The sequence below is a fragment of the Phocoena sinus genome, chromosome X (genome assembly GCF_008692025.1).
Source record: "Phocoena sinus isolate mPhoSin1 chromosome X, mPhoSin1.pri, whole genome shotgun sequence".
Lineage (NCBI taxonomy): Eukaryota > Metazoa > Chordata > Mammalia > Artiodactyla > Phocoenidae > Phocoena > Phocoena sinus.
This window is the reverse complement of record NC_045784.1, coordinates 9,643,677-9,932,034: the sequence shown is the minus strand read 5'-3', so window position 1 is coordinate 9,932,034 and position 288,358 is coordinate 9,643,677. Positions and strand designations below refer to the sequence as shown.

General features: G+C 42.3%; 1 protein-coding gene across 1 annotated transcript; it reads right to left on the bottom strand.

The window, feature by feature from the left end:
• Positions 1 to 47,440: 47,440 nt before the first annotated feature.
• Positions 47,441 to 229,449, bottom strand: FRMPD4 (FERM and PDZ domain containing 4). The gene is made up of 16 exons (XM_032619955.1): positions 229,397 to 229,449; positions 145,428 to 145,588; positions 140,852 to 140,954; positions 95,498 to 95,543; positions 86,732 to 86,836; positions 84,080 to 84,187; positions 78,574 to 78,705; positions 73,195 to 73,314; positions 67,144 to 67,280; positions 63,694 to 63,820; positions 61,114 to 61,203; positions 60,224 to 60,406; positions 58,021 to 58,159; positions 52,498 to 53,565; positions 50,835 to 52,124; positions 47,441 to 49,214 (listed from the first exon to the last, which is right to left on the bottom strand). The coding sequence occupies exons 1-16, from the start codon at positions 229,432 to 229,434 to the stop codon at positions 47,890 to 47,892; spliced, it is 5,172 nt and encodes a 1,723-aa protein (XP_032475846.1). The 5' UTR covers positions 229,435 to 229,449; the 3' UTR covers positions 47,441 to 47,889.
• Between the last annotated feature and the right edge of the window lie 58,909 nt (positions 229,450 to 288,358).

Below are 288,358 nucleotides of genomic sequence, written 5' to 3'. Positions count from 1 at the left end.
AATAGCATGTGAATTACATCTCAATAAGAGATATTTTAGAAGATAAGGACATTTCTTTATGACTCCAATACCATGATCACATCTCATATATTATGTCAGGTTGTCCTGCTATTAGGGATATTGAGGATGATATTGATTTAAGGTGGTGATGGTCTGATTCCTTCATTGTAAGGCTCTTTTCTACCCTCGCAAATGCTGATTTTCTAATTCTATCATCCTTGCCGGTCTACAAATATTCACTGGAATTCTCCAGTAAAGAAGAGCATCCCTTCATCTCCTACAGCTATACGTGGTTACCCTAAAATATAGTTTGTACTAGAAAATCAAGACACAAGTTTCGTTTTCTTCCTTTTAATGACCAGTTTTCAGAGTACGGAGTTTGGTATAAATGCTATCTCCCACTGAAAGGAACCAGGGTCCTTGGAGATCTAACAGGTCCAAGGTCTGGGGCAGGGGATGGACAACATGAGCCAAGACACCCTGCGTCAGCTCGTTCCAAGACAGGGACGAGTGTGTCTGCAGGATCAGGGAGCAGGCTTAACGTGGTTACGTCTTATCAAAAGTGGGACAGCGTGAACAGCAAAATTCATGGACTGATAATGGCCTGAAATGTACAAAATATCTAAAAAACAACAAGTTCATAACAATAGGCAATAAAATGAAAACCAGAAGTCAACTTCACGTGGACCCAATGAAGATGAATATTAAACTAATTCCTTTCCATGAAAATTGGTCATTAAAGAGTTCGTTTTCTTGAGAGGCAAGGTGAAGGTGGAATTAGCCGATTTCTCGGGTAATTACATATAATCTGAGGCTGCCCAGGGGAATTTCCTTTTCACGTGGGTTGGATCAGTCACTTGGGTTGGAAATTAGATCAAAGACAAAGACTCTGGTGCCCTCAGTGAATCTAAGGGAGCTGGATACGGCATACATAATTCAAGCAGAGGAGTCCAGCAAGTTAAGCGGCACAGGAATACCCAACCAGGGCAAAGATGGAAACGTGAGGAAGTTAATTGAGCTTCATTTTAGTGTGAGCCAAACAGAGAAGTGAAGGGTCTAAAGTAAGGACCAGAAAAGCAACTTGCTGCAAACCCTTTCTAGAATAAGGTAGCCACTGAGAGAAGGAATAATAACGTCACATGTGCATGTAACACTTGCTACACTGCAGGCCTTCACATCAACCCTGTGAGGTTGGTCTTATGACTCTCATCGCCATTTCACAGGTAAAGAAACTGGGAAACAGAGCAGTTAGGTAACTTGCTCAAAGTCACACATCTATGTAGTGGAGCCAGGCAGCTTTTACTACTGCACCCACTGCCTCTTACATCATTCCACCATGTAAGTGGGAGCAACTGAAGAAAGCTTTCCATTTTAGATCAATGTGATGTATAAAAAGGGTACTTCTTCCTTATGATAATTCTCGCTTCTAAAATATCACAGTAACACAATCTTGATAAAGATTATCCCTCCCACCCAACGTTTCTTGGGATGTTGTTGGAATGCCTCGGCCTCTCTTGTCTTCTTTGATCTTTCTACAAGCTCTCTTTGCCAACATCCAGGCCCATGACCTGGTAAATCCTGATGATTTACATGCTCATATCTCCAGCTCAGACCTCTCTCCTGAGGGCTAGGCTTGAACATCCAACTCTAATGGGTGGGCAAACCAAGGCCAAATTCTGTTCACAGCCTGTTTCATTAAGAAAGTTTTACACACTCACATACAGATGAAAATTTTCATTGACATGTTGTCTATGGCTGCTCTGTGCCACAAGGACAGAGTTGAGGAGTTGTGGCAGAGATCATGTGGCTTTAAGGCCTAAATATTTACTATTTGGTCCTTTACAGAAAAAAATGGGCCTCTTCAATGAGAAGCCTTCTTCTCCCCCCACTCCAGCCTGCCCAGCTTTATTGAGGTATAATTGGCATATACCTTGTGTAAGCTTAGAGTGTACGATGTGTTGATTTGATACACTTATATATTACAAAATGATCACCACCATAGTGTCGGCTAACACCTTCAGCACATAATTATGATTTCCTTCCTGTGGTGAGAACAACTAAGATCCACTTTCTTAGCAATTTTCAAAAATATAATACAGTATTATTAGCTATAATCACCATGCTGCACATTAGATGCCCAGAGCTCATTAATCTTACAGCTGAAAGCATGTTCCTGTGGCCAGTATCTTCCCCTTTCCCCCACCCCCCAGCCCTTGATTCTGATCTTCCCATTACTTTTCCTGTGCCGAGGCTGTTAGTTCTGTGTGCAAAGTCTCAACCTCAAGTCCGTTCACTTCTGTCCATCTCCATGGCCACCAGTCAGCCCCGGCCTTGGCCTCCTGCGTGATATTTGGTCCCAAGATCTTTGCCTCTCCAGTTCCTTTCCACGCCAACAATCAGAATGATTTTTTTTTTAATCAAAGCTAATTATATCACGTCACTCCCCTGCTTACAACCTGTCAATGGCTTCTCATTGTGCTTGGAATTTGGCCCTGCTTAACCCTACAACTTCATGTGCCCTCACTGAACTTCAGCTTCTCTTGTCTCCTTCCTACAACACAAACAGCCCTCCTGGCCACAGGACCTTTGCATATGTGCCTTCCTCTCTCAGGAAGCTCTTTCCACTGACTCCTCCATCACAGGCTTGGCTCCTTTGATCTCCTGGCCTCAGTTTATAAATGTCACTTCTTTAATCTCCCCACAAACCACAATTCTCTTTCCTCTCCACTTTTTCTTTACCTCCTTGCTCCTTGTGTTGGCTGCCTTCATAGCATTTACCTTAATCTGTAATTATCATCTTGCTGCTTTTAGTTGCACATTACCTATTGACTAGACTGTAAGTAACACAGTCAGGGATTGGGTCAGTCTTGGTCACAGATTTATCTTCAGAGTCTAGCACAGGGGTTGGCCAGATGGTAAATATTCTCAGCTTTATGACCATAGGGTCTCTGTTACAACTACTCAAGTCTGCAGTTGTAGCACAAAAGCAGCCACACATGTAAATAAATGCACGTGGCTGTGTTTCAATAAAACTTCATTTATAGACACTGCAATTTAACTGTGTGTCATGAAATATTATTTTTTTCCCCTCCATACTTAAAAATGTAAAAACCATTCTTAGCTCAAAGGCTGTACAGAAACGGGGGGCAGGTTAGATCTGGCCCCCAGGCTATGAGTTTGACAATCCTTCATCTAGCACATGGCTTGGCAGATTCTCATCATTTTTGTTTTTCTTTTTTGGGGGAATAAAGAAGACAGGCAGGGAAGAACTTAAAAATCAGAAATATTCTCCAACCAATACTCCTTAAATATGTGTGTGGAGAGAGCAAACACATGGTTAAATGAAAATGTGATTATTTTGCAATTGACATGATCAACATAGACAGCAACCAAAAGTCCCTTCATCATTTGGCATCTTCCTAAAGATCCATTTCTCTTTATGCTGTGCAGACAGAGCCACTCTCATAAACACTCCAGCGATAAAATAGGAATTAGTATCAAGTGCCCCCTAGAAACTTCTTAGAGCCATGAGGAATAACTCAACAAAACATGTTTTTCTGGACACACACACACACAAACACACCCTTAATCTTTCCAGTTCGATCACTGACTTTTTGTCCCTCTGGATTCTGAATTGCCCCATCCTTTTCTTCTCTTTCCCCAGAATGTTGAGACACTTTTCCTTGGAGGAATTGGTAGTGAATGCAAAACTAGCACCCAATTTAATGGTGCATCTGCTCTTAATTGTGGTTGTTTCATTCTTGGCCTCGCTCTGTAGACCACCATCCTCTTTTCCTGCCATCATCCACGCCATTAGGGCTGTGATGTAACGCGATTTCTCTTTACGCTCCCATATTACAGATCTCTTGTTCCTCAGGCTCAGAGGAGTCATTTAAAAATATACAAACTGTTTACGTCACCTAATTAATTTAGCAAAGGTACTGGGGAAATGTTGAAAACAGTGTTTTCTTTGTATTCATTTTAAAAGTGTTTATTTTTGAAAATAGTGTTTATTTTTTAAAACAGATAAAATGAATACCTTTGGAAACCTTTTTCTTTTTCTCCAAAATAAAATTCTAAAGTATGTCAACGAGTTCAGCATGTACTTTCTGAAGGTTTATCATATATAAGAATCTGATCTACAAGCACAGCTTTTGTAGTGGAATAACTGAGGACATGGAAAGGAGATGTGACCCATGAGCCCCCCTCCTCCCCAGCAAACTGGGGGCTGGCGAATAAGCCAGAACTGCAAACAGTCCTGATTGCTTTGAGCGCACCCCACCCCCCCACCCCCTGCCCCGGCAAACCGGGGGCCTGCGAAGAATTGAGTGCTTTGGGCACTGATCCATGAGATGTTCTCAGTATAATCAGAGTGGTGGGAACACAAGGAAATGTCCTTGTGCTGCTTCAGTATAATCAGAATAATGGTGGGAACTTTGTGCTGCTTTTGCGCTCAAGGACGAAGCACGGCAGGTGCTCACGAAAGCCAATTATTGCTTGTATAATTAATAAAAACATAGGCTGCTGCTTTGGCATTTCTGGAATGTTAAGAAAACAAGTCTTAAAGTGTAAACCTAGATAATGCTTTAATAAAAGCTACCACAGCAGGACAGACGGCGCTGTTTTGCCTGAGCGAGCGGCAGCCCTCTACTGCTGTGCTTCGGCACAACTCATCTCGTGTGATGAGCTTACTTTCGGCCCTGTCATAAGATAAACTACAACAGCTTTTTAACAAAAAAATATGTTCATTTCCCTAAATATCAACGTATGATAACAACTACCTATCTATCAGTTCTCAGAAGCGTGATATGATTTTCCTGATCTTTTAAAAGAGGAATAATGTGACCTTATTCAGGCTTGAGAAAGCTTCAGCTCAAGTGTCTTTGGGGAAAAAGCCACTCTTAGTTAATTATTAAACTCCATTGGCACTCCTTCAAGGTTACACTATCATAGCAAGAGAAAGGCTGCAGCAAGTCATGATCAGGAATTTTAGTTCCAACACACTCCTCTGGAATATTTAGACCCTTAAATTGCAGGTGCTTTAAATTAAGTCAATAAAATACATTTAATAAACACCCACCTTGTGTGAAACACAAAGCATCAAGTATAAATCCTATCAGTTTAATATAGAAAAAGTAAGGCAGCCAAGGTTAGTGGTGGGCAAGGATTTGAACTCCCTGTTTTCTGTGTATAAGTTTGATTTTTTTTTTTTAAACACTGAAACACAGAAGATAATTGCTCACTCTTCGATATTGGATCGGGTGAGATGTCCTTTGGGAACCAGTGGGATGCTAAATATCTGATGACAGGCCACTGGTGAAATGAATGTATTTTATGACTGCAACGGGAATAAAATTAATATAAAAATCATATGTAAATAAAATTATAACTATGTTCCCTTTTAGGCTCTAAATAAACTAAACTGTATCATCCAACACTGCTTACCAAGTAATCTAAGGGGTACCACATTGCTCCTTAATTTTCTACTACTTTCCAAATCATTCCTGATTTTTAGGAATTGTCCACATGATCTTTTGTTTGATGCAGCCATGACCAGCTAAACCATGTCCCTGTCTGAGCTGTGATTTGACACAAGGAACCACATCTAATTCATCCAATGATGTCCCCCTTATACGGATGTCACTAGGGCCCCAATGGCAGCTCTTGGATTTGTTGCAGCCTAGGGGCCACCAGGCTAGGTACTCCAGATCTGAGCTGGCTCAGCCTGTGGGTACCAGAGCTTTCTACATGGCGTGGACCACGAGAACTATGGTTCTTCAGACATGGGGCCACCAACGTCCCCTGTTCCAGCCTGCTGGGCACCGTACACTGGCACCGACCCCTCGCCTGCCAGAGAGCCGTACTGTCTGGTGATTTCGTACCTAATCAGCAGAGAATGTATGTTAATAGCAACCATATTATTCTCAGTGCTTAATTCACTTTCAACTTTTGACGAACCAATAGCAAATTAATAAGAACATTTTCCAGCCACTTTTTCTAGCTGGGATAGTAACATATTTAATATCTCTATTAATTTACCAAGTCACGCAGCCTCCCCAGTGATCGGTTGTCATGACATTCAACGACTTGGCAAAACCTGGTACTAAGTTTATATTAGAATGCACGTTATTAATTATTCTTACTAGTCATAGCAGCTGCTATCTTGCTGTTTACCAATTAATAGAGAAATACAATTTCAGGTTGAAACATGAAATGACTGATACTGAACCATTTATGACCTACAAGAACAGCTATTTCATATGATTCCACCTGGGAGTTCTAACAACTTGAAGGCCAGTACTGTAGAATACACTCCCTGATAAATATGCTTTTCTCGTGGCCAGTGGTTCTCAATCAGGGACGCATTTGCCCCCTAGGGGACATGTGACAATGTCTGGAAACATTTCTGTTTGTCTCATCTTGGGGGCTAATGCTGGCAACTAGTGAGCAGAGACCAGGGACACAGCTAAACATCTTACAATGCAGAAGATAGCCCACCACAAAGAAGTATCCAGACCAAAATGCCGAGATCGCTGAGGCTAACGAATCCTGATCCAGGAGGATTTGTAGACTAGATGGCCATGTATGTGTGCGTAGCTGTGTCTTACAGCTATAGCTCTTTCCTCTTCTTCTGGCCCTTTATCTGCGTTTAATCTTTACTAGTACACACCTTCTGTTTGATTAACTTGGTGAAGAAAAATCCATTGAAATTCAGAAGGTAGGAAACTGGTAAACCAGAGATCAATACAGAAGCCTTCCTGTGATGATAAAACAATCTTAGGGCTTCCCTGGTGGCGCAGTGGTTGAGAGTCCGCCTGCCGATGCAGGGGACACGGGTTCGTGTCCCGGTCCGGGAGGATCCCACATGCCGCGGAGCGGCTAGGCCCGTGAGCCATGGCCACTGAGTCTGCGCGTCCGGAGCCTGTGCTCCGGCAAGGGGAGAGGCCACAACAGTGAGAGGCCCGTGTACTGCAAAAAAAAAATATATATATATCTTAAGAGAAATTAAATGAGTGATGCCACTGTCTGCTGTGCCAACACGGAATTCAGGTCTATACCAGTATGCTCTCATTTTCTTCCAAACTTGTCACCTACAAGATGCCCTAACAGACCCTCTGATCTACCGACATTGGTTTACCTAATTGTCTTAAGATATCATGTTCTTTCTGGAATTTTTGCTTTCATCCTCCCCACACCTGAACTCAGTTGTATATTAGACCTTATTTCTCACTTGTGCCACTTACTACAGTAATGTTCATGGACAACTTACTTGTTCAATGTGCGTTTTATGAAGTAGTTGATTGGACATATTTCACACATGTTCTTTTACATACAGTTGACTCTTCAACCAGTATGGGTTTGAACTGTGCGGGTCCACTTATAAGCAGATTTTTTTCAATAGTAAGTACCAGAGTAAGGGGTTGATTGAATCATGGACAGAAATGAATCTCAGATCTGGAGGGCTAAATGGCCAGCTATAAGTTATACAGATTTACCACTGCGAGAAAGGTCTGGCCACTAACCCCCGTGCGTTGTTCAACGGTCAACTGTAGTTTATTTTTAAATAAACTGTGTTGTGGAATCATTTTAGATATACAGAAAAGTTGATGAGCTAGCATATAGAGTTCCTACAAACCCTTCACTGAGTCTCCGCTCACGTTCAAATCTCACAAACCAGGGTCCACTTTTTAAAACTAAGAAATTAACAGCACTTCAATGCTACTAACTAAACTCCATATCTGATTTGATTTCACTACTTTACCATTATGTTTTTGGTTATTTTCTTCTGTTCCAGGATCTGATCCAGGACATCACATTGCATTTAGAGTAGTTTTTTTTCCTTTTCTTTTCTTTTCAATTGAAGTATAGTTGATTTACAATGTTGTGTTAGTTTCAGGTGTACAGCAAAGTGATTCGGTTATACACACACATATATATATGTTCTTTTTCAGATTCTTTTCCATTATAGGTTATTACAAAATATTGAGTAGAGTTCCCTGTGCTATACAGCAGGTAGTTTTTTTTCTTTAATATTTCTTATAGAGTTTCTGAAAGAATAGCAATTGCCTCAATTTCTATTGCAATGCAAAATGCAACCTGGAAGAAAACGTCATACTCTAGGCCACAGTTAGGAAACCAGTGTCCTGCGGTTCTGTTTTCTTTGGTCATCATAGCGATGTCTCTGCATTGTTGCCTTTCACCTGAACAAGTTGCTGACTTTTAAAATAGAGGAGACTTAATCTAAAAGCCAGATCTTTGACTTCACTTGAAAAATCAGAAGATCTGGCAGCAATGGCCCTGCTTTTTTTTTGCGGTACGCGGGCCTCTCACTGTTGTGGCCTCTCCCGTTGTGGAGCACAGGCTCCGGACGCGCAGGCTCAGCGGCCATGGCTCACGGGCCCAGCCGCTCCGCGGCATGTGGGATCCTCCCGGACCGGGGCACGAACCCGCGTCCCCTGCATCGGCAGGCGGACTCTCAACCACTGCGCCACCAGGGAAGCCCCGGCCCTGCTTTTGTGTTGAGCCACAGTTGTTTGTCCCCAAGTCGAGGCTGTCCCCTTTTGGGGGGCAGCAATCTCCTCTCTGCCACGTCCCAGCAGGCTTTATTTTATCCCCATGGAGGCCAAATGTCGGCTGTCACTTTTCGTCTCTTTGTGCCTGTTTGTCATTCCGCCCAGCCCTAGTCACACATTTCCTTTGCTGTCTTGGCCCTTGCAGGCGGCTGATTGAGCTTGTCTACCTCGAAGCCTTAGGACCCATGTAAATTAGAGGGCAAACAGCTGCCTGGCTCCAATTATCCTGGGCCTGCAGCTCAGGACGAGCCTGCATTTGGAGAAATTTAATTATCCTCGTAGACAGTGAAAGTGCTTTCACTGTTGAAGGAAAAAAACCCCAAAGAGCATATCGAGTAGGTCTGCATCAACGTTGCCTTAAGATGGAGGCTGTTCTTAAGCAGGGGATTCTGCACCAGCCTCAGCAGAGCCTGGCAGTCAGGCCTGAGATGGGGGAACGGAGACCCAGACTGCACTCCTTATGGCAAAAGACCTGCGCCCTGCCGGGTACTTTTAGAGAATTAAATAACATTCCAATTTTAAAATGAATAATGCAGCCCTAAGAAAACAGGTAGCAGTGGCATTGCCTAATTTTAGATTTTTGTTTCAGATACTGTTGGTTGGCAATTCTCCTTTCCCTTTGAATTGTATGCATATGTAGCTCGAGGTTTGCAATTTTAGCTTAATTCCCCAAATAATCCTTATTTTAAAAATATGTTTATATTTTCAATTTCTTCCAGAGAAAGGCCTTCTTATTGTATCATCATTGTTTTGGTAATAATTTTCCATTTTTATTGTGCATTTTCTGTATAATTTGGAAAACCTAAAATATGGAAAGTATATTGGTCTCATGGAAAACCATGTTGAAGGGAAGGAACTAGAACTTACTATTTTAGCATGACTTCCAGTGAACTTGTTTTTCTAACAGTAAAGGAAATTCACAAATATTGCACTTCTTGGTTATTTTAGTGATATGTCTACTAAGATCATATATTGTTAATTTTTAAATGTGGGGGAAAAAACTCCAAAGGAATAGCTGCTTACTGTCTTGAATGAAAGATTACTGTATGCAAATCAGACCTTTAACTGTCTTAATAAACTAGTGTTTGACTACAGTTACAAAGACAGAAAAATTCTGAAAAATACTGGGGAGACTTCTGAAGAGAGAAACAAGGTTTTCCCTAGAAGTTTTCCTTACCATGGCTCCCATACTTTTTCATAAAGGAGAACAATTTGAATTGTGCCTGTTATTTTGAATGATGAAGAATAAAATCGCCAGTCACAAACTGTTCTCCAACCATCTTCTGGAAACAATATTATAAAACTATACTTATCATATTTGGCTTTAACGTATATTAAGCCCATATTACGCATTCTCCAAGCACTGTGCTAAGTGTTTGCATTCATTATCTCAACTAATCCTCACAAGGGCAGAAGAACTGTGAGTTACTATCCCTATTTTACACATGCATAAACTGCAGGGCAGAGAGCGTAGGTCAGGTGATGGACAGCTGGCAAGCGACAGAGCTGGGATTTGAACTCACGTGTCTCCGCTCTCCCGAGCCTGTCCACTGAACTACAACACACACCATCCCTGCCCACTGCTATGGCTTTATGTTCCGTGATTCCTACCTGTTAAGAAAAAGGAGCACAAAAGCATTTTTGTGTCCCCAGCCCTAGTCACCCCTGCCATTTCCATGAGCAGGAAGCTGGGTTCAGGGGTCCCCTGGCCTCTGGGCTCCCTGGCGCCTGCCTCCTGACCAGATCTCAAAGGCTCAGAGCTGGAAATACAGTAAATGCATATTTCCAATTCATATGCTTGTTTAGTCTATCCCCCTTCCTAAAGGGATCTGGGGCAGCACAGAAAGATGAAAACTGAACATACTAATACAAGATTAAAAACAGCAAGTGGATTTGGAAGAATTATGTTAGGAAGCCAATAGCAAAGAGAACATTTGAAACCCAAAACAGCTCAGAACTTCCGGGTGGACAAAGGAAGCCAAGAAGGCAAAGTAGTGTATGTGACTCCCCCGAGGAACGCTGGCGGGATGAGGGCCGATCCCCAGACTCAGGATTCTGAAAGAAGCGTTTTCACATTTACTAAAGATCTGGTTGTAGGAAGAAGTGAAAGGACCACCTGGCTAGAAGCTGGAAAAGCTCAGCTGCTCTGTTCTTAATCCATCAATTTTACGAGCTGTTAGACACGAGGACAGACAATCCAAGGCAGCAAGAAAGGTTCCTTCCCTTCCCTCCCAGGAATTGCCGGGTGATCCCCAGCTGAAGGAGGCTTATGCTCACACATAAACACACTTCAAAGGTCATTTGAAACACAAAACTGATCATATATTTGCGAAGAGATCAAACATGTATTTGAAAATAAGGAGAATCAGTCTTTGCACAGAAAAATAAAGGCGAGAATGACGCTGAAGGTTGAGAAAGGGTCAGTGTGGATGCTCAGGGGAATAAACAAGATCTTTCCATTAGCTGAGTTGTTCATCTTAAGAGTACAGGCATGAAGTTCTTTTGAATATGGATGAACTGAAACAAGCCTTTTTTTAAAAAAAGAAATGTCCTCAGAGAAAGTATTTTTAAAAAGAAAGAAAGAGGGCTTCCCTGGTGGCACAGTGGTTGAGAGTCCACCCGCCAATGCAGGGGACACGGGTTCGAGCCCTGGTCTGGGAAGATCCCACATGCCGCGGAGCAGCTGGGCCCGTGAGCCGCAACTACTGAGCCTGCGTTCTAGAGCCCGTGAGCCACAACTACTGAGCCCACGTGCCACAACTACTGAAGCCCCTGCACCTGGAGTCCATGCTCCGCAGCGGGAGAGGCCACCACAGTGAGGGGCCCGGGCACAGCAGCGATGGGTGGCCCCCAGCTCACCACAGCTAGAGAGAGCCCGCACGCAGCAACGAAGACCCAACGCAGCCAAAAATAAATAAATTTATTTTTTAAAAAAGAAAAATATTTTTCTACATTCAATTTTCTACATTCAATTTTCTTAAAATGAAGACCATTGAAATGCGTGGCTCTGGCTCTGCGTGGAGCCCTCTGCCCTTTCCACTCACACATCCAAGATCCCACTCAGACCCTCACACTCTCAGTCGTCACAGTGCTACCTCTGCTAGCAACTTGTGCTGCGTCAAGGAAACAAGAGGCTCCTATACGGAAACTTAGAGCAGCCAGGGAGATGGCCGTGCTTACTGCACACGGATTAGAGGAGATAATCTATGCCGAACGCTCTTGCAAACAGTGAAGTGTCATACTCACATAAGACACCATTGCATGGAATTACAGGCTAAGTACCCACAGCTAGTGGTCCCTATGGGTGCCTGCACATGGGAACCCCTGGGGGAACTTCAAACATTCTGATGCCTGGGTCCCTCCCAGAGCTGGAGATTTCCTCGGTCTGGGATGTAGCCTGGGCTTTGGAATTTTTTAAAGACCCCCAGGTGATGTTAATGTGCGGGCAAGCAGGGAAGAAGAACAGGTCTGCTCTGCAAACTTCGCTTCCAGCCACACCCGAGCTCCCACCACGTGGCTTGACAAGTGTCAGAACCCACTGCCACAGTCCACTTCTCCCCCTTTCTCCAGGCAAACCTGTCACTGGTCCCTTTTGCATGGATGACTATGACAACAATGATGAAGGAACCAGAATAACTCAGGATGCTTCCCTGCCTGAGGATTTCTGAGGGGATACACCCCTACTGGATCACAACACACTGGACAAGGAGTTCAGCCATCAAATGTTCTGATGTCTGTTTTCCTTCCTTTCCTTGCATGTGCCATGTACCACCCTGAAACTTTTGGTTGAACTACATTTCATGTTTGCATCAAATATTTTTGACCATCTGCTCTGCATAAGTCACTTAAAACTCGCATTTCAAGAATCAGATCACAAATAACGGCACGTTCAAGGGAGAAGATGTGCTATTACTTTGGCCACTAGATGGCAAGAACCTTAAGCCCAAAGCCCACAGTAAATCAGAGCATTGTTACTACAGAAACAAATCAATGGCCCCTAGGTGAGGATGGGACAGGCTTAGGTGGTGTTTTAAGGGAAATGCAGTTTATCTTTGATGCCTCTAGACTCCCCTTTCCCCCGTATGTCTGGGGGGCTCTGCTCCCATCAGCTACAGCCGGACCCCACCTGGGTGCGTGCCTCCCCGTCCGCTCCTTCTGCTGGGAGCTCCACCTCTCCTGGTGATCAGAACGGCACAGTGCGCAAACTAAACGGTGGACCACGGGGGTTACGTCAATCCCAGGCCAATGTATGCAAGACCAAGGAAAGGGAGTTTTTACCTTTTCCCAATCCATAGTTTCTTTCAGGCAACGATGTGACTGGTAGAACGAGGATGGAAACGTGGGTATGCTGCTGACCCATCAGTGGAGGGAACCACAGGCCTGTACGACCCGAGGCAATCAGGTGCGCTGGCTGGGGCCAAGGTGCCGCTTTAGCTGGGATTAGGACTGTCTCCGGGTTTGAACTCTGATAGGTATGTAAGATAAAGGGATTTCCATCCATCATCCTAGACTTTTCCTTGTCAGTTCTCGCAGGTGAATATGGCTTTTTCTGCTTCCGTTTCTGTAGCCTCAGGTCAGGTAGGCCCTCTCCCTAAGCCTGACCCCTTGTGGAGACTAGAGACTACGTCCTTTTTATGCCTCAACTAAAATCCTCGCCCCCTAATTTTCAGCCCCCAAGTTATAAATTGGAGCCGCTCTTCTCTAGCAATGACTCAAAGTGGTTTTGATACAGTTCGGTGGGACAAAAGATGCCTGTAGGACACCCATCTGACTCGTTCCCACTTTCAATGGAGAAAAGACGTAAGTGATAACAAGTGAATGTTGCTTTATAAGCACTTTTGGCTGTAAACCTCCTCTTTAGTCATAGGAACGGTGAAAACCACCAAAATCTACCTAATCCTTCCCGGGGCCCTGGCCAGACCACATATGAAAAGGTGTTTGGAAGTTGGAAAAAAACCAGTTTGAGCATGTTATTTCAAAATGCATATAAAATATTGTTTTAAAATAAGTTCATCAGAGGTTTCCTGATTCTTTTCAGATACCTGTAAATCTCCCAGTGGCCTCTGCTGTGAGGTGCGGGCACGTGGCTGAGTTCTAGCCAGTGGTACTTGAGCCGAAGCGACAGTGAACCTCAAATACTCCTCCACGGCCTTCGTCACGTCCTGCTGGCTGGAATGATGATGATAGAGCATGCTGGGAAGCCAAGTGTTGAAGATGGGGGAGCTGCCGTCAGCCTGGGTCCCTGAAAGGCCCCCTGTTCCTTCTCCCCACTAACCCCGTACACTGCACCCACCTCAACTCCTATCCCTTCAAGTGTTCTGTGAATCAGAAACTTCTCTGAGCGGGAGTCATTACATTTTGGATCTACTTGTTACAGCAATTTAGCTTATAACAAAGCACGTGGATGACTATATCTCAACTAAAAACAAATTGACAACAGTTGGGGGGAAAAAGCAAGTGGATGATTCCTATTTGGAATCTCAAGCTTAGGCACCTTAAACCTCGCTCAGGGAAAATGATAGGTCTCTCATCAGCATATATATACTTGGGTGGACAAAGTAACTGACAAGCTAGAGTAATACTTTACAACGGAAAGCAAAGAAAAGCACGTTCAGGGCAACACTGATTGTGTGCTCAGATCAATATTCTTCCTGAAAAGTTTGGGAATTTCAGCACTATGCAAGCTGTACGGTTCACAGTTTTCACTGCAGAATGCTAAACTAGAACTCTTGGTGAACCCTAGTCACATGCTAATTTTAATTCATGAATACCTTACTTTAGTAACTTTTTATGACTTACTTAGATGGAGAGCCACTTGAATACAGCCATAGATTAGAGGGAGATAGCAGCTTGGCGGTGGGTATGGATTGAGAGGAGAATCAGTGACCTGGAGAATTCTCCTAGATTTCCCACCACCCCGGACCCCGGACGACCTGTTTCGCCTCCCAGAAGCTAAGTCTTCTCACTTGGAAACCAACGTAGTTCCAAGTACTGTAATCTCTTCCAGCACGAACGTGTTACGATTCTCCAGTCATTCATCTTTTGGTTTTGCTTTTTTTTTCAATTGAGTTTTACTTTTTATCAGTTAAACACTGATGGTTTAAAACAGGGGCTGGCAAATTTTTCTGCAAAGGGCAAGATAGGGCATATTTAAGGCTCTGCGGGCCATAGGAACTAACCCAGCTACTTAACTCTGCCCCTGTGGTACGGAAGCGGCCAGAGAAAATAGGTGCCAATAAAACTTTGTTTGTAAGAATAGGCAGCTGGCTCGCCGGCCATAATTGCTGACCCCTGGTTTAAAGGGCCAAATACTCTCCTGCCAGGGCCCACAGTGCTTATCTGTGCAGTTGCCTACACTGCACGCCCCTGTGCTCCCCAATCCCCCCCTCCTGCAGCTTCAGTGTTTCTTCCCCAGATACGGCCACTTTCAACCCTTCCTTTCTTCTCCCTAATTAACCTCTGTATCTCCCAATAATACGGATACAGAGCAAGCTCTGCCCAGGAAGCTTGTGCTGGTTCAATAAGCCATCCAAGTGATATGCTTAAAGCTTGAGACTCCCCACTCCAGAGGATTTGCTTGGTTATTTCCAGTATATGTAAAATATTGTTTAAAAATACATTTGCTTTTCTCTTAAGCCCAGTCTTCCTGTCACTAGCCCCACCTTTATCACTAGTTCTAGAATTTTCCTGGAACCACATCCTCTTTCTCTTTCTTTTGAACTCGCTCCCTCGTTTGGGAGGAGACTTTCCTCCACTAGCTTCCCGAGAAATGGGGCCTGGGAAATATATTTTTTGTGGTTCTACAAGTCTGAAAATGTCTTGAGCGTACATTCACACTTAAACTCAAACTTGGCTGGATGTAGAATTCTTGACTGGAAATCGTTTTGTGTCATTTTAAAGGCTCTGTTTGATATACTCCTAGCTTCCATTGTTTCAGTCAAGAAGTTTTTGTATGAGGCTCTTTCTTTCTTCACTTTCCCTCTCTGGAAGCTTCTGTGAGTTTTTCTTTGATCCTAGCATGGGTCATAGCATGGTTCTTTTTCCACCATTGTACCGGTCCCTCAGTGGATCCTTTCATTTATGGCCTTCAATTCTGGAGCAGTTGCTTTTTTAAAAATCATTCACTCATTCATTCATTCATTAATTTATTGCTGCCTTGGGTCTTCGTTGCTGCACACGGGCTTTCTCTAGTTGCAGCGAGCGGGGACTACTCTTCACTGCGGTGCACGGGCTTCTCATTGCGGTGGCTTCTCTTGCTGCGGAGCACGGGCTCTAGGCGCGTGGGCTCAGTAGTTGTGGCTCGCGGGCTCTAGAGCGCAGGCTCAGTAGCTGTGGCGCATGGCCTTAGTTGCTCCGCGGCATGTGGGATCTTCCCGGACCAGGGCTCGAACCCGTGTCCCCTGCATTGGCAGGCGGATTCTTAACCACTGTGCCACCAGGGAAGCCCTGGAGCATTTTCTTAAATTAATTCTATAATGATTTCCTTCCCTCCATTTTTTCTGCTTTCTCTTTCTGGAACTTCTCTCATTCTCTTTCTGGAACTTCTCTCTCATACAGTAATGTCTCCTGGAGACATACTTTTTATATCTTTTTATTTTCCATTTCTTTATCTTTTTGCTCTACTATCTGAGAGCTTTCTTCAATGTTTTCCTCTACTGAGTTTTTCATTTCTGTGTTTATATTTCATTTCTGTGTTTCCTCTACCGAGTTTTTCATTTCTGTGTTTATATTTCATTTCTGTGTTTCCTCTACCGAGTTTTTCATTTCTGTGTTTATATTTCATTTCTGTGTTTCCCCTACCGAGTTTTTCATTTCTGTGTTTATATTTCGTTTCTGTGTTTCCTCTACAGAGTTTTTCATTTCTGTGTTTACATTAGGTTGAACTGTATGAAATTGCCAAAGTTTGGATGACTTTCCATCTTTAACAATGGCAATTTCATGTGCTGCAGACCGATACTTGAAATTTCCAAAGCATGCTCTTGTTTCATGATTGCTTCCCTTCATTTTGACAGTGTCCACTTCTCATTTCATGGATGTAATATCTCCTCTTATCTCTCTAAGGCTCTACGAATGGTAGATTTGTTGGTATGTTTTTATCTTCCTGTGTAATCTTTCTTCCCAGTTACTTTTTTCTTTCTAATTGTTTTGTTCTCTAATTTTCACATTAGAAGTTTTCCTTCACTGACAATAATATCAAATAATAAAATCAAGCATCTTTAGAGCACTTACTATAGTAAGTGCAAAAACTCTTTTAAGTGCTTTAAGAATATTAACTCAATCTTAACAACCGTCCCAAGCTGTTGGAGATGAGGAAAGAGGTTCAGCTATCTAAACTGTCTGCTAATATTTAAGACAAGGCACCAAAGAGAAGAAAAGTAGCTCTGTGCAGTGAGTGGGGCTTGTCAACCATGGGTGTCATTGAGAGCGATGGGGCCACCTGTGGTGAGGAGAATAATGGCCTCCACAGGTATCCTTGTCCTAATCTCCAGAACCCCCAAGAATATATTACTTTACATAGCAAAGGGGGACTTTGCACATGCAATTAAGTTAAGGATTTTGAGATGGAGATATTCTCCTGGATTACCCAGGTGGGCCTGATGTATTCATAAGGGTCCTTACAGGTGAAGGAGGCAACCAGGAAAGCCAGAGTCAGGGGAGATGTGACAACGGAAGCAGAGGTTGGGGTGTTGCAGGTCCATGAACCAAGGAGTGCAGGCAACATGAATCATTATGTCGTACATCTTAAACCAGTATCAATATAATGTTATACGTGTCAATTATATCTCAGTAAGAATGAAAAAAACAGACCTGTTCTTTGCTTAAGGGGGGTTTGGAATGGAACAGTGCTTCATTTTAATAGACCATGTTTAACTGGACATCCCAGTCATTGAATTGATTTTTGTGTGTTTCAGCAGAGACCAAAGGAAATTAATAATGTGAAAATCTGATTTTTCAAAACATACACAGCGTCCTTTGAAAATAAGTCAAATTAGCTATAGTATTCCATTTTAAGCACTCAAAAAATATATTAAAATTTTAAAGTTAGTAAAAAGTCTCTATTTGAATATATATATATTTTTTCGGCCCAGTTAGCATTTATTGTTTTTGGCTGCACCGCGCAACCTGTGGGATCTTAGTTCCCCGACCAGGGACTGAACCCGGGCCCCGGCAGTGAGAGCACTGAGTCCTAACCACAGGACTGCCAGAGTTAACATTTCAGACCAAGTCTTTCTGATGCGGGAGCCCAGAGCCATCCAGCTGCACAATACCCAGAGGCTCTATTTGCACAAAATAATAGAATTCCATATGACCGCTGCTCGTTGCAGTGTGCGGCATCCCAGAACTGCGAGGCTCCCCCTTCCCCAAACTCCTTGTGCCTCTTTTTTTCCTTCTAGTTTTATTGAGACATAAGTCATATAATTATACCGAGATATGACTGACATACAGCACTGTATAAATGTAAGGTGTACAGCATAATGACTTGACATACGTACATCATGAAGTGATTATCACAGTAAGTTTAGTGAACATCCGTCATCTCATATATGTACACAATTATAGAAATAGAAAAATTATTTTTCCTTGTGATGAGAACTCTCAACAACTTTCAAATGTATCAATCAGCAGGGTTAATTATATTTATCATGTTGTACAGTATCTTCCTTATTCTTTATTATGTATCTTGTAACTGAAAGTTTGTATCTTTTCGCCACCTTCATCCAGTTTCCCCTCCCCCTAACCCGTCTGTGGTAACCCAAAATCTGACTTCTTTCTCTGTAGCATGTTTGTCTGTTTGTCGTCAGAGTATAATTCACCTACAGAGTTATTTCTTGGTGTACAACATAGTGATTTGATATCTCTATGCATTTCAAAATGATAAGCATACTTAAGATCTGTCACCATACAAAGATATTATGTAGTTATTGACTATATTCCCCACACTGTATCTTTCATACCCCTGACTCATTTATTTTGCAACCGAAAGTTTATATTTCTTAATCGACCTCACCTATTTCTTTCCTTCACCCTCCCCCCCAACCCCTCAGGTGATGACATGTTCATTCTCTGTATCTATAACTCTTTCTGTTTTGTTATATTTGTTCATTTGTTTTGTTTTTTAGATTTCACATATAAGTGAAATCATACAGTATTTGTCTTTTTCCGTCTGATTTATTTCACTTAGCATAACCTCTAGGTTCATCCATGTTGTCACAAAGGGCAAGATTATATTCTTTTTTATGGCTGAGTAATATTTCATTATATATGCATATAGATATTGATGGATAGATAGATCAGAATTCTTTTATCCATTCATCTATTGATGGGCACTGAGGTTGCTTCCATATCTTGGCTATTATAAATAATGCTGCAATATATCTTTTCGGGCTGCATATATCTTTTCGAATTAGTGTTTTCATTTTCTTTGGATAAATCCCCAGGAGTGGATTTTCTGGATCATATTGGTTGCATTTTTAATTTTTGGAGGAATCTCCATACTGTTTTCCATAGTGGCTGCACCAATTTACATTTCCACCAACAGTGCACAAGAGTTCCCTTTTCTCCACCTCCTGGTCAACACTTGGTTATTTATTGTCTTTTTGATAATGGCCATTCTAACAGGTGTGAGATGATATCTCATTGTGGTTGAAGGTGTTTCTTTGAAGTCTATATAGCAAATGACAGATTCATGGTCATGATCTGGAGAACATATGGCAAAAAAGCATTGTGACTCTCCATTTAAATGACCAATTCATTTAGCCCACGCGAGTGCATTTTGCACTTAATTTATTCTCACAAGTTCATCAAGATCATGTGCTTCATAAAGCTACAATATCCACAGAGGCGACACGGAGGTTCTTATGTGGACTAAGCCATAGAAGGCAACAGATGTTTCAAATGATCTCCAGCCCAAACAGCATCCCTTCCATGCTGTTTGGCAGCAACTTTAAGGCCTTATATACCTTTCAAAAAGATCCCAAGTTCTTGGCTGAGAAAAATGACTACTCCTCCACAAATGGGCCCCCTATTTCCCACACTTTTCATAAAGGGAATTGCTATTCCATGTAGCTGGAAATAAAGCCTGACTCTTAATCTTTCTCAGATGGACGTAGATGCTATAAACCCCTCTTTCCCTCTCAAATCTCACATCTAAAGCCTGTAACAAACAGAAAACCGTATTTTAGAATCCTTCAAGCATGGGCCCTGGACCAGCAGTATCAGTATCACCTGGGATCGTGTTAGAGATGCAAATTCTTCGCCACCCCCCACCCCCAGGCCTAGCGAATCAAAACCCTTGCGGCTGGGGCCCATCATTCTAACTCCTCAGGGATCGTGTTGCACACTCCAGTTGGAAAAGTCCTGTCTTAGAGGACTGCAGGATAAACTGACAGCTACTTTAGCACCTGGCACAGTGTTGGACATACTGAAGATAGATACTCAATAAATTTTTCAGAGAAGGAACCTAAGACTCACTTAAGACATACAATATTGGAGGAGACAGCCTAACAGGGCATAGTACAGCCTTAATACTTCTAAAGGATCAACAAAAGAATCTGAACATATATATATATATATATATTCAGTTTTATATATATATATATATATATATATATATATAAAACTGAATCACTTTGCTGTACACCTGATACTAACACAACATTGTAAATCAACTATACTTCAATTAAATAAACCCAAAAACCTAACATAAGCCGAGATTTGCCTTTCTGGCTCCACCACCCAGAAGCTTAGAGCTGTGCGTGAATTCGGACTCCTCTTGTCCCCCTCCCATGGGGCCCTTTATTTTCCAGTGACCCCACTGTGCCTTTGGCTTGATCATGTGAGCAGCCTGAGAATCTTGGGAAACAGGCCAGGTATAGATTTGAGATAAGAAGGTGTGTGAAGGGTCACAGGCAGCCCCGAGGCCAGGGTCAACATGCAGAAGCGAGGCTGGAAAAGTGACCTTTGATCACTCTGGCTCGCCATGAACACGAGGAAAAAGCAATATGCGGGGGCCATTATCGGCTTGCACCTGACAGCAGGTCAGCTTGGGCAGGGCTCCAGAGCATTTGGTGTCATGGGGGTGCCAAGTGGAGCTGTGGGAATGGCAAACATGAACTTCTGGAAGGCCTAGATGAGCTCCTCTCTTTGATCAGCTGGACAGCTTGGGGGACTGGGGAGCTCAGTGAGGCCTGTCCCTCCCAGTGGGGGTGCACCTGGGCTCCTTCTGTGGCCGGAACACTCATGGATCCTTTATATCCTGCAGCTACACTGAAGGAATTACTGGGATCCTTCCAGCAATTGTATCCTTGTCCTGTTGGGACAACCAAGCAGTAATTTACAACTAAAATGACTGACAGGTGGTGGTTTTAAAACGTGCCTGGAGGAGAGGGTGTGGAGAAAAGGGAGCCCTCCTACACTGTTGGTGAGAATATAAGTTGCACAGCCACTATGGAGAATAGTCTGGAGATTCCTTAAAAAACTAAACCTAGAGCTACCATGTGATCCTGCCATCCTACTCCTGGGTATATATCTGCAGACAACTCTAATTCAAAAAGATACATGCACCCCAATGTTCACTGCAGCACTATTCACAATAGCCAGGACATGGAATCAACCTAAGTGTCCATGGACAGATGAATGGATAAACAAGATGTGGTACATGTATACAATGGAATATTACTCAGCCATAAAAAAGAATGCAATAATGACATTTGCAGCAACAGGGATGGACCTAGAGATTATCGTACTAACGGCAGTGAGTCAGATAGAGAAAGACAAATATCATATGATATCACTTATATGTGGAACCTAAAATATGACACAAATGAACATACCTATGAAACAGAAACAGGCTCACAGACATAGAGAACAGACTTGCGGTTGCCAAGGCAGAGGAGGAGGGAGGGAAGGATTGGGAGTTTGGCATTAGCAGATGCAAACTATTATATATGGAATGGATAAAGAACAAGGTTTCTGTACAAGGAACTATATTCAATATCCTGTGATAAACCGTAATGGAAAAGAATATAACGAAGAATGTATATATATGTATAACTGAATCACCTTCCTGTGCAGTAGAAATTAACACAACGTTGTAAATCAACCATACTTCAATTAATAAAAAAAGCCCACATATTCTTGCCAATGTATTCATTTTACTTCACCTTAAAACAATAACGAACTCCCTCTTTCGAGAACACCAGAATCACAACTACCTGCTGAACAATCATCGACAGGAAGACACTGGAACTCACCGAAAAAGATACCCCACATCCAAGGGCTTCCCTGGTGGCGCAGTGGTTGGGAGTCCGCCTGCTGATGCGGGGGACGCGGGTTCGTGCCCCGGTCCGGGAGGATCCCACGTGCCGCGGAGCGGCTGGGCCCGTGAGCCATGGCCGCTGGGCCTGCGCGTCCGGAGCCTGTGCTCTGCAACGGGAGAGGCCACAGCAGTGAGAGGCCCGCGTACCGCAAAAAAATAAAAATAAAATAAAAAGATACCCCACATCCAAAGACAAAGGAGAAGCTGCAATGAGACGGTAGGAGGGGCGCTATCACAATAAAATCACATCCCATAACTGCTGGGTGGGTGACTCACAGACTGCAGAACACTTATACCACAGCAGTCCACCCACTGTAGTGAAGGCTCTGAGCCACACGGCAGGCTTCCCAACCTGGGGGTCTGGCAACGGGAGGAGGAATTCCTAGAGAATCAGACTTTGAAGTCTAGCAGGATTTGATTGCAGGACTTCGGCAGGACTGGGGGAAACAGAGACTCCACTTTTGGAGGGCACACACAACGTAGTGTGTGCATCAGGACCCAGGGGAAGGAGCAGTGACCCCATAGGAGACTGAACCAGACCTACCCGCTAGTGTTGGAGGGTCTCCTGCAGAGGCAGGAGGCGGCGGGGGAAGCTGTGGCTCACCACGGGGACAAGGACACTGGCAGCAGAAGTTCTGGAAAGTACTCCTTGGCGTGAGCCCTCCCAGTTTCCGCCATTAGCCCCACCAAAGAGCCTGGGTAGGCTCCAGTGTTGGGTCACCTCAGGCCAAACAACCAACAGGGAGGGAACCCAGCCCCACGCATCAGCAGACAAGCAGATTAAAGTTTTACTGAGCTCTGCCCACCAGAGCAACAGCCAGCTCTACCCACCACCAGTCCCTCCCATCAGGAAACTTCCACAAGCCTCTTAGATAGCCTCATCCACCAGAGGGCAGACAGCAGAAGCAATAAGAACTACAATCTGGCACCTTTGGAACAAAAACCACATTCACAGAAAGATAGACAAGATGAAAAGGCAGAGGGCTATGTACCAGATGAAGGAACAAGATAAAACCCCAGAAAAACAACTAAATGAAGCGGAGATAGGCAATCCGCCAGAAAAAGAATTCAGAATAATGATAGAGAAGATGATCCAGGACCTCTGAAAAAGAATGGAGGCAAAGATCGAGAAGATGCAAGAAATGTTTAACAAACATCTAGAAGAATTAAAGAACAAACAGAGATGAAAAATACAATAACTGAAATGAAAAATACGCTAGAAGGAATCAATAGCAGAATAACTGAGGCAGAAGAACGGATAAGTGACCTGGAAGACAGAATGGTGGAATTCGCTGCTGTGGAATAGAATAAAGAAAAAAGAATGAAAAGAAATGAAGACAGCCTAAGAGACCTCTGGGACAACATTAAACGCAACAACATTCGCATTATAGGGGTCCCAGAAGGAGAAGAGAGAGAGAAAGGACCTGAGAAAATATTTGAAGAGACCACAGTCGAAAACTTCCCTAACATGGGAAAGGAAATAGCCACCCAAGTCCAGGAAATGCAGAGAGTCCCATACAGGATAAACCCAAGGAGAAACACGCCGAGACATACAGTAATCAAACTGGTAAAAATTAAAGACAAAGAAAAAGTATTGAAAGCAGCAAGGGAAAAACGACAAATAACATACAAGGGAACTCCCATAAGGTTAACAGCTGGTTTCTCAGCAGAAATTCTACAAGCCAGAAGGGAGTGGCATGATATACTTAAAGTGATGAAAGGGAAGAACCTACAACCAAGATTACTCTACCCGGCAAGGATCTCATTCAGATTCGACGGAGAAATCAAAAGCTTTACAGACAAGCAAAAGCTAAGAGAATTCAGCACCACCAAACCAGCTCTACAATAAATGCTAAAGGACCTTCTCTAAGTGGGAGACACAAGAGAAGAAAAGGACCTACAAAAACAAACCCAAAACAATTAAGAAAATGGGAATAGGAACACACATCACGATAATTACCTTAAACATGAATGGATGAAATGCTCCAACCAAAAGATACAGGCTTGCTGAATGGATACAAAAACAGGAACCATATATATGCTGTCTACAGGAGACCCACTTCAGACCTAGGGACACATACAGACTGAAAGTGAGGGGATGGAAAAAGATATTCCATACAAATGGAAATCAGAAGAAAGCTGGAGTAGCAATACTCATATCAAATAAAATAGACTTTCAAATAAAGAATGTTACAAGAGACAAGGAGGGACACTACGTAATGATCAAGGGATCAATCCAAGAAGATATAACAATTACAAATATATAAGCACCCAACATAGGAGCACCTCAATACATAAGGCAGCTGCTAACAGCTCTGAAAGAGGAAATCGACAGTAACACAGTAATAGTAGGGGACTTTAACACCTCACTTACACCAATAAACAGATCATCCAAACAGAAAATTAATAAGGAAACACAAGCTTTAAATGGCACAATAGACCAGACATATTTAATTGATATTTATAGGACATTCCATCCAAAACCAGCAGATTACACTTTCTTCTCAAGTGCGCAAGGAACACTGTCCAGGATAGATCACATCTTGGGTCACAAATCAAGCCTCAGTAAATTTAAGAAAATTGAAATCATGTCAAGCATTTTTCTGACCACAATGCTATGAGATTAGAAATCAATTACAGGGGGACTTCCCTGGTGGTGCACTCGTTGAGAATCCGCCTGCCAATGCAGGGGACACATGTTCGAGCCCTGGTCCGGGAAGACTCCACATGCCACGGAGCAGCTTGACCTGTGCACCACAACTGCTGAGCCTGTGCTCCGGAGCCCACGAGACACAACTCCTGAGGCCCGGGTGCTACCAAAAAAAAAAAAAAAAAAAAGAGAAAGAAATTACAGGGAAAAGAACGTAAAAAACACAAACACATGGAGGCTAAACAATATGTTACTAAATAACCAAGAGATCACTGAAGAAATCAAAGAGAAAATCAAAAAATACCTAGAGAAAAATGACAATGAAAACACGACGATCCAAAACCTATGGGCTGCAGCAAACGCGGTTCTAAGAGGGAAGTTTATAGCTATACAATCCTACCTCAAGAAACAAGAAAAATCTCAAATAAACAATCTAACCTTACACCTAAAGGAACTAGAGAAAGAAGAACAAACAAAACCCAAAGTTAGCAGAAGGAAAGAAATCATAAAGATCAGAGCAAAAATAAATGAAATAGAAACAAAGAAAACAATAACAAAGATCAATAAAACTAAAAGCTGGTTCTTTGAGAAGATAAACAAAATTGATAAACCATTAGCAAGACTCATCAAGAAAAAGAGGGAGAGGACTCAAATCAATAAAATTAGAAATGAAAAAGGAGAAGTTACAACAGACAGCACAGAAATACAAAGCATCCTAAGAGACTACTACAAGCAACTCTATATCAATAAAATGGACAACCTGGAAGAAATGGACAAATTCTTAGAAAGGTATAACCTTCCAAGATTGAACCAGGAAGAAATGGAAAATATGAACAGACCAATCACAAGTAATGAAATTGAAACTGTGATTAAAAATCTTCCAACAAACAAAAGTCCAGGACCAGATGGCTTCACAGGTGAATTCTATGAAACATTTAGAGAAGAGCTAACACCCATCCTTCTCAAACTCTTCAAAAAATTGCAGAGGAAGGAACACTCCCAAACTCATTCTATGAGGCCACCATCACCCTGATACCAAAACCAGACAAAGATACTACAAAAAAAGAAAATTACAGACCAATATCACTGAAGAATATAGATGTAAAATTCCTCAACAAAATGCTAGCAAACAGAATCCAACAACACATTAAAGGGATCATACACCATGATCAAGTGGGATTTATCCCAGGGATGCAAGGATTCTTCAATATACGCAAATCAATCAATGTGATACACCATATTAACAAATTGAAGAAGAAAAACCATATGATCATCTCAACAGATGCAGAAAAAGCTTTTGACAAAATTCAACACCATTTCTGATAAAAACTCTCCAGAAAGTGGGTATAGAGGGAACCTACTTCAATATAATAAAGGCCATATACGACAAACCCACCGCAAACATCATTCTCAATGGTGAAAAACTGAAAGCATTTCCTTTAAGATCAGGAAGAAGACAAGGATGTCCACTCTCACCGCTATTATTCAACATAGTTTTGGAAGTCCTAGCCACGGCAATCAGAGAAGAAAAAGAAATACAAATTGGAAAAGAAGAAGTAAAACTGTCACTGTTTGCAGATGACATGATACTATACATAGAGAATCCTAAAGATGCCACCAGAAAACTACTAGAGCTCATCAATGCATTTGGTAAAGTTGCAGGATACAAAATCAATGCACAGAAATCTCTTGCATTCCTATATCCTAATGATCAAAAATCTAAAAGAGAAATTAAGGAAACACTCCCATTTACCATTGCAACAGAAAGAATAAAAAACCTAGGAATAAACCTACCTAGGGAGACAAAAGACCTGTATGCAGAAAACTATGAGAAACTCATGAAAGAAATTAAAGATGATACCAACAGATGGAGAGACATACCATGTTCTCTGATTGGAAGAATCAATACTGGGAAAATGACTATACTACCCAAAGCAATCTACAGATTCAATGCAACCCCTATCAAATTACCAATGGCATTTTTTACAGAACCAGAACAAAAAATCTTAAAATTTGTATGGAGACACAAAAGACCCCGTGTAGCCAAATCAGTGTTGGAGGAAAAAAATGGAGCTGGAGGAATCAGACTCCCTGACTTCAGACTATACTACAAAGCTACAGTAATCAAGACAATATTGTACTGGCACAAAAACAGAAACGTAGATCAATGGAACAGGATAGAAAGCCCAGAGATAAACCCACGCACCTATGGTCAACTAATCTATGACAAAGGAGGCAAGGATATACAATGGAGAAAGCACAGGCTCTTCAATAAGTGGTGCTGGGAAAACTGGACAGCTACATGTAAAAGAATGAAATTAGAACACTCCCTAACACCATACACAAAAATAAACTCAAAATGGATTAGAGACCTAAATGTAAGACCAAGCACTATAAAACTCTTAGAGGAAAACATAGGAAGAACACTCTTTGACATAAATCACAGCAAGATCTTTTTTGACCCACCTCCTAGAGTAATGGAAATAAAAACAAAAATAAACAAATGGGATCTAATGAAACTTAAAAGCTTTTGCATAGCAAAGAAAACCATAAACAAGATGAAAAGACAACTCTCAGAATGGGAGAAAATATTTGCAAATGAATCATTGGACAAAGGATTAATCTCCAAAATATGTAAACAGCTCATGCAGCTCAATATTAAAAAAGCAAACAACCCAATCCATAAATGGGCAGAAGACCTAAATAGACATTTCTCCAAAGAAGACATACAGATTGCCAAGAAGCACATGAAAAGGTGCTCAACATCACTAATTATTAGAGGAATGCAAATCAAAACTACAATGAGGTATCACCTCACACCTGTTAGAATGGGCATCATCAGAAAATCTACAAACAACAAATGCTGGAGAGGGTGTGGAGAAAAGGGAACCCTCTTGCACTGTTGGTAGGAATGTAAATTGATACAGCCACTATGGAGAACAGTATGGAGGTTCCCTAAAAAACTAAAAATAGAATTATCATATGACCCAGCAATCCCACTACTGGGCATATACCCAGAGAAAACCGTATTTCAAAAATACACATGCACCCCAATGTTCATTGCAACACTATTTACAATAGCCAGGTCATGGGAGCAACCCAAATGCCCACAGAGAGACGAATGGATTAAGAAGATGTGGTATGTATATACAACGGAATATTACTCAGCCATAAAAAGGAACGAAATTGGGTCATTTGTAGAGGCATGGATGAATCCAGAGGCTGTCCTACAGAGTGAAGTAAGTCAGAAAGAGAAAAACAAATATCGTATATTAATGCATATATGTGGAACCTAGAAAATGGTACAGATGAACTGGTTTGCAGGGCGGAAATAGAGACACAGATGTAGAGAACAAACGTATGGACACCAAGTGGGGAAAGCAGCGGGGGCGGTGGTGGTGGTGGTGGTGGGATGAATTGCGAGATTGGGATTGACACGGATACACTGATGTGTATAAAATGGATGACTAATAAGGATAAATAAATAAATAAATAAACATTTTTTTAAAAAAAACCCAAAAACAAAATAAATTAGTCAGAGGCATAAAATGTACAGCATGGAAAATATAGTCAATTATACTCTCATATTTTTGCATGGTGACAGATGGTAACTAGAGTATAGTGGTGATCATCTTGTAATATATAGAGATACTAAATCAGTATATTGTGCACCAGGAATTAATATAGTGTTATAGGTCAATTATACTTCAAAGACAAACAAACTCATAGAAAAAGTGATTAGATTTGTGGTTACCAGAGGCATGGACCAGGGGGAAGGAGAATTAGTGGAAGGTGGTCAAAGCGTGCAAACTTTCAGGTATAAAATAAATAAGTACTAAGTATGTAATATATAACATGATTAATATAATTAACATTGCTTTATGTTGTATATGACATTTGTTAAGAGAGTAAATCCTAAAGGTTTCACCACACAGAAAAAAACTTTTCCTTTTTTTAATTTTTGTATCTACAGGAGATGATAGATATTCACTTAACTTACTGTGGTCATCATTTCACGATGTACTTAAGTCAATCATTACGCTTTATGCCTTAAACTTATACAGCGCTGTATGTCAATTATATCTCAATAAAACTGCAAAAAAACCCGGTAACGGCTAATGCTTATTAGGGCTTATTATAGGTCAGACAGTCTCCTAAAGACATCTATGAACTCATGTATTTCTTATGAAAACTATATGATAGCAGCTGTTTTATCCCCATCTTACAGATAAGAAAAGTGAGGCACAGAAACATTAGGCGACTCACCTGAAGTCAAGGCTGGGATGCGACAGAGCTAGGAAAAAGGGAAATACGGAGTTTTTATTCTATTAATCGGAAAAGTGTTTCTAACTGAAAAATAACTTCTAAAATCTACAAAATAAACACCTAAGTACAAAAAGATTTCTTTTATTAATGAAAACTTTTACAGTAATAAAATACCCGGTTTATCTATAAAAGCAAGGCCCTACAGGAAAACTTTCCTTAAAAAAGCTTGTGATAACGAGCAGCAGTAAAAACACTTACCTGCAAAAATAATTCTACGTAACATTAAATCTGAAAATTAAAAAAAAAATCATTTATAGCTCAGCAGCCTAGCCAGGGATTTGTCCCTGGAGAGTCATATTAAGCATTGAGTTATGTGTCTCTGTTCCCAGCGCTACCTGGTAGGGTATTCTATTCTAATGATAATTCAAAGCAGCTAAAATTAGAGAATTAGCAGAAAGCCAGGGCCTAAAGGGCTATTTGGAGCCCAGGGTTTATTACTTTTATTCATTCAATAATAAACATTTAATGAGTATCTGCTCTTTGCCAGGGGTATCTCTGGTTGCTTGAGAATAACTATAACTCATCTCTGCCCTCAAGGAACTCAGAGTCTTAATTGCAGCGCATGAGTAAAAGACAAAGGTCCAGTGAGATGGGAGGTCAGACTTGCCTGGGTGGGGATCCGGAAGGTCAGAAAGCTGGGCCTACTTCATCTGAGTTGCGAAGTTCAGGCAGAGAAATTGAGGCCTGAAGAGGTTCAGAAATGACCCAAGGAGGGCTTCCCTGGTGGCGCAGCGGTTGGGAGTCCGCCTGCCGATGCAGGGGACACGGGTTCGTGCCTCGGTCCAGGAAGATCCCACATGCCACGGAGTGGCTGGGCCCATGAGCCATGGCCGCTGAGCCTGGCGTCCGGAGCCTGTGCTCCGCAACGGGAGAGACCACAACAGTGAGAGGCCCGCGTACCGGAAAAAAAAAAAAAAAAAACGACCCAAGGGGATGTAAATCACAGCTTCAAGACGCAGAATTGGAAGCTAGGTCTTCGTACGCCTGATCCAATGCTCCTTCCTCCTTACCAACGTGAGGACAAATCTCAAATATAATGGGCTACCAACTCACTCTTATGTGGCGGATGGTTCCAAGGTGCTCCAGTTTGATCCTCTCGTATCACCTGGGGAACGTTTGGACTCTGGCAATCATGAGGCAATTGGTCATTGATTCTGATGGTTTCAAGGTGACTCTTAGAGCAATGGCTGCCAAAGTGTGGACCCCAGACTAGCGATGTCAGCCCCACTTGGGAACTTGGTAGAAATGCAAATTCTCTAACCCCACCCCAGACCTGCTGAATCAAGAACACGGGGGGTGGGTCCTACAGGTGATACTGATGGAGCTAAAGTCAGAGAACCACCATCTTAGAGAAGTTTAGGAACACTTACTTTCACATTTGTTTGCTTGTTGATCAGTTGTCCAAATGTTGTAGCTATATTTCATGCATTTGGTTAGTAGGGGGGACTAGGGTCTTGCTGCTTGCATGGCTGGTGGGTGAAAAACATCACACTAGCTGGGAGCTTGTTAGAACTGCAACATCTCAGCCTGCCCCAGACCTCCTAAATCAGGATCTGTATTTCAAAAATGCCCAGGTGATTCATATGCATGTTGAAGTTGGAGAGGTGCTGGGCTAGATAACATCCATTTCCAAAGTTCAGGTTGTATAATTCTGTGAGTTTTAATGTGGTCACAAATCAGATTGTATTAAAAGCTTTTTTTAAAAAAAATACAACTTTCCCCCTGCCCCCTGGAACTGTTTCATTGCTGTGGTAATACAAAAAAAAAAAGCCCTTGGCATTTCAGTTCATTTTTTAAAAAGACATTTATTTGGTGCTTGCTGTGTGCCACGTATTCTTCTAAGCACCAGGAATAAAAATGTGAATAAGATGCAGGTACTTCACTAAGCAGAACAGATTGAAAAACAAAACCAAAAAACTAATACTGTGTGCGTAAGGCAGTAAGAAAAGCATTAACAAGACACAGGGAGCTCAGAAAAGGAAGTGTTGCTCTTGAGTAGGGTTGGAGGTGCAATCACGGAGGGCTGCCTGGGGAGGTGACCTCTGAGGTGTGGCTGGAAAAACAAGTAGGACTTCATTAGTCGGACAAAGCAGAGGAAAGACTTCAAGATGGAGAGCTATTTTCCTTGGAAAAGGTCACTTAAAACTGTAATTACAAATTCAAGAAGTATTTATCAAAAATCAATCATTGTTATACTTTTAATTTGTACCTATTCCTGGGTTGCCTCAGGCACTCATGACCACTGCTCTGTCTTCTGCTCTATATTCTCAAAGACATAAAAATGTCTTCCTGGATTTAGTTATTCTTTCCATTATGCTTTTTCATTTAAGATACGTTCAAGTGTGATTAAGTGATATTTTTACATGATTAAGTGTTATAATTATAATGTCTTATTTCACATCCATTTGCCTTTAACAGTATGAGTATTGTATAATAGAAAAATAATTCTAAAATATAGAGTAATCCTTTACTTATAACATGAATGGGTGACATATACAGGCTAGGTTTCAAAAATAAATTATTTTTTCCATTCAAACTGCAATTTACTCCCAGGAATGTAATTCTTATTTAATGAACCTGAAAATAAAATGGTACTTTCACCCCATCACACACTAGAGAATGCAATTTACATATATTGCTCAATTTCCCCTGACCCCATCAGCTGGGTGGTTATAAAAGGGATCAACTTAATGGAAATTAACCATGGCTTGGCTGCTCTTATGCCCACCTAGTAATGTAAGATTTTTCTTTCCTGTTAATGTCTCATCCGCTTTTTCCTGGGAGTTCCTGATGGTACCTCATAGAAGTTCACCAACAGGTCTGCCCAGAATGTGTGACATCTGTCACGTCCTTCCGCCTCAGTTTGGCCTTGTTGTGATCTGCTCCCTATGAGCTGGTGGAGGGCACTTCTGCCTTTGCCCATGCCACATCACCACAATAGAACCTGTGTCATGGCCAAGGGTGTTCCCTCTGAGGAGTCCCAAGTGGACCAGGGGCACAGTGTGTATAACTTTGACGTGATACAAATCACCGTCCCCAGTCTGTCCACCCTTTGTCATTCTATGCCTCAAAATATGCTGCTTGTTCCACAGGGTCTGATCAGAGATTTGATGCTGAGGAAATTGTCTACACCCATGGAGAAAAATAAAAGTGGATTCCTACTTCCCTTCATATTAAAAAAAAAGTAGATTTCAGCTGGATTAAAAACTAAATATGGAGGGGAGAGATAAATTAGGAGTTTGGGATTAACAGATACATGCTACTGTATATAAAATAGATAAACAACAAGGACCTACTGTATGGCACAGGGAACTATATTCAATATCTTGCAATAACCTACAATGGAAAAGAATCTGAAAAAGAATATATATATATAATATAGATATATATCACTGAATCACTTTGCTGTACCCTGAAACTAACACAACATTGTAAATCAACTATACTTCAATTTAAAAAATAAATAAATAAAATAAAAGTATATGTTAGCAAATGTAAAAAAAACACTAAATATGAATGGTGAAACTACAAAGCAAATAGAAGAGAATGTGGGAGGATACATTTCTCATAAGAATTGAGGAAGGACTTTTAAAGAAAACCCTCAAGGTATACATCATAAGATTAAAGATTGGTGGGCTTGGTTATTTCCATACTAAGCTTTTCTGTTTTTCAAGGAAACTATGGACGAAGATTACAAATGATGGATTGGGAGAAGATATTGGCAATGTCCCAAACCAATGAGGGCTTTACATCTAAATGCATAAGAAACATCTGCAAATCAACATTAAAAAAACCCCCAAAATACTCGATTGAAAATTGGGCAAAAAACATGAAAAGGAAATTAAAGGAAAAAGAACCCAAATGGTCAACAACGCTATGAAGAGAGGCTCAAACTCTAGAAATCAGAGAATGCAAATTAAAACAATAAAGATAAATCCACAAAAAAGGCCAAGTCAGAAAGTTGGACAATGCACATTGTTGATGGGGTACATGAATCAATGTCTTATGGGTGTGTAGACAGGTGCCACCATTTTGGTTACATTAAGTATACACATACCTTATGATCCAGTATTTTTGTGTCTCTCTGTATGGGTGTGTGTTGCTGTTGTTGTTACATAGGAGGATGTATGATGATATTCATCTCAGCTTTGTTTGTAGGAGAAAGCCGAAGGTCATTAGGTGTCCACCCCTGGCGAAATGGACAAGTAAAGGTGGTGCATGTACGCTGTGGAATACTTTACAGCAATAAGCAACCAGGGGGGCCTCCCTGGTGGCGCCGTGGTTAAGAATCCACCTGCCAATGCAGGGGACACGGGTTCGAGCCCTGGTCTGGGAAGATCCTACATGCCACAGAGCAACTAAGCCCGCGAGCCACAACTAATGAGCCTGCGTGCTGCAACTACTGAAGCCCGTGTGCCTAGAGCCCGTGCTCCGCGACAAGAGAAGACGCCGTAATGAGAAGCCTGCGCACCACAACGAAGAGTAGCCCCTGCTCTCCTCAACTAGAGAAAGCCCGCTCGCAGCAACGAAGACCCAGTGCAACCAAAAATAAATAAAGAAAAGAAAGAAACCAGGATCTGACCAAAGAGTACACATAGCAACATGGGAGAGATCTTTCAATAATAATAATAATAAAGATCAAGATAATAATTAGAGTAAGATCTATAGTACAGTACCATTTTATTAAGTCATGATACATGCAAACAAAACACCACTACATTTTTCTTTGAACTTACCAGAAGACGTGTTATTCAGACGATGGGCCTCCTGAATTGATCATTTAATTTCTTCCATTCCCTTCCTTCCCCCTCCCCTTCCCTCTCTCACCCCTCGGTCTGATTTATCCAGGTTGTGTGTGTAACTGTCAGTAAGCACCCACGACCAACATTTTTCTACACTGTAGTCATGCTGTCATGAAGAGGAACAGAACAACTTATAGAAGGTTTAACATGAGCCTAGTTACTCAAGAGTACTTCTGGGTCCTTTGGTTTGGTTAGTGTTGGGGAATATATAATTTATTGCAGAGAGAGGAATCAATCTCCCTTTGATCTCTATCTCTCGCATTTCTATCTCTATCTCCGTACCTCTCTGCTTATCTCTCTCTCCCTAAGAAACCAGCCAGCCTGCTTTGGTAGCCTGCTTAGAAGGAAAGCTCAGATACTCAGGAACCGAGCAGAACTGGAGAAAGCAGATGCGGAGCATCTTAGACAGCCTGCTGCTCGATTGCTTATCTTGCTCTTGCAATCGCCATGGATCGTTGGGCCTGCCTAGGAGGGAATCAATATCTAGCAAAGTGGAAGAATACCTATGCATTTCTCAAATTCCACGCTTGAGCATACCTCCTGGGAAAAATCACAACACGTATGCACAAAGAGACAGGTACAAGAATGTTCATTGCAGCAGTGTTTTTAATAGCAAAAAATCATCAAATACCTAAATGTCCATTAACAGCCGTATCTAAATTCTAATATGCAATAGATGACTGTAAAGCAATGAGGGTACATGAATGAAAGCTCTCTCTCTAAAAGGCATAGATCTCGCGAAACTGATGTTGAATAATGAAATCAAAGTGTGGAAGGGTATGTACGGTATGATACCATTTACATAAAGTTTAAAAGCATGTCAAACAATATTACACATTTTTAAGGACATGTAATCATGTGGTAAATATATGAAGAACTGCACGGGACAGACGGATACAAAAGCAAAATCAGGCTTCATGATATCTGAGAAGGGAGAGAGACACATGGGACTGGGGAAGGTTACTTAGAGTATTCCAACTGTCTCTGATGTTTATTCCTTTACAACAAAGATCCAAAGCCATATGGTAAGTTGCTAGGATCTGACAAATCTGGGTGGCAGGTACATAGGAACTGACTGCAGAACATTCTAGATAATAATGTATGCTTCAGGCGTGTCATACAAAAATCACAATACAAATCGATGTTTGCTAAAGTAGAGAAACGAAATTGCCCACACGTGTAGTCGTGTACATGTAGATCACGGCCGGGTCATGTACTATTCACCCATGACCTCCACATTGTAACCAAATCAGAAAAATGTCAAACCAGCGCTCTGCAGTGCATTATAAAGAAGTTCATGAAGACAACGTACCTGATATCTCTGAACAAATATCTGTGAATGGTTTGCTCTGTTCACTGAACACTAGATAATGGCTAGAGAGAAAACTGAGAGGAAAAACAGAAATAATAGAAGGGAAACAATCTAGAATTGAAGAAAGGCGTGAACTCTCAGCAGGAAAAGATGCACTAAATTCCAAGCAGAATGAATGAAAGAAAATTCCAGACCTAGACACAACCTTGTGAAATTCACACTGCAAGTAAACAGAAGAAATGGATCTGCAAGGCGATGGGGGATATGCTAAAGGAATGAGAAGAACATTTAGCAAACTGACTTAAAAAGACAGTGGGGCAATGACATCAATCCAAGGGATGTCATTTTGAACCTGGAATCCCATATGCAGCCAAATGATCAGTTAAGCAAAAGGGCAAAGTAAAGGTATTTTCAGACATGCAAGATTCGGAAAGGTTACATTCCATGTAATCTTTACGGGAAAATTCCTCTAGGCAATACTGGATACAGGAAACTGTGGAGTCCATTCTAAGAAAGCTGGGAAGGGAAGTCCTAGGATGGTATTTAATCAGATAAAAACAGGTTTATACTAGAAAAGGAAGTCAAATGGCTCTGGCAGGGGGGATGCCTCCAGGAAGAGCTTATTCCATGGAACAGATAACACGACTGAGATGCCAGACCGTGTTAAGGCTTTGGTGGAAGCACATGGGACAGATTAAACATGGCTGCAGACTCTTTGTCACTCCTCCAACTGAGAGGTGTAGTCTAATTCTCTTCTTCATTCTGGTCTGGTCTGGTGACTCAGTTGACCAACAGAAAGTTACTGAGTGACATTCCAGACAAGGTCATAAGAATTGAAGCTTCTGCCCGGTTCTCTTGGGACCCTTGCTCTTGAGATGCTCCAGCCTGGAAGCCAACCGCCATGTAAGAGGTGCTGCTGCTATCTTGAGATCGCTATGCTGTGAGAAGCCCCAGCCTCACGGAGTGGTCCCATGAAGACTCTGTTTGACAGCCTCCAACGAGCTCCCAGCCAGTTGCTAGCCGCATAAGAAGTCATCTTGAAGCCCTGTCAAGCCTCAGGGGACTCTGGCCTCAGTCACCACCTGAATGCAACTGCGTGAGAGACTGCAAGTGAGAGTCACCCAGCTGAGCCTATCCCCAGACCCAGGAGAGATGCTAATAGTTCTTTAAGCTCCTACATTTTGGGGTGTTTTTTAACACAGTGCTAGATATTCAGAACAGCACGTTTTCATTTTATCAGTAAGAAACAAGGAAAACCTATAGAAACTTCAGGGTACTTTAACAACCTAGAAAGTAAATACAGAGGAACCTAAATATGACATGATTTTGAAAAATCAATGCTATTTAAGGAAAGACAGTCTATTTTATTTTGATGCTTTGAACATTCTTTCAAATGACTTGGGAGCCACGATATTGAGTGTGGCTAAAAGGAATCCTCTTAGCACAATAATCGTCACAACACAAACGCCGATTACAGGCTTGCAAATTGCAGATCCAACCTAAAATGACTTCATTTTAATGACAGAAATGAAAGTGTTACCAACCTTGACTGGGAGGAAACAGTAAGACACACTTGCCCTTTTAAGAAGGAGGGACCAGCTTTAGTTGAAGGGACTCTATGAAGGAATCACACTGAACTTCTGTTAGGCATATCTATGAATATTCTGGTTGCTATAGAACTTCTCCAGGTTGAGTGCAATTCAAATTGTGTTCTGTCTACTTTCTCTTGTCTTGTGAAACTTCTTCCCTTGATGTCTCCTGATGCTGAAAATCCAATCTCGTGAGAGCTCTCTTAAATATGTATGCAGCTGTAGTCATCTCTTTTGGAAATATTAATCACAGCCTCTCTGTATTTCAATATTTAAACACATTTGAAGTCATTTCAGATTCAGTCCCAGGACAAGGTTTAGTGCAGAAAAGAGTCGTGCTTCTTAAATTCTATCTGTTGGTAATCATTTAATACAGCGATTTTCAACCTTGAACACACGTTAGAATTATCTGGCGGCTTGTTCAATCAGATTGGTGGGCTGCCCCCAGAGCGGCCGTCAGCAGGTCTGTGTGCGGCGCAGGAATCTACAGCTCTAAGTTTCCAGTGGGTGATGCCGCTCGCTGCTGCTCCTCCAGGGGCCGCACTTTGAGAACCACCGATTTAAGGTTAATGAATTCACAGTTCTTCCTTCCTTCCACGTATAGGGTTCTCTGTTTCACCTTCTAGAAGAGCTCTGGACAACATCATGGTTTTTGCAAAAGCGGTTGCCTATGCTGTTTTTCCAGGCTGCAGTGGTTGACAAAATACTGATCCCTAAACACTGCGGCAAACATTGCTTTTCATAACAGTGTGAATGATGTCAATGTGATGGTACTGATGGCCTAAGATAGGAGGAAGGAGTGCAGGAGTGGGGAGGTGGAAAGAAAGATCAGCTGTGGGAATAATTAGCTCCATTCCACGTCGATAAGGAATCAACAGAGACTGTCTAAAGATGATTGAACAAGAAGCAGAGATGTAACTATAATATTTAAAGTTAAATAGATAATGAAGAATAGACACAATAATAATATCCCTATTAGACATTGGTTAGGGGAGAAGAAGGAAAGGTGAGGGGCAACATAAATAAGTGAATTCCTTATCTTTCAAGAGGTGACTGGTAGAAATTGTCCGAAGTCGGTAAGTCACCCACGTGGCGTGGCAAAAAAAAAAACAACAGTTGGTAAGTCAACAAATTATATTATTTAGAATTAAGGAGAAAACCACTAGAAGAACTAAAAATAGAAACTGGTGAAATGGGTTGTCTCTTGGAACTGGGACCAAAGGGGCAGAGTTTGTGATAGGAGATGCTTGCTTTTTCTCCCTTAGTTCTTTGGTGGAATTTAAGCTTTTAAAAAATAATGCTGTACTTATTTGATTAAAAACAATCAAGCTATCTACTTGGCCAAAAACTGATGAACGAAATTGCAATTCCTGAGTTCAAACCTTGATTCTGACTAACATCCATGATTTGGGGCAAGCTATATTTGGAGTCGCTAGCCTCAGTTTTCTTTCTTAAAAAACGTATGACACCTCAAGAGGTACAAACCATTAGGTATAAAATAAGCTACAAGACATATTGTACCACATGGGGAATGTAGCAAAAAAAAGAAAAATAAAAAAGGGATTATAATAGTAATTTCTCACAGGTTGTTCTTGGAAATAGACGCAATAATTATGCATGCAAGTCATTTGGCATAGTACCTGGCACATTTATTTGCCTGATTAAATATTAGGTGTTGTTATTATTAATGTCATTGTAATCGTACCGGTAACAGATTGGAATCAAATTTTCAGTGGTGAGGGACAGAGGCAGACTGGAAGCAGAAAAGACAAATCTGGTCCATGCACGTACTTCTGGGTTATACGACACTACATTTATCTACATCACAGGCACGTGCACAGGTGTGTGTGTGTGTGTGCCTTGTCGCAGCTTTCTCAGAAAACCAGGGAGTATGACGGAGTACTTCAGTATAGTCTGATTCAACAATATAGCTTTACATAGCTTTGGAAAATAAAGGGAGAGAATAAACGGTCACAGAATCTAGAAAGAAATGAGCCCCGCTCCATATTCATCTCTGCTGAAGGCCACATGGAGAAAACAGCATCCTTTCAGGGTACTCTGGCCAGGAGTTCCAAGTGGTCATGGAGGGCAGTTGAACTTCAGTGTGCAGGCTCCACTTCTAGATGAGTAACTTAGGAGCAAGTGACCTGGAGCCATTCATCCCCCTTCCCATAAATACTTGAGAAAGCCATGGTTATGTTGGTTAAAGTTCAGCATCTTTTACAGTTCGTCTGCCAGTTTAATTGTTCGATGTAACCTGACCTCAAAGTCATATTTGACTGTAAAATGAGTGCAATGAAAAAAGGCATATTGCCAAAGAAAGTTTACCTATGGACTTACCACTGATGCACAGGTCAGTACATCATAATTATTGGAGTTTCCAGCCCCAGAGAAATCTGGCATATTAACACGGAAACATACCTAGAGAATGGGCCAGGGTCAGGACAGAGAAGGCCAAAGGCTGTCCACGTGGCCTTTGATGACTTATGTCAGAGCTCCGGGTCCTGAAAGCCTTTCAAGTTTGTATTTCAAGTGTCTACAATATTTCTTCTGCTCAGAGGAATACGTGATCTGTTGAGTTTGTAGCTGAAGGAAAAGCCTTGGACGGCATGGCTGACAGACCCCAAGGTGGTCCCCGTGATTCCTGCCCCCTGCTGTTCATGCCCCATAAGGCCCTCTCCTCTTGAGTGTGGGCAAGACCTGGGACATGCTTCTAACCAACAGAATATGGTAACGGTGAAGTAATTTTGGAGATGTACTTAAGGCCCCCAATCAATTAATTCTGAGTGGATCAAATGGGAGTTTCTCCTGGGGGGACCTGACTTAACCCTGAGGTCAGAGATTCACTTTGCAGGCTTGATAAAATAAGCAGCCATACTGGAGCTGGCCCTGTGCCATGGAACTGTGGGCAGGCCCTCTGACGTCAGGGCAGCCTCTGGTCTCCAGCCAGCAAAACAAGAAAATGAATTATTCTAACAATCTGAATGAGCTTGGAAACAGAGTCACCACTAGCCAAGCCTTCAGGTGAGGACGCAGCCCAGCCACAACCTTGTTTGCAACCTTTTGAGAGCATGGGCAGAGGACCGGTTGAGCTGTGGCCCTGAGCTCCAGAAACTGTGAGATAATAAATATGTGTTATTGTAAGCTGCTAAGTTTGTGTTAATTTGTTACACAGCAATAGGAAACTAATACAGAAGGGTGGAGTGGGAGTGTCAGGGGAGACAAAGGCAGGAAATAATGGATAGTGGAGATTAAATTTACATTGGCTTTCATCAAACTCCGAGCTCACATCTTCCTTTATTCCTTTCTACTCTGTATATAGTTTAGACCTCAGGATGGATTGGGCCATATCTGAGTGGCCTTGGGATGAGGCTTCGAACCCAAGCAACCAAGAAGGAAGTTGGGCCCAAGAACTGGTGGAAAGATGGGGAAAAGCAGAGGAAAGTTCCAGCTCTGGACTGAGGGCTGCTGTGGCATCAGGGTGTGTTTTCAGGAGGGACATATTTTAGAGAACAGAATGCACACGCTGATTGTTAGGTCAGTATCTGACGCAACGCTTCCCGTATGCCAGTGCCTATGTTAATCATCACCGACTAATGTGTAGTCAAAATTTGCAGCAGACTTTCAGATCTTGGGGAAGAGATGGTCATCCATGCAAACCACACATCATCATCTAAGGCATCCAGAGGCTAAGAACAAGTGTTGTTTGAGTCTCTGTGCGCGTTGGCATTGTTCAGGGGCACTCAGGTGTCTTTTTACTTAGGGCTTACCTGGGGCTGAGGAAGGGATTTGGGTCAGAACTCGTGGTCTAACGAGGGATAGTCTTCATCTGCTACTGTTTCCATGACATACACCATTTACATGTCTCTAGCAGGGCCTGTGTGAAATGGGTGTCATGTGTACTAACTGATCAGAGTTAGCTCCTTCCCCCCAAATCTCGACAAATCTTCCTCAGCAGCCTACCAGTTTCCCTCTTAGAATTTGCTGCAATCTGTCTTTATTCTGTTTATTTTTCACCCTTTTGTCTGCTTGCCTACTAGAGCTTCATTGCCCATCAGGGCAGCCACTAGCCACAGATGGGGGTTTAAATTTAAATTCATTAAACTGTATAAAGTTAAAAGTTCAGTTCACATTAAAAGTACTCAATAGGGCTTCCCTGGTGGCGCAGTGGTTGAGAGCCCGCCTGCCTATTCAGGGGACACGGGTTCGTGTCCCGGTCCGGGAGGATCCCACATGCCGCGGAGCGGCTGCGCCCGTGAGCCATGGCCGCTGAGCCTGTGCGTCTGGAGCCTGTGCTCTGCAACGGGAGAGGCCACAGCAGTGAGAGGCCCGTGTACCGCAAAAAAAAAAAAAAAAAAAAAAGTACTCAATAGCCACATATGGTTATTTGCTACCATATTGCACACCAACGATTTAGAAAATTTCCATTATTGCAGAAAGTTCTACTGGACAGCGCTGAATGCTACCCGTTTAGCCATTTTCACCACGGGCTTCAGACCCTTTAAACACCTGAGTACAGGCAGTCCTCACTCTGCATGGGTCTGATATACGTGAATCTCCATTAACACTGTTTAGCTAATCACCAGTCCCCCAATGACATGGTTTAAATTTCGGTTGCCATGGTATGTTAACTGTGAATAACTGCATAAAGTACAAATTTTGCTACTAGCTTTTTTTTCTTTTTTTTTGTAACCTCTTTATTGGAGTATAATTGCTTTACAATGGTGTGTTAGTTTCTGCTTTATAGCAAGGTGGCTACTAGCTCTTTAATCCAAAAATCACTTTAAAGTAAAAGGTATGCATGATGATCAGTGACCAATCATATCACTTCTTTCAAAGTCTGCCAACGATTGGTCACTGAGCACCTGCTCTTCAGTTCATGCACAGACAGCAAAGCACATCGTCGTGCCTCCTCCCTTTATCCCGAGCGACAAAGCCATATAACGTTTTATAAAAAATGGATGATTGAAAGAGGGAACTGGCCAATAAGGACGAGAGCGTAACAAAGAAATAAAAAGTGGTTACTCTGGAAGTGAAATTAAAATCAAATGTAAACGGAGTAATAGAAGAAGTAGGTGACTGTGCGAATGTTATCACTGCCCTCATTTGAGATTGTAGATATACAGGCCAGAGGGATGCAGTGAAGGCGAACTTAGCGGCATAAATAAGGGGAGTGTCTGTGATGAAAAGGATGAAGCTGTCCCCGAGGGAGTGACACTAGGAAAAAAACACTCACATTAAGGAACTCTTAGAGATACTGCACAACACTGAAAGCCCCAATGATAAAACACTGGAAGCCGATCCACATTTAGAAAGGAGTATGAAAATTTGCCAAAGCATAGAACAGATGCTCATTGCATACTGTAAGTTACATGATGCAGAAAAGGCAAGCACTGTTCAAACTACTCTTTATGAGGTTTTACAAAATGACCCACTTTAATTCTCAAAGTTTCCAATGTTTTAAATTACTGTGTACAGGTACTAAATAAATAGGCATTTTACTATATTTTTCATATCCCTATACATTTATAAATGATAGTAAGAGAATGATATTTTGACAAAAATCTTTGTAAGTCACAGAACAATTGTAATTTTTTCTCATTATTAAGATCACTTTACACATTTTGGGCTTGCATGGTCATCTTTACAGTCCTGCACCACCATGCAAAGTGAAGACCGCCTATACTTACTTCGAACCCCTCCTTTCTTAAGGAATAACAAAGGATTATCCATTCTAGAATGGGCACTCCCTTTTTGGCAGGGACCATGTCAATCATATTCGTCACTGTACCCTGCCTCTAGCGCCTAGCACAGTGTTTGCCCAGATTAGGACGTTGTTAAGAGCTATTTGAACGAATGAATGGACTCATCCTGGGAGGGGGTGACAGAAAGAAGTCATAAGTCGTTTAGTCAAAGGGCAAGATGTGCAAAGGGTACTAATTCAAAAGGAAAACAGAAGAACTATTACTTGGTTGGAGGTTACCAAGAAGGCTCAGCTTCCTGAATCCCACCTACGTCTACCGCGAAGCTAATTCTGCCTAACGTTGCACACGACGGTAGGGCAAACGGCATTCTGGACCAGAATTTTGGTTTAGACTATAGAGGGGAACATGAGGGGAATTCCCTGGCGGTCCAGTGGTTAGGACTCCGCGCTTTCACTGCCGAGGGCCCGGGTTCAGTCCCTGGTTGGGGAACTAAGATCCCTCAAGCCTTGTGGCATGGCACCCTCCCCCCCAAAAATATATTTATTTAATATATATTTTTTTATTTTAATGCTTTAAAATTAATGTGTAACATAAAATTGAGATTCAATTATAAATATGGTGGAAAGATTACGGAAAGTTCACCCAAAGGCAGCAGGTTAATTTCAAGTTGAATGGTGAAATCAGCTACTTGTGATAATTGCTTATCTATTTCCCTCAGCTAAGCAGGATTTAATTAATTCCATTATTTTCTGCAGCAGAAACAGTTGATAAAGACATGGATTGTTCTTCCATGGATTTCCTATGTACAGGCTTCGAAATTTATTTATTTTTTCAATTAAGATGAATGGATAAAGAAGATGTGGCACATATATACAATGGAATATTACTCAGCCATAAAAAGAAGCGAAATTGAGTTACTTGTAGTGAGGTGGATGGACCTAGAGTCTGTCATACAGAGTGAAGCAGTGAAGTAAGTCAGAAAGAGAAAAACAAATACCGTGTGCTAACACACATATATGGAATCTAAGAAAATAAAAAAGGTTCTGAAGAACCTAGGGGCAGGACAGGAATAAAGACGCAGACGTAGAGAATGGACTTGAGGACACGGGGAGGGGGAAGGGTAAGCTGGGATGAAGTGAGAGAGTGGCATGGACTTATATATACTACCATATGTAAAATAGACAGCTAGTGGGAAGCAGCCACATAGCACAGGGAGATCAGCTCGGTGCTTTGTGACCACCTAGAGGGGTGGGATAGGGAGGGTGGGAGGGAGACACAAGAGGGAGGGGATATGCACATATACATATACATACAGCTGATTCACTTTGTTATACAGCAGAAACTAACACACCATTGTAAAGCAATTATACTCCAATAAAGATGCGAAAAAAATAAAATAAAAATGAAAAAATTTTAACACAGTTCTAAAGGTTACTTTCCAATTTTTGAAATGAAAAAGTGAGAGGGGTAGGCTAAGGAATAGGTAGAATAAAAAGTGTCCAACTGAGTGATGTTCAAGTTGTTATGAATAAAAATTCAGTTCAAAAGGTAAGACTCCAACTCTTTGATCTTTCAAAGCTGAGAAGCTATTTCTGTAATCTGACTTGAAAGTTTTATCATAGTTTTTGGACTGCCAGAGGGGAAACTTGCACTGAAATCCATAAAACCAAACTGAAAACTATTCTCACAGACAGACACACACATCTATCTACTCAAACACCTGTCCGGCACCTCTATACACCCAAACACACACACGCACACGCACACACACCCCAAATCAACCACTTTCACGGCAGAGATAAAATCAGGTTAGAGGAGAAATAACGTAATAATATCCATGTATTTTGATCCCTGTGAAGATTCCTAAATATTTGCAAGAGGTAAGGAATCACGTGAACACAGCTAATTTGCTTTTTTCTCAATTTCAAAAACAGTTAACACAATTATGAATGGTGATAATCAGTCCAAGAGAACAAACTTTTCCATTGCCAAATGGAGAGTAATCCAGGAGGAATAAATTAGTGTGACATCTTGAGTAGCTCAGAAATAACATTCAGAGAACAACTGACATTTAGAAATATATAAAAGAGGAACAGAAATGAAAATTGTCTTTCCTAAGACGAATTATAATGAAAGATGAAATTCACAGCAAAAGGAATCAATCTACTGTAATGTTGCTGTAGCTGGTCATTTCAATATTGTCAGTTTTTTTTTTTTTTCTGAAAATTTCTTTTGTGATTAGACTAATACCAGCTGGGCTGAGGGGTCTGTGTTAATTTTAATGTCTAAGGCAACTGCATTAGTTGCTGGATTTTACTAGAAGCCTAATACTGTGGCGGTGGTTCATCTGACCCTCTGTCTTTCCGTGTCAATCAGATCCCTCCAGCCAATCCACTTACACAAAGTATGGTGGAACTGAGACTCAGGAGAAGGGCAAATGTGTCCAGACTAACTCTCTGAGTCAAAAGTGAAACTCCTAAACACGCACAATAATGGTAACAATAGCACAGATATAGAAAAAGTTGAAAGCAGATGGCCCAAATTGTTGACAACCACTGTCTTTGGGGGTTGGGTTTATAGGAATTTTCACTTTCTTCATCATTTATTTCTGTATCATATTTATTTGGTAATATTAGGGAATTATTAATTTTAAAAAGTGTGAAAATGGCATTATGATTATGTTTAAAAATTCTTATCTATAGGAAGTGCTTACCGAAATATTCATGGATTAAGTGCTATGATGTCTGGGATTTGCTTCTACATACAGTTTGGAAGGAGGTGCCTAGAAACAGAGAAAAGATTGGGCATGAATGGGTGTGTGATGAGTACACATTGATTCATTATATGATCGTGCCTATCTTTATACATGTTTGAAAGTTTTATAATAAAGGATGAATAAAAATGATAGGTGGTACACCTGGAAAAATAGGCTGCGGACTAAATGTAAAAGACCTCAGGGACAAGGAAGTTTCGTTCTCTGCTTCAGTGGTCTCCGAACTTTAGTGAGTGCAACCCTACCTGCGACAATATTATTGCACACATGCATCAGGCATATGCTTATTAATTAACTGATTTATTTAAAATGATGTACATATACCACTGTACTCTTATGCCATTATAAAACATACACAAACATAAAAAAGGCTAGATAAAAATAAACACAAGTATCATTCTAATACATTCTTCCTACACTCTAGTGGGCCTGGACCCCACTTAGGAGCAGCACATTTAGCGATTGGGGGGCTCTTGAGGTTCTCTAAGTAGTAAAGAGTTTGTTTATAAGAAACAGAAATTTATTGGAGCACCCAAAGGTAATGGGAGATTGGTCAGAAAGACCCAGAGCTATTTCACTGAGGCCTCCAGAAGAACTGAAATGGACTGGGATGGTGTTCTAACTGGACATGTGATCGAACGAGGATCATCACTTCCTTGTATATTTCTTTTATACATATGCAATACACTCATGTATTCTGCACAGAGTCAGGATACGATACGCGTATAAAACAAACAGCCCCTACATATTACCTTGGGCAATATATTTAACGCAGTGCTTATGATGATAATAATATCTAACACTGAGTACTTACTCTTTGCCAGGTATTGCAGTAAGAACTTTATACACATAATTTTACTTAAGACTCGTGACAATCCTATGGAAATAGATCTTATTATTATTGACTTCCATATTACTAGAAGGAACTTGAGACTGAGGAAAACTGACTAGCTTTCCCAAGATGAAAGGGCTAGAAAATGGCACAGTCCAAATTTAAATGAAGAAGTTTCTGACCCCAAACCACATGTCCTTAACTACGAAACTATATTGCCTCCGTAGGGAATTAACGATAGTGTCCAAACCATAAGATCGTCGCGATGATTAAATGAGATAAGATATGATATGTTTAGCACAACGTCTGACATAGAACACAATCCTATATTAATATGTATTTGCGTATACAGAACATTTACCAAAAATTTCCACAGTAAACATCATTAATATTTCTCACTATCAAACACCAATATTTATAACTGTAATCAAATAATGTTTTATTATTTAAACATCATAATAACACGTCTAAACTCCTTTTGTTTGCTACCACCTATAAATATGTGTGGCTTTTGTTATTGAGTCTCTACGGAACAACTGACGAGAGAGACAGCAACTGGGGACTGTGTTATGCCTACAGAAATGGAAATATTTGCACTGGGCACACTCCTGTCATATTCTAAGAAGCCACCTACATAAATAGGAGTGTGTGTAGCTTGAGCACTAAAAGAGCCACGAAGTACATATGTACATATCAACTTTATTTTACAATTGCAGACTTTGCATCCTTTTGCTTTGACCCAAAGATACATTTTTAGAGAGACGATGGTTCTAAAAACTTCTTTGCATTCCGTCAGGTTCACTTGAAGCAGTCAAGTTTACCACTCTTTTTTTTTTCCCCCTCAGCTTTCACATTTCTATCAGCCAATCCAGATTAGAACATTTCAAAAATACTTTTATTATTTATTTAAGTATGGCTTCCATATTAGAGTAACTATCTTTCCCTGATTTTCTGGAACATTCCAGATTTGAAATTTTGTCCCAGTGTTAGGTTGTCACTGCAAATTTGGTTGGAAGCATTGGCTCCCGCAGAGGTGATGCACGAAGCTCTTTGCTTTACGTTACTGGACCTGCATTTACTTGTGAGGATCATTAAACGTTCCTTTTTATAATTTTGCAAATACTTTACTAAATGTTCTGTCACCCTGAAGGGAATTCTAGAGAGATGGTGTCTTTGGTTTGTATATTTTGACACTGAGTCAAAGCAGATCTCTCTTTTCATCAAACAATTTAATTTTGGTATTATTAACTCCTTTCCTTGTGTGCAATTAGATAGTCCCTAAGTAGGTATTACCCGGGAACCTGCCCATCATTCCCCCTGTTCTTCTATTTGGGAAGTATTTTAATTCTAGAAACATCATGAAGAGCATTTGTGTTGACACAATAGAATCCACTCCCACCCCATTTCTAGCCCAAATGGCGTAAGCCAAAATGAAGTATGTAGGATTCCTGGAAAAAAGCATCAGATAACCAAACGCTATGAGCAAAAAATTAATTTATTATATATATTCTCTAATAATTCATAATAGCTTTTTGAATTTTAAATGTCTTTTTGCTATTTCCAATGCTTAAAAATCATAGTTTTAAAACATAAGTACTGTTTTATATACATTGTGATTTTTCTTTTCTTTTTTACTTCTAAATATGAATGATATGGTCTCCAAGTATCCACTTGGAAGGAAAGGGGATAGGATTCATTGTTTTGCTCCAACACAGCAGAATTTAACGTTTCACATAACATACCTGGAGTTTCGACTATATGAAAAATAGCCAAATATCACCACTTCCTTGTATATTTCTTCTACATGTGTATATATGTATAATAGAAACAGAATACATCTGGATTAGTACATTTCAACTTTTCATCAATGTGACTTTTATCTCCTATTTCATATAAAATAACAAAATATACAGAGAGAAGAAAGGAGACATCTGTTCATCGTACACATAAAGTAAATAAAAGTTCATGTATGGCTTTGCAAAGGTAGATTATGACGTGACTTTCATACTTTATTTATTTAAAAGCATCTTGAGAGAACGTGTTAGTGTGCTTACGAGAGCGGCCATGGTGGTTGAATGTCGCATTGAGAGTCCAACATTGGGATCCCCAGTGGTCTTTCCAGTGGCTGCCTCGGCAGCTTTCAGGAGACAGATGTAGTTTATGACCACTTCATCGATCTTCGCTACAATTTCCTGCCGCTGTGTTTCTGAGTTCACAACTTTAACTAATCGCATGCAGGCTTCTGTTAGGCAACAGAGCACTTGAAAGCTGGAAGTCATAGCTAGGAGCATCTCCTCTGGACTTTTCTCGGCCATTGCCATTTTCCTGCAGGCACTCCCCAACTGTCTGGACTCAATGGATAACAGCTGCTTGTACTGAGAAAGTGTTAGGTCATACGCTTCAAGGTGTGACTCCCCTTTCTTCCCCTTGGTTTCCCTGACAAGGCAGAGCAGCTCATTGGCATCATTTTGGGCTGCGAGGAACCCATCGGGCATTGCATATGTGCTCTCCTTAAGGGCATTTATCCTTGCAATCCGGGCATCAAAAGCCAGGTTGCTGAAGTCCACATCATCTGGGCCACTCAAGTCTTCGGCCCAGACCTTCAGAACTGAACCTCTGGACAGCTCCCCTCCTTGCTTCTGAATTCCGACAGCCAGGGGTGGGCTGCTTGGGTCTGGCGTGGCTTGAGTCATCTGTGGTCGAAAGAGGCAAGAGACGTGGTGATCGACCTCTCTCTGCTCTTCGTCCTCATCACCATCTTCATCCTGCCCTCGGTTCAGGAAGCAGTAGCTGAAAGGTCCCCGGCATCTCCAATTGCTGCCTTCCAGCTTCCGCAAGGGCAATGTCCTATACAGCTTTGAGCTTTTGTGAGCTGCTGGGGACCTTTTGTGAACTTTCCCCTCAGAGCTAAAGTGCATCGAGCTTTGGGAAAAACTTTTGGTGAGCTTCTTCCCTAGGGGGAGTTCTGCGTGCCTTTCTGAACTGGCCTCCTGTGCTTCTGTGATACCTGGACACTTTAAGCTGACTGCACCTTTGCTTCTCTCCCGGAAGGTCTCCAAACTTACAGATCCCGAGAGGATACGGCTGCTACGTCTCAGAGCCCTCTGGCTGGGGGGTGTCCTGAGGCTCCCCCCTCGCAGATCCAGTGGCCACCAGCTCACAGCCTCTCCGTAGGCCTGGTTTGCTTGGGAGAAATCAGTAGGGTCTTGATTTGGAATTGGCACCTTTGATTCCGAGTGAATGTTTGATGGTAGCAGGGTGGGATCAGCTTTAGGATGTTGAGGCCAAGCTGAAGGCATGCCTCCTCGTCTCTCCTTCCCAGGCTCTGTCAAAGCTACACTAGGGGTAGTAGGAAAACAGAGAGAATCATTAAGCACCTCACGGGTGGTCACTTTTACTAAATCTCTATGCGATGTCTGTCATCTCCCAAGGATGCACTCGAGAAGAACTGCCATCTGCCAGGGTCGACCTGCTTTCCAAAGACGGCCTCCTGAAATCTTTTAATAGATTTCAATTTTAATATATTTTAAGAAATACTAGAATCTCTTATTCCTGAAACGATTGATTCATTTGGCATTGTCTAGAAATCCCAAATATTTTGAGGGAGACAGTGGAATTTTGTGAATTGCCTTGTTCCCGATATTTATCTATTAAAGCTTAGACACATAATGAGCAAACACACGTCTTCCATACAGATTATTCAACCGTGTTTACGACATTTAAGCTCCATTTCGAGGAGTCAGGTTAATCCTGGCATCGGTTACCTTCCTAAAAAGAAGTGGCCTAATTTAATTAATGCAAATTAGGTATCTTCGCCTTTTGAAGAGGACCCCATGAGGTTCGCCTGGTACAGGGTTTGAAGTTGAGACACTGGGAAAGTCCCAGAAAAGTTGTCATGTGGGGACAATGGCCTCCACCTCACAGAACTTTTGTGAGAAACAAGAGGAATAGGTTAGGTGAAAGCTCTTTGTGAACTGCAAAGTGTCCTTTAATGAGTTTAGAGGTACAGATGCTAGTTGGGAGATGAGTTTAGTAACATTCATAGATGGGTTTCCCAAGGCAGGTGAAGCCAGTGGTGAGTTTTGAGAAAGGGGATAATCTTAAAACGGCGGGAATGGAAATTGACCAATATAAGGTCTCACTAACATCTATTGATCTATATGGAAAAGACACTTCTGAGGATATAATTTGAAATTGCAAAGTATGAAATACTGTCTGCTTTTGCCACAGGATGGCCGGCCAAGCGGATCTCGGAGACGGATAGGTGCCCACTGGGTGGCAGAATGGTGAAGGCGGGCACAGAAGGTGGCTGTGTTCGTGTTTCTACCTGGCGTCTATATTTTATTGTTTGGGGGAAAATAAAGCAGCTCATCGTGCATCCCCCCCAAACCTTTCAGACACTGCGGTAGGCCAGATACTTCAGAGTCCTTGTCTAGGAGAGTCTTACAGAGTAGGGAGGGCTCTGGAAGTACTGCTGAGAGGCAAAGGATCTTCCCCAACCTCTCCCGCCTCCCAGATCCCCTTCTCTATTTTCCTTCCTTGCCTCTCAAAAAGGAAATGGCAAAATGAGAAATTCGACGTCTTGAGAAGGAAATCAAACTTTTGCGATTCTAGGCAATACGATCTTATAACTAAAAGTTGCACTGGGCGCTGCTAAAAGTCTACATTTAGAATTTAGGGAAAGAATGTTGCTCCATCAGATTCTAAAAGCAAGACAGAGCAGGAAGCTAAAGGCCAAAAATGCCATTTCCACTATTGTCCAGACCTAGAAGCGTCAGTATTTACTCAACACTGGGGGAACCATGATTTGACACTTAACCTGGCCACAGTTCTGCAGCCTTTTTAAAAAACCCTTTTCTTTTTCCTCCAGACTTTCTATTTTTAGGTTTGCTGTAAATTTGGTTTACGTGCTCCTGGCAGGTAACGCAGAGCGCTAAATCCGTCATTGCTGTACCTGTGGTTTCCTTAATCTTGGGGAGTCGGTGACATCCGTCTCTCAAAGTGCCAAACAGGGGTTCGGCGTTAATGGCCGTGTGCAGGGCAGGCACTGTCACCCGCGGACACATCCCTTCTGTCTGTGGGTGTAATTCCTTAAAGGCGGCTCCATGGCTGGGAAGCCCGGTGGCTCTCTCCTCGGAAGGAAGGTAACTCACGCCTTTCCCGGCAGCCTCAGGAATCAGGTGCTTCCCCATGGAGGGGCAGAGCGGGGACTCCACCGGAGTGGCACAAGTGCTGCTACTGCTACCCGTGCCACAGCCTGCGTCCACCGAGGAGCCTTGAGAGCTCTGCAGAGAAAAATGGCCCTCGCTCTGCAACGACGACATCCGCTTGGCCAAGTGGTAGTCACAAAGGCGGCCCACGCTCTCCTCTGCCTCGGGGAGCTTGGAAGGATGGTCACAGGTGGACGGGTCAGCATCGTCCGGGTTACCTAAGTCTTTGGCTGAAGACACACAGGTCACCTCTGTTAAGAAGTGGTCCCGCTGGCCAAGTCCTGAAACCTCAACGGCTTCTCCATCAGGAGCCCCATCATCCTTCCCTTCGGTCTCTGTGGTTCCCACAGCCAAAGCTCTGGGAAAGGTTATCCCTGCTGCTGCTTCCAACCCACTTTTTTCAGCCATAGGCCCCTCAGTGGCCACATACCATCTCTGGCTGTCCTTGCGAAAGGCAGTTCTCTCCAGGTTAAAAGTGCTCAGGTGTTGACTGTCCCTTGAAGACACACTAGCAAACTGACCTTTGGCGTCCTCCTCCACGTCTGCCGTTTTGGTCCCCTGCTGTTTTTTCCCTGGCATGCTCCCATTAAGGGATGCTTTCCCCTCCCCGTCGGCCGGCTGGCTTTTTCTTTTGCTGGTGCAGGAATATGCCATCGGCCCAATGTGCAGTTTGCCAAAATAGTCAGTGACTGACTTAGTCTCCATGGTTTCGGGCTCCATCTCCACATGGCCCGAGTGAAGGATCTGCTTGGAAGGCACAACTTTGGGCGGGAGGTCGCTCACTGGACGGGCAGTGAGGGCGTGGGAGGCCTTCGGAGGCAAGGCCCCAGGTGGGCTTTTGGAGGTGGGGAACTCTGTCTGCTCTTCCGCAAGGGGGTGGTAGCCTTCGTGAGTGGCCAAGAACATGCGGGAGAGGTTTTCTGACTGCTTCTGGGCCGTGGCCAGTTCAGAACTCTCCGTCATTTCCGAAGAGTTAGTTTCATTGCCCGAGTCTGACGAGGACTCGGGACTATAAGCCCGCAAGATGGCTACACCTGCAGGCCGTAAAAAACAAGAGCCAGTTAATGGATGCATCACAGGCACTAGGAGACATGTAAGAAAATGGGGCTCATTATTATTAAAAAAAAAAACAAAAAAAAACCCAACTTTTTCCCTTTTCAGTAAAAGGACTCTGAGTTTATTGCACAGTTGTTCCGGAAATGGGGGGAAAAAACGTGCCACGTGTTTTAAAAAAAGAACAACCAAGGACACCACACACACAAAAACCCCACGATGGTAGTTTCAGCACGTTTAGGAAACGGGACATGCGTGACATGAAGGACACATGACAGGACTCCAAGGGCGGATGGCTTGCAAGGATGAAATGATATGGCTATCAGTGAATAAATGTAACAATCGTGAAAGAACCTGAATTGTCACTGGTCTGCTGATCTTCTGACACGGACAGAGCTTCTAGAGTGTCCAGCGTGGAAACGACGGCGCTATCCAGGCCCTTCTCACACTTGCCCTCGGCGCTGGTGGGCACAGTGTCGATAAGGGACACGGGGATCTCGTCGTTCTGCAGGGTGCCGCCTGCCTCCTTGTCCCCCAGGAAGGGAGCGGCCTGGCCGTGACAGTCCTCCTCGTCGGAACTATCTCTGAAGCCAGGTGGAGGCGCGGCGATAGCCATGTTCAAGGAACGCAGCAGGAAGTCGTCCTCGTTGTCGTCCCCTTCGGGCGGGGGCAGGGACGTGAGGTCAATGATGTCATCGCTTGACCCAGACAGGTTGAGGATGGCCGGCTGGTTCATGTCTCCCACCACGAGGTCCTCCTCGCAGCTCACGTCATCCTCGTCCTCCGCGTCGTCGGCGTTCTCCGCGTAACAGATGTCGTGCAAGAGGGGCTCCTCTATGCCCTGGGCAGCCTCGAAGTTCTTCACGTCGCCTATGTTTGCATACACAGAATTGGCCACGAACTGGATGCCCTCTGCGTCTGGAGTGAGATCCAGGCTCTTCGTGTCATTGGCACCGCTGATGTAGAGATTCCTCTGCTTCTCCAGCAGATCTGGACTCTGGTCCAGCAGTCTTTCATAGCCGAGAGTCGGGGGAGTGATACCATCATCCAAGGCGAGATCTCCAAAAATAAAGGACACTTTAGCTCCTCTTGGAGGCTCCTGTGCTTTCTTTAGAGCTTCTGGTCCTGAGAGAGTCAACAGGGACCGCTGAGCTAGACTTCTGTAGTCTGCCTTGCACGGAGCATCTCCCGGCTGGGTCAGCTGCTGGCTGAGTTCGTCTGAGTTATAGGTGTTGTCCATGTACAAGTGCCGGTGGTGGTCTTTTGGACACAAGGTGCCTTCTGGAATCTCAACTGCCTTCTGCTTCGCATCTATATATGTTATCTGTGCTTCTTGCTCCCCTTCGTCAATGAATGTGGTCACTTGGGGTACACAGTTCCAATCTGGGCCAAGGAGGTTATGCTTTCCTTTATTTTCAGTTCCTAAAGAGAAAGAGTCATGCAAAGACACATTACTGTGCTGTCTGGTTTCTGGGGGGCCTTGTCTCTGTTTCTTAACTTAATGGCTTTTAGCACCACTTTTGTGAATACGGTTGTCATTCAGCTTTCCAAATACGGTAGCGGTCGATTTAGGCTTCAGGTGCAAGGATTTCTTGGTTAGGAGAATTGATACTGCAGAAAATACAATTGCTATTTGATAAAACAGAATACCATCCGAGAGTAGGGAACTACAGCTTACTTCCATCTGATCTCTGATTCTAGCATTAAAAGGCCTCATTTATGTCTATAAATGTGAATATACAACATGCCTTTAAAAATCCTTAAAGGCGATAGTCCAATAGGCTGTTATTCCAGAAAACAGATTGCCCTTTTCTTTGTAAAGTGAGAGCTAACATTTCCCGCTTTGTATAGGGAGATGTTGGACTTTTCCCTCATTGAGTTAAGAGAAGGTCAAGGATCCTCATACTTCTACCACGTATTTTAGGAAATACTGTAACGATAAGGTAATAATAAATATATACATATAATGTATATTAATAAAAACTATAATACTACATATTGCAATGGTGGCACCAAAACTTCTCTCTTTAGCCTTCTCCTGTCCTTGTGGGTGTGCGTATTTTTTACACATAAATGCCAGTACGCGTGCCTGTAAGCACACACGCACACAGGTAGGATGTACAAGGTGGAGCATTCGCAGGTAATGCACCCTCTCTGCTATTTCTACGCATAGTTAATACTTCGATGAATTTCCATTTTTACTTGTATCGTGAAAACTCCTGAAGATTTGTTTGTTGTTCTTCAAAACTGCAAAACTCTAATTTAAATCTCATTGTTTTGTTTGATCTTCAAGAGTCTTCCAATAGAGAATTCGACTGTGGAGATTTTGCTCTGATATTTACCAAGACGGGGCAGCAAGTCATTGTGTCAATATTGCTTTGTCAATTCCAGAGGTGACATTTTGAGGAAATGTTAGGGTCACAAATTGTCCCATTTGTTTCCTCAAATTGCCCTCTGGCCCAAGTTTGAATAATACTGAAATCAGATATACAAGAGATACGGGAAAAAAATCAGTTTTACTGAAGAGGTTTTGGCTCTCTCCCAAATATACAATGGACTCAATGCCGCGCAATGTTCCGAGGCATTTTATTCAATACATATATTTTTATGAAGAGCAGGTAAAGATGAAATTTTGAAGACACTGAGTTACACACCAGCCATACTTACGAGCTACCTTATAACAGATACACCTGTCAGGGTTCAGCACTGTTTTATTAACAATGACATGGATTATGACTGGCTCTGTGTGAGTGAGTGAGTGAGTGAGTGAGTGAGTGAGTGAGTGAGTGTGTGTGTGTGTGTGTGTGTGTGTGTGTGTGACGAGTGTCGATTGTTGGGAGGAGGGAGAGTAGTTCAGCAAAGTTGTGAGACAGCTCTGGGTTTAAACCAGGGCTTGGCAAATTTTCTCTGTAAAGGGAGGGCCAGATAGTAAATATTTTAGGTTTTGTGGGCCAACAGCTCAGTTGAGCAACTACTCAACTCTGCTGTTGTAACACGAAAGGAGCCACAGATGACACATAAGCAAGTGGATGTGGTGACTTGAATGGTGACCCCCCCCGAAAAGCTAAGAATGTGACTTTATTTGGAAAGAGTCTTTGCAGATATAATTAAGGATCTTGAGATGAGATCACCCCGAATTATCTGTGTAGGGCCCTAAATTCCAATGGAAAGTGCCCTTATAAGAGAAAAGCAGAGGGAGATTTGGGCCACACAGAGAAGGAGGGAAGACCGTGGGAAGACAGAGGCAGAGACTAGAGTCATGCAGCTACAAGGAATGCTGATGGCCACTACAGCAACAGGAAGAGGCAAAGAAAGACTCTCCCTGGAACCTCTGGAGGGGGCATGGCCCTGCCAATGCCTCGATTTTGGACCTCTAGCCCCCCAAACTGTGAGAGAACAAGTTTCTGTTATGTTGTCCCCAAGCTTGTGATACTTTGTTACGGCTGCCCCAGGAACCTAATACAATGTACAAGTTTCAATGAAACTTTACTCACAAGAACAAGATTTGATCCATGGGCCATACTTTGCCCACCCCTGGTTTAGACCAACAAGAAAACTGAACAGGTGAGCAGGCTAAAGGGCACAGTTAATAGACTTTCCTAAGGCTCAGAGATGCTTAGCTGTGTGGGTGCAGGGGTTTTGAAAGTACTTGAAGGGTTAATTTTCAAGATAGTGAAGAAGAAATAGGGGCTTACTGTTCCTGGTTAGAGAGCTTGACGAAGGCCTTTGATCAATTTGAGACAAGAAGAAAATACGTACTCACTCTTGGCTTCCTTCCAGGAGGGTGTACTGATTTGGCTCCTGGAATGATTTTGGAAACACAGAAGGATGTCTCCTTCTAGGGATGAGCTGGCCTCAACAGACTTTGCTCTGTATAGTTTTTGAGTCTCAGGAGATCTCTGCGGAATTTCTGAGGAGAAGGGAGCCCTTTCAGCCATGAGAGGATGCTAAGTCCCGAGCTGCAGCTCTGCTTGGGTCAACCAGTTGCTTTTTTGGAGTGTGCCATCTCTCGCACTTGTCCTCCCTTATTAAACACGCACAAGCACACACGTACTCCTGCTTGCGTGTGCTATTTGGAACATGTGCCCTCACCCTCATTCTCACTGTCGAACCGAGAGAAATTACCGAAAGGTTGAAGTTCCAGTCTTTCTCCACAGTAATATAATACTTTTTGGAACTAAGTTTTTGCCTCTTGAAACTTTATTCAACATCACATTGTGAGTCACTATATATAAAGTGGACAGAACTGAGGGCCCTCGGTTCTGTAACCATTTGTAGAATGGTAGGTTTGGCTTTCTACTTGCACCCATACAATCTTAACGGTCCATGGAGAAAAGGTTTGATTTTCACAAGAAACTTTACGGTTTTAAGATTTAAGATTTTCCAATGTGAAAGGATTGTGTTAAATTGTGGAACTGCTCTTCAGAATTTCAAGCGTCAGCGTTCAGTTGCTCTAAATCTCCTCGCTCAATGAAAACATGTGGTCGTAAAAATATTTACCACCTCCTTTTTGAACCTACTCATTTTTAACCATTTGTGTCTCTTAGAAGCAAGAGACACTTCGAGGTGGGGTGGGATGAAATCTAGCCGCAAGTCCCAGCTGCCGTCCAGCACACCTTGCTCACCTCTCTTTCTCTCTGGTTTTCCTTTACCCTTTGACAGCAACTGTTTCCACTTAACCAACCGTCACAATAAACCGCATGCCGGTCTGTCTGTGTGTGTGCCTAGCTACATATTACTATATATCCATGGAATAATTTCTGTCTTCTGCTAAGTTTAAAACTAGGGGATCTTCCTCCCCTTCTTTTTCCTTTCCCCCTTTTCTCTCAGTAACAGCGACAACAAAATTTGTTCTTAAGAATTTCCCTTTCTTTTAAAAGAAACCCTAATTATGGAGCCCCTGATTATACTTTTTCATGGGTCAGTAGCTCTGGCTTGAATGGTAGGGTCTGTCCATCAGCCGTATTTCCTGAGGGTCCACTACAGATGGAGGAAAAAGTTCAAACACTGAAGAAAAAGGTTCTAGAACATGCAAACTATTATACATAGAATGGATACACAACAAGGTCTTACTGTAGAGCACAGGGAGCTATATTCTATATCCTGTGATAAACCATCATGGAAAAGAGTATGAAGAAGAATGTGTATATATGGATAACAGCTGTACAGCAGCAATGAACACACGGTAAATCAACTCTATTTCCATAAAATAAACTTCCAAAACGAAAAGTTCTAAAATAAATAAAAACCGTCCACCCTCAAAGGGACTATCAGTTCAACAGCTGCAGCCCTGCTTCTCCTCACTTTGGAGCTATTTCTCCCTGTCAGGTCGCTGAGATGAATTACTTGATCTTTGCCATTTTGACGCTTCTGCTAAAAAGCTAAAAAGCTAAAGGGCTTCCAGGGTCCCTTCTAGAGCCCGAAGTCCAAGGGCCGGGCAATTCTCAAGTCTTCCTGTTGTAAGGCTCCCAGAATCCTGGAACCTTAACGAGGGACCAGCCCTAGAGCTGGGGGCTCACAACCCCTACTGGGCATTCCATCCTTAGTTCTCTGTGCCCTGACTCACCTCTAGAAGAATGAGGCAGTAAAAACTTAGCCGTATAGGCTGAGGCCTACACCCTTCACAATAATTCAATCACTGCTTTGGAAGCATGCACCCAACATTGCCAAGTGATGTGTAAAATAGGATGGAAAAATCAACATCTTCATTAAAAAAATCTAGACCAAATCAGAAGTAATTGGAGGGTTTTGTGTTAAATTTGGACACTAGATGGTTTTATGTGTACAGCTTTAACTTTTCAAGAAATATCCTTTTCACTGTTGTCTGGTGGTGTGGGGACGGGAGGTCGGTGCCTCGTGAGTTTAGGAAGAGAATACCTGTCTCCTGGGTCCCTGCGTTTTTCTTGTTGGCCATGTTAAATATCGACCTCCTGGAATCCACAAGCAGCCGGTAGTATCCAGCCGTTAAGCAGGCCAGGTTCATGGCGTCGGAAGATTCCATCAAGAGCGTGATGGGCTACACAAAAGAGAATGTTTTGGTTAAAACCATCCCTCCTTAATAACCTCCCACAAGGGACAACGACTACATTTGTGCTCATGGAATGTGAACAAACGAAGTTTCGGAGCGACTGTTTCACTGAAGAAACGCAAATGGGGGAAAGGACAGGTATAACAGAGAGCCTGACTGAAAAACGTTCAGGTGACAACATTTTGAAAGGCTAGACATTTGGAACCTTTCCCAAGTCATAATGGATTAAAAAAAAAAAAGACTGGCTTTGTTCCAAATAGTTAATATTTTTAAAAGTCATAGTTAAGGAGTCAGTTACTAGTTGTGAACCCGCCATCTGAAAAAAAATCACAGGAAGATTAAGTTTGGGTTCGTGGTGAAAATTCGTGTTGAAGCAAAGCAAAAATCAAGTGGAAATTACTGCTAAGACTGAATGAAAAGTGTCAAAGAGATCCAGGAAAATGACGCTTCTAAAAGAAACTGTAAATTCAGAGGAGGGCAAAACAGACATGGGAGTTGAGAAAAGGCCCTGCCAGAACTTTCTGGAAACTATGAGGTTACCATATAACTGGACGTGGATCTTGGGCATATAGGGAAGCAATTATCCTCGTTGAGTAAGGAAGGGTGGACTTGCTGGTGTGTTCTTGTTGAAAGAGAAAGAAAGTGAGAGGGAAATAAGGGAGCAAAGAACAAGCAGACACCCGGAGAGGCACAGAAACAGCGAGATGACAGGCCTCTTGCCTTCACTGCCACGGGTAGCACCCTGGCCTTGGCTGGTGAAACCTAATTTCCACCCAAAGCCCCTATAGTACTTGATGTGCTGCCTTTTCCTTCCATTTCAACTGTGGTCTCCCTCCAAGCCACCTCACAATTCTTTTCAGTAGGCAGGAAACCACCCATAGGGTCTTGTCACCCATTTCTGTTGGAGACAGATTATCCCTGTCATCAGGTCTGTGATGACTGCACCCGATATACCCTTTCTTCCGCCTGTTTTCCATGACAGGCTATTGTTCTCAGCATCCTCGGTTATGGACTGGGACAGGCACGCCAAGTCTCCTCTTGGACTTTCTTTGCCATGAAGTCAAGGGCGACGCCCTGGATTCAGCCCACGGAACGCCATGGGCCACGGCCAGCGCTCCTGAGCGGCACGCTCGCCCTTTCACGCTCATCTTTTCCTGCTGCACAGCACACTGAGGCTTCCCTTTGGCTATGCAGAAGCCCTTTCCCACGTTCTCCTTTACTCTCAAATCCGCCCCTCCCACGCCCTGGTGGGCATGAGGCTGGGAGCGGGTTAGGGGTAGAGGGAGTTCTCAGAGCACTCGTCCTGGGTCACCCTGTTTCCTTTGTGGACTCACTGTGTCTCTTTGGATCCAGTGCCTTTTCTCTCTAGAAACATCAGATACATTAACGCTGCCAAAATCTAATGACTCATCTATTACATACCGGGACAAGAAGGTAGGGACAGGGGACCTGGATTACTTCCTGTCAACTTCTGTTTGGGGAGGAAATGTCTGCCCTCTGAGGACAATCTCAGATAGTTGTTTCAAATGAAATGGCCATGATATTAAAGGGGCCAGATGTTCAGCCAGCACTAATTGCTATAGCATGAAAAGACAGATTGACTAAAATACTCAGTTTTTCCAAAAGAGTAAGCACATATGGATGCAACCTAACAAAAGGGAAAGGGGGTTCTGAACAAAGTTGGGAAAAATCTCCCGGACTCTATACAAGAGCCACAGATTCTAGAAAGTAAGTAGGGAGACGTGTCCCCTACTCTCCATGTATGGTTCATGCACTCTGGAGCCGGAAGGGACTTTAGAAATGAACTCACTTGCTTTCTCACGTAGAGATGAAGAAATGGAGCCCAGAGAAAGAGAGTGACTCGTCCCCCAACCACAGAGCTGTCTAGTGAGGACTCGAGCCCTCACACCTGAGTTGGGTGGACTTTTTCTGCACCCGTGGCGCCTTCCATGCGCTGCACATGTTGACATTTTGCCTCTTTATAAATATCTGCAGCACTATCAGGAAGCAAGGCCACGTTCAAGGCCACGTGTCAGTGTCTGAAAGACTTACCTTCACGTCCAGCACATGGAGCTCCACCTTCACCAAGTTCTCCTCTTCAGTAAACATCTCAATCCTATTGACGTGGCTGAAGTCAGCTAAAAGAGCCACCAGATTGGTTTTGGTGTTTATCACGTGGCTTATGCCGTAGCGGGGCCCCACCAGGAGGGTCACTTCTGAGCGCTTTTCTGCCTGCTGAGAAAGAGACGTCGACAAAATATGAAAACTACTAGACCTCTGGGAATTCCCTGGAGGTCCAGTGGTTAGGACTCCGCACTTTCACTGCCCGAGGCCCCGGGTTCAATCCCTGGTCGGGGAACTAAGATCCCGCAAGTCGCGTAGTAGTGCGTCCAATAAATAAGTAAACTAATTAAATTAAATAAAAATAAAAATACTAGACCTCTGAAGCACCAGGCAAAGCTGAACCTGAGAGTCTGTTTTTATAAGATTACATTTTCTTTAGAAAGTATTCCTGGGTTACATTGTACTAAATCATCCAATTAGAAGAACCAGATATATGGTTGCAGCGAGGCTCTGATAAAATTATGAATAATGTAGAAAGTAAATGTTATCATAGCACATATATTCATTATCATGAGAAGCTTTTAGAAATGAGGATTTTTTAAATCATTCTGGCCCAGTGACTTAAAAGGAGGCCATTGTGCGAGCGCATTCTCTCGGCTCTCCACATTTCTTTTTCCAGGGCATTCTGCAGTGGCATTATCTAGCTTAACGTTTCTTCTGATATTTTCACACTGGGGTGCAGTCAATTAGAAATAAGGGCTGGAAAAGATTCACAGCTGATTTGCTTTTGTCATCAGACAGCTCATTCAAGACAGCCTAGACAGTGACATTTTGCAGGCCTCTGTGGCTTCCATGAAAAAGCAAGGAAAAGAAATTACCACTAATGTTGCCTTGAACACACGGCCCCCATACAGTCGAAGGTCACTGAGGAACTTGAGATAATGGACCTTGGCTTGAAGTGCGGAGAGCTGAGGAGAGAAAAGAAACCTCAGGTGTTCACTCCATCGGGCGTGATTGTGTTCCGGCTGGACACCAGCCGAAAACAAGGGCAAACGAGAAGGATGCTTCTACTGCCAACAGATGGGGTGTGACAAGGGCTCTTCATGAGGAATGAAAGTAAACTGCTCTGTATTTGGTTTCCTGATCAAGGGCTGCAACAGGACATCTAGATTTAAATCTTTTCGTTTTGGGAGAAAAATATGGATTTGCTGGGCCAGAGCATTCAACAAGTCAGAATGAGATGATAGAATTCTCCACTGCAATGGGTGCGTGCAGAGTTTGTGGGAGCTGTTTTGAATACACACCTGCAATCCATAGAAAGCCTTTTAAATGGGCTCTTCACTCCCATCTTGTTTCTTCCAGTCTTTGCAAGTTTCCAGGGAAAGTGAACTTTCTGAGCACCAGTCATTGTGGAAATGTTTGAACTCACTATCTAGGTCAGTTCCAAGAAATGACTCTAAGAATTCAATTCCAAGAATCCATTGATTCAATTCTAAGAATCTATTGAGTTTCATGAGTGACTGACAAATGAAATTTTATCCAGGTAAAACTGATCTTTATGAAGACTTAAAAATGCAGATTCCCATATCCTAAAAAAGTACTTGATTGAAAAAAGTCCACGTTTCAATCTAAAATATGATACAAAACTACTAGACATGAAATAGATAAACAACAAGGTCCTACTGTATAGCACAGGGAACTGTACTCAATATCTTATAGTAAACCATAATGGAAAAGAATCTGAAAAAGAATATATACATATATATATATATATATATATATATATACACACACACACACGCACATATGTATGTATAACTGAATCACTTTGCTGTACACCTGAAACACTTTAAATCGACTATACTTCAAAAAAAATTTTTTTAATTAAAAAAATGAAAGAAAGAAAAAAAGTCCACATTTCATACCAAATGTGCCAGGAAAGTTTGTTAGAGGTGAAATTTTCCAACGAGGTGTAGAACATCAAGTAGCAAGGACTGTAAAACTCTGTTTTCAATTGCAGATAACTTGCCAACTCATTTGTCAACCGTACCTCAATGTGCTATCCTTTATATAATTGTAGTTTAGAACCAATCATCCAGCCGACTTCTTTCAAAAATCCAAAGCACTTTGCAAATTGATTTGAAATCAAACCACTCACTCTTAACTAGAAAAAAAATGACCGTTATAGAAGGACAGTGACAGATAGACTGACCTTAGAGCAGTTATCCAAATTATTACAAAACCAGTGGGCCAGGCTTGGAAGAAAATCACACCAAGTCAATTAAAAGAAAGTAGCTTTGGGCAAGTCAGAACTGATACTTAGAACATCTTGACCCATGACATCCTGCTATATTTCCATAAGCTGAATGCTTACAGAAACTGGGAAGTAAGTCAAAGGTGGCTGATAGTGTGTCAAAGCTGATCACATGTTTAAAAAAGTCATTGGGGGTGAGGAGGGAGCGGAAATAAGTATGTGTTAGCCAGTAAAAAGGACTTAAAATCAGATACTAAAAGACCAAAGAACTAGCCACACAAATGATTTGTATTAGAGTCACACACGTTTCTATGGCTGATATCACTGAGAAACTGTTCTTGGGTTGTCAGACTGCCTCCAATTTTATAGGTCCTGGATTTTAAGGCTCCTTCTCTTTCTGGTTCCTGAAACCCTGTGCTTTTATTACCAATAAACGTAACTCTCTATTCTGACCAACAGTATATTTTAAAATGTCCTTTGTATCTCTTTTACTTGATTAAAAAAAAGGAGATTTTAACACTAATGATGGTGAATGACACAACTAAGTTTATCTTCTAAAAGTTAAGAGTTAATTCAGTGGTTGTCAGCTGGGGGTGATTTTGGCAAAATCCAGAGACATTTTTGTTTGTCACGATTGAGGGGGTGGGCGCTACTGACATCTCATGGGTAGAGGACAGCGACGCTGCTAAACATCACACAATGCACAGGACAGCCCTTCTTCTCCAACGAAGAATGATCTGGTCCCCAACGTCAACAGAGCCAAGGTAGACAAACCTTGGTTTAACTCATGTGGCATCTAGTCTGCAGGAACCCTTACTGGCTGCTGTGCACTTAAGCTGGTCTGAGTGGTAAGTAAGCAAAAATATGATGAAAATATGAAAATATTTTGCAATTCTATCCTCTAATCCCAAGGTCTCAGAGGCTTTGCAAGGTTCTCCTACATGCACACGTGAACGCACACACAATCCGTACAATAAGGAGTCTGTAGCTTACAAGGAATAAATAGGCCTCCGTTAGAATACCTATCTTTCATTTAGTCTTAGAAACATGTTAATAGTTAAAAAAAAGAAGGTTATATAGTGTTACATCCTCTGCAAATCTGGTGCTAAGTATTTTATGCACGGGCTAATTTTAAACATTTTTAAAAATGTATGCAAGCCTCACTTTTTAAAATCCATTTTCTATTAAGATGCAAATGTGATACCTTTTTACCAGGTGGTACCAAGTTTTGATTTGCTTTGACAAGGTGTGAAAGTGCTTTCTTTATGTTCTTCTCTTTCATGCTTTGCAGCACAGCAGAGGGAAGAAAAGTCTCTAATCCCCATTCTTTTCTGCAATAAAGAGCATATCTTTAATTTCACATTCTTGTGATGATTAGATATCTAAGACAAAATGGCACTCTGATGTTTGTTGGAACAAATGAACTCTTGGTAAGGCAGGGAATGGAGACAAGTCCCCAATTATGGAAGCAACTTTTAATTTATATTCAGGAAACATACTATTTGATCATTAATCCATATGTTTGCATTTTAAAAGAAATATATTCTTCACTCTCCAGAGAGAAGGCTACTGAGGCATTTGGTGCCAATGGAAATTGAACAGACACTTTATCCAACCCACCTCTGAGTCTCTTAGAGTTCATTCACATATCTGAGTTTGTACTTCCAACACCAATTTCTCTCCACCCCTTTGTTTATTCCCATTGTCACCTCTCCCTGTCTGCCCATGCTCTGTCTTTCTGTCTTCTCTTAGAAGGATGAATGTAACTCCTTCAGGTTCCCAAACTATTCTTTCCTCCCCATCTCCCTCATCAATGGTGTTCTCCAGAAACACACAATTCTCTTTTCTCCCACCCAGATAGTATCTATCTAACTCCTTCCGTCAACATTTCTTGCTGAGGAGGGGAGGGGGTTGCTGGTATGGAGTCAGGGTAGGGTTCAGGACCCTTAAGTATGTCTGGTACTGACAGAGAGATGCAAACATCACTCATAGGTGTGGATATACAAGGAAAAAAACCAACAAATGGGCCTGGGTTAGTATATTCTTGCCAAGAGCCCATGTTCCCAACAGTGACTACAACCCTATCCTAGGAAGATTCCATATTTTGAATTCTAGGAAATCTATCCTGATTGGTCATGTGCCCAACCAGAATCTTCTAAATTATGTGAAGACTTTCGAGAAGGTTCTGGTTATTTCTCCGGCTCCAGATCCTCTCTAAAGAAGGGTAGGAAGACAGCTTTCCCCCACTTGACCATTCACACCCTTTTCACTAGTTAAGATGGTGTTTCTTTGTGATCACTGCTTTCTTCCTTCTCCTTCTCCTCAACTTGGACTTACCATTTTTACCCATCATTTGGCACTCCTTATGGGGTACCCTGTAATTCTACTTGTATCATTATTTTACATCATTACTTTTCATTCTATGTCTTGTCTTTATAATCAGATCACAAATTCTTCAAAGGTTAAGATTATAATTTACAATATTTTCTTTTCTCTTAGTATACAGACAGTAAGTCCCCTACATAGGAACCTCCAAGCTGCAAACTTTCAAAGATGCGAACATGTGTTTGCATCAACGTCAGGCGTGAGTGAAATGGCAGCTGGCCCTCCGTGTCCTACTGCTGACGATCCTTCAGCTCTACCATCTCCCACCTCCTCTCCCTCCTGCAGTCACTAACTCTTCTCGCCTGTTCACTAGATGCCAGCCGCAAAAGTATGCCAGCTGTTGTACTGGACTGCTGTACTTTTCAAGGTACTGTACTGTAAGATTAAAAATGCTTTCTTTATTTTTGTGTTTGTTTGTTTTTTATGTATTGTTTGCGTGAAAAGTATTATAAGCCTATTATAATACAGTATTATATAGCCGATTGTGTTAGTTGGGTACCTAGCCTAACTTTGTTGGACTTAGGAACAAACTGGACTTAGCAATGCGCTCTCGGAACGGAACTCGTTTGTATGTAGGGGAATTACTGTATCACATAAAATGCTCAATGAACGTTTGTTGGGTGAATGAATGAATTAATGAGAACATTAATTAATCATCATAGACTCTGCAAGATTCTTAGGCAAGCTAGTTATCTCTGGAAGTTTTTGATTGTACCATGCTCAACCTGGTAAAATGTGGGTACAGAAAGTAGGAACAGAAATGCATTTCGGTTGTCTGAAAATCATCTCAAGTTGTGCAGGCCACCTTTTCAAGTGGGATCCAGTTTCATCTGTTCCTAAGATCCTCAGAAAGGGGAATGGATGAGGGTGTGAATGGATCCACTCAAGCGCGAGACCTCTTTGTGAGCCAAATCTCTCTCGGGCTCTAGTCCTGGCATGTGTGGCAAGAGAGAAAGAGACAAACCATCTGCAAAAAGGAGTGCACTGAGATTGGAAGGCCTGGGGTTCTCAAACTGCACACAAGGATCTGTCCCTAGGCAGTGACAGGAGAATGGAGCGTGGCAAGATCAGGGGCACTGGGGGTCAGCAACCTGGAGCTCTCATCTTCCCAAACGCAGGCTCGCAAACCCATCGAGAAGAAACCATTTCACTCCGTGGGGGACGACCTGGTGCTGGGGAACCCAGAAAGGCTTTACAGGCAGCCCACGGGAAGCTTCTCTGGGATGTGGAGTTTTAATCAGCCATATGCCACTTGGAGGTGGAGACAGAGCAGACGCTAAGGCCTGTAGTGTTATGTGGAGATGAGGCTTCAGCCCCACCATAAACTTTGAAACATGAGTATTTCTTTTTTCTTAGCATTAGAGCTGCCAGGATTAAGAAAATGGTGGCTGCTTTAGGCTGCTGGATCACCTTCCAACAGGAAGCATACAGACCGGGAGACAGAGGGTTCTCTTTTAAAGGATGACTCTTATATAAGCTCATCAACTGAAGGCAACATAAACTGCTTTTTTCTAAGAAGAGGGGATCTTTTCTGGCTAAAGAGGTAGTATACTGCTGTTGTAAATGCCATATTCAGCAAGAGAAGGCATTTATTTTCCAAACAGCATTTGATTCATGAAACAAAGTTTGTGTGGCATCCTTTCCCACGCTGTCGCAGTTCTTTATTACAACTACCATCCTTCCTGATTAGGACTCAAAGAATTACTTTGTATACTGCATTTTGATCATCTAAAAGTAATCTCTGGTTATGCACACCACTTTCTAAACACAGGTCTTCAAATGATCACACAACCTATAGCGCGATGTGGAGTCCCACCGCCTGTGTTCGAATCCTACCCCCTCTAGTTAATAGCCAGTGTGACTCAGGCAAGTTATTTAACCATCTGTGCCTCAGCTTGCTCATCTGTCAAACGGAGCTACACTCCTACTGACTTCATAGGGAGGTTTTGGGAATCAAACAGCTTAATGTCTGAAGAGTGCTGAGACCAAAGCTTGCTTTAGAACCAAGTTCATTCAGGAATTTAAAAATGTATGCTTCATTTTAAATGTGACCCTCAATTTAACCACAATTCTCTAAAGGTGGACTAGGTAAGAAATGGTGTCTTCCACCGAACATGAACAGAGTATTCATATATTTTGCCTCTGGTTAACACATGCTCTGCCACAAACAACATCAATTTTGGAAATAGACATACACATCAAAAATACCCTTGGGCATTAAGGAGGCAACATCTTTGTCTCCGAAATGGCTCCGAGAGTCAACACTTACTCAATGTACTTGAGGGAGATTTTCTGCGTCTGCTTGGTGGTCACGGTTGCGATGTACATTTGCAACGCCGCCAGCCGCAGGGCGATGTCATATTTCAGCTCCGGCCCAAACCGCTCCTGAACGACGTCGTTACAACTCTGAAAAGAGACCAGCAGAGGGCGCAGCTTGTCAAAGGATGCACTGCGTTGCCTTAGAGGGACAGGTGACAGGTGTTCCCCACTGTCCCACCTTCACTTCCAAGGCAAGGGGCTAAATGTGGAAACATTTTCACCGCTGTCTGGAACCGAGTCAGTATTTAAGTGCACGCACAAACACAGAGAACACACATTCAACATCATCACGAGCGAGCTGCTATTTAAATATTTAGCTTCTTGTAAAAATAATGAGAAATTTAGGAATGGAGTTTCCAAGCACAGGTGCCACGACTGAACACGTGAAGCCCTAGTAGCATGATGTGTCTTCTGTAGCTAGGCTGCCGGGATTGGAATCCTGGGTTCCAATTCTCTTTTTCCACTTTAAGAGGAAAGAATCCTCTTTCCCTACTTTCACCGCGTGACCTTGGGCAAGGCCCTTAATTGTTCTGTGCCTCCGTTTCCTCTTCTTTAAGTTGGGGATAATACTTCCCATTCGCAGGGTTGTGACAAGGATTAAGTGAGTTAACAAGCCCTCAGAATTCCATCTGGTAAATTGGAAGCACTCATACATGTTTAGAGCTGTCATCATCAATGTCACCCTCTTGCTATCATCCAGAGCGGTTTCGGGGAGGTAGAATGAGCAAGGTGATGGAGAGCAGCAGCTCTGGACCTACACCTGCCTCGGGGTCCTGGCTTTACCAATGGCTACCTCTGTGCATAAACTTCAAGCAGTTTACTTCGCTCTTGCAGCCTCAGTTTACTCATCTGTGCAATGGGGATTCATACCAACGACTTGGCCGGAGTGGAGAGGGTGGTGAGGATGAGGTGAGATGCACGCTTTGCCACAGCGCCTTGGCGCACTCAGTGGAGGGTGGCTCTTGAAATCGTCAGTCCGTTCCAGTGGTGACTGCCCCCACTGAGATTTTGAGGGAGTCTCTCGGCTTTAGTTTGTTCACATGTAAAAGGGTGACACCTACCTCGCAGGGTTTGGGGTGAGCGCCAGACTGAAGAGGGGCTGAGAGGCTACTGTAACGTGTCAAGCCCTCCAGGACCACAAGTGAAGGGTCTGAGGGCGCCATTCTCACTCCTGCACGGAGCAAACACTGAGCCGAATGGTGATGGGAAGCACGGTGCTGCTTAAGTATACTCTGCATGTGTGTTTACTTATTTTCGTTATTGGAAACTAGGTTCTTGGGCTAGAAAATACATTTAGCCTCTTTCTCTCTTCTTTATTCTTTGCCTTGTCCTCAAAAGATTTCAAATAAAAACCGTATCAGGATTTGTTTGGCTCCTTTCTGAGATAAGTACCTTTACGACCACTTCATGTATTGATTCTACTAAATGGGAACATGTGCCCCATACGGTTTCTGCATACAGTATTTGCCCTTCGGATACGTCCCCCTGGGACCCTACCTGCCTGCTCTGGGTGCCTGCCTCTCAGCCCATCCCTCAGCCCCAAGAGTGAAGCCACATTTCCTTCCCTCCGTCCTTCACGTGGTTTTCCACCTTCGTTTTTCCTTAAAATCCTACATCTATCGGGACTGCACTCTACTCCTGTTGGAAGTGGGTCTGATTAGAGGCAGGAGACAGGGTGGCTCTGAGGGAAGCTGCCATTTTGTTTTGCTAGTCTTGGGTTTACCAGTTATTTCCAGGAGCCCAGGGTTGTCCACAATGGGGTACCGGGGATTTGAGGGTCCAGATAGGGTCATCTTATAGTCTCGTGAGGGATGAGGGTGGGCAAGTCTCTTGGCAAAGTGCCAGGCCATAACACGCACTCGAAGAACCAGTTTTTCGGTAAACCATTTTGACAGATCACTTTCTTCTAGGACTGCTATTGCATGACAGATTCGAAACAGGATTTTAGCGTAGAATTTAGAGACAAAAGCTCCAAGTTGGATCCTAGGCTCTGTCAACTACCAATCAAATGACCTTGGATGTGGCACTTCATCTCTCTTGAGTCTCAGTTTTCTTATCTGAAAAAAAAATGGGCTAACTCTCAAGATTGCTAGCATACCTGCAAGGATGTTTCATAAAATGGAATGTGCTTTATAAAGGTGACTCATCACTATCAGTTGTCCTCAGAGTTGTGACTGCCGTTGTTTTTTCCCACCCTGTTATACCCTGTATTTAAAACCAGACTTCTGAGTGGATTCTTTTGTCAAGGTGATTAGTCACTTAATTACATTATATAATTAGTTCAGACTGATCCCGGAGAACTAGTGTGATGTCTGACTTATATATATTTTTGGTACAAATTATGCATTTATTACTCTCAAGTACATTATTTAAAATATACTTATACACACAAATGGCGGTCACTGGTTTGCTAAACAGAGGTCTCGACAGACTCCGCTTTAGACCTACAAAAATTCATTTATAATGAATATGTGAGATATTAAAAAGGAAACCAGTACTGCTAAAGTGTTTGAAAACATTTTGTAGCCTTATCATCCTGTTTACCAATTGGTTTAACCATCGTTGTTTTAATAGACAGTGGACAGCTAAATGTCAGCATAGCTTATTATAATTATGAAATAGAACAGTCTGGATTATTAGGGTTTACTGTTATTATATATGCTGAAATCTGTAAAATACTTCATGGTCCATTAATGGCTAGGAGATTCTTATACATTATCACTATCGAAACCTCTGTGGTCATTGTCATGGTCAATGGCCACTGCCCTCATTAAGAGCCCACTAGGCGGAATTGATTTTTGTCTGTGTAACGTGATAGACACTGTTTCTGTTTCCTCTCTTGTTCTCCAGGCTAATTTTATTGCATCTTTTTAGTACCTTAAAATCAACACTCGGACACAGCGCCATTCGCAGGCCCATTGACATATGCTACACAGATATGTAATTTTAGACCTACTGCACGTTCTGTGATACAAGGCATTTTGAGACAGAGGGTCTGAGTCCAAGAAATTTTCATTTCCTATTCTCAGTGGAGGATATATGAGATGATGGTAGGTTAATTTTGGCCGCTATCGCCCACCGTAACATGGCTCCCCCCTTCCTCCCCCAGTGCTGGCTACTCCTTGAAGGGATAGCTAATCCACCACCTGTGCAACACCCAAGCGGGGAAAGCAGAAATGTCTTTGGTCTTCAGCTAGTCCCAGGGCAAGAGCCCTGGACAGGTTTTCCTGTTCTCAGGACAGCCCCACAGGTAGAAAAGATGTGTCTTCTGAATAAGAAAGATTTCCATGAACTGCATTAGATTTGAGCCAACACCGTAAGTGCTTAGCACTACTCCTGGGCTACTTAAAAGGTCTCTCCTCCCCAGGACAAACGCAACCGGGCTCTTCTTTTAGAAATGCAACGGAATTGTGATGTTGCAAACAGAAGCCAAGTAAATGGCTTTAAAGCATCATCTTGTTAATGGGATGAGTGTATAATTATAGAGAATGACAACTGAATGCATCTCGCGCTCTACAGCCACACGCTGATCGGCACCTGTAACTACTTATTTGCAACTAACAAGCTAAAAACATAGCACGTGACATGAGTTGCCGTGGCAGAGCCCCGGGTTGGTTCTCAGAAGGAATACGGGAAGATGGCAGTAATAGATCAGCTGAGAATCAAGCTGTCCCGTGCAGTCAGGTCTGGGTTACCTGGCCTCTGGGGAACAGGGGATATTGTAACCCAGGTAACCAAAAGTTTAACATTTAAGTTCGTTGTTCTGGGTAGAAAATGGAGTGAAGTGTAGTGCACATTTCTTTATTTGATAAACAGGGTATATGGGCACGATTTGCCTTTTTCGGATGACTCCGGGTTATCTTCATAAACACTAATCATCCTTCTGAGTTGTAAATACCACAGTCTCCTCCAAAGACCACTGAGGTGGGGAACATTTAACAGGCCTTTCCCTGAGTGCCCCCATCTGCTGGAATGTTCTAGTATGTTCTGCTTCTTTCTCCTCCCACTGAATTTCTGTTCTCCAGGGCTTATTGCCATTTAATTTATGTCACTGTTCCTAATCTCTGCCATCTATCTTGTCTACATCTCTCTGCCATCTTCTGTTTTCTTTTCACACCCAACTTTTTAAAGATTACAAAGGCTTTGAAATATACAAGAAAATACTGAGAATAGTAAAACAAACACCAGCATATCAACTACCCAGAGTTAACAAATGTTTCTTCTATTTTTCTTTTTCCTACGTTCTTTGCTTTTTATTTCTTACTTAGGGCTCCAGCAACCTTTGGCTTATACAGATATCCCCCAGCCAAAGAGAGCGTTTTTTCTTGGCCTTACTCTCGTGTTTTCTCCTTTCTTTGTGGGGGAAGGTTACATTAAGGTTTACAACCTCTTTGAGTAATTCTAATGTAGATGCTTAAGCATTAGGTAAGTGGGCTCTTACTGTTTGATGTGATTATATTGGGAATTTAAGTAAGAGTAATGGGAAGCAGTTACAGAGAAATATAGGAACATCGCCTAAATATCAAGCAGATAAATTCCCTTTGGGATAAACAGCAAAGCGTCTCATTTCTGGAAGTCTTGTTTTTTGAAAATTATATCCCAGAATCAGATATAGACAGTCTGCAAAAGATATATCTTCTTAAAGTTTTACTGCCTTGAAATGAATAATTCCATTACAATGAATATCACGGTATTTCAGAACAATCTAAGCACCAAATAAATGAATAAACAAAATAAGTAAATAAAGAAGAAGGGAAAACTCTTTCTTACAGGAGAATGCCAACAAATAACTGAAGAAGAAATAATGGAATTAGACAAATCATCATTTTCAACCATCGCAATAATATTTGGGCAAGAATCATCAACGAATACTAAAATGAACAGGTAAAAGGATAATGAGAGTTGCAAAGTGACTTTCCACAAATTACTTATTAACTATAAAAGGAAAAGTGGTAACTTCTGGAGAACATCAATTAGTATGAATGTCGACAAGAGTCAGTGTGAACCTTACCACGAAGGGGACAAAATGACATCACATGCCTCCTGATACGATGCACTAAGGAGGGCATGGAGTCATTCATGTTGTTCTTCTGCCCCCAAGGCAGAGCCTCAATCTGATCATGAGAAAACCCCAGAGAAACCCAAATCGAGAGGTTTCTACAAAATAACTGATCAGCACTCTGCAAAACTGTCAAGGTCGTGAAAGTCAAAGAAAGGCTGAGGCATGCTCCAGACTGAAGAAGACTAAAGTAACATGCCAACTAAATGCAAAGTGAGATCCTGGAGTGGATCTTATCCTAGAAAAAATTGATATAAAGGACCTTTCTTGGGACAATGGGCAAAATTTGGACACAGACTGTAGATCCAATAATGGAAATGGATCAGTGCTAAATTTCCCGATTTCGTTAATTGTATGATGATTATATTAGAAAATGTTCTCATAAATAGAAAATATACTGACATATTTCGGGGTAAACGAGCATGGTTTTTGTACCTGACATTCATATGGTTTAGGAAAAAAATCGTGTGTGATGGGGGAAGGGGAGGACGTGTGCACACACTAAAGATAGGGTAAATGTAGTCAAATGGTAACAACTGGTGAATCTGGGTAAAGGATATCAAAGAGCTCATTTACTACTCTTGCATCTTTTTCATAAGGCTGAAATTATTTCAAAATCAAAAAATTTAAAAAGCACCATGGAACCTCAGTCAGTATTTTGTAATCACCTATAGGGGAAGAGAATCTGAAGAAAAAAAAAAAAAATATATATATATATAACATAACTGAATTGCTGTGCTGTACACCTGAAACTAACATGATACTGTAAATCAACTATACTACAATAAGAAAAAAGCACCATGGAATTCTTTTATAATACATTGAGCTTGGGCTGAGGGACGAAGAGAGAGAAGATCCCAAACGAAAGAATTCAGGGGGGAAAACCCCACAGTTAATTCATCCCACAATGTTAATATGAAACATGCCCTGGTTCTCACGTACCTGAACATACAGATACTCGAAAGCAACTGGATCTCGCCTTAAAAGGTCAATTGGATCCTTTGGGACGAAGCTAATTCGGAAAAGACATCTCATCTTATGCGAGCTGGGCCTCTGGGTCACCTAGAAGAGCAGACCAATGACAAGAATCCTTCAGTGCCGGCAGAAAGGGCTGAGGGGCAGAAGCAAAGGCAGCTTTCTTTGGACACTGAGGAAGGAAGCGGTTGAGGTTCTTTTAGTATTTGTCATACATACTCATTCCCTGAACACTGCACATACCTGTGACCTAGGTCACGTTCCCCCAAAGCAGTCCCTGAAATGAGGGACTTCAATAAGGAACTGCTCCCAGGAGAGGCCAGTGAGGGAGTGGGGGAAGCAGGTCAACCTGCTCAGGTCAGCCCAGCAGGGGTGGCTACAGGCTGTCCTGAGGGAGACTCTGGTGGGAAACTTACACCACGGAGCCTCTGGGATCACAGGTTAGTCATTGGTTTCGGGCTGTCCCGGGGGCTGTGACTTTCCAGGTATGGACAGGATGGGCGCCAGCAGTCTGAGGGCAGTCCTCTGAAGAAGATCTGCAGATGCTGGCTGTCGTGACAGTCACACACTCAAGCAAGGCTAGGGGTAGGGGGCGCAGAAGGGGACCCGGGGATAGGAGCACAGAGACTGGTCACTACAGTTTATTACTGTGTAACACTGCTGTGGGTTTTTTCCTCAATTAGACTCCAGAAGGATGGTAGCAATGAAAGCATGACAGTGGCAACTTGGATGACATCCAACTGGAACGCAGGAGGACAGAAGTTTTGGCCCGTTCACTAAATCTGGAGTCCTCAGGTTTCCAAACTACCCAAACTTCTGCTATCATGATTTGTCCAAATTGTTCAAAGGGGCTTAGAATACACCACGGGTCCTTCAGGGTTAAGGACCATGGATCATTCTGAGTCGCTTTTCTTTTCCCCAGCACAGTACGTGCCAACTACTAGGTCTTAGTTTCTTAATTCTTTTTGCAACAAAGGGGAATCAATCAATGAACGGTAGGTGCTTCATACACAGCTGAATGAATGAAAGACACTGGACTTCAAGAAAGAAGGTAAAAGAAAAAAAGTTAAAAAATAACAAACAAAAAAAGATTAAAAAAAGAAGGTGAAAGCTCTTCAATTTCCCTTAAAGAGGTCAGTGCGATAAAACTAAAACCACGCAGCAGGAACCCACACAGTTGTTCTACTTGTAGTTTTGTGCACTTGGATGTACTTTTTTTTTTTTTTTTTTGCGGTACGCGGGCCTCTCATTGTTGCGGCTTCTCCTGTTGCGGAGCACAGGCTCCGGACGTGCAGGCTCAGCGGCCATGGCTCACGGGCCCAGCCGCTCCGCGGCATGTGGGATCTTCCCGGACCGGGGCACGAACCCGTGTCCCCTGCATCGGCAGGCAGACTCTCAACCACTGCGCCACCAGGGAAGCCCCTGGATGTACTTTTTAATGCGCTTGCATGCAGTTTCATGTACTTGTAACTACTTTTATGCAGGGGACAAACCTGACAAAATAAAAATGTTCGTGAACTGCAATATAAAAGTTCAAAATAGGGAGCTGCCTGGTGGCTTAGCGGTTAGGATCCTGGGCTCTCACTGCTGTGGCCCAGGTTCAATCCCTGGTCAGGGAACTGAGATCCCACAAGCCACGCAGTGCAGTCAAAAAAAAAAAAAAAAAATCAAAATAAAATAGTAATAGCTTTATTGAGTTATCAGAGTGCGCATGCACACACACATTCTGAGAGTTTACATTGCTAACTTTGTTATATAGAAGAATTTCAAGGGGAAAACACATCCCACGTTTAAAGGTATACTGGGCATCCTGAGAAGCAGTACACTGAACCAGCTTTCTGTCTGTGGGCAGGATTGCAAAGCTGAGTGAAGTCCGGAGCCCATGGGATCCGGGCTGCTCATCACTGGCTGACGGTAAAGCAAACCAGGAAGAAGGATGCGTGGGACTCTAAGAGACCTGGGGTGCTGGCAGGGCTGCTGGTGAGTGTCACAGTGACATAATGGTGTTTTGTCAGAAGGTCCTGTCTGATGTCAGAAAGTCAGAGATCATCTTATCTCCGGCTCCTTTAATTACAGGTTAGAATCTGTCCTGAATTTTCCATAAGCCTCCTTGAGTTTATTTTTATCATTAGTAGGTTACACTAGTTTTGGGAAATGAATGAATGTAATGCAAAAACATGCTTTAGACTCATTAGAAATGGCAGTCCACGAGAATAACAGTCTCTAAAACAAGCAAAAAACCAATTTCTTGGAAACTTTAAGTAGTATGTAATAACAACGTTACTTTCTAGACAGAAGTTTAGTGTCAAACTGCCAGAAATTCAGGTAGAGTCGCTTAAAAGTTCCTTGGCAGTTTTCATCACAGTTAAATATTTTAAAATAATTTTTGTTATTGGACAAATTCCTTATACTTACTCCCCAGTTCTATCATGCCTATAAATATTTCATGGGTCAAATTTTTCATATGTATTGAATTCAAAGGCATATAGCTGGTTTGTTTCAGGATATTTAAACAATCAGTTTTCTAGAGACAATACTTGAGTTTTAGCACTTTGCTTTTCGTTCTGATTAAAGACAAAACAGGGCTTCCCTGGTGGCGCAGTGGTTGAGAGTCCGCCTGCCGATGCAGGGGACACGGGTTCGTGCCCCGGTCCGGGAAGATCCCACGTGCCGCGGAGCGGCTGGGCCTGTGAGCCATGGCCGCTGAGCCTGCGCGTCCGGAGCCTGTGCTCCGCAACGGGAGAGGCCACAACAGTGAGAGGCCCGCGTACTGAAAAAAAAAAAAAAAAAAAAAAAAAAAAGACAAAACAAAGCCTCTTCTAGAAAGATAAGGGAAGAAGCATTGTTAGAGGCTTTTTGTTTCCTTCTAAGTTTTTTGTTTTGTTTTTTGGGTTTCTTTTTGGCGGAGCCGCCCCGGTTCCCTGACCAGGGATTGAAGCCGGGCCACTGCGGTGAAAGCGCTGAGTCCTAACCACTGGACTGCCAGGGAATCCCTCTAATGTTTTTTTTTTTTTTTGAAGGTATCATTATATTTATTTTTGGCCCTTTATGAATCTTACCACACCAGGCCCCCGTCCCCCCGCCTCAACCAGCCCCACGCATTCCCACGCGTGGCCTGGACTCAAGGGACTACAACTCCCGGCAGGCTTTGCAGCAGGAGCCTGTAGCCAGGGTCTCCTGGGAAAAGTATTGCAGGTGGGCTTCACCAGCATGCTAATTAAAAAGGCCAGTAGGGGAGAGTAAATTAAGCTCTGAGTAGGAGATACTGGAGGAGGTAAAGCAAAAAGACGTGGGGTTTATTCTTGGCCCTTAGGGAAAAGGAATTTCGACCTTGCTGCCCGTGGAGTAGGAGGGTGGCCAGCGCCAAAAGTCCTGATGGAAGAGGAAGCCGGGGGTTGAAACTCCTCCTCTAATGTTTTAAAAGAAGTCTAAAAATTGGAAATCAATCCGGAATGAGAAGTTATGGTTACCTAGCATCAGAAGAGACTTTGAAAGAATCTCTGTCCAGCTAAATCAGCATGAAGCTTTCCCATAAAGGCTGGGTGGTAGGTAGAAGTTCAGGGGGAAAGTAGAAATAGAAATATCAAAAAGTTGTGGGTGGTTTCATTAGACTCATAGCAACTGGCTGTCTGCCCACATCCCCTTGGCATTTACTGCTCCAAGCAAAAGGCTATTTACTGCAAACACCTGTGACCATCTGCCAGCACAGGGCAAACCAGCAGAGCCAGGGAGCAGTTGTCCTTAGGAGAAGCCCACCCACAACTATGGACAGGATGTTAGCGTACGAAGCCCCAGCCCCCTCGCTCTCGGGTGGGATACCTCTGAGGCACGTTCTCTGCTGGTTCCCTGTGTCCCCAGCAGGATTGCGCTCCAGCTGCCCACAGTGGAAACTGGCTTGATTACACACTCTTTATTGGCGTCCCCATTTTCCCATTTCCCCTCCCATTCCTCTCCCAGTATTTCCTGATATCGCCTCCCAAATAAACCACTGACATCCAAATCCTTGTCTCAAGGTTGGCTTCTGGAGGAACTCGGAGCCAAACACTGACCTTTCACATGTGGGATTCTGTGTATCAGGGGCTGTTCCCCTATAACAAAGAATAAACAACTCATCTGTTTCCAAGCGTGTTTTGGCACAGGTTAACATAATAAACAATTAGATGTGATTTAAAATATCAATAGGTAGGGCTTCCCTGGTGGCGCAGTGGTTGAGAGTCCGCCTGCCAATGAAAGGGACGCAGGTTCGTGCCCCGGTCCGGGAAGATCCCACATGCCGCGGAGCGGCTGGGCTCGTGAGCCGTGGCCGCTGAGCCTGCGCATCCGGAGCCTGTGCTCTGCAACGGGAGAGGCCGCAGCACTGAGAGGCCCGCGTACCGCAAAAAAAAAAAAAAAAAAAAAAAAAAAAAATTCAATAGGCAGATTTAAACGTGATAAAAATAAAAGGTCAAGTTTAGAAATAGGAAATGAACACAAATGATAACTTCGTAACGAATTCATTGCATCGAGTTTTACTACATTGAGAGAGTCAGGGATATCTGCGGGACCTGACGTGTAGCTTTTAATTGTGCGACAACCAAAAGGCAATTGAGCGTGATGACACTTTCCGCTACTCCATCCGTCTGGGGGTGACTTGACTCCCTGCCTCTCCTCCTGGTGTCCCCTCACGCCCCCCTCCATAAGCTCCCCTCTTCAGTGAACTCTCCTACATAAGAGGAATTTGTTGAAATCCCTCATACATCCAACAAAGACCCTGCTTGTGTGGAATCGCAAGGAAAGTCAGGGCGCTGTGCTGAATTCAGCAGCCAAGCAACCCGCTTGTCTCCCCAGAGAACAGATGGGGGTGGCATCTTGGTGAGCAGGAGCTGGGACACATTGGTGGGTCACATATTTACAGTGGGCACGATGGGGCAGGGATTTCAGGCTTCCAAAAACAGTCTGAGGTAGGTACCCGGAACTTCAAAGAACGAAATATGATTTTGGCTTAATTTAAATAATTGCAGAAAGCATTTCCTTTTAATAGTTGCTAGAGATCAATTATCAAAACAGGTGAACAAGTCACTACCATAACATAAAATACAATTCTGCAGAGCCATATCCCCAACGAGTCACTGCTGAGTCTTTGACAATTCTGTTTGTCAGATCAACTGACGACAGTCTATGAAAAACTGACAAAAGGGAAACATCACCTTGAGGTGTAAAATCCGTTATGAATGCCGGCGCTTCCTATAGTGGGGCTGCCCAGGGCTGTGGGGAAGGTATTTAAAGGATTCAAGGACAGGGGAGCTCTGGGCAGGGCAGCCTCTGCTGTCAGGGGCAGCACGGGCACTGGGGGCATAATTCACACACCTGAGTTAGGGTCTCCTGTTCATGAAGCAAGAGCAGCTTCGTTCCGGCTCCTTCCATCCTCTGCTCCAGCATGAGGGAGAAGTGTTCGATGCCTTTGATGGAGAGTTTCTCTTGAAGGGTTAGGATGACATCCTTACAGAGGAAACAGACAAGATGCGATCAAAATCAAGGCAGCCGTATTGTAGATTCCACATATAAATGAACTTATATACAAAACAGAAATGGACCCACAGACATGGAAAACAAACTCACGGTTATCAAAAGGGAAAGAGGGGAGGGATAAATTAAGAGTTTGGGATTAACATACACACACCACTATGTATAAAATAACCGACAAGGACCTACTACTGTACAGCACAGGGAACTATACTCAATATTTTGTAATAACCTATAAGGGAAAAGAGTCTGAATATATATGTAACCGAATCCCTTTATAGAGCCTAGCAACAGATTGTGCAGTGTAGTCGGCTCAGTTCCCCTCCTTCTAAATGGGGTGGCAATTAAACCACCTCTGAAAGTGGTCTACATGCCTGCATGCCAAATCCAGTCCACCACCTGTTTTTGTAAAATAAGTTTTACTGGAACCCAGTCTCGCTCATCTGTTTATGTATTGGCTGCTTTCGTGCTCTGCATGGGCAGACCTGAACTTGGTGGCAGGGGAGGCTGTGTGGCCTGTGATGCCTAAATTATTATATTTGCTATCTGGCCCTTTACAGAAAAAGTTTGCCGACCCCTAGCCCACCCCTCTGTAAGAGCACGTGGTAGTGGTGAGGAACGTGGGCTCCGGAAAGAGTCTGGCTTCTGCCCTGACTCTACTTCGTATTAGCTGGCAGCTTAAGGCAAGTTACTTAACTTCTAGGCACCTTAGCGTCCCTGTCAACGGGGGATAATAATAATACCTGCCTCAGAATAGATACCAGGACTAAATGAGTTCATACATAGACAGCATTTATTACAGCACTGCTTGGCATACAGTTAGGGCACCATACTGATAAAAGAAATTTTCACATAATGAGGTATGGGGAAGTCATTCTGGCTTATGCATGAGTTAACTTGAATTTTTTTTTTTTTTTTTTGGCTGCACCAGGTCTTAGTTGTGGCATACGGGCTCCTAGTTGTGGCATGCATGCAGGATCTAGTTCCCTGACCAGGGATGGAACCCGGGCCCCCTGCATTGGGAGCCCGGAGTCTTACCCACTGCACCAACAGGGAAGCCCCAAGTTAACTTGAATTTTATGCTAATTTAAACAGTCCGTTTGTGGCCTATCAAACATTGTACATCTGCCTTAATTATTTATTATTATTCTTTTTAAAATTAATTAATTAATTTATTTATTTTTGGCTGTGTTGGGTCTTTGTTTCTGTGCGAGGGCTTTCTCTAGTTGCGGCGAGCGAGGGCCACTCTTCATCGTGGTGCGCAGGCCTCTTACTGTCGTGGCCTCTCTTGTTGCGGAGCACAGGCTCCAGACGCGCAGGCTCAGTAGTTGTGGCTCACGGGCCCAGCTGCTCCGCGGCATGTGGGATCTTCCCAGACCAGGGCTCGAACCCGTGTCCCCTGCATTGGCAGGCAGATTCTCAACTACTGCGCCACCAGAGAAGCCCTGCCTTAATTATTAAAGAAAAGGGCACATTGACCAGAAGTAAGTCAAGAATGTCCACGTTAAAAATAAAGATTAAATGGCTCCCTTCCTGGGATACCAATGCTGGTCCTGTTTCGATGATAAGATTCCCTTCCCAGGTGCCAAGGTCATACTGACTCGCTGTGTACGTGCTGCTCTAGTTTTTTTGAAATCCTCAAGAAATGTACTCCTGACTTGTTTAATGTTCTTTTTTTCTGACAAGATATAAAACTGTGCTTGAAAACCATGCTTTTCTGGAGCAGTTTCTCAGAGTGATCTGGGAAGCTGGCTTCCGGTCTATAGTCCTCAGTTTGGCTGAAATAAAACTCTTTTCTATTCTTCTTATTGATTGTTTATTGATTATTTTTGTCGACAATGATGATATACATATATCAGCTTTTTTTTTTTTTTTTTTTTTTTTTTTTTTTTTTTTTATGCGTTACGCGGGCCTCTCACTGTTGTGGCCTCTCCCGTTGCGGAGGACAGGCTCCGGACGCGCAGGCTCAGCGGCCATGGCTCACGGGCCCAGCCGCTCCGCGGCATGTGGGATCTTCCCGGACCGGGGCACGAACCCGTGTCCCCTGCATCGGCAGGCGGACTCTCAACCACTGCGCCACCAGGGAAGCCCCATATATCAGCTTTTATTTTAAGTCTCCGAGGAAGGTAAAATGAGCAAGCTTTGTCAGCAATCCTTCACAGGATTAAACATTTATGATCAGAAAGGTGTTCTATACACAAGCACAAGTGGACTGCAATGTAAACAAATGTCCTCAACCATTAACTTTTTCATGTACTTGAAAACTAGTAAGTGATCTCTCTTCTAAGATAACTAATATTCAGATGCTAAAATCCCACAGAGCAACATTTGGCAATTTCTGGAGACATTTTTGGTTGTCACAACGGGGCTGGGGATGCTACTGGCATCAAGGAATTTTCTGGTCCAAAGGATTGACAATGTCAAGGGAGAGAAACCCGGCCATACATAGAAGTTTTTTTTTTAATTGCTCTTTCTGGGGTTTTGATTCTTCCCCGTGGACCATTTTCGATTTCCTCTGGCTCCTTTAAAACAAAGATCCCCATACCTACCCACCACCAAAAAAAATCATTCAACAGAAATTCCGTGACTATACTGAATTTCATAAAAAGATTCTGTTTCATAATTTTTGCTCAAGACCCAGAAGACAGAAAAGAAAACCAGCCTCTGTGTGGCGACACATATTTTATAAAACATTCTCCTGAATCACCAGGGAGGACATGTGCCAGCAATAGTGTTTTCCTATTGTGCCTCTGTAAGCAAGAATTTTGGCAATTTTTATTAAACAGCATCATATCCCTTTCATACCTATACTATTTCCAGTTTACGCCTCCCAGTCTGCATCTCTGGTGATAATGAGGCTGTGAGGCACAAGCTAAGATAGCTTTAATTTCATGTGGACGCTTTGCATTGCTCCCCATCTTGTCATTGTCATCTGCCATCCTCAGGGAAATCAAACTTAGTCTGGGGTGGGTTCCTATAATAAAGAGGCCAGAGGGAATTAACAACAGGGCTCTCTTTTAAATTTAGATTTATTTCTGTTAAGAAATGCATTCAAGTCTTTACCTATATCTTCAGATGGGTAAGGGCTCCAATGGCAAGGAGCTTTTCTGACCAGTTGGTACCACAGAACAAGCCACAGTACCAGAGGGAGTTGAAACAATGTAGCTCTTTTGGGTTAGGTCAGGGGTCTTCAAACTAGAGCCTGGCCCCTTCGTTTGGAATCTGGCCGAGGCCATTCATTCACATATTATCTGTACAGTAAAGGATGAGTCTTGCCTGAAGAAGGTTTGCCTCTTTGCCCCTGGCTCTTGGGAGGTAACCTCTAAGCCCTTGGAGTATCCTGCCTGATAGAGGTATCTTTGTTCACTGCGGGGGGGGGGGGGGGGGGGGGGTTGTGTGGTGGTGCGTGAGGTGTCTTGGGCTACACTGGATAGTCTATGCTAACGATGGGATTCATGGTGGGGACCATGGACCATGTGGTATCAGTTCACCTCTGGAGGGGCAGGGTGCTAAGGTCAGCCACACAGGTGGGCAGCTGTGTCTAAGTGGACAACCCGCAATAAAAATTCTGGACACCAAGGCTCGGGCGAACTTCCCTGGTTGGCAGTACCCTGTGCACGCTGTCACACATCAGTGCTGGGAGAAATAAGCAGTGTCGGCATGACTCCCCGGGGGGACGATGACTGGGGGCTCTCTGCCTGTAACTGCGAGGATACCAACGTGCTGCGTTCTGTGAGTGCTTCGAGTGAATTATTAAAGCTCAGGGTGGTCTTAAGGACCTCCTGAACCCCCTGCCTCTGGCTGCTTTCATGAGACAACAACTGGCCCACAAAGAGCAAATGGCCCACAAAGCGTAAAATATTTACTCTACAGGCCTTTCCAGGAAAACTCTGCTGACCACTAAGTTAGCTGATCAATACTTGGAGTAACATCTCACTATAAATTGATTTTGAGTAGGAATAAAGGAAAAGGGCTTTTTCAGTCATCACCACTTAAAATTAGCAGTCTTGTACAAAGGAAGTTAATATTTCATCTGGAATGATTTAAGGATAATTTAAATGGTCCTTCATCAATCTAATATTGTCTGCTCTATTACCTGCTAAATCACGACCTATTTCAAGCAATTCAGAACAAGCTGCTTGTGGTATCATGGCAATAAGAATGCACAGCGAGTTGGCCTTGGTGGAAATAATTCCACTCATAAGGCCTATGCTGATTAATTTTTAAAAAATGAGAATTAGGGCTTCCCTGGTGGTGCAGTGGTTGAGAGTCCACCTGCCGATGCAGGGGACACGGGTTCGTGCCCCGGTCTGGGAAGATCCCACGTGCTGTGGAGCAGCTGGGCCCGTGAGCCATGGCCGCTGAGCCTGCGCGTCCAGAGCCTGTGCTCCACAACGGGAGAGGCCACAACAGTGAGAGGCCCGTGTACCGCAAAAAAAAAAAAAAAGAAAGAGAATTAGAGGTTGACTATTGGTAGGCGTTTTTTAATACAAAGTTGATATTCTCTTGATACATTATTGTACAGATCATCACTAGGTACCCCCTTTTTTTTTAACCTCAATAAAACCCTTTTTATTGTGCCATTTGAAGAAAGCCTATTTTAGGCTGATAGAACATTAGGGGGCAATCAATTTCTGAACACACCTTTGCCCAATAAAATAGAGAATATGCACTTTTCTTCCCCAGTAAGGAAACATGGGGGTAAAGAACCCATACGCTTTGTTATACCAGGTGAGAACTCATTAGGTAGAACTCACCTGTGGCTCTGAAATAACAGGATTGCTTTGTGACTCTTCCTTTTCTCCCCTCTCCTAAAAGTACACCTCATTTCTGCCTTTTTATGTATCATTTCCATGAAATTGGTTACAGCAATTGAAAGTAAATGTTACCTTTACATTATTCTATCCCTTGTTTTTTGCTGGACACCAAAGTAGCAGATACTCAATTAACATCTAACATCTTAATCATCTCCGTGGATAACAAGGCTGAGAAATCATGCTGGCTTTGGGCAGGGTGCCAAGCCTTCTTGGTGACAGTCACACTATTTTAATTAATTTTCAGCTGTATTAAAATGACTAGCCCTAGTATCTCATGACTGATAGCATATTATATTGTTTTGCAACACACACACACACACACACACACACACGCAGAGCAGAACCTTGTTAGTTTAAATTTTTTGTTTGGGTTTGTGTTTAAGTATTCACACTACCTTATTTGGAAACAACCAAAAAAATCTCAGAAATAAACAGATAGTTCTGAATGAAGGTATAGCCGCACAAGAGTCACAGTGGGACTTCCACGCCGTACCTGGCAGTGTCCAGGTACACAGTTCAGCGGGTCCTCTTACCTTTATGGAGGTGGTGCAGTCAAAGCGAAACGATTTGGTCTGCCCATTTTCCAGATAGACTTTCAAGACGTTTGGCATAAAAAGAAGTGAATTATCCTTAACAGTTTCCTATTTAACAAAAAAAAAAAAAAAAAGAGGAGGGGTTGTAAATCAGTTGAATTAGGATTCTGCCCTTTGTAGAAGCAGCATGTATCTGCAATTTATTCTAATCACAGCATAAAACAATAAAAAAATCAAACTCCCTAAGGCCAAGCAAAGTATCCCTTTGGTGATATCTGAGCTGTTCATAGCAAAATTCTTCTCTTCTAGCTACAAATAACTCAGCTGAATCAACTAAAAGAACTTTTCCCGTCAGAAGATCGATCAGATGAGTTTTTTTTTTTAATTTAAATCAAGGTTTCCCACTAGAAAACGCAATGACAGAAATAACACCTTTGTAATTAGACCACAATGTTTGGGACCACAAGGCCAGACTTCAGCAGAGCAGCGTGTCTTAAACAGAAAGAGGACCAGCAATGACGATGTTTCACATGATGCCTGTTGGCAGGGGTCATGATGGCGAATCACAAGCATTAACAAGCTTCAAGTTTAAAGTAATTTTGTGAAATGATTTTTAACCCATTTAGCGATGTTCCTCAAACTCCAAGGGGATATATGAGGAACGGGTTAGTGTGTTAAAAGAATAAAACACTGTCTGTAACAAACAGATAACTTAAAAATAAGTCAAAAAGAGATGTTTGAAGCGCAACCAAAAGTAAACAAAAGACACACATTCCTTTGAATTTTCTCTTCAACTGGAAGTGGGGAGAGACGAAAGGGGGAGCAGGAAGGCAAGTTGGGTGAGTGCCATGAACACGTGGTAGGTCATGAAGCCACAAGAGTGGAGGGGAAGTCAGCAATTATGAAAGCGTTAAGTCCCTTGTTTTACAGATGAGGAAACTGAGAGGAGATGGCCAGAGATTTGCTACCGTCCTACAGTTGGTCCATGAGAATTCAGTCCCTAAGTATGTCCGAAACAGGCTCACGCCTTCCGCTTCCTGCTTCTTTCTCTGACTCTCCTCCCCTCCTCTCTACTCCTGAGGGCTTCACGCGCGACTTTCCTGCTGCCCAATTCACTGAGTTAGTGCAGCTCCAAGTCCAGAAGGAAGGCCACACAACGACTCAGAAAAGCAAGAGGAGACTGGAAAGGAAGCCGGTCACAAAGGCTGAGGGCCAGACAGCAGACCAAACGTCCCCGCCACGCTCAGGCCTGTGGTGAGGCCGTGAATGCTGCAGATGATCGACCCCCAGAGTTGTCCCCACACACCAGCTGCTTTTTATCCAGGGACAAGGGGAAGCTGCCACAGCAGCTCCTGGAATCATATTCTCTCTAAAGATGCGTAAACTGATTGCCCAATCTCATGCTCAGAAGCTTGAGAAAAGATGAGGTACGTTTCCCACGACCCTCTGTGTCATAGTCATTCCTCTGGGACTGCAACTAACAGCCTTAAACTGGGACAGTCTTGCTCTGAAATGATAATTATGGTAACTCTGCATCCAGAGTGATGGGGATTCACCGAGAGGAACAGAACAGACCGTGGTGTGAAAGGGGGCAGAGGGGATGGGGTGGGACATGGCCACTGGGAAGACAAGGCCACAGCTAAAAGGTACATGGGGCAGCACAGCCTTCGGCCCCATCCCACAAACATCACAACAGTTTGGTAGACTGGCCAGTTAAGCCCCTGGATTCCGAGTGGGGCAGACGCAGGTCAGCAAGTTTTGGCCAGAAGACACTTGGCACCGTGAGTGCCTTGCCCGGGATATGCAGGCCTCTATCTGCAAATTCAAATCCAGGACCACCCAGGGAAGAGTCTGTGGCCCTTAGCAAGTATATCATGGATGAGATTTTTATCCCTTTGAGTTTATTTAAACAACAAAACCTCGACAACAAAAGGTGGCATTTCAAAGGTCCAAAAAATATGAGCACCCTGGACGGTAGCTTGCTGACAACCAAAAACACTAGGCTATATTTTGGGGGAAAATTGAAAATAAGCATCCTATCAGTGTTTGCATCATTCATTTTGAAGATCAATTATGTGCCTGAGTAATCATGATTCCTATCAAGACCTATTGATGGAGGTGTGGGCAGTACTTCTTCACTCCTGGTTGCACATAGGAAACTTTTCCCATCATTTTAACTTCTTTCCATTTTGATTAGTTGAAAGAACAGAGACATTTTATTTTGGATAAGGAAAACCTCAGGGGAAACCCTTCTCAAAATATAGAATGGGCTGTTACATGGAAGAATGCATAGTTGGCAGAATGGGGAGAAATAGGTGCAAGCTTCAAAGAGGCATATTCTACTCAACATGAGGCAATGTCAAGTGATCTCAAATCAAACGAACTCCTTTGTAAAGTAGTGAAGTCTCTAACTCTGGAAGCATTCAAGGAAATACCGGACTACTATGTATTCTGGGTTTGTAAGAAGGAATACAGCTGGCACAGCCTGGCGATCTCTCAAGCCGTCTACAATCCTGAGATTCGACACCCCTGTGAAATCCAACAACCAATTCTGAACTGATCATTCCAGCGGGGTGGCTGGCTCTGCTTAGTGCAAAGCCCCTACACCTCAAGGCCTCTCTCTGAGTCACCAGCGGGTGTCTGTCAACTCACCGACACTTGGCCGTTGATGATGACCTCCTCGGAGAATCGCACTTTGACTGGATTGGACTTTAACCTTGCCTTTTTTGCAGCACTAATAAATGCTGATTTGGGAGACTAGAAAATAAGAAAACATTTGATCTGATTATTGGTAATGTAAGGCCAACCTTGTAAGAGTTGTTTCCTATCTTTATCCTCCCAGATATTTAACAGTTTTGCTAAAAAGTGTTTGGTGCGTGCCCAATTCAAGGACTAAATACAAATTATGGATGCAGTTGAAACCCTGATATGTTCATCAAGCAATAAGTTTGATTTAGCCACCAGACCAGAACTATAGACAGCATGTTCCATGTTCTTACTGAGCACATTTCCAAAGACCTTTTAAAATGACAGTTGTGGAAGTACATAAATCCTGCTTCCAACACGGAGCTTTGAGTACCATGCAGAAGGTTAGGTGGTAGCCAAATCTCATGGTGGGTTTATGACAAGTTGCTCATTAGTTATGTATTTTAACAAGGTGGAGAAGAGCCACTGATAGTTCTAAAATGACTGATAATCCTACTGTTACTCACATTAATGGTGTATGGGCACGTGAGCAGGTAAGGGGACACACACGCACACGTGCAAAAGCTCCCACGCTTTATGAGCCCAAAACTTGAGTTTCAGCCTCTTACTGGTAACCTGTGATCCTATAACCTTAGAAGTGAAAGGTAGAGAGGAGATCTTGACTTAGAAGTGCAAGTCAACTGAATCGCTTTGCTGCACGGCAGTAATTAACCCAACCCTGTAAATCGACTATACTTCAATAAAATAAATAAATAAATAAGAAATAATATCAAAAAAAAAGGTCGACTTCATGTTCTGCCTCATCTTCTAGGCCCTCTGTACTGTCTTTCATTGGAAACAGGGGCTGAGGGATTCAGTTGGTCTCCCTCAGAAATGGGAAGGACAATGATAAAACCTGCTTAGAGGCTGTGATCTTGGTCAACTGCCTTCATCTGAGAATCAGCCTCACTGCACTGTTTTAACAAAGCCTGTGAGGGGAAGGGAACTCATGTGGTAGGTGAGCTCCCTACCATGTTGCAGGCACCATCTGTTTATTTTGAAAAAGAAATGCATTCTCTATTGAACCTAATACAGAGGTAAATATTTAGCTTGAATCATACAACTGCAATTTTATAGATTAAAATGGTCAAATATTGGAAACGGCACACGGTTCAGCCTAACGTTTTTCATACTATACAGTTCTAAGAGATTGAGGCTGTTGTGTAAAGAATTCTAGTAATTGACTCTAGAGTCAACACAGAGGGTCATCCTCCTGTGTATTGCATTAATCTCAAAGCACAGAAGCCAGTTAGGGTGTCCCATACTTTGAATTTCAAGTAAAATGAAAACAATAAAAGGATTCCCATCTTTGTCAAATACAAGTATACTGGAGATCAATTTAAAAACAATATGATGGAATGGATAAGTTAAATGTGGTCTAGCCGTACAATGGAATACTATTCAGCCACAAAAGGAATGAAGTTCTGATACACGCTACAACATGGATGAACCTCGAAAGCATCATGATAAGTGAAAGAAACCAGACACAAAAGGCCACACATTGTATGATTCGATTCCACTTCTACGAAATGTGCAGAATAGGAAGATTCTGTCTCTATGGAATAGAGACAGAAAGCAGATTAGTGGTTGCCAGGGGCTGGGGACGGCAGTGAGGAGAATGTGGAGTGACTAATGGGTATGGGGTTTCCTTTTGGGGTGATGAAAATGTCCTGGAACTTGATAGTGGCAATAGTTGCATAGGATTCTGAATGTACTTAATGCCATAGAACTGCACACTTAAAAACGGTTAAAATGGTAGATTTACGTTATGTGTTATAATAAAACAATCATTGTTGGAAAAACACATGATAAAACATGTGGATGTGTATTCCTGGGTGGAGTTCTGCCTTAATGCTCAGAAAATCCTGTTATTTCAAAAGTTCCCCTGTGTCTTAAGGGCAGCATAGATGGATGCTTTGGCCTCCAGAGTTTCAATTCTTCCACTTATGCAAGATGTTCTAAGAGAACGGCTGCCCTTTAAAAACAAAATGAAACAAAAATCCAGAAAAACTCTGAATGGCTCCTCCAAAGAATAGCTTTGAACATGCTCAATGTGACTTTTAAAAGTCCTACTACAAAGCTGAAGTCATGGGACAGGGATGTTCTCTTCAGTACCGTAATTACAGGCCAAGCTTAGTCATGATGAATGAGCAAATCATACAGTAGGGAGTTCATTTGCTTTTGATATGCCATTTTTTAGCTGAAGGGAAAACATTATTCTCCCGTAATGATTTTAAGCAGGGGCTATTTACGTTGGCATAATGCGTTTAGCTCAAGTGAAGCGGCTGTAATAAAGCTACCCAGAACAGACACTGCTAATTAGATGAGATATTTGAATGCAGTAACACCCCACTTCCCCAGCGTTGTCTGGGAATGATGTATTTCACATGTGTTCAGTGTGCCAGATACTGAGGTTCATTCCTCTATGCATCTGAATTTTTAAATGTGGTATTTTACCTTATTTTTCTAAAATGTTACATAATTCCTTGCCTCAATAAAAAATATATTTAACAGAATGTAGTTTCTATGCATCTCATTTGATGTATAATCTCAGGATGCAGTGATGTTCCTATGGAAGTACAGAGGGTTATTTGCCCCTAAAGTGGTCCCATAGAGCAGAACTGGTCAAGCTGGGGATGCTTGTCTCTTCTCTCTGTAGCTATTGCATGCCTGCTTCTTGGAGCCTCATTCCTGAATTTATTTCCCATGCCCTAATGACAAACCTGGTAATCTAGGAAAACCAGAAAGAAAATGAGATAGCCAAGGTAGTTAAGTAAATATTATTTTATACATATTTTGAAGTCAACAGACCTGGGATAAGAATCCAAGAATCCATACAAGTTGCATTTTTCTTGTTCTGGATTTGTGACTATTTCATATAATGGACATACATTTTAAAAATTACTTTTTGATGATAAAAACATTAGCTCTACAAGTCTGAAGGTTACTGAATTAGAATCAGTAAAGTAATGGCTTCTTCCACTGGCTGGAGTTACCTCTGGTACATGGGGTATGCAAACCAGTCATGACTGCAGTTTTGACTCAGATCTCTCTGTCGCTAAAAATTATACAATGTGCACCACCCAAAAACCTGATACGTTAATTCCTGGCAACCTGCCGACCAATAGGTGCTGATCACAAGCACTTCATATCCTGTGGTGGAAATGACAAATAATTACTATTTCGAATAATCAGATTTTCCGGCTGTTAATTAATTTTAAGATTAAAAGGCCTCTAATCACCTTTTTCCAAATTTACACCTCTTTCCAAATTTGCTGTTGCTAAGATGGCCACGATAGATGGCTGACATGCTCCTGATGCTCTTAGAAGTCATTATAACTTAGTTTGAAACAAAACTACAGACATAAGATAAATTTCTCAGGGTATATGCTACCATACGACCCAGCAATCCCATTACTGGGCATATACCCTGAGAAAACCATAATTCAAAAACAGTCATGTACCAAAATGTTCACTGCAGCTCTATTTACAATAGCCAGGACATGGAAGCAACCTAAGTGTCCATCAACAGATGAATGGATAAAGAAGATGTGGCACATGTATACAATGGAATATTACTCAGCCATAAAAAGAAACGAAATTGAGTTATTTGTAGTGAGGTGGATGGACCTAGAGTCTGTCATACAGAGTGAAGTAAGTCAGAAAGAGAAAAACAAATACCGTACGCTAACACATATATATGGAATCTTAAAAAAAAAAAAATGGTCATGAAGAACCTAGGGGCAAGATGGGAATAAAGACGCAGACCTACTAGAGAATGGACTTGAGGACACGGGGAGGGGGAAGGGTAAGCTGGGACAAAGTGAGAGAGTGGCATGGACATATATACACTATCAAACGTAAAATAGATAGCTAATGGGAAGCAGCCGCATAGCACAGGGAGATCAGCTGGGCGCTTTGTGACCACCTAGAGGGGTTGGATAGGGAGGGTGGGAGGGAGGGAGATGCAAGAGGGAAGAGATATGGGGAAATATGTATATTGTATAACTGATTCACTTTGTTATAAAGCAGAAACTAACACACCATTGTAAAGCAATTACACTCTAATAAAGATGTTAAAAAAAAGAGATAAATTTCTGAAGCTAAGTGTAAGGTCTTGAATTTGCCAAGCCTGTAGCTCTAAAGGACACTTGTACAGTAGGCACTGAGTACATACTTAGTGAGGACTAACTAGCCCACAGTTATCACCGGATGACTTAGTTTGGACTTCCCCCAAAGCAGACCCTAAGACCAGGATTCACAAGCAGGTAGCTGATTTGGGAGATGCTCCCAGGGAGCATGGGTAGGTGAACAGGGGAAGGGAGACAGGGCGGGTGAGGAAGCCAATGAAGCATTCATTGTTAAGTCAGGCACCACTGTGAGCAACTGGCGTTTAACCCTGCTGGGAATGTCTGGAAAACAAGGCAGGCTGTATGCCTCAGAGTTACACTGACTGAGGAGAGAGGGAGCTGGGGTATTTATCCACCAGCTCCTGTCAATCAGTGATGAAGTGGCTGCTCTTCTGAGAGTGAGAATTCCTAGTGGAGTGCTCAAAGAGCACTTCTGGCCTGCTCCATGAGCATGGCCCTGTGGCCAGAAATAACCCACAGGCAAGGAATCACTGGTGCTCTCAGTTGGAAATTGGGCCGGCATGCTCAGCATGACACATGCCAAGGGGATATGTTCTGGGTTCTGACAATATCTATTATGCTGGAGCTTCCATGAGGAGGTGTGTGACCTCCCTCAGGTATGTGGAACACAGTGAAAGGTAGGCAGGAAGTGAGAGGCAGGCAAGCAGGTCTCTCAAGTTTTTGGCCTAGAAGAAACCTGAGGGAAGGTGAATCATGGTAGCTCAGGGATGTCAGAACTGAAAGTGACTTAGCCCAAGTCCCACTGACTTGGGGTTGTATGAGGAGAGGTTACAGAGACTCTTTAAATACTCTCTGTCTCAGGTAATGTTGGACTGGAAAGCTCTGAAAGTTCTAGACTTGGGAACTATGGAAAGGAAAGAGGGGAGCAGCTGGCCAAGAAAGATCTGGAATAAAAATGGTAACAGTAGGGCTTCCCTGGTGGCACGGTGGTTGAGAGTCCGCCTGCCGATGCGGGGGATGCGGGTTCGTGCCCTGGTCCGGGAAGATCCCACATGCTGCGGAGCGGCTGGGCTCGTGAGCCATGGCCGCTGAGCCTGCGCGTCCAGAGCCTGTGCTCCACAACGGGAGAGGCCACAACAGTGAGAGGCCCGCGTACCGCAAAAAAAAAAAAAAAAAAAAAAAAAAAAAAGTAACAGCATAAGGGAAGAAGATGGTGTGTCAGAAAAAAACAAATAAAATCCACGAGTAACCCAAAAATTCCTCTTCTAAAATTCAATCCTGAGGAAAAGCTATTAAATACAGATAAAGATTTATACACAAAGATGTTCTCTGCAGAATTATTTATAATAGAAACACATTAGAGACAGTGGGCTTAATGATGGGTGTTAATTAAGGAAATCTTGGTTCAATGTAATGTTTTACAGCCATGTATATAATGCTTATATAGAATCCTTGATGACACGGGAAAATGCCTGATATACTAAGTAAAAGATGCAGAATAGAAGTGTACATGTAATATGATCTCAACTGCTGACAAGGCATTAGAACAAAAAGACTGGAAAGAAATAGGCCAAAATGTTTACACTGGTTGTCTCTGAGGATAAGTATTGCCAACACATATTTTTCTGCTTCTGTGTTTCCTTCTGCACTTCCACAATTTTTCTCTAAGAAATAAAGTAAAAATGGTGGAGAGAGAGTCCTCCATAATACTTGAAATAAGAAGGCAAAAACCTGTTAAGAATTATTTCTTATCAAAGAATTTTGGGAATCCTAAGACTTTTCTCCCAAGCTCCCTTGACCTGGGCCTCACTGGAGACTGATTTCTGTGGCTGGGTCATGTTGGGGTGCCCTGGGGACACGTGGAGTATGGCAAAAAGCTGTAAACACTGGCTCTCTGTCTTGACCAGATCTTATTATGCAGAAGAAACACAACATAAAAAAATGCTGACCAGTAAGCTGCAAAGAAATTAAAATGCTGAATGCTATTGTCTGTAATAAAAGTAGAATTTATAGACTTTCTTTTGGTCTGGTGGGTCCTCTGTTTCTGTATGTCCGTTCTGGTTGCCAAGAGAATGTTCACCAAATACATAAAACCTTTAAAAAAAGCCATTTGCTTGTAGGAAAATCCAAACACAAAAATATAAGTAAAACTTCACAGTCTCTTTTCCCATGTGCACCCCTCTCTCCATTTAATGTATCTATTTAAGTAACTTTGGGGTTTCAACTCTTATAATTCAGAGGACGAAAAGGTCACTTTGGACTGGATCAAGAAGGGAAGACTTTAGGTGTGGGACACTGGTTCCCAAGTGGGGGTGATTTTGGTCCCCAGGGAACATCTGACAGTGTCTGGAGACATTTTGGTTGTCACCACTTGGGATAGGATGCTACCGGCATCTAGTGGTAGAGGACAGGGATGCTGCTAAACACACCTCCCAACAGAGAATTCTCCAGCCCAACAGTGCTGACGTTGAGAAACTCTGGGGTAGCATTCAGAATTTGTGCTGAGACTTGAAAGGTGAGAAGGATTTGGTGAGCCGAGGAGGTGGCGGGTGGAGTATGTGCGGGTGGAGTATGTGATGGGCATTTCAGGAAGGCGGGCTGGTCAAAGTTGAGAATTCATCACTGGTTGGGAGACAGTGACTCTGGGGAACAGAGGTGCAACCGTTGGCCATAAGAACAAGCAACACTCCTGAACGTTGACTTTCAATATAGCACAACAGCAGGAGTCAGCTGAACTCCTAGAAAATTCCAGGTTGTCTGTTAAGAGGAAGTTCCATGATTCACGGACAGTAATGAGTATTCATATGAATAACAAGTCATGCAGACTCAAATGGCAAAAAAAGCAAGCAAAGCAACAAGACAAAACCCTTAACTTAAATGCAAAACTCCTCTAAGTTTACTGTTTGGGGGTAACATGCGACCCCACATTGGAAAAATAACCTGGTCTGGAGTAAAATGGTTCTGATCTTGCATTACTAATAGGTTATAAAGTAGGAAGAGAGAATTCAGGAAAGACAATGCAAGCTTGTAGTTCCGCCAGGAATTTATAGTTGGTCCATCACTTGCGTATGTTAGACATTCACATTGGCTTTACCCAAATGCATTTGTTCACTGCAAAGAAATGAAGAAGTGTGCATAGATTTGAAGGAGGTGTGAGTGACAACTGGGTTAAATGAAACAATCTAAAATCAGATGAGCTGTACTTCATATGGAAAGAATCGCCAGGTCACGAGGTGGTGAAGCAGGAAGGCCCTTGGACGGGATGCCACCTGACCTTCTCCTTACACCGATGAGGAAACTGGGGTCCAGAGCAGGTGTGGGAGTCGCCTTTTATACTGTTGGGAACTAGATCTCAAGTCTTGCTTCTTTTACCTCCTGCTGTCTCCTGAGATTTCAAATCCAAATGTGTGTGTGTGCGTGTGTAGCTGTGTCAAAGAGCTGGGACTAAAAGTAACATTCAATATTAAACCGTGCTTTTAACATATGTAGTAATGACCCTACATGGCATAACTTGTGGTCTTGGTTAGTTCAATTTGTGATCTTATCACAAACTTGAATACATATTTTTTTCCTGCCTAAAATGACTAGCCCATAGTGCTTAGAAGGAAAATTCCAGGACAGGGGAGATGAAGAGTTTGGTCACAAGATGGAGACCGGCAAATGCCAGAACCTCTGAATTGATGTAGAAATCTCTATGGGGAAGAAAATAAAAGCCTAAGTAGGTTGGAATCTCTGCCGCTCCATGTGAAGGCCACACAAGATATTGACAGTAAACGTTTGGGGAAAAGTCTGAAGGAATTTGCCTTGGTATTTTTTAGTTCACTGACCATGTATGAAATTCACAAGCAATGGCAAATCTATAGAAAGAAATAAATAGTAAATTAGTGGCTGCTTGGGACTGAGGGTAGGAAAAGGGATTCATTGTAAATGGAAATGAGGAATCCAGCTGGGGTGATGGACGTGTTCTCAAACTGGATGGTGGTGATGGTTGCATACCTCAGTAGACTTTATAAAGATCACGGAATTGTACACTTGAAATGGGTGAATTTTACGATATGTGAATTACACCATGATAAAGTTGTTTTTAAAAGAATCATGGGAACTGAAAGCAGTACGATTTTAATCACTCCCCACCTTCCTGACAAGGCCGCTGAAACGTCCAATGTCTCCACCAAATTATTTAAATGGGGGTAAGAGAAACAACCATGCTTCAACTTCCTACAATTAGATATTCCCTTTAGACTTGTGATGCTTAAGCTGGAAACTTAAGAATCACAAGGAAATTCTTGAGTTTTGTGTCATTTCTAGATGTGAGAGGCACATGGGACTGAAAAGTTGATTTTCAAGTTATTTAGGAAATTCACCACTTTCTTTTCTGTCCAATGAAGGATCTGCTGTCATGGAGTACAAAATACAAATAACCAAGATTTTGGAACTGGTCCTGTGAATGCATGTTATTTCTCTCTGCTGTTAGTCACTGGAGTGGAATGGGAGGGGGAGACTGGAAGTGCGAGATGGTGTGTGAAAGTCTATTGTAACCCATATCTTTTTATAGATGCACTTTTACTCACAGGACACTTACAGGGTAAGGCTGAATGACAGCGAGGAGTATCGATTCTTTGCAGCTTCTGTAAGAAAGAAAACAAAATATTTATGATATGCGCAGAGCCTGGACTCTATCCGTGACGGTGCTCTTTTAAAACAAAATGTGTGATGTTGGCGAATGTTCCTTGGGCTCCCAGGGCAGAGAATCAAAGGGCTCACAAGTGGGCTTTCAGACCACAGAGAAAACTGGAATCAAATGTTCAGCCAGTGGAAAGCTTCCTATTCGGTTTATATTGGGTGATATTATCTGCAACACCAAACAGCAGAGCCCTAAAATAAAAATCGCTGAGGGAAGATTGGATTTTAAAAGCATCAACTCAGTCTCTCAAAATGGGTTCTCCCCTTCCGATTTTCCTTTAGCTGCTTAAAATGTCTGTGTAATTTTCTGGAAGGGGATAGAGTTTTAAAAATTCTATCAATTCATTGAATGTCAGTATCTTCTTAGCATCATGAAAGAAAAATGTCACTGTAGGTTTCTTATGTAAAAACAGTATCCCAGTAAATGTGACTTCCCATACCATGTGGCTTTCTAAGGGTGCAGTAACAATGCCTACGACCTTGGGCCGATAAACATTTCAGATGGGCGCTCATTGGGAAATATTGTTCACCATAGGGAACACTGTGTGGCCAAAAGCAGAACAATGTAATACAATGGTTTATTTAATTTCCCCCAAGTAACCCAAACCTTTCAAATAACTGGAACCCTTGGGGAAAGACCATATTATGGGTTATAATAGTTTTTCTTCCTTCCTTCCTTTGTTCCTTTTTTATCCTGAGTAGGAGAAAGGTCACTTGCCATTTTCTTGAGGTGGAGCTGACTTTTTTTACTGTAGGAGGTAATTAATTACCTGCTTTTGTGATTTCCTGCCCAAATGACTAAAGCGAAGGGGATCTGTAGCAGTGCTGTTCTCTTGGAGAAGCCACGACAAATTGCATTTCTAGCATTAAGTGCTCTTCAGCCCCTTACTATAAGCCCATTGCCTGGGGAGGACGATGTGACTTGCCCCAGCGGCGGTAGGGGTGGCCCCTGATGGAAGGAGTCGGTCGGGGCAGCGAAGAAGAGAAATCAATGGAGAGGAGAAAGAGGACTAGAATTCAAGAACTGGAGGAAGAATCGAATCAGAACTGATGGCGATGGTGGGGAGGGTCTGTCTGATCCCATCAATTCTTAGTTGCCAAGGGCTGGCGGAAAGCCCCAATAATCGGAGTGGCAGACAGTGTTCCCGTTAGAAGGACTAATAGAGCAACAGTGTAATCAAATGAGAATTCCCAGTGGCTGGGATGAATGATCTTGCTTTGCTGGTGGCCACGGAGCCCCGTGTAGCAGTTCTGGGGAGCAATCTGGCACCCTTAGGCAAACTTCGGCGTCACGAGCACTATGACCCGGCCACTCCACTCTGGTTTATATCACAAAGAAATTCTGCCACTAGCCTTTAAGGGAATGCGGGTGAGGATGTTCCCTGCCGTGGAATGCATGGAAGTGAAGCACTGGAGGCAAGGCCGGTGCCAGCACTAGGAGGGTGGGCACGTGAATGTATGGATGGAGTGTCGTGGAAAGATGCGGCAGGAGAAATCAGAGTGTGGCAGCCGTGGTGTGGGCCTGTTTGTCCTGCCTGGCCTGCTCTACCCAAGTCTGCCCCCAGAGCCCTCAGCGGCAGGCAATGGGCCCAGAACTCATCGTCAGGGCACAGCTGATTGGACCCGAGTGTTGGAATGAGGCCATCAAATGTCCTCTCTCCAGAATCAGAACTAAGAGACACAGACAAAGAGAGTTGGGAGCCGAGTCACACTCATGACTGAATAAGAAAGAATAAAGGTTACAGAACCCAGGGGTCCCCTGAGCAGGCCTGGTTCCCACCATTCCTGAGGGCTGGTTGCTCACCATTTTACATCAGTAAAACAGCTAATGTAAAATATCTCAGTATGATATGTATCATCAGTTCTGGGAATGGGCTTTTATCTCTCTTTTCCCTCATCTACAAGTACTTAATTATTACTTGCCAGACAAGGAGAATTAATGCCATGATGCTTTGGGTCCCTTAGGATTCCAATCCTAGAAGGGAAAAAAGATAGAAGCTACATGTGTTCATATGTTACAGGGTGCTACGATGATGGGGCAGATTCAGCTGAGGCCTCATGCCAATCACCCCCACATGCCAAAACAGGGTGCTGCATACTTTCAAAGGAGGTATTAAAAACCACAGTTTGGGACTCTTATTCATCTTGGGGTCTTAATCATGACTTAATTTTTAAAAATGGTAACAGGGAGAGGCCTGAGGAAGCAGCACATGCCCAAAGAGCAGAGGCTGTATTTGCAAAATTATTACCCTTCCACTGAGACGGGCCTTAAGTGTGCAATTCCTGTGGACGATATCTGGAAGACACGGCAGAAATGGTGCCCTGGGGTCATTTAATAAAGGCATTGCTCAACTGAGCTTCTTCCAGGGGCAGGAGGGCCTTAGTAGAAAGATGTAGAAGCTAAGGAGTGCTGGACACAGCCAGCCGTTGGGTACCATCTGACTCAAGGGAACTGCAGTTGGAACAACTCAACAGAGAAGTCTTCCAGAAATCTACAAATGTGTCCACGAGTCAACCTACACGATCTTCCATGGACAGAGGAAACCAATGTCGGATTACCTTAGTGCCAATCGAGTGAGAACTTTCCTGCTTTTTACCTCACTGTCCTGGCCTCATTTCAACGTGGAAGAAGCCAAAGCTAGAGAAGAATGTTGGGGAATGCCCCTTAACCCAGCGCAGGCTTCCCATGCCGGAAATAGGGGCAAGGGAGAAATTCTGTGGAGTTGGCAGTTTTGACTATTACATGACAATTGAACATTTTAATTACAGATTACAGGTTGTTGTGATTACAAGTGTCCAAGTGACTGGAGAAATTTTCTGAACCTGCTCAATACATTTGCAGACCTGCCTGAGATTTTAATGAAGACCTGGCCCTGGAGAGCTCTTCTGAACGGGCAATGGGGGAAAAGAACAGTTGCTTTACGATTCCATCCTCTGAGACCTACTTGCTACACTTATCCCCAATTTCTCTTTACTTAAACTGACTTGAATAGATCACATTATTTGAGTCCAAACGATCCTTGACTAAGACAGTCCGTGCTTAGAACCTGAAGAAAAAACGGTGAAAAGGTAAATGCAAGAATGAGGGGTATGAGGTGGTAGGATGGATGTGCCCACAAGGCTGTGGAAAAAATTCTCATTTTCCCTACAGCAATGCTCAACGGCACCGTATTTATTTATTCATTTCTGGAAAAAGAAGAAAATATTCATAGCTCCAGTGCAGTCTGTTAGGAGCAGACAAGCCCCTGGAGGAGGACTCATTATTCATCTTAGATGCTAACAAAATAAGCATAGACTGCATTAGCTTCCTACTGTTGCTGTAATAAATTACCACAACTTAGTGGCTTAAAACAGCACAGATTTGTTATCTTACAAGTCTGGTGGTCAAAAGTCTGAAACGGGCCTCTGTAGGCTAAAATCAAGGTGTCAATAGGGCTGCATTTATTCTGGAACCCTTTCCAGATTCTGAAGACTTCCTGTATTCCTTGTTTCATGGCCCCTTCCTCCATCTTCAAAACCCAGGCAAAGTAGCATCTTCAAATTTCTCCCTGACTCTCCTGCCTTCCTCTTTCACCTATATGGGCCCTTGTGATTACACTGGGTCCACCTGGACAATCCAGGAAAATTGCTCCATCCTTAACTGAATCACACCTGCAAAGTTACAGGCTCTGGGGATTAGGATGTGGACGTCTTTAGGGGATCATTACTCTGTCCTATCACAGAAGCTAGCTTCTTTAGTTATCTAGTGCTGCATAACAAATTACCATAAACTTAGCAGCTTAAAACAACACACATTTCTTATCCCACACTTTCTATGAAGCAGACAGATGAGTATGATTTAACTTGGTCATCTTTTTCAAGTCCTCTGATGAGACCACAATCAAGTGTTGCCCAGGGCTCATCTGAAAGCTCAGCTGGGAAGGATCCATTTCCTGTGGGTTTTGGCAGGATTAAATTCCTTTGGGGATTGCTGGACCAAGGGCCTCAGTTCCTTGCTGGCAGGTGGCTAGAGGTCATCCTCAGTTCCTTGCCACATGTGCCCCCTCAACATGGCAACTTGCTTCAAAAAACGATCAAAGGAGAGGGACTCCTTTGGCAAGATGGAAGGTATAATCTTAGGTAACACAATCATAATCATGGAAGTGATATTCCATCACCTTTGCCATATTCTGTTGCTTAGAAGCAAGTCACAGGTCCCACCCATATTAAAAGAGAAGGAAATACACAAAGTTATGAACAGCAGGAGGCAGGGACCATCCATGGGGCCATCTTAGATTCTGTGTGCCACACCAACAAGGAAAGAGTCACAGCCAATTAACCTACAAGTATCTCAAAAGTAGTGTCCACCCATGACTTCACCTTACACAGAACTGTTTTCTGTCAAGAATGTCAGGAAGAAGTATTGAACAGTATACCTTGTTAATTTGAAAATGGGAACCATTTTTCAAAATACGTCTATTATATTTACAGCATTTAAATTCTTTGTGTCTATACTAATTCCCTGTAACTTGCCTGAAACATAACCTGTATTGATTTTAATTTTACCACTTAAGGAGTAAATGAAGTTATCTGAAGTGAAATAAAACATTCCAATGTTATTTAACATTAGGACTGGGGATATGCTTTTCTTCCGTTTTCTCTCGCCTATAATTATTTAATTATAACCTGCCAGAGGAGAACAATTAACTCCATAATGACTTGGATTCCTTAGAATTCCTAACCCTAAGATCCTAGGAAGAAAAAAAGAAGACCTAAGCCATTTACAAATAGCCTCAGCAGGAAGATCAGACTTCAGAATGAAAGATGGCACATTCAAGTCATCAGATAACTTCTTTTTATGAAGGCTGAAAACAGCTAGGGGCTTGAAAAAAAAATCCAGTTGGAAGCACATTTAGAGAAGTATTATTTCATAATAAATGCCAAGTGAATTTTCTGCTTCTAAAGAGTAATTTCAAATTAGAGTGCCAATATTTTTTAAATGGTTGAATTTGAGAAAAACATCATTTTAATCCCTGTATCACAGTGCTGACCTGCAGAGGAAGATACAGTCTAACCTACCCTAAACCACTCCTATCAAATTTGCCTTTAATTCCTCTCTCTTCATTCATTTAACAAAAGTCTTTTATTTTTTGATGGTAAGTCCCTTGAAACATGTTTGGGACACTCAGCATCAGGGCTTGCAGGGCATTCTTCGGCACCACATCCCATTTTACAATTTCATTGGATGGGATTCTGTTGTAGCAAAAGAATAACCTCAGATTCTAACGAGGCTTTCAGTATTAAAATCCCTTTCAACAATGAAGCTAAAGTTGGTGTTTGCTTTCTTTTAGAGCAGGATAGCTTGGCACCTTTCTTAAACTGGTCTTCCCACTTCATATTTACATGATCTTTTTTTCAAAAAATAAATTTATTTATTTTTAGCTGCATTGGGTCTTCATTGCTGCATGTGGGCTTTCTCTAGTTGCGGCTAGTGGGGGCTACTCCTCGTTGCGGTGCACGGGCTTCTCATTGCGGTGGCTTCTCTTGTTGAGGAGCACGGGCTTCAGTAGTTGTGGCACACAGGCTCAGTATTCGTGGCACGCGGGCTCTAGAGCGCAGGCTCAGTACTTGTGGCACACAGGCCTTAGCTGCTCCGCAGCACGTGGGATCTTCCCGGATGAGGGCTCGAACCCATGTCTCCTGCATTGGCAGGCAGATTCTTAACCACTGCGCCATCAGGGGAGCCCTTTACATGATCTTAATATTGCAATACATAATCACATTGGCATGCGCTATTGTATACTTCCCTTCTAGACCGACTAAACAGATTCCCCTAACTCAGAGATCAATATGAATTTACGTTGTGAAGAGCAATGAGATTTCCTTAGAGACTGGGAAAACAGAACAAAATGAAGCATTAACAAAAAAACACTAAAATAAAAAGAATATATTTTATGTCAAAATTCAAGAGTCTTGCTTTAAAAAAAGTCCAAACAAGTTAACAAAATGATTTTAAACTTCACAAGTAGAAGGAATCAATTCATGAAGGCTGAAAGGTTAGGCTTTTAAAAGGCAAAATAAAGAGGTAATTTAGGGCGATATATGAAAGACTTTTGTGAACTATAAAATGACATCCTAACATAACTCGAAAGACTGATGTGTGGTATTTTTATTTGGAAAGAAAGGTGGTAAGGCACCGTGAAAGGGTGTTTGAACTCCCACTTCTAAGGCAAATGCGTGCACACGTAAGGGTCTTTCTTCTACCTGAACTTCAGAGTTCTTCAAAGAGATTAGAAGAGATTAGAAGAATATTCTTTTCTGAAAGCTAGTGCATTTCAGCCCTTAAACTCTCTGCTGGTGGACAGCCATTGTTTATGTAAATAAGAACAGATTAACAGCATTTATCCAAGGACTCTTTGCTCAGAAGAACCTTTCTTCAATCGTAAGGTATTATGAAGCCATTGGGACGCCTTCTATTTTCTCTTCCTACCTGAACCTGGAGATGTGAAAAGAACACAGAGATTTCTGGTGCCTAGAAATAATATAAAGTCAGCCTAGCCAATTGCTGGCAAAGCTGGAGGAAAGAATGTTGCCCCTCCTTTTTAGAAAAGTCACCACAGGACTACTTGAAATGTAGGTTTAATACAGTTGACCTTTCCACTGTTCTAAACAGTGACTGCAATTATCCACTGTATCGATTCCTAACAGGTACTGAAGCCATCAGCCGGAGAGAATGGAAACAGCTAACAAACAATCAAGCATGCAAACAAGGTCAACACATTAAGGCTAAGTGTGATCTGCCATGGACTTTATGAAACATTAGCACTCTCCCCATTGTTGCTGAACCTTGCTTTGCTTCCATAACTGCAAAGAAGAGGAACAGGGTTATTTGTCATTTTTCACTTAGGTTCAAGGGATGCTGAGAAAGAAAATGGGCATAACGAAGCCACCATAGTCATCAGGGCAAAAGACAGAGGAGGTGAATCAAAGAATTCACTTGATGTATAGCTGATTCACTTTGTTATAAAGCAGAAACTAACACACCATTGTAAAGCAATTATACCCCAATAAAGATGTTTAAAAAAAAAAAAAAAGAATTCACTTGTCTAGGAGCACTGGCTTGCCTTCTACCTATTGGACAGACGAGGTCTCTCCCACTACCATTTTCCCCTTGAGCGAGGGGTGATACTGCTGATGCAGTTATATGCTGCCTGTAAGAGATGAACTTCAGCTTGAAGGACACACATAGGCTCAAAGTAAAGGAAGGGAAAATGATATTCCGTGCAAATAGAAACCAAAAGAGAGCAGGGTAGGTATACTCATATCAGACAAAACAGACTTTAAGGCCAAAATGGTAACAAGAAACAAAGACGGTTACTATAATGATAAAAGGGTCAATTCATTAAGAAGATATAATAATCATAAATATATACGCACCTAAATATGTTAAGCAAATACTAACAGATCTGAAGTGAGACAAGTTTGGTAGCCAAAGAGAAAATGATGAGAATTTAAGGAAAGGAGAATTTATTACTTACTAAGTAATATGTTAAAGAGTTCACCCTAAACAACTGTATGATCATATGGTTCATCTTTTCCCATCTGTGATACACAGGCTCCAAAGATGGTCCTCAATGAATTATATACCTTTTGGTACTCACATCTTTGTGTAGTCTTCTCCTCCTGAATCTGGACTAGTTCTGTGACTTACTTTTGACAAATAGAATATTGTAGAAGTGACACTGCATGACTTCCAGGCCTTGGTTAGAAGAAATCTAGAAGCTTTGCAGTGTCCACACGGTTATCTTGGAACATTCACTCTGCAAGAAGCCAGCTGCCATTTAAGTCCAACAACCCTGTGACCACCATGTTGTGAGGAAGCTGGCCCTGTGGAGAAGCAGCATGGGGAGAGGGAGACTCGCCTGGCCAGCTGCAGTGGGGTCAGCTGTCTAAGTCCAGGCGACAACACACGCGTGAAAAAGCCACCTTGGATATCCAGTCCAAATAAGTCTTTATACGGCTCCAGCTCCAGCTGTCACTGAACTGCAGCCACATGAGCGAAAGCAGTGAGAACCATGTGAATGAGTCCAGTCAACCCACAGCATTGTGATATAAGAAACTATTTTGTTAAGCCATGACATTTGTTGGGTGGCAGTAGAAAACTGGAACATCCTCTGTCCGTAAAGAGTCTGAAAATTATGTTTTTTAAAAACAGGCAATCAAAGGAGTCAAATGGTTTTGAAATTGAACACGTCTCCCTTATCGAGGAAGGGAAAGTATCCAACCTTATGATTCCCCAGGATACTGGAATGGATACCCACACTTAAAAAAAATACCTGTCATACAGACATGTGGAAGTGTGGAAAAGGACGCTCTAACTGCCAGAGGTGGGGCTAGCACAGTTGTAACATTAATTATGGGCTTTTGGAGATTGGGGTGGCGGGGAAAAGAACTACAAACTTAAGGGAGAGGAAAAGACCTAAAGACCTGCTCAGAGTCTTGGACCAAAAATGCTTCACTACAAAGAAGAATGTTAAGAGCACAACTGGCGGTGCCTTCGGGGGTATGTATTTGAACTTTGTAGAGGAAGGATTAAAGCACATTGTAATTTTAGGTGTAGAATTAAATAGCTTACATACAACCAATGACTTGAATATAAACCTAGGGAGAGACCAAAATTCTTTGAAAAGTCTAATGCACATTTTACTGAATGCATTTAAGGCTTAGGCTGTGGTTTTCTTTGTGAAGAATATTAAGCTATTTGGTTAAAATCCATATAAATGATGCAGTGATTATCAAAATTAACATTTTAATGAAAGTGTCTCATTTCAAGCCCTTTATTTTATTGTATTTTTAAACCTTTGTAGTAAAATTTCAGGTTAGGCACTCTGATTTAGAAACTGCTACTAAGAGAGTTTTATTGGCATATAATATTTGGTTTTGGTTTGACCTAATTTTTGGTCCATTTAATTCATTTTTGTGCTGAATGAATATTGCCTCTGGCCTTTGAATTACTTACTCTTTAACTAATGGGTGAAACTGGTACTTATATTTAAGATTCATAAAGGGCAGCAGGAACTCTTGAGATAAAAACTAAATTATTTTATACACCTGTGTGACACTAAACAGCTCTTGCCTCATACATTCCTTCAATAAGTATTTATTGAGTATCTAGCAGGTGAAAGGCATTTGGGATACAGCAGTGATTTTCAATGCGGAATGATTTTGCCCCGTAGGGGATATTTAGCAATGTCTGGAGACATTTTTGGTTGTCACAATTGGAGGGTGGCTGTTACTGGCATCTAGTGGGTAGAGGGCAGGGATGCTGCTAAATATCCTACAACGCACAGGACAGACCCCCAAAACATTTTCTGCGCAAATGTCAGTAATGCTGAGACTGAGAAACCCTGGGCTACATAAGATGTAATACCCCCTGCCCCCAAGGATAACCACTATCCTGGCTTCTAACACCATAGGATAGTTCGATCCCCACTGGGAACTTATATTAATATAATCACATAGCGTAAACTATTTATTTTCCTTTCTTCTTTTACTCAGCGTTGTGTCCGAGATACATCCAAGTCGTCATGTGCCACTGTGTGAATGTACCACAATTTCCTCATCCGTTTTACCACTGATGGACATTTGGGTGATTTTCAATTGGAGGCTGTAAAGAATTGCATTGCCATTAACATCAGTCTTGTATGTGTCTTTTGGTGAATATGTGTATGCATTATTGTTTGGCATATTCCTGGGAGTGGAACTGCCGGGTCATAGGGTATGCATGTGTTCAGGCCAACACCCTGTTTTATGTGGCTACATCATTCCTTCCAGATCTCGTGATATCTGTATCTCTTTAATTCTATTGGTTCTAATAGTCTTCCTTTATCTTATTCTTTTACTCTTTCTCAGCGTCTGACTGAGCTCCTTCTATTCTGCCGGCTATTGGAACAAGCTGCAATCCATGAATACATGCTGTCATCTACACACATACTCTTGAGGGCATGTGGAGAAAGTGCCAGTATGACTGAAAGCCATCACTTTGAATAGGCGATCAATTTATGTCTCACAAAGGAGGGTTTGGAGAAGAATGTCTTAAAGTTACTTAAGAAGTAGTTAAAGCTTTGTCAGCTGAGTGAGGGGTGCAAGAAGGCACAAGCATGCAACCTGCAACAGGCCCAGGCTAAATAGTACAAACTCTATTAAAAGTATTGGGAGTCCCAAAGTCCTGGTGAGAGGTTGGTAACAGCTCACCATGACGTCTTTGGAAAGGAAAGGGTTAATCTACATCCTCTCATTCATTTCTGGCTGCTTGACTTGCTTCCAGTATGAAAGCATTCTTCCCATCCTATTCCTGCCTGTCTATATCTTCATGGATGTGTTATTTGAAGAGTCCAATACCAAAATTTTCAAAAGCACTCTAGCTGGCTCAGAACATGTGAAGAACTCTCTAAACCAATGGCTATTTACATTTAAATTCACTAAATAAAATAAAATAAAATTAAAATCCAATTCTTCTGTTACACGAGCCACATTTTAAGTGCTCAATTACCCCAACTACAGGCTATCATATTCCATCACTGCAGAATTATCTGTTGGACAATGCTCTTCTAGATGCTTATCTATAGATATTTCCCCAAGGACTACCAAGATGATCCTCCTCCAAAATTTTAGCATGCTGCCTACCTTATTCTAAAGGAAGGGGGCAGTTTGGCCAGCTGGATCCGATTGTTGGAAGGCAAACAGATAGAAATGGTGTCCAGGGACAAGAAATTACATTGTACAAACCTTGCAGCAGCCCAGTCTCTTGAAAACAATTTTTTCTAGTTTACCCCTCAAATTAAGAAATACTATATTTTTCTAAAATAATATGGTTTCTAAAGATTGTAAGTAATACTGTTTCAGTATTTCCCCAAATGTATTCACTGTGCCCAAGTGCATAGAAAACTGGCAAAAACTTTGGATAACACCAACAATCATAAAATAAGAACTAAATTAAGAGCTAATATGTCCTAAATGATTACCACATGCCAAACATTGTACTACTTATGTTACTTGTGTTCCCTAATTCAAGCTTCCCAATAACCCAGTAAAGAAGGTGTTGTCATGTCCATTTTAGAGACGAGAAAACTGAGGTTCAGAGAGATCACTTAAAAGGTCCCAGTTCACACTCTCAGTAACTGGCAGAACCAGAACATAGATTCTAAATCCAATGTCCTTAATTGTTAAGCTGTTCTGTGGAAATTCTGATACGGATCTACAAGCACAGAACTTAGAAGGCACCAGAGTGGCATTTCAGCAGCCCTGGTAATGCTTCTGAGGGTGATGGGTATTATTAGTACTTATAAGAAGCTTCTATTTCTCATATGATTTGGGGCAAATCGCATCACCCCACTGGGCTTCACTTCTTTCATCTGGAAGAGGAGGGAGCTTGGACTAAAGTAGTGGTTTCTAAACTGTGCTCCATGCAATCCTTCTGAGACAGGGACACGTGTCAGTGGGAAGAGCTCTGGATACTCCTGTGTCTTTTCAACCGGAAATCCTCCACTGCTTTATGTATGGGGACTGTGGGTTAGGTTTCTGTTGAAGAAAGGGTTCTACTGCTAAAAGCAATAGGAAAACCAATGGATAAAATGATTGCTACTGCTTCATCAAATTCCAATAAGCCTTAGTTTGCAATTCTAAATCCAATTTTGAGTTCCATGAAGGTGTCCAGCATCCTCGTCTAACTTAGAGAACAAAGGTTTATTGGATTTTGTTGCTTTTCTATTCTTCATGTTTTAAGAATGACAATAATATTGCTTGCAATTTTATATTGCAAATGTAGAGCAACTCAGTAATAATCACAACACCCTAGGAGCTAGGTAATACTATTATCCTCATTTTGCTGATAAGGAAATGAGGCTCAGAAAGGTTACAGCACTTTTAATAAAGTCACATGGCTGGAAAGTGGTAGCATTTACTTCCCTGACCCTAGACTTGGGGCTTGGCCAATGCCTAGCTTTGGCCAATAGAAGGAGGTACAGAGTGCCAGGTCAGAGCCTACACTTTTAGAGGCCTTGCGTGTTCCTTCTTGCCCACTCATGCTCTCCATTGCCATGTGCATGCCATACCCAAGCTAGCCCCCGGTCCAAAGGGGATGAGAGACTTGCGGTGTAGTCCTGAACTGATCCTGCCTCTTCCAGGCAGGCCCTCCCCAACCAGTTTTCAGATGCATGAGAAAGAAATGCTTATTTCCAGATACAAAGGACAAATATTATATGATTCCACTTTTATGAAATATCTGGAATAGGCAGTTTCATACTGGCAGAAAGTAGATTGAGGTGACCAGGGGCTAAGAGTAGAGAGGAATGGAGAGTTTTTGCCTAACGGGTCCAGAGTTTCTGTTTGGGGTGATGAAAGTTTTGGAAATGAGTAGTAGTGATGGTTACACAACGCTGTGAGAATAATGAATACCTCTGAATTGTACACTTAAAAGTGGTTAATGTGGCAAATTTTACATTATATATATTTTACCACGATAAAAAAATAGGAATGTTTGTTGTTATAAGACATTGAGATCTTGTGGTTATTTGTTATGAAGCAATAGCTGACTGATATAGCCTCTGTCTAATAGTATGACAGCTATTATGTAGAGAGAACAATGAGAGTTTGATGGGACAATGAATATGAGTAAGAGACGAAGAAAGAGGGGGAAAATATCAGACTCAACATCTGGTTTGCTAAATGAAATCTCTCCATGTTAAAAATAAATTGGGGGCTGGGCCATGGAAGGAACAGACTGTTGGGAAAATTACAAGAGACCATTTACCAGTGCATTATGCCATCTTGGGGTCATTGCCATGGAGGCGCTGCTGTCATGGGTTATGTAAGATGATCAGAGGAATTCGGGAAGCTGGAAACACTTTGAAAACATTAAAAAATTTGAAGCCAACACAAATTTGGAGGCTGCAAGCTTGGAAGAGACTAGAAAGAGACAGGTAGTGTCATCTGCCAAGTTGAAGCTGTTAGAAAGTGTACTTCATATCCCGAGACAATTCTTGAAAAAAAAATCACATTCTTATGCAATTCAAGTCAGTTTGCCTTGAGAGCTGCTTTCCATTTCCCTCTTAGTTCCGAAGATATTTATGTTTGATTCTGCTCTCTTTCAGCGCTGACTCCACCTTCTGCTCACCAGTTCTGCGGTGCTCGCTCAATACAAGAATTTAATATATTTTTAAATGATAAAATTAAACAAAGGGCCAGAGACTGTGATGGAATACGTGGCACAATCATAAATGGGAGGTGGCAGTTGAAACCTTTTTTATACATAGGCTGAGGGGCATGAGATTGTTCAAAAAATGAGGTGGTAGCCAAAAGTCCCAGCAGCAAATGATGTGATTGCAAAATGGAAATAATAATAATCATAACGGTAATAATCATAATAGGTCTGTTCAGAGGACTGTTGTGAGGACAAATTATAGATGGGGGAACTGCTTTTAGTATCTTGGAAGAAAGGTGTTATGCAAATTCCAGTTCTTTTTCTTTTAACTGCTTTTCCTTAAAGACTGCCAAAAAAAAGAAAAGAAAAAAAAAAAAGATCCTAGTGGGTGGATGAGAGCAGGGATTGAGGGAGGAAAGGGAGAGAAAATAATTTAAAGAAGCAAGTGACAGAAGTACTACTTGGCCATCGCTTTGGCTTTAATAATTTTCATCCACCTAGTCGCACAGCTATGTAGGAGGTGGGGTGATTGCGAGATTCTTTCCCCACCTCTTGTTCCTGGCCAGGAAGTATCTAGATTTTACATCCATTTTTCTAAGGGCATCTTCTCTATCTTGTTGAAATGGCTGTTGCCTTCACTTCCATCATTGTGCCCTGTGTTTTTAGCACTGACTGAGAATATTCCCCACAGGGAACTATAAATGCCGGGTCCCAAGGGCAGACACGGATACTGGGTGCTCGAGGACAGTTAGTGTGCCAAGGCCAGTATGTGCAACTGTTGTTTGAAACTGAGCATTTCAGAAGGCAAGGCTGAAGAGCAGCTTGTTGCAATCAACGGCGAGAGAAGTTAAATTCCTATCTCGGACTCCATGGAGATGGCTGACTTTGCCATGTGAGATGGTAACGAGAAGCTTATGTTTTTCACGACAACCAGGGCATGAACAGTTTTTCAAATTAATTCATTCAGGGACTTCCCTGGTGGCGCAGTGCTTAAGAATCCACCTGCCAGTGCAGGGGACACGGGTTTGAGCCCTGGTCCGGGAAGATCCCACATGCTGCAGAGCAACTAAGCCGGTGCGCCACAACTACTGAGCCTGCGCTCTAGAGCCCGTGAGCCACAACTACTGTAGTCCGTGCACCTAGAGCCCGAGCTCCGCAACAAAGAGAAGCCACCGTGATGAGAAGCCCGCACACCGCAACGAAGAGTAGCCCCCGCTCGCCGCAACTAGAGTCAGCCCACGTACAGCAACGAAGACCCAATGCAGCCAAAAATAAATAAATAAAATAAATAAAATTTAAAAATTCATTCAATAATAACCTATAATGGAAGAATCTGAAAAAGATTATATATACACATATACATATTTATATATATGTAACTGAATCACTTTGCTGTACACCTGAAACTAACACAACATTGTAAATGAACTATACTTCAATTTAAAAAATGGTTTTAAAAAAGGTAAAAATTAAATTCATTCAATAACCGTATTTGGGGAAAATGACTTTTTAATCAAGAAATAGAATGCCTCGAGATGGCAGTGGCAGGGGAAGCAGCGTGAGGAGTCGGACGAGCACTGAGGCTCATTGAAACGGGCCGCCACGGCCCTCCGCAACCCGCAGATGAATAAAGTGAGACTCAAGAGGTTGTGGGACTTCCCTGGTGGCGCACTGGTTAAGAATCCGCCTGCCAATACAGGGGACACAGGTTTAAGCCCTGGTCCAGGAAGATCCCACATGCCGCGGAGCAACTAAGCCCGTGCACAACTGCTGAGCCTGCGCTCTAGAGCCCGCGAGCCACAACTACTGAGCCTGCGTGCCACAACTGAAGCCCGTGCTCCACAACGAGAAGCCACCACAATGAGAAGCCCGCGCACGGCAAGGAAGAGTAGCCCCCGCTCGCCACAACTAGAGAAAGCCCACGTGCAGCAACAAAGACCCAATGCAGCCAAAAATAAATGAATCAATAAATAAATTTTTTAAAAAAGTTTTAAAAAAGAGGTTGTGATGTGAAGTCGCATGGCTCTTAAATGAGCTATCAGGGACTTAAGAGCAGGTCTTTGGACTTCTATCCTTTGCCTTTCCTACTTGGCCAAACTGATAAAGGCCTGATGTTTCACAGTGTGACTTCCCCCTGGTAGTTCCTCAGTGAAGGTTCATGGAACAGCCAAATGAATGAAATAAAGGTTTACATGTTTAAAGATTAAAAAAAAGAAATAGAATGCCTCTTGTTTCCTTTCTCCTTGGTCTATTTGGAAGCAATCTTGAACCATCTTACTGAGGTATTATGTTGATCACACCATTTCCCTTCTCAAAATTTCCAATAGCATCTCAGATTCAAATAAGATTCCCAATATTCTTCTCCCAGTAGGGGATACTCCGTTTATATTTCAGTTTTAAAGACCACTGGACTTCGTTAAACAAATGCTTGACAATGCCCTACTATGCATCAAAGACTGTTCTAGTCTATATGGATACACTAGTGAACAAAGAAAAGAATCCCTGCCTGTCTGGGATTGTCACTCTGTGGAAGCACCTGGGACTCAGGCATTTTAGTAGAGGATGCCCTAGCTGGCTGTGAGTGGCCTGGGCAAGCCCCTTCCACCTCTTGCCACCTGTATTCTCATCCAGAAGATACAGAAACTGGACCGGACCTCAAATGACATGGGTTTCTCCTAGAGACTCAAAGCTGCTTACCCATCCAGTGGATGACTCCCCTATATTAATCAAGCTGCTTTGTTCAATGTCATTCACCTAACACTTCCTGCACCCTCTTCTTCCACAACAAATGATACCCCAGCCTCTTTCTTCCGGACACTCTCCAGGAATCGCTCCTTTCAAGTCTTCCCAGATTACCCCATCTGTTTCCAGGCCTACTGATGTCTATGGTAACCTTTCAACATCCACGGACAACTCTGCAGGGGCGGGAGGACTCTGCTTTTCCTTGAAGAAAAGAGGGGACAGAAAAGAAAATTGGGGAAGGGGAGAAATAGCTTGCTTGGCTACCTGGAGTCACATGGCTTGGACTGCTTTTATCAGAAGGTTTCAAGATGCATGGTCAGGATCTACATGGGGACAACCAGTGATCATTTATTTCACACCTACTGTATGCTAGGAACTGTGTAAAGCACTTCACACCCAATATTTGTCATGTACTCCCCTTCAGGTATGTTAGGGATTCGGTGTTATTGTTCTCATTTAGAGATGAAGATACAGAGGCTCTGGAAATTAAAATACTTTGAGCCCAGGAGCCAGAAATTTAAAAAAAAAATCCTAATTTATCAAAGCACATCTACTCCTGCTGCAGGAGGAGGGTCTTTGCTAGAGACTCAGCGGCAGGCTCCACACTGGGCAGACCAGTCACAAGTGGCAGGATGAAGGAGGATGAGGGATGAAAGATGCCTTGACCCACACGTCTTCGCAAACGCTGCTGCCTGCTGTTGTTATTAAACCATGATTGTTATTATGAGTAATTCCTATCTCCAGAGCCCTGAGGGAGAACATTCCAGAAGATACAGAGGAGAGTCTAGCCCAGTGACGGAGTCGGCTCATTTCACTGCTGTGTAAAGCACTGCTCCCTGCCTCCCCGCCCCGTGCACGTTGCATGTTCTCGGAGCTTCTGTCTGAGCTCATCATCCCTGAGGATCCGAGAATAACTCCTGCAGGAGCAGATAGGATGCTCTAAACTGCTGTCAGCCATGAGTCTGGGTAGCCTGGGAGTGTGACGCTTTACAAAGCAGGTTTCTAAAGCAGGATCTTGACACCTGTCTAGGTCGGCAGCCTCCCAGGATGGATTTCAGTCTCCCGGGTCTGACGATCGCTCTCTCTCAGGCCTTGTCAAGTCGCGTAACACTGTCTGTTGCCTGGGTGTGCGTCCTCATCAGTATGGTTCACGTGGCAGACGATAAGGGAACATTGGAAACCATCTGAATTCAAGTCATCAGAGCTATGTCAGCTCCCATTTATTATTTATCACCGACTGCACCAGGTCTCTGCTGAGCTGCTTGACCCTCATCCTCTCTAATCTTTAAAAGCACTCTGCAAGGTAGGTTTCACTATTTCCACTTTACATGTGAGAAAACAGGCTCTCTTCAAAGAGGTTAAGCATCTTGTCCAAGGCCACACAGCTCATTCGAGGTACAGCCAGGAATCCAACCCAGGCCACCTGCGCCAACGTCCTTTCCCTTTGTCCTTGGTAAAGTCATTATCAGTAATCAGAGCGCCCACATCCCAAAGTTTTGCCTTTCTCTGTTGGCTCATTTGAGCTGCCCACTAAAGATACATGCTGTGTTCGTCTTGACAGGCTGCAGAGCATGTTCCCATATTATGTCTTTTAATCTCCATAATGCCACTGACAGGTAAGTATCACTTCCTCCATTTGGTAATTGACTAAACTGTGGTGCAGAGAGGCTAAGCAATTTGACCACGGTACCCAGCAGGGCAGGATTTGACAGCTGTAAAGCAGAGCTTCTGTCGACGTCCTGGAAACACAGAATGGGGAAAGAGCAGCTCCAGCTTGTGGGAAATAGGAGGACAAATGGTGGAGAGCCACAGGGAAGGCAGCTTTGGAGCTCGATCTGGATGGATGGGTAAGAGCTTGACAAGGAAAGGGGTTCCCAGGAGCACTGAAGGTGCAAACAGTTCTACAGGTAGGAATGCTTTGGGTCTGGTTAGGGAAGAGTGTATTTCTAAGCGTAACTAGCACACAAGATGGGTGGGTGGTTCTTGAGAGAGAGAGGAGGTGAAAAGGAAGGCTGGGGAGAGCTGAGCAAGACCCTGTTGATGCGAAGAATCCTAGAGAGAACCACTCTTCAGTAGGGGAGTCATTACAGAGGGAGAGGATGCCGTCAAATGGGAACAGCCGGCGCAAAGTATCCTGTGCATAGGAAACCAACGGGAATTACACATGAAAATTTAAATGTAGGAGTGCAGTTTGTGTTTTTAGTGCGTGTCTTACCAGCAAAGAAAGCTCTAAAATGCCTGTTGCTACTATTAGAATTTAGGAAACCCATTCATTTTTTCAGAAGGAAGCCAGACACGGAATAAAGGTTTTCAAAACCAAGCAGCCAAATAGGGATCTCATTCATCCATTTATTCATTCATTCACTTTTCTTTTCATTCAAACATTTAGGTACCTGGGACCATGCTAGGCTATAGGGAAATGAAGAACATAACAGGTTCCTTGTCCTCAAGAAGCCCACAATCTAGACTGAAAGATTAATATCATTGCAATGAAGGTGTCATGTAGAAGCATATATGGGTACATGGCGGCATGAAGGGGGAGGCGGTCAACCCTTCCCAGGGAAGAATTTGCAAACTAGGAGATGCTTCAACTGATCTTGAGGGATGGAGGAGTTTATCAGGCGGGTAAGGAAATGAAGGAACTTTCGGGCCGCGGGAATAACAAGTCCAAAGAAAACAATGTAGGAGAGAAAACCGTGCACTTGGGGGCTGCTGGAAGTCTGGTAAAGCCACAGCAGAGGACAGGCAGGGCATGAGGCTGACCAGGAGTGTGGGCCCCATCACAGAGGATCTTGAATCTATGTAAGCAGTGTGCACTTGGTCTCAGATGGCTGTGACCCTGAGGTGGCTGCTTTAAGTTGGGGACTGATAGAAGCAGTTTTATTTTGAAAGGTTCCCCCAGCCAACAGTGCAGGCAAATGTCAGGGGTGTCGGGGAGAAGGTGACTCAGTGATAAAGTCATTGTCCTATCCCAGGTAAGGCAGGATGATGGCTTAAACTAAAGATGTGGCGATGGAGCCGAAGAGGAAGGGAGATATAAAAACGATTTGAAGGAAACCTGTGTCCAGAGGCCTATCCTTCTGGATGATGTCTACGAATGAAAAGGTAAAAGGCACAGATGGAATTAGTGAAATGGAAACTACAAATGAGGTTGTTCTGGTGCCAGAAGTAGCTGGGGCTCCCAGGTGTTCCTAGCAGTTAGCGATCACAGCCACTACCTCCCAACCCACACGTATCAGAACTGGAACTCTGCAGAGCTCTGCTGGGATTGAACTTGTACTTGAATATCAATAATCAGGCTGTGGTACCGTGGAGAACAGTACAGAGATTCCTCAAAAAACTAAAAATAGAGTTGCCATATGATCCTGCAATCCCACTCCTGGGCATATATCCAGAGACAGCTCTAATTCAAAAAGATACATGCACCCCCATGTTCATAGCAGCACTATTTACAATAGCCAGGTCATGGAAGCAACCTAAATGTCCATTGAAAGATAAATGATAAAGAAGATGTTGTATACACACACAATGGAATACTACTCAGCCACAAAAAAGAACGAAATAATGCCATTTGCAGCAACATAGATGGACCTAGAGATGATCATACTAAGTGAATGAAGTAAGTCAGAGAAAGACAAATACCATATGATTTCAATTATACGTGGAATCTAAAAAACTGATACAAGCGAACTTATTTACAAAAGAGAAATAGACTCACAGACTTAGAAAACAAACTTATGGCTACCAAAGGGGAAAGCGGGGGCAGGGAGTGGTCAATTAAAAGTTTGGGATTAACGGATACACACTACTGTATATAAAATAGGTAAACAAGAAGGACCTACTGTATAGCACAGGGAACCATATTCAATATCTTGTAATAACCTATAATGGAAAAGAATACATATGTGTGTGTGTGCAACCGAATCACTGTGCTGTACACCTGAAACTAACACAGCATTGGAAATCAACTCTACTCCAACAAAAAAAAGTCAACCAAGGAAGGATTAGAAAACAATAAGAAGGCAATGGTGAGGGCTCTGAGCTCTTGTTCCAACTGATAACTTTTACACGCATGTTAGGGGAGGGGGGAAAGTATAAAATAGAGAAATGTTATTTCTAACCCTGGCAAGGAATAGAGATGATGCCATTAAAGAAGCTGTAATTCAAAGATGGCACGTACAGAGACAGCTTGTAAACAGCTACAGGACAAAATGTACCTTCTTACCAGGAGGAAAAATCAGGTTAAGGAAGAATAGGTACATAGCTCAAACACAGCTACCTGAAGACAACACCCCAAATCTGACGAAACCTAGCAATGCCCTAATCCTCTGAGAGTTGACAGATTTTCAGTCGACCACAATCATATTTTCATTGATGGGAAGAGGTTGTGGGACCTCTATTAAATTTTTGAAGTGTGCCTTCCATGCTTGAATTTACCCTCAACCTAGGAAAACAATTTACTCTAATCAATGGCTGTAATTTCTCCATGGCAAGGCTTAGAGAAATCCCGTTTTCCTGTCTATTGGGAAATACTGCTTTGAATGTGAACTTGGACCGCACTAACCTTGCAACTGAATTCTGAGACCTTTCTACTTTGTATTAATAGGGTTTCTAGGGTGCACTTGGGCTGACTATATGAAGAAAGTGTTTCACTCACAAAAGCTCTCCAATTACTACATGAAGAATCATATAAAGATAACTTTTCAAAAGCAGATATCCACTGGGGTTAAGAACAAAGAAAAAAACAAGCAAAGAGAAGTAGTGGGGGGAATCATTTCCTTGCTATAGAACCTAAGAGCATAGCTTAGGTTATTTCCCTCCACATGTCCCCAAATAATAACAGATTAGAGTTTTTGTAGTATCATTGTCTTTTCTTCTTTCTACTTTCAAGGCTATGAAGAACAGAGAAGGCATAGGTTGGTGATCTCCATTTTTAATCATCCCATATTTTCCATTCCTGCCACCAAATGGAAGCGTAATTTCATGTCCAGAACCAGAGTGAATTAAAAAGGATGCAAATGAAAAATATATGCAACAATCTTTTAAAAACACGAACAAATTTTTGTCTCTTAAACTAAGTTTTTTTTTCTTCTTGAGTTTCATTAATGTCCAAGGGGAATCAATATTCAACTAGGCAAAATAGTAAAAAAGTCCCATAGGGTGGTGAGGGGATAAGAAAAGGTGAATATAAAATTGAGTTAAAGAGCGAGAGTTTCCAAAATTACTTGATGCCTAATACAAAAATACTATGCATAGAAAAACAATATGAAACAAAATACGGCAAGGTCTGAATGGATCATAATATGTTGGAAACAATGGTAAGGGATTAGCAGGAAATATAAACTAGGTAGGAGACTATTACCATGTGAACATTGTTTTGATAATATTATAAAGCTTTGTTTTTCATATTTGATGAACAGTAGCAACATTAAAATTACCACGAGACATGATTATATAAACACACATTAGGATTTCTTTTAAAAAATGCATTTTCGGGGACCTCCCTGGTGGTCCAGTGGTTAAGAATCCACCTTCCAATGCAGGGGACGCAGGTTCGATCCCTGGTCGGGGAACTAAGATCCCACATAATGGGGGCACCTAAGCCCGTGCGCCACAACTGGAGAGAAGCCGCAACTACTGGGCCCGTGTGCTCTAGAGCTCGTGCGCCACAACTAGAGAAGCCCACGCGCTGCAGCAAAGACGCGGTGCAGCCCACCCCTGCACCAAAAAAAGCATTTTCTTTGCCCAGATGAGACCTTAATGGCTCCTTTGAAACTCATACAATAGGGCTTCCCTGGTGACGCAGTGGTTAAGAATCCGCCTGCCAGTGCAGGGGACACGGGTTCGAGCCCTGGTCTGGGAAGATCCCACATGCCACGGAGCAACTAAGCCCGTGCGCCACAACTACTGAGCCTGCACTCTAGAACCCATGAGCCACAACTACTGAGCCCACGTGCCACAACCACTGAGCCCGTGTGCCACAACTACTGAAGCCCGCGTTCCTAGAGCCCGTGCTCCGCAACAAGAGGAGCTGCCGCAATGAGAAGTCCACGCACCGCAATGAAGAGTAGCCCCGTCTCGCCACAACTAGAGAAAGCCCGCGCACAGCAACGAAGACCCGATGCAGCCAAGAGTAAATAAACAAAATAAATTTATTAAAAAAAAAAAAAGATTGCATTCTGCCTGAGTGGAGTAGCGAGGGCACCAGGGGAAGCCCCTTGCTGCCCTCTCAGCTACCTAGATGTGAAGATGAGCCAGGTGTGGGAGGTCTCGCTCAAGCCTGGGCCCCTCAGAGCACTGCCGTCCTGTCTATGGCTAAGTGCAGTTCTAGAATCTGATTTTGAATCAGGACCTGAGAAATGTTGGTGAGTGGGTCCCCCGTGGATACCTGAGACAAAATAAATGTTAGGGTGACAGCAAGAGCCCCACAACTATTTTGAATCCTATACTGTATGTCCCCAGCACTGCTCTCTGTATAGTGTATGTAGATACACATTTAATTCACATCTGAAAGATTTTAATCAGTGGCCTGAGACAGGTTTCTTATAAGATGAAGCTCAAAATTAGCTCATTTTTATGCATAATACTAATTAAATATAAACTTTGTCAAATATAAGGAACCAGGCTACACAATTGCAGGCATATCTTCCTAAAACAGATCATTTTGACCTTTTCTTGTGGCCTGATTACACAACTGCCCCACATATTGGTGTGAAAAGATTTATTGTCGGTGGTTTTGTGTGAAAGGCACTAATTCAATTGAGAGTTAAACCCATGTGATGATTACTATGGGAGGCCACATTGTTTATCCTGACAGCATGATGACATGGTCTTCAGCACAGAGTCCATGACTTAATAACAGAGAACTCTGAGCCACTTAAGCTTATCTACTCACTGAAATTATTTCCGCCAACTCCAGTTGGCTCATCTCACTGACTGACACCATCACTGACCCAGAGCAAAAGCTTGAAGTTTTAGGGGACTTATACTCTATGCCTCACTGTCCCTCAATCTCCACGTCAAATACACTGCCGAGCCCTAGTGACCCTTCCTGTAAGACGCACTTTGCTCTACACCCAGGATGACTCTGGACCAGTCACCTGGCTGTTACTTCTCACCTGGTCTTTTCCAAGAACTTCTAATGGCTTCTCTGTTTCCATCCTTGTCTCCCTTATTCCATTCTCCGTGAAGTGCAGCCAGAGGGATACTTTAAAATGCAAGTTGGATGATGTGACTCAACTGTTTAAAACTTGACAATGGTTTCCTCTTTTTCCTAGAATAAAATCCAGACTTCTTTTCACGGTCTAGATCAAGGGTCAGCATACCTTTTTTTGGAAAGGGCCAGATAGTCAACGGTTTAAGCTTTGTGGGCCAGGTGGTCTCTTGTTACTACGCCCCCCTGCAGTTGTAGCACAGAAGTAACCACAAACAATATGTAAATGCACACGTGTGGCTATGTTCCAATAAAACTTGCTTTACAAAAACAGGCAAGGGTCCAGATTTACTTACTTACTTACTTACAGGGAAGTAAGTCAGAAAAAGACAAATACCATATGATACCACTGATATGTGGAATCTAAAATATGACACAAACGGGGCTTCCCTGGTGGCGCAGTGGTTGAGAGTCTGCCTCCCGATGCAGGGGACGCAGGTTCGTGCCCCGGTCCGGGAAGATCCCACATGCCGCGGAGCGGTTGGGCCCGTGAGCCATGGCCGCTGAGCCTGCGCGTTCGCAGCGGGAGAGGCCACAACAGTGAGAGGCCCGCGTACCGCAAAAAAAAAAAAAAAAAAACAGAAACAAACAAACAATAAATAAATAAAATAAAATATGACACAAATGAACTGATTTACGAAACAGAAACAGACTCACAGACTTAGAAACAAACTTATGGTTACCTAAGGGAAAAGTGGGGGAGGGATAAATTAGATGTTTGGGATTAGCAGATACACACTACTATATATAAAATAAATAAACAACAAGGACCTACTGTATAGCACAGGGTACTCTACTCAATACTCTGTAATAACCTGTAAGGGAAAAGAATCTGAAAAAGGATACATATATATATACATATATATATATATATATATATATATATATATATATATAAACTGAATCACTTTGCTGTACACCAGAAACTAACACAACATTGTAAATCAACTACACTTCGATAAAAAATTAACAAACAAGCAAACAAAAACAGCAAACAGGCCAGATTTGGCCCGTGGGCCACAATTTGCCAACTCTTACTCTAGAAGACCCTCCATCACCCACCCAGTTCCTGTCTCTCTCTCTTGTCTTTTCACACCACTTTTCCCTCTGTGGGCCAAGGACAGCCAGGATGTTCTTATTTCTCTTCTCCAAACACTCTGAGCTCTTTCCCTCCTTCCACTCTTTGCCTGGTTGACTTTTCCCAACCTCTCAGTCACAACTTAAATGTCACAGCCTCATTGAGGATTTCCCTGAGTCTCCTATCCCTATGCCATCATTCTCCCTTACAGTGTCCTGTTCTTTTCCTTCCTGGCACATGACATCATTTGTAATTATCTATGTGTTTGTTTGTTTCACCTCTTACTGTCCATCTTCCTCACTAGACCATGTGCTTTGAGGAGGAAAGGGACCAGCTTGCCACTCCATAACCAGCACCTACTGCCATGCCTAGCACACAGTGGGTGCCTAATAAATATTTACTGAATGAATACATTTCATGTCTCTGAGTCTTAGTTTCCTCACCTCTAAAATGGCAGTGACAGTACTTGCCTTAGAGGACTGCTGTGTTGATTAAATATGTGAAGCACCCAGGGAAGTGCCTGGACTCACACATTTCCCTTGCATTTGGTTCTCTTTTACACAGATACACTTTTAAAGATTAGAAAAGCATGGTTTTCTTTTTATAGCAGGTATTTTTATAGTTAAATTAATTCACTCACCTCTTTATTCTAGAGATAATTGTCAGTGAATGTGGAATGTTGGGCTAGAAATGAATGCTGGAGTAGGTACAGGCGGTCTCCGATATTTGATTTGATGTGTTTCCAGAGGATACAACAGAACTTGAACTTCTTAGGCACCTTTGTCTGCTTAAGGTGTGCTTGGGAACTCTAGGATGTGTTGATGGAAGCAGCAGGAATAAATCAAGTGCAAGGAGAGTGAAAGCCCCAGAGGCAATCAGTATACAGAGCACACATGCGGATCCCAAGGGCTTTCACTCCCAACATCCAGCATCTGGACTGGACTCTTTGTTCAAGAAACACCCTCAGGCTACTGAGTAGTCATTGCCCGAGAGCATGGAGGGAGTGTGGTGAGCTAGAAGTACCTGGGAATTTACATTTCCCAATGGGCAGTCCCTAAACAGTGACTTGTCCTGTGGTGGAGTAGAGTTACAAATGTTCTGTCTGTCTGCCTCTGATGGGACAACTATTAGGTGTGACCTAGGCACTGCCCAGAACTCCCTTGTGGAATGAGCCAAAGTTACCTGCCTGGGACTCTGCCTGCTGTGGCAACTTTGTTGGGCTTCCTTTTCTTCCAGGTCTTACTTTCCCACTCCCCTATTTTTCCCGGGAACTTCCCTTTAGGTCACTTGCACATGATTCTCATCTCAGGGTCAGCTTCTGCGAGCCCAACCTAAGACAGTGAACAAGTGCTTAATGATGAAAACCTGGTACTTTCTGTATAAATTGTCATTTCAATCCCATGTCTTAGTGGTGAAACTTTGGGTGAACTTTTTGTGGAAGGTATACATAAACAAGTCCGGCTTACTTGAAGAGTTTAGATGAATGCCATCCAACAATTTCTGAACTAGAAAGAGCAGGAGAACAAAGCTCAAAGTATGGAGCTTGCAGGTAAATCAGAAACAGACCAGATTAAAAGCAAAATCTCCATGGCAAGGTCATGCTGGGAACATTTGCTCTCTATCAAAATATACTGAAATAACCATCATTAATAAGGATCATTCTTTCAAAAGAATGACTGGAAATGTTCCTTTAAACTGAAGAAATGCCAATCTGCATTAGTCTTACATAAAGATTTCTCTGAGCAAAGAGGTAATTACAGCCTGACAGATGCCTAAAATAGCCTTGATTCTGTGTTTCTTTTTCAATCCAGAGGTGGGCAGATACCGCCCTGGTGCCTCTCTGAATTACAGCTTGTAAAACTTAGCAGAAAAAAATGAGATCTATTGCATTGCAATGTTGACGCTACACAAGCCTTGCAATACCTTCTCCTGCTGTCTCCTCTCCTCCCTATCCTTTGAGCAAATGAAAAGTCTAAGTTTTCTTCTCCAGTGGTAATGGTTAGAATCCCTTCCTGTGTTGAAAACGGTGCTACACGGTTTCTGCGTGGTCTGGTACAACGGTTCTCAATCGGTTCACTTGGCATCCATGTTCGACCCTGGGCTCTGCTAGTTACTGGCTCTGGGAAAATACTACATTCCTTGAGCCTCTATAGCCTCAGAGCATCAAGAAAACCTTTCCTGTTAGTCCACCGTTTTGTGAAGGTGAACGGCACCCTTACTCATATATATTAATCATGGAAGAACATAACAGCATGAAAATAAGACTGGCAGAAGCAATGCCTTCAGTGGGTCAAATATTTCCCACACTACTCTAAGATACTTTACTTTGTAGGAAGTCAATTTTTAAAATCTAGGCTTTGATGTCCAAAAGTGTAACATTCTCAACATTTGAACTTCATATAGCAAATCACAAATGTATCATAAAAAGTGGTCTGCTATTCACTTCCAAGAGAAAAAAAATAAACGTTCTATTTTCCACAGAGCAGCTATGTTGTATTTTTCCATAATATATGATTGTTTTCTCTTTATTAAAAAGAGAGCAGGATTTTACCTGAGCCTGGGAGAATTACTCTCTGTTTATACTTGTCTGCTAGGTCTGCTAGAGAATTACTCAAACGAAAGTATTATATGACCATAAGAGATACTGAATGTTTACATGTACTTTTCTAAAATTAAAACTTTTTGATAAAATTTGTAGCCACTGGAGGATTATGTAAAGTTGCTAAAACAGATTTTGAACATCCTTGAGTTCTCCCATAGTAAGAGAGAAAGCAATGAAGATGGCAAAGCCGAACCGAGTGACAATAACCCCAGCAAAACTAGGTGGGGAGACATCTCTCTGAGCGCCAAATAGGAGCTGGTGGAGATAAACCACCAAGGCATCTCTGTGGGAGACCATGGAGGGAAGGGAAAGGGGCGCTGATGCCTCGGAAACCAGAAATACCCCGGAGTGCCTACAGGTCCTCACAAGAAGTTGGAGATCCACACCAGGGGGAATGTGCTGCAGACACCCCTCATGAACAGAGTGACAGCCACCAAGGCAGAGCAGTGAGGCACAAGCACATAGTTCCCTGTATAACTGCCACTCTGATCCTGTAAGAGCGAGAGGTAGCATCCACATTGGCTCTATTCTGATAAGGCGGATGTAGCACATCGATCCACAACAAATGGGGGGAGAAATTAGAAAGTTTATGAAGAGCAGAGGTAGGTCTTATAGGCATTATCATGAATCACGAGTATAACGATATTAGTTCAAACCAAATGTCCAGGGAGAGAGCAAAAAGGCAAAGAGGTTACTTAGCTAATTTCAATAATGTCCATAGTAAGAGAGCAATAGACAATAGCCAGAAAATTTAAAAGGTGAGTAGGTGGTGGTGATGGGGAACTAGGCTATTATACAAAGGCATTAGTCTAACGACAGCCATTAGACCAAAAATATACATCTTCCAAATTAGAGTGTGTGTGTGTGTGTGTGTGTGTTTAAAAACACGATGATATGATGTAGCAATTGGTAGGAGACAGAGCTAAGTGTAAAAAGCAAAGTGAATAAAAGTGTGTCTAGTTTACTACCGTTTCTAAGAATGGAGATAGATTAGAGTATGTGCTCATATTAAACATTGCAAGAATGAACCACAAAATAAAATTTAAAAATAAGTGTTACATATGTGGAAGGAAACAGGGAGAAGGGAACAGAGACAGAATTTACACGTACTTCTTTGAATATACATTTTGTAGATTTAACTTGGGAATCATGCAAATACACATAATTATAAAACAAAATTAAAGAAAATCCCTAAAAATTGTTTGTTAAGTGAAATAAAGAGCCTGTGTATCCAGTTGGTGTCATGGTTATAGTTATACATAATTTTCAAACAAAATCAAACAAAAGAGCCATTCCTAACAATTCTAAGTAAAATGAAATAATTGTACCCGTGAATCCAGTTAGAGGAAGAATGACACAGACAGGAACTATCTCAAATGATTTTAAAACAGTATTTTGAACATCCATGTGGGATATGCCATAAAGACAAACAGAACTGCAACAAAAATATCTTAAAATGTGTTCGGTAATCAGGTTATTTGTAGTAGTGCTGTCATTCTGAGGCTGGTGTGTGGAGAAATTATGATGAGAATTGGGACACACAGTTTGAGAAAAAGGAGACAAAGATTTAAGACAGATGAAGTTACATAAAAACCTTTTGTCCTGAATTTGAATCAGACATACTGGTATGGGCTCATGATGTATTTTATCTTGGAAAAGCGTAAACAAATGTCTTCGTTCTGTCAATGAGCACACTAGCACTCAGATTACTAAATATAATTTCCCACTAGAAGGAGTCACGGCTCTTTGGAGAAATGACAGATTTCAGATGTGGGCAACAAACACACAAGCAGGACCTTGAGTATCTTGTCTTATCAGAAAGTCAAAACACTAAAAGAGACTATTAGGGTCCTATTGAGAGGACTCAATAGCACTCTGGAATAGGCTCTCACCAAAGAGGAGACAAACTGAGCTTCAAGAAGAAGAAAAATATCAATGGATTTAAATAATAAAATATACTTAAATCTATGAGTTCATAATGATACTTAAAAAACAAACAAACAGGGCTTCCCTGGTGGCGCAGAGGTTGGGAGTCCGCCTGCTGATGCAGGGGACGCGGGTTCGAGCCCCGGCCTGGGAAGATCCCACATGCCGCGGAGCGGCTGGGCCCGTGAGCCATGGCCACTGAGCCTGCGCGTCCGGAGCCTGTGCTCCACAACGGGAGAGGCCACAACAGTGAGAGGCCCGTGTACCGCAAAAAAAAAACCCAAAAAACAAAAAACAACAACCTGGTTTTTGGGAGTGCCAATGAAACAACTAACTGTTTTGAAAACTGGTTTTGAAAAGTGGTAAATAACGGGACAGAATCAACTGGTTGTCCTGCCTTCCATATGAACTATTCCTCAGGATAGCCAAACACTTTGTCTTTAGAGTTATTCAGCTTATAATTGAAGAAGAAATGATGGAATTAGAGTATCACCTTCTTGTAATCATTCATGAATTGACAGATCTCGGCAAAGATTATCAACGGTTGCTTACATCACAGAAAGAGATACAGTCAGACACCATGCACCTCTAGAGGATGAAAATACACAGCATCGGGACAAAGTGGGAGAGTGGCATGGACATATATACACTACCAAATGTAAAATAGATAGCTATTGGGAAGCAGCCGCATAGCACAGGGAGATCAGCTCGGTGCTTTGTGACCACCTAGAGGGGTGGGATAGGGAGGATGGGAGGGAGGGAGGCGAAAGAGGGAAAAGATATGGGGACATATGTATATGTGTAACTGATTCACTTTGTTATAAAGCAGAAACTAACACACCATTGTAAAGCAATTATACTCCAATAAAGATGTTAAAAAAAAAAAAGAAAATACACAGCATCCTCCGTAAGACAGCAGATCAGACTCTTACAGGAAACATCGGAGGACAGATCATGTGACGTGACACTCAGGGACACAGTCAGCAAAATTCAGCCTCTGGGAATCTCTACAGGGCAAAAAATTTGTTTCTTTAAATATACATAAATTATTTTGAAAGACAATAAAAAGAGATGGAAGGAAAAACTACAGATTAAAAGAGTCTAGGGCTTCCCTGGTGGCGCAGTGGTTGAGAGTCCGCCTGCCGATGCAGGGGACACGGGTTCGTGCCCCGGTCCGGGAAGATCCCACATGCCGCGGAGTGACTGGGCCCATGAGCCATGGCCGCTGAGCCTGCGCGTCTGGAGCCTGTTCTCCGCAACGGGAGAGGCCACAACTGCGAGAGGCCCAAGTACCGCAAAAAAAAAAAAAAAAAAAAAAAAAAAAAAAAAGTAAAAAAAAAAAAAAATAAAAGAGTCTAAAAAGACATACTGACAAATCATAGAATATGGACTTTATATGGTTCTTGATTCAAATTTACTGCAATAAGAAATTATTTTATGAGACCATGGAAGATATGAGTACTGACTGGATATTTGATTCAGAAAGTACTGTTAATCTGTAAGGTGTGATAATGCTGTCATGGGATTTTATTTTTTATGAAGAATGCTATTCCTTAGAGACACATATTGCATTACTATAGATGAAATGATGCAATGTCTGCAATTTGCTTCAATGTCATCCCAGGGTGGGGAAGTGTCTTGGGTATGGATGATTGGCCATGAAGCTGGGTGATGGGAACACGGGTTCACTATGCTATTCTCTACACTTAGGATCCCGTTCAAAATCTTCCACAATAAAATGTGTCCAAAACAACCTGCAGCCACGAGTGACTAGTTGTAGTGGCAGTTGTTTCCATTCTTATAGTAACAGCCACCAGATTTCCTTTGCAGAACCAACCTCCGCACTCTTAGATACTGATAATCCAGGTAGGGCTGATCCCATCCCCACTGCATGACCTGGACCTAGCCCCTCTCCGCCAACGCCCCCCAGCCAAGGCACAGTCCACTCCCTGAGTGCCAATCTCTTGTTTAGGGCTGGAGTGTCACCATACGTGGCCAGCGAAAGCCCCGTCTGGGAAGTGTGGGTGGATTTAGTAGGAAATGGTGGTCTTTCATCCACTTGGGTTGTTAGGCTAGTGGCATGCAAGTCTAGAGCTGTGGTTCAGCCTTACCACTACTGGGAGAGAGCGCTCCAGAGAAAGAAGCCAGGGCAGGAAGTGGGCGGAGCCAAGAGATGGAGGGCGAAGGATTCCCAATTCCCTTGTGCCTGATCACCTGCACCCCACATCCTTCTGAGTCCCACCAGCCAGCAGATTCCCTTTTTTTGTTTAAGCCAGTTTGAATTACATTCCACTTCTACCTGAAAGGCTCTTATTAATCACAGCTATGCTACTTTTAGGACACACTGTATATTTGAGGGCCTAAGGAGAGGGACTTCACGGGGAAAGAAAACAAATTACAGGGGAAGGCTAATTTTAAGGCCCTCCCACATATTTTATTGCTTTGCCAAATAATGGAAACTGGTAACTCACAGTGGTTAAGAAACATAATACACACAGGAAATTAAAGGGTGAGAAATGTGCGTTTTGTTTTTTTTTAAATCTTCGCACTTTTAGAAGCTTTCTCCAAACGTGGTATTTTTTATTATAAATCCCCAAAGAGGTTTCCTTTGTTATTGTGTTTAGCTATTCAGTTTTAAAATTACCAAGCTCTAAGCTACCCAAATACCCTGAAGTGCTCTATCAGAAAGAACATTCCAAATGTTATTTCCGGAATTCAGAGTGAGCTGATGTGGCTGATTGGGTTGAATGAAGAACAGTCTGTTCCACCTCTAATATCCTTCATTTAACATTAAATATAAATGAAAACACCCTGGGGTAGGGTTTTGGAGCGTGTGATGAAAACTCAGCTCCGACATGCTACTTGTAAAAATCCAAGAATGCTCAGCCCACAAAGCAATCCCATTTATTAGACACAGAGATGTAGACTATTTTGTGCATAAAAATATAAATAAAACAGCAGCAAGGAGCTAAAAGGGAAAGAAGGATGTTTAACAGTGATAAGTTCTCACATGGGGGAAAAATGAACAAACCTTTTGTTTTCAAGGTCCTTTATTATTTAACCTAGAATCGGTAACAAATTTCACCTTGGTTGTTTAGGCTGGAGATCCTCAGAATACAAAAAAGCAAAGATGTTGAAATAAAAGTGAAATCCTATTTGGAATCATAACACATTACAATTGCTTCTGTCTAAATGACAAGATCTACAGTTTGGGGGTACTTTTTTGTCTAACCATATATATCACATGGAGAAAATGAGTCTATATTTTATCTTTTCAGGTGTTACCAAATGGCTTCTTGACTGCTTTTTAATGTCTACTACATGGTGGTATATAATTTGGCACACTTAATAAAGACTGATTTAAAACACATAGAATACTAATAATAAGCAAAGGTGTTGAAATTAAGGCCAACTTGAGAGACATGAGCTCATATGTTTGCATGTGGAATTGAAAAGTATTTCAGAGTGGACAAATGGCACTAAAGAAAGTCCCCACTTTCCTTGCTTCTGCATTTTATCCAACATTAAAACAGAAGACTAGGTAGTTTACACTAGTTGTAAGAAATATCCCATTTCTTTCTATTTCTAAATAATGTACTTTTACTCTGAACCCCTGCCCAGTTGGCTGGTGGGAAACATTCTCAGTTTTGTCTTGGGAGAGTTCCCCTCTTGCCTGGGTCATGCAAGGGTCCTGGGGGTGTTATTCAGCTCTCACTATCCAGGAAAGATCCTCTGCTGGCTGAATCCACACATCCACTGCAGACTGGCCTGCTCAGTGTCTAAGGGTCCCTTAGACAACAAGCGGCAACAGGGAGTGGACATTGGGCTGACTTCCTGGCTTCTTCAGGTATTGCTCAACTGACCTTGACCAAATCACAGAACTTTCTAGTAGACTACAGAGCCTTGCATTCAGTTAGCACTTGTCTAATCCTGTTTCCTTAACCATAAATTGAGTCCAATTACCCCCAGTCACAGAGATGTGCCAGGATTTGTGTATGTGGCCCAGAAAAGGGCTTAGTAAATGGTGGCTGCTTCCCTTTTCCTTCTTTTTTTTTTTTTTTAATTTCAGTTCAAGTGCCTGTTTCAGCAGCTTCTGTTTGCATGAAAAAACAAGGTAGCAAAAGAGTGTCAAGGGAGTACAAAATCTATCTCTTACTTGTTCAAAGAATCCTTTTCTGCCTCAGATTTGTAAGCCAGTACATTTTAATAGATCCTATTTATAACTAAAATCCACTGTCCTACCATTTTATTTATGAACATGGGGGTCTCTGCTACCACACCAGCTGGGTTCCCAGCAGGGAGAGGGGTGGATCTTGATAATTGCTACCTCCCTGGTCCCTGCTCCCTGCTCTGTTGCTTGGGAACAGGGACAGGACTTGCCTCATTACCTCTCTCCTCTCTTCTCAATCATCTCATGGATATTCTGCCATCTTGGAACCTTCCACCCACTGGAACCATTCACCTGCAGGAATTTGAAAATTGCACCCTCTTGAGAAGAAGGTAAGATGTGCTGACTACTGATCACAGTACGCTTAGGCTGGAAGCATTTCATATCAATCACCTGCAGTGGTCCTCAGTGGGGTAGGGGCGCCCCCAGTGACTGGGGACTACCGCCAGGATTCAGAGGATAAGAGGCCGCAGAGGTTAAATGCCCTGCCGTTCAAAGACAGAGAGAGCTGTACAATGAAAAATGGTCTCAGATGGGACGCCAATGGTTCCCCACCCCCACCTTCTGAGGGGTGAGGACTCTCAAGCTGTTACACGCTCATATTGACAGAGCTGCTTGGGAGATGCCTGGTGTAGAACCATGATCTCTCTCCCGGGTGCAGGTCTATTTTGCACTACCACACTCTGCATCTTAAGGACAAGAAGGGGGCACAGTGATAGTACACAGCATGGATGCTGATTCAGTTACAAAAGGAGAAGGATGTTTATCTTCAAGTTCATACGTAAATGATCACATAGGGCAGAAATATAACCCTTAGAACCCCATACAGAAGGGCAGCAAACACTGATTTTCCCAGAGGAAAGACAAGTTATTGAGTTTAACGTAAAACTAGAGATCATCTTAAGTGTGGACATAAATGTGATTCTGGTTATGTTCGGTATATGACGTGACACTGATTAAGACATGGGGGGGCAGGTTTATTCCAAAAGGAGAATTTAAACCACTTACCAAATACCTTCTTTCAAATCTGTGAATGGAGACTAAGGTGATGTGAGGAGACTGAGAACAGTGAAGTCAGTAGAAGTGAGGCAGACAGAGATGATACAGTAAATGCTACTGATGGAGTGATGGAGATGTTTGGAACATATGATGTGTCCAGGCTAAAATCAACACAGTACGCAAAAGCATGAGACAAGCAATGGACCTGCTTCTGGCTTGAAATGTGTGTAGGTAGATTCACCCATGTGGCTGCCTTCTTGCCATAGGAAGGGGAGCAGAAGTGCTGTACCCCATTCTGGGCCTGACCTGAGGAAATCTTCCAAGGTCCTTCCAGCCTCTTGCCCTTCTGCACTTTGACGGGGACAAACCAGGAGCTAGGTGTTGAAGATGGCAAAGTCGCAAAAGGGAGAGGGTCTGAGTTAGGCCCCCAGATTACCCCCTTAAGGAGAGCTATCCAGCAATCAGGAGTACGCATTCCATCAGGAATTTATGTGACTGACGAATAAATTCCTAGCGTGACTGAACCTTTGTATGGCTTTGTATTTGTTACAGCAGCTAGTGCTACCTTAATCCTGGTGCCTGTCATTAAGAAACACACAGACTGGGATTTCCCTAGTGGCGCAGGGGTTAAGAATCCACCTGCCAATGTAGGGGACACGGGTTCGAGCCCTGGTCTGGGAAGATCCCACATGCCGCAGAGCAACTAAGCCCGCGAGCCACAGCTACTGAGCCCATGTGCCACAATTACGGAATCCCACGCACCTAGAGCCCATGCTCCACAACAAGAGAAGCCACCACAATGAGAAGCCCACGCACCACAACAAAGAGTAGCCCCTGCTCGCCACAACTAGTGAAAACCTGCGCGCAGCAACGAAGACCCAATGCAGCCAAACATAAATAAATAAATTTATATATATAAAAAAACCCACACAGACTTGTGATAAAGACAAGTTTACATATATCGGTAACACTGTGTGGTACAGATTATAATAAAAATATATGTACAGGGGAATTCCCTGGTGGTCCAGTGGTTAGGACTCTGCGCTTTCACTGCTGAGGGTCTGGGTTCAATCCCTGGCCGGGGAACTAACATCCCAAAGCTGTGTGGTGCAGCGCCCCCCCCCCAAAACACACACACACACACCCCTCAGTGCATCAAGACATGGGAGTATGACAGCCTGGAGGGGTGGGATGGGGAGAGTGGGAGGGAGGGAGACGCAAGAGGGAAGACATATGGGAACATATGTATATGTATAGCTGATTCACTTTGTTATAAAGCAGAAACTAATACACAATTGTAAAGCAATTATACCCCAATAAAGATATTAAAAAAAAAAAAACAGACATGGGAGTAATTAACTACTTTGGGGGGGTGATTAGGGAGGATCAGGAAAAGCATCACAGAAGTCTTTGATGTTTATCTATTTGTTTGTCTCATTATTTTTTTCCCTTCTCTCTACCATCCAAAAAGGATTTTAGGTGCCCAGGAAGTTCATATCATTTGCTTTATCTTTATTATTATTGCTGGCAAAAAAAAAAAAAAAATGTCCAGCACCCTCTGCTTTATTTCTCTGCCTCTATGCCCTCTTACCTTCAGATCAAGTCTCTTTCAGTTTCACTGGCTTAAGTCAGGGGTTGGCAAACAACAGCCTATGGGCTAAATCCGGCCTACACTCTTGGTTCTGTAAATAAAGTTTTATCGGAACACAGCCATGCCTGTTTGTTTGCATATTACTTATGGCTGCTTATATGCCACAATGGCAGAGTTGAATTGTGACAGAGACCATGACCTGCAAAGCCTAAAATATTTACTATCTGGTCGTTTCCAGAAAAAGTTTGCTGACCCCTGATTTAGGTCATTCCTAACCTAATGTCAGCCTCAGGAGGGCACATGCCAATAGCCCTGCATCTTTCCACACCCCCTGCGCCCATCTGACATGATACTCTTGTTCCCGCCACAACACACTGCACACTTCATCCCACTGCTGCACACCTGTGTGGTCCCAAGTCAAGTTCACTGCCAATCACTGCTGGGTTCTAGCACCCCCGGGATGAGCCCTGGATGCCCTTGCAAACCCTGAGTTTCAGGGCTTTTGATTGTTCCCCAAGTTATCTTTAACCTAAAAGATGAGATTTCTACCCAGGATCCTCTCTGGTATTGGTTGACTTCCGGGTTTGTGCTCCAATCTCCCAGGAACAGCAATGACGGCATGTGACACACAGAGACCAGCTGGTGACAAGTCACAAAGCGCGCCCCTGTACATTACCTCCTTCGACCCTTAGACAAAGCCTTAGAAGTGCAAATTCTAAGCGATGATGCTGATGGTGACCTGCACAAAGACAACAGTAACTCAAATTTACGAAGAGTTCCTCATGTGCTCTTACCCTGCTAAGAGCTCTACTCACTGTGGTTTACCGAACTCTCGCAGCAATGCTATGAGGTAGGTCTTCATTTTATAGGTCAAGAAACTGAGGGATATAGAAGTTAAGTCGTTGCCCAAGGTCACACACAGTTAATCTAATGCAGAGGCAGGACTTGAATTCAGATTCTCCTGATCTCTACACCATATGTCTTCTCAATGCGTAGCAGGACAATATTTTGAAGTATTCACCGCTGTTCACCTCCAGGCCCATTTCTTTGCTCTGCTTGGTCAGCTCTACTTCTTTGACCATTTGGTCAGCCAGACCACAAAACACTCATCACTGCAGGACAGGGGTGTTACAGAAGAAAGTAGAGAAATACATAGGTTCCAGGAGCTCAGGGCTAGGAAGGATATTCGATAAATGAGAGTGAAGCTCCCTCCTCTCCAGAACGGGGACTAGTGAGAGGCTGGGGGGGATGGAGAGAGTCTTGGGGCGAGCAGAAGAGCAACAACTTGTGGGTGCCTGGGAAAGGACAGGCGTGCTCCCCCTCTTTTGAGAAGCTGATCCTCTGGGAAAAGTCACTTAGGAACCTCCACAAAGCCTTGTGGGATTAAAGAGCACAACGACGGTGTCTTCTTTCCTAGTCAGAACCCGGAAGGTGACAAGATCCTGGAAGGAATTAGCCCTGGAATTATTCAGTGTCCCAGTATGGCTCAGGAGGGGCAAGTGCACCCAAGATGACAGAGACATGGCTTCGGAAGGGTTGACAGCAGTGGACAAGGAATGACACAGTAGCTCCCTGCCTATGTGAGTGATCAAAGGTGGACCAGATGGGCACAAAGATATCTCAGCGAATTCTAGCGAGATGGACGATGTGGCCAAACAGGGGACACGCTTCACCTCTCCCAGTGCCTCCTCCCATTACACCCCCTCCCCCCAAATGTAGACTCAGCACCATGGAAAATGGGATGAATTGACCATACACTAGGATAAGGATTTGAAATAAAATCTGGATTATTACAGATAACAGATAAATAACAATACACTTCTTGCACATCTGAGTATATGGCCTGAGATTCTTGCCAACCACACCCTCCACTGTGCTGCCTGTAAAAACAGGATCTGGGGGCTTCCCTGGTGGTGCAGTGGTTAAGAATCCGCCTGCCTGTGCAGGGGACACGGGTTCGATCCCTGGTCCGGGAAGTTCCCACATGCCACGGAGCAACTAAATCCGTGCGCCACAACTACTGAGCCTGCAAGCCACAACTACTGAGCCCGAGTGCTGCAACTACTGAAGCCTGCGTGCCTAGAGCCCATGCTCCACAACAAGAGAAGCCACCACAATGAGAAGCCCGTGCACTGCAAGGAAGAGTAGCCCTCGCTCGCCGCAACTAGAGAAAGCCCACACGCAGCAACGAAGACCCAAAGCATCCAAAAATAAATACATAAATAATTAAAAAACAAAACAAACAAACAAACGGAAAAACAGGATCTGGCTTTTAGTACCTGAGACCTTCTACTAAAATCTCTAGGGAATGAGGCTTATACCTTGATCCCAAGCATGTTCTGATCACAGGCTCACCAAGATATTTTTTTTTTTTCTTTTCAGCTACTTATACAAAGGGCATGGAAGACTTTATAAATCTGTAGTTCTAAAGGAACACGGCGTAAGGCCAATAATTATCTTCCTCCATTTTTTTTCTTAATACAAGTAAGGTACTTGTTAAGTTAATACAAGGTAAGACATGCGGTAGTGTCAACCATATGAGATAACTGAAAACATGCCCTAGTTTAAATTTTTTTCTGCTTCTTCCATCTCCAACATTTATTTTCCATACATGAGTCGCCTAAGAGTATCTACAGTAATGGAGAGATTTAATGAGAGAGTGGGAGATGGTTATGAAAATCTAAGGGACATTAAAAAAATCTGGGTGAAGTCATTTTTCTCATTCATTTTCATCATTATATGTCATAACCTGTATGAACTATGGACTCAAATCCTTTTTTCTACACTACCCATATTAGAACGTTTTCCCACACTTTCCATCTTCTAGAATCGCCGACTTCTTTCTCCCCAGGATCTGTAATTTCCAATTGTCAGAAAATGTGCATGCTGCAAGTCTGTATTAGGTGAGACCACAATCTGTAGTGTCAGCATACCAAGGGGCTGTTCCTTTGTGTTTCCACGGAAAGTACGTGCTGGTTTTACTATAATAAGGCTTTATTATATCATACATCATCATGCATATTTTATGTGCAGGATGCCCCGTAGATGTTTTTGCTTTGTTTTTTTACTACGCAGCACCGTGAGGCACCTAAGCCCAGCTGAAATTATACAGGAAGGTGACCTTCCGAATATATTCTCCTGCAGACACAGTGCTCCTGGAACACGATCTGATTTGACTTTCCATTATCATTCTGATGAGGAGGGACTGACAAAAAGACAGATCTCATTGTTAGATGGGTCCCTTCTAAATGGCTTATTTCACTCTTAAGCTTGCCAGGCTCCCGCTGACCTCAACGAGCAGGTACTCCTGAGTGCTTTCTACTAAAATCAAGGCAAATGTTTGGCCAACCTGGAATAGGAGACAGGCTATTTTTGTCTAATCCAAAATTGGAGTAGAGCTGTCTATGGGGTGAAGGCACTAAGACCCAGGTTCTAGAGCTCATTTCCAGCTCTGTTCTTTGCTGGGCCCACCAAGTAAGGACTTGATATGCCAGATAGCCAGCTTGGTCCCAGTAAGTTGTATTGGCTTTCTTCAACTCCCACTGTGTGCCCCACTCCAGGCCCTGAGCAAGTGCCCAGGTTGAGCAAGTCCTTCAACCTCTCTAAGCCTCAGTTTACACTCTGTTGTGTGAGTACAATTAACAGTACTTGCTCGCTCCTGTGAGGACTACACATGATGGCCGGGTTAAGAGCATTCACTCAGGAGCCAGACTGGGTTTCCCGCCACCTCTTACTAGCCATGGGATCTTGGGAACATCCCTTACCCTCCCTGTGCCTCAATTTTCCCATCTTTAAATTAGAGTAAATGGGTAAGCATTGTACCCACTCACCATCGTGAGGATCGAATGAGTTTTAATACACAGAAAGTACTCAGGACAGGGCATGGTAAGCATATACCACATACGTATAGCTGGTCTTAACACTAAGGAAAAGTGTTTAGCAGAAGGTTTAGCATATAACAAGGACTTAAGACATGTTAAATCTCATCATCATTATTAGTTGGAATAATAACAATTATTATTATATTTAAATTAGTTTATATTATATTATATATTATAATAATATATATTTTTAAGTGTCAAAAAGTTACCCTTAACAGTTATACACAAAGCTTTGATCTTGATTGTAGAAGTGAGTTGGCTCATTGCTTTTGTAGGGATGTAAGTGTTCCAGGAAAATACAAGTCCTCCCGAATAATCTTCCTGGTCTTAAAATGAATATTTCACATTGGTTGGCATGTGTTTATGTATATCAGTTACTTAGGTAAAAGGAATGTTACTAAAAACTAGCGTTCTTATCCTCTGTGAATTTAAGTAGTGATCAGTAATTTATCATCTATTTTTATTTCTTATAGTTACTTTCTTATCGGAGAAACCCTACTGCTCCCCAGAAAAGCTCTCCAATTCCAGGTTATTAGTAGAGAAGGCGTGAGAGATGCGGGCAACCTTGTGTAGATGGGGCCACAGCTATAGCACTGCTCATTAATTAGATCAGCTGGAATAGTCAGCTTAGGTGATGAGAGAACACAGATGGAGGAATAATTAGCTGCCCCATTTCAGAGGAGGGGAGAAGGCGGAACTAGTTTCCAGTTCAAGCCTTGGGCCTTCTTATTATGGGGTGGGCAGCCCTCAGCTTCTACTGCTACAATGGAAACGGAGCCAGCATTTCCAGAGTCAGCTGCTAGGGCTCTGAAACTGGGGTTGGCCTCGGGGGGCGGGGTGGTGGTCAAGGAACGTTCTGATATTACACGCAAGACTATGTAGACATGTGGATTTTTCTGGGTGGAGGTATAAAAGTCCATGGTGTTTATCAGATTCTCAAGTGGCTCCCGAATCCCGAGACTAGCACCTCCCACCTAACGTGAGCCAGATTTCTGCTGCTGCCTTGATGAGGTGATTGAGGGACGGCGGGAGGAAATTTTGAGACTGTGGTCCAGGACGGCATCTGGGCAATGGATATTTCCATGTCTGCCAGCTGGAAAGAGAGTGTCCTTCAGGAGGGTCTGGGGCTCCCAGAGACAAGGGGAAGATCTACTTTACGACCCTCTCTCCATGCATAAACCTGCCCTTCCACGCTGGGCCAGCGGCTACCCTTTACCACATCACTACATCCCTGCGTGTCCTTGTCCGCCCCTACCAAACATTCCCACCCAACACCACCCGCCCCCCAAATACGGTGCAATTAACTAGAAGTCTCCTCCTTGAGGGCAGGAATCATGTTTTAGGTATTTATACATTCCCAGTACTCTACATGACATTTGCTACTTGGTAATGCTCACTAATTGTGAGCACTGTAAGTTAATTAAATAAATAAATTTAAAAAATGAATTTAATTAGATTGGCTAGCCTTGGGGGATGGAGCATGAATCATAATGTCCATGAGCAATTATACGCTATAGTTTTTAAAAATAAAATTCTGGAGACTGTTTTAAGTTAACCTGTCTAGTGAAAAGCCAAGGGAAATTATCCTTGGATACTTCTAAAGAAGAAAGATATGGTAATTTGCAAAGGGCATGAATTCTTCAAAGATTTCACTCCTCCACCACTACAAAGTATGAGTTAGAGTTAAAAATTTAGAAAACTATGAAATGAACGGAACTCATCTAATTTCAGTGCAGCAATTATAGCTCTTTTTGAGGATACATGAAAAAACCCAAATGTGGTTACTATAGCAGTAAATTGGTCTCCAAGAAACTCTTTCATTTTCTCAAGAAAAAAAAATTTACAATAGAGCAGCCGAATGATAAGAAAAATAATCCACAAAGAAACACAAATGTATCTGGAACCAAAAAATGATCCATGAGCAGATGTGGCAATGGGAAAAAAAAAGAACAAAATAAGACCAAACCACGGAGGCAAGTAAATGGATGCCAGTTTTTAAAGGGAGAATTTTATAGTGTTATTAAAATGATGAGTGTTTTCCCAAATTCCCTCAGTGGCTAAGAAAACGAGATATTTTTTCAAACAGAAAGGGAATTTATCTTGTGTAAGATACAGATGTTAATATCAGCTGAGAAGCCTAATAAAAAAGAGATTATTTTACAAGAGCTGAATTTTCAGGTTAGTATACATACGACAGATAGATGACTAAACTGATGGGAAGGCACAGGAAAATTTTCTAATGGATTAACTTTTTCATTAGTGAGAAGAAATACATTATTTCAAAATTCTGGTTTAATGAATTTGAAGGTATCTGCTCTTCAACACAATAACTCCACAACCAGCTGCATTTCACCTGTGTGAGTTGCACTGTATCACTGGACTTAGATTTATTTGGTTAAATAAAGCACCCTGTTACTTTTATAAAGTTAAATTTATTGCCTTGAGATTAAAAGGGAGTAAGTTTTAGGATGACGTGTTCACCATCTCAGTAGCATCTGGGCCGATGTGTTTTTATCACCAGCAAAATCCTTTCAAATCTGACAATTCCCTCAAGTGGCCAATGGGGGACTTGTCCGTCTTGAGAGGTCCCACCTGAACAGGTGTCACGTAAGCTCCCTGAAGGCTTTGGCTCACCTGTCCCCGTGGATGGGGTGCCTAGGTTGGTGGCCTGCATCTATAGTAGGTGCCGGAGAACGTGTGATAAACCGGTGAATAAAATGAATGTTTTTCTGAGGGATGGATTCATTAGCTGACATTCAAACTCACAGAACAGCTGTAGGAGGGCTTGGGGAAAACCATCTAAATCGGTCATTTCCGAAGAGCGCTCTTCAGAGCACACTCGCTCTCAACACATCGTTAGTGGGCACCTCCTATGGGCCTGGCATTGGGCCAGGCTGTGGGGACATGGCAGAGGACAACACAGACAAGCTCTCTGCTCTCACGGAACTCGGGATCCAGGTCACCTGATTCTACAACATCAAGCATCATTCCTGATTCAAACTGTGTCCTTGTCATCTAGCAGTGAGACACCAGCCAAGGGACACTCAGACCACATTCTAAAGTCAACTGCAAACAAATGGGATTCGCCAGAACTTTCTAAGAGGAGGCCCAAAGTGATGAGCTACTGCCAGCCACCTCCCCCTCTCCCCCTCTCCTTCTGGAAAGGGTTGGGGAGAACCATGGAGCTGTGAGAAGGCTGCAAGGCCATGAGAGTTCACGTCGTCCCCTCTGGGATGAGGTCAAGTGGACATCCTGAAGAATAGCCGGTCTGGCTGGTGCCGTACCCAAGAGGTCTTGTAGGAAAGCTAGTGCCAAGAGGGTACCCTCCTCTCCTGCCACCAAAGAACCCACAGATGAGCCTCACAGAAGAGCCAGCACGTAGGTACTGGGGACGTGAAGGGAGGCGACAGCCAATGCTAATCAGAGAAGCCACAGTTCACCCAGAGAGGGCTCAGCTCTCTCTCCCCAACTCCGGGGATGGGGAGGGGACGGGTTGTGACAAGGGCAAGAGAGTTTTCTGTACTTGCTTAAAAAGCATGCATGATTTCCACGCCAACCCATTTCAAACACAACCCCGTCATCAAGTATGTGGGAATCTTGTTTTAATCACAACCCCATCCGGAGAGAAATTCTCTGTGTATATATGATTTGGGGTTTTAATCTAAATCTGACTTAACCAAAGAAAATGTGATTGGTTACCTTAATATTTCCTAAAGCAGGGTATAGCATACCTTTTCAGGCAAGGCCAGATAGTCAACATTTCCGTCTCTGCGGGCCCCAGCTCTCTGCCGCGAGTACGCAGCTCTGCTACGGCAGGGAGAAGGCCTTCTTAGATCATATGTAAATGAACAGGTGTGGCTGGATTCCAAGAAAATTTTATTTATGGGCTCTGAAATTTGAATTTCATATGATTTCTCTGTGTCACAAAATATTCTCTTATTTTTGGCCCAACTCTTTAAAAATTGCAAAAACCATTCTTAGCTGCTGGGCTGTCCGAAACAGGTGGCAGGCAGGCTGGATTTGGACCACAAGCTGTTGTCTGCTCTCCCTTCTTTTAATTGGTTCATCTATCCAACAAATCTTCATTGAGCTCCATTACATAAAAAGTCCAATAGAGACTTCTGTTTACAGAGATGCCATTTTCTTCCACAGTGCATTAAACCAGAAGGGAAAATCTCCTTTGGAAAAAAAATCTGTCTAAATGCCCTGGAAGGATGGCTAGGACATGATCACATGCTTAGATGGCTTTTTCTCCGTTTCTGTCCTGCAGCCAGCAATTCAGTCACAGCAAACACAAACAGAGATAGTTTATTTCTTCTGTCATCCTCTGAGCACAGAAATCAATAGGACTGATCACAGAAGCGTGCGCCTAGGGGACAACACGATGACCGTGCAACCTGTCGTCAGCCCCCGCATGGCGCTCCAGGATGCAAGCCCACATAAGGCTCAGAGCCCGCCCGCACGAGGTGGGTGTCAGCGGGAACACCCACACGCATCTCACACGCATCTCAAGAGAGAAGAGGTTCCAGTGGGTCACACTGCAGCTCCCTCCCAAGGGCACAAAATGCGGCATCGCTCCTGACCCTTGTGTTCCTGGTCCCCAGGAAGAATGGCGGTGAGTGCCCCCGGGTGCCCAACACGAGGCGCAGGGCCCGCTCCCATGTGGGAACTTCCTTTAGAGATTTGGATGCCCCAATGAGGACAGGCACTTCGCCAGCCAGCTGCGAGGGCTCCACTCTCTGGAGCCTACACTAAAGTAGGGTGACCAGGCCCACCATCCGGGGGCGGAGGGCCGTCTCAGGATGTGGGCCCTTCGCTGCTAAAACTGGGACGGTCGGTTACCCTGGAAGTAGGCCTTCTCTATTTCTATTTCTCTGTCTTCTCACCCTTGTCCCAGTTCTTCCCAGGAGGTGTGACCATCCAGCACTTCAGTGTAAAGCAGAAGCTGAACTAGGCTTGGGAAAGCAACTTTCTCCAGAAAACCCCAGAAATACTCTACTTTTTGCCTTTCTCAGGGTACAGAGGTACCTTTTGTTATGAGAGAGCATAAATGTTCGAAGATCCCCTTCTCGGTTTGAAGTGTTCTGAGAGCCTTAACTTCTGATTCCACCTCGCCTCAAAAGATCCATTTATAAAAGACAGATGTCACGCAAGCCAGTCAGTATCCCCCAGTGCCCGCAGCATGAGGGGGTCCACTCATCTAACAGACACAGCTTCATTTGGAAAACTTCTAAAGACCCCTTTTGTCCTAAATTCACCATGGGAGTATAACTCTGGTGGGCTTCGAAGAAGATTCTTGACCAATATTTTAACATCACATAAAATACATTTCTGGCGCCCCCGTAAGAATATCACATAACAAATGATGTACATCTACGCTGAAACTAAACCAATAAACCAAGCACATTTTCAAAACTGTCCTACTTTTGACCTAATGATCCTTTTTCCTTTGTTGAAGATTTCAAAATTCAGTAATCAATCAGTCAAGTATGAAAAATCGGTGAACTGTATGTTTGTGTATCCATGGGATTATGTTTAGAAAAGTACTGCATGCTGATCTCCTTGATTATGGAATATCAATGTGTTAGTAATTTTGGAAGGAAACCAAAACGCAACCCTTGGATAGAGCAATGGAAATAGGACTGTTTCATTCAGCCTATGTACCCCGAATGTTAACAGAGCGGGCAAGTACGTGTCTCTGTTTACTTAGCCTGGTTTTTTACATTAGAGGGCAGTGCCAACAGCACTTTCAAGATGAACGTGTCAGCTGGTGTTTCTGCCCCGAAGTGGCCCATGGGAAGCCCTTCCTCTGTGGGGTGAGGTCTCAGAGCTGCACAGCCACCGGACGGGGCCCCAGTGAGTGAGTCGCCTACCTGACCAGGTCGATGACCCGTTCCCTCGGCGCGGCACTAACCGGCTCGTCGTTGATCATTACAATCTGATCTCCCGGGATCAGCTTGCCTTCGGAGGGGCCACCTGGAGACAAATGAGAGTGAAGAGCAGGTGAGAAGACAGACCACTGGTCATCCATCCATCTGTAGCCTCCTCTCCCTGTCATGATTCCTTGTGAGCAATGGGTGCTCTCAGCAAAAACAAAACCCACCCAGAGAATGGGTGTTCTCTCCATCGTCCTTCTCCACACTAGATAGAACCGGGAAGGGGCGAGCTTTGCAGAAGCTCCTGGGGCCCAGGCTGCACCCTGGCCAATGACATCAGAAGCTCCGGAGGTAGGACTCAGGTATCAACATTCCCCTCAAACTTCTCAGGTAAGGCTGAGACTGGCAGTGCTTCCCATACTTTAACAGGCTTATGAATCAATCACCTGGGACCCTGTTGCCCTGCAGACCGATTCTGTAGGTGAGGAGGGGTGCGGGGTAACATAATGTATGTCTCACAAGATCCCAGGGGCTGCTGAGGCTGCCAGCCAGCTGACCACACCCTGAGTATCGGGACCCTTAGAAGAAGGTATTCCCCCGACAGGTAGCCAGAGTTGCGACCACCTGAGCACACCTGGATTTGAACACAGTTGCATTTACTTACTCTGTACAACCAGGGAAATGGCACTCTGTGGTGGCCCGTAAGGCAGCTGAACACGAGGGTGCTAGGAAGGACTTGTAGGATTGGGTCTTGACTTACATGCTTGGGGAGGAGGGTTCAAGAAAGTGGGGCTTTGCTCTCAGCAAGTGCGGGTAATTCTATCATGAGCATTTTAATAATTCTTGCCTAAAAGGTGGGAGGAAGGAAGCTGGCATTGGTAAAGAAGCAGCAGTCCCCTGTGTCAGCTAGGAGATGAGGGCGTTGGTCATTTCTGTGATTTGGACTGTGCTGGGATGTTTGTGGCGGGGCTCACGTGTGACCACAGAGGACTCATGTTTTTGTCTTGATCCGTCACAGCCTCTTCCAAATGTTCTTCCAAGGAGGAGGTAGAGAACGAATATTTGTTGAGCATGTATTGTGTACCAGGCAACAGGCTAAGTGTTCTAACTAGTAACCTCTCTAAATGCTATAATCCTTTCCATATAATGACATAGCTGAGGCTCACAAAGGGGAAAGAATTGCCTGGAAGGGTTGAACTGGATGTCAGCTTAGGTGTGTGGACACTTCCTAGTTCAAGGTGGCCAACATCTCTTTTGAACTGGCTCCTATAACTCAAAAACTGGTCACTGCCAGGTCTCTTGACACATAAAGACACAGCTGCATGAAGCACACATCTGTATTAAATAAGACCTAAAAACAAATGCTTCGATAATATGGATTACCTTCACATGTCTAATGGAATTACTCCCCAGATACTGATCTGGTGCTATATGGTACTGGGATTTTAATTTTATTTCCAGAGGTCTATCTGGGTAAGAGGCACAGCTGAAATGTTATCTTTCAAATATTATCACTTTTACTTCATTTAGTAATTGAAACGAACACTTCACAGCCAGAATATGGAACTCATATTCATTTCAAGATGAGGGAACTGAGATTCAGTGTTTGCACACATAAGGAATTCTGAAAATCACTTGAGGGAGTTTTGATGACGATTGGATTACATATGAGCAATGACTCAAATTCAGTCAGAGAAATGGTTAGACGTCAGATGCTGGTCAAATACAGAAAAATGTCTGAACTAACTGTTTGGAGAGTGACGTTAACTAGTCCTCTGATGAGAAAACCATGTGCAGATGAACAGGGTTTAGTCTTACATTTGACCTATGCTTCTGATCAAATGGAAATACTCTCGTTTGAGCAAGAATTATGGGAGGAAGCAACACACAGTTCCTTCCAGAACATGAAACAGGGGCACACTTCAGAGAACGCTCATGCCCTTTACTCTGAAAGCTGTCTTGTCTACTATAGAAAAATCTGGTCTTACCATTGGAATCACTTATCATTGGAATCACTCAGTAGAGTCATTTTATGATAGACACAGTTTATGTGACCAGCATTTTCACTCATAAACATGACTGAAAACAGTGCTCTTTGACCTTAGTTTGCACTTTTTCTATTCTTCTCAAAATTGTCGAACAGTAGGTGAGAGAGTCTGACTCTGAGGAAAGTTGAGGGCAAGGAAGGGAAAAGGATGAAGGAATAGTAACGCGATAAATACAAGAAAGCGAAAAACCAGACCCAAATCTCTAGTTAGCTCTGGGGAGGACATACACTTTGGAGAATCCCATAACCAGAGATGTTAAAGTGTCCCAGTGTTACAAAACTGCACGCTAAATGGGACACCATTTAGGAAAAAAATATGTGTACGCACACATATACATATATATACATGTAATACATTATATGTATATGAGATACATACTATATGCAAATGTATGCGTGAAACTGTCTACTATATATATGCTCTCTCTATATATGTTAATAATGGTTAACTCTCAGTAGTAGAAACTCAGGTGATTTTTTAAAAAACTCTATCCTCTATACTGTCTACATTGTTTCTTTTTTTCAGGAAAGCATATGGATTATTTCATTATTATAACAAACAACAAATCTCTTTTATTTTTGAGAATAAAATTCTCAGTTGCATTGAGTTCAACAACTATGATCTATAGCTAATGAAATAAAAAGCTCAGCAGACAAAGTAAGAAGTTGTGTGGTGAGGCAGTGGTAGGAGTGAACAGGGAACTTACGCTTTTCTGCACAAGCCTAAAGGCGTTGACTGTATTTGCAGTGCTTGCCCTCGGGCAGAGCGTGTCAAAATGAGGAAAAATGGAATCAACTTTAATAATCTATACTAGCTCACTAGGTGGCTTTCATTTCCCTTAACTGACAGACTCAACTGGCCAAATATTTTAGAGTTTAATAATAATAATAATAATAAACATTCCTGGACTAAGTATGTACCTGGCACCCTTCCAATGCATTTCATTCCCTCCCTTAGCCCTAGAAGGTAGACACTATGATCCTCATTATCCAAAGGATATAGAGAAGTTACATCAAACTGAAATGTAGGGGAGTTATCACGGAAGCTAAAAAAAACCTAATAAGGAGCAGAGGCAGGATTCAAGTCCATCAAACCCAGGGGGTCTGACGCCATATTCTGCGCTCTTGACTACAGCGTTTTATTTTTGAACTCTGTTACTGATTTGCAAAATCCCAGAGAAAGACAGCATAGAAGGTACTTTCCTTTTGTCTGAAAAGAAATCCAGTACAAGTCCATTAAAATAAGTATATAAATACATATAATAAATAAATATTAGAGCACTGTTTCTGGAAGGCAAAGGGGCCCATGTCAGGCAACGGCATCACAGTCCACTATATTCAGCTGCGCTGATGGTGGAACATCTATATACTGAGAATGACTGAGAACAAGTACATTAATTATCTGACCGTATGGTAGAATTTAAGAGATGTGCCACACAATGTATCAGTCAGCATTTACTGTATAACAAGACACCCCCAAAACCCAGTAGGGTTTCCTCTCACGCTTATGGGTCTTTCGAATGACTGTGGATTGGCTGATCAAGGGCAGGCTTGGCTGGGCAGTTGTGCTGTACACTGAAGGTCAGCCTGTACTTAGCTCTAGACTGCAGGCTGGTTGCCCCACGTGTTCATTTTGGGGCTCGGGTTGTGAAGGGGTAACAGCCACTTCAGGGAAACTCTTCTTATGGCCGTGGCAGAAACCCAAGAAACGAGCTCAACTCCACAAGCATATTACAAGCCTTTGCTTATGTCATCTTTGCTAATATGCCATTGGCCAAAGTCAGTCCCCTGGTCCAGCCCAACAGCAATGGGGTGGCGAAATACATTCTGCCTCTAGTGGAAAGGGAGGGGAGCACATCTTTGCAAAAGAATCCAACCACCTCAATGATCTAAATCAGTGGTTTCCAACCCCCGGGCTGCAGACTGGTACCGGTCCGCGGCCTGTAGGGAACCGGGCCACACAGTAGGAGGTGAGTGGCAGGCTAGCGAGTGAAGCTTCATCTGCCGCTCCCCACTGCTCCCCGTCGCTTGCATTACCGCCTGAAGCATGGCTTACATGACTGCCTGAACCATGCCCCCGCCCCGTCGTGGAAAAACGGCCTTCCAGGAAACCAGTCCCCGGTGCCAAAAAGGTTGGGGACCGCTGATCTAAATCCTAGAGAAACTTAAACACAACCTTCTGCTTTTTCACTAAGGAGTTCGTCGGGAGCTTACTGACAACAGCACCGTGCCTGCCTCTTAACGTGTGCATTCAGACATTAAGAAGTGGGTCATTTCCATGGTTACAAATGATGGATCAGTGTTTTCCTAAGTCTGGCGATATGATGGATTAGGAAGTTTAAAACCTCGTTTGCAGAGCCATTTCTGTCCCTCTGGTGGTCTGGCTCTATCCAGGTGATGGGAAAACTCAATTAGACTCCACAGCCTGAAACAGAACAGTATGAAGCTTGTGAAATGGAACAGTGGTCATGCTGGCAGGGGGTGGTGGATGGTCCCAGAGACCGAGCCTTGGGGTTGCATGCTTACCTGGTGTTACTGAGCGGACGACCACTGGCTTTTCACTCCCTGCCACGAAACCAAACCCCAGCACGGGGTCCCTCCTCATCTCCACCCTCCGAGGAGCCGGAGGGATGATCTGGCAGCTCTCCAACCGAGGGTCGTCAAATGGGATTGCCTGTGTCATGTGACTGTGGGAAAAGCACATAGGAGAGAAACTCGGCATCAGTGTACGTGTTTGGCAATGGCCTGGCGACCGCATCCTCTCTAGTTGTAAAACCTTCTCTTCTCTGTTTGGTAGAGTGTGGGGAGACCCACTGTCATGCTTCCTTCTTCTTTCAAGGAAGAAGGCAGAATGGCTGCCTTCTTCCTTGAAAACTCTAGGCCCACTTCTGCTTGAGGCCTTTGTACTGGCTGTTCCCCCAACCTGAAATGCTTGTCCTGCAGATGTGTGTATGGCCCACCCTCACTTCTCTCAAGTCTTTGCTCAAATGTGAGCTTCTGAAAGAGGACTATCCTGGCCACATGCTTTAAAATCGCAGCCTTGCCTCCCCACAGCCAGATCCCTTCACCCTCTTCTACTTTTTTTTTCCCCATAGAACTAATCACTTGCTAACGAGCTGTGGAACCTACTTATTTTGATGCGTATTTTCATTGTTCTGCTCTCCATACTAGAAGGTAAGCTCTGTGATGGCAAGGAATTTTGTTTCATTCACTGATTTATCCCAGGTGCCTAGAACAGTGCCTGGCACGTAGTGGATTCTCAATAAATGATTGAATCAAACAGAGAAAAAGATATTTCTTTGTGGAAAACTATCAAATTATAACTGATGTGCTGAGAAAGAACCTCAGAGGGTTCTGGGCATTTAGTGGGTAACGCATACGGCTTTGGGCTCCAGTGAAATTGAAGTGATGGGGATCGTTTTGGTGGCAACAGGTTATCCTGGTGTCAAATACAGTCCCCGTTTCCAAAGAAGCTGAAGAACTAACTCTTGGCATTTCTGTTCCAGAGAGACTTTCAAATGATTTAAATGAATCTTTTTGTTAACACTTAAACTTCGGAAGTCTTATCGACAATCCAAACTTGAAAAATGTACAGCATTCCAAAATTTTCAAAATGCTTCCCGAATAGCTCATTTGATCCACAAAACAACCTTGAGAACGAAGCGCGGAGCAGGTATTATTATCTGCGTTTTGCCAAGGAGGAAACTGAGATCAAAACAGTGGCTTATTGTTACTCAGGGCCCATGGTTGGTATGCCAGAGAGTTGGGTTGAAAACCAACTTCGGTGACTCTTAATGAAGTCTTCACTCATGCACATCATCCAGGCAGACTTCTTTGGGGGAAGAGTTATTAGTTTGAACACTAGAAATCTCCTTAAATACGTAAGCCAAGATTATTTCAATGACACGGCCTTAATTCAATTTTTTTCCCACTAACCTTCTTCAATAAGTAAAAGAAGATCATTTTAAAATACCTTGAAAGATGCTACCCCATATGCCATCTGGACAACATATTGTTCAAATGTAATGAAGAAGGACAGAGAAGGAGGAATCCTATTGTCCTCCAGTGTAATGAGTAAGAGTTAAGAAAAATCATTGAAAACCCGCTAAATCTGTCCTTTTGGCATATATCGCTGGATAGGAAAATAAAAGTTTAAAATCCCTTTGAAACAGAAAGGAAGGAAATGCCTTTTAGATTTAGCAGTTTGTGATCTGGAACACTAGGAAAAAGAGAAGTGTTAGTTGCTAAGGAACCCGTTGTGTGCCACGTGCTAACACTCATCTGTTACCTTATTTCATCTTCACAGCCGCTGAGATAGACGGAGTTTGACCCCGCCCACCTCCTCTTTGTAAATGCCCAGAGAGGAAGAATAACTGGGCCAAGGTCAAACGCTTCTCAGGTGTAAGCCAGGTGCGATTCACACCAGGTCTTCTGATTCTGTGTCACGTGCTTGACCAGCTACATAATTTGCAAGGACAGTACAAAATGAGAATGCAGGGGCCCTCCTTCCAACATGATTAAGAACTTCAAGACGGCAGAAGGTGAAACCCAGCCCAGGGCCTTCTGTGACTGCATGGGTCACAAGCCCATGAAGCTGGCCTTGGTAGGGTGCTATCCCCAATGTCTCACCACCATTCTAGAAACATCCAGGTTCAGAGTGGTGGTGTTATAGGGCCAAAAGGGCAGGGGCTGTCTTCTGTGAAATTGTAGACGTTTGTCTGGACCCAGAGAGTAGACATGGCTACCATGGTGGCACATGCACTTGGGACCAAGGGAGGTGGGCAGACCTCAGGTGGGCAGAAGGTCACATGGAGAGGCCTGGCAGTCTGAAGGAAAGAATTCAAAACCCTGATTAAACCAGCAGAACCTATGTAGGGTGAGCCCCAGCGTCCAGGGTAGGAGCTGCGGATGGGGCCCTGGGCGGGAGGGACTGAGACACAGGGAACAGGTGGGGAAGTCAGGGCTGGGAACTAGGACACCAGGAGGACCTCTCATACTCCTACAGCGGGCCCTGCTGCGCGGAACTTGACCTTCCACATTGATCTCTCACAGGCCTAAAACAGGCCCAAAACAGGCCCGGCTGTGTATGCCTGAGAGAGAGTGGGGCTACCTGGGGGGTCGTGGACACTGTTCTGTTCTCTTGTCTCCTCTGTAAAACGGCTCCATCTCAGAGTGTAACAGAGAAGAACAAACTGACTCCATGTTGGATCTATTCCTTCAGCTCTAACCGTTGTGCTCTGTTGTCTGTGCTTAGTCATGCTGTCTCTGCACCTTTGTAAAAGAATGCTGCCTACAGCCTGAAATATACAGGACAGCCCATTCTCAAGGCTCTGACCTTTAAAGGTACAACACTTTCCCATTTATATACAGATTAAAAGTTGCAGAACAGAAAACAACAAATGCCTTGTTGGAGGTTTACAGGAACATTGTGACCAGACCAATATAAGAACAAAGGATTCTCACACCACACCAAGAAGTTTGCAATAATCAGACGCACCCCCTCCGCCTTTCGTACAGAAGAATTCTAACTCAAGTAAGATAGTCCTTTGGGACAGTAGTCCACCATCTCCTCGGTCTGCTGGCTTTCCAGATAAAGTCGCTACTCCTTGCTCCAACAACTCCTCTCTTGATCTACTGGCCTGTCGTGTGGTGAGCAGTGCGAGCTTGGACTCAGTAACAAGAGTGTGCTGTACTCTAGCTACATTTGGAAATGAGTCTCTCCTTTTATTCCCCAGAGGGAACAAAGGAAAAAAGGGAGGGGAAATCCACATTTTTTTGGCCCTGTGCTCTGAGTTTGCACCAGAATCCAGAGAAGCCATTCTGAATGATGAAGGTTGTAGAGGTGACGTGACTTGCTAATGGTAGTGGGAATTGCATTACAGAGAATCAAACTCTGGCTGGCATAACTCTCAATTCCAACTGTAGAGCCGGACTAGGGAAGATGAGTCCCCATGCTGCTGCCAGTACTGTGAAAAGCTTCTAGTAGTGGTTCCCAAACTTTACTGCATATTAGAATCACCTGGAGAGCTTTAAAAAGCCCTGATGCCCAGGTTTCATCCCAGACCAATCACATGAGACTATCTAGGGGTGGAAGCCAGGATCAATTTTTTAAAAATTAATTTATTTACTTTAGGCTGCATTGCGTCTTCATTGCTGCGCGCGGGCTTTCTCTAGTTGCAACAAGCCAGGGCTTCTCACTGTGGTGGCTTCTCTTGTTGCAGAGCATAGGCTCTAGGAGTGAGGGCTTCAGTAGTCGTGGCACGCGGGCTTCTGTAGTTGTGGCTCGTGGGCTCTAGAGCACAGGCTCAGTAGTTGTGGCACACGGGCTTAGTTGCTCCGCAGCATGTGGGATCTTCCTGGACCAGGGCTCAAACCCGTGTCCCCTGCATTGGTAGGCGGATTCTTAACCACTGCGCCACCAGGGAGGCCCCTGGATCAATTTTTTAAAAAGACTTCCCAGGTGATTCCAAAGTGCAGCAATGTTTGGGGATCATTCACCTGCCCAGGGAAGAGTGTGTTCTAGTGCCTTCTGGACAACAGGAAAAGGGGACTTGACTGATGTCCCTGACTACCTCCCCTAGCATCCATTGCAAATGTAAGTTAAAATATTCAAAGCATCTCTAGATAGATTATCCTCTTTCCACTACATGATAAAGTAAGGGTCTCCAATTTTTAATTCATCATTCACTTAATGAGTATTACAATATTATTTTATTAATACATGACATTTATTAAACACTAACTTCAGGCTAAGCCTTTTTTGAGATGCTTTCCATATGTTAGTTCATTTAACTCTCCAAAACAACTCTATAATGCATTCATTTATTCATTTAGTCAACAAATGTTTATTGAATCCCCACTGGCTTCTCAGTTCTGGGGGTACAACAGGAACGAAAGCAGAATAAAAAAATAAAATATTCACTCCAGTGTGCAGACACAGGGAATAACCTAATAAATTGGTAAAACATATGGCATATCAGGTATTTTAAGTACTAAGGAGAAATACAATGCAGGGAGGAAGGCTGGAGAGCTGCCAGGCGAGGGTACTGTGAGATCATGCTAGGGGTCAGGAAATGTCTGGGGGGGAGGGGCATTTCGGCAGTGCAAAGGTCCTGTGGTGAGCTATGCCTGTGAGAGCATGCCTAAGGGACGGCCGGGCAGCCGGTGGTGGGGGGAGGGTGGAGACAGTGAGGGGAGTGGTAAAGAAGTGATGATGGGCTGAAGATGACACAGGCTCTTAGAAGGACTTTGTGTTTTGTTGTGAGTGAAACAGGAAGCTGTTTGAAGGTTCTGAGTGGAGAAGTGATGTGATAGATGCCATACTGAGAACAGACAGTAGGGAGCACGGGTAAGCAGGGACGGCATTTCAGGGCCCACTGCATCAATCCTGACAAAATATCATGGTGGCTTGGACCAGGGTGAGGGCAGATATGGCAAGAAATCATTGGGCTTTTAACATATTTGGAAGCCACTCTGACAGAGCAGGGGTGGGACTCCTACTCTGGAACCTTCTTCCTGCACACACAGGACGGTCCCAGGGAGATGGACCTTTAAGCACATTATCTAATGCAAGTCCCATGTCTCGATGGATCCAAATTGCAGGAGACATTTTCTCTGGAGCTAATGCTTCACGGTTTGTACAGGAAACACACAAATGCCCAGGTATGGGGCCAACACGAGAACTGGTGTGGTAGTCTGGAATGAGACTGTGGAGCCAGACTCTCTGGGTTTGAATCCTGGTCCCACCACTTCCCAGCAGTGTGATGTGGACAAATAACTTCATCATCCTGCACCTCAGTTTCCTCAGAATAAAATGTCAAGCAGGCAGCAAACTCTCTGGCATGTAAGAAGCACTCAAAAAGCATTAGCTGTTATTTTCATCTCTTGAGGGCAATGAACAGAAAGGCATATGTTTCAGACATTATGAACCCATTCAACCTTAAAATATGAAGACAAACTCAACGTTTCAATTGCCTATAGCCCACTCTCGGTGAGATGCCTCACAAATCCCAGGTAAGCTCTGAGACTTCAATCTGAAGAATCACGTCAAATTCAATGACACAGGAAACGCAAATAGATATTGATACGCACGAGGCAAAACAGTACCAGAATACAGAAGAATAAAATCTAGGCTTCTCTAGCGACTGAATCACGGGTAGTAAGTTTTCCTCCGCCATGTTTCAAAGACTATTAAGTGACCTTGGAGTCTAGGGCTGGGGAATGAGCCCGGGTCATGGGGCAAGTGAGAAGCACTAAATCCCTTTTAGGGCGTGAGACCCAGGAGCAGGCCCTTTCACCTCAGGTGCTGCCGTCCTCTGTGTCAACAGAGAATCTGCCCTTGGTCCATATCACTTTCCCACCCCAACAGGTTTGAGACTTACAAGCACGTGCGTATGATGTGGTCGCTGCCTGTTCTAATATTTTCTTTTTTGTTTATGGTTTTTTAATTCTTTTTGTTTTGCTTGCACTTTGAGGATAACCTTCCAATGGCATTATCATATTCTTGCTAAACAGGTTATATTTTCAGAATACATTATCTAAAAATAATCAATCCCTGTCTCTTTTCCAGTAAGAAAGGATCCACACTAAAATGTTCCCCCATGAAACATCATTCTGTTCTTTGTGTTAGGCAAGTACCTTTTGGCTCTCTCCTTGCAATATTTTTTATAAACATTTGAGTACTTTTATAATGAGCTGAAAAAGCAACATTTTTTTACCTGCTGAACATGCTTCAGTGAATTCTGATGCTGAGCCTTGAAGAATACAGCTGATGAGCTATACAAACTTTCAGCCCCTGCCCCAACCTTCTCCAACAAACACACACAGATCGGCCAGAAATCTCTGACCTAAAAATCCAGAGTGCATTAATTGAGATGGAAAATGTGTCCATTGAGATCGAATGAGCAATCTTGCTATTTCTGAAAGATTCATTTCAAAAGGAATGATGGGAATCCTGCTGCCTAACTCCCCACGACAAAAGGAAAGGGCTTTCTTTGAACTCTGGGAGGCTTTCTTCCTCAGCAGAAATAAAAGACTGATACATCCAATGTATCACAAAGAATTACTTTAGCTAGTAAAATGTGCCCTGTAAGAAAACGTAAAGTAATTTCAGTTTACCATGCACTCATTAGAGCCAGTGAGGTCCTTTTTTGGAATATGTGCTGAGTAGAAAGATTCTGGAAGGAAGAACCAAGTTTAGAAGCCATTCCCTTTGGTGTAGAGTTAAAGAATCTAGGAAGATGGTGGCAGGTGGGACCCCTGGGTAGTTAAGACTGGAATGAAAAGGAGTATAAATAAACATACATGCCTCAGTTCTGCTTGAGAAGGTCATTGTTGGTGTGACCTTTCAGGGATGGGCAGCTGTGATTCCATGAGAGCATTAAGCATCAATATATAATATTCTCATCTTGGTAGCCCTGGTGTGAGTTGCAGACTGAGTTATTCTTCATTTGCTCCCCAGGATGTGATTTGCCACTGGACGCCACACTGCTTTTCAGTGCCTTCCCACTGGACACAGTACGTACTTCTCCACCCCTTGACTCTGCTAACATCTCGTTGCCCAAAGCATGTGACATGGCTGAGGCCAGATGTGACAAGCAAAACACACTTGTTTAGCTGGGCACGAGCTCTTGCTTTTCTCTTGTCACCATGAGAAGACCTTCCCAAGGCAGCTGCCACCCTTTCAGCTTGGGCTCTGGAATGGACACATGTAGAACAGACCAGAGCCGGCAACTCAGTGAGGAGCCAAGTGGAGCAGAGCTGTCCAGCACCTCAACCTAGATGAGCCAGCTGAACGAGGGGTAACAAATGATGATTGTTTCATAACACTGAATTTGGGGGATGTTTGTTATGCACCAAAAGCTCACTCATACAATCTGTAATTAGTGTTTTCAGTAGTACTTAAAAACCCTGAAATGCCACATCCCCAAAGGATTCTCTCTACCACCCCTATTCTCTACACCATTTATGGTTAAATGTGCTACATTTTACAAAAACACTATCGACACTTCCAAAGGAAACTTCTCCCCTTATTATCCCAGTTGACATGGCAGCCACAGGCACCTCATGATCCATTCTTCATGACTTTCTCATATCTCTGAACTGGACTTAGGTAGTCGTGGCTCCCAAGCCAACAATTCATAAGCCCTGTTGTGGCCTGTGAAGGGGCTTAATAAGGCTCTGGACTTCCCTGGTGGCGCAGTGGTTAAGAATCCACCTGCCAACGCAGGGGACACGGGTTTGAGCCCTGGGCCAAGAAGATCCCGCATGCCGCGGAGCAACTAAGCCCACGAGCCACAACTACTGAGCCCGCGTGCCACAACTACTGAAGCCCACGTGCCTAGAGCCTGTGCTCCGCAACAAGAGAAGCCACGGCAATGAGAAGCCCCCGCACCGCAACGAAGAGTACCCCGTGCTCGCAGCAGCTAGAGAAAGCCCACGCACAGCAACGAAGACCCAACGCAGCCAAAAATAAATAAATAAATTTATTTAAAAAGAAAGAAAGACTCTGAGCAAAAGTGCTGTGCAAGGCAAACTAGAGTTCCCCAGAATAAGAATTTAAGTAGGAAGGAAAAGAAAGCAGAAGTGTGAATCACTGAGCTTGATAGGTCACAACTGAGAGGGACTATGAGGTAGATTAGAAACCCCAAGATTGGTTTCAAGCAAGTCAAAATTACGATGATGTGTGTGGCAAAATAACATATTGAAAAGAATTTTTGCTTTGTTCTCATTGAGCTTCTTCCTCTCCCAGGTCTAGTAAGATAGGCTTCGTTCAGTCCCTTGCCTCAGGGAAGATGCATTTACCAGGGCCCAGAGAAAAAGCTGATGGCAGAAAGCCTCTCTCCTGACTTGTTTCATGAAAATCTGAGCAACTTGGCCTAGGAGTCAAGGGCAGAGGACCCCTGTGAGGTGGCAGCAAGTTCAGGAGAGAGAGCTTGGTGGTAAGTCTAGCAAAGCACCAAGATGCATAGGCTGAGCCTAAAGAAATGGTAAAGTCAGTGAACTTCAGGGGACCGTGCAGGCTCAGACGCCGGTATCTTAGGACTGAAGGACACAAAGGCCTGTTTGAATTTCTGTTCTGCAGATATTCCGGGGACTTCTGAATATTCGACATGATTATATTCCAATTGCCAAACAGCAGAAATGTAATACGATGACACTCACACACGAGTTTAAGGGTAGGATTTACATTGGCTCTGTGAGAAAACAGAAACTATGAGTAAACAGCGTCTTTGAAGGAAAGGAGAAAGGGTAGTTGGAAGAGAAATCATACTGTGGAGTGACGTCACGCAAGGAGATCCAGGAAGTCCTGCTAATGAGGGTCCTGAAGCTTCTCTGAATCTGGAACTACCTCCTAGAGCTGCTTCCCATGAGGCTAGGAGGCTCAGCCATGCGGCATTTCCATTCTCATATGTCCATGAGATTCCATCTCTCTTAGGATCTACAGTACGTATTTTTATACTCAACTCCCCCCTTCCCCCTCCCCGCTCCTTTTTTTTTTTTTTTTTAACAAATCCCAGCAAGCCTCTGTCCTTTAGGATCAAAAGAGCCCAACCAAATCCCACCAGTGAAGATGAGTTAAATTTAATATAAACAGAGATAACTGGACATGATGTGTTTCCAGGTCACACAACACAGTGAGTCTCAGGCTTTTTGCCTTCGCGAATATGCAGATTATGGGTTCAGAGGAACTTAACCTTCACTAATCAATTCCACAGGCCACTGTCAGTCAATTCCCACAACATGTCAGGAGCTTTTTTTTTTTTTTTTTTTTTTTTTACCCTCCTCTCCCCTCATCAGGAGCATTTAAAGACTTAAGAACTGTTTAGTCAAGCTTGGAAACCTACATAGTACTTAAAAGGCCAAGATAATCCGGAATGCTTAAACTTAGAAACCGCAAAATGTCTGGAGGAAACTTGTTAGAGAATTTTAGGAGGACTTGAAAGAAACGGAATTTTTCCTTAATGGGTAGACTAAATATGAAAATTTTCAGTTCTTTTCAAATTAATATATAGATTTAATGCCATCTAATAAAGGTATACCAACAGTCCTTTTAAGGAATCCAACAAAGAGAATTCTAAATTTTATATGATAATATAAAAGAACACTCTGAACAAGAACAACACTCTGGTTGTCGAGCCCTACAAGATACTGAGATACCGGGACAAACAGAAAAGTATCAAATGATGGAGTAGCAGCTGTGACTACGACAAAACAAGGTTCCACGGTAAATTTAGAGATGAATGCCCGCTTGAAAGAATTTAATGCAAGCTCTGGCACCAAAGAAAGTGAAGTGCTTTAGCATGTCAACAACACGGCTGCTTTTGAAACAAAACCATTAAAGTACAGTAGAGTGACTATGAAAATCTTTTGTCCTACACAGGGGTTGTTGGCTACCTGGTAACAATGAACTAAAAGTGTCGTCTCTTCAGAGTAAAGGAGATATTACAATAATGAATGAGAAAGTAACTTATTTTGTAAAAGAAACTTGGATTGTGGTAAGAATATTGGGAAACAGATGTTTGGAAATGATTCTACCATTCTGTGCTTGTTTTACTGAAAATTATGCAAATCTGTATCTATCAAAACAGCAGCCTTTGAAAACTTGAAAGTGAATTTTTCTAACCTGTTTTAAAAAACCTGCAAATAAAGCATTTCAGCGAACTGTGGACTCATTCGTTAAATATGATAAATGGCAACATCTTCCATTTGGTTTGTGAGAACAGTTGAAGGACATCAAGGAATATGGAAACCCTCCAGCTGAATTTCAACAAAATCCCTTGCATGGATGGAATTGAAAAACACTATTTCCTGATCTAATAAGCAAGTTGGTGAAACACTTCGTCCATTTGCCTCTTCATATGTTTCTGCAGTTCCCTTTTTCTCCAACGACAATGACTGAAACCAAGTAAAGAAATAAGATGAATTGCAACCAGACCTTCAAGATTTATCCATGAAGTGGTAAACCAAGATGCTCAAAAATAAATAAGCACCCTCAATAACTCTGCTGTCATTTAAAATATCATAATTGTTAATGCAGCAGTGATAGCAAAAATGTTTACAAGTGATTAAAATGTATATTTCACCTTCAACTCATTTTAACATCTATTCTTTACAGCCACATATGTTTTATATATATACAGTATGAATAAATGAATATATATTAAGGGGGCACGTGTTTAAAATTTTTACTAATAGGCATACAAAAGCACCAAATGTGGACATTTCTGTTCTGTATGATCTAGGGGGTTCCTGACTCAGGGTGTGGGCCCAAAGGATGCTTTATATACTCAAACATGATGGACAGAGTTGCTGAGATCACAAAGCTCATCACAACTCATGAAAAGTCCAGCTTTCACATTCAGAAACATTCAGTGGCATTTTCAGAAACCTAAAATTGAAGTTAGCGTGCTGCTTATGGGAAACGGTGCCTTTCCATCCTGCTTATCTGATCCTACCCCAGCCACCAAGATGAGACAGTGGCCCCAGGTTTGAGTGACTAAGGGACAGACAAATTGATGGTTCTTACATGTGCTCTTGCTTTGGGCTCCACTAGATTGAACCCTCTGGGGTTTGGAAATCCAACCACCACAAATCTAAGATTTCATGGATATCTGTTGCTTACAGAGCATAAAATATTGCATGGCTGGGCAGACTTTTTCTTCTTGATTGACTACCCTTTTTTTTTTTTTTTTTGACCTATAGGAAAATATATATATATATATATATTTTTTTTTTTTTTTTTTTTTTTTTATGCGTTACGCGGGCCTCTCACTGTTGTGGCCTCTCCCGTTGCGGAGGACAGGCTCCGGACGCGCAGGCTCAGCGGCCATGGCTCACGGGCCCAGCCGCTCCGCGGCATGTGGGATCTTCCCGGACCGGGGCACGAACCCGTGTCCCCTGCATCGGCAGGCGGACTCTCAACCACTGCGCCACCAGGGAAGCCCGGAAAATATATTTTTGAACAAAAGACTTGATAACGATGAGCAAAGCCTTTCTCTTTAGGTCTGAGAGTTTTTCTCCATCAAATTGGATTCTACGCATATTTTAGTGCAGTACTTGGAGAGGGGAGGGGGGAAGACAAAGGAGGTGTCCTCCCCATCCCAAGGGGCTGTTGTACATCCCTGTGATCTACACATATTCTTTGAAAATTTATATTATAATTTTATACTTAGAAAGTGAAAACGATCCCATGGTTCTTATAAATTCAAACTGTAAGAGCGTGTGTTACAGGAACCCTGATGTAAGATAATATTTTAAAACATGAATTGATCTTTATAAAAGAGGTATTTTTAGAGAGACGATTAGGCGCGCTTTATAAATTTCATGATCTTCTGATCTTTACACAAAAGATTTCAAAAAGTGATTAAGTGGTAAGGGCTCACTTTGACGACTAAGAACTTCTGATGGAAGTTAAATGGCATTGGTAAGGAAATCACAGTATCAAAGATTTAAGATAACAGTCCTGTGTTAATTAAAAACTTGTGATCTCTTAATCTCTTCTTCATTAAAATAATTATTCCTACCCCCTACCTAGAGTATTTAGTTTTCTTAGACATAAAACTACATAACTGGGCTTCCCTGGTGGTGCAGTGGTTGAGAGTCCACCTGCCGATGCAGGGGACACGGGTTCGTGCCCCGGTCCGGGAAGATCCCACATGCCGCGGAGCGGCTGGGCCCGTGAGCCATGGCCGCTGAGCCTGCGCGTCCGGAGCCTGTGCTCCGCAACGGGAGAGGCCACAACAGTGAGAGGCCCGCGTACCGCAAAAACAAAAAACAAAAAACAAACAAAAAAAACTACATAACTGCCCAAGGTTACACATCTTTTCTGTTTTGGGTTGGTTTTGTTTGCTTACGTTTCCCTTGTTCTAAGCCCCATAACAAAAGAACTGAACCTCACTTCCGCACCCCCTAGATCCACGCCTGGCTCCTTTTCTACGTGTCCTGTGTGCTGGGAGCTTTGATCCTGTAGGTGACAACATGTGGGTCCGCTGCCCTCTGGCTTCCATTGGGTTCAACCAATGGGAGGTGCTGGCAGGGGAATGTGAGGTGAGGAGGAGAAAGAGATCAGGGTATTTCATCCCCCTCCTCCGTCCTTGGTTTGGTGCAGGTCTGAAGTGACTTCACCCACTCTGATTACCGTTGCAGTCACATCAGGCCCCTTGCACGGCTCCAAGGCTCAGCATGCTCCACGCCAGGCCCCTTGAGCCCAGTGGTGCTAACGGGTCCCAGCTGCTGCTAGGCCCTGGGTGCCTTCATGGGACTTGTTGGTTTCCTTGTCTGAGCCCACACTCATCCATTTCCTGCCAGAGCCAGGCACCGTGCCTCACTCTTCCATGAAGCAACCTTGTAAGTCCCAGGAAACAAACCCTGCCCCTTGGACGGCACAGATGGAGTCTCCTTGAGCTGGCCTCCAGAGAAAAACATAATTCTAGCCTCTTTTTTGATTCTTAGCCAAGACATAATAAATACGTCTGCTTTGAGAGCAGCATTGAGATCAATTATCCAACTAATATTTATTTATAATGCATCAACCATACTTAAATTTACACCAATGGTTCTCAAAAACAAACAAAAACCCTCCCCAAAATACCTATGAAAAAAACATTTCTTTCCGAATGAAACATATTTTCCACATATAAACCTTTAAAGACAGTGAAGACTTTGAATTCATGTACTGACCACTGTGGAATCCATTTCTATTTGCCTAATTTAAATGAGATGCGAACTCTTTTTATCTTAATTGAGGAATGCTTTCTTTGTCTCTCTGTCAAAGTATTCTGAGTAAACTTTTATCTTTGGTTGACATTACATACAGTCAAATTTGCAAGAAGAGAATATCACTGAATTTGAGAGCTGGATGAGATCTTGGCTAATGCTTTTATGTTTTAGAAGAGCTGATATGCTCATTTGAAGATTTCGTGTACCATTTTCTTTCAAGTTGGCAGAAACTGAGTTTTCAAATTCAGTCAAAACCAGTCCCTTTTGTTATTTATGGTGGATCAAATGTATCGACCATTTATTCAACAACTATTTAATAAAAGCTTTCTATCTGCCTGGTGCCCAGGATGTGGCTATGTTTTAGATCAACAAGCTTATATTATAGTTCAGGTATCGGCAAACAACAGCCCATGAGCCAAATGTGATCTCTGCCTGCTTTTGTAAATAAAGTTTTATTGGAACACAGCCACACCCATTTATTTATGCACTGCAGCTGTTTCCACGGTATAATGACAGAGTTCAGTACTTATGACAGAGACTGGCCCACAAAGTCTAAAATATTTACTATCTGGTCCTTTTCAGAAAAAAATTGTTAACCCCTCTTCTAATGGAAGGACTGATACAATAAAAATCAAATAAACATGAACTATTTCACATACTGTCACGGGCTGGTAGTTTTTATGAAGAAAAATACAGCAGGATAGAGAGTGAAAGAGGGAGTGGATTGTTTTAACAAGATGGGAGTGGAGGCCTCTCTAAGGAGGCTATTTTTGAGATCTGAATGAAGTGAGAAACTAAGCTGGGGGGATACCCATGAGAAAAACATCCCAGGCAGAATAAACAGATGTATAACGACCTTGAGAGAGGAGTCTCTAGGCCATTGTTTTAATCAGGCACTCGTTCCTTTATTCAAGGAAGCTTTAGTGAGCGTCAGCTTACTGTGAAGTTCTCCTTGGTTCTATGCCTTCAGAGAAATTCCCTACCCTCAAAGAAACTCCAAACCCCTAAGAGGTGCCAGATACATAAACATCTGAGTATAACAGATTGCTAGAGGCAAATGTGATGGAAGGGTTCACCCCATACTGTGAGGGTACAAACCGTGGGGGTCATCAGTCTAACCCAAGGGCAGTGAATGGGGACCAGGAAGGACTTCACACACAAGATGCCTATGACATGAGTCTAGAGATGTGAAGCGGTAACTACCAAAGGGAAGGGAGTTATACTCCAGTCCAAGGGAAGAGTAAGCAAAGCCATAGAGGCATAAAAGAAACTGGTGTTGGGACAACTGTAAGTGTTGCTTGTTGGGTAATGGGGCAGAGTGTTTAGGAGAGAGCACAGTATCGAGGAGAAAGGAGGTTAGAGAGGAAAACTAGTAGCAGAGTTGGAATGCTGTCCAATATCAGCCATACACCCTTTATGTACACAAGAGCACATCCTTCCTGGAAAGGTCAGAGGCTCTAAAATCTATCACATGATTAGGATCTAGTATGCAATGAGTTGAGGGAATAAAAATCCTGAAATTCTCTCCATATTCTAGAAGACGAAGAGTAGGATATCTTAGAGAATAAGGTAAACATAGTCCTTAAATATTAACTTGAACCCACATATTATTAATTTTATTTATGAATCAGACTATTATTCATTTTGAAGGTTACAGTTCAAAGGACCACAGAGTTTAAAACAGAACCCAGACTGATAAATTTTTCCAGTCATGCTTTCAGTTTTAGCAAATGAGATACAATAAATCAAGGATCTATTAGGGCTTGTATAAATTAACATCCAAAATAGATTCCACTAATTCATGATCAAATTTATCCTTCAAGGACTCAGTAATATTTGTCAGTACCACCACTGAAAACCATTTCAACTAGTCTTTCATCCAGTTCATCTACTCAGAGAGATTTTTGTCCGTGTTTGATGATGAATTTAGCGCCTGCCAGATGCTTATTGACTGTGCCTTGTGAATCTAATTGTAGGATCTAAAAGGGCAAAATGTTTGTCAGTTTCCTTAAAGCTGCAAAATCCCTCCAGCTAGGCTGGTAATCAATTACATTAATTGAGTTCAATTCAATGTGTTTAAGAGATGACTTTTATGTTAATGACACTCTAATGTGTCAGAGGCAATAACAGTCAAGTCACATCCTTGGGTTGACTGAGATGCTGAGCAGAGCCTGTAGCTCTCAATCTCGCCTCTCACCATCAACTCCAGATATGCATTATTCCCAAGAACACTCAACCTTAGATTGAGATTTACTGCTGATTAAAAATTTAAAAGACTGGTAATCTAGGCAGGTAGCCACATAATAAACATTCGGAATCATATGCTCTGTTTGGCAATAATCAATATGAACAGTGTGAGATCTGGGTGAGTGTAAGTTAATGGGAATTGAATTCGGGAGAAGGCTATAGAGTACTTCAAATACCACTAGGGAAATTTCCGGAGAATTCATTGGTACAACCACATTAGAAAACAATTTAGCAGTAAGCCCAAGCTTTTTTATTCTCAACCCTGACTTCTGAGCTATTGGGTATGACCCAGGCGCATGGATCTTCAGATCATGTCAATGGTCCTTCCATGACATTTGTTAGGTAGTCCTGTGGTTTCAAGAGAGCACTCCAGCTAGACTAGAAGTGCTGGTGAGCAAGTTCAACCTCAGGGAAAAGCGCTGGGAGGAAACCAGAGTATTTCATTGCTCAGACCCCATTCAAGCAGGGAAGGCCTTCCATTTCAGCAGGTGGAAGACAACAGTCACTGAGAGTAGAATGATCATTATCTTCCAAGAGAATCAATTTCCCACCACCTGTCTCCATTTGGAAACAAAAACATTAAAGTTAAAATAATTAAAGAAAGTGTAACAATGTTCTGATATTTTCCATGATATCTACTTTGATGCTATTTACTTAAAAATATTTTAGTTTTTGGACCCAACTTAGATGATAACCTAAATCATACTTTAAAATCTAACATTACACAGGAATCTGTGTTTTTAAAAGACACTCCAGGTGATTCTGGTGCACGGTTTAGGATTACACTTTGAAAAGCCCCTGGCTTGGGGCTTCCCTGGTGGCGCAGTGGTTCAGAACCCGCCTGCCAATGCAGGGGACAAGGGTTTGAGCCCTGGTCCGGAAGATCCCACATGCTGCAGATCAACTAAGCCCATGCGCCACAACTACTGAGCCTGTGCTCTAGAGCCCGTAAGCCACAACTACTGAGCCCGTGTGCCACAACTACTGAAGCCTGTGCACCTAGAGCCCGTGCTCCAAAACAAGAGAAGCCACCGCAATGAGAAGCCTGTGCACTGCAAAGAAGAGAAGCCCCCGCTCGCCGCAACTAGAGAAAGCCCACGTGCAGCAACAAAGACCCAATGCAACCAAAATAAATAAATAAATAAATAAAAATTAATTTAAAAGTAAATAAATAAATGAAAAGCCCTGGCTTAGTGGGAGACATCCAGGAAGAGAGCTCAAGAGATGAAACAGCCAGCCAACCTCCATATATCTTGTACCTTGCAGCTCCCCACTCACTGGTGGGAATGCTGGCCTCTGTTATATTATCTTGATTCCCAGTGACTTTCTTGAGAATCTGAGTTCCCAGATGGAGAAGCATTTACGGGAGGCAATAGCAATTCTTGGTGACAAACAATCTGATGGCTTGAACAGACATTTGCCATTATGTGGGTATGAATCCAGACCTCTGTCAAGGACTGGAAAACATACAGATTAGAGGCATATGTTTTAAAATTCTTCTGTTGCACTGTTGATAACTGATGTACTAACATCTTGTGGACAAAGGAAACAGCTCTTCATTGCTTTATTTTAATTTCCTGTGTTGTTCCCACACAGACTGGAGCTGCTGGGACTTGGGAACGTTCCTACCTGAACAACTGGAGTCCAAGCCAAGTTCACTTTATAGACCTTTTGCTGTGGCCATTTGCCTTTGCCTTTTGTCTCACTAAGAGAACTTCTGGGAAAATTTTACTTCATTTTATGTTGTTAGATTCATTGGAATAAGCTCAAAATATCTCAGGCTTTCAGAGGCCATGCATGCTTAATGGCATATTGAAATTTTTAAAGAGCTCAATTATTTTCCAGAATAATTCATATGTGTCAGCAGTATCCATTTTACCAGATGCAGATTTCTTATGATCATAAGTGACGTTTAACAAAATATGGAACATAGGCATTTTCAATGACACATATTTAGCAATTTTATGCATGCCTAATTGTCACAATAGTATCCATTTAATTCAATTTAACTGAAAACTACTTTCAACCTTTATTAATGTGACACTTATTCTCTGAGCCACACAAGCCAGAAAGAAATCAAAGACCCAGGATAAAACTCTGGGAGATTTTGCCCCAATCCCTCTCTGCTTTTAAAAAAGGGCATTAAAACTTTATGCTCTTCTCTCTTCCTCGCAAGTGGTTTCCATTCTCTTCAATAATTTACATTTATTTATCTAACTTTTAAGTCATATTTTTAAAATCAGGCACCGTGCTAGGCCCTGAAGAAGACAACCAGTACCATTACAGCAGCAGGTGCTGCTAACATGCACTGAGCTTGCCAAACACCGTTCTCGATTATATATATGTATTAGCACATTTATTTTCACAACAAACCTACTAGATGTGCAGTATTCTTATCAATCATAGTTGAGGACACTGAGGAACAGAGCAGTAACATTTAAGCTATGAAAGTACTAAAAGAAAATACTAAAGAACACATTTAGAGTTGGGGTAGGAAGGGCATTTCTAAGTAAAAATGTGAAATCTAGAAGCTACAGAGGAAAAGACAAACAGGTTCAACTACATTGTAATTTAAAAAGGTAAAAACATAAGCAAATTTATAAGACAATGCACTGGAAGAAAACATTTGCAACATATAGGACAGAAAAATATATAATATACATAATAGAAAAAGAGCTTGTACAATTCAAAAAGAAAAGATAATAACCTAATTTAAAAAACTGGTGAAGTATATGAACAGGCACATAGATAAAAATAATGTAAACAGCCAATAAGGTTCTGAAAGACACTCATTATCACCAATAAATGCAAAGTAAAATAAATATATACCACTTTTTTCCCCCCTGAAGTAAACTGTAAGGTGGTACAACCTGTTTCTGAAGGGCCATCATAAGCTTTCAAAATTTAAATGCATATAATATGTGTCTTAGCAATCTCATTTCTAGGTCTGTATCCTATACGGTAACTGGGTAGAGCTATGTGCCCAAGGATATGCACTACAGCACTTTACTGGGGAGAAAAAATAGAAACACGAGAATAAAGGAGTTCTCTTGGAAATTGAATATGTAATTTTATAGTCAATTCAATAGAAAGCTTGAAGGATGAATTTTTAAAAAAAATCTTACAGAAAATTGAACAAAATGACAAAGTGTTGGAAATAGAAGAGAGAAGAAAAAAATTACAGATGATCAATTCAGAAGATCCAATATACGAATGATAAGAATTTCGAAAATAGGTGTTAACTCTTCTCTAAATGTTAAAAAAAAAAAAAGAAATTCCAAAATAGCAAGGACAAATGGGAGAAAGGAATTATCGAATAAATGAATCTGAATAGTTCATTTAGCCTGAGAGCCCTTAGCCTGACAATAAAAGCACCTTCACACCTGGATGCATCACAATGAAATTTTAATATACCAAGGATAAAAATATTATCTTTAGAGCCACAGAGAGAAAAGACACATTGAGGATAATGGGATGAGAAGCAGATCATTATCTGACTGCAGGACTGGAGGCGTGAAGGCAATGTAACTTGACTTAAATCTTGTGGGAAAATCATTTTCAACCTAGATTTCTATGTCAAGTGAGAAGGCAAAATAAAGATATTTCCAGACATGCTAAGATTTAGGAAGTTTACTTCCCACACATCTTTTCTAAGCAAGTTATCTGAAGATGTGCTCCAACAAAATTGAGGGAGAGAAAGACATGGGATCAAGGAAACCATGGCTGCTACATGGGATAAGAAAGAAGAAAAGTCACAGAATGACGTTCTGTAATGGCCTAGGAAGTCACCAATTCAGATTAGAGCAGGAGGAGAAACTGAGGAAGGAGTTGAATGGGAAAGAAGGTGGTTTCAGAGATTTGACTCTACTCTTGAGAAGGACAAAGTATTTAAGGCAGGACATGCAAGGGGGGAAATGAAAAAAAGTCAGAGACTGCTAGAAAAACAAAAAATTGTAAAATAGTTGCAATATAACCAGCAATAATTAGCTAAACAATGAATAATCTTTTCTTAGTAATAAAAATTAAAACTCTTCATTGAGTTTTTTTTTAAATTTATTTATTTATTATTTATTTTTGGCTGCACTGGGTCTTTGTTGCTGTGCGTGGGCTTTCTCTAGTTGCTACTTTGTGCTGCGATGCACGGGCTTCTCATTGCGGTGGCTTCTCTTGTTGTGAAGCACGGGCTCTAGGTGCGCGGGCTTCAGTAGCTGTGGCTCGCGGGCTCAGTAGCTGTGGCTCGCGGGCTCTAGAGTGCAGGCTCAGTAGTTGTGGCGCAAGGGCTTAGTTGCTCCGCGGCATGTGGGATCTTCCCGGACCAGGGCTCGAACCCGTGTCCCCTGTGTTGGCAGGTGGATTCTTAACCACTGCGCCACCACGGAAGCCCTAAAACTCTTCACTGAGTTTTAAAATTTAGAATCAACCTATAGATAAGGCCCAAAAGACTCATTAATGGTTACAGGACAATTGTAAATGTTTCCAACCTTTGTATTATTAAAGACAAAATATGGAAGACAAAAGGGAGGGCTAGGAGGAGTAAGCAGGAAGAGTGCATGGATTCCATTTTCATCTACTAAATGAAAATTACTAGCATCAGAACATGCTGGTTTCAGTAGAAGGAAAAAGAAATAAAAGTATAATCAATCACTTAAAATCAGTGGTAGAACTACACTGGAAAAAGAGGTGTGTGAGGAGGTGGGGGACAGTGTGACCTAGCTCTTCTCTGGCAGAGTAAGCAACAGCAGATAAGGTCTAAAGTTGGTAATCCTACAAATACCAGTACAAGCATATTATTTGGATCAGGAGTTGGCAGATTTTTTTCTGTAAAGCCCCAGAGAGTAAATATTTTATATTTCGCAGGTCATATAGTCTCTGTCACAACTACTCAACTCTGCCACTGGAGCACAAAAACACCCACGGACAAATGTATAAAGAATGCGTATGACTGTGTTTCAATAAGACTTTATTTATAAAAACTGGCAGAGGGTCAGATTTGGCCTATGGGCCATAGTTTGCTGGGCCTAGATCTAGATATACATGGGAAATCACCACATTTACAAATACAGTAGAGCATAATTTTCCAAACTATCATTAGGGACACCTTAAAGATGAACACTTCCTTCATTTAGCACCTAGAAGGAATCCTCTCTCTTGATTCTCAAAGTCATGTCAAAAGCACAAATGCTCCACTAAGATTAAACAATGGTAGCCTTTCCCCAATCCTTAGGACAGGAAAGGTCAATGAATGAAATGTACTTAAAATTGAAGCTTTAATCCAGTATCTCTCCAGGTAAATCACTGATAAGTGCCTCCTCCTGGCAATTTTAGAATCGAATACTGCTCAATTCTAAACCCCTGGAAGGCTGTGTAATATCTCTTCATTTTCAGTCTCTGCCACAGTAGAGAGCACAGAGTTGGTGTGCAAAGAATACGTGGGAAATACAAATATAATGTAGCCCAACATAGCTGTTCAGTTATTTCAGTTATTTTAAGTTTCATGTACCAATGTTTCATGGGGTTTCACAAAGAACTCCAGAGATGTCATGCATGCCCCATTTGAAATTTTAGAACCATGGTTTTAGTTTTAAACTTGCTATAGTCAACTTGGCTTTATCTAGTTCGAAGAATAGAGAAGCTATCCATCAAGATTATGAATTAAGGTTAGAAATTTTTGCAAGGCTCCTTTCAGGCTTTAGAATTTCATGATGAATAACAGGTCTTTTCATACAGGTATGTGAAAGCTATTAAAAATGTTTAAAAACCTGTTAAAAATATTTTTAAGACAAAACTCTAAATGTAATTGTTGATAATTGGCACTTTTGAAAGTTTGTGAGCACTGTCTATGACCATGGAAGAGGCAATCATACTAAAGTTTCCTGTTATTCTTCAAGACATTGCCTTCTCTCCTGAAATTAAAAAAAAAAAAAAAAAATCCTATGGGAATTTAAACTGTCGGAAATGAATTGCTTGTTTGTACAACGCCCACAAACACCAGATCAAAGTTAAAGCAAAGAAATAAACCTCTATGGTTTCAGTTCACATAAAGCCCGGTCTACACACTGGAGCATAATCATATTTCATCATTTAATTATAGATCGTTTCACATGATAATTATGCAAAGTAGACTTTCATTATGTCTCAAATTGAGCCCTGAAAACTGTGGGTTTGGTAGAAGTATCTGGAGATCATTCTACCTCTCCTTTTCTGAAAAGTGTTGCCTTTGAAATGTTAACGCCTATCAGTATTCTTTTATGAGCATTATAAAATCATGCACAATTAAGAAGCAAATTAAGCATGAAAAGGCCATGACTCACTTTTTTTTTTTTTTTTTTTTTTTTTTTTTGCGGTACGCGGGCCTCTCACTGCTGTGGCCTCTCCCGTTGCGGAGCAAGGCTCCGGACGCGCAGGCTCAGCGGCCACGGCCCATGGGCATAGCCGCTCCGCCGCATGTGGGATCTTCCCGGACCGGGGCACGAACCCGTGTCCCCTGCATCGGCAGGCGGACTCTCAACCACTGCGCCACCAGGGAAGCCCCATGACTCACTTTTGATAGCCATGTCTCGGAAAGGGTTTCATGGGGTAAAATTGCACAAAAATGGAGCTCGGGTAGGCAAAGGGTTTGAGCACTTGTTCTCGGCTCATATCGAATTTAGGGGTTTATAGATAATAATAATATAATTGCTAATACTTTTTACCTTACCTATGCTGCGTGAAAAGATAAATATTTTCTGTGTGTGACTATTACTGCAAAGCGGAATGCAACCCTTTCTGTATTCAAGTTCAGATATATTAAAATCTGAGATTGTTCACACCTGTGTGCCTGGGTTTCTGTCCCCACAGCGTTTTCCTGGAATTCTGAGAATCTGGGAAGGAGCTGCTGAGTGGATGGTGGCTTGATCTCTGGAAAGATAACTGCGCTGCCCAATTTCACAAATATTATCATTAGACAACAAAAGGTTCAAATGAAATACCCAGCTGGTGTCGGAGAATTACTCGCTGTGCGGGGAGAACTGCCACACAGTGGAACGGGTTGCAGAATCTTAGTTGTACACATTATGAATGTACTAAATGTCACTAGTGGTAAATTTTAGGTTATGCGTATTTTACGACAATAAAAAAAATGCACTGAAATATTTCCTTTTGAGGGACTAATTTTCTCCTTGAATCTCCCTTCTGGGCTCCTATGGGGCTTTGCCTGGGAGGAAGGATAATATTAAAAAGAAATGACAGCTCCCTTGCAAAGTACAAGCATTAAACTTCCTGAACCATTATGCACATGATTTTTCCCAAGGAAGGGAGTGGGAGAAGGAGGAGGGAGTAGGGTGTCTGTGAAGGAAGAATCTGGAAGAAAAGACGATATGAGTGCGACCTGCCAGTGGAAGGTTTTGCAATAATGTCTGGGCAGGTTCCTGGTCTGATAAATCATGTTTGTGATTCTGAGCAGCAGACTCCTTGCTGTGGAATTAGCTTTTCGTCCTTGTAGTTCTTTGTATCATTGAGACAACAAGTGACAGCTAAAGTCTATGTCTCCAAGTTCTGGTTAATAGTTTCAATAGCTCAATTAAAAAAGATCGGCCACTGATCCAGATCAAACTTGTGTGGGGCCTTTAGGGACTTTCCACCCCCTCACTTGTTCCCGTAAACCAATTCTTCTCCCTATCGTGCGCCACTCCTTCTCCCTATCGAAACCAATTCTTCTCCCTATCGTGCGCCACTCCTTCTCCCTATCGAAACCAATTCTTGGAGTTTTTCAGTTGACGGGGACTTGCCAGACAGCGGGTAATTTTCCAGTTGCCCGTAACAGGTATACGCCCTAACCGCCACAATGAACAGACAACTATAACGGCCAGAAGGTGGGACAAAAGTTCCTAAGCCAATGAATTCAAAAGTCACCACATTTACCCAATCATTGTGAGAATATACCCGCCCTATGAGTAAATAAACCTATAAAAAGTATGTGATTCCGCTTTTAGGGGTTCCCCATCGGCCTCCTGCGTGAGGTTCAGGGAACCCCGGTGCATCGGCTCCTAATAAACCTCTCGCGTGTTGCAGCGGCTCTCGACTCTTGGCGGTTCTTGGGCGAGTTGGAATCCCTCGTAGACCGTTGGGGTCTAACACTTGCAGGCACCACCCAGCACTGATGAACGTTCAACTCTGCAGTAAATACTAAGGGCATGGTAAGAGACCAAGATGCAAATGTCAGATCCCAAAGATGTCACTTTATGTGAGGAACCATAGGAAACTATCTCCTTGGCATCGGATCCATACTTCCCGGGTTAAATGACAGCAAAGACCAAGCTTTAAGAGAGGTTGAGACTGAAAGATGACTGCCTGAAACCAGCTGGTTGGCAGAGGTTCTAAGTGACTGGGCTTAGCTTCCAAGTGGATTTTTAGCTCTTTGAATATCTGGCCAAAGCTGGTTTTCCAGTATTTCGTCAACTCTCGGCTCCGGCAACCTAGAAGAGGAGGACGGTCACAGCCTGCAGTGTGAGGGGGCTTGATGGGTTGAAAACTGATTTCTGTCTACAAAATCCATGAAATTTAAAAAATGAAATATCAAAAGCATCGTTATATAAGGATGAAGACGTAGAGCTAAACATCAGCTGCCAGGTGGAACACAGCATGCCCAATCCAGTCCCCGACTCACGATCACTGCACCCGGGCCCCACTGGGGGACCGCAAGGATTTGCAGGCAAGGTCAGAAAGAGGTCGCTCCTGAAGCTGGAACTACTCGAAACAACAGATAGATCTGCTGAAGTAACGCTCCTTAGTAGATGGCTCTGAAATGTATCCCGGAGGAGACTAGATTCTGCAGTCTAATCCAATTAAGAAAACTAAGATGGTTCTCAAGGGCTATCAACTACTCAACTGCACTGTAACAAGTATGAGACAATTTTTGTATTACAGTAAGAGGGTGGAACGGTGGTCTGAAGGGTGTTTAAATAAAGCCGGATGGCAAAAACAGATTTTGAGACTTCATTCAGCATTGTCAAAGAGATGGCAATATTTTATCTATTATAGAGTTAGATATATTTCTTCACTTAAGTAAGGTTTTCTGTGTTAGAGTGAGGGATAGTTCATCAGGCATTTCTATACATTAGATAAAATATTTCCATGACTATCCAATTTATTTTATTTTACTTGAGTCAATACTCTTCAAGCAGTTTTTCTCCCCCTATTACTTCAGTTTTCCTGGTACCTGGATGGAACCTGGGGATATTCACTCCTTGAAAGGTGGAATTCATTGTGAATGAATAAATAACATCTGATTTGACATCCTAATTCTTTTGTGCAGCAAGGTGACACACGTATACATAGACACATGGCCATATACATATACATCATGAATTCTCTGTAGGGGTGATATCACTTCCAAGAGGGTAAAAACTGGTTCTTGGGGGGAAAAGGCACAAAAATCTTACTCTTTTTATATATAAAGCACCAATATACGTATAGTATATAAACTTATATAAAGTATAAGTGTCCATGGTATTAAAATTTCATTGAGGGGCAATTAGGGAAAAATTTTCTAAAAAGGCTCCCTTCAGCGGGGGAGATAATAGAAAAAAAAAAATCAAGAAACAGTGATACAAACATACACACTCTCTATATGCATGTACGTATGTATGTAGTTCTGAATTTCTGAATACATACTAGGTATAAACATATTTACAATTATACAATCAACTGATAGATAGATACATAGAGATTTTATATCTATAACTATTTTTATATCAGTTTGGGATTTTGTGTGATTCTGTCAGTTCAATATGATGATCATCTCAAAATGCTTCCCTGGTGGCACAGTGGTTGAGTCTGCCTGCCGATGCAGGGGACACGGGTTCGTGCCCCGGTCCGGGAAGATCCCACGTGCCGCGGAGCGGCTGGGCCCGTGAGCCATGGCCGCTGAGCCTGCGCTCCACGGCGGGAGAGGCCACAACAGTGAGAGGCCCGTGTAATGCAAAAAAAAAAAAAAAAAAAAAAAAGCCATGCCCCAACTTAGATCTGCTAATTACCCACTTCACGCAGTGGATAAAACCACACAAGACGAGTCACTAAGGCACATCCTGGGCGGATCTCAACGCAATCTCATCTCATCAGCAATGCCAGAGAGTGGGCAGCCCTCACTCCCATCGAAGCAGCGCTCCTATGTGGTACTGGGTTTAAATGACTAGTGACTCCCTCTTCCTCGCCCATCCTAGCGCCTCAGCTTTGGTGAAATTTGATGGCTTCAGGCTCTCCATACTGTCTCATCTCTCTGTCTACACAGCCCTCGTGTGGAACGTCTCTTCCACCATCTTCATCTGAAATAAACTCCCACGGACCACCAACACCCATCTCAAACGGAGCCTCTTCCCCAAAGCCTTCCTAAGCCTCACTCTAAAAAGAAGGCCTCCCCACTCCGCAAGCCCCCCTCACTTTGTTTCTACTTCTCCCACTGCACTTTTAGCATATTTTGCTCACATGACAGCTGTCTGAATAAAGGTCTTCTCTCCTCTACTGAAGTGTAGGCCTCTCTGGAAGAGAAGGTTGTTTTCTGGTAATTTATTTCAGAACTCCAGAGCACCTACCACAGTGCCTGGAATGAATAAACTGTTGTGGATTAAAACCAAACTGTCATCTCTCCCCAGTAACTAATAAACACCCTACTGAGCACCCACCAAGTACGAGGCTTTTGCTTCTGTGGGAACAGAAGGATGACGACTGAGATGTGGTTCTTTTCTTCAAGGGGTTTAGAGTTCAGTAGGTGTCTTAAGACAAGGCTAAGGATTGACGATTTCACAAGAATCAGAGGCTTAAAGTGAGAACTACCATGGAATTCAGGCCATCCTTGGTCCCTCAGAGACCTCTGGCCAGTCCAGGTGACAGACACAGCTCATTAAACTGGCCTCACAGTGAATGCCCGCTCCTACACATTTTCTTACTACAGACAGAAAGTGGCTACAAAGTGGTGAATTCTCCAAAGTAAAAGATCTTAGTTTCCTTTTCAGTTTCCAAACAATGTGCTGAAGCTGATTTCTAAACTTTCAGACCCAACACCCAAAGCAGTGGGTTGGAGAGAGCCAGGGTATGGAAAGAGCTCCATCACAGGGTCCCATGGACACCATGGAGAAGGCGCCCTCCAATCACTTCATCCTATAACTCTGACAACGGATTTGTTTTTCTTGCTTGACTTGCTAAGGAAGAGAGCCTGAGGGTGCCGCCAAAGTGCAGGAAGGGACAGACAGGTTTCTAGTTTCACAGATTTAGCCTGCAGGCCTTAAGCAGCTGAGGATGTGGTGTGGTATAAACAGAGATGCCCCTGGACAGACGGACCGCCTCCCGTCACCCTGCAGACCAACACACGTATCAGGAATCTGCATGAATGGGGGGCTCTGTTCAGAGCAAGAATCTTGTTTTGCTTTTCTTCCTCAACTTAAGAATGATTAATTAGATGTCTGGATTGACTCTCCTTCCTTATTTTGATTGCATTAAGAAAAAACTCCATCCAAGTTGAAGTCAAAGCACTTATTTTCACTCTGAACTTGGCGGTGAGTGAGAAGGTAAATGTTTTACTTTTAGAAAGAAAGAGCATTGGTGACTGGAAGTTAGGGGTTTGGGGTCTACTGCCATCCATTAAATGAGATTTGGGAACATATTTGGGGTCAGTTTTCCCCAGAATTGGACACGAGGCTGGGTCTATAAGCACAGATGTGCACTGTTTAGTTTCCTACTGCTGCCGTGACAAACTGCCATAAGTTTAGTGGCTTAAAGTCACACATGCTTGTTATTTTATAGTTCTGGAGGTCAGAAGTCTGAAATGCATCTCACTGGGCTAAAATCAAAGGGTCTTCAGGGCTGGTTCCTTTCTGAAGGCTAGGGGACAATCTGTTTCCTTGTCTTTTCCAGCTTCTAGAAACTGCCTGCATTCCTTGGCTTGTGGCCTCCTTCCATCTTCAAAGGCAAAAATGGCTGGTCAAGTCGTCTTCACATTGTATCACTCTGACGCTAACCCTTCTGCTTCCCTCTTGCACGTTTAAGGAGTCTTGTGATTACACTGGACGTACCTGGGTGACCCAGCCTATTCTCGTGTCTCCAGGTCAGCTCATCAGCACCCTCAATTCTATCTGCAACCTGAATTCCCCTTTCTCATTTCATGTAACATATTTACATTTTCTGGGGGATTAGGGCAGGGACTTCTTTGGACAGCTAATCTAATGCATCTGCCTGGGGGGAAGGGGTTACCTGCGGTCAATGGATTCCCAAGGGGGAAGTTAAGAACCACTGGATTTGATGTTAAAAGGTTTCTTGAAACTCTAACATAGTTTGATTCTACGAATGTTATTGACATGCTCCAAGGTAAAGGATTTAAGCTCATCTACCTGGGCCTCAACTTTATCCGGACTGAGTAATAAAGAGGGGCACAGAGAGATGAGCTATGGTCTGAAAAAATAGGTCTTTACTTAGAAAAATTAATTGCTTTTTTTTAGCTCATCAAGAGAAAGTGTTTTGGATGGTTTTTATAACTGACTCAACAAAGGAGGATAACGAGGATAGCTGACCTGCCAGATTCATGGAAGACTGAGAGGCAGTCCTGATGAACCAGTACGCTTTCAGCATTCAAATAATCATGCACATTAATTAGGTTCTCGATGAAGGGCACCACTGGAGGGACCCCCTTGATATGTCATTTCCAGCAGGGAACGATGGATCTGGTCGGGAGGAGAGCCAGACAGCTGAGCTGAGCTCTTGAGAAATCAGAGCTTCTCTTTATAATTCTTACGAGTTATCAGAAGGTGAATGTTGATACAAAAGCTGTCAGGAAGGGAGACTTGTCTTGATAGATTTTCCTGTTTAATGAGTACCCTCAGGAGATAGAAGGGTGTCAGAAGGGAAACCTAATTTTTAATGTGGCATTTTATTGGGTTGAAGATGTTAATGAATCCCAGCTCTGAGACTTCCAGCTACCTTTCAATGTGTATTTAAAATGCTCCTCCGTGCTGTAGGTTTCTTTGAGTTTAGCCTGATCTTTCCACGTCCCAGCGCACCCAACAGAATATTCTCATCTCTACTACGGCACTTCTTAAACTCTTGGTCTCAGGACCCCTTTACATGCTTCAGAATTATTGGCAACCTCAAAAAGCTTTTGTTTAGATGGGCTAATGTCAATTGATGTTGACCATGTTGGAAATAAAAACTGAGAAATTTAAAAACTACCTATTAATTCAATAAAAGAATAATAATATACCCATTATATTGTAACATAAACAACACATTTATAAAATATAACTATATTTTCCCAAACAAGAAAAATACATGAGGAGAGTGGTACTGCTTTTCATTTTCACAGATCTCTTTAATGCCTGGCGTACAGCAGATGGCTGGATTCTCATATCTGCTTCTGCATTCAATCTCTTGGGAGATCACACATCCAGAAAATGCCTCGGTATCCTTGTGACAGGATGAGACTGAAAAGGGCTACTAATGTCTTAGTATTATTACAAAAATAGTTTTGATATCACGCACCCCATGATGGGCCTTCGGCACTCCCTGGGGTCCCCACTTTGAGGACCGCTGCTCGAATACATTATTCATCAGGGGGTTAGTACTAGATGGTCCCTTGATAAATGACAAATAAACTAATGGGCTGCAGAGAATGTGTGCTGGGGCTGAAGCCAGAGAAAAAGTGAAGCTTTATTCTATGATTCCAAAATATTAGCACTTTAAGTGAATTTAGTCTTTAAAATATATAGTAAGAGGCAGCAACAGTTTGGGGGCTCTGGTCTCCCAGGGAGTCTCTGGCTGTTCTGCCTTCTCTCTCCACGATTCCTTCTACATGGGTCTGGTCTCCTTCTTATCCTTCATCTTGTTCTGAGAGTTTTCAAGCTAGAAGAGTGTTTAAGCAGCCATTAACTAGTGACCTAGGAATAAAAGCCAATTTCCTTTTTAGGTCCCTTTTAATAAGTAAAACAGGGAGAGCACTATTATGCTTTAAAGGTATAAAGTCAAAGCACTTCGTCAGTGTCCGCCTTGAGAATTTCCTGGCCTTGCCATTCAACTGTATTAAGCAACTGATTTCAAATGTCTTATTTTGTTCCACCTTGAATATCAGATGCTGCTGGGAGTCAAGAACAACTTTTAATATTTCATGTAGAAAATGAATTGTTAGCTACTCACTGTTAGGAAGCTTGAACGCAATGGTTTTCAAAGGGAGTAATTTAAAAAAAAAAAAAAGGGAGTAATTTTGCTCCCTAGGAGACCTGTGGCAATGTCTGGAGACATTTCTGGTTGTCACACTGGGGGTGGGGAATGCTACCGGCATCTAGTGGGTAGAGGCCACAGATGCTGCTGGACAGAGCCCATGACAGAAACATCTGGCCTCAGGTGTCAATAGTGTCGCAGCTGGGACTTCCCAGGTGGTCCAGTGGTAAGGAATCCGCCTTCCAATGCAGGGGATGTGGGTTCGATCCCTGGTTGGGGAACTAAGATCCCACATGCCGCGGGGCAACTAAGCCTGCGCGCCACAACTACTGAGCCCTCGCGCCTCAACTAGAGAGCCGCGTGCTACAAAACTACAGAGCCCACGTGCTCTGGAGTCCACGTGCCACAACTAGAGAGAGAAAACCCGCACGCCACAACTAGAGAGAAGCCCATGCACTGCAACTAGAGAGAAGCTCACACACCTCAATGAAAGATCCCACGTACCGCAATTGAGACCCGACGCAGCCATAAATAAATAAAATATTAAAAAAAAATAGTGTCGCAGCTGAAAACCCCTGCTCTAAAGAATGACATTAATTTTCAGATCTTAGAATGTGGGCATGTCTTTTTCTAAAGGCAGCATCTATTCTAAATGGGATCCTAATCACTTCTCCTTCAATCATATCTCTTAAGGAGTTTTTAGAACCCTAACATGATTATCTTAATGTGTTTATAATAAGATTCGAAAATGGTTGAGGGAATTATACGCTCAGTTTAACATATGTCACTTGAAAAGAGGGACTCACCATTATCTGGGAGGCCATGGGTTAACTAAGCTTGAAAAAAGTAAAAGTAAACCGCACAGAGTGTTTCCTTGTTGTTGCAAAAGTCACCAGAGGTTTTAAAAATCTAGACCAAACTGTAGGCACGCAATGGGCAATATCAATTGATAATTCCCTCAACCATTTTCAAATGCAATGCCTGGCACTTGGGGACCAGGGACTCCTTTCTTTAGGGAGCCCTTTGAGCAGGAGTAAATGAGGAACACACTTGGAGAAACCCTGTCTTTTTAAGGCAAAGCACGTCACTTCAGGATTTTATATATGTCAAGTGAAAAATCCAATAAATCATATCGATTTTTTCTTGCTATTTTCTTCAATTTATAAAATAGCCCCTTTGTTGAAAAGAAATAGAAATAGAATCACTATTATTTTATACCAATGTTCACTGCTGACCACACAAAATAACTCTTTTTGCAACAAATTAAAGCTTCGGTGACCTCATGATGAACAGACCATAGCTTTAGAGCTTCAAAATTTTCCATCGAGTGAACAACAGTAATTAGGCAATCCCTTTTCAAAGTCCTCCAAATCTAGGAATGCGTATCAAATCATGTAACTATACACACAATTGTTCAGATGGTGATGAGTCAGGAATAGAAGCTTCCGCTGGAAAGGTAAGAAAGAGAAGGCCATGGGTCTCTAATGGAGTGCTCCAGAAAAGCCGGAACATGGCCTGATTATGGGTGATTACAAAATGGAATTATAATTTATCAGCTATAATTATGGCACAGAATTGCTGTTCTGAGCTGCAGTCTCCAATCACTAAGACACAGTTCATCACAATAGGAAGCCTGAAATGGCTCTTAGGAGAAAGGAGAAACAGTCAGAAAAGGAGAGAAGAAAACCCACCCTTGTTTCGTTCCCATTAAGCCGTTGTCAAGTTCAATTTCATGTAAATGCACACTTAAAAAAACTACACACAGTCCATATTTCACTTAATGTGCTAAAGGTTCAAAAATTTAAAAAAAACCCGTTGCCATAGCAACACCTATCGGCAACTAGCATAAATATGTTTTCTATGCAAGGGTTTTATTGTTGTGATCATTTGTGTAGTTTTCATTTAATTTTTTCACAGAGCCTTGCCTGGCTGAAGACTGTATTATTCATTGTGGGAGAAGAGAGCTCAACAGTTCAATAAATTAAGGTCAGGCTTAACGGCTGGGTAGAGAATCTTGTACTCAAAGTTGAGGTTTGGATGTATAATAGATTACTTAGAGACATGGAAAACACAAATGGTGCTTATTTTTATTTACTGAGATAACAGTACTTCTATGTTTTGTACTGTGGTTCTGGGTAGAAAAAGCTGAAAGTAGGAACCTGTTTAATCTGTAAAGCTCAGAGAAAGAGAGAGAGAGAGAGAGAGAGAGAGAGAGAGAGCGCGCGCGCGAGCGAGGAGTTGTACCTTTTCAGAGATTACCAAAGGGACACTGCCCTAAGGGGCTGGTGGGAAGGGTGTGTGTGTGTGTGTGTGTGTGTGTGTGTGTGTGTGTGTGTGTGTGTGTGTGTGTGTGTGTGTGTGTGTGTGTGTGTGTGTGATTTGTATGGGAGAGGCCCTGATCTAAAATCTTAGGGCAAGTGGCTTCACCTACAGGCAACGCTTGGGAAATTTACACGTACCCAAATGAACTAACAATGTAAAAGTGCTTGGCCAACTACAAAGTGCTATTCAATTTTTAAAGTGATACAAAATATAAACATGAATTAAGAGTATAAGGCAAACACCCAAACAGATAACTAAAGCAATTTAAATTTACTGTTTTTTAGAAGATACCTGGTTTTAACCTAAGGCAGCTTGGAGAGCGCGGGCAAAACCACAGAACTACAAAGGAGTTGTTGGATTTAGATGAGGAAAGGATGTGGGGAAGGAAGAGAGATTATTTTATGCCATTTAGTAGTAGGGATTCTTTTGGTATTGAGCCTTAATCTATTTGATTGTTATTCACAATAGTTATTGCTAGCTTAAGGCTTATAAAGCATGCTGAGTCTCTTAGGTAAATGAAGCATGCTGGAAAATTATTTGAACTACAGAACTAAAAGTTAAAAGACTTTGAGATGCAAGGAATTACCAATATCATATAGTACCTTTCTGTAACGATTTATCATTCTAGTTGCTATACATTGATGTGCTTATCTTCAACTTTTCCTACTGCTAATATTTTCTTCCTAAACAAAAATAAAATGTGCGTGCAGATTCAAGGCTATTTTTTCAAAAGCACTATGTCCTGGTGGTCTCTGGGGGGCAGCAAAGAGGCCTCTCAATTTTGTGGCTGTCATGGCTAGATTTTTAGACAATCCTTCTAGCAATGTTGATAACTTTTTTTTTTTTTTTTTTTGCTTTACGCGGGCCTCTCACTGCTCTGGCCACCCGCAGCATGTGGGATCCTCCTGGACCGGGGCACGAACCCGTGTCCCCTGCATCGGCAGGCAGACTCCCAACCACTGTGCCACTAGGGAAGCCCTGATAACTTTTAAAATATACATAATTAGGTCATTCTTGAAACAGTCAAGAGTAGGCAGATATTATTATAAACTGAGACTATCCATGTAACATTACTGGTTAAAAATGTCCCATGTTTCACAAGCCACAGAGGAAAAAAAGTCCAGTGTCTTCTGTGTGGCAAAGTAAGCCCTTCAGAACTGTCCCAAAGGGGCCACCAATCCTAGCACAGGGAACACCTAAGCCCTGTCATGGTGAAACTAAGCAGAACCCTGTGGGGCTCCTGGGCAAGGAAGCCTTACAAACAGTTGCTAATCAGGGAAGGCAGGAGATGCAGAGACAAGGGAGGAGCAGTCAGGACACAATAGTGCAGCCTCGGGGCAGGTCCTGGCTCCACCTCAAGGGATGCACAGAACAATATCTTTAAGCTCTTCTACAGAACTAAAATCCAACGAACTAAAACTTCCAGCAAATGGAAGATGTTAGCATTCTTCATTCCAGAGAGAAGGGCATGGTTTGATAGCCTCAAGAAGCTCATCAAGAGACCACCTGAGGCCAGATTAAAGGAGTGCAGCCCCTGCACACACCCTGATCCTTATGAACAGCCCTGCCCTTGAACCATTGCTATAAAACTTCTCAGCGAATCCTCCCGGGTTGGGACGCACAGTTTTTCAGGGTAGGAGCCCGCTGTGTCCCCATTTGCCTGGCAAAGCAATAAAGCTATTCTTTTCCACTTAACGTCTTCAGGGTAGGGTTTCCTCTATCCTGGAAAACTCTACTGGATTTTTTAATCCTACGACCTAGCACACAGTAGCCCCTAAATGTTTAAAGAATGGATGAATGCATGTATGCATGAATGAATGGTTAAAGAGAGCTAGGATTTTGAGGTATTATTTTCTCAGAAAAAACAATTCTATGTCACAGAAACATCACAAGGGGACATAGGTATTTCCCTTCAGATAAAACCCTTATCTTATCTTAAACCCAAATGGCTCTGGGACAGCCAGTAAGTGGAGGGCTCCTGGTTGGTATTGTGCAAATCTGTTGCCCTTGAAGGCGGCAGTAGTGTAAGTCCACCTTCCTCAGAAATCCAGAAAAGTAAGAACACAGTCATTTACTGTGATAGCTCAGACAATGGAAATCCGTGGCAGTTCAGAATACAGCTGTGCATGATGGAAACCAGCTGAGGGAAGAGGAAAAAAAAAAGTACTTCCTTTTAAAACCAGGACAAAGAAGGAAATGGATAACGGCTTACCTATCTTTGCGGGAAGAATATACTGAAACAGAATGAAGAAAACCGGCATTAATTCCTATTTTCCATCACTGATCTTTGGGTTATAGCCAAGATAAGAATAGAGTATGCTTATACTGCAAGTGTGAAAAGAAAGGGGGCTTTCTCATCACTCAGAGCTGACTTGTGAGGGCCAGTCTGGTGTGTGAGATCTTGGGGAAACTATTTTTTGCTACTTTCTAAATGATCCCCAAACACTCCTCAAACAAAAGTGTTGCCCAAAGAATCATAATTCCTAAATCCAAAGAACAGTGGGCAGTTACTGATACCATCTGCTATGTAAAAATCCCACCCTCCACCTCAAGAGGAAGGTGAAAGAAAAACTTTGAATATATAATTTCTTACCCATTTAATCTCCAAGTTTTAGAAATTCAAGGCAGTTCATTTTAGTGCTCCATTTTTGTTTGATTTCTTTAAGTTAAATGGGAAAATATTTATTTTCCCGTCATTTCATTCCTGTCAGCTTGATAAAAATAATCATACACTAGAAAATCCATATATTTAAATTTATATGTATATAAATTTATATTATATATTTGCTTGTGCTATTGTGAAGTGAACTCTTTTGTAGGAACAATGCAAGCATATTAAGTATTCAGGAGGCAGTCACGGTGGCAATGTAAGCAGATAGGCTAGGGGTCCCCCAGGGAAAGAGAAGCAGGCATGGCGTTCTTGACATAAGAGAAGCCATTTTTGGCCTAAGCCATTTTGTGATCTAAGCCTGGCCACAATGCTTGTCCTTGAACAGGTCTAATTAATGGTCTTAAGAAAACAAAAGAATGCAGGAATGAACGCTGCTGTTACCAGGCAAGAGAAGTAACAACAGCAAAGATAATACATCAGCTGGAAAGACTCCCAGTTCTGTTTCAATGGTAAAGATTAGCCTGAAGCACTTTATTGACAGGGTTTTGCAGAATTCAACCCCCTTTCTAGGGCTCCACCGCCAGATCACCTAAGGAATGATGACGTTGACCTTTTCTGACCCTTGTGACTTCAATCAACTAAAGCTTGGACTCTGTCAACCTTTGCCCCAAATCTATGCTGAATTCCCTCTGCTGAGGCCCCTTCATGAATATGCACGTACCCTTAGCTTAAAACTTGCCTAATTTTGCTGTCTGGGGAGACACAGCTTTGGGAAAGATCCCTGGTGTTCTCCTTACTTGCTGCAAGTGATAAGCCATTCCTTCTTCCGATCTTTGGCTTGGTTGAATCTTTTGGCTTGATAACCCACCAAGAGGCAAACTCAGTTTTCGGGTAATAGTAAGATTAGAAATCACAAACAGAAAACAAAATGCATGGTATCAAGAATTTTCAAATTGTTTGGGAGGCCTGAGTCATCCCTAGGGTTTGCTGGAGGTTGGGGGTGGTCTAGGACCAGCAAAGACTCAAACCTGAAGCCAGTGACAAATCTTTTCCTGCTTTTGCCACATTCCATTCCCTTCCCTTTTCAAGGGCCCACTGTATTCATATTACCCCTTACTGGATGATAACTGAGTTCTGTAGCGTAAGACACTGGCTCGTGCTACAGAAGACACAGTTTTCAGTCCCTGCCTTCTAGGTGGTCCAGAGCTCCTCCTCTGTCGACGGCTCTACATTTGGAACTGTTTCGAGGCCCCCGCGGTTCATACACCCTCACTGCCTCCAACTGCTCAGTGCTCTGCCCGTGGAATGACTGATATGATGAAGGAAACTGTGTTTCAGAATTAATGGGGCAAAGCTTCACTTCATTCTTTTAATACATTTTTAATTTTGGAAATGTTTTAGATTTGTAGAAAAGTCACAAAGATAACAGAGTTTCCGTTTACCACTCACCCAATTTTCCCGAAGTAAAAACCCAACAACGGTACGTACGCATGAACTAAACCCCAGATCGAATTTGGATTTCATCAGTTTTTCCATTAACGTCCTCTTTCTGGTCAGGATGCATTTCAGTTGTCATGTCTCTTTAGTCTCCTCTCATCTGTGACAGTTTCCCAATCTGTCCTTATTTTTCATGACCTTGACAGCTGCGAGGAATACTGGTTGGGTATTTGATAGAATGTCTCTCAAACTGGGCTCGTCTGACATGTTCCTCATGACGAGACTAGGTTATAGATTCGGGGAAAGAATGTCACTGAGGTGATGTGCCTCTCTTATTCTATTATATCAGCAGTACCTGCTCTCAAAATAACTTATCACTGGTGATGTTAACCTTGATCACCTGGCCAAGGTGGTGCTTGCCAACTTTCTCCGCTGGAAAGTTGTTATTATTTTTTACCCTTTCACATACTCTGTTCTTTGAGCTGACACTCAAGGAAGAGGGCATGGCCGCTAAGCTCTCCCTCCTGGAGGGAAGAAGTATTTACATCAATTATTTGGAATTCTTCTGTAAGGAAGATTTGCCTCCTCCTCTCTCATTAATTTATTTATTAAATAAATAAATGGACTCATGTCTAGTCGAGATTTACATTGGGTTGTAACACAGTACTATGTGACTGGATAAACAACAAGGTCCTACTGTATAGCACAGGGAACCATATTCAATATCCTGATATATCCAATAATGGAAAAGAATATGAAAAATAATATATATATATATGTATAACTCAGTCAGTTTGCTGTCCAGCAGAAATTAACACAACATTGTAAGTCAACTCTACATCAGTAAAGTTAAAACAAAACCCAATACCATGTGATGATTTTGTTGCTCAAAGTTTCCAGGTTTGGCCAATGGGTGCTCTTCTAGGTTGGCTTCTGTGTCCCTCTGACTTGTCCTTTTTTTTTCCTCTTTTAACATTTTCTTACTTTCTAGCACTACAAGATTCTATAGGCTTTACTTTCCCATTCTGATCCCCAAACCAGCCATTTCTCCAAGGAGCCCTGCTTCCTTTTATTGGAAAATGGGATACTCAGTATAAGAGGGGCCTTAATAGGAGTCATGTGCCTTAACTTGAAAGTTGATCTTACTTACTGATTCCAAGTACAATGACATTGAATATAAAACTCACTTACTATATTCCATAAGTACCTACTTAGTGAAACTGAATACTAAATTGTGCAAATGCAGGTTCTGAGACAAGCCTGTTGGGGAAAAATTTTGTACTTATATAGCATGAATACTTAGAACTAAACAGTGTCTGCACACAGTAACATCTGGCTGAAGAATTCCTTTTTGTCAGATGGAATAAACTCTACCAGCCCATGTTCCAATTTTGTCATTGTGTTACCATAAAATAGAAATCTGAGCCATTTAGATTTCAAAAAATTATCATCCAATTAATGTCCGGTGTTGTAAATGTTTGAAGCAGCACACTTATTCGAATCTGGGAGTAAATCCCACGTAGGGCAAGTGTGACGCTCAGACAACACAGTATCATCCAACAAGCATCTTGAAGATACCTCCGTATTACAACTCAGATCTTAACCACATCTAACGTTACTTAAAAATGCAGTTTGCAGCAGTGGTTCACAACGCCATTGTCGGGACACGATGGGGTCAGAATTACTGGGGAAGTATTCCAGACCAGACAGCATTTAGGAGAAAGCCAAGTTCCCCGAGATTTCCATTGGACAGCTAAATTTGTGTGTCAACAAATTATGCTCCATGAATATTTTCATGTTTCCCCATGGTCAGCACTGGCACCTGGGTTAAAGGATGACAGAATAGCAAACTTCAAGACCGAGGCCTTGGTAGTGATAAAGTCTTGTGTCTCCCTGGAGCCCTGTGTTTACATTCCACGGTGCTGAGGATTGGACAGATGAGGCAGAAGGTCCTATATAAGCTCTGGGTTTCATAATTGTGGAGTTCCTCTCCTGTGATGCAAAGCCCAGATATACAGGTAGGCACATCTGGCTTGCACTGGTTTGCCCTGGAAAGAAGTGAGGCTTTGGGAAAAGCTTCTCTGTGAGCAGTCTGTCTCTGACCCAGAGGTCTGGTGTGTGTGTGTGTGTGTGTGTGTGTGTGTGTGTGTGTGTGTGTGTGTGTGTGTACACTTACATACATGCAACTATGACAGGGTGATCTGTTAGACTGACAGAAACATTTCAGACCTTTCACAATTTCAGACTCAACCCTGAGCACCAAGAGTCCAAGGAAACCAGGCTATGTTTCCATAAGCACCCACTGGTTTGGTGATACCTGTTATTTTTGGCTGTTATCTCCCTGATTTGCCTGTGCCCATAACTATGAACGTAGTTAAAATATTTTGGATATCACCCCTGATGAGAAACACCAAACATACTAAGCTCTAAGGTTTCACCTGGGAAATGTCTTTTCCTTATTGCATGCAAAGAGAAAAGAGATCAAGATTTACTTCTGCCCAGACAAGCCTCACGACAGCTTTTAGTCAAATCTGTTCTTTCAATGGGTCTTTGCTCTGGGTCTCAGCATGCAAGGGCAGTTCATGGGGCATGTGTTTATGTGAATTTTCAACTCAATTTCCTGTGTTTCGTTTTGTTTCCTGTTTCAACTAACACCATCTGAAAAGAATGATTTAATCATAACACTTTGTACTTCTTTTGCACATTTTTTCCTCCCAAGGAGTTAGAAAGACTTCACACTGAGTTCCTCAGAGATCAAGAAAGAAGTCTCTGAGGTAGTTAGACTGCAAGTATTTTCATAATTGTCCAGATGAAGAAAACGGGGCCAGAGATATGTTTGCCTATGGCCAGTATCAGAAACCAGCAATATGGGTCCATTTCCTGGATATCACAATGGAGAAAATTCAGAAGGGTTCACTGTATCATTTGAGTTAGTAAAAAGAACCATAAGAAAATAATATTTTCAAGTTACAGAAAGATTTATATTCCAACCAGCCCACTCCGCCCCCATACACAGGTTCATCTAAGCAGGAGGTAGGTTTTTAAGCCTAAATCACATATATTAAATTAATGGAAAATGAAGTGGAGTCCCGTGAGCAACTTTGTTTCACTTACCTAAAGAGACTGAACTGGATATTTGATAAATGAATGTGGGACTGGGATCTGTAGACGTGACTTGGTTGACGTCGATCAGAGAAAAAAATATCTCCCCAGTTTCTACATACCTACTACACCTGGGGAGGTCTACTCACCCTCTGGCTTGACGGCTACTTAACATCTAATTGTCATAGAGTCAACGAGAGCTTTCAGTGTAAGAGACCTTCACAGACCTATGGCATTATGTCTTGATTTTTCTTTTCAAATATAATGTGCCATTTAGTAAGTCCTCCTAGTTTCCCCTTACTTTTGATCTGCGCTATGGATCACCCCAATGTTCACCTTTCAAACACCACTTCCTTAGGTTCAAAACATGTGCTGCAAGGGAATGCTGTGAGAACCATGAAAGCACCACTTTTGCTCAAAGATTTTGAGGTTCACCAGGCTTAACCTCAAACCAACCCAGTGCCTCCAGCCTTAGTGGTGAGCGGATGAACCTATACAGCATATGCAAAATCCTATGTATGCATAGTCTAGGGGCAGGTTCAGTATTGTCATCAGATTCTCCAAAAGGGGATCAGACCCAAATTAATGACTTGTGGTCTAAGGCAATGTTTTCCAACCTTAATTTCATTATCATCCCTAAGGAGACTTTTAGACCTTTTTTCCTAATAGAACCCCCCATACGCCAAGAAATTTCAACATCAAAGATTTACCATATAGATGTTTATGTACTATAGTCATATATAAGCTTCATACATAAAAAGAGTAAAACAAAGCTTGTCCCCTACGAAGCAATTTTTGCCCACTTAGGGGTGACATCAGCGTCCACTGAAAGTACATGGTCTACAGGGTCCCAAGCAAATCCTTCGGCCTTGCCCCACTGCCTGCAGGTTCCGCTCACTCCAGCTCTAATCCTACCCAAGCTGGTAGTTTATCAGGGACACTGCCCAATATTCTGGCCTCAAAGTCACCGCCACAACCATAAACTCCAGCAATTCTATGAAGTTGATAGTAGATTCTTTCACTCACTGTTCCTCAAGGTATCTCAAGGCATTTCTATCTCAGCAGCTGATTCGTAGCATCGTCAGCTTTGGCGAGGTAGTTTTTTCCCCTTGGAACTCTCCTTTTCTTCCATGACACACTTCAGGCAAATATAAACTAGTAGCATGGCATAATTTTTAGGAGTTCATTCTTTGGAGTAGATGGTGGGTTTGCTTAGACCCCACCGTGATGAGATATATGATTTTGAGCAATGGCGATAACGATAATGTTTATGCAGTAAATAGCTATTGATTTTGCCAGGGACATTTCTCCTTCTCAGTTTTCTTTTGAGGAGCCATTCACCTCACCCCCCAGCCTATGTCCATACTGAGGTGAGCCCAATAACCTGGCTCCTGTGGAGGCGTATGACTTAGGTCTGGCCAGTGATCACATTCCATCAGGACTGGCTACCTACTTTGTGGGATGCAGTGAAAAATGAAAATGCAGGACCCCTTGTTCAAAAATTATTAAGAATTTCAAAGTGACAGCAGCAGAGGATTCAAACAAGCACGGGAGCCTTCTACGTGCAGGGCCCTGTGAGGCTGCGCAGATCACACACCCATGAAGCTGGCCCTACATCTCATACTTCCAGCCACAGTGAATGGTTCAGGAACAGACAAGCAACAGAGATGACTGTTAGACCTACACTTTGTGTGGGAGGGACTACTAGGAAAGAGAAGCACTCTTGCTACCAGTCCAAAAGCTTCTAAGAGGTGAGCCTGAGACTGACGGTGGCCAAGAGAATCTGCCTGAAAATGAAGCCAGCCCAGAGGAAAATAGACCTATAAGAGCGAGCAAGAAATGACTGAATTTTGAGAGCATAACATGTTGGAGTACTTGGATGCAGCTCTACCCCTGAAGACAAGCCAACAAAGCCTTCTTTGTTCTCAAACCAGTTGGAGTTGGAGTTTCTGTCACTTGCAACCAGAAGAGTCTTGACTAACAAAATTATCCTTCAGGGCTGTTGGGAGGATGGGCCCTGGAACAGATAAATATTAACTATTATAATCATAATGATCTTTTCTTCAAACTCCTATAACACTTTGCCACTCTTCTGCACTTGGTATTCATCACACACTGCTTTACGTTGCTAATTTATGTTGGGGATAACTAGATTTTAAGCATTTTGAGAACAGAGACTATTTTTATTTTTTTAGAAATTAAAAAAATTTTTAATTTATTTATTTTTGGCTGACTTGGGTCTTTGTTGCTGCGCGTGGGCTTTCTCTAGTTGCGGTGAGCAGGGGCTACTCTTCATTGTGGTGCGTGGGCTTCTCATTGCGGTGGCTTCTCTTGTTGTGGAGCACGGGGCTGTAGGCGCACGGGCTCAGTAGTTGTGGCTTGCGGGCTCTAGAGCGCAGGCTCAGTAGTTGTGGCGCACGGGCTTAGTTGCTCCGCGGCATGTGGGATCTTCGCGGACCAGGACTCGAACCCGTGTCCCCTGCATTGGCAGGCAGATTCTTAACCACTGCGCCACCAGGTAAGTCCCCAAAGGTTATTTAAAAATATATTTCACGGGACCTAGAATAGTACATGATTGTGTCAAAAATATCATGTGAACTGACTGCTCATTTAGCACCCTGCGAGAAAATTAAATACAGATAAATGTGTTTACGGTATATAACTTGACAGAGGCAGAAAATTCTCTGAGCTGAAATACAAGATTTTTGAAGTTTGTAATTTATTATGACTTGTAGCTAAAAAACTTTTCTAGGGATATACATCCAAGGGGAACATGGGATTCAATGGGAAAATATGTTTTAACTGACTGGCGTATTTATAAAAAATTGTTTCAATTGTGAATGATATATTGAATTTTTCAGTCTTCAACTCATTGAAAAAGAAATATTTAAAGAGATTTTTAGATATTCATACTTGCTGACTTCCTCAAGGCCCGTGAAAAGTAGGTGAGTAATATTCACAATTTCCATTTGACTGAGAAATTAATTTTAAAGCTGTTTCAAAAGATGAGGGAAGATGCAAACACTAGGGAGAACACCTACTCTCAGATGCTAAGAAGTGGCAACTATATATATACACACCAATTATTGTTCAGACACATGGCATGCCCGGTTTATAAAGATGCAACAATAATCTATTGAGACTCACTGGACATAATCAACATTTGCAGCTAACGAAACAATTTATTTAGCTCCAAATTTTTATTTTATTTTCCTGTTTTGCTAGTAGTAATTTCCAGACGGTATACCATTGCTCTTTTGCATTTTTAAAGAAATCGTGAACTATTTACTTTTTTTTCTTAGAATTGAGTCATTATGGAGTCAAATTGCTATAAAGCCTTGTCAATAACCCTCTTTTGACACAACAGTGCAAATCAACTATACTTCAAGAAAAAAAAAAAGTAAAAAATAAAAAGTACCCTCCTTTGAGGCCCCTCAGGTGACTCTGTTTCTGTTTTTTGTTTTTTTGGGGAATCCCTTCTAAATTCTCTCTTTCTGATTTCCTTTTCCCTCCATCAATTAAGGCTATTCATTTTTGCAAACCTCTGGGTTTGCAACTCTGTGGTTTTGGTATTTCTAAGAGAAATGAACTTCTGATAAGAAAACAGACATATATATTTGAATATAGGTTTTGACAAGGGGAAAAATATTAATTATGGAATCACAGACTTCTATATTCAAAGGGGAGCAGTTCCCAATTGTGTGTATACAGTCTGAAATTTTACCGTGAGAGTTAAATCGATATTTTCTTCAGTAGATTTTGAAAAAAGTATCATGAATTATTACTAAATAAATTCTGTCATTTCTTAAACTCAATAAATTTGAATGCACTCTGTAACCGCAAGGCATTTTGCAAAAGAAAACTTTTTTTTTCTCAAGTAAATATTGGATTTTTCCTGGACTGAAACAGGGAGGGCGTATTGAAAACAGAGTAGACATTTTTATTCTTCAGAGAACAAAACCTAATTTTGTAGACATCAACTTTCTCTTCCCTAAATTTACAATTTAAAATAATTGCTCAACTGTAACAGGGAAGAGCTAAATGGGACTCCATGTTCGATCTGCTTCCTTGACTTTAACCTTTGCTTTTCGTTGCTTTTGTTATTATAATCATACATAATGGCCTGCCTCAGGGAACCCTGCCCCTGAATGTTAAACCAAGTGCCTTTGTATATCCAGACCCTGTCCACCTGTGGATGGCTGCAAGAAGGAAGAAATTAACACATCCCCTCCCGGAGGCTGGCCGTTCCTGGGGATATTTGCAAAATTTATGGACTTTTTACTTTACTTCCTTATCTCCTTCCCCTCTCTGTGCTACAAAAGAAACTGGCATCCAAACCCTGATAAGATGGTTTTACAGGAAGACTTCCACATAGTGTACAATTAGGCCCTAACTAAAAAGTTCTTTCACTGCTTTCCCAAATCTCCCATTTTCTTGTTAACTTTTCCCAATTAAATAATCCTTTCTATAATAATTCTTTCCCTTCCTCCAATAGTTCTCTTTTGCTTTTGTTTTCTCAGAAGCACTACGGATTTGCTAGAAGGTATGTTTATTAATGAGCCAATTAACCAATAAAAGATTTGTCAACCTAAATGTGGCAGGGTACAGGATGTGGAGCCCAAATAACCCTTCTGTGCTTAAGAATTACCTTGGGTAGTGGATAGGCCATTTTGGGCAGTTTCAAAATTGGAAATTCTAACATTTAACTGATTCCTCCTTGTTCAAATCTGGATGTCAGTATAAAATTCAAGCATAAGACCTATAAAATAGTTACCGTGCCCTGAACTTGGCCTTTTTATTCTTGGAGGCTATTTTAATGTTTTCCTTCTATGAATAAATAAGCCATTTAGTCACTAAGGCTGCTATTTACTGAAAGACACTGCTCTTGCTCGGCCTTCTTATGTGTAAGAACAAACAGTTCCGTGCTTTGTCTCTGCTATCTCCTTTTTTTTTTTTTTTTTTTTTTTGCTTTACGCGGGCCTCTCACTGCTGTGGCCTCTCCCGCTGCAGAGCACAGGCTCCGGCCGCTCGCAGCATGTGGGATCTTCCCGGACCGGGGCACGAACCCGCGTCCCCTGCATCGGCAGGCGGACTCACAACCACTGCGCCACCAGGGAAGCCCTCTGCTATCTCCTTTTTAAAACAAAATGACTTTTGAAAAAAGTTGATATCTATTGTGCTATAACAGACATCATTTAGCAAATACAGTTTATATTTTAAAGACAGAGCACTTTTCCTGAAGATATGTCTTAAATGAAAAGCACACAATATCTGGTTTTCACTATAACCTTACAGTTGCAGAGACAGATAATATGCACTGTTAGTGTCTTGTTTACAAAACGACAACTTCAGTCATCTAGATGTCTCTAGGTCGTTCTTTTCTTGTTCCTTTTTTATCAATGACTTGTTTGGCAGGACCTCATTCTTTTTCAATTCCACATAATGTACCTTCAACTTTTTATAAGGGGAAAGCATATGACAGCTTTGCATGAGCAATCAACCTTGGAAATATCAAATGAAAGACATACAGGTTCATTACATCCCATAAAGGGCTGTACAAATGGTGGCCGTTAGTTGATGGCTTTGGGGAAGAATGTGTAAAGCTTGATGTACCGTTCATCTCTAATTGCAAGAGACTGGAATTTTGGAATCCTTCAGACTTATAATCAAATCTTGTGTTTACCATATACTAACCATATGACTTCAACTGACTTCATCTCTGAGTCCTGTTGTCTCATTCCTTAAAAATAAAAGGGGGGGGGGAGGGCGCAAATGATGCCTAACCCAGAAGATGCTGTTAAAATTAGATGAGTTCACTCTGTGTTACAGAACTGGATCTACAGAAGACTTAACTTTACTATCTTCTCCTTCCAAGTCTAGCCTGCTAAACAGGTAAAATCCCTGGCTCATGAGGTAGGCGTTAAATTTTTTTTTTTTTGATGTGGACCATTTTTAAAGTATTTATTGAATTTGTTACAATATTGCTTCTGTTTTTTATGTTTTGTTTTTTTTGGCCGTGAGGCATGTGGGATCTTAGCTCCGCGACCAGGGATTGAACCCGTACCCCTGCATTGGAAGGTGAAGTCTTAACCACTGGACCACCAAGGAAGTCCCTAGAAGCCGTTAAATTAATGAAACAAGGAGGCCATTAGATGGAAGTGGCTCTAATGAGGTAGAGGCCAATGTAGGCAAAGCAAAATCTAAGCCTGTAAAGGCCTCAAGTTTACAAAATCAAAACCTAAGGACAACCAGTCACAAACAGCCACCTAGTCTTTAAGCTCCAGCCAATGAATGATTTCCTTGCTTTGCTTTTGGATGTTCTCTATATAAGTTTTTACCCTGGCTCCTGTCTGTGGCACGCTCCTAGGAACTTCTGATCTGGCGTTGCCCGATTCGAACTGAGTTTTGCTCAGACGGACTCTTAAAAATTTTAATATGCCTCAGTCTAACTTTTAACAAAGGGGAGCAGAATATGCCACCCCAAAATATGCTTCTTTGGCATAAGGATTATTTTGAGAGACAGCAGACAAAGAAAAGCTCTCAAAGCAGAGAAGTTACTCTTTTGTAAGAGACATTTACCTTTAAAGGGAAATCTCCACTTGTAAGGTTGCCCGCCTCTCTGTACCAGGATGTGGAGGGTGACTGTAAATCACAACCTGAACCAGAAGGCTAGGACTTCAATCTGCATAACAATCTTACCCATGTTTACTGTGCTTTTCCTGGTCACCAACTGGCCTCCCTCATCCTAAACTTCTTTTTTCTTTTTTTGGTCTTTATCTTTAGATGGCATGGAAGGTGATGGCTTGGGCTACTTGGGGAGTTTTACTCAGTTTTCCTGGGTATTTCCCATGTATACAGGAGATATACATGTTACTAAACTTCCATTTTTCTCCTGTAAATCTGTCTTTTATCACAGGGGGTCTCAGCCAAGGACCTAGGAGGGTACAGGCAAAATGATATTTCCTCCCCTACGAGAGGAATGCCTCTGAATCTATCAGTTTGTCTGAAGCCACACACAATATGTTTTTCCAGTATATTTCAATTTGACTTTTAAGAAAGGAGTGATATATATTTTACTGAAGTTGTATATTCAATCTCAAAAAGTATATAATATTATAATGAAGTCTCCTGACATTCATAATACCATAAAGCCGGATTTAAACCAGAAAGTAAAAGCAGCTCTTTTGCCCCTTTCCTGTTTGCCCATTTCTGTTCCCCTCTAACCTTGAAAGAACCTAACTACAGGAAAGAAATCACTAGGCAATTTAAACTCCTGACTTACGTTCTCTTGAATGCACACCATGCCTTGCCATTTCTTTTCATAGATTAAAAGAAGTAAGAATGAAGAATTAAGCAGTTAAAGAATGATTAGGTCTCTACCCACAACAGTCCCCTTAGCAATCCTGCTGGCAGATCACGCAGGCAAGTTAACATCTGAAGAAAGCGTCAGCCAGTCTGTGCGCAGTGGAGAATGATGCAGAACCCAACCTCCTGCCTTGATGATTCACTGAGATTCTTTCCCCCTTTTTCCTTTTAAAAACTGTCCTGGCTGAGCAGAATCTTAGAAATTGGTCTCAGGACATGAGTCTACCTTCTCCCCAGATTGCCGGCTTTTCTGATTAAAGCAATTTTCCTTTCTATTGACACTTGCCTCTCGATTTATTGGCTTTTGAGTGATGAGTAGTTGAACCTGAGTTCTGTAACAGAGGGAGGAAAAAGGAGCCTTTTAGTTGTGTGGACTGATAAACACAGTAGAAAAGACCCAAAGGGCCCTAAATCCACTCTGACCTCTATGACTCACCAGTTATATGGGAGTTGAAGATGGAGGTGAAGGCTCACTGACAGGATGAGAAGATCATCTGTTCTCATCCCAAATCAAGAGTGATAAGTTACAACTTTTAAAAGAAAGAGGAAAAGTAATAAGAAGAGGGAAGAGGCTGGTGGATATTTTGGATGGAGCTCTGGCCCTGCGAGAAAACAGCCCACACTGAGACGAAGCTGAGCATCCCTGTCAGGGAGTGGGGCGGGTGTGACTCACAGCCACCCAGAGCGGGGGCCTCCTGACTTTCTTGATTGCCACCCTCAAGAACACAAGAAGAAATACATTTTCTTTTCTGACCTAGTATGCATGTATACATATATATTTATTTACAGTGAAACAAAAGCTTTCCAAAACAATACTGATACTAGAACAATGTACTCTTTTTTTTTTTCTATTTTAATCTACGTAATATTTTTTTTTTGTAATTTTTTTTTTTTTTTTTTTGCGGTACGCGGGCCTCTCACCGCCGTGGCCTCTCCCGCCGCGGAGCACAGGCTCCGGACGCGCAGGCCCAGCGGCCATGGCTCACGGACCCAGCCTCTCCGTGGCATGTGGGATCTTCGCAGACCGGGGCACGAACCCGCGTCCCCCGCATCGGCAGGCGGACTCTCAACCACTGCGCCACCAGGGAAGCCCCTAAGTCATATTTTTAAAGGCCTGTTGTGACTTAATGAATTGATTTCATGAGTCACAAACAGGTCATGGCTACCTTCTGAAAAAAATGATGACCGGGGCTTCCCTGGTGGCGCAGGGGTTGAGAATCTGCCTGCTAATGCAGGGGACATGGGTTCGAGCCCTGGTCTGGGAATATCCCACATGCCGCGGAACAACTAGGCCCGTGAGCCACAACTACTGAGCCTGCGCGTCTGGAGCTTGTGCTCCGCAACAAGAGGGGCCACAACAGTGAGAGGCCGGCGCACCGTGATGAAGAGTGGCCCCCGCTTGCCACAGCTAGAGAAAGCCCTCGCACAGAAACGAAGACAGAACACAGCAAAAATAAATTAATAAACTCCTACCCCCAATATCTTCTTTAAAAAAAAAAAAAAGGGCTTCCCTGGTGGCGCAGTGGTTGTGAGTCCGCCTGCTGATGCAGGGGACACGGGTTCGTGCCCCGGTCCGGGAGGATCCCACATGCTGCGGAGCGGCTGGGCCCCTGAGCCATGGCCACTGAGGCTGCACATCCGGAGCCTGTGCTCCGCAACGGGAGAGGCCACAACAGTGAGAGGCCCGCGTACCTCAAAAAAAAAACAAAAACAAACAAAAAAAAAAAAAAAAAAAAAAAAAAAGACCCAGACAGCCTTTGGAAATCTTCCACAGATATGGTATTTTAGCAATGATGCTAGATAATGTCTGTATATGACAAAAGTCTGTATAAAACACTATATTACACATAGATTTTCCTCTGCCATATTTTTGATATGAAAATAAACAAAATTAAAGCATAATATTAAATATACATACATGTACATATAAATAATCTTTTTCTCTTACAAGGAATGCATTCTTTATAGCGGAATTGACTCCTTGCCAAATTCTGAAATCTGCTTATATGTCTCTTAATATGTCTTTTGATTTACAAATACACAAATGTAAGCACATACTCACACTCACAATAAAGAAAGAAACCCAAAGACAACTACTTCTGTTTTTTTGCCGCCCTGAGATATAAAGTTACGAAGCAAGGCTCTGCCTTCTGTGGCTCAGATTTTCCCATATCAAACCCCTGAAGCCAGAGCTTCTGGGGTCAGGTCACTATTTCTGGAATCCCCTCAATATGTCATCATGGTAAAGAATATGCTTTAGAGACTGTTGGAAAGCTACAGTCAGAAACATTTTTCAAAGGCACTGATGTTTGTAAACGTCCTGTTAAGTGAAATAACATGGTGTGTTTGCATGTGTCCTTCTAGAATGCTGACATAGAATAGATACAGAATAGGTGTGTGGCAGCAAGACTTCAGCTTTGTAGAACTAGAATGACTTGATCTTCAATAATAATAATAAAAAGATATCTACCATAATGTTGATTTTTTTCAAAAATCGTTTTAAAAAAACAAGAAAAAAGTGTAACTATGTAGGTTTATATACTTGCTATAAGTGCATCATAAATTAGGTACTAAACTTTCTGGAAGCAAATGCTGAGGGAAATCTAGCTATGTACATAACTCACGTTGTCCATAAGATGAACTCAGACCATTTATGAGACGAGCAGCTACTCTGAACACTTAAATTACACAGAAGTTTCTCCTGAAATGCTTCTTCATGAGGAGGCTGGGCAAGATTATAGACACAACTAAGACTCCAGTTTTAATGGAGCTGGTCTTTTATACGATCTAGCAGGACCAGGGCCTGTACAGACAAATGCCAACTACAGCTTTGGAGGGTTAGGGTGCGGACCTGGGTAAGTGGCAGGGCGTTGAAGGCTAGTGTTGAGGGGAAGGGACCGGAGGAGAGGCAAAACGTGGTGTCTACACTACATGGAGTATGTTGCTGCAGTTAAAAGCAGTGGACTAGATATACCTTTGAATATAGATGGATCTCACAAAGTTAGGGTTGCACGGCACTATTTCTAGTAGCATGAGACAAGAGACAACCCAAATGTACAGCAGTATTCTCTGTAGCTGCAAAACGGAGTGAGGATTGTGCCTATAGATCTCTAGAAAGTGATCTCCAGAATATATTGTGAAGTGAAAAACATGGTGGAGCAAAGCATCCTTTGTACACTTCTATGTATTTTCATATAAACATACGAATACATATGCCCGCTTATGTTTAAAAACAATGGGAGGATAGAATAAAAAGTAGGAAAAAAAATAAAGTAAAATATGACCAATGAGTAAGAGGCTAAACAAGGTGGAGAGAACAGGGAGAAAGTTTCGTCTCTGTATACATCTTATTTTGTAGATAGCACTTTGGAACCAGGTAGACATTTTAAATAGTTATACAACAAGATTACACTTAAAAAGGAATTTTTATAAATAAAAGCATAATGAAACAAAGGAATCTGTGAATTGAGTTGGTGGCATATGTGCAAAGAAAAGAAACATTTCAAGTAGATTTAAAGCACAGAAATTTGACTAAACATTTCTAGTGTTTTCCTAGGACAGAATAAAATGAAATATGTATATATATATATACATATATTCACATAAATACATATGTATATGAGATATAGGTGTACCATATATATATCCATATATTGATATAATATAAAAGGGAATATATTAATATATTAGAATATATGTACTATATTCATATATACTTAAGCTTTCAAAGAGAGAATATAAACACATAGACGTATACAGATATATATTTGTATCAGGACGGAGATTTATATGGATCAAAAATGATTAACGTTCTATGAGATGAGGAATATTACTAAATCAATCTTCTGCACCCAAAGTCCCAAAGGAAAAGAAGTGCTGTGTATATACAGAGAACAATTGTTTTTGCTACATCATTTGCCTTAGAAAATGAATGCTCTTTAATAAATGAGTTGGAAAACTGCTTTCAAATTTGAAGCTGCTAACACGGTACTATGGGTCTTGCACTTGACATGCTATTCTGAAATATTCAATAGTACACCTCAGTGAACGCAAAATAAGTCATTCCCCTCTTTTCTGGGGAAAGATATCAGATATAACGCTCTTCTTCATTTTTTTAAATATTCATGAGACTTTTATTCTTCAGAGAAGATGCTAAAATCTTTAGGTCATTACACATCATTTCAGTCCAGGAACTTTTTTTAACACTTTGGCTTGGTTATTTCCCATACCTAACATAGAACTCTACTCTAGAACTTACTGTTTATTATTATTTACTTACTGTTTATTAATTAACAGAACTTACTGTTTATTAATTTTATAGGTTTTAATTATGGTTTGAAAAACGCATGAATCTGAAGCCTCTACTACACGCCAGCCACTGTCCAATATGTAGTTATAGCTTGTTACTTTCCTCTTAGAAAAGCATTTCTCCAAGGTCCAAAGTGCTCTATTTAAGAAAGACATAAATTAAATCTTTTGATTCTCACTAAAATTGCCCTATCACATATGTAAATATTTAAGCTATGATAACAAAAAAAATCATAGATCCTTAGGTTAGGAGATATAAACCTCACTAATTAATTTTATGTATGAGATGCAGTTGTGTCCCCTGTAAATGGACTACATCTAGAGGTGTTTTATAGTAAATAATATATCAAGGACATTACTTCTAAAATAAAGGCATGGGTTCTGTGGTTCAAAGAATTTGGAAAATGATGGGCTGAAAAGCATGAAAATGCTTTCTTCACTCAGAATATAGCATGCTAATGAGCATTGTGATTCTCAAAAACAAAAAAAAAGGCAAAAAGTAAGGCAGAGTTTTCCAAACTTGTCTTCCTTGGAATCACTTCCTTTCACAGATTTTTGCTGGACTAGTGTTCAGTAAAACATTTAGGATAATGCCGGTCTGCTGGTGCCTGGATACTGCCAACGACAGGTAATTAGATTCAGCAGCGTGATGCCCATTAAATCTTTCTGTAGCTCCGATTCAGAACTTCCATTTTCTGAACCAGATGCAGAAGTTGGCAAATTTAGAGTAAAGAATAAATCCATTTATGAAGATACACTCTGGGCTTTTGTATTAGAGACCTTGTACAAAATACACACTCATTTTAAGAATTAATCAAGAAAAGGCACATTAATATCAGCGATAGAAGATAAAGGAAAAGTATCTACAATTTGAGTAATCTAATTTTATGGGAACTTAAAAACACTTAATATTGATATAAGAAGTAGAGAATTTTTGAATGTGCATATTGTAGGAATCAGATTTGTGAAATAAATCACTATTTTTCTTCTCAAAAACTTGGAATTAGGCTGGGTTGTTAGTACTTCTGAGTTGACTCAGAGGAGGAAAGCTCTGGGGGGACCATATGCCATCCCCCCAACCCATGATGGGATCCTTTGTCGTACTGGCTAGAAGTGATGGCTTTTCTATCTAATAATCTGGGAAATCTTATGTGTGTGGACATCTTCAGAAGAAAGCTTATTTTGCTGGTGACAGCATTCTCCCAACGCTGCACAGAAGATCTCTGAGGACACAGGAGAGAACAGGAAGTTTTTCAAAGAAGTACAAGTGCTGCAAAAAAATCAACCCGGGACTCTGAAGGAACCAAAGTGTGCTTCAGAAACATTTACTCTTGTGGGAACTGTCCATGGTTCTGAGCTGTCTCCTTGAAAAATCATGATGAAGGGTCAAGTCCCCTAGCTGTCTAGGCCTTATTTACCTTTTTTTTTTTTTTTTTAAACCAGCCTTCCCCAACCCATGCCTGGCCTGACACAATTAAAGCATATACCTTCTGCCTGGCCCAAACAGACAAGACCTAAGCTTGTCTACCATGCCTTCAATTGTTGACTGCCATGCTCTAGACTAGTTGCCTAGCTAGCTCCTTACTAGTTACCAGTATATTATTTCTCATTCAAGCAGGCCACAGAGAGGTGGAGAAAAAGCTGACAGGGATGTCATGAATTAGTGACAACTTCTAATGAGAACCAACAGACAGGAGTGGGTAGAATTCTGTCTGATCACCATATTGGCATGTTGAGAATCACGTTTTCTATAGAATGAGATATAATGCCAGACTCTAGCATTTAGCAGCTGCATGACTTTGAACAAGTAAGCTTTTCTGAGCCTCAGATTTCAGAAAGTGTTAAACCACCAGGTTGCAATGATTGACTGGAGTAAGGTGTGAAAGCATAATGCAGAAAGCTGGATTTGTACACTAGAAAAAGAAGGCCCTCTTTGTAATCATTTTAAAGGTTATAAAGCCCCCTTTCCATTTAAACTCATTTTCCCCCCATCTTACAATGCCCAGATATCAATGAGATCCCTTTATCTTTAGTTACAATTTAGTAAAGCGATACCTTGCAGACACCTTGCATTTCAATAACAGTAATGTAGTAGGGCAGTATAACCCATGGGGCAAATTTTCACTTGAGGATATACACATTGAGAAGTAACTAGTGACACAACAAACAGAATTTTAAGTCTGTATTTTCCCCTATTTTAGAATTCAAAAATATATGGAAAATAAAGATGCTGAGAAATATATGAAGATCATAATTATGGGTCTTATTTTTAAGTACTCAACAGTGATTTACACCCAGAAGTCATTAAAATGGACATAATGTAGTCAGAACCTCTGATCCTAGAATCTTTCATTAAAGGTCTATTGATTTTTTGACAAATTAACCTATCCTGTGCCAACTTACTTAATTTTTAAAGTTGGCTTTTGTTATCGCAAAAACTGTACTTGATCATTGCAGAGAAGGTAGAAAATATAGATTTTTTAAAAAAATCGCTCATTTTCCTACAGCCAAATTAAAATTTGTTAGAGTATTTTCCCATTATTTTCTATGTTTAAACATTTTATATAAATTAGTGGGATCATACTTCCTAATGTCATAAATATTTTGTCATAAAATTTAAAATTCTTTATAAGAATAATTTCAATGGTTGAAAACCAGCTTGTAACAGGTCTACCACACTATTTAATGTTTACTATAAAGTTAGGTATTAAGTTTGCTTTCAGTTTTCTCTATTATTAAAAATATTCCAATAATTTAGTTTTATACATAAATCATTTTTACATTCTTGACTATACCGAGAGGATATATCCCTTGAAGTAGTACTACTGGGCCAAAGGGAATGAATTATTTTTTCTTTTAGTTGTAATGTTTTATATATTTTATTCCTATAGTATCAAAACAATAATTTTAGGCCACAAAGTTTTCAAAACGCTTGATAATCGGCTTACACTATGTAAGCGACTTGAACCATTTATTTGATTAGCACTATAAAAAAGTTTACCTGGGAAGACGGGGAGCCCAGCAGAGAGTGGCAATACACAAAGCTCAGGCATTTAGTGCTATTTCATTGAGACATTTTTGGTTGAGGCAAGTTACATCTGACATGAAGTCTTAGTGTGTTACATTTCAGAGAGCTTGCTGAACAGAGGTGAAGGGGCCAGTCAACATGGCCTCAGGTTGGAAGGTAGCAATCACTGCTTATTCTCCACACAGGGTCCCTGGGCATTCACCCTACAGACCTAAAATTTTCTGCCTGAGGGCTTTTATTTTGGAAACAGGGGCACCTTGGCCTGAGAACAGTACAAAAAGGTGTCAAAGTGTTAACGCTCCCTGGGAGTCATCCTTCAATCCATGACAAAAGCCCTGCATGCCTGCCCCTTGGTCGGATAACTGTGAGGTTTGTTCTACCCTGGCTCCAGAGGCCTCCAGTGGGAATGAGCACAGGAGTCATGTATTTGATAGTGCACCTTCAGCTAGTTCCTTTCCCTCTTTGTGTGTGTGTGTGTGTGTGTGTGTGTGTGTGTGTGTGACAGGGTAGGTCTCTTTGGAAATGTATCAATTGAGTAAACATTTGAAGAAGACAACGGAATGAGCCTCATTTATTTATTGATTTATTCTCCCGCCCATCAGCATTTGGGTGGTCCCCAAGTTTTTGCTATGGGAACACTGCTCTGAATATTTTTGTGCAATCTCCTAGTACACCTGTGCAAGAGCCTCTCACCTGTACATACCTCTTCTGCTAGATGTCAAATCCCTCGATTGTAGAGAAGCGATCCCTACAGGCTGGGGAGAAACACTCTGGTTAGGAAGGGGTCCCAAGTGTCCCTTGCCGTTGATACCTTCAGCCCCTCCAGGCTGCTGGATTCCGAGCCCCTCCAGTGCCCCAGGAAGATGCTGTTGGTCTATCTGGAGCCCTCATCACTGACATGTCTGTGTGACACTGACATGTCACAATACCTTGCCATTCTGGCTTCCACGTGTACACGTGTACACAAGCAAAGCCTCCAGGACAAAGCCTTTGATAGAGCCCTAACCTAGCTGGCTGCTGGGGGCTTATAAGCACGCGCTGTCACAGGGGTCGTGAAATTGGAGACTGGGCTGTCTGGCATCCTCTGAATGGGAGAACCTTGACTTTGCAGCAGGCACCCCAGAGTTATAGCACCAGCCCCAGCACTGGGAGCAAGACGAATCTGTTTTTCCAAATGCCAACATTTACTGAGGATTTACAATAAGATAGACATTGGACCTGACAGCTTTTTGCACACTAAAGCGGAGATCAGCCAACTTCCTGAAAAGGGCCAGATTGTAAGTATTTTAAGCTTTGCGGAACATAGGGTCACAACCACTCAACTCTGTCATCCTGGCCCCAAAGCAGCTATAGACAATAAGCACACAAACAGGTGTGGCTGTGTTCCCATAAGACCTTATTTATAGACGCTGGAATTTAAATTTCTTATCAAAATATGTGACAAAATATTCTTCTTCATTCCCTCCCAACCCTTTAAAAATGGTGAAACCATTCTTAGCTTGCACACCTACAGTAACAGATGGTGGGATGTCGTTTGTAGGCCCCTGCGCTGCAGCGATCCAGAGCACGGCTTCTGCAATCAGACGACCTGGGTTTGAATTAGTTCTGCCATTTGCAAGCTGTATGACCTTGGGCAAGCCACTTAACAGCATTGGGGAAGTATCACTATTTTGGAGGATTGTTGTGAGGGTGACTTGATCAATGAAGGATACGAAATAAACATTTAATAAATATTAAGTTTTTTAAGTTTTATTTTTGGCTGTGTTGTGTCTTCGTTGCTGCGCGAGGGCTTTCTCTAGTTGCAGTGAGAGGGGGCTACTCTTCGTTGTGCGCGGGCTTCTCATTGCAGTGGCTTCTCTTGTTGCGGAGCATGGGCTTTAGGCACGCGGGCTTCAGTAGCTGTGGTGCGTGGGCTCAGTAGTTGTGGCTCACAGGCTCTAGAGCTCAGGCTCAGTAGTTGTGGCACATAGGCTCAGTAGTTGTGGCACAAGGCTCAGTAGTGGTGGCTCACAGGCTCTAGAGCACAGGCTCAGTAGTTGTGGTTCACCGGCTTAGTTGCTCCGTGGCATGTGGGATCTTCCCGGGCTCGAACCCGTGGTCCCCTGCATTGGCAGGCAGATTCTTAACCACTGCGCCACCAGGGAAGCCCCTGTTTGGTTTTTTCTTTTTTTTTTAATTGAAGAATATGAACTGTTTTTAATCATTGGTCTTGCCATATTTACATGTAAACTCCACCACGATCGTACAAGTCAGGCACCAGTGTTTTAGTGGAGGACGTGGTCAGCAGCAGGTCAAGGTTCAGCTGGACCCAGCTCCACGGCGTTTGCTGGGGGGACCCATCTGCTACTTCTCCCCCCTGGAGTAGCAGAGTTGAAATTAATGGATCATAATATACTGTTGCATGGGAAAAACAGGGGGAAAAAAATCCCTGTATTCCCAACTGCAGCTAAATTATATGGTAACCAAATACTTTTTGTGGGCTAGCCTGGAATTTTGCCACCACTTTTAACATTATTTCTACGGCGAAGTACATTCCATATTCCACCTTCTGGCTTACAAACCAATAACTGGGAAACATTCTAGCCATAAGAACAGACTACAATAGAGCTGCCTTGTGAGCTATTGAGAGAACAGGAATAAAGACAGTTGGGAAGAAATAAAACTCTCACAATTTGGGATACAATATATTTCAGTAAATGATGACTATGATATAACTAAACTTCATTAGGAAACGATATGCCAAAATTTGGACAGCTCTTTCATTATCACTCACTTTCCCCGCACTCCTCCCCCCCCAACTCCTCCCCACTGCTCCTCCTTCCTCCCCGGCAGGGCAACTCATGCCACACAGTTTCCAAGGGAGTTAGGCCCGTTTGAATTAATCTTGGAAAATCTTGGGGGTTTATCCTCTTTGAATGTTGTTCTCTGCTACTGCCCTAGGGCACCCACCATCCAGGAAGGCTTTGATGTATCTTATACTTTGGTCCTCATGACAGGAAAACAGAAATGAGAAAAAGCACTTATTCTGCAGCTGATCCAGGGGAAATGGCTGAGTTTGAAGGAGCTGGGGAGAACACCTCTTGAATCAACAAAAGTCTGTGATTCTGTGTGCTAATACAAGAGCCTTACAACTTGTGGTGACAGGCCAGACAGGTAGGTAGAGAATTCAATCGGATCAGATTTCAATATCCAAGAACAGGTTGTGTCCTGAGAATATGAAAGAAGCAATATTTTACCAAGTTCAAAAATGTTAAAATTACACAGAAAGGGTATTTATACTTCCATAGAGGCAAAACTATGCAAATCCAGTCATGTGATGAATGATGGCGGGGTGGGGGTGGGGGCGGCGTGGTTGCAGTGTTTCTGAAGAAAGGACTAGTTATCTTGTATAATTCAACTGCAGGGAGCTGGGCTACCTGACTGCACCCTAGCAACCAGCAGCAGCTCGCCATACAGCGCTGGACAACCCATTAAAGTTCCTGAGAAGGACTTGGTGAGTTCCTGGCTGATACTGCTGCTGGTTCAAAATCTCCAGCATGCTGAGAAGGCCACCCCCAGATTTCAGGGGATAAAATGACAGTGAGTGTGAGAAAAACCACCTTGGATGTCCATTCCAAGTTTCAACACCCCAGTTAGAATCTCTGGTCAAAAGTCATCTCAGTAATTGACACTGCATTTGACTTCCTGAGTGCCTGAGCATCTTTCAACCCTGAGCGGCTTTAGAACTGAGAGCAGCAATAACTGAGAGATTGGAAACCACCATATTATCACTATTTCTTGGTTAAGGCATCTGTCTGTCTTGTAATAGTTAAGAGAATTGGGCTTGTTAAGAAGATAGTCGTGACTCCCAGCTAAAGTATACAATTGAATGACTGGTTTAGCTTTTTAATTTTAGGTTGAAATCTAAATAAATTTATATGCATATTCAAAAAATTTAAAACACACCTCTGTTTCACCATATTGATAAGTTTAGTTTATTAGCTTTGTAAGATTTATTTTGAACCCAGGAAGGTTTTGTTAATAAATTCAGATAATGCATGCATTTAAAGAGTAAATAGAATATATATATAATTAATATATAAAAAAATATATAATTGTATATGTAAAATTAAATACTTTAACTTATTGAAGATATTTAAATACTGAAGTGAATAAATTGGACCAATATTGTTTAAAGGCTACTAAAAACTGATTGCTCAAATACCCTATACTCTACTTAGAAACTCAACTCAAAAGCCAGAGGGAAATTAGTTTGCAGTTTAAACTGTAAAGCATTGAATGATAATTATTTATATAAAACAACCCCCTAAAGAGTCTTTTCTGGAAATAAAAGATGCCCTTAGAGGCAGAAAGACCTTATATCGATAAGTGAAAGGGGATAACAGTCCTACTAGGTGGCTCACCCTGGACCAGGCAATGAGCTGAATCTTCACACTTTGTGTCTCTTATCCTCACAGGTATACTCTGAGTCAGGATTCAACAACAGTTTTCTGTGAAAGGCCAGAGAGTAAATATTTTGGGCATTGTGGGCTGTATGGCCATGTTGTAACCAAAATCTGGCCATTATACAGCGAAAGCAGACACTGACAATGTGTAAACAAACGGGCATGGCTGTGTTGCAAGATAACTGTTACTGCCAAAAAGAGGCTACAGGCTGGACTGGGCCCTTGGGCCACAGTTTGCTGACTCCTGCTGTAGGTGAAGGACAATTTTACCCATCTTGCAGATGAGAAAACCAATTTCAACTTTCTATGGTCTGAATGTCTCTGTTCCGCAAATTTCATATGCTGAAATCCTAACCCCCAAGGTGATGGTATTAGGAGACAGGGCCTTTGGGAGGCAATTAGGTCAGGAAGGTATTACCCTCGTGATTGGGATTAGGGCTCTTATAAAAGAGACCCCAGAGAGCTGACACCTTCCTTCTACTATGTGAGGACACAGTGAGAAGGTGCTGTGTATGAACCAGAAAATAGGTCCTGACCAGGCACCGAATCTGCCAGTACCTTGACTGTGGACTTCCCAGTCTCCAGCTCTGTGAGATTATACATTTCGGTTGTTCCAGCCGCCAAATCTCTGGTACTTTTCATAGAAGCCCAAATGTAGTAAGACAAAGAAAAGGTAAATGATCTGGCCAAAGTCCTATAAGCATTAAGGGTGGAACAGGCACGTGAACCTTGTCCGATTCCATGATGTCATGTTGCCTTGGGGTGTCAGGTAGTTGACTTCAGTTTCCCGGTCTACAAACCAAAAGATCTCAGTTCCAATCACCTTTACTACCTCTTCCTCATACTGGAGTTTTTAAACACTTTTTTTGCCATGGACCCTTTTGACAGTCTAGCAAGGCTATGGGATCCCTTCTAAGAACAAAGTTTGTAAATACATAAAATACACAAAATTACAAAGGAAATTAATTATACTAAAATATGGCCGTCAAAAATATATTTTAAAAATGGCTGTAGCAGGCTTCTCAGTCTCAGCACTATTGAAATTTTGAACTGGAGAATTCTTTCTTGGGGGGAGGGGACTGTCCTGTGCACTGTAGGACGTTTAGCAGGTCCCCTCCCAGGTTGCAACAACCAAAAAGTGTCTCCGTATACTGTCAAATGTGCCCTGTGGGGCAAGATCTTCCCTTACAGACAACTACTGCCCTATTAATAGATGTGTTACTTCGTTAGCAGGTTCAATGAGAAGATATAGTGGAGGGTCTAAGAAGCACCCAAACTGTGAAGCAGTGGCGAGCATCATGACATTTTGATATTTACAAAAACTCTAATGTGACATCAGATATATTTGTGCTTTCTATTGGTGACCAAGTCGCAGGCACTGCAAATACTACTCTAGCCTGTTTATATTCCTGACTGAAGAAAATGCTCACTGACAGTCGGAGGTCAATGAAAGTAAAAACGGAATTCCACCCCTTGCCATCCCCAGCCCCTCGCCCCAGTGAAGGTTCATGGAGTGTGTGAATTCTGGCCACAGAGTTCTTGGAGATCCATGAACCTCATGTTGGGAACCTGTCTTCTAGTTGAGACATATAATGAAGATATGACACTAATAGGTCAGCCTGTATGTACATAATTAATTTTAACAGATGATAGAGATCATTTAATTTAATGTGCTATATTACAGCAAACGTTGACTCAGGTAGGGTAAGCGGTTTCCTCAAGGTGAGGCAGTTGCTTAGCAGAAGGCTTGGGATTGGGCTGCCTTGTTTCTAGCTAAGCCATCATCCCCCAGTGACCCACGCTGACTGCTTTTCTCATTTGTTTTTGTTACATACATTGCCGACCTTCCACACACTGCCAATTATCAGACCTGAAATTCCTACTCAAAAATTGGACTTGATCCCTGACCTGTGAGCCTTAATTGATTGTGGATGTTTGAAGACCTTAAGGAACAAGAGACTAAAGGTTAAATCTGAGGATGTAAATAAAGCATTAAGCTAAGAAACGTGAGGGGCCGCAGAAGGGTGTGGTGAGAAGGTCAGCTTTGATGGCTTCATCAGGGATCTGGAGGAAGGGAAAGATAGCAGGCTGGCCTCTCCTCACATATTACTATTGAGTTGGAGGAGTTGGAAGCATTACGGAAGGGGAAAGGTAATAAGAAGTCACCCAGGGATGCCATGAACAAGGGCAGGAGGTAAATGAAATTCTGGATTGATATAGGTGGCGGACAAGGTGACTGTGTCAACAACAGAGGTATCAGCCAAGTCACTGATATTGAATGACACCTGAAGAGCCTTGCCATTCAAAGTGTGGTCCATGGGTCAGCAGCAGCAGAATTGCCTGGAACCTCATTAGATATAGAGACTCTCAAGCCCCAGCCCAGGCCTCAACAAGAATCCACATTTTAACTAGATCTCCAGGTGGTCCGCTTTAAAGTTTGAGAAGCACTGCTTCAGAAAATCTGAAGTCCAAGAAACCTGAGAATTGCCAAGAAGTATGATTGTACCATTGATAGAAAGTTAAAGGTAAGGGTAATGTAGGATCTGAAAAGAAGTTACTTTTTGATTTGAGTTTCTGGGAACATTTTTTAAAATATTCCCATATCCCTTACTACAATTGAAGGGATGCTAAATGGCTTCAATAGCCAGACTAGTAGTTGCTTTGCACAATGTCTTAGGATAAAGCGCTGAGAAATCTAACAGGTTTCCAAAATGTTGATATGACTTGCACAAAGAGTTTTGTTCTCTAAAGAAACTATTCTTTCCTAAAATTTTAATGTTAAAGCAGGTGGAATAACAAACTGCCGACGAAAACCATCAAAGCCATGGATATCATTAAAAAAAACCCGAGTGGGGGGCTTCCCTGGTGGCACGGTGGTTGGGAGTCCGCCTGCCGTTGCAGGGGACACGGGTTCATGCCCTGGTCCGGGAGGATCCCGCATGCTACGGAGCGGCTGGGCCCGTGAGCCATGGCCGCTGAGCCTGCGCTCCGCAACGGGAGAGGCCACAACAGTGAGAGGCCCGCGTCCCGCAAAAAACAAAACAAAACAAAACAAAAAAAACCCGAGTGAATTTTCTACTTGCCTTCCTCTTTGTACTGTCACCTTAGCCATCTGAGGGTCTTATGACTTCCTTCTACCCATTCTCTCCTCTGTCCCAAACTGATTTCTATCCTGCATTCCCTTGCATGTTTAACCACACCATCTACATATCCAACCACTCATCCACCTATCCACCCACACCCACGCATCCACCCACCATCCTTCCATCCATCCATCCATCCACTCACTCGTCAATCCATTAAGGGCCAACCATCAAGTACCTGGCACCATTAAAATATTGAGATTCTAAAGGTAAATAAGACATTGTCCCTCTATTAAGAGGCTTTTATTCTCCTGAGACAGAAATTACAGAGAAATCCTTGGCTCTCCCACATCCCTCCCTCATTTCTCAGATCTTACCTGGCTCTGATAATCCTGTCAATTCTACCCCGAAAACATCTTCTGATTTTGAACTTTCCATCACCATGGCCTTCTTTTCTCTGTATCTTATTTTACCTAATTATCAACTCTCCTTGAGATATTATCTTAGCCTCTATCTAATATCTCCAGCCAATTCTCTACCTGCTTCCACAGTTCCTTTCTAAGGCATGTATCTCACCGCATTACTGCACTAATCAGAGATCTTCCAGCGGCTCTCTAATTCCCAAATGGTAAAGCCCAAGCTCTGTGGTATAGCATTCAAATTCCTTTTCCTAATATGACTCCAATTCATCTTTCTAGACTCATTTCCTCCCACAACAATTCCCCATCCCTGACCACATCTCCAACATTCTAGCCATAGCTCCTGGAATATATCACACAGCATCACATCCCTATGCTTTTCATTACGCTGTGCTTTACACTTGGAAAGCCACTCCTACTTACTTCTTAAGATTCAACTCAAATGTCACCTTTTCTGGGAATTAAGTTGGGGAAAAAGAACTTTCTCTGAGTGTCAGAGAAAGTTCCAGAGAATAAGTGACATTATGTTTATTTTTAACTGTGAGAGAAAGTGGCATTCCCATTGGGGGGTCCATCATGAACAAAGACATCCCTCTTTTCCACATTCTCATTGGGTTTTGAATCTGACTCTACTATAAGGTTTTCTATGTCAAATTAGAGTTAAAGGTTGATGTACTCATGTTCCCAAGCTCATTGTGAGCACCTTAAAGACAAGGGCCACTTATCAACACAGTTGCACTCTACTGAAAACATCATAACTGATAAATGTTTGATGAAGAAAATAATTATGAATCCAGCTTCTAAGATGGCCCCCAATGATCCCTGTCTCCTGATATTAGCTGCCTTGTGTAATCTCCCTTTGGGCAACTTGCTTGTAACTGACAGAATATGGCAATGTTGAGGAGATATCACTTTTGTGATTAGCTTGTAAAAAGTATGGTTTCCATCTTGCTAGCAGACTGTCTCTATGGACTTCTTGGATTGCCTGTTTTGATGAAGTGAGCAGCTCTGCTAGGGAGGCCCACATGGCAAGGAGCTGAGGATAGTCTCAGGCAAACGGCCAACGAGGAACCGAAACCTTCAGTCCATCAAACCTGGAAGAGCTGAATCCTGCCAATAACCACTGAATGAGCTTGGAAGTGCATCCTTCCCCAGTCTAACTTTCAAATGAGACCCCTAGCCCCACCCAACCCTTTGACTGCAGCCTTTTGAGAGATTCTGGGGCAGAGGACGTACCTTAGTCATGTTTAAATTCCTGACCCACAGAAATTGTGAGATAAGAAATGTGTGCTGTTCTAAACCGCTAAGTTTTGGGGTAATTTGTTATTGTAGCAATAGATAACTAATACAGTGAGCTGGGTGGGTTGATAAATAATAATGACTCAAGAATACTTACGAAGGGCTTCCCTGGTGGCGCAGTGATTAAGAATCCACCTGCCAGTGCAGGGGACATGGGTTCGAGCCCTGGTCCGGGAAGATCCCACATGCCACGGAGCAACTAAGCCTGTGCGCCACAACTACTGAGTCTGCACTCTAGAACCCGCGAGCCACAAGTACTGAAGCCTGTGCATCTAGAGCCTGTGCTCTGCAACAAGAGAAGCCACCGCAATGAGAAGACCGGGCACCGCAACGAAAAGTAGCCCCGCTCGCCACAATGAGAGAAAGCCCGCGTGCAGCAACGAAGACCCAACGCAGTCAAAAATAAAATAAATAAATTTGAAAAAAAAAGAAAGAATACTTACGGATGATCCTGGATGCTCGGTTAAAAAAGTGAGTATGAAAAAGAGTCTTTTTAAGGTGAGATTTAGTTAAGGACTCCTAATGCTGGATTTTTATACATAATGCATCCATGCTATAAAGAATAATCCCTTGGAACAAAGGTCAGGATACTTCAAAGAGGAATCTTCCACTTAGAAACACTTGCTATCTTTCTTCTCACCTTGGTTAAGTGTTTCTAATAGGAGGAGCCCAGTGCAGTCTGGGGCAGGTCATGGAGGCTTTGCAATCATATCAGAAGTGACAGAAGCCACCAGAAGATTTATTACTGTGAGGCAGATGAGACATCTTAGCTCTGTCTGCTACCTCCTCCTGGAGGCTCTGTCCTCTCTCTGATATCCTCCTGCACTGCTCTTAGATATAATTGCTATGATTATTTTGCCTCAACTAGATTATGTGTCTGGGACACACTAGATGTTTAGTAAACATTAGTTGAATGAATAAATAAGTAAATAGATGAACAAATTTAAGCTTCTTGAAACCAGCGCCACATTTCATATTTTTTCCTACTTCTCGAGGTACCTAACACATCATTTGGCATATGGTAATTGCCTAATAAATTCCTGTTGACTGATAGGTTGCTGGGTAACAACGAAAAGTTTTTAAATGCCACAAGTTATAACATGAGAAAACATTTCAATTTCCCCACTAAGACAAAGAGATTTATGATGCTTTAAAATTTCTTTGGAATGAAAATTTGAGAAGCCTCATCTAACACCTTAGGAAAAATCCCAACCATGGCATCTCAGCTCAGTAAGGAAGTTGACCAGTAGAACAAATAAATATAGCAAAGCACTGTGGTGATACATTCTAGACAGTTTGGAACTAATCTTTGCGTAGGTATTTCAGGTGTATTGACCCAATGAAGGTTAGGCTTTAATCTACATCTGACTGTCCTACAGGAGATAGTTAAAATGGGAGAAGGCTATTTTTCTTGAGTGGAAGAGTTCTCAGAAATGCAAAGGAAAATCAACCAACTAACTACAAACAAAAAAACACCCAGATTCCAAGGGCATGGTGTTTTTCTTGTACTTCACAAAGAAGGAAGGCAAAAAACAAACTGTAACTCAGATCTCTGATGTTGGGTAAGGGCCAGTTAATATTGCAAGCCCTAAGCACAAGGATTAACAAGGATCATTTACAGTAACAGAAGTAGTACCATTAAGATAAACATTAACAAAGGAAGAAATGAAGCTAAATACAAGGTGACATAAGTGGAAATACCTCTAGTGAGTTCTCTAGGCGAGGACTCAACCAGAGAGGTGCCACTAGCATGTCATTTTCCAGCAAGTGAAAAATCACGAACAGCTTTAATAAAGCACCATGAGGTATCCGGGACCACTGTAGTTATTCAACGGATATTAATCCCTCAAGAGATGTACCAATTATGAGTTTACAATTTAAAAGGCAAAATAATCAACTAAGGCCAGTCTTTTCTTCAGGGTTTGCTTGACTATTTCTTCCTACCTTTCCAAAATTTGATCTTGGTTATATGATAACCCATGAAGCTGACTGTATGTAGCAGATGAGGACAGACTGTAGATCAGAAAAACCATTCTTCCTTTTTTTTTTTTTTTGCGGTATGCCGGCCTCTCACTGCTGTGGCCTCTCCCGTTGCGGAGCACAGGCTCCGGACGCGCAGGCTCAGCGGCCACGGCTCACGGGCCCAGCCGCTCTGCAGCATGTGGGATCTTCCCGGACCGGGGCACGAACCCGCGTCCCCTGCATCAGCAGGCGGACTCCCAACCACTGTGCCACCAGGGAAGCCCTCTTCCATGGTTTTTGACATCTAATTCTAGGACTGAATCTCAGGAGCTGCACTAACAACCAAATGTGTTGTGAAAGATGAAGAATTTAAGAAGTGCCACCTGTGAGTAATTCTTCTTAATATGTACGCTGATGTACAAGGCAACAATATTATTTTAAAGCATAAGAAATCTTTTTGGCTCAGTAGAAAATTAGACTGCTTTCTCATATGATAACCTCTTCTGGAAATTTAAAACCTTTCTATTGTCACCCATAGATGATCTCTCTTGAAAACACAAGGTGCTTCACTGGTTACAATTTCCACAATGTTGTCAGAGGCACTTCTAAGGCTCATTTGACCACCATACGGCTGCTGCTCGCGCAGGAGGAAGATACAGAGAGTGTGTTATGAAGGTTGGCACTGGAGGGCCAGGGAAAAGGGTCCAGAGAGAGACATCTGAGGAGTGCAAGTGACATTTGGGTTACGCTCAAGTCCTTTCGAAATGGACTTCTCCGAGTCAGCAGTTTCTGCACACCTCACCTCAACAGCTAACACTGCCACTTGCCCCAAGGGGCTCTTTGTGAACCAAGAGGCAAACTTGGGATTGTATGAAGAATCATACACCAGGATAGGATCTCAGTATAGGCTCCTGTCACTCATTCTGGCTGCTCTAGATTTCAGGAGCAAACATTAAGACCGAAGGTGCTCAAAATTACAATTCAGGGCACATGACTGCTAATGTTAGATCCAGCTCTCGCTGTTGGGAGACTGACACAGACAAACTACACTTTGATGAACTGGTCGCACAGAGGGAGGTGACCCAGCAGGGTAGCCTACAGAGGGCTATATGCTTGTGGGAATTGTTATTCAGGGCTGCTTCTGCGACAAGGCACCTCAAAGGCCCCAGAACATTAAACCATCTCCTCTATAGCACTCTCAGACAGAAAAACATGCACTACAAAATGTTTCAGGAAATAAATAAGGGATGTTTTATCCAGAATATATAAAGAACTCTTACAAATTATTAAGAAGATAAATGATGCCATTTAAAAATGGGCAAAAGATCTGAATAGATATTTCTCCACACAAGATAGATACGTGGTCAATAAGCATATGGAAAGACCCTCAATATCATTAGCCATTAGGGGAGTGCAGTTAAAGACAGATAATCACAAGTATTGATGAGGGTGCGGAGAAACTGGAACACATACATTGCTGGTGGGAATGTAGAATGGAAAACAGTTGGCAACTTCTTTAGAAGTTAAACACAGAGTTACCATATGATCCAGTAATGCCACCCCTGGGTATCTACCCAGGAGAAATAAAGTCATATGTTCACACAGAAAGATTTTCACAGGAGTGTTCAAGCAGTGGAAATAACCCAAATGTCGACCATCTGATGAACTGATAAATAAAATGTGATGTGTCCATACAATGAAATGGGATTCAACCATAAAAGGAGTGAACTACTGATACATGCTACAATATAGATGAAACTTGAAAACATTATGCTAAGTAAAAGAATCCAGCTGCAAGAGACCATATATTATATGATTTCACTTAGATGATGTGTCCAGAGAAAGCAAATCCATAGAGACGGAAAGCAGATTAGTAGACACCCAGGGTTGGGGGGTGAGAACAGGAAGCGACTGCAAATGGGCACAAAATTATGCTGGCAGTGACAAAAATGTTCTAGAAAAAGATATTGGTGACAGTTACACAACTGTGAATTTACTAAAAGGCACTGAATTATACACTCAAAACAAGTGACTTTCATAGTGTGTAAGTTACACCTCAAAAAAGTAGAATAAAAACATCTTTTATAGTTGCATATATCCATGCTCATTATACTCCCTGATCTTCTTTATTTCCTCCCTGATTCACTGGCTGTCCAGGAACATGTCCAATTTCCACACATTTGTGAATTTTCCCATTTTTCTACTGCTACTGATTTCATACCAATGTGGTTGGAAAAGACATCTGATATGTTTTCAGTCTTCCCAAATTTGTCAAGACCTGTTCCACAGGCTACCACATGACCTATCCTAGAGAATGCTCCATGTGTGCCTGAGAAGAACACGCACTCTGATGCTGCTGGATGGCACACTCTGCGCGTGTCTGCTAGGTCCACGTGGCTCACGGTGTTAGTTGAGTCTGTTGTTTTCCCCAGTGATCCTGTCTGGATGATCCGATCACTGATGAAGGTGGGGCATTGTAGCTCTCTACTATCATTGAATTGCTGTCCATTTCTCCTCTCAGCTCTGTTCATTTTATGTGTCAACTTGAGTGTAAGGGATGGTCACATAGTTGGTAAAACATTATTTCTGCGTGTGTCTGTGGAGGCGTTTCCAGAAGATATAAGCATTTGAATTGGCAGACCCAGTAAAATCAATCACCTTCAACAATGAATGTGGGCAACATTCAATCCATTCAGGGTCTGAATAGAACAAACAGGAAGAGAAGGGGTGAATTTGCTCCTTCTGCTTGACAGGGAATATCCATTTCTTCTCCTGTCCTTCCTTGGACAGCCTCCATAATTCTGTGAGCCAATTCCTTGTAATAAATGTCTTCTTACATATATCTCTATATACCCTATTGGTTCTGCTTCTCTGTAGAACCCCGACTAATACACCGCCACACCTAGAACTGTGTACATTTCAAAGTGACAGGTATGAGGGATGGAAAATACACATCTGTTTCTACGCACCAGTCCCACTGATGAAATTCAACTTGAAGTCTGTTTAGAGAGCTTGCTTCCTAACTTGTTCTCCTCCTCCTTCTCTTCCTAATAACTATAATAATAATAAATAAAATAATTAACACTTAAGTACTTCCTGTTCTTAGCACTTTACATGAATAAGTCATTTAACCCTTCTTCAATTCAACAGAGTGGGTGCTACTCTTATGTTCATTTTACAGATGAGTAAAAGAAGGCACAAAAGGTTAGGCATCTTGCCCTCCATAATGTGACTGGGGAATGACACAGAAGATTCAACTCTAGGCAGTGTAGATCCAGAGCTCACACTCTTAACCACCTGGCTTTCCTGTACCTTAGTTTTTATTCTACAGGTAATAAAACCCCTCCATCATAACATTATTTGGAGGACACTTTCCTGTAAATGCACCCATATGGAACACAACAATCAAGTGTTAGAAGGGATATGGGTAATCTTAACCAAAAGAGTGTTTGAGCATCTCAAGGAGGTATCACACAACCTGAGCGCTAAAACTTAGGTTCGTATGTTTCATGAGAGAACATGAGGCCCTTGCTTAGAGTTGATTAACTTTTATCTCAGTAAACTGGTTTCCTGGTCATGAGCAGATTATAAAGTATGAATTAAAAGGGAATGAGGAAGTAAGATATTTGGGGAAGGGGCTGCTATGATTGGAAGGCAGATTTAAAGCTCGAAGTGAGCAGTTTGCCATGTGGTAGTCCTCCAATTTAGAAAACAAAAGAAAGGAAAAGAAACAAAACAACAACAAGACCCTAGACAGAAAACAAACAAACAGCAAAGGCAAAATGGACCCGCTCGGAAGGAGGACCAAAGGGAACCCTCCCTTCTGAACCTGGAGTGTGGCTCAAGAGCATAAAAGGAGGGAATCGTACATTTGGAAATCTTTCCATTAAACCAATGGCTACAATAAAATTCTAGAGTTTATAATTTTAGCCTGCCAGTATTAGAATAATTTAGTTTTGTGAAGAATTAGACAAATGAGCCCTGAATTTGATATATGCATTAGTGTCAATGCAGGTGAATCCCCCTGGTCCCTCATAGCCCTCTCTCCTAAATGGTCCTTGGACCATGTTTGGAAGTTCCACCTGGGGAACAATTATTCGAATGCACTGCCACCCCATCAGGTGTCTTATCAAAAACTACTTCAGACCCAGGCCAGTGCAAATGGCTGTGTGTGGGACCTGGTGAAAACGCCGAATGGGGGTTGAAACTTAGCTGCCTCACAGAGCTCTGAGACCCTTGAAACCCAGCACAAAGATGCCACTGGCTGGGACACAACAGCCCAAAGCGGGTACCATTTGTAATTCACATAAGAGCTGCACAGGCTATATGAGGCTCAGACGTTTTTTAAGAAGTAGGCAGATCACAAGCAAACAATGAACATATTTTAAAAGTTATCATATGCGCTAAAGGTATTTGGACTATAATTCAAAGGCTGCCAAAATACATTTGAACAAATCATTCCATTGTTGCGCATTTTAGTTATAAAACAGATCACTGCCTTCCTACAGCCCCGCGCTATTCCCATGCATTTTACTTTCTCCCAAGCCTGTTTTCTTTTCATCTTCCTCCAGAGATCCAGTCAACCCCTCCTCTCCTTGTAGGAATTTAAAAGCTTCCTTTACTTTATCCTCCCTTTGCTCCTTTATGGTTCAGTTCTATTTCCCATCCCTCTTTCCCCAGGGTCACCCTCTGACCCTGGAGATCTTCAAACCCATATTTTTAATACTTACTTCAATCATTTACATAATAGCACTCTGACCAATGACTGGAAAATAAAGCCTTTAGGAAATATGTCATCCTGGAGACAGTTCTAGTCTAATAAATATTTAACCTAGAAAAAAAGAGACAGAGCTAAAGGTGAATAAAAATAGGAAAATAATTGCTTAGCAACATGACGGAGTTTTAACCCCTCTACAAATTGTACTGCAGATGTGAAGGCATCTTTAATTTCTAATAATGGTGGAGGGAAAGAGTAATTATCTTGAATATTTAACAGTATACTGTCCTGTATGTCCCAAGTATTCTATGGCAAGCAAGGTATTATGACTACTAGGACCCACGGAAAAAGAAAAAGAGACTGCATGGCTTTCCAAATGCCTTTTTGCAAGACAGGTTGAGGATTTTGAGCCGAGGGTCATCTCATTACAGGTATTACAGAAAAGAGGAGTGAAGGTGACCCAGGTAAAGTTATGAAGAAAAATCATCACTGAGCTAAGAGAGATTATTTTGAACCAGATCTGCAAACTACAGCCTGTGGGCCAAATCCTACCAGCCTCTGTGAGCTAAGATGATTTCATGCCTTGGGGCCAAAAAACCAAAACACAAAACAGAAGCAATATTGTAACAAATTCAATAAAGACTTTAAAAAAGGTCCACATCAAAAAAAAAAAAAAAATCAACATAAGTATAATATTTTGTGATACATGAAAATTATATGGAATTCAAGTTTCAGTGTCTGCAAAGTTTTATTGGAACACAGCCATGCTCATTCATTTAAAGTCTACGGCTGCTTGGTAAGTCGCTAAACCACTCTGAGCTAATGGCATCAACCTCACAGAGTGGACGAATAAACCTCCTTTATTCACTCATTCCACACGTGTCAACTGAGCACCTACTCCATTTGGGTCCTGGGCTAGATGCTGGGAATACATCAGAGAACAAGACAGATGCTTTCCTTACTGTCATGAAATCTGCCACCCAACTGGGGACCCAGACAATAAACTAATAAATACACACACACACACACAAAATAAAAAATAAAGTCATGGGCTTCCCTGGTGGCGCAGTGGTTGAGAGTCCGCCTGCCAATGCAGGGGACACGGGTTCGTGCCTTGGTCCGGGAAGATCCCACATGCCATGGAGTGGCTGGGCCCGTGAGCCATGGCCGCTGAGCCTGCGCATCCGGAGCCTGTTCTCCGCAACGGGAGAGGCCACGGCAGTGAGAGGCCCGCGTACCGCAAAAAAAAAAAAAAAAAAAAAAAAAAGTCTATGTCTGCTTTTATGCCATGATGCCAGAGTTCAATTGTTGCAGTGGAAGCCATATGACCCATCAAGCCTGAGCTATTTCCTATATGGCCCCTTTACAAAAAAACTTTGCTGATCCCTATTCCTGTTGGGAAACCATCTCTCTCCCAAGTGGTCCAGGTAGGAATGAAAATGATTCAACTCACACTTTGGGGGTAGGCTCTGTTTGGTGTAAGCCAATCAGCACCTCCCATGACCCTTGGCCATTTTGATTGGTTCAGGTGTGGCTGTGTGGCCTCCAGTAGGTTCAGTGAGAACCCAGGGGCTGAATCTGAGAATGCTGGGACACAGCTTCTCTCTCTTCTGGATGGTGAGTGTGAGGATGGGAAGGGCTGCAGCCATGAAGAACGAAACTTGAGGAGGAAGGCAGAACAGAGGGAGCCCAGAGAGATGGAGCAGAGCTCTGATGACTCGGAGACGCTCTTTAAACCTCTTTTGAAGCTGTCCCTGGCATTCTGGGTATTTATAAAATGGTGGTAAAAAACACATATAATTTACCATCTTAACCATTTTAAAGTCTACATTTCACTAGTGTTTTGTATGCTTACATTGTTGTGAAACAAGTCTCTAGGACCTTTTAACCCTGCAAAACTAAAACTTAATACTTATTAAAAAACAACTCTCCTTTGTCCCCTCCCCCAAGACCTTGGTACCCACCATTCTACTTCCTGTATCTATGAATTTGACTACTCTGCATACCTCATATAAATAGAATCATACAGTATCTACCCTTCTGTGAGTGGCTCACTTCACATAGAGTAATTTTCTCAAGGTTCATCCACGTTGTAGCATGTCAGAGAACTACCATCCTTTTTAAGGCTGCCTAGTATTCCATTGTATTTACTTATCATATTTTGTCTATCCACCTACCTGTCAATGCACATTTGGGTTGTTTCCATCTCTTGCCTATTGTGAATACTGCTGCTATGAACATGGGTGGGCAAATAGCTCTCTGAGACTCTACTTTCAATTCTTTTGGATATATATCCAGACATGGGATTGGTGGATCATATGGTAGTTCTATGTTTACCTTTTGGAGGAACCATCATGCTGTTGTCCACAGTGGTTGTATCATTTTACAATACTGCCAGAAATGCATAAAGATTCCCTTTTCTCCACAGTCTATGAGGCCACCATTTTCTGCGAGTAGGCATCCTAATTATCTCATAGTGGTTTTGATTTGCATTTCCTTGATGATTAGTAATGTGGAACATCTTTTAATATGCTTGTTGGCCATTTGTATATCATCTTTCAAGAAATGTGTACTCAAGTCCTTTGCCCATTTAAAAAATTTAGTTATTTGATTTTTTGTTGTTGAGTTGCAGGAATTCTCTATAGAATGAGCTAGGAATTGTCACCTCCTCTTTAATTTTCTGGAAGGCTTTGAGGAGGATTAATTCTTTATATGTTTGGTAGCACTCTCCAGTAAAGCCATTTAGTCCTGGGCTTTTCACTTTGGGGAGGTTTCTCATTACTGATTCAATCTTCTTACTAGTTATTGCTCTGTTTAGATTTTCCTATTTCTTCACGATTCAGTCTTGGTAAGTTTGTATGTTTTTAGGAATTAATCTACTTCTTCTGGGTTATCCGATTGTATAATCCTTTCTGTTTGTCACATTGATTATAATATCGTCATGTCTCCTTAGGCTATGACAGTTTTACCACTAGTTTTTAGGTACATAAACCCAAAAGATATTCTTTTTATTGTTTAAGATAAATTGGTTAAGAATTTTGTTTCTTGTAACTCACAAGATTCCCAGCTGACACAGTTTTCTAGTATAGATCATTTTATATAATGAGAAAAGTGAGGCCCATAGTGTCCAAATGATTACCCAGCATCACACAGCTAGTACTAAGAGCTAGAATCCTAGCCCAAGTGGTTTTACTCTTTAATCTCCGTGCTTTATGATTCTGTGCCACCTGTTGCTGGGAAACACTGCAATCAAACTACCCCAGAAAGGTACCTTCATTATATCCTGAATTTTGGAGCTCTTATAAACAGCCACACTAAGATATGGATCATTGACAAGGCCTCGATGAACTTTATAATAAGACCAAATTTTGGTAGTGAAATTTCTATATCAATTAAGTTAAAGAGAAATAATTTTCACTCACTGACTTGTATATCAGCATCTTTCCTAACAATGTACTGAATATATAATGCTTTAGGAAAAGGTCTATTCATCTATCCAATAATGCATCCATCCACCTACTCATACATACACACATCTAAATATTTATTGAACAAACATTTATTGACCACCTGCTATTGCCCAGACAATACTCTGGGCAGTGCAAAGCAACCCCTGTTGACCTCTTTTATCTCCTGTAGTGGAACAGTCATGCGTCTCCAGCAATTTTTGGATTCAAACCAAATGGTATCAACATATTTAAGTTCATGAATCCCTTTTTATTTTTTGTGGGTTCTACGTAGAAACATAGGCTTGAATATGTGAGAAATTAAAGTTTGAATGTTGAGCTGAAAAAGAACCAGCTAAGGAGACATGAGAAGGAATCCTCAGTGAGTTTGGAACAAAGGAAGGGGGATGGTGTCATGGAAGCCAAGAGAACCGCCGAGAACAGAACAAAAATAAACTGGGGACCTTTATATGGGAGCTTTATAAAATTCCAAAAAGATAACGAGTAGAATTTCTTTAAAACATTATGGACAATTAACGTTTTGAAAGTACAATGGGGCTCTTTCTCCGTAGACCATTAGTATGAGCAAGTTGCTATGTAATTTTCACCTCCCTAATAATTATTTGTACTTGCATTCAGCATTCCATTGTGACTGGGCCTCATAATGCTGTCATTTCCTGTCCCTCCATCTTCCTCCCACGAAGGTGTTGGCTGAAGGTGGGGGGCAGGGAATCGTGATACTCACATAATAAAAGTTCTACTTTTCTCATGGATTTTAACAATGCTATTCCTAGAATGCCTTTCAGAGGTAGGTCATGAATGTCAGAGCTGTACAAGAACTCTTACTGACAATAGATACATCATAGAGCTTTCTGGCAACAACTAGGGAAAAAATGGGGCTCTGGAGTCCTTTTTTAACTCCCTGCATGACTCAGAGTGCAACCTCAGAAAAGGTTTCTTTTCTAATTTCTTACATGTATGAAATAAGTGGCAGCTCTCCATTCCACGGGAGGGTTTTGAAAATTTATTAATTATTGAAATAAAAACATGAGAATGGGGTCAAACGCATGATGCTCTAGAGAAAGGTTTGGCAAACTATTACAGCCCACGAGCCAAATCCAGCCCTCAGGCAATTTTTGTAAATAAAGCTTTATTCGAACACTACCATGTCCATTTGTTTACACATTTCCTGTGGCTTCTTTCTCAATACAGTGGCAGAACTGCATTGTGTTGATTTGCAAGAGAACCCACTCGGCCTCCAAAGCCTAAAATAATTTGCTGTTCGACCTTTTATAGAAAAGGTTTGCTGACCTGGCCCAGAGAAGTAAGGGCTGGGGGTAGGGGAGGAGGGGAAGTGTATATCTTAGGGTGACAAAAGCCATCCTTGACAGGGCATGGAGATTGCTTTCGGGGGAGCCAATAGCTAGAGGCAAACTTTCCTCTTTGCTAGACCTTTACTGAGAAAGCCACATGAGAAATGTTTTTTAAAAACCTCAAGAGGTGAGGTTGGGAGGTGAAGGCCGAAGGCTAATTAGTTTTTAACAGATGTAGCCCTCTTAGAAACATGAATGATCAAGGAAATCCTGCCATATACTCTCTTAGTCGTGTTACCGCCCTGTACTGGTCATCCACTGACACTCAAAGTGATGACACAGAAGGCAAGGGAAAGATAGAGGCACACGTAATTTCCTTTCCTTTCAGTTATTCTCATCCATCAGCAAGCCACAGGTAGGGAGATTTGGTAGAGTGTGCTCATATCAAGAAGTAAAACAGGACTTTCCTGCTGGCGCTGTGGTTAAGAATCCACCTGCCAATGCAGGGGACACGGGTTCGAGCCCTGGTCTGGGAAGATCCCACACGCCGCGGAGCAACTAAGCCCGTGTGCCACAACTACTGAAGCCTGAGCGCCCAGAGCCTGTGCTCTGCAACAAGAGAAGCCACCGCAATGAGAAGCCCACGCACCACAATGAAGAGTAGCCCCCGGCTTGTCGCAACTGGATGAAGCCTGCGTGCAGCAACGAAGACCCAACGCAGCCAAAATAAATAAAGAAATAAATTTATTTAAAAAAAAAGAAGTAAAACAAAAACTACCGAGTTAGTTTTGTGCAACATTTCTACTTTTCTTTTAAGAATGAAACACATATACATGTGTACCTTACGAAACACAATTGTGTGATTTCGGCAATTCCTCATATGAGTTACATGCTCTTATATTTGCATCTAAAACCCACGTTGCACAATATATAAATGATTGGTAACATTCATGTTAATAATTGAAAAATTTAGTTTTTCATTACTTAGAATGGCATTCAATAGCATATAAAAGACTATGACATGTTGACAGAGAGACAAGAAGAAAGGGAAAATCTTTACATTTTAGTACCTTTATGAGCACTTTTTATCCTGCTTTTTGAACAAGGGGCCTGCATTTTCATTCTGGAATGGGTACCAAAAATTCAGTAGCTGGCCCTGCATATTTAGCCATATCCTTTAATATCCAACAGATTTGAGAGTCTCTCCCGGCCTTCCACATTGGAACTGCTATCACCAAACCTGTGTTCCGGCAACGACTGAGTGGCGCACCCTGTGACACAGCTATGGGACACGGCTACTCTTGACTCGTGCTCATCTGAGCGTCCACTGCCACAAAAAGGACCACCATCCCTCATCCTTGCAATTGAAGAGACTCTTCCCTAGAAAGTGGCTATTGATAGCAAGGTTTTACTCAAGCTTTGCAAGGAAGTAGAGGACAGGGCTTGGGAGGGAACTGCTGTCTCCTACCCTCTGGTGGAGCACAGTAAGGCACTCTGTCACCAGCCTTCTGCCACTCCTCTTAGGTAGCAGCGCAGACAGTAATGAAAGGACACCTGCCGCAAAGGTGATGCCTTTTCCTCTTCAGTTCAGCCCATTTACTTGGCAGTAATACCCACAGGCCCCACTTGGCATTTGGGACAGGCCAGAATTTCCTGCCTGTGTCCCAGCCTTAGGTGATCATATCAAAATTGCTCTCTGCAAGGGCTGGCTCAATCCAGAAAGAAGACATGCAAAGGCCACTCAAAGGAACCAAGGGGTGGTAGGCAGCCCCAAGCTAGTATTTTAATTACAGGCTGTGATGGAAACCTGGTCATCCAGGTGCTTCTCATTTTCACAGGCTGGCTGTTCCTGTGATTCCAAATGGACTCTGTGACCCACCTCATGTACATCCCCAGGGGCTACATAAAAGCTCAGGAGAAGACAGAACCCACCCCGTCCAGCAGCTAACCTGCTGTCTATAGCTCCGCCTGAATGTGCATGTCCCATATCTGCTGGAATCAAGTGGCCCAAGGAACTTCAGATAATTACAATCCCTTCAGATACCTTGGCCTGCTGGACAAATATGCCAAGTGTATTAGGGAGTTGTCCTAGAATGATGGCCAGATTAAGTCCACCAGCAAAGTTTCAAAAACAAATGTGCAGGGAAAATGAAACCACCACCAATAAGGGAGAAGTCTGCTGAGCACAGTTCGGTGTGCCATGTGCTAAGTTAGAGCTGGGAGGGAGGGGTCATTTCAGAGCTTTCCTGTTAAAAGCCCTTCCATCAGCTCTGCAAACTTCCCTTCCAGCTGGGAGCAGTGATTATTAACTCAGCGGAGAGGTGCTTTGTCAGATTTGAAAGAAAACAAATCTGCTTCAATGAAGGGAATAAACAGCCCCTAATGTTCAGCCTGGGAAGCTTCTGCGTTGACATGACATAATTACCTTTCATTTCATGTAATGATACTATCACATTTACTTTGTTCCTCCAATTCCAAAATTATAATATACCTCCCTCCCTTGACTGGGTGCTTGGGATCCTAAGGAGCTCATTTACCTAAATGGCATTTGCTCTTGCAATGAGGCAATTATTTGCATTTTATGCAAAATTCACTGTGTGCACTTGGAAGTGAAACATTTTATCTAAGAATTCTTCATCAAAAACACAGAAAATGAGGCAGACTGCCTCTTCTCTAATATAAGGCTAGTTCTTAACTCTTTGGATATTTAAAACCACACAAAATAACAAAGCAACCCACCTCAAATAGATCTCTCCTATTGCCTTTATTGTCACAACTGTTGATTTCTACAACGATGCTCTGCGTTTTATTACCAGAAACAAAGGGTCACAATTTGAGTAACCTCTCAGATTCGTTTGTCCTTTGTTGAATGTGAGTTAAAAATGTAAGCTTGATAAAGCAGGAAACTGACATCTGCTTCAAATATGAAATTAACCCAGGGGTTGGGTGGTACAACCACAATACCCACATCCAACTTTATAACTTAACTCTTCTTGACTTTTTTTTTTAATTTTTACAGAAGGAAAAGCTCAAGGGCACTCATCACAGAATAACTGATTACTGGACTCATCCACAGAATAACAGTAAGACTCTCTTATGAAATCTTGGGGTAAAAATCAAGAAAAAAGTAGCAAAGACTAGGCCCTAGAACTACCAAACAATATTTGAAAATAATCAATTACTTCTTTCCTCTTTGGGACATTTCAGTTGGACTAGATAAAGCCTGGAGGGAATACTTAGAGGCTCACACTTTAGGATGATGTAAGGTTTTGTCATTTGTAATTTTCATGATGACAGAATCCTATCACGTTGACTTAACTGTCTTCTGGTTAATAAAAAGGCACATACAGTGCTTGTATTTCTTCAGATTATTCTTTTCTGGAGATAGATGAGCCAAAAACACATTTCACATTGGCCACTGAACTGATGGGCAGATAGCAATGGCTAAACATCTCCCAAAACAAAGTGGAAGTTTCCACACCTCATTACTAATCCCCAATATTCAGGTTTCAGAACTGAACTCTTCTGCATTAAGAAGATAGTGACTTGGTTCAACTACCCCCCGTGGGAACTGATGGTAGAATAAGAGAACAGTGTGTCTTGTCCAATACGCTCGCAGGACTACATTTGTGGACTTACAGGGTGAAAGTAGCCAGAAAACCAGCAGGCCAAAAAAGACAAAAACCAAAAAAGCCTCTTCATTTTCGAGCTTGACAAACGAGGACATGTGGTTGGGAAATGACCCTCCAGCCTCTGCTCCCACTATCCACCCCCATCCCTTTCCCCAGACTCCAACGTGGCTCATCTTAATCATGTATTTTGCCAGCTAGTGTTTTGATGTTTATTTTGCTCACGTTTAAATTTTTCTTCAATCTACAAAAACCGAATTTCCAGATTTACGAAGCACATTATTTTTGCATTAACTCTACCCACCTCCACAGTTAAGTAAGCATGTATTACTCCACTGAACTCAAAAATGGAAAATAAGGAACTCACGGCGCTCCCTATTCTCTGACTACGAAACATACTATGTGTCTATAAAGAGCTTAAAAAAGACATCGCTTGGTTGAGAATAATGGTTAGTAGTGGTAGTGTGCGGCCCGTGGCAACGACCTGCATCCTCACACCCACTCCCAAAGGATAGGATTGTTTCCTCCTTGGGGCCTTCCCCTGTATCTACAGCATATTGTATTATTTCATATATCACTTCCACCACACTCTAAGATCCTGCAAGGTAAGACTGTATCTTGCTCATTTTGGTAACTTCATCACTTAGCAGTGCTCAGTAAATGTTGGGGGAAACACACGTTAGGTGTAACCAAGGAGTGCTTTTGCGCATGACCAGACAACCAGGCTGCCCAGGCCATTTCTAAGGATGCGGAGGAGGGGAGGGGATGGCAGACACAGGTGGAGATGAGCAGAGCTGAGCATACATTGATTGGGCTGGGGAATTCTAGGGGTGGTGATCAAAGCTTACTACGGATTAAGCTCCGTAACAGAGCCAAAAGAACCGAGGCCTTTGAGTCTGACGGTGTGGTGCAAACACGGGTCTGACTACCCATAAGGACATGGAGATACCAGCCTCTGTGAACCTCAGCTTCTTCTTCAAGAAGGAGATTCCTCTATGTGCTTTAACTACCTCACAGGACAGTTGTCAAGATTAAATGCAAGCTTACGTCTTGCAAGAATTTTCTAAACGTTGGTAGCGTGATATATAGAGTTACCTTATGTTATCTAAATCAGAACACTCTGAGAGCAAAGGGAGGTGCCATCAGTAATTATGTGAGAACAACACCCATAAACCAGGACCCTCCTGGGCAAAGCTGGTTGTACGGTCACTGGTCTGTCCATCCATCTCTATCTATATTCTATATCCATTGATATCTATATCTACAACTCTGTATATTTATAGCCATCTATATCTGTATCAATATCTCTGTAATTATACTCCATAACTTTATCTACATCTGTATCTCTTCTCATATCTACAACTATATCTATATCCACCTCCATCTATTATTTATCGATGCTATTATTATAAGAACCATCTCAGAGTACCTCACTTTCTCTTAAGTTCTCTGGCCGTCCATTGCTCCCTCTATTAGCCATTTCTCACCAGGACACTCTCTTTCCCGAGACTCTTCTCTTGGTAGTTTCTCTCTTCCCATCTGCTTCTCTCCCTTCCCTTCTTCTGCTCTCTTAACTGGTAATAATAAGGACCAAGAAATTTTTATTTTGTATCTGTCATGTTTCTTACACAATGTTCTTTGCTCCTCAAAAAACTGTAATTTGTATTTCTCTAAGAATACCAACAAAACCTGTCCTTTCTTAATGGAGAATCCAGTGTATTTGAACGAGCAGTAGTTTGCGACTTGGTACACGTGTGTAAACTTTGGGAAAGCCTTCTGATTAGTCTGAGATTCAGTTTTAGCATCTAGAAAATGGGGTAATTATTCCGCATTAATGCAAAAAAAGTGCTTCAGAGCAGCCGCAGTAGCTGTTCATTAGAATCAGCTGAGGAGTTTCTGAAACTCTATTCCTAGGCTCTATCCCAGATCCAGTGCTATGGACTGAATGTTTGTGTTCCCCCAAATTCTTACGTTAAAACCCTAATCCCCAATGTGATGGTATTAGGAGATGGGGCCTTTTGGGAGGTAATTAGGTCATGAGAGTGGAGCCCTCATAACGAGATTAGTATTTTTATAAGAAGAGACATAGAGAGGTGATTTCTCTTTCTCCTATCCTCTCTTTATGTGAGGATAAAGCAAGAAGGCAGCTCTCTCCAAGCCAGGAAGAGGGCCCTCACCAAGAAGCCGAGCACGCTAGCACCGTGATCTTGGACTTCACATCCTCCAGATCTGTGAGAAATAAATTTCTGTGTTTAAGCCACCAGTCTCTGGTATTTTATTATAGCAGCCCAAATGGACTGAGACACCCAGGCATCACGATATTTTACTGCTCCTTGGGCTACTCCAATGTGTAGCCAAGGTTGAGAATCACTAGTCTGCAGACTATACAAAATCATACAAATGTACATTATCATGTGTATAATGGCATTTAAAAATTTTTTAACCCTATGGATTAGTAACTCAATAGAAGACAGATTATCCAGCCCTACTCTAAATAACTGAGGATAGGAGAGGAAAGATGAAATTTGAACACACTTTGAACTACCCTGGGTCATATTCTGAAAGATTCATAACAATAGAATTATCTCATTATCAACTCTGACACTCTAACTTTGAATAGGTGGACCCTGGTTCCTCCCATAGCTTTGTCCATCACTTAAAAGTAGCTGTACCTCCATCAGAAAGAATTGTCTGATGTGTGTTATCATTTAGATCTTAAGACAAGATAAAAAAAGAAGACATCTCTTTCAAAGAGAAAATGTAAAAGAGTGGGAAATTAAATGCAAAGGTGCTAATTACCAACCACAGATTAGCTTCCAAATTGTTCTTTTAACTTCTACAACTAATGAGTAGAGATATACTCCATACCGCAAACCAGGCTCCCTGGAAACTTTGGTAATTAGAGTATCTCTTTGTAACGGACATCGCTCAATAGGTAAGAGAAAAAATCAGAATGATTCTCATTATTTATAAAACTCATTAGTGACAAAGAAACAACAAGCACTTGTACCAGAAGTACCATTCTTGACATCTTAAAACAGTGTCTCTGACAGGACTGCGGAAATTTACTTTTCAAGTAAAAAAGCTCCACGGATTTAAAAAAGTGACACCAGTGACTTTGGTTTTAAAACTTGCTGTTTAGTAATCAGTGCAGGTTTCTCTATGAAGTTGCTGATCTGCTCTTTCATGTTGCAACAGCTGGCATCCGGCCAGTGTAAATGTTAAATTGACACTTGGGCTGGCCCCTAAAAATGTCAATGACATTGATGGAAATGCATACCTGTAGAGCTAGCTGGGGATCCCAGAATCTCTAAACAATAGGGCCATAGTTTGGGTTTTTGGCTATTGATCAAATGGCTTGGAATACACAGGAACCTCAATCCAACCAGGGACAAGGAAAAATCCATCTTAATCAGAGAAGACTGAGCTGTACCTTCCTAACTTCATAATCCATGTCTTTTAAAACTACATTTCTTTGGCAGAAATTTTTATTGTTTTGAGTTAAAGCATCTAGGCCACCTCAACTGTGCCAATTACGTAAATTCATAACCATGTTACAAAATAGATGGCACAATATAATATCAAATAATATCATCTTTCTACCATTATGAGGGACTTAGGCAAACTATTAAAATGAATGAATCAGGGCTTCCTTGGTGGCGCAGTGGTTAAGAATCTGCCTGCCAATGCAAGGGACACGGGTTCGAGCCCTGGCCCGGGAAGATCCCACATGCCGTGGAGCAACTAAGCCCGTGCCCCACAACTACTGAGCCTGTTCTCTAGAGCCCGCAAGCCACAACTACTGAGCCCACGTGCCACAACTACTGAAGCCTGCACGCCTAGAGCCCGTACTCTGCAACAAGAGAAGCCACCACAATGAGAAGCCCACGCACCGCAGTGAAGAGTAGCCCCCGCTCACCGCAACTAGAGAAAGCCCGCACACAGCAACGAAGACCCAATGCAGCCAAAAATAAATTAATTAATTAAAAATAACAACAATAAAGTAAAATTAACGAATCAGAATCTAGGATGTAAACAAACGGTTGGCCTTTCTCCATGTCTTTGAGCTTTCTGAGAGATTCTATCCCCACTGCCAAGATTTCCACCATAATTTCTCTATGAGCACATCCTCAGGAAAGCCTTGAAGAGCCAGAGGGTCACTTCACACAGGCTCCCTGGAGTGGATCAGATTCAAGGTCAACTTTAATCTTTCCAGGATGGACCCAGGAAACAAGCCCCTCAGCCACCAACTGTACTCTTAAGAGAGGTCCTCTCCCCTCTGCAAATCCAGGAAGGGGAGAGATCTGGGCTGCAGAGACTAGGAAAGAAACCACTGACAACACTCACGTGAGTTTTTCCCTAGCTACTTTCCAACAGTCCTAATTTAGAGGTGCTGGGCTGTCTGAAAGACCAAATACTCAAAAATCAATCTTGGCAGATATTTCTATTTTTATAAAAATGATCCCCTACATCACATAGATCCTATATTTGCTTATCAGTCCATAGTCAGCCTGGTTGGAATACAGAATCAAGCCTGTGGTATTGAAAGATTTTTCCCCCCGTGGCCTCCAACCTCTGCTCACTTGTATCAGGGTAGGCCAACCATGCTTCCTGATTTCAAATCTGTTTCACTAACTTCTCATAATTAAGAATATTTCACTTTGGAGAAGCAAACAGTGTGAACTCTTGCTGCTTTGAGAGGTGCAATATAAGCCCTTTTTTCATACAACTGCAGAAACCCAGACACCGCAGCCTCTGTGACAAACAGCTTGGTCATTCTCGGAAAAAGTAAACATCAAAGTACCGTATGACCCAGCAATTCCACTGCCAGGTATATACCCAAAAGAATTAAAAGCAGGGATGCAAACAGATACTTGTATACCAACGTTCACAGCAGCATTATTCACAAGAGCAAAAAGGTGGAAACAACTCAAATGTCCCCTGACAGATAAATGGATAAAAAAAAGTAATCTATCCACACAACGAAATATTATTCAGCCTTAAAAGGAATGAAATTCATGGATGTTCTACAACATGGATGAACCTTGAGGACATTATGCTAAGTAAAACAAGCCAGATAAAAAAGTACAAATACTGTATGATTTCACTTATATGAGGTACCAGGTGCTGGAGGGAGGGGGAGTGGGAAACTCTTGTTTAATAGAGACAGAGTTTCTGTCGCATAAGATGAAAAAGGTCTGGAAGATGAAAGTGGTGAGAGTTACAAAACATTGTGAACGTAGTTAATGTCACTGAATTGTACACCTAAAGGCAGTTAAGATGGTATATAAAATTTACCATTATGTTACATACAATAGAACCATTATATATATAACATAAATAACATAACCGTTATGTAATATATATTTTACCACAATTTTAAAAAAAAGAGCACCACAAAAAATCCAAAACCTTAACCAATGTTAGTGGGACCAATTTATAGTACAACCTGTAATGCACATAATCCTTTCAGCTGATTCTTCTAGTTGCAGATGAGCCAGTAACATTCCTGTCTTAACCATTTCTACAAGGCTTTCCAAATGACCCTCCTCCATGTCAAACTTTAGTTACTAGCCTCGGACAATCAGTACAACTGGTCCAGGATTCAATAACATACATGTTTGCTCTGGCCCAGGAGTACCTGATACCCTGGGAATTCTGAGCCTAAAATGGCGCATGTCCAAGAACAAAGCAACCTCATGTCACAAGATATGGAAGGCCCAGGGGATCACCTGCTTGAGTCATGGCCTCCAAGTGCCTAGGAGTCCTCAGTTTAAGTATGCTAATTCTCCTGAGCTAAGGGTCCAAACAGAGACATCCCCAAAGCCAAAGATTAAACTATTTATGCCGTGTGTTCAACCTACTTGATGAAGCAGTCTCGTCCATCCCGGTTTGCCGTCATCTCCCATCCATAGGGCGGCACCTGGTTCAAGCCCCAGGTTCCCGAGGGAGGTGGCCAGCCTGAAGACTTTGTCCTGTGGCTGGAAAAAAGAAAAGCAAGGCATCATTACACCTGACTCCGGAACACTTCTTCTGAGACAAACCCCAGAAGGGGCACAGGACTTGCTCGTCTCCGTTACAGGCTGTGTCCTCAGCTGACAAAATGAACGATTAGAATGTTTTTGTGTCAGGTAGCATGCTCAGTATCTTTCTTTATAGTATCCTGCAAGCTGTTCCCAGCTGCCCTGTGAGCTAAGTATACTCATCTCGTTTTACAGATGAGGAGATGATGAATGGCTCACAAAGCTTAGGTAACTTTCCTGAGGACACAGACGCCAAATCTGAACAAACGTTTAGCACACTTTCCATGACACTAGGCATTCCTGGGACCAGACATTAAGACGGTTTGGCATATAAACAGATATCACACCACAATACAAATGCACAAATGAAAATAGATTCCTGTTTTTATGGATCTTAAACAAATAACCCCAAGCCTCAGTTTTCTGGACTCCTGTGACCAAAATACAAAATTTCCACTCATATTAACCATACTCCAGTCAAGGTGACTGGTCATAAAACCTTAGACAAACTCTCCATTTATGCGGCAATGAAAATCCACACATTAACTTTTACAGTTTCTAGTCCACACCTGAAATGTGACTCGCCAGCAACATGAAAGGGTAGGTTAAGGAGAATTTTCTAGAAGCCTTTCCAAGAACAAGAGGAAAAAGGGAGTGACTTCACGTGACAAGCAGCTGTGATGGGCAGCGTTGCACAGTGACAATGCCCATCCAGAGGCCTAAGCCCAGTTTCTGGAACACTGCTGAATCCTGGCCGCTGCTCTGCGGCCTGGGACCTGCAGAAATTGCAGTGTTCTCTCATGAGCACCAAAGACTCCTTCAAAGCTCAACCGTGGGGGGAAATACATGCTGCCATTTTAGGCTCAAGCAACATCCGCCGTCATTTGTCCTTTGGCTCCAGGTGAAGTTCCCCACTCTGGATGGCCTGTTAGATGTTCTAGGCGGTTCCAAATTGCAGACAGGAACCAAAGTGTATATGTGTGTGTTCGGGAGGCAGTGAGGACACTTCCAGGGCCTCACAGTCAGCATCTCAATAGTGAACCTGGGAGCCCTTAGAAAGAGGCCCCCCCACCCCGCACCAGGCATAACATGCACAGCTTGTACAACTGTCCATGGCAGCCCTCCTGCAGCAAACATCGAAATCAGGGGTGTCAACCTGTCTGTGAGGAGGGGAGGCTTTGAACTTCCCAGGATGCAGGGCATCCCACCCCCGACCTCCACCCTCACCCAACTCACACAGCTGACCATGAACCGATGCTTCTCCTCAAAGGAAACCAGCCCCACTTCCCGTAAGTTTTCTGGAGAGGAACTAGTTTGCAGAATTTTAATGACCTTCGTTGCCTTTCTTTAACTTCCTTTCGGTTTTCCCACATCCTTCAGAAAGCGTGGGGAGCAAAAGAGTTCACAAATTTAACACAGGTCCCGCCAACTTAGAGGCCCACCACAGGGCTAATTCCCACCCGTGGACCATTACACGAACAGACATGCCAAGTTTTTGTTCCTCTTCTCTACACCCAAGCCAGCAGTGGCAGTCTCCCCTGGTGGTGTTTGAAGAGCGAGCTGCTTGCCTGCAGCGAGAGCCCATGGCTTGGTCCCCCTGAGGTTCTACCAAAAGCCCGCCAATTTCTCCACAGCACCAGAGGACGCATTCGGACCAAGCCCTTCGAGGTATGAACACAGTGTATACTGTTGTTAAAACGTTTTGCAAAAGCAAAAGCAAAGCTACAGTAAGAGATGATGCACAGAACATTCCTGTAAGTGAAAGGAGGCCTATATAGAGAATGCAACAATTTATTCCGGATAACTAAATTACGTCCAGAATCAGAATGTTCATCTTTCCCAGAGGGGGCGAACTTACTAAAAACAAATATAACTGTCTTTTCTTTTCTCTTTTCTTTCCTTTCATTCTCTTTTTTCCCCCTGAAGTCTAAATCACTAAAAGAAAGATGCTGGCTTCCTAATATAATTTACATGTAAAATACAGGGTTATAATAATGAGCAAAAGGGAGCCTGAATTTTATTATAAACTACATTCTGTCCCGTAAGGTGTGTTCAGGAAATAGTAAAAAAAAAAAAAAACAACAGTTCAGCAAGATGTTTTCAAATAAAGCCTTTTGTCATAAAACACCAAATACAGTGCTAATACTGGAAAAAACACTCACTGAGTTAATTCGGGGCAAGGGACATCAACTGATATAAAACAAATCACTGAATAATCAGAATCAGACACGACTACATGTTTACCTGTTAATATGTTGACATAAAATACATGGGTCGGAATGACATTCACAGAACTTAGCAAATTAAAATTAAAAGCAAATTAAAGTGCCAGTAGGAAAAAAAAAAACCAAAAAACCTCTTTTCTAAGTATCTAAGCATACATCCTCAAATCAACGACGAAGGTCAAAATTAAGGAGGAGTTTGGCTCCTATGTCTGTGTGGTGTGGTTACTGGGAAGTTCACCCCAATATACAACCTTGGAAGCAGGCAGTTGCTCTCCACTGGGAAGATGCTCCGGGGACCTCCTTTCCTGGCTCCCATCTCTGTGGCTGCACCAAACTGTCTACCACTCCCAACTGCCCCCCACCCCAGTGCAACGGAAAGACAGGTTTTTTTCTACCAGGAGTGCAAAGACCTGGCCCCTGGAGAGCAGCGGCAGGGCCAGTGCACATAAATGTAGAGTCTTCTGGGCCTTTTGCTTTAGAGCCGCCTCAGATGCAGAGGTTATCCTCAGGATGGACCAGGTGCTGCTATGAAAATACAGTCCTGTGCAGAACTCCTCACTTCTGGCTGTAACACTGACCCGGTGTCCCAGTGTGAGATGCATGCCCTTTATTTCCCCCCATTTCAGAAAAGGTCCACTCTGAGTTCCTGGGCATCCTTCCCAGGGGCTGAGGCCTCTTCAAATTTCTCCTCTTTGAATGAGGTCTTACTTTTCTTGTCCAAAAACCTATTAGCCTCAAAGGTTCTCTTGACTCCCTCTGTGGAGGCTAAAGACTGTCCTGTAAATAGGAACCCTGCAGCTCTGCTCAGCCGCCGGCATGCAGGTTGGCCCCGTGGAGATTATTTGAAAGGACCCCTCTAGCCTAGGGTTTGCCAGATTTAGCAACTACAAACACGGGACACCCAGTTAAATGTGAATTTCACACAAATATCAATTTTTTAGCATCAGTGTATCTCATATAATATCGAGGAATACGTACACTGAACAAATTATTCATCATTTATCTTAAATTCAAATTTAACGGGGTATCCTGTATTTTATCTACAAACCCTACTCCAGCCCCTCAAATAAACGAGCACCCAGATTCTCTGGGAGTATCAAAGAGGCTAAAATATCATAGCCTAGAGTCTTTCTGATTTGTCTTTACCTTAGTAGCAGGACTGAATACTGCTACCAATGAGTCTAAAATGTGAAAAGAAGCACCCTCAGCTACTTGACTAGATTCAAAACAGACAACAACCTCCTAATATGCGTCTGGGGGTGCATGAGGATTACAAGTGGTCAAAAGCCAGCATTTTCTGTATTTCCCAAATTGAGCTGACAAGAACCCATCTTGCAGTTTTTGTTAACGATTACCAGGCTCTAGAAATTATGATTCAGCAGGTCTGAATTACAACCAGGAATCCATGAGTGAGTGTGTGCGTTTGTGTGAGTGTGTGCGTGTGTGTGTTGAAACAAGTAATCCCGATGACTCTTACCTTAAAGTAGGGTTGCTAAATTCAGCAAAAAGCAAAACAAAATATAGAATGCACACTTAAATTGAATTTCAAATACTTTTTAGTATAAGTACATCCCATGCAACATTTGGGACATAGTTATACTAAAAAATAATTATTTGCTATTTATCAAAAATTCAAATTGAACCAGGCATCCTATATTTTACCTGGCAAGCATGAGGTTTGGGAAATACTAGTCCTTGCTACTCCAAGTTTGGGCTGAAGTCCAGCGGCACGGGTTTCTCCTGGGTGTCTGTGTGAAATGTAAAATCTGCATTCAGTAAACAGCCCTAGGTGATTCATATACCCACTAAAGTTTGCTAAGTGCTGCCTAAATCAGCAAAGCCTGTGAAGCCTCACCACACACTGGAACCACATGGGGGAACTTGTAAATGACAGATGCCTGGGACCAAGGCCACGCCATTCGAGTCAGAATATGTGCGGATGAGGCCAGGCCTCAGGGATTTATAGCCCGACACGGCTGCTACTGCCCAGTCATTCTACCATTGCTTTTAGCTCACAAGACGTAGGAGAGGCAGCCTGTGGCGGTCAAGAGCACGCAAGCTGGAGCAGGAGGTTTGCCAGGTGTGGTCTGTGGACCAGTGGCGGCATCACCCATGAACTTGTTAGAAATGCAAATTCTTGGGCCCCATCCAAGACCTACTAAACCCGAAATTCTGGGGATGCGGCTGACTCAGCAATCTGGGTTTAACCAGCCTCCAGGCTACGCCGGCGCCCACTTGAGTTTGAGAACCACCGAGTTACAATCAGACTCTCTTCAATTCAGGCATTTATTTTTCATAATCTCGAGTGCGTTACTCAACCTCTCTAAACCCTTCAGTCCAGCTCTTCCTCTGTAAAATGGTGGTAATAGGACCGCATCTTGGGGTGGCAAAATGCATTTTGTAAAGATTTCAGTATGCTGCCCGCCACATAGTATTATAGTATGTGCTATAAATTCTCTGCTAAGTAAATCTCTACCTAACCCTCAAGAGAATATAAGACTTGGGGTGGTTACACAAGTATAAATGGCTTCATCCATTCTCAAAACAGCAGAAGGGTGAAAGGCTCAGTCATCTACTTTTTTCCAGTCTGGCAAGAGCAGGGTAGGAAGGGGCTGAAGCAAACAGTTACACCTTCCTATACGTTAAGAAGTGGATGAGTTCAGCAGAAGTAGAAGAAAATATCAGAAATTCGTTTTGTTTTTTAACCAGGAATCATGCGTGTGTGTGGATCCATGGTGCCGAGGGTCAATTTCCACTTGTCTCAGGCCAGGGTTTGAGATTCCTTGCAACTCTCATGTTCTGTGACTTCAACCTGAGATCATGGCTGTGTGAACCACTTTCAAACGCTTAGCTCAGCCTTAAAAATAGCGACCTACATTGGCAGGGCTATTTAAGTCATTCCGGAGACTCCCAACAACTGACTGAACTGGTTTGCAACTTTGTGTTATGTTTGCAAGAGACTGAAACTGTCCTGGACAACAAAGGTCTTTATATTTCATAAGAAGTGAGAGCAGCTATGAAGGGCACAGGCAAAGGTACAGAACTTTTTATGCTGAGACCATTCGAGGAAGCAACCCATGGTCACTTCCGGCGTGCATGCCTCTAAATCCTGGGCCAAATCTTGATGGCAAATCTTCTCTGGGAGAAGCAGTTTATGAGAAACCACCCGCGGGCCGCTAGAAACACACCTCAGTAACAGATAAAGGGATGCTGTAGGGGAGAAGGAATGTGAGGTCCGGTTCCCAACTCCCAAGTCAGACAGACTCAAATTCTGCCACTTACTAGCTTTGTGACTCTGGACTCTCAATTCTTTGGGTCTTATTTTCTTCACATGTAAAACAGAATTGGTCTCACTCAATGATTCCCCCCCGAGACACGAGGCAACATCTGGAGACACTTTTGGTCGTCATAACCAGGGGAAGCGGTACTCCTGGTATCTAGTGGGTAGAGGCTGAGGATGCCACTAAACATCCTGCAATGCACAGGATGGCCCCATCACAAATGACAAATGTGCCCCTGCTTAGCTCATAGAGTTGCCGCCAAGAATAAACCAAGTGATGAATGTACAGTTCTTAGCACGGTTCTTGTAGGTGCTCAATACACTTTAGTGGGGGGAAAAAAGCCTTCTCAATGTTTCCACTGAAAGCCTAATCACGATAAGTAGAATGCATCTTTACATCAGAGAGAATCCATCTTTACATCAGAATTCACAGTCACTTAATAGCTTCTCGGCTTTGGGTGAATTACTTGGCCTTTCTGGGTTTTAGTTTTGCATGTGAAATGGAAATAATAATATCCACCTCATGGTGATGTTATGCAGAGATGAGATACGTACAGCCCTGCAGTGCTTGACTCATTTACAATAGTCTCAATAAATGGTATGTTGTGTTATAAGTGGCAGTCATAATAGTAATGGAAATAACTTTTGTATTTGACCGAATAGTTTAAACAGCACTTCTATATACATCATTTCTTTAGATATTCACAAGCCTGTCTCAACATGTAACAAAATGCCTGATAAAGCATTAGTGTTTCCATTATAAAGAGGAAGAAACCGAGGCGCAGAGAGAAGGTATAACTTGTCCAGCGTTTGGTGAAGTTACCAGCTTTTCTTCACTGGGGGAAATAGGCACCGCGATCTTGCTGGGAGACAAACACCGTGTTTCACATAGAATGTACGAGGGATGGAAACGGGCAGAGAAGGGCAGAGGCCATCCAAACTCATCTGATGCAAAGGGTATCCAGGACTGAACCCTGAGGCTTCCTGATTCAAATTCCCTCTAAATCACACTGTATCATAATTAAGTGTAACTTCAACTCATGGGCTTCCTCATATACCTGGTAATACTTAGGACCAGTAGCCAGGATGAAGCTGCGTCCTCTGAACTTGGTGTTGAGAAATGAATTTTCAGGTCCGTTTCATGTATGAGAAAACCTAAGCCACAGTTATTCATCCCCGATATCGAATGGCTCTATACAAATCCAGTAAAATAAAACGTGACCCAGAATTTGATTATCCTTATCTCTTTGGACTCACAAAGATGATTTTCAGAATAACCCAAGTTATAGAGTGCTAAATATGGTATTACAAGACTTAAAGCACTTCCTCATTTATTTTGCTCTAAATGGTGGCAGGGTTACGGTACCCGAAAACCTACAGAATTCAGAACTTCACACAGCATGCAAGCAGATGACCTTCAAGGTTGACGTGCAATGTGGGTTGAGGTAAAGGAAGCAGAAGGAGTGAGAAAAATGAACAAAAGATGATTCTGGATGAATTTTAAAAACTCCAAATTTGGTGGCAGCCTTGTTCCTTTGGTGACCAGCCTGGTGGGCCCCACTGGGGCTGGAGGGGTTCCTGCTCTTCAAGGTTTCTTGTCCCCATGGATCAGTGAGGAACAGACTGACATCCGCCCGCCCCCCAGCCTTTTGGTTCCAGCTAATCATGCCGTTGAGACACAGACACCTTCTGAATTAGGTGTATTCTCTCCCGTCTCAGAACTAAACCTCTTCATGCAATCAGGCTTTACTACAGTACTAACAGCATCGCAATCTTATACAAGAGGTAACAGCTTTCCATCCTATAGCCCATTATTAGCAGCTCCTAGGGCAAGTGCACGTGAAGAAAGCAATGTTGATAGGGTGAAAATAACATCAAGGCCTTGCACACACAGAAGACAGAATCATCCCACCAACTACTGTGAAGATTTCACTTCTGTTTTGACAAGGAGGACAGGAAAATACAGTAAAGGGGGAAAAGCAGGCAATTCAAAACTAATTTACATATTAATACTAAGCCTCATAAAAGCAGAAACTTAAAAATATATTCATTACAAAATCATTTTAGTCAAGCAGAAATGTATTATTAATCAGGAGTTTAACTACAGTAAAAACATTTGGATGTATATTTTCATTACCAAATTTAAACATTTTTCTGATTATTTTCATCTGCTTGGTTGAATAATTTACCAACCCACACAAGAAAACTAATTGTGCGATTATATATCCATGGTTTTCACTGCAAACCTCTCACCAGCCTGCTGAATTACTTGTTTCCCAATTGCGTATGTGGGAGAATTACCAGGAGAATTAAATTTAAGCTAACTGGTTCTCCTTCTCCAAATTTGCACATACACACTTGAGCCTCACTCTGTAAACAAGCCGGTGACACACTCAAGACATCCTAAGACTCTGAGGCCACATACACAGCCGACCGTGAATCTGGGAGGACAATTATAATTAGCCCTGTATTGTACAGGAGAAAATAGATGCAGACAGGCCGGGCTGGCCAAGGATGCCCTGAGAGGTATTACAGAGCTAAATGTGGGAACAGTCAGCCAATGCTCTGGAGCCCCTCTCACTGGAACGCTGGACTATGTGCTCACGAGCCTGTAGGTGTGGCTCCCGGGTAAGCACGTGATGCCAGGTGCAGATGCTACACTCGGTGCACCCCCGTGAGGCCAGGACCATGTATCCTCCATCTTTCTATCTCTGTTACTCAGACTAGTGTCAGCACACAGGAGATGTTCAATGGAAACTGCACTCATAAAGGAATCCAAGGTACATGATGGTCCTGGCCTAGAATCTTAGGCATAAGACCCCGCACTTCCAATGTAGGGGGCACGGGTTCAATCCCTGGTCAGGGAACTAAGGTCCCATGCATGCCGCGCAGCGCGGCAAACAAAACAAAACAAAAACAAAAACAAACCCCACCATAGCTCCCTGCCTAATCAACGCATATAACAAATGCTGGTTGAGCACCTAGTATGTATCACGTGCTGTTCTAGGTGCTCGTAATATATCACGTCAACACAGAAAATAAACACCCTCAATCATCTGGCCCAGATCTTCTTTTCCAGCCGAGCAACCCACTAATTTTGCTAAGAATATGCTGCTACTTTTAAACTAACTCACCTATATTCCCTGAACACGCATGTTTCCCATGTTCATATCTCCACGTCTTCGTTCATGCTATTCCCTCTGGTTAAAACGTTCTCCTTCCCCCACTCCAACTCCCTGACCTCTCCATATCTGTCCAAAAATGATGAATCTTCCAAAATGCATATCAAATGCTACCACTGCAGAAAGCAGTCCCTGAACCCCCTGCCCTAAAATCATTACCTTGTTGCCCTATGCTCGTGGGAAGCGACTGTTTGCACTACTGAGGTAGCATCTACCTTGTATAATTACCGATAACTGGGAATACATGTCTTCCTAGATTGTAAGCTCTTGAGCGTTAATACCACTTTACAAAATTCTACCTACTGCACATAGTTGGTGCTCAACAAACACTTATTTGTTAATACAGTCATTGCAACTTGAACTCTTCTAATTAGCCTTGCCACCTTCAATTGGAATTCTCTCTTGCCAATTGTGATTCTCTTACCCAACTGTGATTTCCTTAGGACAGGGGCGAGTCTCCTTCATGTTTAGATCCCTGGAATCCACATTTGGCAATGGTAGGTGTGCAACATATACTGTTTGTTAACTGACGTGTCCTGTTATACTTGGTTTACTGAGGGCTATGAAGTAGTACAGAAATAGGAATTTTATCATTGCTTTCGATGGGGCACATACATGCATGGAAGCAGTAATATAACTTCTGCATGTCACCCTCTATTGTTGAATGGCTAGGGGGCATCTGTGTCTCTGCATGATGAAAATGTACAGACGTGGGACTCACGGGATTTGCCTCACGGAATTCAGCCATGACCAACAAGCCCACACTCGACGTAATTGGATCCAAAACCACAGTCCCTTTTTACATCAGAACTGAGGGCAGGATTTGGCACACGGAAACTGTTTTATAATAGCATTTGTTTGAATAGACGAATGAATGAATGAACAGCAGTCAAACTTTGGAGCATCCTCCAAAAGGAGCCATATGACAGTGTGACTAGGCAGGTCCAGGATTTCAACAGACAGGACCCTGCAGCCCAGAAGGCAACGCCAAGATAGGAACATGCTGCCTCGGCATTCCTGAAAGCCTCCTGCTTTTGTGAAGACAAAATTGCAATTTGGAGGCCCCAGATCAAAATCAAAGGCCTTAAATCTAAACCTCACTAACGCCAAATGTTTAAGCCTTGATCAGTGTCCTTGATAGAAGGTCGTTTTCATTTTTCTAGTTCAAGGTTTCCGTAGCTGGAAACGGCTCTTCACCGATGACAAGCTCCCCATCATTACCAGGATTGTGTGCTCCCCCGACTTCTCATTCTGTAAAATCCAGTCACAGAAAAGTTGAGGGCAACAGTCATCCTTGTGCTCATCACCTAGAGCAGAGGTCCGCAACAAGGGGCGATTTTGCCCCCCAGTGGACATTTGGCAGTGACGGGAGACATTTTTGGTTGTCGCAACTGGGGGTGGTGGTGTGCTACTGGCATCTAGTGGGTAGAGGCCAGGGATGCCACTAAATATCCCACAGTGCACAGGACGGCCCTGCAACAAACAATGATTTAGCCTCAGATGTCAATAATGTGGAGGCAGAGAAACTACGACCTAGGTTTATCAATTACTCGTATTTTTCAACATTTGGTTTTATCCCCTCTCCCTTCACTCCTTTGTCCACTCCCTCTGTCTCCGTTTATATATGTGAAATGTTTACTTGAACCAACAGACATCAGGACATTTCACCCCCAAATTCTGCAGCAACTCTCTCTTAAGAAAAAGGATATTCCCCTTTAAAACCATAATCCCATATTGCACTCAAATTTAATATTGATACAATATTATCTAATATATAGTCCATATTCAAATTTCCCCAATTATCCTAATACTTTTCCTTCATAGATTTTTGGGGGATTTGATTTGGTATCCAATCAAGCTTTACCCTGTGCATTCAGTTATCCTGTCTCTTTATTCAATCATGTTTTAAAGGTGCAACATTATCATAAATTTAAGACTCGAGAAACGATGATGCAAACTTTTGCTTTAAAATCCATCGATAATGGTCACTGCATATAAATCACACCATAGAGCCTCTTCAAATGTGACTCCAGGAGTTCACACAGGGTCTGGCAATGGTACTTGTGCACCAGATACTGTGTGTGACTTGAGGTGACACACAAGTCCTTAGAATCTTTTATCCAAGGGCCATAATTGTAGGCAGCTGGGACTGGGCCCCAAAGACTCCTAGGATTTTTCAAAGGGCAGAGTTCAAGATGGGAACACAAATTAATAACTTAGCAGCAACCAGAAGAAAGAACAAAAAGGGTCCTAGAATTGATGATGAGGAAACGAGCCAGTCACAGATGAGAGGCTCCCACTCTCTGGTTGTTAGGGCAGGATGGGCAAGGGGGAGCCGGCACGGGCACACAGCAGGCATCGCAACGAGGGTTTTGACATCAAAGAACATTCTACCCCAGCTAAAAAGCCCCTCACAGATGTCTTGATGTGCCAGGAGCCTGGGCACAGCCGGACTAGGTTGTTCACCTTTGCTGGAGAACGCCAGACCAGAAGGGATCTGAGATGGCAAAGGAATCTCTTGAAAAAACAGGACAGTTGCGTTGAGCTAATTACTGGAGGGAAGATTGGCCCATCCAGATGAAGAGAGGATTCCGAGTGGACACAAAGGGCATTGTACAGCCAAGCCTCTACAAAGAGAGACTTGTGAGGTCAATAAACAAACATTCACTGAGCATGGACTCCTCTCTGCAAGCTTCTGGGGTCGGCCTTGCGTATGATGTCACAACCCTAGAGTAGAGTTCTTACTCTCTGCGCTATAATGTAGTCTGAGCACGCTTCTTCTTTTCCAAGCACCAGGTGCCCTAATGAGACTACGTTCACTCATTCATTCAATCATTCAAAACATGTTTTTGAAGACTTTTGTGCCAGTCCTGGTGCAGAGCTAGAGCTGTGACAAGCAGATAGGAGTTGGTAACATTGATGAGGAAGGCTGGCCTCGTGGCTCACCCTACCTAGGCACGGTCTGGACACTGGGCTTTGTCCTGAGCTTTCACTGAAACTCCTCAGGTAGGAGTCCCACATTGGGAAATTCAGGCATCAGGAAACAGGGAAGTCTTCCTTACAACTCTCTATTTAGCCCACATGGACAACCATTTCATCCATACTGACCATTAAATACATTTCCTCCTTCACCTCGGGCCCAGTCTTTCGCTCTGAGCTGTAATATGGAACCCGAACACACCCTCAGGACCCAGCAAATGCATCATGTCATAAAACTGAACAGTGATTATATGAGTAATGAAACCCAGCATTGGCTGCACCTACCAAATGGCCTAATCTAATTTTCAAATGTGTTGCGAAAACGCTTTTGCTAACACATCATTTTGAGAGGCAGCATTCATGTTCATATTTGACTTATTTTATAGATGACTCACGACCTAATACTGCTACTCACCAGCTCAGCCAAGTCCAACTGGCTTCCCAGGGAACATCCTCATGAACCATATACGAACAATTCAAACACTTTCTGAGTTAGCTCTCCATTGTGAAAATTATATTTGCACTGTCTGTTGGGGACATGCACATATATTCTGATCATTTTAAAATTTTTATGGATTAACATATAAAGTATGTACTTATATGGACTGTAGTTTTCTTAATCTTCTTAGACTCGCTTAATGACTTTAGAATCCTATGTTAAAAGTGTACCTAAGAGCTATCTCTCATTCCATTAAGTCTTCTTTCTCATTCTGAGTAAGATAATTAAATATTACTTAAAAATTATCCTCAATTAGGTACCAGCAGGAATAAAAGGAAACAGATTATAAAAGTGAAGAGAGAGAAGAAGAAAGTGCATTGACTATATATGTACCTTTGGGGAACTAAAAGTGAAAAAGAATACAGAACACCGGCCTGGAAGGCATGAGAATAAGTTCTAAGTCTACCGTTTATAGCAGGGATCAGCAAACATTTCCTATAAAGAATCGATAGTAAATATTTTCAGCTTCAAGCGTCGTGTGGTCTCTGCGGTATTTACTCAACTCTACCGCTGGATCTTTAGTAGCCACGGACAATGTGTAAACTAACGGGCACAGCTGTGTTCCAAGAAAACGTTATTCACCCGCCGCCCACCAAGATTTGTATTTGGCTCATTGGCCACAGTTTGCTGGCCCCTGATTTACAGTGGCACCTTGGAAAAGTCATTTATATTTCTGTCCCTCGAGATTCTGATCTGTAGCATGAAGGCGCTGGACTAGATGATTTCTGAGGTCCCTTCAAGCTCCAAAATGTTCCCCTCCATCAGCTAAACAGGTCTCTTTCTAAAAGGCCATAATCTTTAACAGGACAGAAAGAAACCCAGATACACAAATTCCGCAAAATTCGTATTTTTCACAGCATTTGACCCAAAGGTAGAACATTATAGTTCAATCCATCACATAGCTGAGTATTTATGGGGAGTTTTAAACCTGTGAACCATTGATCTTGTCTTATAAATAGGGTCACTATCTGGATGAGTGGTGTTTCAAATATGTAATATGTAGGCAGTCTAAAATCGTAATGAAAAACTGGCTATAGTGGCTGCTTTCCAAAATTCAAATCAAGATTTTGGGGGGCTTGTAGAAAGAGTATCAGGAGCTGATTTTTCTTAGGGTTTTCAAATGTGATGCTATAAGAGGGTTTTAATATCAAGATGTACGATGCCTAATAATATCTACCACTGCTTTAGCCTTATTCACATTTTTAAACCACCAAAGGCCATTCATTTTCCAAGCTAAAATGTGTCCATTTTCCATTGAAAATACGCTTGAGTTTGGTTTGCTATTTCAGTGCCTGCTGGAGACTTCTTCCTTTACTGCTGATTTCTAATCCTTAAAGAACAGATGTTTAGACTGCACCTGCTCACACCCTTAACACGGGAAGCCAGAGAGTTACAGCACACCCTGGCACACCTAAGCATGCTGGAATGCGAAAATGTGTTGTCTGGCTCCCTTCCCCAGAGCTAGACTGCATGTGTGATATTTTTAATGGGTTATTTATAATATCAACAAGACACATCGTCTTAGTGTGCTTTTTTTTGCCATGTCGCACAGCTTGTGGGATCTTAGTTCCCCAACCAGGGATGGAACCCGGGCCCTTGCCAGTGAAAGTGCAGAGTCCTAACCACTGGACCGCCAAGGAATTCCCTAGTATGCTTTATTTTTCTCTAATTCTAGGAAGATTTCTGGTGGCTTTTCATTTAGTGCTATTTCATACAGAGACGCATGGCTTTGCTCCCGCATTTACATGACCATCGCCTCGCCCTGTCACAAGTCTGAACGCATCATGCAGTTTCATGGCTTCTCTTCATTTTCCTCAGTGATTAATACAGAAGCAACAAATTTGTGTACATGATGCAAACTGTAGAAATTTAAATTTTTAAAATACTCCCTGCCCAGATATCAAAGGGGAATTCATTATTTCCCTAGATTTCTCAATATCTACACATTTTCAAGGGCATCCAAAATGTATAAGGGTGGAGAACACAAGAAACCTCATAGAGGACATGAAGAGATACACTTGAAAAGATCTATCTGCCACTCGGCACCACCCTACTACTGTTTTTTTGGTCTTGAAACAACTGGGAAGATCCGAAGGAGAAAACATATTCTAAATGGTGCCGAGTAACACTACTAGGGTTGCTTAGTTTCTGTCCATCTTCCCCAGCTTCCACTTGGAGTTCATTCATATTTTTCATTTCCTCTGCTCCAAAGGTAGGCATGTTATCACTGAAGACAGAGAAAGATCCAGAAACTCCTTGCCTAACTCAAATAATGGCCACATGTAAGCTCTGCTACATATTTATGTCCAAACACAATCATTTTATAAAGTAGGACAAAAATCGTCATGTATTTCCCAAGATGCGTCATAGAGAAGAAATGAGCTGAAAATACTGGGAAGACAGTAAGCGCTCAGTATTTCTATATCTTGGAGTAATTACTTCCACAACAAGGAAGACATTTATTTACAAAGCATGCAGACTGGCAAGTGGGAAAGATCTATATTGTAACCATGTCGGACACGCTAAGTTTTTATTAGCCAAGTCTTAAAAATCTGTTCCTCTGACAATGATAATAAATACTACAACTGTTACTATTTCCAGGAAAGAGATTTTAGCAACTAGATGATACATCTATTAGAACAGTGCTGAAAAGCCTTTTATGATGGAAAGTGCCTCTTAAAAAACAGCTTCTCCAACTTTAAGGTGCACACGAATTAGCTGAGCGTTTTGTTACGCTTCGGGTTCAGATTGAGCAAGGCTAGGGTGGGGCTCAAGAGTCTATATTTCTAAAGAGCTCTCAGGTAGTACTGATGCTGCTGGTCCCAGGAGCACACTTTGAGTAGTGAGCCTTAGCATGTTTTAGAAACAGGAAGTAAACTATTTCTGTTGGAGGTTTCAACTTGGGGCTCCTAGATGGATAGCAGTTGACAGGTGTCTGTGACGCCATTGAGGTCAGTCTGGATGGACGTCAGAACCTACTCCTTATCTGACATTGACCTTGGGAGACCCAGATCAAGGCAAAAGAGTCCATGCGGACTGGTCTGAATGAGGAAAATATAACAAAGTATGTCCCCTGAACAAAGGTGGCACCTCACATTCAAGGTCATCTCCATTAAATGGAGCTGTAACTCCTTTCCTTTCAAAATGAGCAGAGAGCCTCCCTTACGATCTGGAATCAAAGGGCTCCCTTCTCTTGGCAGTATCCTGGGGTCAGTATCTTAGAAACCATAGCAGCAGCCACAACTCCAGACAAGGTACACAAGCCATGGCTTGGCCCTAATCTTTGTCTGAGATATTGATTCTTTAGCAGAGCAGAGTTTGAAAGCTCTGGGAAACTTTCCTCGAAGCCTCTACCCTACTTCCCTCCAAAATGATTTACTGAGCACATACTGTGCCTTAGAACTCACCTAAACTTTGTAAGAACACAAAACGATCACTTGGTCATGGTTCTCCAGGAACATGTACAAAAGGTGATGATAGGAGACGTATCCATAAAATAATTTGAAAGCAACCAAGAACAAACTAGATTGAAAACAGGTATCCCTAGGGAAATCGTATCCATCCTGTTAGAACCGTTTCCTCTGCTGCCTCCTTCCCAAAGGAGGCTGGACTCTCACAGCCAGCGGTGCTGTCTGCTCCCTCTATTCCCCACATCAGTGGTCAGCAAACCACAGCTCATGGGCTCGGCCCACTGCCTGCTTTGTAATTGAAATTTTAGTGGAACGTGGCCATGCCCATTGATTGAAGTATTGTCTATGGCTGCTTTGGTGTGAAAATGGCAGAGTTGAATAATTTGACAGAGACTATGTGGCCTGCAAATTCTAAAATATTTGCTATCTGGATCTTTACAGAAAAAGCGTGCCAACCTCTGCTCCAGAGTAATGAGCACCTTCCGGACATCACTTCTACTGCTCCTATATTACAGTGCACTCTAGATGGGGGATGGGGGCGTGGGGAGGCTGGGAGGGCGGTGAGAGAGAGAGAAAGAGAGAGAGATCTCTAGGGTCTCTCTGGAGACCCTACTTGTACGAAGAGTAGTACAAGTCCAGTTGACGTCATTCATTTTATGGCATAAGTGACCCTGTATCCTACAGGGATACAGTTCTCTCACAGGTTCCAAACTTCCTTATATCCGAGTAAGTCATGGACCACCAGCACAGGATTTGCCTAAACTTGGAGCTCAATGAACAGAGTTGAATGAAACTCAACTCTGGAGTTTTTCTAGGGCACAGTTGAAGCTGTGGTATTTAGGACAGTGAAATTACCAAGAGCAATAAGGAAACATCATCTGATTATACCTGTAACGAAATTAGCAGAAACCAAATGGTCCTTTTGGCAGCAAAATGAAAAGTGGCTCTTACAGCCATTTTGTTGGACGGGGATTTTTTTTTTTTTTTGCGGTACGCGGGCCTCTCACCATGTGTCCTCTCCCGTTGCGGAGCACAGGCTCCGGACACGCAGGCCCAGCGGCCACGGCTCACGGGCCCAACCGCTCCGCAGCATGTGGGACCCTCCCGAACCGGGTCACGAACCCGCGTTCCCTGCATCAGCAGGCGGACCCTCAACCACTGCGCCACCAGGGAAGCCCCTTGACAGGGATTTTACAAGAGGCTCCATAATGAATTGCAGCCATAAAATACATGATATTAGCACTACCAATCCTTGGTGAATCTTTACTTCCAAGCCATAGCAGAGTTAAGAGCACAGTCCGTGCCCTTTCCAATGCAAACAACCCAGAAACACAGCCATTGGCACGCAGGTTTATGGGCGGGCTGTGTATTTCTCCTTCTGCCCCAGCAGCCCCACTCATCTGGTATTTTACAGTCTTAGCTGGGCTCCAAGGACCCAGCAGGAAGAGGCAGTAATTGCCTTTTGTAAGCAATTAACTTCTTTCTTTCTTTTAAAATTTCATCCCTTAGGTTCATCAATTTTTAAGAATGGAATAAAAATATACACCTTCTGTCATTGCATCTGGAAAGGAGATTAAGTCAAATCCTTTCCAAACTATCATATTCGTCCACCGTAAGTTCTGATGCTCAGCATTACATTCATTTACTATCATTCTACCGGCGCAACGAATTCCATACTTTTGCAATTGTGAGTCCATACCACTCCTACTAGTTGCTACGATCATGGCAGAAAGGAGTTTCCAAGATGCTGGTGAGTCATTGGCCCTTTCAAATAAATGTATTTAATTTTTATGGGTATAGCATGCTATTTACTTTCCTCCCACTAAAAAAAAAAAAAAAATCAAAAAATTGTACTTTTGCCCAAAACCAGATTCTGTATCAGAAGTTTATATGTAAATTTAGAGGATTAAAAAAAAAAAACTTAGAAACAATTTGGGTGAAAAAGACTAATAAGTGTGATTAAATTCAGTATACTTGACTTAGGCATGGACCACAAAACTACACGGTAAAAACTGTGCATTTCAGTGAATGTTCCTTCCTAAAACTTTAAAATTTACACAATTCCCCTAAAGCACAGGGGAACTGACCTTCATTTCATGAAAGATTAGAATATAAATATTCCAATAAAGGCTCTGGTATCTTACATCCAAATGCCATTGCAGCATGACAAGGAGCCCTACTTTGTTTATGGAAGATAATGAGGTGTGAAGGAAACATACAGGCTGAATTGGTGTGCCTAAACTTGTGATGGTTCTAATAATGAACTTTGTTGTGTCTGCTCCTCTGTGTTGAATGACAAAAACTGAGAACTCCAACTCAGTGGAACCTATACTCCATGTGGAGTACAAGGCATTGACTCTAGCCATCCTTTAAAATGCTGGTTACATTCTCACCTCCTTCTGGAAGCTTCTGCACTCTAGTCCAGTCCACAGTGAGGTCTCTGAATTCCTTACCATCTCACACCTCCACTTGGTTGTCCACAGGCAACTCAAACTCAGCACATCCAAAACTGAACTCATGTTCATTCTCTCCAACCTACTCCTGTGCCTGACTTCTGAGTCCCTATACATGGCAACCCTTGTACTCCAAGAGAGGCTGCAATGAATTCCACACATTTCCTGAAAGATATCTGCCTTCTCTTGGAGGGTTTAAGATTTCTGGCCCCTGAAGCCTAGACGCCTTCTCCAGCTCTCCATTCATTCTCCCAGCTGACTTATTATCCTTCTGGCTTAATGGTTCATCCTCCGAGAAACAGCCTACCAATCTGCTCTGTCCAATACGGTAGATACTCACCACATACAGCTATTGAACACTGGAAATGTGGCGAGTCTGAATTGAGGTGTGCTGTAAGTGTAAAATACACATCAGTTTTCGAACACTTAATAGGAGAAATATATAAAATGTTTCATTAATAATTTTTAAAAATTGATTACATATTGAAATGATACTACTTTGGATATATTGGGTTAAGCAGAATATACTATTAAATTTCACAATTTCTTTTTATTTTTAAAATATGGCTAGCAGGCGAACTAAAATAACATATGTAGCTCGCATTATAGTTTTTTGTTGGACTGCTCCAGACCCTTGGGACAGGATCACGTGCTCCTCCCAGATTTCTTTATACCCCCCATTCTTTTTGTTAATTTGCCTGGTGACTTGTCTATATGTTCTGGGCTCCGTTGGCTGCCCGAAGCATGAAATTCGTGGTCTTGTTGAGTATTATACCCATAACTGATGTCCAGTAGGTACTCACATGTTTGCTGAACAAGTACAAGAACTACACTAAGAATCAAGAGACCAGAGCTGCAGTCCCTGGGCCATGACTGGTGTGGGAATTACACCAGCGTGTCCCTACTGGCCCTTCTACATTCACTGACTGCAAATATCTAGCATGGATATTTAAATCAGGCACAGATGCAGAACCTCTCTCCTGGGAGGGGAGAGGCTCAGGGCAAGGCCTGGGGGTGTAGGTGGGAGGGTGAGGGGAGCAGAAGACATAGCTACAGTGGGGCTGGCAAGCTCCCTAAAGCAGCTGGGCAAATTCACCACACGCCACACCACTGGGAAGCTCCCAAAGAAGCCAGCATTCAGGAATGGCTGATTCCAGAGACACCCTCTTTTCTCTCTCACCTCCAGATAGTAAGGAGTAAGCAAGCAACACTGCCCCCAAAGTACTCGGTATTGCTACCTGAGTTGACCATCTAACTCCATAACAGTGCCTCAGGACCCCTAAGTCACCTGTTCTGTGATCTCAAGATGCTTCTTATAGAAAAACAGAAACTTAATTTATACCCACAACAAAAAAGTGCATAGTGATCAACTGCTCAGTTTATTTAATGAAAACATCCACATCAAAACATGTTTTGTTCATAGGCTTTAAAAAAACATTTAACTGCAAACCCAGTTGTCGAATTCATCATCACTTGCAAGTTCAAAGTCTAAGTTAGCTTCACGCTGTGATACATGTTTCTGATGTGAACTCCTGAAGTCATTAAGATCATAGGCTTTATTCACAGAAAGGATGCCAGCCATCAATCATGACACACAAGACAACTTAACACAGGCCACTCTCATTTTAGTGAAAAGAAGGAGTGAGCTGAAAGTAGCTTTGTCTAGAGCACACAGGAATGAGTTGAAAAGGAAGAGGAACTGCATACAAGAACACGCCACAACTACTGAAGCCCACGCGCCTAGAGCCTGGGCTCCGCAACAATAGAAGCCACCACGATGAGACGCCCGCGCACCGCAATGAAGAGCAGCCCCCAATTGCCACAACTAGAGAAAGTCCATGTGCAGCAACGAAGACCCAATGCGGCCAAAAATAAAAAATAATTAATTTTTTTAAAAAAAGGTTCTTCAGGGTTCTTCTTAAAAAAGAAAAAGAAACATAATAAACTTCTTTAGTGGGCTGCAAAATCCATAATTACTATTTATATTCTATTTATGCCATTATATTGCATGTGTATTACTCTCCCATTGATATCCAATATCTTACGGCTAAAAACTCTTTTCTGGGAGATACAGTCAAAAATGCAAAGGCATACCGGGAATTTTGCTTTTCCATTTTCATTTCTTTTTTTTTTTTCTTTAAATGTAGCCTGCCTAAAGCTCCTATTCTGGAACCTCTCCAATCACCCCTGGAGAATTTGCCATTCTAACTCTGAGGGTTTTGTTGTGTTTTTCTTCTCACCCACGGCCTGCCTTCCTCTGAGTCTGGGATTTTAGCCCTGTGTCCTTGAAGCCAATCTCTGCTTATATAATTGTTCTAATTTCTTTCTTGCAATTACTTTTCTTCCTTCTTTTTCTTCTTTTTTTTTAAAAATCTTACCCTTTGCTCCATTTCTTTTTCATCTCTTGCCCTAAGAAATTTCTCTTTCTGGCAGGCTCCTCTTGTTCCCTTTGGCAGTATTTCATAGAGGCACAAATAGTCATGATGAGGAAAATGTGCACTTGCAAAGGGGGCCTCACCCAAAGAAATAAAGCCACTCTGCAGATATAATCTCATCAATCTACCCTAAACTCTGCAAGGAGGAACTCATCTCCTAGTAGAGACATGAGAGGGTAAAACAGCTGCATCCTGAGCCTTAAAGAACAAGGAACACCAGAACACTCAAAGCAACCTACAAATTCAATGCAGGCCTGACCAAAATTACAATGGCTTTTTTCATAGAACTATAGTTCTATTTAGAAAACAAGCTCTAAAGTTTGTATGGAACCACAAAAGACCCTGAATAGCCAAAGAAATCTTGAGAAAGAACAGAGCTGAAGGTATCACACTCCCTAATTTCAAACTGCACTACAAAGTTATGGTACTCAAAACAATATGGTAGTGGTATAGAAACAAACACATCAGTGGAACAGAATTGAGAGCACAAAAAAGAACCCACACACATATAGACGATTAATTTACAACAAAGGAGCCAAGAATATACAATGGAGAAAGAACAGTTTCTTCAATAAATGGTGATGGGAAAACTGGACACCCACATGCAAAAGAATTAATCTAGACCACTATCTTACACCATACACAAAAATCAACTCAAAATGGATTAAAGACTTGAATGTAAGACCTGAAACCATAAAAATCCTAGAAGAAAACATTACCTCCTTGACATCAGTGTTAGCAATGCTTTTGTGGATCTTACTCCAAAGGCAAGGGAAACAAAGGCAAAAATAAACAAATGGGACATCAAACTAAAAACCTTCCACAAAGCGAAGGAAATGAAAAGGCAACCTACTAAATGGGAGAAGATATTTGCAAATCATGTGTCTGATAAGAGGCTAATATCTAAAATATACAAGGAACTCATACAACTCAACAATAAACAAACAACCAACCAGATTAAAAAATGAGCAGAGGGGGCTTCCCTGGTGGCACAGTGGTTGAGAGTCCGCCTGCCGATGCAGGGGAAACGAGTTCGTGCCCCGGTCCGGGAAGATCCCACATGCTGGGGCACGGCTGGGCCCATGAGCCATGGCTGCTGAGCCTGCACGTCCAGAGCCTGTGCTCCGCAACGGGAGAGGCCACAACAGTGAGAGGCCCGCGTACCGCAAAAAAAAAAAAAAAAAAAATTGAGCAGAGGATCTGAAGAGACATTTTTCCAAAGACATACAGATGGCCAACAGGCACAAGAAAAGATGTTCAACATCACTAATTATTAGCAAAACGCAATTTAAAGCCACAATGAGATATCACCTGACACCTGTCAGAACGGCTATTATCAAAAAGATAAGGAGGGCTTCCCTGGTGGCGCAGTGGTTGAGAGTCCGCCTGCCGATGCAGGGGACACGGGTTCGTGCCCCGGTCCGGGAAGATCCCACATGCCACGGAGCGGCTGGGCCCGTGAGCCATGGCCGCTGAGCCTGCGCGTCTGGAGGCTGTGCTCCCCAACGGGAGAGGCCGCAACAGTGAGAGGCCTGCGTACCACAAAAAAAAAAAAGATAAGGAATAACAAGTGTTACCAAGAATGTGGAGAAAAGGGAACACTTGTGCACTGTTGGTGGAAGAATTTTTATATTTAATGATTTAAACAACCCTATAAGGTTGTTCCTATACCCGTTTCACAAATGAGGAAACTGCTAGATCTGTTCCCCAAAGTAATCTAGCTACTAAGTGGACAGAGCCAGCATTTCAAGGTAGGTTTGTCTAATTCATATCCTGGGTCTACAATTTTTTTCTTTTAAACTGTTTCTTTCTTGACACACTAAAGAAAAGGATTAGCACCTCCCCCTGCTCCCTCGCCCCCTTCACCCAGCCTGTCCCCCTGCAAGCACCTGACCTTGGAAGGCTCCCTCCATGGGAATTCAGAGCTTTGCCTACTGGAGACCTTCCTGTGAGCAGGAAATGCCCGTCAAGGGACACGCCATGCACACCATTTTGTTTGAAACTTGAAATGCATGCTCCCAAGAGGCACGATCTGCCAGTACATTCTCTCTGGGCCAGGTGTTGCCAAGAGCACATGGGAAGCCTAGAGTCTGGGGACATTTTCCTGTGCCACCTGTCCCTACTCTGCCACAGGCTGCTGGGTGCTTCAATTTTTCAGGAGGTTCCCTAGGGCAGGAACTTTTTTAGCATTCTACTGGGAATGCAAATGTGTAGTTCTTTAGGTTTCTGCTTGGAGACAGGAAAAACAAAACAAAGAAAACACTACAAGTCCCCCAAGACCCTTTTTGGCCCCTTTAATCTGTAAACAAGGCCCCTTATATGCACACACGTTACTTCATATAAAGAAGATTAACCACTGTGCTGCTATAAATAGGAGATGGCCAATAATTATTAACAATGCAGTAAAAAGGGAAGTGTGTAAATATGAAAAGTTTTCATATAATCTTTAAGAGAGAAGGAGAAAGAAGAAATTTTGCTTCCCTACTGATCTAATTATCTCATCATCCAGCCTCCCCTGGAATTATCTACAAGGGCAGTATTCCCTGAAAGATGTAATAGCTCAATAATTAGTTACGGGCAGGTTATCTGCAAGAGAGAACTGCAGAAAATTAAGTCCTTTTAAACACACGTCTTTGGCCAGCATTCTAAGCCTGGGTGTTCATAACACTGCCAAAGGGAGCCCAGGCTCGGTATTTTAGTGGACGTTGTAACCCAGTGGATGAAACCAATCCCAGCACATAACTACTATTTTCTAGTTTACATATGAGGACTCTGAGATATGACCAAAACTAAGAAATATGCCATACTTTCGAGATCTACGTTCTGAAGAAGCATCACCACCATTTTCTAATTACCCCTTGCTGAAGAGGGGAAACACGTTAAGGTGGCAAGTTTAATGAGGTATTTTCATATTAAAAGTGTGCTCTGACACCTTATAAATTTTATGGTTCAAGCCCCTTATTTTACCCATTACCAAGGGCTGAAATACAGGACTGTTCTTCTGCTCGGCATGTTTTAGGTGTGATCGGAGTGACGGTGCCAGCCCACTCTGGTTACCATATGTGGCAAATTCTATGTAGCAGGAGTTGGGTTGGATGAGATTGGGGCAACATTCTAGGGTTGCCTCCTTAATTATTTTGTTTTAACCTGAAAATACTTTACAAACTCTGTTTATTCTATAACCATGAAAGCAAAAGCAAAAAGTTTTGTAGCTAAGTAATCAAATAATCATAACGTTGAACAGGAATATCCACACCCATTGGACTATTACACCTATAGGCGGGAGCACTGAATAAATATCTGCTGGCAGAGGACTGCATCACTGACTCATTGATTGCTAATGATGAGCTGTGCTTCTAAATAACCCCACTGTGTCTAACACATGGTCCCTAATCACAAGGAGCTTTCAGTAATCAGAATTTGCCTCTGTATTCAGCAAGGCAGCCAGAAACAACTCAGTTGAAAAGACTGATGCCTGCCCAGCGGGTCTTCTTACACCCCCAGAGAGGAGGGGCTTACAAATCATTTATGGCTAAAGCAGCAGCTTCTTTAGCTCTATGAAGGAAGACCCCAGGAGAAGCCTGTGCCTGGCTTTGCTCTGTGACTTGAGTTCTCAGGCTCCATGCTGAGCTCATAACAGATATTTTACATGCAGTAACTCTTCTTTTAAGAGCACCTCCAAGTTATCACGATTAGGTTTGGGGAAAAAAGTTGAGTGATGGTCTTAAGAATTTTGAGTTGTACAACTTAGCTTTCACACTGGTTTCCACGTTCTCTTTTGCACTTCTGAGTGTGGCAAAAAGTGGAAGAGAATAAAAGTTCACATAAAAATTTTCAAAACTCTTAACAATACCCTAGAGCAGCGGTTCTTAACTAGGGATGGTTTTGCTTGTCCCTACCTCCACTCCCATCCAAGGGACATCTGGCAATTTCTGGAGACATTTTTGGTTGTCACAAGTGTGCGCAGGGTGCTGCCATTGGCACCTAGTGGGTAGAGAGGCCAGAGATGCTGCTAAACATCCTACAGTGCACAGGACAGCCCCCAACACAAAGAACGATCCAGCCACCCATGGCAAGTGTGCCAAGACCGAGAAGCCCTGCTCTAAAGAGAGGGCACAGAAAAGTAGACAGAGGGGAGTTGGGAGTCCAAGAGACTGGAGGTTGAGTCTGGGCTCTGTCTTTGGCATGTAATTGAGCTTCAGTTTCTTGTTGCAAAGTGACAAGTCCCTTCTCCTTTCGTTGTGGTTGAATTAAATGAGATGAACAACGCCAAGTACAGAGATAGGTATTCTTCCCTTACTTTCAGGGTAAACCACCTTTGTAGTCAATGAAACCACAGCAATGTGTCCTCAACTATGTGCATTGCCATCTCCAACCTCCCAGGGTTCCGGTGATAGCAAATAAGGGGTGAGCACGATTCCCCTGAATAAAAGTCCAACAGCGAGCACCACAAACACACCCTCCTCGGACCTCCTTGCTCCTCCGGCCAAGCGAATCTGCTGCTCATGTGTGCTTTGGGCTTTGCTTCAATTCTCATCTGTGTTTAGGAACCGCCAAATCCAATTTGCCCTTTCCCCTACCATTCCAAACCCTGCTTGCATCACCCTTCCTTTACGGAGTCTTTTTCGATCTGCCCTGATATCCAGTCACCTAACTTTATGACAGAACCCATCTTGTGTGCTTTACTAAAGTTCTTTAAAATTGTATTAGTTTCACTTCAGATGTCCTTGGAGAGTATGTGTTTCTCATAGTCTTTATCCTTGCTCCATTAGTTATAAACTCCTTAAAAGCAGGCTTTGTGTTTCTTAATTCTTGAGCATCTTTCTTTAAGATGGCATGTGATTTGTGACAGAGAGAGGCTTCTGCTCAGGCACTGACAAGGCTGCTTCTGCTACGCTCTTTTCATAGTCAGGAAGGTCGGATTCACTCGGGTCCTGAAATATCTTTCTACCCACAGAAACATGGAAAGAAAAGTTGAGGAGAATGTTTGTGAGGGTCCACGTGCTGAGTTAATTGGGAGATTGGCAGCTTCTTTAATGGAACGCACAGGGGAGAACAGTTTCTATGAGGAAAACATGAACAAGAGGAGGAGGCCTTGAACTAGGGTCTTTGAAAGTATCTAGCAGAACACATTAGATGTTCAATAAATATTTGTTGCTTAAATGGTTGGATGGATAAACACACACGAGAGGGGTAACCAATGAAGGTCTTAGAAGCCTAAAGCTAGGTTTCTGGATTTGTTCTCAGTAGTAACAGAGAACAGAGAGCTATGGAAACATTCTGATGAGGAAGAAGACCTATCTAATGTGACAGACGTAGAAGAGACATTTAACATCTTCAGGGAGGAATATCTGAGCGATAGACCTTATTAACTCAGCTTCATCATCTCATACTAGGTCTCAGGAAAATATAATGGTACTTTCCTAAAGAAATTTTGGAGAAAATTTTCTATCTCATTGGGTTTATTATATTTTAAATAAACACAAATTATTATAACAATACTATGATTAAAGTGACATGTTTATGTTCATTCACGGATATAATTAATTCATGTTTAACATGTGTGAGCCTGGGACTTCCCTGGTGGTGCAGTGGTTGAGAGTCTGCCTGCCAATGCAGGGGACGTGGGTTCAAGCCCTGGTCTGGGGGGATCCCACGTGCCGTGGAGTGGCTGGGCCCGTGCGCCACGGCTGCTGAGCCTGCGCTCTAGAGCCCACGAGCCACAACTACTGAGGCCCGCATGCCTAGAGCCGGTGTTCCAGGACAGGAGAGGCCACCGCAATGGGAGGCCCGTGCACCGCGGCGAGGAGTGGCCCCCACTCACTGCAACAGCAGAGGGCCGGCACGCAGCAGTGAGGACCCAACGCAGCCAAAAAATTAAATAGATAAATAAATAAATAACATGTGTGAGCCTAGTCACAAAGACCTCAGGCCATTCTATCCTTTTTGCTGGGAGAAAAACATTATAGTTATTGTAGTCAGTCAACAATATTAATGAATAATTCATTTTTTTCTCTATGTAACTGCAGTTGAATGGATGGGGTAATACCGAGGCGAAAATTGGGTCTTAAGCACTCCTGAACATGGGCCCACTAATGGTTGAAACTGCACGTATTTACTATTAAAAAAAGGCATACTGGTCACTAGTTAGATGGTTATCACATAGGGGTAAACAAATAAAGAATATATAGATGTTACCACAATTTCCAAGTATGTTTAAACAGAAAGACACAGAGAATGCTACCTACTCAAAGATATTGATTTTTACTAGTCATTACACAGCTCAGAAGGGAGGGCTTTAGTCTCACTGGTTTTAACTGTGGCTCCATTGTGACTGGAGCTTTACTGGATTTCAAAATAATGGCATCTTTGTCGCTAGAGTAAAACTATAGTACTGATATTTGTAATACTGGCATCCTGGATCACAGATTCCTCTTTAAAAAGTGTTTCATCTGCCCCTAACCATCAGACCCAGGAGGGTAAATCAGCATTTCCATTTCAGAGATGTTGAAATGACTGGTCCCATGTTAAATGGCTGATAGTTTTTGTCTCGAAGTGCAGCAGAATTCCCAATATTCCATGTCAACTATCTGAGAGAACAGAATCCCAATAATAGGTGAGACATTTTTGGATATTTTTACCTAATGGATGACTTCATATTTCTCTGCTTAGGGTATCCAATTATAAGGCAACTATGGATAATGTATTTGAAACAACTTCAAAGATTTTTTTTCTTCTCCTCCTTAGCTTATTTTAAGGTTGCCTTTGAAATACTCATCACCTTGCTTCATCTTGAATGTTTGCCAGTGCTTAGCTTCAAGAAGGTAATTGTAAAAGCCAGTCTACCTCAACCTGAAAAATCATGACCTCTAGGAATAAGATTTTTTTCCTGGAGAGATAGTTTGCCAAGAAAAATTTTTTTAAAAAAGCAAGAAAGGAAAGGAAGGATTGAAGAAGGGAAAAATAAATCTATGTTAATTCCAAATATCCAAACTATTAAGCTGTACTTTCTTTCTTTTTCTAAAATATTTATTTATTTTTGGCTGCGTTGAGCCTTTGTTGCTGCGCACGAGCTTTCCCTAGTTGCGGTGAGCGGGGGCTACTCTTCGTTGCGGCGCGCGGGCTTCTCATTGTGGTGGCTTCTCTTGTTGCGGAGCACCGGCTCTAGGCGTGTGGGCTTCAGTAGTTGTGGCACATGGGCTCAGTAGTTGTGGCTCGCGGGCTCTAGAGTGCAGGCTCAGTAGTTGTGGCGCACAGGATTAGTTGCTCCGCAGCACGTGGGAACTTCCTGGACCAGGGCTCGAACCGTGTCTCCTGCACTGGCAGGCGGATTCTTAACCAATGCACCACCAGGGAAGCACCTTAAGCTGTACTTTCTTATTTCTTGGAGATAAGCAAAATTTTAGGTCTGGAACACTGTACCCAATTGTCCAGGTCATTCTAAGCGAATGACACAACTCAATTTAATTTTAAAGTAGAAAAAAACATGCTTTTTAAAAATCCTTTTCAAAATTAACATTTTCTTAAGGAATCAAGGCACTGCTCCCCGCCCCCCACCAATTTTGGTTGCAGGCTATCATCAGGGTGTATCAAATATTAAAGGACTTAGATTTGATCATGCTCACTTTCTATGTTCCCTATACAGGCAGTGTGAAAGCAGCAGGGTCAAACACATATTTATAATGCACCTTTCCTTGTAAGATCAAAGACGGCTCTTAGGACATTTCCTCCTCTATGAACGTCTGTTCATAAATTTCTATACTCCTATCATGGGAGTGAAAGAACAGATGTCTGCCTGGTCCAGGGTATTAAGGTGACTCATACTTGGGATCCCATGGTAAGAGGGTGACAATAGGACTTCACTTGGGCCCCACTTAGGGCACATCTGTCACCTGTCAACCTCAAGTCATGCATGTGCCACAGTAGATGAGCAGTTTCTGAAAGTTAAATAACTTCACCGAAATGAACAGTTTCCTTTCTGCAAGAACTTCCATCACGCCGATTCTACATAGAGCCAGAGCACAGACACACAATAAGCTCTGAGCGTCAGGCGACTTAATCCTCCTTTCAGCACAGGCATAATGATGGCAGCATCATCTTACAAGATGACACCTTCCTAGCAGCTCCTTTGTTACGTCTCCATTTTATGCGATCTTGATGTTAGTTTTTCCTGCCTCTGCATGCTACCTCTTTTGTGTTCTGTTCAAAAATACTTCCTTTTTAAAAGTATAATTTGTTCTAGTGCTTTGATACCATCTCAAGTAGATACAGCTGGAGCCAAACCACTTATTTATTCCTGACAAAAACAATTTACACACATTTGCTGAAAATGAAAGGAGGCAAATGCTCCTTCAATTCACTCAGTACACTGAGACTAAATTCATACACATCCGCAAAGGCAAACATGATGTGTGGATGTAACTCTAGTAAATGGAATTTCTGAATAGTTCACCAAAATTCACTCATGCTTACGAATTCACTGATTCACATCTCTACTCATTTATTTTGACCATTCAATTTCAGATGTGATTGTCATTACACAAATGGACCTTTCCATAAAGAAATGGGAAGAGTACATCAGTGCTTTTTAGTACCTTAGTGCAAAAGTAAATAGAAACTGTATCATGCTACTGTGATGAAAACAAGGGACTCATCTGTCCTAATTTTGATTTTGGTTTTTTTCTTTTGTTTGCTTCTTTGTTTTTTGGTAGCTCGGATTTAGTGTCAGTTTATTTTATTTTATTTTTTTAAACATCTTTATTGGGGTATAATTGCTTTACAATGGTGTGTTAGTTTCTGCTTTATAACAAAGTGAATCAGCTATACATATACATATGCTCCCATGTGTCTTCCCTCTTGGGTCTCCCTCCCTCCCACTCTCCCCATCCCACCCCTCCAGGCTGTCCCAAAGCCCCGAGCTAATATCCCTGTGCCTTGCGGCTGCTTCCCCCTAGCTATCTACCTTACTACGTTTGTTAGTGTGTATATGTCCATGACTCTCTCTCGCCCTGTCAAAACTCACCCTTCCCCCTCCCCATATCCTCAAGTCCGTTCTCCAGTAGGTCTGCGCCTCTATTCCTGTCTTATCCCTAGGTTCTTCATGACATTTTTTTCCCTTAAATTCCATATATATGTGTTAGCATACGGTATTTGTCTTTTTCTTTCTGACTTACTTCACTCTGTATGACAGACTCTAGGTCTATCCATCTCATTACAAATAACTCAATTTCATTTCTTTTTAAGGCTGAGTAATATTCCATTGTGTATATGTGCCACATCTTCTTTATCCATTCGTCCGATGATGGGCGCTTAGGTTCTTTCCATCTCCGGGCTATTGTAAATAGAGCTGCAATGAACATTTTGGTACATGACTCTTTTTGAATTTTGGTTTTCTCAGGGTATATGCCCAGTAGTGGGATTGCTGGGTCATATGGTAATTCTATTTGTAGTTTTTTAAGGAACCTCCATACTGTTCTCCATAGTGGCTGAACCAGTTCACATTCCCACCAGCAGTGCAAGAGTGTCCCCTTTTCTCCACACCCTCTCCAGCATTTATTGTTTCTAGATTTTTTGATGATGGCCATTCTGACTGGTGTGAGATGATATCTCATTGTAGTTTTGATTTGCATTTCTCTAATGATTAATGATGTTGAGCATTCTTTCATGTGTTTGTTGGCATTCTGTATATCTTCTTTGGAGAAATGTCTATTTAGGGCTTCTGCCCATTTTTGGATTGGGTTGTTTGTTTTTTTGTTATTGAGCTGCATGAGTTGCTTGTAAATTTTGGAGATTAATCCTTTGTCAGTTGCTTCATTTGCAAATATTTTCTCCCATTCTGAGGGTTGTCTTTTGGTCTTGATTATGGTTTCCTTTGCTGTGCAAAAGCTTTGAAGTTTCATTAGGTCCCATTTGTTTATTTTTGTTTTTATTTCCATTACTCTAGGAGGTGGGTCAGAAAGGATCTTGCTGTGATTTATGTCATAGAGTGTTCTTCCTATGTTTTCTTCTAAGAGTTTGATAGTTTCTGGCCTTACATTTAGGTCTTTAATCCATTTTGAGCTTATTTTTGTGTATGGTGTTAGGGAGTGATCTAATCTCATACTTTTACATGTACCTGTCCAGTTTTCCCAGCACCATTTATTGAAGAGGCTGTACTTTCTCCACTGTACATTCCTGCCACTTTTATCAAAGATAAGGTGTCCATATGCGCGTGGGTTTATCTCTGGGCTTTCTATCCTGTTCCATTGATCTATCTTTCTGTTTTTGTGCCAGTACCATACTGTCTTGATTACTGTAGCTTTGTAGTATAGTCTGAAGTCAGGGAGCCTGATTCCTCCAGCTCCTTTTTTCGTTCTCAAGATTGCTTTGGCTATTCGGGGTCTTTTGTGTTTCCATACAAATTGCGAAATTTTTTGTTCTAGTTCTGTGAAAAATGCCAGTGGTAGTTTGATAGGGATTGCATTGAATCTGTAGATTGCTTTGGGTAGTAGAGTCATTTTCACAATGTTGATTCTTTCCATCCAAGAACATGGTATATCTCTCCATCTATTTGTATCATCTTTAATTTCTTTCATCAGTGTCTTATAATTTTCTGCATACAGGTCTTTTGTCTCCTTAGGTAGGTTTATTCCTAGATATTTTATTCTTTTTGTTGCAATGGTAAATGGGAGTGTTTTCTTGATTTCACTTTCAGATTTTTCATCATTAGTATATAGGAATGCCAGAGATTTCTGTGCATTAATTTTGTATCCTGCTACTTTACCAAATTCATTGATTAGCTCTAGTAGTTTTCTGGTAGCATCTTTAGGATTCTCTATGTATAGTATCATGTCATCTGCAAACAGTGACAGCTTTACTTCTTCTGTTCTGATTTGGATTCCTTTTATTTCCTTTTCTTCTCTGATTGCTGTGGCTAAAACTTCCAAAACTATGTTGAATAAGAGTGGTGAGAGTGGGCAACCTTGTCTTGTTCCTGATCTTAGTGGAAATGCTTTCAATTTTTCACCATTGAGGATGATGTTGGCTGTGGGCTTGTCATATATGGCCTTTATTATGTTGAGGAAAGTTCCCTCTATGCCTACTTTCTGGAGGGTTTTTATCATAAATGGGTGTTGAATTTTGTCGAAAGCTTTCTCTGCATCTATTGAGATGATCATATGGTTTTTCTCCTTCAATTTGTTAATATGGTTTATCACATTGATAGATTTGCGTATATTGAAGAATCCTTGCATTCCTGGAATAAACCCCACTTGATCATGGTGTATGATCCTTTTAATGTGCTGTTGGATTCTGTTTGCTAGTATTTTGTTGAGGATTTTTGCATCTATGTTCATCAGTGATATTGGCCTGTAGTTTTCTTTCTTTGTGACATCCTTGTCTGGTTTTGGTATCAAGGTGATGGTGGCCTCGTAGAAGGAATTTGGGAGTGTTCCTCCCTCTGCTATATTTTGGAAGAGATCGAGAAGGATAGGTGTTAGATCTTCTCTAAACGTTTGATAGAATTCACCTGTGAAGCCATCTGGTCCTGGACTTTTGTTTGTTGGAAGATTTTTAATCACAGTTTCAATTTCAGTGCTTGTGATTGGTCTGTTCATATTTTCTATTTCTTCCTGATTCAGTCTTGGCAGGTTGTGCATTTCTAAGAATTTGTCCATTTCTTCCAGATTGTCCATTTTATTGGCATAGAGTTGCTTGTAGTAATCTCTCATGATTTTTTTTATTTCTGCAGTGTCAGTTGTTACTTCTCCTTTTTCATTTCTAATTGTATTGATTTGAGTCTTCTCCCTTTTTTTCTTGATGAGTCTGGCTAGTGGTTTATCTATTTTGTTTATCTTCTCAAAGAACCAGCTTTTAGTTTTATTGATCTTTGCTATTGTTTCCTTCATTTCTTTTTCATTTATTTCTGATCTGATTTTTATGATTTCTTTCCTTCTGCTAGCTTTGGGGTTTTTTTGTTCTTCTTTCTCTAATTGCTTGAGGTGCAAGGTTAGGTTGTTTATTCGAGATGTTTCCTGCTTCTTAAGGTGGGCTTGTATTGCTATAAACTTCTCCCTTAGAACTGCTTTTGCTGCATCCCATAGGTTTTGGGTCGTCGTGTCTCCATTGTCATTTGCTTGTAGGTATTTTTTTATTTCCTCTTTGATTTCTTCAGTGATCACTTCATTATTAAGTAGTGTATTGTTTAGCCTCCATGTGTTTGTATTTTTTACAGATCTTTTCCTGTAATTGATATCTAGTCTCATGGCGTTGTGGTCAGAAAAGATACTTGATACAATTTCAGTTTTCTTAAATTTACCAAGGCTTGATTTGTGACCCAAGATATGATCTATCCTGGAGAATGTTCCATGAGCACTTGAGAAAAATGTGTATTCTGTTGTTTATGGATGGAGTGTCCTATAAATATCAATTAAGTCCATCTTGTTTAATGTATCATTTAAAGCTTGTGTTTCCTTATTTATTTTCATTTTGGATGATCTGTCCATGGGTGAAAGTGGGGTGCTAATGTCCCCTACTATGAATGTGTTACTGTCGATCTCCCCTTTTATGGCTGTTCGCATTTGCCTTATGTATTGAGGTGCTACTATGTTGGGTGCATAAATATTTACAATTGTTATATCTTCTTCTTGGATCGATCCCTTGATCATTATGTAGTGTCCTTCTTTGTCCCTTCTAATAGTCTTTATTTTAAAGTCTATTTTGTCTGATATGAGAATTGCTATTCCAGCTTTCTTTTGGTTTCCATTTGCATGGAATATCTTTTTCCATCCCCTTACTTTCAGTCTGTATGTGTCTCTAGGTCTGAAGTGGGTCTCTTGTAGACAGCATATATAAGGGTCTTGTTTTTGTATCCATTCGGCCAATCTGTGTCTTTTGGTGGGAGCATTTAGTCCATTTACATTTAAGGTAATTATCGATATGTATGTTCCTATTCCCATTTTCTATATTGTTTTGGGTTCGTTATTATAGGTCTTTTCCTTCTCTTGTGTTTCTTGTCTAGAGAAGTTCCTTTAGCATTTGTTGTAAGGGTGGTTTGGTGGTGCTGAACTCTCTCAGCTTTTGCTTGTCTGTAAAGGTTTTAATTCCTCCATCAAATCTGAATGAGATCCTTGCTGGGTAGAGTAGTCTTGGTTGCAGGTTTTTCTCCTTCATCACTTTCAGTATGTCCTGCCACTCCCTTCTGGCTTGTAGGGTTTCTGCTGAGAGATCAGCTGTTAACCTTATGGGGATTCCCTTGTGTGTTATTTCTTGTTTTTCCCTTGCTGCTTTTAATATGCTTTCTTTGTATTTAATTTTTGACAGTTTGATTAATATGTGCCTTGGCATATTTCTCCTTGGATTTATCCTGTATGGGACTCTCTGTGCTTCCTGGACTTGATTAACTATTTCCTTTCCCATATTAGGCAAGTTTTCAACTATAATCTCTTCAAATATTTTCTCAGTCCCTTTCTTTTTCTCTTCTTCTTCTGGAACCCCTATAATTCGAATGTTGGTGCGTTTAATGTTGTCCCAGAGGTCTCTGAGACTAGTGTCAGTTTAAACCATTCACTCGGTATAAAATCAGATCCCTCCATTAGACACTACCCATGGAAAGGACCTTATGTAGAATAAGCATGCATGCTTTCCTTCCCCGTTGTTTGCATTAAATTGGAATAGATTCACTTAATGTTGCATGAAAACCTGTGAGGTGTCACCTTACAACATAGTAGTGCTAGACTTTTGGCTGAAACTCAACACACCATCTCCATTTCTCAAAAGTAAACAGATAATTTTTCCTGATGGCTCATAAACTACAATTTTATCTTAATCTATTTTGAAAAGTCAGACTGGGTCCATGTGAGCTGTGGACCAGCTACTTCTCGTGTGAGAATGAAGCCCTAACATTTGGACAATTTCCCAGCACAGAGCCTGGACCAACAGGAAAAAGCAGTTAAAATGTCAATCAGAGTGGTCTGCTACTAAAATGTGAAGGAACAATTGTTAGGAGATAAACACCTTTTTTAGGAGACACCACATAAAGCTATACAAAATGTGAGTTTCATTCGTTGAGGCCTTCAGCCTGAGATGAAATGCAGTCTTCAGCCGTAAAGGGAGACCATGTTGGAAATCTGATTAACAAGCTATATTGCACGGCACAAGTTGGCCAGGGACAATGGACCGCATGTTGGAGGTAAAACTCTCGTAGATACTTGAACTGGCCAAGGTCTGTGGGTACTGCTTTCTCTTTACCCCCCAGAACATAGCGATGGTAAGACTAGAAGTCTGCACACTGATATTTCTAACTGCCTTAGGGCTGCATCATGAATATTTCTGAGCAAGCAATCAAGCATGCATCCCCGTAGCAGGCACATGTAAAAGTTTCCATAGCAACACACACACATAGATGAACACACATAATTCCCCCCATTTTTGGAGACAAATACAGGAAGAGAGAGAAGATGGAACTAACTAGAACCCTCCAGAAATGAGGTGGTTCAAATACATCCACACTTCTAAAAAAACATTTCAATGCTCCTTAAATGGACCCTACCTTCCCCCAAATGCCGACCGAGTCATCTCTTGCTCAACTCCAGCCATTCTTTCCCACCTATTCCTTTAGGAAGAAGGCAACAGCTCTGCACATTGATCTGGCCCTCACGGTCCATCCCCCCAAGCATGGTCCTCAGGCACTCGCAAAAGTCTGGGTTCGCTGCGTCCCTCGCTAACAGGGGTTCTTGCTCTTTTCTTGCTTCCTTCCCCTGTGATGTGAAGACTGCAGGGATTCAGAAATGCAAGTTCTTTTGACTCTCGTGAAGTTCTAAAGAAACCAACGTGTTTTCAGAGTTCACAGAAGAGGGGTGGAAGAACAGATCACAGGAAGAAAACTTTTGGGAGAGATGGAAATTAAAAAGAAGAATTGGAAGATCTCAGTTAGCCCTGCTGAGTGAAGACCAGGGCTGCATTTGGAGAGACAAAAGAGGTTCTAATCACACGCTGTAGAAGTATGATCCTTACCATTTTTTTTTCATTTTTCATTGTTTAGTCTCACAGGCATTTCTGAAAACACAAACCCAAAAGCCTTATTCTCAGGGGAAAAAAGGGTTCTATTCTCACTCCTAATTCTCCACTTGTATGAATGAGATTTGTATTGATAAATCCCCAAATATTCAGCCTGGAAGTAGGCTTTTACCATTCTTGCTTCCCTGACATCCACCTCTTCCAACCGGGACCACCATCTCTTTCAGGAATAAAAAGTCAAAAAGTTCCACAGGGCTTCCCTGGTGGCACAGTGGTTGAGAGTCCGCCTGCCGATGCAGGGGACACGGGTTCGAGCCCCGGTCCGGGAAGATCCCACATGCTGCAGAGCGGCTGGGCCTGTGAGCCATGGCCGCTGAGCCTGCGCGTGCGTAGCCTGTGATCTGCAACGGGAGAGGCCACAACAGTGAGGCCCGCGTACCGCAAAAAAACACACAAAGTCCCACAGAAAATCTAATTTCAAAATGTTTTATAGATTCCTAAAACGTTTTAGGAAGAAAATGCAACAGTCTACTGGCCTTTCTCCAGGGAAAGCATGAGGGCAGGGAAGCTGATGGCTCAACCCAGGCAAGGGACCCAGGGTTTCCATCTAACAGCAAAAGATATCCATACTCTGTATGCTTTTTGTCTTTTCAAATAGATGTGGCAGGAATGATTTATTGTCAGAAGTTGTTCCTTACACTAAATATTTCTTTCTTTATTTTGACTTGTTCTCAACAGTTACACAACCCGCCATAATCACGTATTCTAGGCGTTGCATTTATTACTCAATCTATCCCTTCATTTAAGCTTAAAGCTCACAACTCTGCCAAGCAAATGCTTATTAAAACTTAGGTCTTCAAATATCAGAAGTACAGCATCAAAGATGATTCAAGTGAACTTAGAAAACCTAACTGAAATCCAACAGAACATTTGTTTTGAGGCACAGAGGGCATTGAAAAGCTGTGTGTTGGGACATTCATTTTAGGGTTTGGGAAGGCTTCTTTCTCGAGTGTTTTACAATAAAATCCAACCACCCCTCTGTTTTCTGTCACCGACACTTTCAGCCCTCAGTACAGCTGAGCTGGGAGCCATGTGGCCATCAGGACACTAACCCCCAAGCAAAATACAATCAGGGACCATTTCACTACATCCTTCCCTTCAATCATCAATTCTAAGAGTAGAAATGCTTCCAAGCTTGGAATTATATAATTTTTCCAAATCAACCACATTTTGCTACTCCTCTGCTCATCCATTAGAGTTGGTGGATGAACGAAAGCTGGAAAACTTTAGAAAGGCGGAAAGCGTTAGAGTATGTGACAGAGTCCTTCTAACCCTAGATTCCTTAGGTTCTGTCTTCTATTTTTTTCAGAGGCAATCACTTAAAAGAAATGCTGTCCATATAGACTCAAAATACTTACTACTGGGAAATGGACAGTACACTTAATGACGTAAGTGGTTATGACTTACAGTCAAGGATGTGGTGAAGAGATCATTGGCGGGAGACTCTCATCTGGGGTGATGTTAGAGAAGGGAGCTCCATTTCCTGAATTTCATCTTCACTTTTCGTTTTGGGCCCATTGCTTTGCAATGACAACCTCTATTTTTGGTCCCGGTACAGCACTGTGGCCCCAAACCACCTGTCATTCTTTTTTTTTTTTTAATTATTAATTTTATTAAATCTTAAGTACACATCTTTTTTTTTCTTGGCTGCGTTGGGTGTTTGTTGCTGCGTGTGGGCTTTCTTTAGTTGCGGCGAGCGGGGGCTACTCTTTGTTGCGGTGCGCGGGCTTCTCATTACGGTGGCTTCTCCTGTTGTGGAGCACAGGCTCTAGGCGTGTGGACTTCATTAGTTGCAGCACGCGGGCTAAGGAGTTGTGGCTCACGGGCTCTAGAGCGCAGGCTCAGTAGTTGTGGCACACGGGCTTAGTTGCTCTCTGGCATGTGGGATCTTCCCGGACCAGGGCTCGAACCCGTGTCCCCTACACTGGCAGGTGGATTCTTAACCACTGTGCCACCAGGGAAGCCCACACCTGTCATTCTCATACAACTCAATTCTAAAATGTCTCTTAATTAGATTATGGAAATAGTTACAGTTTTGTACATAATTACTGATCAGGAACATCTAAAGTAACATCAAATGGCAAATGGTTTTCTCAGGAGACATTCAGCTCCATGGAGCTTGCCCTTGCTGTCAGGTTACAGACATTATTTACAAGACATTGGCTGGAGGGGGGCCCCTGTGAGCTCTGTCCCTTTGTGTCTACTGGGGGTTCCTACTGGGTTAAATTCTCTGTCGACTGTTGGGGCACAGTTGTACACATGTACACACACACATACACACCCGTAACTTTTGAAATTGAAATGTCTGGGATAAACAGAACTTTCTGGATGATGGGAAAGGGACAATAGCGAAGCTTTCTTGTAGATCAAAGGAAAACAAATATTAGTGGGTGAGAAAAAGCTAATCCCTGCGGGGTACCAGCACTGTAGCAGCTGCTTTTGATATGTCCTCGTTGGCCAACATGTGCTTGTGGTGTAGTTATAGGGGGAGTTCGATGTCCACCAGTGGTCTCACTTCAAGGGTCCTGGTTGAGTGGTCTCCCAGTTTTCTGCATCAGAGATTTCTTTTAAGTTGCTTAGATGCAGTCCAGGTGCTGCAGGGGCAAACCCTTCACCTATAGGAAGGGGTCAGTGAATAAATATTCCAGCTTCCATCCATCAGGACAAGGTGGGGCTAAGTTCTACACCAGGCGTAAGCACACTCTGTCAGTACTGAGCTAGACATTGTTAGGTACTTTTAGCTCTTTTAGGCTGTGTGGTCTCTGTCACGAATACTCAACTCTGCCCTTGTAGCACAAAAGCAACCATAGCTGAAAAGTAAACAAGTAAGTGGGGCTGCGTGCCCATAAGACTTTATTTACAAAAACAGGCCAGGTCTGGCCCACAGGATATAATTCGTTGACCTCTGTTCTACATGAAGTTTTAGAAATTCACCAGTGTGTCTGAGCCCCAGATGCCCACACTGCAAACCTAATGCTCTGTTTTGCTTGCTTTTCTCATTCTTCCCACTTCCTCCAAACACCTCCCAAAATAAACGACCTGCCCTCACATCCTTATCTGATGTAGCAGGCCCAGGCACCGCTCAACGTCTTTTGACAACAGTCACGAAGGAAGCACGCGTGATAAAATGTGATCGTTGTACAGTGGCTGCGGTGCCTGGGCAGAAACGGGCGCTTACTGGACGATGCAATAAAGATAAGGCAGCAAGTTCAGGGCGTGTGTTTACTCTAGTATTGGAATAAATTGTATCATCTTTATATTCCGTGTCTCATCATCATCATTTATTTAATGATGGCAAAGGAACACATTTGGCTCATGAAGGGCTATAGACTGGGAAGTAGAGCGCTACCAGGTAAATAAGTGCTGGCGAAAGAGTCCTCGAGCTGACTGCAGGCCGTGTGCTTGTCAAGCAGTCCTTCCAGAAAACTCTGCTAAGAGCTGGTCTATACGCACTCTCAGGATTTAGTGAGCAGTAATGAGAGGGGGCTGAAAACAAGGAAGTCAGGAAACGGCAGCCTCAGGAGGCCTCTTAATGGTTTGTCTGATCTTTTTCTCAGTTCATCAAATTCTTAGAATTCATTTTTTTTTGCCTGTTGATTATGGATGGAGGGTGCTTTCGGGTTTGGCACTACCTAACCTCTTTTGGCTTACAATAATAGCAACAGAGAAAATACACTATTCTTCCTTTGAGAACTGTTAGATATGATCTCAACTTCAACTTGATTTTCTAATAGACGTACACTTAAGTAAAATGTTTCACTCACTGAAACCCAGATATGACTGAGTGCACTGAGAAAACTCCACTTTAAGAGAGTGCCTTTGTCTATTTAGGTTTATTGAATGATAGGAATATGGAAAGTGGGCAAATATTTGACTATGTTCCTGAACGGCATTAAAGGATCTGTAACTGTAGCAAGTTGGTCATGATGAGTTTAATCCTATGGTCAAATATAAGGATCTCAACCAGAGCAGGGCCCATAAATTCTCTAAAGGTTCAGTATTTCAGTTTCTGCATGAAACAATAAAAAAAATATGATATCCGTTCTCATCGCTTCTTCTCTATGAAAACAACCACCTGGTTCAAATTGATGGCTGATAGGGCTATATTGCTTTGAATTTACTTCTAATTCTTCTAATGTTTCTTTCTTGCATTTATTCATTCATTCTTAAACAGATTATCTATTATCTACAAAATATGGGGGAGTGGTTTGGAACATTGTATTCCTTATCCTTCTCTATGGGCAGACTTATCTCCTTGCCCCAGTGGAGTCAGGCTTGGACAAATGACTTGCTCTGGTCAATGAAATATAAGCAGAAGTGACAAAACACTGTCTAGTAAAAATGTGTAACCATCATCAGGTGGTTCTACCTTCCTTCTGTTTTCTTTTAACTGATTCCCAAAATGAAGGTAGCATGGTAGAAAGCCAGAGATGATCCACAATGTCTTGGATGTGAGTGAGAAACAATCTTAGTTTTTATAAGTCAATGAAACTTTGGGGTTTTTTTTTTGTTACCATGGCATAATTTCACAAAAGATGACAGTTACAGGGTTTCAAAGATCAAAGAGACATGCATCTTATATACAAAATGGTTTAGTAAAAGTTATACAATAAAGAGATCTGTTGTATGTGGTGAGAGTTAAGGGCACAAGTTTTGGGGTCAGACAGCCCAGGTTGGAAATATACCTCTCCCATACAAGTTGAGCTAACTTTCACGAGTTATTTCACCTCTCGCAGCCTCAGAAATGCAGTTCTTAATTTGCTGGGTTGTATGAGGAATGGCTGAGATAATATACCACATGTACAGCACAAGACACAATAGTTTGCACAGGGGAAGTGCTCCATCCAAGTTATGAACCGTTCAAAGCTATTTAAGGGAACCCATCATGGTCTTGTGTCCTTTCATGAGATAAATTTTACCGCTTATTACTTCCAGTAAATGACCTTGTAGCAAGTGTTAATCAAATAATAAGACAATGTGTAGAATGTTACAGAGTTTATAAATATTTTTCACTTCACAAACTTCTGTGGCCTTGCATCAACCCAGTGAGATCGGTAGGCTAATGATACTTCACTGAAAAGACAGGGGAATTGTGGCTTCTTGAAGTTTGGTCCAATAGGCAGAGCTGATAGGAAAACCTGACATCTTAACTCCAAATCCTATGCTTTCTTTCATCTCACTGAATCTTACTGTCTCTGAAAAAGGAGGTCTTGCATTATACTGGATGGATCAACTCAGAGTGAGGGATAAGAATGTATCCCCCATAATCAGCAGCAAAGCTCAACATCTAAGTTCTATTAGAAACCCTCACTGATGCGTCTAGAAAATAACTCCTCACGTGGGCTTGCTTCTCTCTTTTTTTGTTGTAAAACCTATGTTGGCAGAACTGGTCTTGATAATCAAAAGGTCATTTTCCTTTGCAAAATATCCCTCCAGCCACTCTTTGACATTTAATTTGCTATAGCCCATGATCATGTGATTATTCTTAATTGCAATGTGGAATCTTACAGTATTGTGGAGTTCATCCAGAAATCTCATTGTTTTCAATACACACATGACTTTTAGAAGAGATTAGAGCAAGAAATGTCTTCTTAAGCATAGAAAATAGGAACTTTTTTTTGGCATGCAGATGTTTTTCTCTAAAAATATATTATCCTAACTCTCCAAGGTCTTACTGGATTCTGAAAAATCAAAGCTTACAGATACATCATTGAAATCGTAGAGACAAGAGAAGCTTGTTGATGGATTCACGTCTGTAAGCACAACGTGTCTAGAATGTTAGTATTAACACAGAAACTTATGCATCTAAAACTGAACTTTTATTGGGTTGGCCAAAAAGTTCCTTCAGTTTTTATTCTTATTATTTATTTATTTATCTATTTTGGCTGCACCAGGTCTTAGTTGTGGCATGTGGGATCTTCATTGCGGCATGCGTGCGGGATCTAGTTCCCAACCAGGGATCGAACCTGGGCCCCCTGCATTGGGGGCACAGTCTTACCCACTGGAAAACCAGAGAAGTCCCTCCTTTGCTTTTTAAAAAATATAAAAGATACGTTTTTCATTTTCACAAAGAACTTTACAGAACAACGTATTCACCGTTTTGTTCCACTACCTTCTGCCATTTTTCAGGTAACTTCATAATTCCATCTTCCCAAAACTTTTTTTTTTTTTTTTTTGTGGTACGCAGGTCTCTCACTGTTGTGGCCTCTCCCGTTGAGGAGCACAGGCTCCGGACGCGCAGGCTCAGCGGCCATGGCTCACGGGCCCAGCCGCTCCGCGGCATGTGGGATCTTCCCGGACCGGGGCACAAACCCGTGTCCCCTGCATCGGCAGGCAGACTCTCAACCAGTGTGCCACCAGGGAAGCCCTTCCCAAAACTTTTTATCTTTTTGAGCAAAGAACTGTTCCAGGTGCCTTTTACAGTTTTCCAGGGAATTGAAATTTTTTCCATTAACAGAATTTTGCAAAGACCGAAATAAATGGAAATCCGAAGGTGCAGTGTCTGGTGAATACGGCAGATGAATCAGACCTTCCCAGCCGAGCTGTAACAGTTTTTTGCCTGGTCATCAAAGAAACATGCGGTCTTGTGTAATCCTGATGGAAAATTATGCATTTTCTGTTGACTAATTTCAGATGCTTTTCATCGAGTGCCACTTTCAGCTGGTCTAAGTGGGAACAGTACTTGTTGGAATTAATCGTTTGGTTTTCCGGAAGGAGCTCATAATAGAGGACAACCTTCTAATCCCACCATACACACAACATCACCTTCTTCGGATGAAGACCCGCCTTTGGTGTGGTTGGCGGTGGTTCATTTCGCTTGCCCCACGATCTCCTCCGTTCCACATTGTTGTACAGTATCCACTTTTCATTGCTCATCACAATTTGTTTTTAAAACGGAACATTTTCATTACGTTGAAGTAGAGAATCGCATGCCGAAATATGGTCAAGGTTTTTTTCGCTTAACTTATGTGGAACCCAGACATCAAAGCGATGAACATAACCAAGCTGGTTCAAATGATTTTCAAAGCTTGATTTGGATATTTTGAGTATGTTGGCTATCTCCTGCGTGGTATAACGTTGATTGTTCTCATTTAATGTCTCAACTTGATTGCTATCAGCTTCAACTGGTCTACCTGACCGTGGAGCATTATCCAGCAAGAAATCTCCAGCACGGAACTTCGCAAAACACTTTGGACACGTTCTGTCAGTCATAGCAGCTTCTCTATACACTGCACAAATCTTTTTTTTTTTTTTTGCGTTTCAGTTGCATTTTAACCTTCCTTGAAATAATACAGCATAATATGCCCAAAATGTTGCCTTTTTTCTTCCATCTTCAATATTAAAATGGCTACACAGAAATTCACCAATTTTGGTAAGTCTTTTTTTAAATGCACGCTGATATGACAGCTGTCACAATACAGTCTAACAAAATTGTTTCAAATGAACTTAAAGACAACTAAACACTACTGGAGCCATCTTACAGAAAAAACTGCACAACCCTTTTGGCCCACCCAGCTAAGCCAATACTAATATATATTTTGAACTTAAGATATAATGAATTACTGTTCTTTTGCTTTTTTGAAAAACACTTTCCTGAACAAGTACAAATTGGTTCACAACCAAAGCATTCCTATGCCATATTTATTTCAGCTGTATTTTCGAAGTAGAATATGCATCAACAGAAATCCTTCATGATAATACTGAGGAATAAAATTTGAACAGTAATTTAATGGTTTAGTATGTCCATATGTTGGCCTGAGGAACTGTGCAACATTCAAGTAAAAGTCAGAGGTTCACTGTTGGACAATAAAACCATAATCCACACGGATCAGTGAAGTGCTCGTTCTATATGAGAAACCACAATTCTGCTGAATTTGCAGACGCTGTTATCCCTAAGCTTCAAAAGTAACAACGTAATCAAAAAATGGGCAGAAGACCTAAATAGACATTTCTCTAAAGAAGACATACAGATGGCCAACAGGCACATGAAGAAATACTCAACATCGCTAACTAGTAGAGAAATGCAAATCAAAACTATGAGATTTCACCTCACACCAGTCAGAATGGCCATCAACAAAAACTCTACAAACAATAAAAGCTAGAGAGGGTGTGGAGAAAAGGGAGTCCTCCTAAACTGTCAGTGGGAATGTAAATTGGTACAGCCACTATGGAGGACAATATGGAGGTTCCTTAAACTAAAATTAGAGCTATCATATGATCCAGCAATCCCACTCCTGGGCATATATGTGGAGAAAACCATGGTTTGAAAGGATATATGTACCCCTATGTTCACTGCAGCGCTGTTTACAACAGCCAAGAGATGGAAGGAACCTAAACGTCTATCGACAGATGAATGGATAAAGAAGATGTGGTATATATATATAATGTAATATTACACAGCCATTAAAAAGAATGAAATAATGCCATTTTCAGCAACGTGGATGGCCCTGGAGATTATCATATTAAGTGAAGTAAGTCAGAGAGAGAAAGACAAATATCATATGATATGGCTTATATGCAGAATCTTAAAAAAGGATACAAATGAACTTATTTACAAAACAGAAACAGACTCACAGACTAAGAAAACAAACTTATGGTTACCAAAGGGGGAAGGTGGCAGGAAGGGATAAATTGGGAGCTTGAGACTGACATATACACACTACTATACGTAAAATAGGTAACTGACAAGGACCCACTGTATAGTACAGGGAACTCTACTCAATTTCTATAATAACATAAATGGGAAAAGAATTTGAAAAAGAATAGATATGCGTATATGTATAACTGAATCACTTTGCTGTACAACGGAAACTAACACAACATTATAAATCAACTATAGTCCAATATAAAATAAAAAATTTTTTTAAAGTAGTGTACAAAACATTAGAAAAAACAAAACGAAACAAACAAAAAAAAAACATCTTGTGTTCTCACCATACACACACACACACACACACACACACACACACGGCCCATAGGTAACCATGTGAGGTGGTGGATATGTTAAGTAGCTTGATTGTAGTAATGATTCCGCAACGTATACCTGTATCGAATCATCACACTGCACATGTTAAATATATACAATTTTTAACGGTCAATTATACCTAAATAAAGCTGGAAAGATTTTAAAAACAGAAAAAAAAAGAACTAATCCTGAGGCCCTATTGTTACCTTTTTGCTTCCACCAACAAAATCAATGAATACTTCCTCAGAATTACTACGGAAGATGTTGCTGCTTTTAAGAAGCCATCACAAGGGGCATTTTTTTTCTCATTAAATACCTTAAGTAAATTATTAACTTCAAAAGTAAACAAAAACAAATCCAAAACCAAACCAAAAAACAACCTTGCCATTCTATCATGAACACAAACCTTCTATTGCTACTTTGTTTTACAAGTATATCTCCTTCTCAAGAAATAGAACATCTTACTGGTTTGGACGTTTGCCAAGGCCTAATTCTCTCCATTATTTGCTTAGTTTGTTCTACCCACTGTAGGGAGTTTTCAAAAAAAACATGGGAGGTAAACACAAGATCTTATAATGGGCAAGAAAACTCAACAACACCATTGACCTGTTTTTCTATGACTCGACTCGAAGCAACGACAAATACGTGTTTGGGTTTTTTTTAAAGAAAATGAGAGGCACATTATACAATTACATTTTTTGAACATTCTACTCCACTTTCTGTAGCCCAAATCAAAAGCAGTGGGCTTCCCTGGTGGTGCAGTGGTTGAGAGTCCGCCTGCCGATGCAGGGGACACGGGTTCGTGCCCCGGTCCAAGAAGATCCCACACGCCGCGGAGCGGCTGGGCCCGTGAGCCATGGCCCCTGAGCCTGCGCGTCCGGAGCCTGTGCTCCGCAACGGGAGAGGCCACAACAGTGAGAGGTCCGCATACTGCAAAAAAAACAAAACCAAAGACAAACAAAAAGCAGTGACAATTACGTCCATACTGGGCTGGAGGGCAAGCCTTGCCACTCAGAGCTCCAGGATCGCAGCCATCAAGCATTCATCATGTCTGACCAGACAGTCTGGGCAACTCGCAAGGCAGTTTTGAGGTGGTAATTCACCAAACTACAGGAAGCCCTCACAGCAGTGCGTTTCTAGAACTCTCAATTTTAGCCTCATCAGTGGTAATTTACAAGTGATTTAATGGTGCTGAATCATGGGCCTGCTTCAACATTTATGAGTAGACATAAAACGTTCTGAACAATTTCACAGAAGAAAATGAATATTAATATTAAAAATAGGCTGGACTTTTAACTGATATTCCATTTCTGAGATGGTGTTTTTTTTTTCTTTTTGGGGGCATACTTCCTTAAAAGCCAGGCATGAGGGAGAGAGATGAGAATGGCAGACACAGAACAGTTGAGGGCACTGACAACAAAGACCAGTGCCCTGTTGGGAAATGGGTGTTTTCCAGTTAAAACAGCTGTTTCTGCCAATTACGGCAAAGTTTCTTAATCATTGTCCTTTTTCTTTTCATCTAATAGTTAAAAAAAAAAAATGTCAAGAGGGATGGGATAGGGAGGGTGGGAGGTAGACCCAAGAGGGAGGGGATATGGGGATACATGTATACATATAGCTGATTTACTTTGTTATACAGCAGAAACTAACACAATATTGTAAAGCAATTATACTCCAATAAAGTTGTTAAAAACATTGTCAAGATAGCACTTATGGCCATGAATATGTTGCAGATATTGAACAAAAGTTATCTCACAAATCATAATGCAGTGCATGACAAAGTAGATACACATCTAACTCCATCTGTATATCATGTTAAAGTTATATAAAATTATTCTTGAAAAAAGTGTTAAAATTGCCACTCACTGAGGAACAATAATTTAAATGGGAGGTTTAAAGTCAGAAATAAGCTATTTGTATTTGTTCTGTAAAAATAAAGACCTTCTCTGGTTTAGGGTCATCTTTTCAGATACAGAAGTCCTTGTTGGTCTTGGTTTTGCAATTTGGGTGCTGGCTTTGCTTGACCTAATTATCTCTGAAGACAAGGTAAGAGGACTCAGCAGAGAAGAGAACACTTTACTGAGTGAATTATGTGACATCAGTTTGACAGAGTTCACATAGTGTCTCATGATATAATGGTTGGAGGACGGTAGAGGCTAGTGAGAAAAGAGAAGAAAAATAATGTCTTGACAAAAAAATTTCAAGGATGGTATGGGAAATGGATCCAGAAAAAATAACATTAACTAGTAAAGGCCAAACACTGAAAAAAAAAAGGGAGGAGTTACTCAATTATGGCAAGAGTTGTTAATCAGATAAGAATGGAAAAGAGGAAAATAAATTCCTGTACACACACACGACTGAGGCTATTTATAGTGGGAAGCTACAAGGAATACAGAAACTGAAAAAAGGACTTTACAACGTAAACTACGAACTGACTGTGAGAACAGTCTGAAACTTTAGAGAGAAATACAAATATATTACATATTTAAATACACATTTTCCTGGTTTTTGTCCTGTGAGCATATTTTTATATACCCGGTAATAGGTCATCAGTCAAAATACACAATACTTGCCTTCAAGGCCACACCCTGTGAAAATCCCCTTTGCCTCCTTTCACAATTCATCAGGTGGAAAAATTGTCTCATGGAAAGATAAAATGAGGGAACCAAGGAAAAGATCAAAGGAGGTTCTTCAACAATTTACAAACACAATCTGAAAAAGTGGAAAGTGCCATTAGTTATTTATTTTTTGAGGGGTGGAGGTTCTACTGTTCTCAACACTATGAAGGAAAGGTGGCAAAACGCCTAGTCTCTCTGGATCAGGGTGGACTAACGACTCTGACACTCAATTCCAATATGGGGGCGGAGTTCCTCTCCAACAAGCAATCCTCTGGACACCAGCTGGGTGTTCTACAATTCAACTCAATTCTGACACTATCCACCCAAAGACAGCATTAGACCCCACAGTTTAAGAGCTCCGCCCCACCAGCCTGCTCATCCTCTCCCCATTTCAGACGCCAGACACAAGTCCAGGTTGACACCTGGGCTTCTGACGGAATAGCTGGAGATTGGAAGTTCCAATGACCCTGCCTTTAGGTTTGACTAATTTGTTAGAGTGGCTTACAGAACTCAGAGAAATATTTTACTTACCAAATCACCAGTTCATTATAAAAGGATATAACCCAGGAACAGACAGACGGAAGAGGTGCGAAGGGCAAGGCCTGGGGAAAGGGCACGGAGCTTCGTTGCTCTCCTGAGCGCCCCACTCTCAGAGGAACTGCATGTGTTCACCAACCTGGAAGCTCTCTGAACCCTGTCTGTTAGGGTTTTTGTGGAGGCTTCATTGATCACAAGCATGATTGATCACCTCATTCTCATTGGCCATTGGCAATCGATTGAACCTCCAGCCCCTCTCCTCTCCCTGGTGGAGGGGCTGGAGGTGGGACTGAAAGTTCCAACCCTCTAATCACAGGTCAGTTCCCCTGGCATCCAGCCCCCAGCCCTAGGAACCTCACCTACATTCACCTTATAAACTTACTGAGACATCTTTAGCACTGTCATCCTCAAGGGTTTTAGGAGCACCCTGCCAGAAACTGGGACTAAGACCAAATCTGTCTTTCTTATTAGCCATCACAACATCATAGTAGGTTTTACTGAAAAGAGTAAATTTGAGCAAAGGCTTGAAGAGCAGGAAAGAGCAGAAGCCATGCAGGCCCAGTGGAGCAGCCAGGGCACAGATCCTAAGGCAGAGGCCTGCTTGGCAAGTTCAGGGTTAGTGTGCCTGAAATGAACTGAGCAGCAGCTGATGTGACAGGCCAGCTTCTGCAGGGCTCTGTCAATTATTCAATGTAAGGACTTTACCTTTGCTGCAAGTGAGGTGGGGAGCCACTGGCTGAATGTGCTCTTTGGATTTTACACCTCTCCTTTACTTGGATAAATTTCACAGCAAACCAAACCAAAAGCAGATAAACCAAAAATCCAGAAGGTAGATATTTTCATTGATTTTGTGGTAACTATTCGGGGCAAAGAAAGCCTCCCTCAAACATCCTATCTCGATTTCACGGAGTGTTACTTATTTGGGGGAAAGCACAGCAGATTCTGCTAGCTGCTCCCCAACTGCTACCTTCTCTTCGACCTCAGTAAACCAATCCCGCTTTCATGCAGTGTCCGTGTGTGCAGCTAGAAGACTACCTTTCCAGTTGTAGAACTCGGTGAGGCCGAGTGGTTCAGTTTGGGTTAATGGGATTGCAGTGAAAGAATTGAGTGGGACTTTATGAAACCTGCTTAAAGCTGGGAGATGCATCCCTTTGGTACTTCTTTACTCCTTTCTCCATCCTCCTTTTCCTACTCTCTGGAATGCAGAGGTCAATGCTGTGGGTTCAGAGGCCATCTCAGATCATAAGGTGACCGAGTGATTGGAAACACTTCAATACAATGGCAGAATGAAAAGTAGAAGGGGCAGAGGGACCTTTGGTGACTGCAGCGTCTATTCAAGCCTTTTCTCCCAAACTTCAGACTTCTTTTACAGGAGATGTAAACTTCTATGTTTTGACACTACTATCTTACAATTATTACTATTATGATTGTGATCATTTTCTATTACATGTAATGGAACCTAACCTTAACAGAGACTGCTAGGGTGTTTTAGTCATAGGTCTTTTCCTCCAACAGCTTTCTAAATATATATATATATATATATATATATATATATATATATATATATATAAAAAACATCTTTATTGGAGTATAATTGCTTTACAATGGTGTGTTAGTTTCTGCTTTATAACAAAGTGAATCAGTCATACATATACATATGTCCCCATATCTCTTCCCTCTTGCGTCTCCCTCCCTCCCACCCTCCCTATCCCACCCCTCTAGGTGGTCACAAAGCACCAAGCTGATCTCCCTGTGCTATGCGGCTGCTTCCCACTAGCTATCTATTTTACGTTTGGTAGTGTATATATGTCCATGCCACTCTCTCACTTTGTCCCAGCTAACCCTTCCCCCTCCCTGTGTCCTCAAGTCCATTCTCTAGTAGGTCTGCATCTTTATTCCCATCTTGCCCCTAGGTTCTTCATAACCATTTTTTTTTTTAGATTCCATATATATGTGTTAGCATACGGTATTTGTTTTTTCTTTCTGACTTACTTCACTCTGTATGACAGACTCTAGGTCCATCCACCTCACTACAAATAACTCAATTTCGTTTCATTTTATGGCTGAGTAATATTCCATTGTATATATGTGCCACATCTTCTTCTTCTTTTTTTTTTTTTTGCTGTACGTGGGCCTCTCACTGTTGTGGCCTCTCCCGTTGTGGAGCACAGGCTCCGGACGCGCAGGCTCAGCGGCCATGGCTCACAGGCCCAGCCGCTCCACGGCATGTGGGATCCTCCCGGACTGGGGCACGAACCCGTGTCCCCTGCATCGGAAGGCAGACTCTCAACCACTGCGCCACCAGGGAAGCCCCACATCTTCTTTATCCATTCATCTGTTGATGGACACTTAGGTTGCTTCCATGTCCTGGCTATTGTAAATAGAGCTGCAATGAACATTTTGGTACATGACTCTTTGTAAATTATGGTTTTCTCAGGGTATATGCCCAGTAGTGGGATTGCTGGGTCGTATGGTAGTTCTATTTTTAGTTTTATAAGGAACCTCCATACTGTTCTCCATAGTGGCTGTATCAATTTACATTCCCACCAACAGTGCAAGAGGGTTCCCTTTTAAAACATCACTCTTTGGCTTTTAAATAATACATCCCTCTCCCCTCCCCCGAAATAAGCACCGTGCCAACTATAAATTGGCACTCACCATCTACCTCTACAAGGGGTAAATCAAGAGCCCCCGCAGCTGCTGACCTTCAATATCCCCTGAAAGGAGTTCCTGGTGGAAATCAGGAATGAGGCATTCTTCGCTCTGATAGAAACTGGCAGAACCAGTCTTCAGACAGTTAGATATTTTCAGGAGAAGATTTTATGGGCCCAATTCTTGCATTTCCTTGTATCTAGAAAAGCACTAAAATCCTTCATGATGATGTCTGCTCCTTGGGACGAGCAGTAACCTTCACGAGACTCGCAGCAACCTTCGGCAAAAAATATGTGCTTGATTGCACGTACTCCCCCTTCATCAAAACCACATATATACTGACCATCCCCCTAGCTCTTTGGAGCAGTTGCTCAGAGCTGTCTGAAATGCTGTCTCCCGGGCTATAGTCCTCATTGTGCCCCAAATGAAACTTAACTCACAACTCTCACATTGCACTGTTTTTTTCAGTCCACAACCACAAATTTAGAAAATCTCTTCACAGGGGAAAAGAGAGTCAGTTCAAACAAACAGCACTGCTTATAATTAAGGACATCTCGAGTAGTGGACCATGGAAGTAGGGTCCAAGACAAAGACTGGAGACTAATTAGCTGAAAGGACCACAGAAAGAGTGGTCCTCTCTATCTGCTGTACAGGATGCCTACAGGATGGCTCTAAAGATGGCTGGCTGAAATGAATGCACTAAGCAGAATCAGAAATTCCAACTGGAGGGACTTCCCTGGTGGTCCAGTGGTTAAGACTTCACCTTCCAATGGAGGGGGTGTGGGTTCAATCCCTGGTCAGGGAGTCACGATCTCACATGCCTTGTGGCCAAAAAACCAAAACAAAACTGAAGCAATAGTGTAAGAAATTCAGGAAAGACTTTAAAAGTGGTCCACATCAAAATCCGTTAAAAAAAAATTCCAATTGGAGAAAAACACTATGTATTTCACCAAGTTAAGGGAGAATTACACAACGTAACATTCTTCTCATTTTCCTCCTCTTAAGACATATGCAAATGCGTTCAAGTTTTAGAATAACAGTAAATATATTACTGTGACAAGCATCAACTATGATGTAATATAAAGGACAAACATCTTCAGTTCACCCATGACACAAAGTAGGTGCTTAATAAATGTTCATTTGAGATTTCACCATTGTAGCCCCAATTCATGTCATCTGTGTCCCTTTTATTTCATTCGTCAAAACAGATCAAATAAAATCTCCTGATATTTTCACAGGGCTGTGAGAATCAGAGCGAATAACAGGTATGGAAGCCCTCTAAATAAATGAAAAGCTTTTTTAATAGTAGTAGCATGATTTGTGCCAGTGCTATATTTTGCTGCATTAAGACAAATATTAATGTTCATTCTCCAGGTCTAGCCATTCTGATACTACGATTTCAACTACTAAGAAATGACAACATTATCTTTTATTTTGAAGGCACTTAGCTTCCAAAATAATGTCAGGTATATTACTATCTGAGATACAACAAGACTGAAATGTTGAGCAGCAAACTGGTTACCGTCACTGAACACTTAAGGGCAGCGAGGATCAAAGAGTTGGAGCAACTTGTCCAGTTCCCCAGCTGGGAAGTGAGGATGGAAGTTTTAGATGTGATTCTTCTGATGGCAAAATCCCATGGTCTTTCTCTCCAAACGATTTCTCAGAGAGGAGATGGATGGCCCACAATCAGTTTGGCTAAAAGAGCTTCTGTGAAAATCCTTTCACTCAGAATTTCAAATAGCACTGTCCACCCAGGGATCTCTGCATGTCTGAGTAGTTCAGCCAGGTATGAAACAGTCAGAGAATTAATTCCTTTAAGTCTTATAGTCAGGGTGCCTGGCCAACAGAGACACAGCTTTCTGAAGCAGAGGTGCGATGTCCAAGCAGAGGGGAGGCTGACTCTAAACGGATTCACCGTGGAGGGGTCAGTGGGGTGCACACTGGACCAGTAGAACTACTCAATGGGAAAAGGCTGCTGCAAGATCAGATCTGGCTTCCCACACTCATTTTAATTTATTATTTTTTAAAATTTATTTTATTTTTGGCTGCGTTGGGTCTTTCCTACTGCACGCAGGCTTTTTCTAGTTGCGGCGAGGGGGGCTACTCTGTTACAGCGCATGAGATTCTCATTGCGGTGGCTTCTCTTGTTGCAGAACATGGGCTCTAGGCTCACGGGCTTCACTAGTTGTGGTGCATGGGCTCAGCAGTTGTGGCTCGCGGGCTCTAGAGTGCAGGCTCAGTAGTTGTGGCGCACGGGCCTAGTTGCTCCGCGGCACGTGGGATCTTCCCGGACCAGGGCTCAAACCAATGTCCCCTGCATTGGCAGGCGAATTCTTAACCACTGCGCCATCAGGGAAGCCCCTTCCCACACTCATTTTAAAAGATGTTTAATCTTCAACGCATCACTTAACTTGAAATCAAATACATAAATATTGAGCACACAAAATAGAAGCACCTTCACTTCACTACGCGCAACCTATGATCCCCGTATTTCCATGAAGACAGCAATGATTGCTATTAGTCTTTCTTGCATGAAAAACAAGCAAACCCACTTGCCTGGATAATTGAATATCTCCTAGGCATATGCCAAGAATATTATTTTCTTTCCAGCCAAAGATTTCTTAGCTCAGTCAATGGCATAAATAATAAAATTCTTAAGGACCAAAACTGTACTTCTTGGTTGAATTTGCCTAAGTCCACATTGCACATTTTAGCAATGTTTATTTTTTAAAAAGGAGCTCATTTTATTTATTGAAATGTCTCTCAGCCAAAAATTAGGTAGTATTTTTTCCCCTTGTTTTCATGCAAATCCTGTGATCTTCTCATTGGCCAACAACATGAATTCCAAAGAATAAATTTCTATTCTTCTCAGCTCTAAATGTACTTACACTTAAAACAGAGAACAAAGTTCTCAGCAATGCACAGATCATTTCATTTATCAGGGGCAGTTACTGTCAATTAAGACATTTTAAGAGAAGTCGGTTTTTTTTGGAAACAACAAGAGGTTTCCACTTTGATTAACGGAGTACACAAATACCCCATCATTCCCTAGACATGCATCGTCATGGATTTAGTGGATTCTAAAGAAATTCAAGCAATATCTGCTGCATGCAGTTAATTGCCATTCTATAAATACCACCTTTGTAAAACAAGGGCAGTTACCACGCATGACACCTAAGTACAAATGATGTTTCCCAGAAAAGGTGAAAGTAGAATTCTTGTTGAAAGGAAAGTTGTACAATGTGAAAGCAGACATTTGATGGCTATATTGCGTTTAGTTTGATGAAATAAAATAGAAAAGAAACAGTGAAAATTAAGGGAACTCAGCGGACGGATGACGCTTATTTCTGTAGGTTGTTTTGATAACTGCAAATATGCAATAGCCCCACATGTCATGCACTGTCTTTGTTCCTCACCCAATATTTGACCAGGAAACTGCGCAGACTACAATTCACATATTATCCCGCATGTTAGTTAACAGAACAGGGCCTTGGATCCATGACGGAATTAGGCTGTAAATGTTAGCTAATTGCTCAAGACCCAGAGAAATATGAAAAGTATAAGAAGCATTACCTCATCACACTGGAAAACACCATAAAACCCTGATACATTGGTTCCATCTGAACTTGGTTTCCCCCTTAACTCTGAAAAGTTGCAGGAGGGGACATGCTGCAACATTAAGCAGACTCAGAGACATAGAGAACAGACTTGTGGTTGCCCAGGGGGAGGCGGGTGGAGGAGGGATGGATTGGGAGTTAGGATGAGCAGATGCAAGCTATTATATACAGGATGGATAAACAACAAGGTCCTACTGTAGAGCACACGGAACTATAGTCACTATCCCGTGATAAACCATAATGGAAAAGAATATGAAAAAGAATGTATATACCTATGTATAACTGAGTCACTTTGCTGTACAGCAGAAATGAACACAACACTGTAAATCAACTATACTTCAATAAAATAAATGTTTAAAAAATAAAAGTATAGAACTGGGGTGTTCATTTAGTAATTTTAAACCACAGGAGCCTAGTCCAGAGACTTCCTCAGATCTAGTCTTTGTCTGTTTCCCCAGTGTCATAGGCCCCAAGGGACCAGGCTGGCTTGGTGGCATTTCTCTGTTGGAGCGCTAGGGTCACGTTAGGAAGGAAAACTTCACAGGGCAGGACTGCCCATGCGGCTCAGCACACTTAGTATTCCTGCCCTCTCTCCACCAAACGCCACTGGTGCTCGCTGACATGGTGGCAGCCACAACATGCCCACAGACACTTCCGAATGTCCCGAAATGGGGCAGAACTACCTGGGCGCCTTCTTAATACCTACCATTGTGAGGTTCAGAAGCCAAAACAAAGGGCTTAGGGAGCCGGGACCCACTCTCTCCTATCAGTTTTAGCCTTGTTAATTATCTTCTTCCCATGCGAGGAATATTTATTCCCTATTCCAGGCACTCAATTCCAGATTCCCCCAAAATGTGCACCATGGACAATGTTTTGCAGCATTTCAATATTTTCAACATTGAACGCTGCTACTGATTAGTGAAATGCAAAATCCCTACAGTGGGTGGTGGCTAGCATTCAAAAAATAGAATAAAATAGCAAATAGAGTTCATCACACATACTAACAACAAATACCGTTTTGTTCAGTTTCGGTTTTTTTATAAAGATACAATGAAATGTATTGTAAAATGTATTTCTGACTGTGGGTCTTGATCAAAAAGGACTAAAGCTACTGGTCTAGATAACCATCTCCTTTCTTATCTTATGATTTATCTCTCTCTCACACTCTCATCCTTGAGCTCACAGACCCAAGTCACATTAGCAGTAAGAAGCCCAATCCATTGAAGAAGGCTTGTGATAAAGCATTTTCATTTTTTCAAACGAGATGCCATCAAACACAAGAACACATGAGATCGGTACATGGTTACCCTATGTGCTACAGTTTGAAAATCCTTTAGGCAAACCCTACGTATACTGCTAGAAAAGAGAACGGGAAATGCTCTGCCAGTCATCAAACACTTATAGATACATACCATAGAATTTTTGGAGCTGTTGTTGTCAAGACTAGAGATTGTATGTAAATGATGCTGGAAGGTATCTGACACATCACAGGCATTCAACCAACGATGTGACTGTCATTCGCATATGTAGATTTGCATATCTTTTCTCTATTTCTGCCCTTGGAACTTTTTTTCCACTGGAGTTTACCCATTATTTTTGTTCTTACGTATTTTTTAAATCCCTCAAGTAGAGCAGGAGAAAATCTCTAGGGTATCAAATATCCTACATCAGCATTCTCAAACCCTAGCGTGCATTACAATCACCTGGAGGGCTTGTTACAACACATTTTCTGATTCAATAGATCTGGAGAGGGCCCCGCAATTTCTCACTGCCACCAGGTTCCCAGGTGATGCTGATGATGCCCCCCCCAGGGGCCAACCTTAGGGAACTACTGCTCTACATGGACTTTTATGATAGCTAGTGCAGTGGCCATTGCAACAGGACCAGCCAACCACATGTCATGCACCAGGAAAGCACTGGAAACAGCCGACCCAGCTTCGAAGACATGGATAAACAGAAGCTCCTGAAGGATAGAAAATAGGAACCCTACTGTCATAACTTGCCTGAATCAAACTCAGGTCAGAACATTGCTCCTAAAATGAGTGAAATGTTCACTGGAGAGAGGGGAACAGGATTAAAGCCCTGTCCTCGACTCCCAAGAACTGCACTGTCTAGTAGGAAAACAAAAACCAACACTGTATCTCCGTTTTTGGACTAAGTAGCAAAGGTCAGTCTCTTCTCATCGTCGTAAGAAAATGTCCTCACAGCCGGTGTTGATGGTCCTCTCCGAGCAGAGTTTACCACCCCCTTTATTCCCACGTGTCAACATGAACACAGGCTCACCAAAATTAATGAAGGGCATAAGTCTGCTTTTGCTTGGGTAAGAAATTTCTGTTCGGAACCTTCTCATTTTCCCTGTCCTTAGGAAACCTCAGTTTTAGGAAAGAGACCAGCTTATTCCTGACAGGTTATTTCCCCCCAACCTTTCTTCGTTTCACGAATAACCCCCAAGTATGCCCACAGGTTAACGAAAATCCTGTGTCTCTGAAATTAGGGGATGGACAGAATAATCTAGAGGGAGTTAAGGTGTACTCTGTGCCATGCTGTTGAGATATGAGGGCATCAAAACCACCAGGTGGAGAGGAAATTAGAACTTGAAAAATCACAGGTTACCAAGCGGAGTCAGAAGTACCAATTTTTAGCAAATGGAGAAATGATGCAAATGATATTTAAGTCAAAGTTCTTCAAAGAAAGCTCATTCATCATATGGCTGGGACACACTGATCTGGGAGACCAAAATATGAATGTGAATGGGTTCAGTCAGTAGCTCTGGGTTTGCTCTTTCCCTCAAAAAGCAAAAACATCTGCATTCCACGTTTACTTTGGAGGCACAACCGATAGTGCAAGAAAGGGACAAATAAGCTGGCCTGGAGAAGCATCAAAACCCAATTGATCAGGCTTTCACTGGCCTCCACTTCTATTAAGCTCCCTCAAACGCTGGGGTTATTTGAGCCTCCGGATGTAATCTTCTTATAGAAAACCCACAAAATCCAGAAGTAATAAAATCATACAATTTGTGGTCTTTTGCAACTAGTGGACATTTTCACGCGGAAGCCTTGCCTGACTTCAAACTTAATACTATATCAAAACCTCAACTCATTCATGTTCCCATCTCACCCCGACTTCCCATTTCCTTACGGCATCATCATTCTCTGTTAGGTGGATAAAACTTGCAGTCGTCTTTGACTACCTTCCGCACACTTATACAACGATTCACCATAATATATCTCCTGTTCCTTTATGGGGTCTTTCACACCCCATCCTTTCCAGGCCCACTACTACAGTAACAATAAAAAAATAACAATAATAAAAACTATAACCGTTAACGTGGAAGCTCATTACACTGTACTGGGAAACATGCCAACTGTCCACATTCTTACAGCAAAGGTGCTAAGGAGCTTTGTGTTCCCAAACAATCTTGAGAAATGCTACCTACGGGTCAGTCTCAAAATCTGTGGTTCCACTAAAATAATCATCTTCTTAGACAGAAATTCTTAGAGGGAGGGCCTTACCAATGAAAGGCATGTCATCATCACTGTGACAGCCTTAGCACCTGGGAGCTGACAGAACTAGTTCTCCATTGAGTTGAGAGACCTTGCTCTACAGTTTATTCCTACAGAGTTCATTCTTTTCCACACACTCGGTTCTCAAAAATAAGTCCCCCGTGTGCCTTGCCAAAGACTCTTTTCCTCCTCCCCTAGCTTCTCAGTTTGCTCCTTTTCGCCTCCAAATAACGCGCAAGGCAAGGGCAACACGCCCTGCCCCATCAGCCTACCATTTTGCATCCTGGGAGTCTCCTGCTCGAGGGACGGGGAGCGAGTATGATGCTGGAGGTATTATGTGAAGGAAAGAGAAGGGGCAAAAAGCAAACTAGTAAACAAGATAAACGATGATTCCAATAGACATGTTCTTTCTTAGTTGTGTGTTTTGTGTACTTACCTATTTTTAATTTTAATATTTAGAGTTTTATAGGCCAAGCAGAGTATATAGCCTCCTGGGGGGACTTCCTCTAAATTACAGGGTTTTTTAATGTGCAATTTGGGTTTAAGGCCATTCAACTTCTCTGGATGATTTTTCAAACAAAGCCATGTAGCACTTCATGGACTTCCAAATTACGCCCTGTAGTTTCCCCACGAGGTGCCCTTCAAAGGTTGGCCAGCGTATGTTTATAGCTGTCTCCAGCTGGGCTTTCGAAACCACGGTAAGGAGGAGGCTGTTCTGAAGGGGCTGCTTTCTCTCTGGATTCAAGGAAAGCTCTTTTTGTTTTTCTTTTTAAACAGATACTCGCAAATAAAATGGAGAGGAGACCTTACCCAACGTCCTAAATGAGTCGCAGGATCTAGAAAGGAACTATTAGAACTATTAAGAGAATTATAACACAACTTTTGGGGGAGTAGGGTCCTCAATCTCTTTGGTTTCTATTAGGGACTGAATGTTTTTCCCCCCTTCCTCCCCACTCCATTTCATAGGTTGAAATCCTAAAGTGATGGTATTGGTGGGTGGGTGGGGCCTTTGGGAGGTGATTTAAGTCATGAAGGTGGAGCCCTCATGAATGGGATGAGTGCCCTTATAAAAGAGACTCCAGAGAGCTCTCCCGCTTTCCTCCATGGGAGGACACAGAGAGAAGATGGCTATCTATGAACCGGGAAGGGGATTCTCACCAGGCACCAAATCTGCCTTCCAGCCTCCGGAACTGTGAGAAATCAATTTCTGTTGGTTACAAGCCACCCAGTCTGTGGTATTCTGCCTTGACAGCCGAATGGATTATGTTTCTTAGGTGAGAGCCTTGTGTCCCATTGCCCTTCAATCTGTTTGTTGTTATTGATCGTTCAGAGCACTGTGTAGTTTGGACAGCACTGGGGTGGGCGCTGCGGGCGCTCTTCCCAGGTTCCCT

Bases quoted from the DNA above. Each gene is read 5' to 3' on its own strand.
- FRMPD4 (XM_032619955.1), bottom strand. From the start codon at position 229,434: ATGACGGCAAACCGGGATGGACGAGACTGCTTCATCAA. The intron at 140,955-145,427 runs GTAAGCATGCAA...ATTTGTCTCCAG, and splicing joins CGTCCGCTCAGTAACACCAG to GTGGCCCCTCCGAAGGCAAG. The intron at 78,706-84,079 runs GTAAGAGGACCC...TTCCTCTGTAAG, and splicing joins ACTGCACCACCTCCATAAAG to GATGTCATCCTAACCCTTCA.